This window comes from Lissotriton vulgaris, chromosome 9 (genome assembly GCF_964263255.1).
Source record: "Lissotriton vulgaris chromosome 9, aLisVul1.2, whole genome shotgun sequence".
Classification (NCBI taxonomy): Eukaryota; Metazoa; Chordata; class Amphibia; order Caudata; family Salamandridae; genus Lissotriton; species Lissotriton vulgaris.
Genome location: NC_141697.1, coordinates 133,568,730 through 133,857,087, shown reverse-complemented (window position 1 = coordinate 133,857,087; position 288,358 = coordinate 133,568,730).

Below are 288,358 nucleotides of genomic sequence, written 5' to 3'. Positions count from 1 at the left end.
CCCCCACCACTGGAAACGACAGGCTGGGAGCTCACAGAAGCCTCTGACATCGCCTCTCCCCGCCTGCTCGTCCTTTCAGCCCCCACCGCTGGAAACGACAGGCTGGGAGCTCACAGAAGCCTCTGACATCGCCTCTCCCAGCCTGCTCCTCACTGCAGCCCCCACCACTGGAAACGACAGGCTGGGAGCTCACAGAAGCCTCTGACATCGCCTCTCCCAACCTGCTCGTCCTTTCAGCCTCCACCGCTGGAATTCATAGTAAAAGCATGCTTTGATATACATAGATATGCTCACACATCAATGACCATTATTGTGAAGAGGCGTACTTAATAAACCCATTTCACTCCTCGATTGGAGACGACCGTATATGTGGGCCTCTGGTGCCCATGGTCCTTATATAATCACGAGCAATACTGCACTGTAGATACCAAATACATCATAACAGTGTATAGGAATTGGTTTGATTTATGGTGGATGATCCGTCCAGCCAGCAGAGCCTCACTAGGTGGTGGCCATCTTGCACCTAGTGACAAGATGCCCCCAAGCCCCCCCCTCCGTCAATGACATCCTTAATGACATCACTTATGACATATCAAGTGACATCCTTGATGATATCAATGATGGCATCATCCGGAGAATGTGAGTGCAGAGTTCAGAGGGCAGAGTGCAGGGTTCAGAGTGTGGAGTGCAGATTGTGAGTGCAGATTTTGAGTGCCGAGTGCAGATTGAGAGTGCAGAGTGCAGATTGAGAGTGCAGAGTGCAGATTAAGAGTACAGAGTGCAGATTCAGAGTGCAGATTCAGTGTGCAGATTCAGAGTGCAGAGTGCAGATTCAGAGTGCAGATTCAGAGTGCAGTTTCAGAGTGCAGATTCAGAGTGCAGAGTGCAGATTCAGAGTTCAGATTCAGAGTGCAGAGTGCAGATTGTGAGTGCAGAGTGCAGATTGTGAGTGCAGATTCAGAGTGCAGAGTGCAGATTGTGAGTGCAGAGTGCAGATTGTGAGTGCAGAGTGCAGATTGTGAGTGCAGAGTGCAGATTGTGAGTGCAGAGTGCAGATTGTGAGTGCAGAGTGCAGATTGAGAGTGCAGAGTGCATATTGAGAGTGCAGATTGAGAGTGCAGAGTGCAGATTGAGAATGCAGAGTGCAGATTCAGAGTGCAGTTTCAGAGTGCAGATTCAGAGTGCAGAGTGCATATTGAGAGTGCAGAGTGCATATTGAGAGTGCAGAGTGCATATTGAGAGTGCAGAGTGCAGAGTGCAGATTGAGAGTGCAGAGTGCAGATTGAGACTGCAGAGTGCATATTCAGAGTGCAGAGTGCATAGTCAGAGTGCAGATTGAGAGTGCAGAGTGCAGAGTGCATATTGAGAATGCAGAGTGCAGATGCAGAGTGCAGATTCAGAGTGCAGATTGTGAGTGCAGAGTGCAGATTGTGAGTGCAGAGTGCAGATTGTGAGTGCAGATTGAGAGTGCAGAGTGCATATTGAGAGTGCAGGGTGCATACTGAGAGTGCAGAGTGCAGATTGAGAGTACAGAGTGCAGATTGAGAATGCGGAGTGCAGATTCAGAGTGCAGATTCAGAGTGCAGATTGTGAGTGCAGATTGTGAGTGCAGAGTGCAGATTGTGAGTGCAGAGTGCTGATTGTGAGTGCAGAGTGCAGATTCAGAGTGCAGATTCAGAGTGCAGATTCAGAGTGCAGATTGTGAGTGCAGATTCAGAGTGCAGAGTGCAGATTGGTAGTGCAGAGTGCAGATTGTGAGTGCTGTTTGTGAGTTCAGAGTGCAGATTCAGAGTGCAGAGTGCAGAGTGCAGAGTGTGAGTGAAGAGTGCATTTGTGAGTGCAGGGCGCAGATTCAGAGTGCGAGTAAAGAGTGCATTTGTGAGTGCAGAGTGCAGATTCAGAGTGCAGATTGTGAGTGCAGAGTTCAGAGTGCAGGGTGCAGATTCAGAGTGCAAATTCAGAGTGACTGAGTGCAGAGTGAGTGTAAAGTGACAGTGAGTGCAGAGTGACTGCAGAGACAGTGTGTAAGGGTGCAGGGTGCACATTGTGTTAGTGTGCAGAATGAGTGTGCAGGATAAACAGTGTGTGACTATGCAGGGTGACATTGGGAGTGTGCGGGTGAGCAGTGTGTGAATGTGTAGGGGCAGTGTGTGAGTGTGCAGAAAACACCACATACACCACACACACATACCACACATACACACACACCATACACACACCATACACACATACACCACACACACATAACACACACACAAACCACACACCTCACTCTCTCAAGACCTCACACTCGTCACCACTCACCACCACACACTCACCCCCCCAGGCTCACCCCCACAGACTCACCACCACACACTCATCACTACACAGAAAACAACACATGCAACAACACACCCCCAGCCGACAATGAATGCTTTCACCAGGCACAAACACCAACAACCATCAATGTACGCTTTCACCAAAAACAAACACGACCATGCATCAGTGCCGCTAAACACTCACGCACACAACAAACAATGTCAGTGCAACTTTCACTAAACACACACCAACAGCTGACAGTGCACCAGCCACTCTTTCAATTGGCACAATCATCAACAGATGTCAGTGCACCCTTTCACCAACCACACGCATTACCATCCAGCTCTGTACGCTTGACAGCCACACTCACTAACAGCTCTTACTGCACGCTACCACCAGTCATACACACCTCAAGCCAACACTACACGCTTCCACCAAACACGCACACCAACAGCCATCACTGCACAATTCCTACAGGCACACACATCCACCACACATCAATGCACACACCAATTGATAACGCATCCACCAATTAATATTGTACCTATCGCACTATGCTGCACTTTACCTTTTAAAGATATTGCGTTAAAGTGCAGCATGTCACCATTGATAACATTCCAATCCAACACACATATCTCCAACACACACCACATGTTTCCACTCCAAAACACATGCCTAAAACACATTGCCATTTACAATGCCATTATCTCTAACTCAAACAAACCCGAGCCCTAATGCATTCCTAATGCTTGTTATAATAATGGCATGTGCTTATTTCATGTTGCTTATGTTGTGTCTTTTGTGGTAAAATGTTTAAAGAGTTCCAGAATCGTTAAGGAAAGGTAAGTATAAAGCTGCCTTTTTGTGCTCGCTAGGTAACATAATTAACCATGTTAATTAGCAAAGGGGGAGGGTAACAGAATGGGTCTCAATTCTTTAATTAATTGATGTCTTGTGCTTGTTTAATAAATAGTTTCCGAAGTGAGGCCTAAGTTGGATTTAAAAAAATATGGCTGACAGAAACGCAGACGAGAAAGCCTTGTCCAGAGTGGAGCCTTGCATTACACAGTGATGGAAATATTTGCTGTACAAACGTTAACAATGAATAGAATATGCTCATGGAGAAAAGGCCCAAGGACAGGAAGAGAAAGTGTCTGCCAAGATTAGGAAGTAATGTTCTGAACTCATACGAAAGTAACTTTTTGAAGGAAGCCGAATGTCACGGAAGGAAAAGACAATGGAGCTTATGTAAAGCTTGAACGTGGTCAGGAGCCGTATGATCTAATGTGGAATGACCTGGATCAGCCAATGAGAACTGAGAGTTTCGAGAAGAAATGTAAAAATTTAGAAAGATAAGCTAGTAAAAAGGTATAAAGTCTGACATTGCGTTTATGGAAAAAACTCTTGCTTTCCGATTCCTGAGACGGTTTCGTGCTGTTGGACGTTTGGCGCACGTAAGGACAGCTGTTATATTATTCTTCCCTTTTAGGTGAAGTTTGAGTTAGACAGGAGAATAGTTTGAAGGAAATGGAAACGATCTTTTATTAATAATTCATATTTCTGAGCTTCTTTCTGAATGTCAGTTCTAATTTTGTTTCACTAATAAAATGCTGCTTTCCTATTTGCTTATGAAATAAACTTTTAAATCATTCTAAATGACTTTCTTTTATGAGAATAAAGTAAATAAAAATTAGATTTGAAGCGACAAGCTGGTCTTGTTTATTCATGGTCTACTTACTATTAGTTGTTCCATCCACCTTATGTGGCTTGATTTAAACTGCAGTATGTACATATAATTGTAAATATTTTGTGAATAGTTCTTTAAATCAAACCACTTGATTCAGTCGCTCTAAATTTTCTCATTGGTGTTATGGGCCTGGATTTATGTGTTTAGAAACATATGGTGAGTATTGAGGTGACCGATGGTGTTTGTGAGACAGTTTTTCTATAGGAGCGCTGGATCAATTCCTTGGTAGCAGAGTTATGGTTTCTATGGTAACTGACATGCTACATGGTAATTGCATAGGATTACATGTCTAAAACATCTTAAGTTTGTTTCGTTGTTACATGTAGTTAAAAGGTTTTTTCCAGCAGTGTGAAAATTCCTAGTTGTGCCGGCATAAGAGTAGTGTGACAAGTGAAGTTACACAGTGCATTTGCTCTGTTTCAAAATAGTGGTATTCTTGTATATAACTAGTGTTGTGGCCGTACAGCACAAGTTTAGGGAATTTAGGTGTGAAAGGTAGAATGCGTAGTGAGGGTTGTCTATGAAATCGTAGCTTTCGAGTACAGGAATTACTTTTGTTCCGTTCTAAAACTCACTGTGAAGAGAGTAGTAGAATTTTATCCGAGCTTGAGTGAAGGGTAAGGAAGTGTTGTCTACGTTACTGGCGAATCAGGATTTCTTTGGAAGGTTAGAGTCCTGCTAAAGTTTCATGTAGGTGTGGTTAGGGGTTCCGTATGAAAGTGCGTAAATGTTTTTCGTAATATTCGATCAAGTGAAACTCTAAGTTGTCTCTAAGGAGGTGTAAAAATCTCTGTATGTGCATTTGGAGGGAAACAAGTTTGATATTACCTGCTAGAAGGGTAGGGTAAGGTCACTTACTTTATCGGCGAATAAAATATTATGTGAGAATAGCGTCGTCTATTCCACGCAAAGATTACCTGTGTGTTTGTGAAAACTATCACTTTATTTTAGCGAAACAGACAAATGGTTTGTTATTTGTGAAGTTATTAACCGAATTACATCGAAAGTTTTGTAAATATGGCGTTGTGAAAAATCCTTGTAAAGGAGGGGTCAGAGTGAGGAGCGAGACACAGAGCAGCTTCTCTGCAGCGGTAGCATACGTCATCAGTGTCGCGCTGTGATTGGCTCATGTAACTAAACAAGCTCGTAGCTGATTGGTTCTTCTAGAAAAACAGTAAATTCAATTGGTTGAGCAAAGCACTGACGAAGGTTAATCTGATTGGCTTGTTAGTGAGTTTCGCGCACGGATTGGTTGGTGTTGCGGAAACACAACTTCCTTGTTACGATCTTTTTGGAAGTAAAGGAAAACGTTTAGAAACATGGAATATTATTATATGAAACAGAAAAAGAAGCCTACAAGATTTCAGAAACTGAAAAATAAATTTAAATCTGACAAGAAAATCGAAACGCGACGCGGAAAGTTGATTCATAAGTACAAAACACCTGCAGCCTATATACCTCAGGTGAATATGGTTATCATACTTGTCTCTGGATTGAGAATTGGATGGAATATACAAAAGATGATGGTGTATTAGCATGGCCAGAAGATGGCTCATTTAATACGGCAGTTTTGAGAAACTTGAGAGAAAGAATGATGGATCTTGTACCAAATCCTAGACCAACACAATTTGAAGCCTTAGTTGAGTGGGAAGATGAGATGCATGAATTAGAACGAGAAAGTAGGGGAATTCCGAAAAGAATAAATTCAGAAACACATCAGGATAGAATGCGTCATTGGGGATAAACATGTATGTGTGATGGCTTGTACCTAATGAGACTAATTGAAGAGGCTTCTGGAAAAAGCATACCCAAAAGAAAAATAATACTAGAGAAGAGAGTGATTCAGAAGATGCAGTTTTAGAAGATATTTATACTAAGAAACCATCACCTTATCGTCCAGCTTGTACATGGACTTCCCCAACTACCCCAACAGCCCTGACTTCTCCAACTGCTCCGATTTCCCCAACTGTCCCAACTTCCCCAAGTGCCCCACCTAGAGAAATAATTGATGAACAATCTCCTGAAACAAATCAAATTAAAACTCCTGAAAGAAGCAAATCTCCCTGTCACGAAGCCGAGCTCCCTGACTTGGATGAGCTCCCTGACTCGGGTGTACCTGGGTGGGGTGTACCTGCTAACGTTTCTTCCTTTCCACCCCGTCCGCAGGATCCTTTGGACGTTTCCTGGGTTTCTCCGACTCTGCCTTCAGTACTTCCGTCACTGCATCTGCCTTCTGTGACGCTGGGGGCGTGTTCTCCGGCATCTCCAGCAGTCGACCAATCAGCTGAACGGACGTCATCTGCAACTATCCAATCGGACGAGCTGGGGGCGTTTAAGGAAGCCCCGTCTTGGATTGTCGGCATGGAAGTTCTGGGACGCCAGCCGACGCACGAGGAGAACGCCAAGGACGAAGAAGGAGGAAGTACCGTGGAACCGTTGCTGGGACCCGTGGAGCAGAGACTCGACAAGCCAGCAGGCCAACGTTACCACGAGCCGCCCCGCCACACTTCCAGGGGAGAAGTGTGGCTCCACAAGGTACGAGGGCGTTTTCAGGGATTGTTTAAATCACGGGGTGGGACGGGGTAGCCTGAGGGTGGTCACTGTCGCCGTACCCTGCCGTCCGTCTACACTTACAGACTGCTATAGATGGTGGTAGCACCCTGGTGATCCCTCACTACCCTACCGTCCTCTCATCTGTTGTACATATCGACCCCAGCCCCTAACGTGGCTGCTTTTCTTTTCCTTTTCTCGAGCTTATCCCCGAACCAGCGACCATCTCTGGTTAAGTCAAGACGGGAACCGAAGATCCTGGAAGTCCACCAACGGAGAGATTCCAAGCTTGTGTTGTGTACCCTACTGGACATTGTGTTATTGAACCCTCCCCTTGAGACTACCCTGATACTGTTAAACCGAATAAAAACGGTTAAACATAGACTCCAATTCGTGGCGACTCTCATTCTCCCGACCCCACTCCCCACAAGTGGTGCCGTGACTCGGATCCTTCAGTGAACCACGCCATCCGATACAGAATGGAAAATATACTAACCCAGATGGAAGCAGATAGGACTGCGTTTTCCCAAGCCATCCAGAGCCAGTCAGATAACATACTAAAATTGGCAGAGGACCAAACCCAACTAATGACTGTGTTAGGACAAGGAAGGGCTACAGCCCCACCCCCAGGCACTGTTGTTCCACTACAGAAATTCAGTCCAGGAGAGGACCCCCTTGCTTTCTTTTTGAACTTTGAGAGAGCTGCAAGAGCCAGTTCCTGGCCTGGGGATAGGTGGCCTTTCTATTTGGCGCCTTTGTTAGTTGGTGAAGCCCAGGCAGCGTATCAGACAGTGAACCGGGATGGAACCACTGCTTATGCGGTCATGAAACAGTATATCCTCGATAGGTTGGGCGTAGACGAGGAAACACATCGACTTCGGTTTCGTCAAGAAAAAGGGTCTCCCGGGGATCTACCCAAAACCTTGTTTTTTAAGTTAAAGGAGTCTGCTGACTTATGGCTAAAGCCCCATGAAGGAAATATCGATGCCATTATGAACAAAGTGTATCTTGAACAGTTCATCGAGGCCCTTCCCTATAGCACTCAGAGGTGGCTTAAACAACATGCAGGTTTAACGTTGGAGCATGCCATAGAAATGGCGACTTGTTACGCCCGGGCTCAGGGTAAACCTTACATGAGGGAACCGGAGAAACCCACTAAAATATTGCCACCTGTCAAACCTGAAAAAAAGTTCCAAAAACCAATACCAGAACCACCAAAGGTGCAGTTCCAACGACCTGAACTTCCAAACTCAGGACCTCAATGTTATGACTGCGGAGAGTGGGGTCATATTGCTCGATTCTGTAGAAAAAAGAAAGAAAGAGAAGACGAACCCATGGACGTGAGCTACGCCCCCAGGTCCATCCTGTATGCTCAAGAAACCGGAACCACTTTCTATGTACGGGTCTCTCTGAACGGTACCAGTATAAGAGCATTGTTGGATTCCGGCTGTAAACACTCGGTTATAAGAGAAGAGCTGGTATACCAAAGCTCTCTCATTACGGGGAGACGGGTCAGCATTTGTTGTGTCCATGGGGACGTTAAGGAGTATCCTGTAGCCAAAGTCACGTTGGACACACCTTCAGGGAAAAGCATGAAAGTTGTCGTAGGCGTTATGGCTGGTCTACCCGAACCCATAATCATAGGGACGGATAACCCTTCCTTTAACACTCTGTTGTTAGATACACTCCACCACTTATCCCTTCCCAGTGACACCTTGTTAGCCGCAGAACCCTGGGCCAGGGACACCCATTTCAGGACTGCCCAATTGAATGATGCAAGTCTCACAAACGCATGGCAGGTTGCACGAAACGGACAAGATCCGTCCACCAGAAGTTATCCCACTTTTATTGAGAAGAATGGATTACTTTATAGACTCGCCAAAGCTGACGCTGAACCTCAACTGCTGGTCCCGAATGATTTTCGTGATCAGATTTTGTTTTTTGGTCATGCTCATCTGTTAGCTGGCCACTCTGGGGTAGAAAAAACGGGTCAGTCCATATTGCGACATTTCTTTTGGCCAGGTATTTACGCCCAAGTCCAAAAATATTGTCAGGAGTGTAGAATATGCCAGAAACGGAACCCCTACACTCCTCCTCCTGTCCCTTTGGTACCCATGCCTATTATAGGGGTCCCATTTGATTGGATAGGCATGGACTTAATCGGTCCTTTGCCGAAATCCTCACGAGGACACCAGTACGCCCTTGTGTTGGTTGATTACGCCACGAGATATCCTGAGGCTTTTCCTCTTAAGGCAGCTACTTCAGCAGCGATAGCCCAGAGGTTAGTTGAGGTGTTCTCTCATATGGGTTTTCCAAGGGAGATTGTTACCGATCAGGGCACCCCGTTTGTTTCCCGTTTGATGCAACAAGTGTGCGTACAATTAAACATCAAACACATTAAGACATCTGTGTATCACCCCCAGACAGACGGGTTGGTTGAGCGATACAACGGCTCCCTTAAGCTAACGTTAAAGAAATTGTTGTCTGGTGATGGGAAGAACTGGGACCAGTTACTACCTCTGGCCCTCTTTGTACTCCGTAGTCAGAAACAGTCTAGTCTAGGGACCTCTCCATTTGAATTGTTGTTTGGGAGACCCCCTAGAACACTTCTAGAAATCACTAAAGACAGTTGGGAGACTGAGGGAGCACAGGAAGCTGAGGCCCTATTGGATTACACCCGGCAACTACAGAGGAGGTTACACAAACTTAGAACGCTTGCTCACAAGCATTTAGCAGTAGCCCAAACCAAACAGAAAACCCTTTATGATCGTGGTACGAAGTGGAGGGTATTGGATGTAGGAGATTGGGTTCTGATTCTATTACCCTCCTCTACACATAAAATGAGGAAGGAGTGGCAGGGACCCTTCAAAATTATGAGGAAAATAGGACGCACTACCTACTTGGTACAGTTAGGAAGAGGTAAAACCCAAATGTATCATGTCAACATACTTAAAAAGTGGTTAGGGAAACCCCCCCCAGACAGTCAATGTAGTGTCTCCTGTATCCGATACAAACCATACAGTCAGTGCTGCTCCTATCAATCCTGATCTGTCTGCTACACAACAAGAAGAAGTGAAAGACCTACTTTTGTCTCATACAGAAGTCTTCTCGGATCAACCGGGCAGTACACACTTGGCAGAACGCAGTATTCCTACTCTCCCCAATACAGTTGTAAAACAAAAGCCCTACCGAATCCCAGAGGCAAGATGCTTAGCATTCCAGGCCGAGGTAGACAGTATGATGAACTCCGGGATCATAGTTCCTTCCCATAGTAACTGGTGCTCCCCGGTGGTCTTGGTACCGAAGCCTGATGGTAGTATCCGCTTTTGTATAGACTTCAGGGCCGTTAATCGGGTGTCTAAACAAGACGCATACCCCTTACCTAGGGTCGATGAACTACTGGAACGCCTTGGTGAGGCTCGGTACATCACCACCATAGACCTCACCAAGGGATATTGGCAGATACCCCTTGCAACTAAAGACATGGAAAAGACGGCCTTCTCAACCCCTTCTGGTCATTACCACTTCACTGTACTTCCCTTTGGGTTGCATGGGGCGCCAGCAACGTTTCAGAGGGTCATGGATATACTACTGGCACCTCACTTGCACTATGCGTCGGCTTATCTAGATGACATTGTAGTGTTTAGTAAGACATGGGATGACCATTTGAAACACCTCGGGAATATACTGTCAAGTCTAAAGGATGCCAACCTACACATTAATGCAAAAAAATCCCGATTTGCTTTTCAACAGGTCAAGTATCTCGGGTACCTTTTAGGGGACGGTCAGATTAAACCCCAGACTGAGAATCTAGAAGTCATCAAAGCGTTACCCTACCCCTCTACAAAAAAAGAACTCAGGGCCTTCTTGGGGTTGGTGGGTTACTACCGCCGGTTCATTGCTCAGTTTGCTAGTCTGGCCGCTCCTCTCACTGACCTCCTCGGGAAAAACGTTAAGTCTGCTACACTTCCCACTCCCTCTGTTGTACAGACTTCGGCCTTCCAGGCTTTGAAGGACGCTTTGACTTCTTCCTCTGTTCTAATTTCTCCTGATTTTCTCAAGCCGTTCATCCTCCAGACGGACGCATCTGGGGTTGGTATTGGAGCGGTTCTTTCCCAGGAGGATGACAAAGGGGCGGAGAGACCTGTGCTCTTTATCAGCCGCAAGCTGTTTCCTAGGGAGCAGGCGTATCCTACGATTGAAAAGGAATGCCTGGCTGTCCGTTGGGGAGTGGAAAAGTTGAGATACTATCTCGAAGGGAGGCCATTTGTGTTGTATACGGATCATGCTCCCTTGACCTGGCTCCAACGTAACAGAGGGAACAATGATCGCATTTTGCGTTGTTTCTTGGCCCTGCAGCCTTTCCAGATTGAGGTCCGTCACCGAAAGGGTTCTTTGCAGGGGAATGTTGACTTTCTGTCCCGTTATCCGATTTCCCCCGATCGGGTCAATCCTGGGGGTGGGATGTGTCACGAAGCCGAGCTCCCTGACTTGGATGAGATCCCTGACTCGGACGGACGGGGTGTACCTGCTAACGTTTCTTCCTTTCCACCCCGTCCGCAGGATCCTTTGGACGTTTCCTGGGTTTCTCCGACTCTGCCTTCAGTACTTCCGTCACTGCATCTGCCTTCTGTGACGCTGGGGGCGTGTTCTCCGGCATCTCCAGCAGTCGACCAATCAGCTGAATGGACGTCATCTGCAACTATCCAATCGGACGAGCTGGGGGCGTTTAAGGAAGCCCCATCTTGGATTGTCGGCGCGGAACTTCTGGGACGCCAGCCGACGCACGAGGAGAACGCCAAGGACGAAGAAGGAGTAAGTACCGTGGAACCGTTGCTGGGACCCGTGGAGCAGAGACTCGACAAACCAGGAGGCCAACGTTACCACGAGCCGCCCCGCCACACTTCCAGGGGAGAAGTGTGGCTCCACAAGGTACGAGGGCGTTTTCAGGGGTGTTTAAATCACGAGGTGGGACGGGGTAGCCTGAGGGTGGTCACTGTCGCCGTACCCTGCCGTCCGTCTACACTTACAGACTGCTATAGATGGTGATAGCACCCTGGTGATCCCTCACTACCCTACCCTCCTCTCATCTGTTGTACATATCGACCCCAGCCCCTAACGTGGCTGCTTTTCTTTTCCTTTTCTCGAGCTTATCCTCGGACCAGCGATCATCTCTGGTTAAGTCAAGACGGGAACCGAAGATCTCGGAAGTCCACCAACGGAGAGATTCCAAGCTTGTGTTGTGTACCCTACTGGACATTGTGTTATTGTACCCTCCCCTTGAGACTACCCTGATACTGTTAAACTGAATAAAAATGGTTAAACATAGACTCCAATTCGTGGCGACTCTCATTCTCCTGACCCCACTCCCCACACTCCCGAAAGAGTAGAAACAGAACGAAACTCAAGTATATCACCAGTAAATAGTAATTTTACAGAAACTCCTGTTCAAAGAAATGAAACCCCAAGAAGTGAATTCAGAACAGAAAGGTGTGAGGGTTTACCGTTAACAAATGCTTCAGAATACATTCGTTCTGCAAATGAATTAATACAGCAGTTAACTAAAAGCATGGAAGCAGTTACAGTGCCAGTAACAATTGGACCTGTTCTTCCAGTTTTTGATCAAAAAGAAATTAGAAATTCAGCTTTAACAGTCCCATTAAATACTGAAATACAGAGGGTGACTGAAAAATTTTATTCAGATTTAACAGAGTTGCATCGAGAGAAAATGATGTCTGACTTAACTTTTAATCAAAGCCTGTCATGTAAAACCCCAACTGGTGCAGAATCTGATCCTGAAACCCCAGACTGTAAATTACTTGATGTTGGTAAATTAAAAGCAGATTTAGAAGAATTAATAATTGGTACAATTGGAACTGACAGTCTGAGGGCATACCAGCATGATGAATTATTATTTATTTGTAAAAGCATAACATGGAAAACAAAAAATAGATATGAAAAATTAGAAGAAATTGCTTTTGAACTTGATGTAGATTTAAGTAAACAAAAGAATTTTCAGAAACATTACAGGGTGGATTTCTCTGATAAAGACATTGAAAATTTGAACAAATCAGGAAGGATTACACACGTAAAATATGTAATTGCAGTTTTAAGAAAATGGGGTGATCTAAGTAAATGGAGAGCAAAATGGACAAAGAAAAGAGATGAAGACAGTGTAAGTCTAAATTATTTGGTTAAAGAAAAAGAAAAGGTAACACATGAATTTCCAATGAGGGAAATAGCAGGTGGAGGTTTTGTGCATTTTCCTTGGACAAGACAGGACATTCTGTTGTTCACAAATGATTTTCCCCGATTGAGAGAAAAACCTGTAGAATGGTATCGACAGGTAGAAAGATTTGTGAAGGTCTCAAAAGTCCTGTGGATAGATTTAGATGGATTATTTGACATAATTGTTCCATCAGATCTCTGGATAGAATGTAAAATTTCCATAGATTGGCCTAGAGAGGAGCCTCAACGAGACAAGGTAACAGGTGCTCCTTCACCAGATGTAATGAAAATGTATGATAAAGTGATTGTGTTCCTGAAAAACAAGATTCCCCCAAAAGAAATTGAAATTGACAGAACAATCCAGGAAACAAAAGAGTCAGTACATTCATTCTATGAAAGGTTACTGCTGGTATTTAAACAATACAGTGGTTATGCGCATCTGAGTGAGAAGGATATGAGCCATTTTATATACAGATTTGTATATGGCTTGAGACCTGAAATCAATGAAATGATAAGAACTGGAATAGTTGGTTGGCAATCAAATACAGTTCATGAAATCCTGAGAAAGACAAAATACTGCAGTGATGAGATAGAAGCTAAACAAAAGAAGTTAAAAGAAAAAGCAATGTGGGCACAAGTGAAAGTGGCTGAGCAACAAATGACAAATTTGGGAAACAAAAATGTTGATCAGAATCAAGGGAAATTTAAAGGTAATTATAATAAGCCAAAGTTGACAGGAAATATAGAGGAGTTAAAACAGAAACTCCCATGTTTTAATTGCGGCGAAATTGGACACTGGAAGCGTGAATGTAAGAATCCGCCCAGAAATTTTGTTCAAAATCAATCATTAAATCCACAGATGCAGAATGAGATAAATCAGCAGCAACAGCTACAGCGACAGGTAGTGATTCAGCAAAGTCAGTTACCACAACAGATACCACAGCCGCCACTTCCAAACTGTGTAAATTTGCAGAGATACAATACAGAATCAGGATTCAGCGGAGGTGAGCAGGTAAACAGATCACAAAGAGTGAATGTGTCGAATGTTTCTCAACAATTTTTGCTGAAAGAAGATGGAGGAAGTGAATCTGATGATTACTTATGACGGTGCCTGAGAGAGGAAGACGAGTGTGTTATTGGAGCCACTCTTGAGGTAGATCAATCTGGTCCATATGTAAATGGTAAGGTGAATGATGTAGAAATTACTTTCCTAGTAGATACAGGTGCTACCCGTTCTACTGTTAGATCAGTGGAAATAGAAAACCTTCCTCTCTCTGGAGATACAATCCAAGTAGTAGGTGTAGCTAATCAGCATATCAGAACAGATTTAACTGAACCAGTTGAAGTTGAAATTGGCAAATTTAAAGACTTGCATAGATTTGTAGTTTGTGATAGCAGTCCTGTAAATCTGTTAGGCAGGAATATATTGAGCAAGATGAATTGCGCAATTTATTGTTCACCGGATGGTATAGAGCTGCAAACCTCAGAAGAAGATGGTTTTTACAAATTAACAATGTCAATGGTTGAGGCAGAAGAAAATCAATTGTTTCCTGTGTTTGATAAAAATAATTTGCCTGAAGAATTGAAAGACACAGTGAATATTAAAATTTGGGATTTCACTGGTGATGAAATGGGTTTGATGAAAAATGTAGACCCAGTACAAATTACAGTAAAACAAGGAGCAGATTACCCAAACATTCCACAGTATAAAATGAAAGCTGATGTGATTATAGGAGTCATTCCTGTAATTGAGAAATTCATAAAACAAGGTGTTCTAAAAGAAATCGAGAGCAGCCCATGTAATTCACGGATTATGGGAATCAAAAAGCCAAACGGAACTTACAGAATAGTTCAGGACCTGGGAAAAGTTAACAAAATTGTTGTTCCATGTTGCCCAGTTGTTCCAAACCCAGCGGTAATTTTATATCAGATTCCGCATGATGCAGAATGGTATACGGTTATTGATTTATGCAATGCATTCTTTACCGTCCCATTGCATCCAGAAAGCCAACAAATTTTTGCGTTCAGATTCCAAGTCCGTATTTTTGCATGCTGTAGAATCCCTCAAGGGTACACCGAAAGTCCATCTATTTTTAATCAGTTGTCAAAGAAATCATCGGAAAAATTGGATTTACCTGGAAAATCTACGTTAGTGCAGTATATTGATGATCTTCTTGTTGCTGCAAAAACGAGAGATAATTGTGTAACAGATACCATTACTCTTTTAAATCATCTGGCAGAAGAGGGTCATAAAGTATCTCCTGCGAAATTACAGTTTTGCAAACAAGAAGTAAAATATCTTGGTCACAAAATTTCAAAAGGATCAAGACAAGTGACAACAGAAAGAATAGAAATGATCCAAGCAATGCAACCCCCAAAAACACAGAAACAGGACAGAATGTTTCTAGGAATGGTTGGCTATTGTCACCAATGGATTAGTGGTTTCTCAGTAATTGCAAAACCATTGCAGAGACTAACAAAAGTAGACATAAAGGATCCAATAGTGCTGACAAAAACTGAATTAGAAGCTTTGGAGCAATTAAAAAGAAGTTTGTGTGAAGCTCCAGCATTGGGAATGCCTGACTATGAGAAGGAATTTGAACTATATTGCAGTGAAAGAGAAGGTTGTGCATTATCAGTTTTGATTCAAAGGCATGGTAGAATGAGAAAGCCAATAGCTTATTTCTCGGAAGTTGTTGACCCTGTTGCAAAAGCATTACCAGGTTGCTTAAAAGCAGTCGCTGCAACCAGTGTAAGTTTGGAACAAAGTGAAGGAATAATAATGGGATTTCCAGTAAAGGTATACGTGCCCCATTCAGTAGAAATTCTGCTTACCAGAAGCAAGACACAACATTTGACAAGTAATAGATTGACCAAATTTGAGAAAATTATTCTTGGATCAGATAATGTTTCTATTGCAAGATGTGTAAATTTAAATCCTTCTACATTGTTACCTGACACTTCTGAAACAGAAATCAGAGATGAGACTGCTGATCATGAATGCCTGGATGTATTAGAGTACTGTACAAAACCAAGGCAGGACATTAAGGATGTTCCGTTGCCTGTGTCAGACTATGTTCTATTTGTTGATGGATCATGCTTGAGACAGACGAAGGTGTTCTGTGTGCAGCATATTCTGTTTGTACAGTTAGTAATGTGATTGAAGCTTCAAGTCTCAGAGGAATTCGTTCAGCTCAAGTAGCGTAATTGATTGCTTTGATTCGAGCATGTGAATGGGGAAAAGGAAAAAAGATTACCATAGTGACTGATAGTCAGTATGGCTATGGCGTAGTTCATGACTATGGCCAGCTTTGGTCTCAAAGAGGTTATTTAACTTCTGCGGGATCACCAATAAGAAATGCGAAATTGATCAAAAGGCTGATTGATGGGATCCAGTTGCCAGAACAAATTGCTGTGGTAAAATGCACAGCCCACAAGAAGGGAAATGAATATGTCACAAAAGTAAATTCATATGCTGATGAAATTGCAAAATTTTGTGCAAGACACAATGCAGCAGTCAATCGGGAAAAAGAAAATGAACATGTTTTGAACTCACTTATGCTAATATCTGTAGTTGAAAGTTGGCAGGGAGTAAAACAGTTGCAAGATGAGGCAAGTGAAGAGGAAAAAGACACTTGGTTAAAAGCAGGATGCAGACAAAGAGAAGAGGATGAAATCTGGGTTTACAAAGATGACAGAGCAGTAATGCCAGACAGCATGATTTCAAACATGGCAAGAATGTATCATGGTCCAGGACACAGATGCAGAGATTCAATGATCAGATTATTTAGGCAAACATGGTACAACCCAAAATTCAGAATGATTGCAGAATCCTTTTGCCAGAGATGCTTGATCTGCCAGCAAATCAACCCAAACAGAAAAACATATGTAAGCATGGGAACCATAGGACGGGAGTGTGGTCCTTTTACCAGAATACAGATTGATTTCATTGACATGCCACGTCACAATGGACTGAGATATGTTTTGGTTATCATCTGTCTGTTTTCGAGATGGGTGGAAGCATTTCCAACTCGTCACAATGATTCAATCACTGTGGCAAAATTGCTATTGAGAGAGTTCATACCAAGATACGTTTTCCCAGTGACGGTGGAAACAGATCGCGGCACACATTTTGAAAACAGACTGCTGAAACAAATTTGTGAAGCCTTAGGCATTAAACAAAAATTGCATTGCGCCTACAGACCAGAAGCATCAGGTGTTGTTGAGCAGGTAAATGGTACAATAAAAAATAAGATTTGCAAAATGTGTTTGGCAACTGGAATGAAATGGACAGATGCACTCCCACTTGTTTTGATGACTTTAAGAAGCATTCCAGATAAAAAAACAGGTTTGAGCCCTCATGAGATACTAATGGGCAGGGTCATGAGGCAAGCATTTGTTCCAGTAAAAAAGAAAAGCTATTAACCATTAATGATAATATCATTATGGACTACTGCAAAAACCTGTCTGACGTGGTGACTTCTGTGTTCCATCATGAAGGAACTGAAGTGCTCACAAAAGAGAAAGAACAAGCTCATGATCTGTTACCTGGAGATTGGGTCAGGACAAAAGTTCATCGAAGAAGAAATTGCCTAGTACCAAGGTGGCAAAAGGCAAGACAGGTGATCTTGGTCACTACAAATGCAGTTAAATATTAGGGACTGAAAAGGTGGATTCATGCGAGTCATACCATAAGAGTGCCATCACCTGAGAATACTGACGAAGAAGGTGATACAACAGCTGATTCAGATTCTGAAGAAGAGCCTGAAAGAAATCCAGATCCTGAAGATCGATAAGATAGTCGACATCTGGAAGATTCAAATGTGAATGAAGTATTGAATGAAGAAAATGATGGCATTGTGATACAAGTCTCTGAAGAAGAAAATGACGAAGATCAGTTGAATCAAAAAGCAGAAAAAGAAACTGATCAAGAGGTGATTCAAGATCAAGATCAGGAGAGTATTGAAAAGCAGTCTGGAAACTTTGGAAGAAGGAACGAAGATTCTGAAACTTGTGGATTGGAAGTATTTGAAGAAGAAGAAGAAGAAGAAGAAGAAGAAGAAATTCCAAGTACCAGCTATAAGGATGCTGTTCCTAACAAAGTGAAGCTGCCGAGTAAAGAAATAATACCTGAATCTGATGAAGAATCTGACTCAGAAAAACTGATTATTGATGAATCAGCAGCTGAAACAGATGACAGTGAAGATGAATCAGATTTGAAGAAAACAAGAAAAAGAGCTTGGAGAGTAGAATACAATTTGAGAGAACCAAAAAAGAAGCTGACAAGAAAAGGAGATAATTGGCCAAAAGAAATTGAAGGCATAAAATTCAAATTAGTAAACAGAGAAAAAGAGCAGGTGAACGAAATCTCAAGTACAAAAGAAGAAGACTTGGATAAGAAAAAACAAGCAGGAAAGAAAATAGAAGTTATAAGTACCAGAGCAAAGAGAGTAATCAGACCAAATCAAAAATATAAGTCACCAGAGTGGGCCTATATAGTCATTCCACCAATTGTAGAGATTAATAGCAGTCAAGGGAATTCGGATGATGACAGTGACAATGATTGAAGTTTTTGATTAATTGACACAAGGTTGAAGTAACTGTGTTAGGAGACACAAGGTCGAAGAAATTGTGTTAGCTGAAAAATACATTTGATGTATGACATAAGGTCGAAGAAAAGCTGTTAGGGAATACATTTATCTAAAAAAAAAAGAAAAGAAGGAGGGTGTATATTGTATATAGATTTTTAAATTTTTATTTTTAGTTGTTTTTCTTTCTGAGAAGAAGAAATGGCTTACTCATATACTAGTAAAAATTCGAGATGCTCTATTCTCAAGAGGTGTTGCAAAATGTCTTCAATATGTGTGGTACTAATGATTCTAGTTTGGTTAATTCTAGCAGTCATTTTTCCTTTAGGTGTGGATAAAGAAATGTATAAAGCTAACAGAACAAGTAAAGTTGAGGTCAAACTTGATAGCACTGAAAAATCTAGCAAAATTATTGATCATAAACCAGAGATTCATCAAGATAGATCTGTTGGAGATTTTTCTAGTAATACCTTTTCTAGACTTTTATCTGAATATGTTAAAGTAATGGATGCCAAAGATTGTTATGTTTGCGTAAAATTACCTGCTTCTGTTTCTGAGGGAATAACCTATAATATGCTCCCTCTTACATATGGTGTGACGTGTAGTGTAATAACTAGTTTATTTTAAAAAAATTGGTCGTTTAGAGTATTATTATTCTGACTTTGATGAAATTTTTGCAAATTTAAAAGTTGAAAATCACTTGAATAAAGTGAAACCTGCTAAACGGATGAGGGAATTTTTCTTAGTAAGTAGTGAACTTACTTATGAGTACGCTTATAGAAATAATTTAACATGCAAATTGAGAGCAGAGGAAAAATCCTTCTTAAGTATGGTGGAAGAGAGAAGGGCAATTTACAAACGAAATGAGGTGATGAAAACTGCTAAATCCAAGTTTTGTCAAATCGAGGATGAAAAGCTCAATGGTAGAAACGTTAACGTTGCAATTCACATAGATAAACCTGTTAGTGGAAAATGTTGTATAAGAAGAGATAATACCCTGTTCGATAACTACTTTGTTGGTGCAAGTCAATGTGAAGATACCTATCGGATTATAGGGGGATGGGGTTTCAAGGGAGGCAAAGATCCAATTTTTCCTGGAATTTTTTTTGGTGGGGATAAGGCATATTACAGCATTCCTGATCATTGGTACGGGACCTGCTATGTAGGTTTAGTTTTTCCGAAGATTTTTCATGTAGATAGAAATGCACAAGGTTCATTTGAAATTAGCAAACATGTAAAAAGATACAAAAGAGAAAGTTTTTCAGAAATTCTGGAGATATTTTTGGTGTATTAGTACCTATGGTAGGAATAACCCTGAATGCAAATAGAATAAGAAAAATGTCAACAATTGTAGATAGACTGTCAACTGACACTGCAAGTGGATTTCAATTAGTAAATACCGAACTTATTGCTATGATGACGATGGTAATGCAAGATTGTCTTGCACTTGATATCCTGTTAGCTAAGGAGGGAGGAGTTTGTGGGATCCTTCATGTTCAACATTGTTGCACATACATTCCTGACAAAAGTAAGAATATAGAGATGTTCATTAAAAATATTACCGAGTTACACCAAGAGGTAGAACCTTTAGAAGATGAAAGTTTTTCAGAACGTCTTGGTAAAAGATTTACAGCAATTAAGCACTGGTTTCCAGAGTTAGGTAGTTCAATTATAGGTAAAATAGTTTTTCCTTTGATAATTATAGCTTTAGTGTACTTTTGTTGAAAATTAGTTGTATGTTACACAAGAGAAGAAAGCATGTCACAGAAAAGAAGAGAATTTACAAGCTAAGAAAGGAGAGAGAAAAAGAAATAGAATTAGATGAGTTTCGTAGAGCTCAATATGATAGTTGCAGAAGAACAGATGAATGTAAAGTTTAGAATTACTAATGCTAAGTAAGTGTAAAACATGTTCTAAGGTTGAAAATGTATAGAATCATACATTTTTGGGTATAGTTTGGTGATTTAGAAATCACCAGATGAGGGAGTTGATGGAGCAAGATGAAGAACAACATTTTGTTCTGACTTGCAAAGTTAACCTCTCCCAATAAATGTAACAATATTAATAAGTTTGTGGTGTGATTAATAACCAATATAGTTTAAGGTGCATTCATCATGGGTTTACACGCGGGACCACATGTGGGCGATCAAAAATTAACTTGCACTGTCACTTTCCCTTATCTGGGGGTGGTCTTCGCTGCGAACGTTACTTGTTGTGAACACATGGCATATTGCAAAAGTAAGTTCTTGAGGGCCTTTAATTCAATCCCCAGTCTCCCCCGCCCTAAAAGATCGGGGACGATTCCAGCTATTCTAAAGATTTTTAAGACTCAGTGCGTACTACTAGCTACCTATGGGGCAGAGGTATGGGGGATTGCTAAATGTTCCTGTGTCCAATTAGAGGAAAATAGATTTTGTCGTAAACTCTTGGGCGCTCCAATCTCCACCCCTCTGTACATATGCTACAGCGAACTGAAATTAAGATATATTGAAGACATCATAAGGGCTCGCCCTGCACTATTTTAGTTAGCCGTTATGAAGAATCCCGAGGCTTCTCTCACAAGGGATATAATATACGATTGTCTTTGTTGTGAGAAAGGAATGGACATTCCATGGCTAGCTGGGGTAGCCAAGAGTTTAGAGTGTTAATTTTGGTAGACTGTTTACTAATCTGAACATAGCTGTAACAATGGACAAAAAAGCACTGTATACACTTTATAGCGCAGAAAGATTAGAAAGGGAATTGAAGAAACAAACTGTTGTAAAATTCATATCCATTGAATACCCTGAGCATTGCCCACCAAGTTATATCGTACTACTGATGTTCCAATTGGAGAGAGGTTTCCTCTTCCGTTTAAGAGCTGGGACAGTAAGATATTTGCTTTGCTTTTCTTATCGGTACAATACAAAACTTGACTCCCTGCCATGCCCATGTGATGGTCGTAGTGGCCAAACACTTTTAAACTTTTTATTCTTTTGTAATTATTACATGAAATATACAAAATGACTGTTGATCCTGTATTTTAGAAAATTGTTACCTATTAATCTAACTGTATACTTAAATTGGACAATGTTGAGTTGATCTTGCGCGTTGGCACCTTCTTGAGAGTAGCCACGGTGCACGGAAATCTATGTGCGACCTATGAAGTCATTAGTATTTTACTGTTCACTATATGCACTTTACCAATGCTTGCTGTGTTTGTTACTTCATGGATTGGACATTCTTATCTATTTATTTTCCTAATGTGTTTTTATCTTGTATATGTTTTACTTTAATGGATACATTGTTATCCGAATAAAGTCTTTGGATTGGACTAACTCTCTCATTGACTGACTGACTCTCTCACTCACTCTCTCACTGACTGACTCACTAACTGACTAACTGACTGTTGGAAAGTGGGTTATTGGTAGGAGCAAATGTAGGTCTGCCACTGGCAATAAGGCTATTAACACATGGTAGGACTCAGCATAGGTCATAGAAAATTATTCCTATGCTCAACCCTTGGTAACGTGGTTACGAGCAGACAGGCGTAACTTTAAAGACAGGTATGTAAAGCATTTAAAAACACCATTTCAGTAAATAATTAAGACACAACATAAAATAAAAATCGAACACCAATTTATAAAAATAGGTAATACTTTTATCTTTTAAATGACACCAAAACAAAAAGAATCCACTGTAGGGAACCAGAGATATGAATTATGAAAGATTAGTCACTTTCTAGTGCTTAGAAACCAACAGAGCCCTTTTCAGTCATTTCGTTTTCTCTGACAGGGACGCACCTATAAATATGGTTCTGGAGAATTTCTCACCACTGTTATGCAGCCTTCTCCAGCAGGCTGGGTCCAGTTAGAACTCCTTCCTGAAGTTCTGCTTGCAGGTCCCAGAGGATCCAACATACAGTCCAAGGTTCTGGAATCTCCAAGAGGGTCCTTGAAAGTGTGAAACTTCAATTCCGCAATCCACATGAACAAAACCCTGACAAATCCACTGGTTCTCTAGGATGGGAATTCCTTGTGGGGCTCTCCAGGTGAGCCCTGTTAGCCTGTAGCTTGCAGGTAATCCACCGAGTCCTTTTGCAGCAAGGTAATCCACAGAGTTGCACTTTCACTTGGTGCAGTCTTCAGAGGTCAGGCATTGGAAATCTATGCACAGCAATACTTATCAGCAGGGCACTTCTTGCTTCAGTAAGTTTCAAGCAGCAGATCTGGAGGGCCCTGCCCCTCTCAGATACCTATTCAGAATTCTCTGGGTCAAGCACCAGGTCACTTCTGACCAATGAGAGCAGGGCAACTCCTCATAGTTATGACCACACCCTGTAGAGTGTGGCATTATTTTGTCCCAAAGTGCAGCATTCCTCCAAATCCATAATGGCTGATTTTCCAGCAAGGAGGTAAGAGCCGGTTAAACCCCCCCCCTTCCCTGGGATGGCTTATTTCCATGCCCTATCCCCCTACCATCTGCACATACATTCCTTACGCCTAGCCCTGACTCTTGGTCAGAGTGTAAGAGTGAAACTAAAACTCAGGCCTCCCCTCTGCCTTTGAAAAGGATGGTTTACGACTCCACCCCCTGGCCTGGCATCCCTATAGATCGAGGAAAAGGAGGGGTTTGGCCCTGTGGGGAAGAGGGTAGGTTGGGCCTTTAAATACTACAAAAAAAGGGGGAATTTACCTATGCATCTATAACTGATTGAAACAATTAATGGGTTCCAAAGGGTAAACCACTGTTTATTAGTTCCCCCAGACATTCGATTTATGTCATTTACTTTTTGAATTGTAAAACATTAAACATTTGAAGACAGAGAAAGAACATTATCAACTTCACATTAAGCCATACATCTTTGTTGAAACGAAAAAAAACACAATATATACAATTAATGTGTGGGGGGGATAAACATACAGTACAAATGTGCATTCAGAAAAAAATTAAATTGTCATTAAACAGTCGCCAAAACAGTACAAAAAGAACTCTGGTTGATCCATCCATTTAATTATAGGGGGTTAACCTTATTTACTACCACCCAACATTCCTGTCACAATGTTACTGAAATTCATATTATTTAACACCAGGAATGTAAAAAATGCCGATAGCGAAATTTGCACAAACGAAACAACTTAATGCCGACGCGTTTCGAGTCCTACTGTAATAATCACAGGACTCTCTTCAGGGCGGGTAAATGTATCCACAGGAACTGTTTAAGGAAAAAGAAGAAAGAGGGAATATTTTTTAGAGAGTCATCCTCTCGTTGAGTCAGGATTACTTTTATATAGAAATGCATCAAAAGATGCAGCATACCTTATGAGACCAGAAATTTACTGGTCTTCGTAAGAATCTTTTAAGAATGTCATCAAGAAACGTGGGTGTCAACCTGCAGGAGAGTGAGAATATTGTTTAGGTTTATTGAATCAAAAGTGGAGACTGCCCCCAAGTATGTGGGCGGAGTAAATATTTGCTGATTTTACCTTCGATTTTGGTACGTCCGAGTGGAGGTCGAAGGAGCCAGTAAAATGAAATCCAATCCCAATGTTGTGTGCTCTTTATAGATCTGCAAAAATGATGTTTATGCGAAGTTTACTACAACGTCTACGAACGGGCACTGCCTTATACACTAAGCGCCACAGAGACAAAAACGGAAAATGGCTTACTTGTTCGGGGAATTGAATTAGGCAAGAGGTAATTATTTTTCTCAAGTGTCCGTATAATTTTTGTCCTGTAAAAAAACAACGCGAGGAATTCAATAATTTGCTTTGTTGTTATTGGAAAAGAGGACTAAGTCTGCACTGAATACAAAAAACAAAGCTTCTTACCGAAAGTCGTCACACTTGACGCAGTCTATTTTCTTTTTCTGAAACGCCAGGAGCGGGAGGAGGTAACCTCTATTGCATACCCAAAACTCGGTCCTGAAAGAGACCAACGTATGCGGTTCAATTCGACTCGCTGTTTAAAACAGGGCACACGTCTGTGCTAAGGTGCGGGGCAAACGAGTCTTACCATTAGTTGACCACCTTGACACGCTGTCAGTATCTGACGCCAGCGGTTAGGAGCAACAGCGTCCAGCCGCGGTTTGTGGTAAAACAGTCCACATTTTCGTCACATGATGTGACCAACCAATCAAACATGTCAAAAAGCATGCAATGTGGCAGCTATGGATTATGGGAATTGTAGTTTTCATTTAGAGACCTAATATTAAAAAAAAAAAGAAAGAGCGACATTGGGATTTTGTTAAAAAATGAGAAGGAGTTATATCCTATTTACCTCACTCAAACAATTCAGACCATTATTTACACTGTTGAATCTCATGATGAGGTATGCCTCTTTACGCAAAAGTGCAGCCTCAATATTTGGTGATTGATGTTTAGGATCAACCCATGAAAGAACTGTCCACTTGAAATCATTTTCCCCATGGTTGTTGCTCAGAAAATGTTCCACTATGGGTGCAGATACCACTTTTTTCTTGATTCTTGAACGATGTTGCGTAATTCGTACATTTACTGATTGGCAAGTTTTTCCAATGTACACTCTATTGCAGGGACACATCACGGCATAGATAACATTCTTGGTCTTGCAATTCGTAAAAATCTAATGCTTCCATTTGACCCCGTCATGGTCAATCACATTACCTTCTAATGTAGTTGAACATGAAACACAATTGCCACACTTGTGGTGCCCGCGTATAGGTTTTAAATTCCACTGTGTTATCAAATCACTCCTCTGCTTAGGGATGTAGCTGTCTGCTTTTATCAATTGTTGGCCAATGCTCATATTTTTGCGCATGGCGAAAATGGGTTTTTCCAACGGATGTTCTAAATTTTCCAATCGGTGCCAATTATTCAAAATAATGCGTTTGAATTGGTTTGTGTGTGACCCAAAGGTTGTGACACACACCAGTTTATTGAGATCACCTTTTTCCTTTTTTTTTTAAGGAGATTTTCCCTAGGGGTGAATCTCGCACGTTTTTTTGAATGATTCAGAAGTTTTTTTGGGTAACCCCTTTTCGCCATTTCAGCACAAAAATATGTTGCATGCTGTTCAAAATCTGCCGGGTCCGTGTCTAACTACATTAGAAGGTAATGTGTTTGACCATGACGGGGTCAAATGGAAGCATGAGATGTTTACGAATTGCAAGACCAAGAATGTTATCTATGCCGTGGTGTGTCCCTGCAATAGAGTGTACATTGGAAAAACTTGACAATCAGTAAATGTAGGAATTACGCAACATCGTTCAAGAATCAAGAAAAAAGTGGTATCTGCACCCATGGTGGAACATTTTCTGAGCAACAACCATGGGGAAAATGATTTCAAGTGGACAGTTCTTTCATGGTTTGATCCTAAACATCAATCACCAAATATTGAGGCTGCACTTTTGCGTTAAGAGGCATACCTCATCATGAGATTCAACAGTGTAAATAATGGCCTGAATTGTTTGAGTGAGGTAAATAGGATATAACTCCTTCTCATTTTTTAACAAAATCCCAATGTCGCTCTTTCTTTTTAAAAAAAATATTAGGTCTCTAAATGAAAACTACAATTCCCATAATCCATAGCTGCCACATTGCATGTTTTTTGACATGTTTGATTGGTTGGTCACATCATGTGACGAAACTGTGGACTGTTTTACCACAAACCGCGGCTGGACGCTGTTGCTCCTAACAGCTGGCGTAAGATACTGACAGCGTGTCAAGGTGGTCAACTAATGGTAAGACTCGTTTGCCCCGCACCTTAGCACAGATGTGTGCCCTGTTTTAAACAGTGAGTCGAATTGAACCGCATACGTTGGTCTCTTTCAGGAAAAGAAAATAGACTGCGTCAAGTGTGACGACTTTCGGTAAGAAGCTTTGTTTTTTGTATTTAGTGCAGACTTAGTCCTCTTTTCCAATAACAACAAAGCAAATTATTGAATTCCTCGCGTTGTTTTTTTACAGGACAAAATTCATACGGACACTTGAGAAAAATAATTACCTCTTGCCTAATTCAATTCCCCGAACAAGTAAGCCATTTTCCATTTTTGTCTCTGTGGCGCTTAGTGTATAAGGCAGTGCCCGTTTGTAGAAATTGTAGTAAACTTCGCATAAACATAATTTTTGCAGATCTATAAAGAGCACACAACATTGGGATTGGATTTTATTTTACTGGCTCCTTCGAGCTCCACTCGGACGTACCAAAATCGAAGGTAAAATCAGCAAATATTTACTCCGCCCACATACTTGGGGGCAGTCTCCACTTTTGATTCAATAAACCTAAACGATATTCTCACTCTCCTGCAGGTTGACACCCACGTTTCTTGATGACATTCTTAAAAGATTCTTACGAAGACCAGTAAATTTCTGGTCTCATAAGGTATGCTGCATCTTTTGAAGCGTTTCTATATAAAAGTAATCCTGACTCAACGAGAGGATGACTCTCTAAAAAATATTTCCCCTTTCTTCTTTTTCCTTAAACAGTTCCTGTGGATACATTTACCCGCCCTGAAGAGAGTCCTGTGATTAATACAGTAGGACTCGAAACGCGTCAGCATTTAGTTGTTTCGTTTGTGCAAATTTTGCTATCGGCATTTTTTACATTCCTGGTGTTAAATAATATGAATTTCAGTAACATTGTGACAGGAATGTTGGGTGGTAGTAAATAAGGTTAATCCCCTATAATTCAATGGATGGAACAACCAGAGTTCTTTTTGTACTGTTTTGGCGACTGTTTAATGACAATTTAATTTTTTTCTGAATGCACATTTGTACTGTATGTTTATCCCCGCCACACATTAATTGTATATATTGTGTTTTTTTCGATTCAACAATGATGTATGGCTTAATGTGAAGTTGATAATGTTCTTTCTCTGTCTTCAAATGTTTAATGTTTTACAATTCAAAAAGTAAATGACATAAATCGAATGTCTGGGTGAACTAATAAACAGTGGTTTACCCTTTGGGACGCATTAATTGTTTCAGTCAGTTATAGAGGCATAGGTAAATTCCCCCTTTTTTGTAGTATTCCTATAGATCAGCACACTGCCCTCCCAGCAGAGTTGTTAACCCTAGGGGTTCCTTATCTCTCTTCAAAGCAGCCTGGCTAATCCACTTAACTCTGACCAATCAGAGCAGACCACTGGAAGGCTGAATTTGGACTTACAAACAAGAAAGTCTTCTAACTTTGATGGAGCAAGATGAAGAACAAAATTTTGTTCTGACTTGCAAAGTTAACCTCTCCTAATAAATGTAACAATATTAATAAGTTTGTGGTGTGATTAATAACCAATATAGTTTAAGGTGCATTGATCATGGGTTTACACGCGGGACTAACATGCTTTGTGTTGCAACTGTAAAAACGAAAAATAATAAAACTAACCTTGTCTATTGTTCTTGTCAGTATTAAATGCGGCATTTTTATAATAATGGCATGTGCTTATTTCATGTTGCTTATGTTATGTCTTTTGTGATAAAATGCTCAAAGAGTTCCAGAATCGTTTAGGAAAGGTAAGTATAAAGCTGCCTTTTTGTACTCGCTAGGTAACATAATTAACCATGTTAATTAGCAAAGGGGGAGGGTAACAGAATGGGTCCCAATTCTTTAATTAATTGATGTCTTGTATTTGTTTAATAAATAGTTTCCGAAGTGAGGCCTAAGTTGGCTTTGAAAAAATATGGCTGACAGAGACGCTGACGAGAAAGCCTTGTCCAGAGTGGAGCCTTGCATTACACATTGATGGAAATATTTGCTGTACAAACGTTAACAATGAATAGAATATGCTCATGGAGAAAAGGCCCAAGGACAGGAAGAGAAAGTGTCTGCTAAGATTAGGAAGTAATGTTCTGAACTCATACGAAAGTAACTTTTTGAAGGAAGCCGAATGTCACCGAAGGAAAAGACAATGGAGCTTATGTAAAGCTTGAACGTGGTCAGGAGCCGAATGATCTAATGTGGACTTACCTGGATCAACCAATGAGAACTGAGAGTTTCGAGAAGAAATGTAAAAATTTAGAAAGATAAGCTAGTAAAAAGGTATAAAGTCTGACATTGCGTTTATGGAAAAAACTCTTGCTTTCCGATTCCTGAGACAGTGTCATGCTGTTGGACTTTTGGCGCACATAAGGACAGCTGTTATATTATTCTTCCCTTTTAGGTGAAGTTTGAGTTAGACAGGAGAATAGTTTGAAGGATATGGAAACGATCTTTTATTAATAATTCATATTTCTGAGCGTCTTTCTGAATGTCAGTTCTAATTTTGTTTCACTAATAAAATGCTGCTTTCCTATTTAAGTTGTTGTAATACTTTATTCGATAGATATTTGTTTATGAAATAAACTTTTAAATCATTCTAAATGACTTTCTTTTATGAGAATAAAGTAAATAAAATTAGATTTGAAGCGACAAGCTGGTCTTGTTTATTCATGGTCTAGTTACTATTAGTTGTTCCATCTACCTTACGTGGCTTGATTTAAACTGCAGTATGTAAATATAAATGTAAAGATTTTGTGAATAGTTCCTTAAATCAAACCACTTGATTCAGTCGCTCTAAATTGTCTCATTGGTGTTAGGGGCCTGGATTTATGTGTTTAGAAACATATGGTGAGTATTGAGGTGACCGATGGTGTTTGTGAGAAAGTTTTTAGGTCGAGTTTACTCGAACCTATTGCTGTCCATCCAAAAGCTGACTTTTTATGAGGAGGAAACCCAACAGTTCACGTGAAATCACGTGATCACATGCATGAGCTTGCATTTCCCCACAGGCTTCCCCCTGCCAGCCGCATTTGCCACATCAAAGGCTTCAGCTGCCCCACCCCCCGCATTCACTTATTCACGGCCGCGCCTCGCATTTCCCCACAGGCTTCCCCCTGCCAGCAACATTTGCCACATCAAAGGCTTCAGCTGCCCCGCCCCCCCGCAGTCACTTATTCACAGCTGCAGGCCGTGCCTTGTTTTTATTTACTGTGATGTCAGCTTCACTTGAAGGCACGCACACGTTTTATTTTTATTGCCGTACAGCGCCAATGCTTGTTTAGCATTGGTATTACCAGGAAACGCTGTCTGACGTGAACAGCGAATCATTTGTTTATTAAATGCCCCTTAATCTTAAACTGTACCAAACAAGTACACTTACAATTTGAGTCGGTTAAGCACACCAGACAGCCATTGACTGCTCTCCAGCCATATGTTAGTCACTGGCACACTAGAGGGAGCAGCCCATCCCCGCCCCAAGTGCCCGGCCGAGGAGGAAGGCTACCACCGCCCTGCAAGCATCTCTCGAGGTGCATAGCCCGCCGTTTCTCGGGGAGTGGAACAAATGGATGCTTGCTCAGCCCGGGGAAAACCTTCCAAGCCTCTGCTCGTTAGGCTTTCCGCTCCAGTAGGGCAGGTCTCCCAGCTCCCTTCAGCGTCAGCCTCTCCCACATGAGGTCTTGCCTGCTGTGGCCTTCCACACCAGGACTTTCTCGATTACCGACAGCTAAATCTGTTAATGTGCATACTGACGTAATCCTTCGCCGGCCTCGTCTCATTGCTACACTTCACTGAAGCCAAAGTATTTACATTGTGCACTAATCCCCTGAGCCAGAGGAGCTCCCGAGATCCCCGTGTTTGTTTTACACAGAATTTCTACTTCACGAGCAGCTAGTCTACCAATGATGGTCTAACGTAACCCAGGTGACTGAAGCTTCCCCGAGCCTTAGGGAGATGCCCCGCCGTACCAAAAACCACTTTAAAGGTATGTCTTGTAACGTCTACGCGATGTGATTGCAGGGTGAATACTGGTATTTGACTCTAAAACTGGTTTTTTAACGTTTTCCAGACTGAAATTTCAATGACCCAGAACAAGACATATGTTAAACCCGGCCACTGTCCAGGTAAATCGTCCCTTTTTTTAAATATTGCAGTAGATCCTAAGTGATCTTAGGAGATGAGACCCAAGATTGGATTTTAAATAGCGTTTCCTTTCTACACACAGGCATATAGTAATAACAAGGCCCTGAAGAGAACTCGTAACTGATGTACGAAGTTCGAAACGCGTCGGCAAGAAAGGGGATAGAAATAACAGGCATCCATTACATATAACAAACACGACCCTAGAAAAACGAGTGTTGTGCAACAATTGATGAATTGATGTATCGTGATATCCCCTTTCATTTGTGACTTTGTTTATTACTGTGAAAAGAAGTTCTCATTTTTTGACTTTTTGTGAATTTTTCTAAAATTAATGTCATGCTTTGTTGTGTACAGTAGATGTACTTGTGATTTTCTCTTTTTGTATGTTTCAAAATTTGAGTTAATTATTTGGTGTTCTTTGTCTGACATGAAATGTACAGAATTTTCTGAATTGATGGTTGAATTCATGGTATAAATAAACATACCGAACATATCTAATCCGAGTGGATGTGTTGCTCATAAGTAAGAGCTTTTTTGAAATATAAGTGGGAGGCACTTTCTTTTCTCAACCACTATAGCTAAGGTCCAGCCTCTCCACTTGCTAAGGACCTAACTCCTTCACTCTAACAATTCCTCGTCTTCTTGGCAGCATGCATCACCCTAAGCCTTCACTGTTCCCTATGATTGGCCATCTTAACTTGGGACAGTTTAGCCAGGTCCAGCTTCATGGTTCCCTAGTTTTGGGTCTCAAAAAACTAGGCACAATAGACTTAGAACAATTTGGAGAAATCAAAACAATGGATCAAAAACAGTTTAGTCAAAATTCCAAAAATCAAACTCTAAAGTTTTGTTGTAAGGCAATTTGGAGGATTTTTATAATCTTAAATTATTCACTGAAAGGTGTACTTTTCAAACACAAGTTCTCATCCACACCGCCCGGCACCAAATGTTGGAAAGTGGGTTATTGATAGGGGCAAATGTAGGTCTGCAACTGGCAATAAGGCCACTAACAGATGATAGGACTCAGCATAGATCTTAGAAAATAATTTCTATGCTCAACCCTTGGGAACGTGGCTGCGAGCAGACAGGCTTAACTTCAAAGACAGGAATGAGAAGCATTCAAAAACACAATTTCAGTAAATAATTAAGACACAACACAAAATAAAAATCCAACACCAACTTATAAAAATAGGTAATATTTTTATTATATTTTAAATGACACCAAAATGAAAATAATCCACTGTAGGGAACCAGAGATATGAATGTTTAAAGATTAGTCACTTTCTAGAGCTTAGAAACCAACAGTGCCCCTTTCAGTCATTTCGTTTTCTCTGACAGGGACGCATCTTTAAACATGGTTCTGGAGAATTTCTCACCACTTTTGTGCGGCCTTCTCCAGCAGGATGGGTCCAGTTAGAACTCCTTCCTGAAGTTCTGCTTGTGGGTCCCAAAGTATCCAACACACAGTCCAAGGTTCTGGAATCTCCAAGAGGGTCCTTGAAAGTGTGAAACTTCAATTCCGCAATCCACATGAACAAAACCCTGACAAATCCACTGGTTCTCTAGGATGGGAATTCCTTGTGGGGCTCTCCAGGTGAGCCCTGTTAGCCTGTAGCTTGCAGGTAATCCACCGAGTCCTTTTGCAGCAAGGTAATCCACAGAGTTGCACTTTCACTTGGTGCAGTCTTCAGAGGTCAGGCATTGGAAATCTATGCACAGCAATACTTATCAGCAGGGCACTTCTTGCTTCAGTAAGTTTCAAGCAGCAGATCTGGAGGGCCCTGCCCCTCTCAGATACCTATTCAGAATTCTCTGGGTCAAGCACCAGGTCACTTCTGACCAATGAGAGCAGGGCAACTCCTCATAGTTATGACCACACCCTGTAGAGTGTGGCATTATTTTGTCCCAAAGTGCAGCATTCCTCCAAATCCATAATGGCTGATTTTCCAGCAAGGAGGTAAGAGCCGGTTAAACCCCCCCCCTTCCCTGGGATGGCTTATTTCCATGCCCTATCCCCCTACCATCTGCACATACATTCCTTACGCCTAGCCCTGACTCTTGGTCAGAGTGTAAGAGTGAAACTAAAACTCAGGCCTCCCCTCTGCCTTTGAAAAGGATGGTTTACGACTCCACCCCCTGGCCTGGCATCCCTATAGATCGAGGAAAAGGAGGGGTTTGGCCCTGTGGGGAAGAGGGTAGGTTGGGCCTTTAAATACTACAAAAAAAGGGGGAATTTACCTATGCATCTATAACTGATTGAAACAATTAATGGGTTCCAAAGGGTAAACCACTGTTTATTAGTTCCCCCAGACATTCGATTTATGTCATTTACTTTTTGAATTGTAAAACATTAAACATTTGAAGACAGAGAAAGAACATTATCAACTTCACATTAAGCCATACATCTTTGTTGAAACGAAAAAAAACACAATATATACAATTAATGTGTGGGGGGGATAAACATACAGTACAAATGTGCATTCAGAAAAAAATTAAATTGTCATTAAACAGTCGCCAAAACAGTACAAAAAGAACTCTGGTTGATCCATCCATTTAATTATAGGGGGTTAACCTTATTTACTACCACCCAACATTCCTGTCACAATGTTACTGAAATTCATATTATTTAACACCAGGAATGTAAAAAATGCCGATAGCGAAATTTGCACAAACGAAACAACTTAATGCCGACGCGTTTCGAGTCCTACTGTAATAATCACAGGACTCTCTTCAGGGCGGGTAAATGTATCCACAGGAACTGTTTAAGGAAAAAGAAGAAAGAGGGAATATTTTTTAGAGAGTCATCCTCTCGTTGAGTCAGGATTACTTTTATATAGAAATGCATCAAAAGATGCAGCATACCTTATGAGACCAGAAATTTACTGGTCTTCGTAAGAATCTTTTAAGAATGTCATCAAGAAACGTGGGTGTCAACCTGCAGGAGAGTGAGAATATTGTTTAGGTTTATTGAATCAAAAGTGGAGACTGCCCCCAAGTATGTGGGCGGAGTAAATATTTGCTGATTTTACCTTCGATTTTGGTACGTCCGAGTGGAGGTCGAAGGAGCCAGTAAAATGAAATCCAATCCCAATGTTGTGTGCTCTTTATAGATCTGCAAAAATGATGTTTATGCGAAGTTTACTACAACGTCTACGAACGGGCACTGCCTTATACACTAAGCGCCACAGAGACAAAAACGGAAAATGGCTTACTTGTTCGGGGAATTGAATTAGGCAAGAGGTAATTATTTTTCTCAAGTGTCCGTATAATTTTTGTCCTGTAAAAAAACAACGCGAGGAATTCAATAATTTGCTTTGTTGTTATTGGAAAAGAGGACTAAGTCTGCACTGAATACAAAAAACAAAGCTTCTTACCGAAAGTCGTCACACTTGACGCAGTCTATTTTCTTTTTCTGAAACGCCAGGAGCGGGAGGAGGTAACCTCTATTGCATACCCAAAACTCGGTCCTGAAAGAGACCAACGTATGCGGTTCAATTCGACTCGCTGTTTAAAACAGGGCACACGTCTGTGCTAAGGTGCGGGGCAAACGAGTCTTACCATTAGTTGACCACCTTGACACGCTGTCAGTATCTGACGCCAGCGGTTAGGAGCAACAGCGTCCAGCCGCGGTTTGTGGTAAAACAGTCCACATTTTCGTCACATGATGTGACCAACCAATCAAACATGTCAAAAAGCATGCAATGTGGCAGCTATGGATTATGGGAATTGTAGTTTTCATTTAGAGACCTAATATTAAAAAAAAAAAGAAAGAGCGACATTGGGATTTTGTTAAAAAATGAGAAGGAGTTATATCCTATTTACCTCACTCAAACAATTCAGACCATTATTTACACTGTTGAATCTCATGATGAGGTATGCCTCTTTACGCAAAAGTGCAGCCTCAATATTTGGTGATTGATGTTTAGGATCAACCCATGAAAGAACTGTCCACTTGAAATCATTTTCCCCATGGTTGTTGCTCAGAAAATGTTCCACTATGGGTGCAGATACCACTTTTTTCTTGATTCTTGAACGATGTTGCGTAATTCGTACATTTACTGATTGGCAAGTTTTTCCAATGTACACTCTATTGCAGGGACACATCACGGCATAGATAACATTCTTGGTCTTGCAATTCGTAAAAATCTAATGCTTCCATTTGACCCCGTCATGGTCAATCACATTACCTTCTAATGTAGTTGAACATGAAACACAATTGCCACACTTGTGGTGCCCGCGTATAGGTTTTAAATTCCACTGTGTTATCAAATCACTCCTCTGCTTAGGGATGTAGCTGTCTGCTTTTATCAATTGTTGGCCAATGCTCATATTTTTGCGCATGGCGAAAATGGGTTTTTCCAACGGATGTTCTAAATTTTCCAATCGGTGCCAATTATTCAAAATAATGCGTTTGAATTGGTTTGTGTGTGACCCAAAGGTTGTGACACACACCAGTTTATTGAGATCACCTTTTTCCTTTTTTTTTTAAGGAGATTTTCCCTAGGGGTGAATCTCGCACGTTTTTTTGAATGATTCAGAAGTTTTTTTGGGTAACCCCTTTTCGCCATTTCAGCACAAAAATATGTTGCATGCTGTTCAAAATCTGCCGGGTCCGTGTCTAACTACATTAGAAGGTAATGTGTTTGACCATGACGGGGTCAAATGGAAGCATGAGATGTTTACGAATTGCAAGACCAAGAATGTTATCTATGCCGTGGTGTGTCCCTGCAATAGAGTGTACATTGGAAAAACTTGACAATCAGTAAATGTAGGAATTACGCAACATCGTTCAAGAATCAAGAAAAAAGTGGTATCTGCACCCATGGTGGAACATTTTCTGAGCAACAACCATGGGGAAAATGATTTCAAGTGGACAGTTCTTTCATGGTTTGATCCTAAACATCAATCACCAAATATTGAGGCTGCACTTTTGCGTTAAGAGGCATACCTCATCATGAGATTCAACAGTGTAAATAATGGCCTGAATTGTTTGAGTGAGGTAAATAGGATATAACTCCTTCTCATTTTTTAACAAAATCCCAATGTCGCTCTTTCTTTTTAAAAAAAATATTAGGTCTCTAAATGAAAACTACAATTCCCATAATCCATAGCTGCCACATTGCATGTTTTTTGACATGTTTGATTGGTTGGTCACATCATGTGACGAAACTGTGGACTGTTTTACCACAAACCGCGGCTGGACGCTGTTGCTCCTAACAGCTGGCGTAAGATACTGACAGCGTGTCAAGGTGGTCAACTAATGGTAAGACTCGTTTGCCCCGCACCTTAGCACAGATGTGTGCCCTGTTTTAAACAGTGAGTCGAATTGAACCGCATACGTTGGTCTCTTTCAGGAAAAGAAAATAGACTGCGTCAAGTGTGACGACTTTCGGTAAGAAGCTTTGTTTTTTGTATTTAGTGCAGACTTAGTCCTCTTTTCCAATAACAACAAAGCAAATTATTGAATTCCTCGCGTTGTTTTTTTACAGGACAAAATTCATACGGACACTTGAGAAAAATAATTACCTCTTGCCTAATTCAATTCCCCGAACAAGTAAGCCATTTTCCATTTTTGTCTCTGTGGCGCTTAGTGTATAAGGCAGTGCCCGTTTGTAGAAATTGTAGTAAACTTCGCATAAACATAATTTTTGCAGATCTATAAAGAGCACACAACATTGGGATTGGATTTTATTTTACTGGCTCCTTCGAGCTCCACTCGGACGTACCAAAATCGAAGGTAAAATCAGCAAATATTTACTCCGCCCACATACTTGGGGGCAGTCTCCACTTTTGATTCAATAAACCTAAACGATATTCTCACTCTCCTGCAGGTTGACACCCACGTTTCTTGATGACATTCTTAAAAGATTCTTACGAAGACCAGTAAATTTCTGGTCTCATAAGGTATGCTGCATCTTTTGAAGCGTTTCTATATAAAAGTAATCCTGACTCAACGAGAGGATGACTCTCTAAAAAATATTTCCCCTTTCTTCTTTTTCCTTAAACAGTTCCTGTGGATACATTTACCCGCCCTGAAGAGAGTCCTGTGATTAATACAGTAGGACTCGAAACGCGTCAGCATTTAGTTGTTTCGTTTGTGCAAATTTTGCTATCGGCATTTTTTACATTCCTGGTGTTAAATAATATGAATTTCAGTAACATTGTGACAGGAATGTTGGGTGGTAGTAAATAAGGTTAATCCCCTATAATTCAATGGATGGAACAACCAGAGTTCTTTTTGTACTGTTTTGGCGACTGTTTAATGACAATTTAATTTTTTTCTGAATGCACATTTGTACTGTATGTTTATCCCCGCCACACATTAATTGTATATATTGTGTTTTTTTCGATTCAACAATGATGTATGGCTTAATGTGAAGTTGATAATGTTCTTTCTCTGTCTTCAAATGTTTAATGTTTTACAATTCAAAAAGTAAATGACATAAATCGAATGTCTGGGTGAACTAATAAACAGTGGTTTACCCTTTGGGACGCATTAATTGTTTCAGTCAGTTATAGAGGCATAGGTAAATTCCCCCTTTTTTGTAGTATTCCTATAGATCAGCACACTGCCCTCCCAGCAGAGTTGTTAACCCTAGGGGTTCCTTATCTCTCTTCAAAGCAGCCTGGCTAATCCACTTAACTCTGACCAATCAGAGCAGACCACTGGAAGGCTGAATTTGGACTTACAAACAAGAAAGTCTTCTAACTTTGATGGAGCAAGATGAAGAACAAAATTTTGTTCTGACTTGCAAAGTTAACCTCTCCTAATAAATGTAACAATATTAATAAGTTTGTGGTGTGATTAATAACCAATATAGTTTAAGGTGCATTGATCATGGGTTTACACGCGGGACTAACATGCTTTGTGTTGCAACTGTAAAAACGAAAAATAATAAAACTAACCTTGTCTATTGTTCTTGTCAGTATTAAATGCGGCATTTTTATAATAATGGCATGTGCTTATTTCATGTTGCTTATGTTATGTCTTTTGTGATAAAATGCTCAAAGAGTTCCAGAATCGTTTAGGAAAGGTAAGTATAAAGCTGCCTTTTTGTACTCGCTAGGTAACATAATTAACCATGTTAATTAGCAAAGGGGGAGGGTAACAGAATGGGTCCCAATTCTTTAATTAATTGATGTCTTGTATTTGTTTAATAAATAGTTTCCGAAGTGAGGCCTAAGTTGGCTTTGAAAAAATATGGCTGACAGAGACGCTGACGAGAAAGCCTTGTCCAGAGTGGAGCCTTGCATTACACATTGATGGAAATATTTGCTGTACAAACGTTAACAATGAATAGAATATGCTCATGGAGAAAAGGCCCAAGGACAGGAAGAGAAAGTGTCTGCTAAGATTAGGAAGTAATGTTCTGAACTCATACGAAAGTAACTTTTTGAAGGAAGCCGAATGTCACCGAAGGAAAAGACAATGGAGCTTATGTAAAGCTTGAACGTGGTCAGGAGCCGAATGATCTAATGTGGACTTACCTGGATCAACCAATGAGAACTGAGAGTTTCGAGAAGAAATGTAAAAATTTAGAAAGATAAGCTAGTAAAAAGGTATAAAGTCTGACATTGCGTTTATGGAAAAAACTCTTGCTTTCCGATTCCTGAGACAGTGTCATGCTGTTGGACTTTTGGCGCACATAAGGACAGCTGTTATATTATTCTTCCCTTTTAGGTGAAGTTTGAGTTAGACAGGAGAATAGTTTGAAGGATATGGAAACGATCTTTTATTAATAATTCATATTTCTGAGCGTCTTTCTGAATGTCAGTTCTAATTTTGTTTCACTAATAAAATGCTGCTTTCCTATTTAAGTTGTTGTAATACTTTATTCGATAGATATTTGTTTATGAAATAAACTTTTAAATCATTCTAAATGACTTTCTTTTATGAGAATAAAGTAAATAAAATTAGATTTGAAGCGACAAGCTGGTCTTGTTTATTCATGGTCTAGTTACTATTAGTTGTTCCATCTACCTTACGTGGCTTGATTTAAACTGCAGTATGTAAATATAAATGTAAAGATTTTGTGAATAGTTCCTTAAATCAAACCACTTGATTCAGTCGCTCTAAATTGTCTCATTGGTGTTAGGGGCCTGGATTTATGTGTTTAGAAACATATGGTGAGTATTGAGGTGACCGATGGTGTTTGTGAGAAAGTTTTTAGGTCGAGTTTACTCGAACCTATTGCTGTCCATCCAAAAGCTGACTTTTTATGAGGAGGAAACCCAACAGTTCACGTGAAATCACGTGATCACATGCATGAGCTTGCATTTCCCCACAGGCTTCCCCCTGCCAGCCGCATTTGCCACATCAAAGGCTTCAGCTGCCCCACCCCCCGCATTCACTTATTCACGGCCGCGCCTCGCATTTCCCCACAGGCTTCCCCCTGCCAGCAACATTTGCCACATCAAAGGCTTCAGCTGCCCCGCTCCCCCGCAGTCACTTATTCACAGCTGCAGGCCGTGCCTTGTTTTTATTTACTGTGATGTCAGCTTCACTTGAAGGCACGCACACGTTTTATTTTTATTGCCGTACAGCGCCAATGCTTGTTTAGCATTGGTATTACCAGGAAACGCTGTCTGACGTGAACAGCGAATCATTTGTTTATTAAATGCCCCTTAATCTTAAACTGTACCAAACAAGTACACTTACAATTTGAGTCGGTTAAGCACACCAGACAGCCATTGACTGCTCTCCAGCCATATGTTAGTCACTGGCACACTAGAGGGAGCAGCCCATCCCCGCCCCAAGTGCCCGGCCGAGGAGGAAGGCTACCACCGCCCTGCAAGCATCTCTCGAGGTGCATAGCCCGCCGTTTCTCGGGGAGTGGAACAAATGGATGCTTGCTCAGCCCGGGGAAAACCTTCCAAGCCTCTGCTCGTTAGGCTTTCCGCTCCAGTAGGGCAGGTCTCCCAGCTCCCTTCAGCGTCAGCCTCTCCCACATGAGGTCTTGCCTGCTGTGGCCTTCCACACCAGGACTTTCTCGATTACCGACAGCTAAATCTGTTAATGTGCATACTGACGTAATCCTTCGCCGGCCTCGTCTCATTGCTACACTTCACTGAAGCCAAAGTATTTACATTGTGCACTAATCCCCTGAGCCAGAGGAGCTCCCGAGATCCCCGTGTTTGTTTTACACAGAATTTCTACTTCACGAGCAGCTAGTCTACCAATGATGGTCTAACGTAACCCAGGTGACTGAAGCTTCCCCGAGCCTTAGGGAGATGCCCCGCCGTACCAAAAACCACTTTAAAGGTATGTCTTGTAACGTCTACGCGATGTGATTGCAGGGTGAATACTGGTATTTGACTCTAAAACTGGTTTTTTAACGTTTTCCAGACTGAAATTTCAATGACCCAGAACAAGACATATGTTAAACCCGGCCACTGTCCAGGTAAATCGTCCCTTTTTTTAAATATTGCAGTAGATCCTAAGTGATCTTAGGAGATGAGACCCAAGATTGGATTTTAAATAGCGTTTCCTTTCTACACACAGGCATATAGTAATAACAAGGCCCTGAAGAGAACTCGTAACTGATGTACGAAGTTCGAAACGCGTCGGCAAGAAAGGGGATAGAAATAACAGGCATCCATTACATATAACAAACACGACCCTAGAAAAACGAGTGTTGTGCAACAATTGATGAATTGATGTATCGTGATATCCCCTTTCATTTGTGACTTTGTTTATTACTGTGAAAAGAAGTTCTCATTTTTTGACTTTTTGTGAATTTTTCTAAAATTAATGTCATGCTTTGTTGTGTACAGTAGATGTACTTGTGATTTTCTCTTTTTGTATGTTTCAAAATTTGAGTTAATTATTTGGTGTTCTTTGTCTGACATGAAATGTACAGAATTTTCTGAATTGATGGTTGAATTCATGGTATAAATAAACATACCGAACATATCTAATCCGAGTGGATGTGTTGCTCATAAGTAAGAGCTTTTTTGAAATATAAGTGGGAGGCACTTTCTTTTCTCAACCACTATAGCTAAGGTCCAGCCTCTCCACTTGCTAAGGACCTAACTCCTTCACTCTAACAATTCCTCGTCTTCTTGGCAGCATGCATCACCCTAAGCCTTCACTGTTCCCTATGATTGGCCATCTTAACTTGGGACAGTTTAGCCAGGTCCAGCTCCATGGTTCCCTAGTTTTGGGTCTCAAAAAACTAGGCACAATAGACTTAGAACAATTTGGAGAAATCAAAACAATGGATCAAAAACAGTTTAGTCAAAATTCCAAAAATCAAACTCTAAAGTTTTGTTGTAAGGCAATTTGGAGGATTTTTATAATCTTAAATTATTCACTGAAAGGTGTACTTTTCAAACACAAGTTCTCATCCACACCGCCCGGCACCAAATGTTGGAAAGTGGGTTATTGATAGGGGCAAATGTAGGTCTGCAACTGGCAATAAGGCCACTAACAGATGATAGGACTCAGCATAGATCTTAGAAAATAATTTCTATGCTCAACCCTTGGGAACGTGGCTGCGAGCAGACAGGCTTAACTTCAAAGACAGGAATGAGAAGCATTCAAAAACACAATTTCAGTAAATAATTAAGACACAACACAAAATAAAAATCCAACACCAACTTATAAAAATAGGTAATATTTTTATTATATTTTAAATGACACCAAAATGAAAATAATCCACTGTAGGGAACCAGAGATATGAATGTTTAAAGATTAGTCACTTTCTAGAGCTTAGAAACCAACAGTGCCCCTTTCAGTCATTTCGTTTTCTCTGACAGGGACGCATCTTTAAACATGGTTCTGGAGAATTTCTCACCACTTTTGTGCGGCCTTCTCCAGCAGGATGGGTCCAGTTAGAACTCCTTCCTGAAGTTCTGCTTGTGGGTCCCAAAGTATCCAACACACAGTCCAAGGTTCTGGAATCTCCAAGAGGGTCCTTGAAAGTGTGAAACTTCAATTCCGCAATCCACTTGAACAAAACCCTGACAAATTCACTGGTACTCCAGGCTGGGAATTCCTTGTGGGGCTGTCCAGGTGAGCTCTGTTAACCTGTAGCTTGCAGGGAGTCCATCGAGTCCTTTTGCAGCAAGGTAATCCACAGGGCTGCAGTTTCACTTGGTGCAATCTTCAGAGGTCAGGCCTTAGAAATCTTTGCACAGCAATTCTCAGCAGGGCACTTCTTAGCTCAGTAAGTTTCAAGCAGCAGATCTGGAGGACTCTGCCCCTCGCAGATACGTATTCAAAATTCTCTGGGTCAAGCACCAGGTCACTTCTGACCAATGAGATCAGGGCAACTCATCATAGTTATGACCACATCCTGTAGAGTGTGCCATCATTTTGTCCCAGAGTGCACCATTCTTCCAAATCCATAATGGCTTATTTTCCAGCAAGGAGTTAAGAACTGGCTAAACACACCCCCTGGGATGGCTTATTTCCATGGCCCCTCCCCCTACCATCTGCACATACCTTCCTGAAGCCTAGCCCTGACTCTGGGTCAAGAGTGTGAGAGTGAAACTGAAACCCAGGCCTCCCCTCTGCCTTTCAAAGGGATGGCTTACAACTCCACCCCCTGGCCTGGCATTCCTGTAGGCCAGCACACTGCCCTCCCAGCAGAGTTGTTAACCCTAGGGGTTCCTTATCACTTCTTCAAAGCAGCCTGGCTAATCCACTTAACCAGGCCCTGGACCTGGTTAAACAGAGCCCAGGGTTAGTCAGTGTCATTTACCACCAGTTCCAGTCAGCAAAAGGTTTTGGGGGGTGCCCAGGGCACAGGATGACTTTGCAACGCTGACCCTCACTCTCACTGACTGCCTGACTGAGTCTCTCACTCCCTCGCTCGCTCACTGACTCTCACTGATTGACTGACTAACCCTCTCTCTCTCTCACTGACTGACTCTCTCACTGACTGACTCTCACTCTCTCTCATTGACTGACTCTCACTGACTGACTCACTGTTTCACTGACTAACACTCTCACTCACTGACTGACTCTCTCACTTACTGACTCTCACTGACTGAGTGAGTGACTCACTGACTGACTGACTCTCTCAATCTCTCTCATTGACTGAATCTCTCACTAACGGACTCTCTCTCTTTCACTGACTGACTCTCTCACTCTCTCACTCTCACTAACTGACTGACTGAGTCTTCCACTCCCTCTCTCACCGACTCTCAGTGACTGACTGACTAACCCTCTCTCTCTAACTGACTGACTGACTCCCTCATTCTCTGACTGACTCTGACTCGCTCTCACTGACTAACTCTCTCTCTCACTGACTCACTCTCTCTCATTGACTGACTCTCTTACTGACTGACTTACACCATCTCACTAACTGACTAATTGACTGACTGACTCACTAACTAACACTCTCTCAATCTCTCTCTCACTGACTGACTGACTCTCTCATTCTTTCACTGACTGACTCTCCCTACTCACTCTCTCTGACTGACTCTCTCACTGATTGACTCACTGACCAACTCTCTCATTAACTGACTCTCTCACACTCTCTCACTGACTGACTCTCTCACTGACTGACTCTCTCACTGACTGACTGACTCTCTCACTGGCTGACTGACTCACTGGCTGACTGACTCACTGACTGGCCAACTCTCATGTTCTCTCTCACTGACTGACTCACTCTCTCACTGATTGACTCTCACTAACTGACTGACTCTCTCACTCTCTCTTTTACCGACTAACTTACTGAATCTCTCACTGACTGACTGACTCACTGACTGACTGACTCTTTCACTCTGACTGACTGACTCACTCTCACTAACTGACTCTCTCTCACTGACTGACTCTCTATTACTAACTCTCACTGACTGACTGACTCACTCAATCTCTCACTGACTGATTGACTGACTCTCTCACTGACTGACTCTCACTAACTGACTGACTGACTCTCTTCATGACTGATTCTCACTGACTGACTCACTGACTGACTCTCTCACTGACTGACTGACTAACTCCCTTTCTCAATATCTCTCTCACTAACTGACTGACTCTCTCACTGACGGACTTACTCACTCTCTCTCTGACTGACTGACTGACTCTCTCACTGACTCACTGACTCACTATCTGACTGACTTGACTCTCTCACTCTCTCTCTCACTGACTGACTGGCTCTCTCTCTCTCACTGACTGACTCTCTCGCTCACTCTTTCACTGACTGACTGACTTTCTCACTAGCTGACTCTCTCACTGACTGACCGACTCTCTGACTGACTCTCACTGACTGACTGACTGACTCACTCACTCTCTCACTGACTGACCAACTAACTGACTCACTCTCTCACTGACTGACTAACTATCACTAACTGATTGACTCTCTCTCACTGACTGACTCTCACTCTGTCTCACTGACTGACTAATTAACTCACTCTCTCAATCTCTTTCTCACTGACTGACTGACTCTCACTGACTGATTGACTCTCTCACTGACTGATTGCAGCACTCACCAGGGTTGCCGCTTTGCTCTGTGGAAGGACCCTCGCAGCCGGTCAGCTGCCGCCGCACTCTCTGCCTCCGAGTGCCGCTGAGAGCAGAGACCAGGACTCGGGGATTCAGGGACCACATCCCCCAGGATCAATAGCGGCCGGAAGCCGCGCACCGTGATTTGGCGCCAGGCGGCGCATAAACACCAGCACCACCCCCGGCAGAGTGGGGGACACTGCACCACTCACCAGGGTTGCCGCTTTGCTCCGTAGAAGGACCCTCGCAGCCGGTCAGCTGCCGCCGCACTTTCTGCCTCCGAGTGCTGCCGAGAGCAGAGACCAGGACTCGGGGATTCAGGGACCACATACCCCAGGATCCATAGCGGCCGGAAGCCGCGCACCGCGATTTGGCGCCAGGCGCCACATAAACACCAGCACCACCCCCGGCAGAGCGGGGGACACTGCAGCACTCACCAGGGTTGCCGCTTTGCTCCGTGGAAGGACCCTCGCAGCCGGTCAGCTGCCGCCGCACTCTCTGCCTCCGAGTGCCGCCGAGAGCAGAGACCAGGACTCGGGGAATCAGGGACCACATCCCCCAGGATCCATAGCGGCCGGAATCCGCGCACCGCGATTTGGCGCCAGGCGGCGCATAAACACCAGCACCACCCCCGGCAAAGCGGGGGACACTACAGCACTCACCAGGGTTGCCGCTTTGCTCCGTGGAAGGACCCTCGCAGCCGGTCAGCTGCCACCGCACTCTTTGCCTCCGAGTGCCGCCGAGAGCAGAGACCAGGACTCGGGGATTCAGGGACCACATCCCCCAGGATCCATAGCGGCCGGAAGCCGCGCACCGCGATTTGGCGCCAGGCGGCGCATAAACACCAGCACCACCCCCCGCGTCGCGGGAGCACGCGGGAGAAGCCCGGGGCAAGGGCGGGACAGTCCTAGACAGTCACAGGCAGGAAGAGGCAGGGCGGGGCCATAGTCCTTGTCTTTCTGTTCCGGACTACTAGGATTTTGAAGACTTCTCCACTGGTAAAGTGTTTCCTTGGTCTATTGCTCATCGTCAAGCTAGTGGAGCCACTTATATCCCAGTCGCTTAACATCCTTGGGAATTGTCGCCTGTTTTTATAATGCCTAATGGAGCTAAGGAAACATTTACTCCGGGTTCAGGTCCTCTTGATAACTATTTGGTGAAAATGGTAAACAAAATAAACAGTGACCGAAGGGATTCTCTGGGAAGGGATAGTCCCTCAAAACTTACTCAGGCTCTTCAGACCCCTGAAGAGAGCCCAACGGAACATGTTACCTGTGACCCGGTCTCTTTAGCTGTGTCCACGGTCTCAGCCCAGGTCCATATGGATTCCTCAGCATCAGACATACATATAGTGAGTGAAAATAATGATGAAGCCAGCCCTGCTGCTAGACCAGTTAGGAAATGCAGGAAGCAACAAAGCAAAAGGGGGGGGGGAAGCATTAAAAAAAAAGGGTTGAAATCACTGAACAAGTACAGGTCAATCTAGATGAGCCTTCTAACTCAGGGGTTGACAGAGAATCTGTAAATAATCTATTAAACGCTGAACAATTTTCCCAACTATTCGGCTCCTTGGAATCCATGTGTGAAGCCAAAATAGAACAGCTTGTGCAACCGTTAGTAAGGAAACTTGACAGTGTGGCTTCAGAGGTTAAGAGGCTGGGAGGATTTTTAGCAAAACATCTACAATCGGCTGAAACTTGTGGTAAATAAAAATATTACCCTGTCGGAAATTCTATACTTAAACAAAGGTCATGCATATAATGAGAGGCAGAGTCCGTGGTGTCCGATTCAAAAGGGCTTTATTTCACCAGGCTCTATACTAACTGGTTCAGACGGGAAGGGGACTACACACGACTACGGACGTGTCTAGAACAGCGTTGGTTTGACGAATCTGTAGCGGAATTCGTTTGAGTACGGATATCTGTACATCATACCATAAACTAAGATAAAACAAGAAAGGGGTCATGTTGCTCGAAGCCACTGAATCAATGGCCAAGCACATCTTTTGACTCGCTGTAATCTTTGAAAGTATTGATCCTATGGGATGTCCCATCATTTAACACACATCCCTTTTCTTCCAAACTACATATGAATGCTAGTTCCAGGAACCGTAGGTCCCCTATCGAATTGTAAGAGAATATTTTGCTATTTATTGAATCATACGAAACTCTTGACGTTTTTGAACCAGTGTTCCAGCGACCACACACGATTTGACCATAGAAGTCGCATCTGGACTTCTCCAACACAACATCGTCGCACTAAAGGAGTTTCCACTACTTATCTTGCCCTGAAGAAGTCCCCGTAGGGACGAAACGCGTCGGCTGTGTCCTTTAACATTTGGAATGAATAAAGAAAAATCTTGTTTGAGAAAAAAATTGTCCGGTTTCATATGAAAAATTTCTTTTGAATATATCTTTTGTGCAAACTAGAAGACCTTAGTTTTCACATGTCCTTGTTGTGGTGCACCTTTGCTTAAAATTTCGTCTGTATCCCGAAGTTCTATATAGAACTGCCATTGTGATGGTGGGTGGTTGTCAGTGTGCACACTACTCCCTCGTTGATATTTAGAGGGGAAATATTAATTGGGCTATTGTGGTCAGGTGCTTCTTAAAGAAAGGTTCCACCATCTAACTTGCTTCTTTGGCTTTATTTCAGTAACTCGAGTTTAAGGGAGAATCGGGTTCCATCACCACTAAGGTTCAGGAAGGATCGTCATCTGAACTTTATTCACAGAGTACATTATTTATACCTTAAACATACATTACATTGCATAGAGAAGGCGGAGCGCTCCAGGCGGAGCAAGTGAAAGAGAGAGATAAGAGCACATGGGCGTACAAAAGGGCGTGTAAGAAGGCGTACACGTGGGCGTTCCCTTCAGGAGTCATAGGTGCGTCATAGGTGGGTAGATACATGGAGGGGGTCTGTGTGGTCAGCTGGAACGTTTACCCTACTTGTGTGCGTAATTTGGTCATGACGTGGAATTGACGTATAACTGGGGGAAGCTGGGGGGAGCTGACTTTCGTTCTAGTAGAGAAGCCTTGAGTGTCAGGACAACCTGCACGTCTGGTATTATCTGATATCTTGAGTTTGGAGGATGTATGGTCTGAAGTAAAGGTCGCTCGAGCAAAGGTTGCTCATCACTAAGAGCCAGTGTATGCATATATTTCTTCGTGCATTGCGTGGGGCCATGGGCCTTCTATGGATGCAAGTTCTGTAAATCACTTGAATGGAGACAGAAAGGCTAGGCCCTATCTTCTGCAAGCGGATTATGTTTACCTTCTTCGTTAAGCAGGAATGTGTTTCTGTGGAGCAGAGGCAGATAACTGTAAGCAAAATACTGTCTTGGCAGGCCAGACTGGGCACCTCTCGGCTGGGCAGGAAGTATGCGAGAGGTCAGGGATACATAAGGATACATAGCGCCGAGACGCCCACGGGTATTCGCCGCGCTCTACAAATGTCAATAAATAAATAAATAAATAAATAAATAAATAACTAAACTGCAGCTTTCAGAGTGTCTGGAGGCTTGGAGCCTGAATTCGGGTCCTGGCTCAGCTGAGCCACAAAACGGGTTCATCTCGACTTTTAAACGTGCACCATGCAAATACATTGGCAACATAGGCCTCAGTGCAGAATTAACGTTTCTTTCATGGAAGGCTTGGTAACTGACATTCTAACGTTGGACGGAAATGCAGAAGCATTATTATTACAGGCATTAGAGGGGAAGTGCATGGGTGACATGAACATACATAGGGTACATGCAGGGGACACATTGGCCACGTAAAATTTCTATTTCCTCATTCCCTCCTTGTCCCCTACTGTTCCCTTCAGGACACATCTATATTCATGATACCATATATCTGATCATACAGCATCATTTGTTCGTCTTTTTTCTTTTGTATACTTGGATGGGGAATACAGGCAGTGGCACACAAGCCGCAAATCGCCGGGCCACATTGCAGACAGACAGCAACCGAATATAATAAGCAGTATCATTCCTAGGAATGACAACACTGTCCAACCCCATCCTGATATTACACTCCAGAGCCAACCGGACCAAGTCCATGGGTCTTGATGCATCTCATGAGCTATCTTGTGGAGTCTTGTTATTGCTGCATATACGGAAGGCGCGTTATTAGGAATAAACACGCAACAACTGGAGCCGATCACTCTACAAGCCCCGCCCCTATCTGCCAGGATGACGTCAAGAACAAGGCGATTCTGAAGAACAACAAGTCTCATGGCAGACTGCTCCTCGGTCAAGTTCGCCAGGGCAGAAGTAGTCTCATTCACTACTGCTTCTAAAGTTCTTGTTAACCTGCGTATGAGTTTACTGTTTTGGACGGGACCTATGAACCAGAAGTATCCTTTAATGAAATCTGTATATTGCTCCCAAGCTGTCTCAGTCTGATCGACAACTGGGGAATCAGTCTCCCTCCTGTGTCTAACATGTACAAGTCGTGAATCTCGATGATAATGGGATGGGGCTAGAAAAACGGGTGGCAGCAGGAACGCTATATAACATGCCCCACCCCAGTCTAAGGGCAGACGTACATAGGCTGTCTGACCGCAAATGAAATAGGAATGGCGGGAAGCTTTGAAAGTAGACTTTCCTTTATCATTGAACTCGACTACAGTATTACAATCACTGTGTCCTAAATGCACTGATCCTTTCTTTCTAACGCACAATTCACCTCTTACTGGTAGAACTGATATGAACGGTGGACCTGTATTTTTCTCGGACTGGACATTCAGAATCATAAAGTTGAGGGAAACATTTCCTTGTTCATACACTTCATTTTCTAGATCGGTCCCTTTCCTTTGGGGAAGACCGTCTTTGTCTGGAAAACATGCCTCGTTCATAACGGTATTCAAGTTTCCCCATATCCAGACAACCTGAGAAACTGCAGACTTTCTGTCTAACAATGACATTAAAGCAAACCATGCTCCGCACGAACCGTTGTGGGAGAACAGAAAAGGAAAAAGGGGCAGAACTCCCTTTGTTTTCTGATAAGGTGGGAGTCGGCCACATACCCAGCAATTTGTTACATTGCTGGTCTGATGAGAATGGTGCAACATTCGAATAAAAGTATTGTTGCGCAGAGCTAGTCGATATGACAGTTCATGGGGTGGCAGATCACTGAATGTGTGCTCTACAGTGTCATTGAAGGAAGAATGTATTCGTGAGGCAATAGGAGGAAAGAAAACATGTAGTGTCAAGCTGATACATACTATAGTGATGCTCAGAAGGAACATAAGAATCAGAGTTACTATACATCTACTGCGTAATATCTTGCAGTACTTTTCTTTCATTTCTCTCTTTCTACTATTCTGGTCTACGATCTTATACATGTCAGGAACCTGTCTAACCGATCCACCACCTAGTGGACTTAAACAATTAAACGCTGTCTGACTTACTAGACCGTAATTTAGACCTATACTCCTGTTGCGGAGTCTTTTCTAGCAAAGGGGGCTTTGAGTCAGTATTATCGGGACAGTCTTTAGGCTTGAGCAAAGTTCCGGAATCTCCAAATAATTTCTTGCAGTGCTGGGCGTGAACCCAACCTTTGCGTCCCTCGACCTTGACGGCAGTCCTCGTGGTTAGCAGAACTAACTTCGGTGTATTCCAGCGCGGCTCAAGAGGGCTCGATCGATCAAAGTTCCGAATGTGGACTAGGTCACCAGGGACGATGGTATGCTCTTTGACTTGGGTGTTGTCGGGGAAAGCGGCGGCAACCTGTGAACGACAAGAGAGTAGTGCAGACATCAAGGAAGCCAGGTAATCTGTCAGCATATTACTGTCAACATCAGTTATTTTCTTTGGCATAGGCGTACCCCACATATTCGGTGGTCTACCAAAAACCACTTCGTAAGGAGATAGGCCTGTTCTGGAATGAGCTACCATACGCATGTAAAAGAGGGCAACCGGCAAGGCTACCATCCAATCCACACCTTTGTCTGCACAGACTTTCGCTAATTTCGTTTTAAGTGTCTGATTATGGCGCTCGACAAGTCCAGCTGCTTCTGGGTGTCGTACACAATGAAATTTCCATTGATATCCTAACAGAAGGGACACTTGTTTCATTAATTCAGAGGAGAATGGCTGACCATTATCTGAGTACACGACACGGGGCAATCCGTACCGTGGGAAGAACTCTCGTACCAATTGCCTGGCGGTGGTCACAGCAGTATAATCTGGAACTGGGTACGCTTCTGTCCATCTAGATAGTGCACATACAACTACTAGGACGTACTTGTAACCTCTACATCTGTCCATCTGGATATAATCCATTTGGAGAACTTCAAAAGGATGGTCAGGAGGATGAAATCCACCTTGTTCCACCGGAATACCTTTGCCTGGATTGAACTGGCAACAGATCATACAGGTACGTACTTTCTGTTTCGCTGCTGCACGCAGATGCTTGTTAAACCAGATATTCTGTAAACTGTCTAGCATTGCCTTTTCTCCTAAGTGTGCTGGACTATGTGCTGTGTTTATGATAACCTGTACCATAGAGTCTGGGAGAAACCATGTAGCTTTGCCTTTAGTCATCCAACCCCGGTCAGTTTGGACCCCTCCTTGTTCAGTCCATTTCTTTATTTCGTCTGGAGTGGCATGTGTCTGTATGTCAAGTACATCTTGTGAAGGATCCCTGACTGTCATGCTGTTTGTCAGTGATGGTACTTCTGTCTTTGTCGTGTCTGGGCTGTAAGTTTAGCTGTTCGGTCTGCCAGGTCGTTACCCTGGGAAATGGTGTCTGTAACTTTCGTATGTGCTTTGCATTTCAGGATGGCTATGGCTGTAGGCAAATGTATTGCTTCTAACAGAGCCTGAATAAGGGGACCATGCTGAATTTTGGCCCCATGAGAGGTCAGGAAACCTCTCTCCCTCCATAACACTCCGAAGTCATGAACAACCCCGAAGGCATACTGTGAATCTGTATATATGTTCACTTTCAAGTTCTTGGCTCTTATGCAGGCTTGTGTCAGAGCGATGAGCTCTGCTGCTTGTGCTGACAGTGTGTCTATTCTTTGTGTCTCTATGACTTCAGTATCAGTGGTCACAGCATATGCGGCCACTAACTCTCCTGTGCTTGTTCTCATGCATGAACCATCTACATAAAGTGTCAGGTCAGGGTCTGGCAGTGCAATGTCAGTCAGGTCTTGTCTTGGTTTCGTCACTGTATTAATTACTTCCACACAGTCATGTGGTGCAGTGTCTACTGTGCTTGAGGGCAAGCGTGTAGCAGGGTTGAGTATATTGCATCGTCTGATCTCTATGTGTGGCTGAAATAACGTCAGTTCATATCCTGTCAGTCTTGCTACAGTCAGGTGCTGCGTCTGTGTCCTGTTCAAGAGAACGTCCACTGCATGTGGAACCTGTACTGTCAGTGGGTGTCCTAACACTATGGAATCACTCTGTCTTATAGCTAGAGCTGTTGCTGCAACTGATTTCAGGCACGCAGGCAGAGCCTGGGACACTGGATCCATTGTACTAGAAAAATAAGCACAAGGCTTGTGTTTTCCTGCTTGATCTTGTGTGAGGACAGATAATGCTGTTCCATCTCGTTCAGTGACAAAAAGTGTAAAAGGTTTGCTGTAACAAGGAGTCGCTAAAACTGGTGCTTGACATAAGGCTTATTTCAATTCTTCAAATGCAAGGGTATGTTCTTGTGTCCAAGGGAGGACAGTTGAAGACGCTGCCTCCTGTGTTGTCAACTGTATGAGTGGTTTGGCTAGATAGGCATACTGGGGAATCCATTGTCTGCAGTAAGAAGTGAGGCCAATGAAGGCCCGTACTTCCTTTTGTGTCTTGGGCTGCGAAAGGTTAGCAATTAACTGTATACGTTCTTGTGTCAGCTGCCTACCCCAAGGTACACCACTTGCTGTGCACAGAATTGCAACTTCGAAGGGGACACTTTGTGCCCCTTGTCCGCCAAGAAGTGTAAAACTGTCAGTGATGCATGTTCGCAGTCTGGTTCTGATCGTATAAATGTCTTTATACCAAGAAAATTTTCTGGACATGACTTAGTAAGCAACAAGTCTGTGGATTCGACTCGCTACTGTCATGTTGCTTATGTTATGTCTTTTGTGATAAAATGCTCAAAGAGTTCCAGAATCGTTTAGGAAAGGTAAGTATAAAGCTGCCTTTTTGTACTCGCTAGGTAACATAATTAACCATGTTAATTAGCAAAGGGGGAGGGTAACAGAATGGGTCCCAATTCTTTAATTAATTGATGTCTTGTATTTGTTTAATAAATAGTTTCCGAAGTGAGGCCTAAGTTGGCTTTGAAAAAATATGGCTGACAGAGACGCTGACGAGAAAGCCTTGTCCAGAGTGGAGCCTTGCATTACACATTGATGGAAATATTTGCTGTACAAACGTTAACAATGAATAGAATATGCTCATGGAGAAAAGGCCCAAGGACAGGAAGAGAAAGTGTCTGCTAAGATTAGGAAGTAATGTTCTGAACTCATACGAAAGTAACTTTTTGAAGGAAGCCGAATGTCACCGAAGGAAAAGACAATGGAGCTTATGTAAAGCTTGAACGTGGTCAGGAGCCGAATGATCTAATGTGGACTTACCTGGATCAACCAATGAGAACTGAGAGTTTCGAGAAGAAATGTAAAAATTTAGAAAGATAAGCTAGTAAAAAGGTATAAAGTCTGACATTGCGTTTATGGAAAAAACTCTTGCTTTCCGATTCCTGAGACAGTGTCATGCTGTTGGACTTTTGGCGCACATAAGGACAGCTGTTATATTATTCTTCCCTTTTAGGTGAAGTTTGAGTTAGACAGGAGAATAGTTTGAAGGATATGGAAACGATCTTTTATTAATAATTCATATTTCTGAGCGTCTTTCTGAATGTCAGTTCTAATTTTGTTTCACTAATAAAATGCTGCTTTCCTATTTAAGTTGTTGTAATACTTTATTCGATAGATATTTGTTTATGAAATAAACTTTTAAATCATTCTAAATGACTTTCTTTTATGAGAATAAAGTAAATAAAATTAGATTTGAAGCGACAAGCTGGTCTTGTTTATTCATGGTCTAGTTACTATTAGTTGTTCCATCTACCTTACGTGGCTTGATTTAAACTGCAGTATGTAAATATAAATGTAAAGATTTTGTGAATAGTTCCTTAAATCAAACCACTTGATTCAGTCGCTCTAAATTGTCTCATTGGTGTTAGGGGCCTGGATTTATGTGTTTAGAAACATATGGTGAGTATTGAGGTGACCGATGGTGTTTGTGAGAAAGTTTTTAGGTCGAGTTTACTCGAACCTATTGCTGTCCATCCAAAAGCTGACTTTTTATGAGGAGGAAACCCAACAGTTCACGTGAAATCACGTGATCACATGCATGAGCTTGCATTTCCCCACAGGCTTCCCCCTGCCAGCCGCATTTGCCACATCAAAGGCTTCAGCTGCCCCACCCCCCGCATTCACTTATTCACGGCCGCGCCTCGCATTTCCCCACAGGCTTCCCCCTGCCAGCAACATTTGCCACATCAAAGGCTTCAGCTGCCCCGCCCCCCCGCAGTCACTTATTCACAGCTGCAGGCCGTGCCTTGTTTTTATTTACTGTGATGTCAGCTTCACTTGAAGGCACGCACACGTTTTATTTTTATTGCCGTACAGCGCCAATGCTTGTTTAGCATTGGTATTACCAGGAAACGCTGTCTGACGTGAACAGCGAATCATTTGTTTATTAAATGCCCCTTAATCTTAAACTGTACCAAACAAGTACACTTACAATTTGAGTCGGTTAAGCACACCAGACAGCCATTGACTGCTCTCCAGCCATATGTTAGTCACTGGCACACTAGAGGGAGCAGCCCATCCCCGCCCCAAGTGCCCGGCCGAGGAGGAAGGCTACCACCGCCCTGCAAGCATCTCTCGAGGTGCATAGCCCGCCGTTTCTCGGGGAGTGGAACAAATGGATGCTTGCTCAGCCCGGGGAAAACCTTCCAAGCCTCTGCTCGTTAGGCTTTCCGCTCCAGTAGGGCAGGTCTCCCAGCTCCCTTCAGCGTCAGCCTCTCCCACATGAGGTCTTGCCTGCTGTGGCCTTCCACACCAGGACTTTCTCGATTACCGACAGCTAAATCTGTTAATGTGCATACTGACGTAATCCTTCGCCGGCCTCGTCTCATTGCTACACTTCACTGAAGCCAAAGTATTTACATTGTGCACTAATCCCCTGAGCCAGAGGAGCTCCCGAGATCCCCGTGTTTGTTTTACACAGAATTTCTACTTCACGAGCAGCTAGTCTACCAATGATGGTCTAACGTAACCCAGGTGACTGAAGCTTCCCCGAGCCTTAGGGAGATGCCCCGCCGTACCAAAAACCACTTTAAAGGTATGTCTTGTAACGTCTACGCGATGTGATTGCAGGGTGAATACTGGTATTTGACTCTAAAACTGGTTTTTTAACGTTTTCCAGACTGAAATTTCAATGACCCAGAACAAGACATATGTTAAACCCGGCCACTGTCCAGGTAAATCGTCCCTTTTTTTAAATATTGCAGTAGATCCTAAGTGATCTTAGGAGATGAGACCCAAGATTGGATTTTAAATAGCGTTTCCTTTCTACACACAGGCATATAGTAATAACAAGGCCCTGAAGAGAACTCGTAACTGATGTACGAAGTTCGAAACGCGTCGGCAAGAAAGGGGATAGAAATAACAGGCATCCATTACATATAACAAACACGACCCTAGAAAAACGAGTGTTGTGCAACAATTGATGAATTGATGTATCGTGATATCCCCTTTCATTTGTGACTTTGTTTATTACTGTGAAAAGAAGTTCTCATTTTTTGACTTTTTGTGAATTTTTCTAAAATTAATGTCATGCTTTGTTGTGTACAGTAGATGTACTTGTGATTTTCTCTTTTTGTATGTTTCAAAATTTGAGTTAATTATTTGGTGTTCTTTGTCTGACATGAAATGTACAGAATTTTCTGAATTGATGGTTGAATTCATGGTATAAATAAACATACCGAACATATCTAATCCGAGTGGATGTGTTGCTCATAAGTAAGAGCTTTTTTGAAATATAAGTGGGAGGCACTTTCTTTTCTCAACCACTATAGCTAAGGTCCAGCCTCTCCACTTGCTAAGGACCTAACTCCTTCACTCTAACAATTCCTCGTCTTCTTGGCAGCATGCATCACCCTAAGCCTTCACTGTTCCCTATGATTGGCCATCTTAACTTGGGACAGTTTAGCCAGGTCCAGCTTCATGGTTCCCTAGTTTTGGGTCTCAAAAAACTAGGCACAATAGACTTAGAACAATTTGGAGAAATCAAAACAATGGATCAAAAACAGTTTAGTCAAAATTCCAAAAATCAAACTCTAAAGTTTTGTTGTAAGGCAATTTGGAGGATTTTTATAATCTTAAATTATTCACTGAAAGGTGTACTTTTCAAACATAAGTTCTCATCCACACCGCCCGGCACCAAATGTTGGAAAGTGGGTTATTGATAGGGGCAAATGTAGGTCTGCAACTGGCAATAAGGCCACTAACAGATGATAGGACTCAGCATAGATCTTAGAAAATAATTTCTATGCTCAACCCTTGGGAACGTGGCTGCGAGCAGACAGGCTTAACTTCAAAGACAGGAATGAGAAGCATTCAAAAACACAATTTCAGTAAATAATTAAGACACAACACAAAATAAAAATCCAACACCAACTTATAAAAATAGGTAATATTTTTATTATATTTTAAATGACACCAAAATGAAAATAATCCACTGTAGGGAACCAGAGATATGAATGTTTAAAGATTAGTCACTTTCTAGAGCTTAGAAACCAACAGTGCCCCTTTCAGTCATTTCGTTTTCTCTGACAGGGACGCATCTTTAAACATGGTTCTGGAGAATTTCTCACCACTTTTGTGCGGCCTTCTCCAGCAGGATGGGTCCAGTTAGAACTCCTTCCTGAAGTTCTGCTTGTGGGTCCCAAAGTATCCAACACACAGTCCAAGGTTCTGGAATCTCCAAGAGGGTCCTTGAAAGTGTGAAACTTCAATTCCGCAATCCACATGAACAAAACCCTGACAAATCCACTGGTTCTCTAGGATGGGAATTCCTTGTGGGGCTCTCCAGGTGAGCCCTGTTAGCCTGTAGCTTGCAGGTAATCCACCGAGTCCTTTTGCAGCAAGGTAATCCACAGAGTTGCACTTTCACTTGGTGCAGTCTTCAGAGGTCAGGCATTGGAAATCTATGCACAGCAATACTTATCAGCAGGGCACTTCTTGCTTCAGTAAGTTTCAAGCAGCAGATCTGGAGGGCCCTGCCCCTCTCAGATACCTATTCAGAATTCTCTGGGTCAAGCACCAGGTCACTTCTGACCAATGAGAGCAGGGCAACTCCTCATAGTTATGACCACACCCTGTAGAGTGTGGCATTATTTTGTCCCAAAGTGCAGCATTCCTCCAAATCCATAATGGCTGATTTTCCAGCAAGGAGGTAAGAGCCGGTTAAACCCCCCCCCTTCCCTGGGATGGCTTATTTCCATGCCCTATCCCCCTACCATCTGCACATACATTCCTTACGCCTAGCCCTGACTCTTGGTCAGAGTGTAAGAGTGAAACTAAAACTCAGGCCTCCCCTCTGCCTTTGAAAAGGATGGTTTACGACTCCACCCCCTGGCCTGGCATCCCTATAGATCGAGGAAAAGGAGGGGTTTGGCCCTGTGGGGAAGAGGGTAGGTTGGGCCTTTAAATACTACAAAAAAAGGGGGAATTTACCTATGCATCTATAACTGATTGAAACAATTAATGGGTTCCAAAGGGTAAACCACTGTTTATTAGTTCCCCCAGACATTCGATTTATGTCATTTACTTTTTGAATTGTAAAACATTAAACATTTGAAGACAGAGAAAGAACATTATCAACTTCACATTAAGCCATACATCTTTGTTGAAACGAAAAAAAACACAATATATACAATTAATGTGTGGGGGGGATAAACATACAGTACAAATGTGCATTCAGAAAAAAATTAAATTGTCATTAAACAGTCGCCAAAACAGTACAAAAAGAACTCTGGTTGATCCATCCATTTAATTATAGGGGGTTAACCTTATTTACTACCACCCAACATTCCTGTCACAATGTTACTGAAATTCATATTATTTAACACCAGGAATGTAAAAAATGCCGATAGCGAAATTTGCACAAACGAAACAACTTAATGCCGACGCGTTTCGAGTCCTACTGTAATAATCACAGGACTCTCTTCAGGGCGGGTAAATGTATCCACAGGAACTGTTTAAGGAAAAAGAAGAAAGAGGGAATATTTTTTAGAGAGTCATCCTCTCGTTGAGTCAGGATTACTTTTATATAGAAATGCATCAAAAGATGCAGCATACCTTATGAGACCAGAAATTTACTGGTCTTCGTAAGAATCTTTTAAGAATGTCATCAAGAAACGTGGGTGTCAACCTGCAGGAGAGTGAGAATATTGTTTAGGTTTATTGAATCAAAAGTGGAGACTGCCCCCAAGTATGTGGGCGGAGTAAATATTTGCTGATTTTACCTTCGATTTTGGTACGTCCGAGTGGAGGTCGAAGGAGCCAGTAAAATGAAATCCAATCCCAATGTTGTGTGCTCTTTATAGATCTGCAAAAATGATGTTTATGCGAAGTTTACTACAACGTCTACGAACGGGCACTGCCTTATACACTAAGCGCCACAGAGACAAAAACGGAAAATGGCTTACTTGTTCGGGGAATTGAATTAGGCAAGAGGTAATTATTTTTCTCAAGTGTCCGTATAATTTTTGTCCTGTAAAAAAACAACGCGAGGAATTCAATAATTTGCTTTGTTGTTATTGGAAAAGAGGACTAAGTCTGCACTGAATACAAAAAACAAAGCTTCTTACCGAAAGTCGTCACACTTGACGCAGTCTATTTTCTTTTTCTGAAACGCCAGGAGCGGGAGGAGGTAACCTCTATTGCATACCCAAAACTCGGTCCTGAAAGAGACCAACGTATGCGGTTCAATTCGACTCGCTGTTTAAAAGAGCCTTGTCCAGAGTGGAGCCTTGCATTACACATTGATGGAAATATTTGCTGTACAAACGTTAACAATGAATAGAATATGCTCATGGAGAAAAGGCCCAAGGACAGGAAGAGAAAGTGTCTGCTAAGATTAGGAAGTAATGTTCTGAACTCATACGAAAGTAACTTTTTGAAGGAAGCCGAATGTCACCGAAGGAAAAGACAATGGAGCTTATGTAAAGCTTGAACGTGGTCAGGAGCCGAATGATCTAATGTGGACTTACCTGGATCAACCAATGAGAACTGAGAGTTTCGAGAAGAAATGTAAAAATTTAGAAAGATAAGCTAGTAAAAAGGTATAAAGTCTGACATTGCGTTTATGGAAAAAACTCTTGCTTTCCGATTCCTGAGACAGTGTCATGCTGTTGGACTTTTGGCGCACATAAGGACAGCTGTTATATTATTCTTCCCTTTTAGGTGAAGTTTGAGTTAGACAGGAGAATAGTTTGAAGGATATGGAAACGATCTTTTATTAATAATTCATATTTCTGAGCGTCTTTCTGAATGTCAGTTCTAATTTTGTTTCACTAATAAAATGCTGCTTTCCTATTTAAGTTGTTGTAATACTTTATTCGATAGATATTTGTTTATGAAATAAACTTTTAAATCATTCTAAATGACTTTCTTTTATGAGAATAAAGTAAATAAAATTAGATTTGAAGCGACAAGCTGGTCTTGTTTATTCATGGTCTAGTTACTATTAGTTGTTCCATCTACCTTACGTGGCTTGATTTAAACTGCAGTATGTAAATATAAATGTAAAGATTTTGTGAATAGTTCCTTAAATCAAACCACTTGATTCAGTCGCTCTAAATTGTCTCATTGGTGTTAGGGGCCTGGATTTATGTGTTTAGAAACATATGGTGAGTATTGAGGTGACCGATGGTGTTTGTGAGAAAGTTTTTAGGTCGAGTTTACTCGAACCTATTGCTGTCCATCCAAAAGCTGACTTTTTATGAGGAGGAAACCCAACAGTTCACGTGAAATCACGTGATCACATGCATGAGCTTGCATTTCCCCACAGGCTTCCCCCTGCCAGCCGCATTTGCCACATCAAAGGCTTCAGCTGCCCCACCCCCCGCATTCACTTATTCACGGCCGCGCCTCGCATTTCCCCACAGGCTTCCCCCTGCCAGCAACATTTGCCACATCAAAGGCTTCAGCTGCCCCGCCCCCCCGCAGTCACTTATTCACAGCTGCAGGCCGTGCCTTGTTTTTATTTACTGTGATGTCAGCTTCACTTGAAGGCACGCACACGTTTTATTTTTATTGCCGTACAGCGCCAATGCTTGTTTAGCATTGGTATTACCAGGAAACGCTGTCTGACGTGAACAGCGAATCATTTGTTTATTAAATGCCCCTTAATCTTAAACTGTACCAAACAAGTACACTTACAATTTGAGTCGGTTAAGCACACCAGACAGCCATTGACTGCTCTCCAGCCATATGTTAGTCACTGGCACACTAGAGGGAGCAGCCCATCCCCGCCCCAAGTGCCCGGCCGAGGAGGAAGGCTACCACCGCCCTGCAAGCATCTCTCGAGGTGCATAGCCCGCCGTTTCTCGGGGAGTGGAACAAATGGATGCTTGCTCAGCCCGGGGAAAACCTTCCAAGCCTCTGCTCGTTAGGCTTTCCGCTCCAGTAGGGCAGGTCTCCCAGCTCCCTTCAGCGTCAGCCTCTCCCACATGAGGTCTTGCCTGCTGTGGCCTTCCACACCAGGACTTTCTCGATTACCGACAGCTAAATCTGTTAATGTGCATACTGACGTAATCCTTCGCCGGCCTCGTCTCATTGCTACACTTCACTGAAGCCAAAGTATTTACATTGTGCACTAATCCCCTGAGCCAGAGGAGCTCCCGAGATCCCCGTGTTTGTTTTACACAGAATTTCTACTTCACGAGCAGCTAGTCTACCAATGATGGTCTAACGTAACCCAGGTGACTGAAGCTTCCCCGAGCCTTAGGGAGATGCCCCGCCGTACCAAAAACCACTTTAAAGGTATGTCTTGTAACGTCTACGCGATGTGATTGCAGGGTGAATACTGGTATTTGACTCTAAAACTGGTTTTTTAACGTTTTCCAGACTGAAATTTCAATGACCCAGAACAAGACATATGTTAAACCCGGCCACTGTCCAGGTAAATCGTCCCTTTTTTTAAATATTGCAGTAGATCCTAAGTGATCTTAGGAGATGAGACCCAAGATTGGATTTTAAATAGCGTTTCCTTTCTACACACAGGCATATAGTAATAACAAGGCCCTGAAGAGAACTCGTAACTGATGTACGAAGTTCGAAACGCGTCGGCAAGAAAGGGGATAGAAATAACAGGCATCCATTACATATAACAAACACGACCCTAGAAAAACGAGTGTTGTGCAACAATTGATGAATTGATGTATCGTGATATCCCCTTTCATTTGTGACTTTGTTTATTACTGTGAAAAGAAGTTCTCATTTTTTGACTTTTTGTGAATTTTTCTAAAATTAATGTCATGCTTTGTTGTGTACAGTAGATGTACTTGTGATTTTCTCTTTTTGTATGTTTCAAAATTTGAGTTAATTATTTGGTGTTCTTTGTCTGACATGAAATGTACAGAATTTTCTGAATTGATGGTTGAATTCATGGTATAAATAAACATACCGAACATATCTAATCCGAGTGGATGTGTTGCTCATAAGTAAGAGCTTTTTTGAAATATAAGTGGGAGGCACTTTCTTTTCTCAACCACTATAGCTAAGGTCCAGCCTCTCCACTTGCTAAGGACCTAACTCCTTCACTCTAACAATTCCTCGTCTTCTTGGCAGCATGCATCACCCTAAGCCTTCACTGTTCCCTATGATTGGCCATCTTAACTTGGGACAGTTTAGCCAGGTCCAGCTCCATGGTTCCCTAGTTTTGGGTCTCAAAAAACTAGGCACAATAGACTTAGAACAATTTGGAGAAATCAAAACAATGGATCAAAAACAGTTTAGTCAAAATTCCAAAAATCAAACTCTAAAGTTTTGTTGTAAGGCAATTTGGAGGATTTTTATAATCTTAAATTATTCACTGAAAGGTGTACTTTTCAAACACAAGTTCTCATCCACACCGCCCGGCACCAAATGTTGGAAAGTGGGTTATTGATAGGGGCAAATGTAGGTCTGCAACTGGCAATAAGGCCACTAACAGATGATAGGACTCAGCATAGATCTTAGAAAATAATTTCTATGCTCAACCCTTGGGAACGTGGCTGCGAGCAGACAGGCTTAACTTCAAAGACAGGAATGAGAAGCATTCAAAAACACAATTTCAGTAAATAATTAAGACACAACACAAAATAAAAATCCAACACCAACTTATAAAAATAGGTAATATTTTTATTATATTTTAAATGACACCAAAATGAAAATAATCCACTGTAGGGAACCAGAGATATGAATGTTTAAAGATTAGTCACTTTCTAGAGCTTAGAAACCAACAGTGCCCCTTTCAGTCATTTCGTTTTCTCTGACAGGGACGCATCTTTAAACATGGTTCTGGAGAATTTCTCACCACTTTTGTGCGGCCTTCTCCAGCAGGATGGGTCCAGTTAGAACTCCTTCCTGAAGTTCTGCTTGTGGGTCCCAAAGTATCCAACACACAGTCCAAGGTTCTGGAATCTCCAAGAGGGTCCTTGAAAGTGTGAAACTTCAATTCCGCAATCCACTTGAACAAAACCCTGACAAATTCACTGGTACTCCAGGCTGGGAATTCCTTGTGGGGCTGTCCAGGTGAGCTCTGTTAACCTGTAGCTTGCAGGGAGTCCATCGAGTCCTTTTGCAGCAAGGTAATCCACAGGGCTGCAGTTTCACTTGGTGCAATCTTCAGAGGTCAGGCCTTAGAAATCTTTGCACAGCAATTCTCAGCAGGGCACTTCTTAGCTCAGTAAGTTTCAAGCAGCAGATCTGGAGGACTCTGCCCCTCGCAGATACGTATTCAAAATTCTCTGGGTCAAGCACCAGGTCACTTCTGACCAATGAGATCAGGGCAACTCATCATAGTTATGACCACATCCTGTAGAGTGTGCCATCATTTTGTCCCAGAGTGCACCATTCTTCCAAATCCATAATGGCTTATTTTCCAGCAAGGAGTTAAGAACTGGCTAAACACACCCCCTGGGATGGCTTATTTCCATGGCCCCTCCCCCTACCATCTGCACATACCTTCCTGAAGCCTAGCCCTGACTCTGGGTCAAGAGTGTGAGAGTGAAACTGAAACCCAGGCCTCCCCTCTGCCTTTCAAAGGGATGGCTTACAACTCCACCCCCTGGCCTGGCATTCCTGTAGGCCAGCACACTGCCCTCCCAGCAGAGTTGTTAACCCTAGGGGTTCCTTATCACTTCTTCAAAGCAGCCTGGCTAATCCACTTAACCAGGCCCTGGACCTGGTTAAACAGAGCCCAGGGTTAGTCAGTGTCATTTACCACCAGTTCCAGTCAGCAAAAGGTTTTGGGGGGTGCCCAGGGCACAGGATGACTTTGCAACGCTGACCCTCACTCTCACTGACTGCCTGACTGAGTCTCTCACTCCCTCGCTCGCTCACTGACTCTCACTGATTGACTGACTAACCCTCTCTCTCTCTCACTGACTGACTCTCTCACTGACTGACTCTCACTCTCTCTCATTGACTGACTCTCACTGACTGACTCACTGTTTCACTGACTAACACTCTCACTCACTGACTGACTCTCTCACTTACTGACTCTCACTGACTGAGTGAGTGACTCACTGACTGACTGACTCTCTCAATCTCTCTCATTGACTGAATCTCTCACTAACGGACTCTCTCTCTTTCACTGACTGACTCTCTCACTCTCTCACTCTCACTAACTGACTGACTGAGTCTTCCACTCCCTCTCTCACCGACTCTCAGTGACTGACTGACTAACCCTCTCTCTCTAACTGACTGACTGACTCCCTCATTCTCTGACTGACTCTGACTCGCTCTCACTGACTAACTCTCTCTCTCACTGACTCACTCTCTCTCATTGACTGACTCTCTTACTGACTGACTTACACCATCTCACTAACTGACTAATTGACTGACTGACTCACTAACTAACACTCTCTCAATCTCTCTCTCACTGACTGACTGACTCTCTCATTCTTTCACTGACTGACTCTCCCTACTCACTCTCTCTGACTGACTCTCTCACTGATTGACTCACTGACCAACTCTCTCATTAACTGACTCTCTCACACTCTCTCACTGACTGACTCTCTCACTGACTGACTCTCTCACTGACTGACTGACTCTCTCACTGGCTGACTGACTCACTGGCTGACTGACTCACTGACTGGCCAACTCTCATGTTCTCTCTCACTGACTGACTCACTCTCTCACTGATTGACTCTCACTAACTGACTGACTCTCTCACTCTCTCTTTTACCGACTAACTTACTGAATCTCTCACTGACTGACTGACTCACTGACTGACTGACTCTTTCACTCTGACTGACTGACTCACTCTCACTAACTGACTCTCTCTCACTGACTGACTCTCTATTACTAACTCTCACTGACTGACTGACTCACTCAATCTCTCACTGACTGATTGACTGACTCTCTCACTGACTGACTCTCACTAACTGACTGACTGACTCTCTTCATGACTGATTCTCACTGACTGACTCACTGACTGACTCTCTCACTGACTGACTGACTAACTCCCTTTCTCAATATCTCTCTCACTAACTGACTGACTCTCTCACTGACGGACTTACTCACTCTCTCTCTGACTGACTGACTGACTCTCTCACTGACTCACTGACTCACTATCTGACTGACTTGACTCTCTCACTCTCTCTCTCACTGACTGACTGGCTCTCTCTCTCTCACTGACTGACTCTCTCGCTCACTCTTTCACTGACTGACTGACTTTCTCACTAGCTGACTCTCTCACTGACTGACCGACTCTCTGACTGACTCTCACTGACTGACTGACTGACTCACTCACTCTCTCACTGACTGACCAACTAACTGACTCACTCTCTCACTGACTGACTAACTATCACTAACTGATTGACTCTCTCTCACTGACTGACTCTCACTCTGTCTCACTGACTGACTAATTAACTCACTCTCTCAATCTCTTTCTCACTGACTGACTGACTCTCACTGACTGATTGACTCTCTCACTGACTGATTGCAGCACTCACCAGGGTTGCCGCTTTGCTCTGTGGAAGGACCCTCGCAGCCGGTCAGCTGCCGCCGCACTCTCTGCCTCCGAGTGCCGCTGAGAGCAGAGACCAGGACTCGGGGATTCAGGGACCACATCCCCCAGGATCAATAGCGGCCGGAAGCCGCGCACCGTGATTTGGCGCCAGGCGGCGCATAAACACCAGCACCACCCCCGGCAGAGTGGGGGACACTGCACCACTCACCAGGGTTGCCGCTTTGCTCCGTAGAAGGACCCTCGCAGCCGGTCAGCTGCCGCCGCACTTTCTGCCTCCGAGTGCTGCCGAGAGCAGAGACCAGGACTCGGGGATTCAGGGACCACATACCCCAGGATCCATAGCGGCCGGAAGCCGCGCACCGCGATTTGGCGCCAGGCGCCACATAAACACCAGCACCACCCCCGGCAGAGCGGGGGACACTGCAGCACTCACCAGGGTTGCCGCTTTGCTCCGTGGAAGGACCCTCGCAGCCGGTCAGCTGCCGCCGCACTCTCTGCCTCCGAGTGCCGCCGAGAGCAGAGACCAGGACTCGGGGAATCAGGGACCACATCCCCCAGGATCCATAGCGGCCGGAATCCGCGCACCGCGATTTGGCGCCAGGCGGCGCATAAACACCAGCACCACCCCCGGCAAAGCGGGGGACACTACAGCACTCACCAGGGTTGCCGCTTTGCTCCGTGGAAGGACCCTCGCAGCCGGTCAGCTGCCACCGCACTCTTTGCCTCCGAGTGCCGCCGAGAGCAGAGACCAGGACTCGGGGATTCAGGGACCACATCCCCCAGGATCCATAGCGGCCGGAAGCCGCGCACCGCGATTTGGCGCCAGGCGGCGCATAAACACCAGCACCACCCCCCGCGTCGCGGGAGCACGCGGGAGAAGCCCGGGGCAAGGGCGGGACAGTCCTAGACAGTCACAGGCAGGAAGAGGCAGGGCGGGGCCATAGTCCTTGTCTTTCTGTTCCGGACTACTAGGATTTTGAAGACTTCTCCACTGGTAAAGTGTTTCCTTGGTCTATTGCTCATCGTCAAGCTAGTGGAGCCACTTATATCCCAGTCGCTTAACATCCTTGGGAATTGTCGCCTGTTTTTATAATGCCTAATGGAGCTAAGGAAACATTTACTCCGGGTTCAGGTCCTCTTGATAACTATTTGGTGAAAATGGTAAACAAAATAAACAGTGACCGAAGGGATTCTCTGGGAAGGGATAGTCCCTCAAAACTTACTCAGGCTCTTCAGACCCCTGAAGAGAGCCCAACGGAACATGTTACCTGTGACCCGGTCTCTTTAGCTGTGTCCACGGTCTCAGCCCAGGTCCATATGGATTCCTCAGCATCAGACATACATATAGTGAGTGAAAATAATGATGAAGCCAGCCCTGCTGCTAGACCAGTTAGGAAATGCAGGAAGCAACAAAGCAAAAGGGGGGGGGGAAGCATTAAAAAAAAAGGGTTGAAATCACTGAACAAGTACAGGTCAATCTAGATGAGCCTTCTAACTCAGGGGTTGACAGAGAATCTGTAAATAATCTATTAAACGCTGAACAATTTTCCCAACTATTCGGCTCCTTGGAATCCATGTGTGAAGCCAAAATAGAACAGCTTGTGCAACCGTTAGTAAGGAAACTTGACAGTGTGGCTTCAGAGGTTAAGAGGCTGGGAGGATTTTTAGCAAAACATCTACAATCGGCTGAAACTTGTGGTAAATAAAAATATTACCCTGTCGGAAATTCTATACTTAAACAAAGGTCATGCATATAATGAGAGGCAGAGTCCGTGGTGTCCGATTCAAAAGGGCTTTATTTCACCAGGCTCTATACTAACTGGTTCAGACGGGAAGGGGACTACACACGACTACGGACGTGTCTAGAACAGCGTTGGTTTGACGAATCTGTAGCGGAATTCGTTTGAGTACGGATATCTGTACATCATACCATAAACTAAGATAAAACAAGAAAGGGGTCATGTTGCTCGAAGCCACTGAATCAATGGCCAAGCACATCTTTTGACTCGCTGTAATCTTTGAAAGTATTGATCCTATGGGATGTCCCATCATTTAACACACATCCCTTTTCTTCCAAACTACATATGAATGCTAGTTCCAGGAACCGTAGGTCCCCTATCGAATTGTAAGAGAATATTTTGCTATTTATTGAATCATACGAAACTCTTGACGTTTTTGAACCAGTGTTCCAGCGACCACACACGATTTGACCATAGAAGTCGCATCTGGACTTCTCCAACACAACATCGTCGCACTAAAGGAGTTTCCACTACTTATCTTGCCCTGAAGAAGTCCCCGTAGGGACGAAACGCGTCGGCTGTGTCCTTTAACATTTGGAATGAATAAAGAAAAATCTTGTTTGAGAAAAAAATTGTCCGGTTTCATATGAAAAATTTCTTTTGAATATATCTTTTGTGCAAACTAGAAGACCTTAGTTTTCACATGTCCTTGTTGTGGTGCACCTTTGCTTAAAATTTCGTCTGTATCCCGAAGTTCTATATAGAACTGCCATTGTGATGGTGGGTGGTTGTCAGTGTGCACACTACTCCCTCGTTGATATTTAGAGGGGAAATATTAATTGGGCTATTGTGGTCAGGTGCTTCTTAAAGAAAGGTTCCACCATCTAACTTGCTTCTTTGGCTTTATTTCAGTAACTCGAGTTTAAGGGAGAATCGGGTTCCATCACCACTAAGGTTCAGGAAGGATCGTCATCTGAACTTTATTCACAGAGTACATTATTTATACCTTAAACATACATTACATTGCATAGAGAAGGCGGAGCGCTCCAGGCGGAGCAAGTGAAAGAGAGAGATAAGAGCACATGGGCGTACAAAAGGGCGTGTAAGAAGGCGTACACGTGGGCGTTCCCTTCAGGAGTCATAGGTGCGTCATAGGTGGGTAGATACATGGAGGGGGTCTGTGTGGTCAGCTGGAACGTTTACCCTACTTGTGTGCGTAATTTGGTCATGACGTGGAATTGACGTATAACTGGGGGAAGCTGGGGGGAGCTGACTTTCGTTCTAGTAGAGAAGCCTTGAGTGTCAGGACAACCTGCACGTCTGGTATTATCTGATATCTTGAGTTTGGAGGATGTATGGTCTGAAGTAAAGGTCGCTCGAGCAAAGGTTGCTCATCACTAAGAGCCAGTGTATGCATATATTTCTTCGTGCATTGCGTGGGGCCATGGGCCTTCTATGGATGCAAGTTCTGTAAATCACTTGAATGGAGACAGAAAGGCTAGGCCCTATCTTCTGCAAGCGGATTATGTTTACCTTCTTCGTTAAGCAGGAATGTGTTTCTGTGGAGCAGAGGCAGATAACTGTAAGCAAAATACTGTCTTGGCAGGCCAGACTGGGCACCTCTCGGCTGGGCAGGAAGTATGCGAGAGGTCAGGGATACATAAGGATACATAGCGCCGAGACGCCCACGGGTATTCGCCGCGCTCTACAAATGTCAATAAATAAATAAATAAATAAATAAATAAATAACTAAACTGCAGCTTTCAGAGTGTCTGGAGGCTTGGAGCCTGAATTCGGGTCCTGGCTCAGCTGAGCCACAAAACGGGTTCATCTCGACTTTTAAACGTGCACCATGCAAATACATTGGCAACATAGGCCTCAGTGCAGAATTAACGTTTCTTTCATGGAAGGCTTGGTAACTGACATTCTAACGTTGGACGGAAATGCAGAAGCATTATTATTACAGGCATTAGAGGGGAAGTGCATGGGTGACATGAACATACATAGGGTACATGCAGGGGACACATTGGCCACGTAAAATTTCTATTTCCTCATTCCCTCCTTGTCCCCTACTGTTCCCTTCAGGACACATCTATATTCATGATACCATATATCTGATCATACAGCATCATTTGTTCGTCTTTTTTCTTTTGTATACTTGGATGGGGAATACAGGCAGTGGCACACAAGCCGCAAATCGCCGGGCCACATTGCAGACAGACAGCAACCGAATATAATAAGCAGTATCATTCCTAGGAATGACAACACTGTCCAACCCCATCCTGATATTACACTCCAGAGCCAACCGGACCAAGTCCATGGGTCTTGATGCATCTCATGAGCTATCTTGTGGAGTCTTGTTATTGCTGCATATACGGAAGGCGCGTTATTAGGAATAAACACGCAACAACTGGAGCCGATCACTCTACAAGCCCCGCCCCTATCTGCCAGGATGACGTCAAGAACAAGGCGATTCTGAAGAACAACAAGTCTCATGGCAGACTGCTCCTCGGTCAAGTTCGCCAGGGCAGAAGTAGTCTCATTCACTACTGCTTCTAAAGTTCTTGTTAACCTGCGTATGAGTTTACTGTTTTGGACGGGACCTATGAACCAGAAGTATCCTTTAATGAAATCTGTATATTGCTCCCAAGCTGTCTCAGTCTGATCGACAACTGGGGAATCAGTCTCCCTCCTGTGTCTAACATGTACAAGTCGTGAATCTCGATGATAATGGGATGGGGCTAGAAAAACGGGTGGCAGCAGGAACGCTATATAACATGCCCCACCCCAGTCTAAGGGCAGACGTACATAGGCTGTCTGACCGCAAATGAAATAGGAATGGCGGGAAGCTTTGAAAGTAGACTTTCCTTTATCATTGAACTCGACTACAGTATTACAATCACTGTGTCCTAAATGCACTGATCCTTTCTTTCTAACGCACAATTCACCTCTTACTGGTAGAACTGATATGAACGGTGGACCTGTATTTTTCTCGGACTGGACATTCAGAATCATAAAGTTGAGGGAAACATTTCCTTGTTCATACACTTCATTTTCTAGATCGGTCCCTTTCCTTTGGGGAAGACCGTCTTTGTCTGGAAAACATGCCTCGTTCATAACGGTATTCAAGTTTCCCCATATCCAGACAACCTGAGAAACTGCAGACTTTCTGTCTAACAATGACATTAAAGCAAACCATGCTCCGCACGAACCGTTGTGGGAGAACAGAAAAGGAAAAAGGGGCAGAACTCCCTTTGTTTTCTGATAAGGTGGGAGTCGGCCACATACCCAGCAATTTGTTACATTGCTGGTCTGATGAGAATGGTGCAACATTCGAATAAAAGTATTGTTGCGCAGAGCTAGTCGATATGACAGTTCATGGGGTGGCAGATCACTGAATGTGTGCTCTACAGTGTCATTGAAGGAAGAATGTATTCGTGAGGCAATAGGAGGAAAGAAAACATGTAGTGTCAAGCTGATACATACTATAGTGATGCTCAGAAGGAACATAAGAATCAGAGTTACTATACATCTACTGCGTAATATCTTGCAGTACTTTTCTTTCATTTCTCTCTTTCTACTATTCTGGTCTACGATCTTATACATGTCAGGAACCTGTCTAACCGATCCACCACCTAGTGGACTTAAACAATTAAACGCTGTCTGACTTACTAGACCGTAATTTAGACCTATACTCCTGTTGCGGAGTCTTTTCTAGCAAAGGGGGCTTTGAGTCAGTATTATCGGGACAGTCTTTAGGCTTGAGCAAAGTTCCGGAATCTCCAAATAATTTCTTGCAGTGCTGGGCGTGAACCCAACCTTTGCGTCCCTCGACCTTGACGGCAGTCCTCGTGGTTAGCAGAACTAACTTCGGTGTATTCCAGCGCGGCTCAAGAGGGCTCGATCGATCAAAGTTCCGAATGTGGACTAGGTCACCAGGGACGATGGTATGCTCTTTGACTTGGGTGTTGTCGGGGAAAGCGGCGGCAACCTGTGAACGACAAGAGAGTAGTGCAGACATCAAGGAAGCCAGGTAATCTGTCAGCATATTACTGTCAACATCAGTTATTTTCTTTGGCATAGGCGTACCCCACATATTCGGTGGTCTACCAAAAACCACTTCGTAAGGAGATAGGCCTGTTCTGGAATGAGCTACCATACGCATGTAAAAGAGGGCAACCGGCAAGGCTACCATCCAATCCACACCTTTGTCTGCACAGACTTTCGCTAATTTCGTTTTAAGTGTCTGATTATGGCGCTCGACAAGTCCAGCTGCTTCTGGGTGTCGTACACAATGAAATTTCCATTGATATCCTAACAGAAGGGACACTTGTTTCATTAATTCAGAGGAGAATGGCTGACCATTATCTGAGTACACGACACGGGGCAATCCGTACCGTGGGAAGAACTCTCGTACCAATTGCCTGGCGGTGGTCACAGCAGTATAATCTGGAACTGGGTACGCTTCTGTCCATCTAGATAGTGCACATACAACTACTAGGACGTACTTGTAACCTCTACATCTGTCCATCTGGATATAATCCATTTGGAGAACTTCAAAAGGATGGTCAGGAGGATGAAATCCACCTTGTTCCACCGGAATACCTTTGCCTGGATTGAACTGGCAACAGATCATACAGGTACGTACTTTCTGTTTCGCTGCTGCACGCAGATGCTTGTTAAACCAGATATTCTGTAAACTGTCTAGCATTGCCTTTTCTCCTAAGTGTGCTGGACTATGTGCTGTGTTTATGATAACCTGTACCATAGAGTCTGGGAGAAACCATGTAGCTTTGCCTTTAGTCATCCAACCCCGGTCAGTTTGGACCCCTCCTTGTTCAGTCCATTTCTTTATTTCGTCTGGAGTGGCATGTGTCTGTATGTCAAGTACATCTTGTGAAGGATCCCTGACTGTCATGCTGTTTGTCAGTGATGGTACTTCTGTCTTTGTCGTGTCTGGGCTGTAAGTTTAGCTGTTCGGTCTGCCAGGTCGTTACCCTGGGAAATGGTGTCTGTAACTTTCGTATGTGCTTTGCATTTCAGGATGGCTATGGCTGTAGGCAAATGTATTGCTTCTAACAGAGCCTGAATAAGGGGACCATGCTGAATTTTGGCCCCATGAGAGGTCAGGAAACCTCTCTCCCTCCATAACACTCCGAAGTCATGAACAACCCCGAAGGCATACTGTGAATCTGTATATATGTTCACTTTCAAGTTCTTGGCTCTTATGCAGGCTTGTGTCAGAGCGATGAGCTCTGCTGCTTGTGCTGACAGTGTGTCTATTCTTTGTGTCTCTATGACTTCAGTATCAGTGGTCACAGCATATGCGGCCACTAACTCTCCTGTGCTTGTTCTCATGCATGAACCATCTACATAAAGTGTCAGGTCAGGGTCTGGCAGTGCAATGTCAGTCAGGTCTTGTCTTGGTTTCGTCACTGTATTAATTACTTCCACACAGTCATGTGGTGCAGTGTCTACTGTGCTTGAGGGCAAGCGTGTAGCAGGGTTGAGTATATTGCATCGTCTGATCTCTATGTGTGGCTGAAATAACGTCAGTTCATATCCTGTCAGTCTTGCTACAGTCAGGTGCTGCGTCTGTGTCCTGTTCAAGAGAACGTCCACTGCATGTGGAACCTGTACTGTCAGTGGGTGTCCTAACACTATGGAATCACTCTGTCTTATAGCTAGAGCTGTTGCTGCAACTGATTTCAGGCACGCAGGCAGAGCCTGGGACACTGGATCCATTGTACTAGAAAAATAAGCACAAGGCTTGTGTTTTCCTGCTTGATCTTGTGTGAGGACAGATAATGCTGTTCCATCTCGTTCAGTGACAAAAAGTGTAAAAGGTTTGCTGTAACAAGGAGTCGCTAAAACTGGTGCTTGACATAAGGCTTATTTCAATTCTTCAAATGCAAGGGTATGTTCTTGTGTCCAAGGGAGGACAGTTGAAGACGCTGCCTCCTGTGTTGTCAACTGTATGAGTGGTTTGGCTAGATAGGCATACTGGGGAATCCATTGTCTGCAGTAAGAAGTGAGGCCAATGAAGGCCCGTACTTCCTTTTGTGTCTTGGGCTGCGAAAGGTTAGCAATTAACTGTATACGTTCTTGTGTCAGCTGCCTACCCCAAGGTACACCACTTGCTGTGCACAGAATTGCAACTTCGAAGGGGACACTTTGTGCCCCTTGTCCGCCAAGAAGTGTAAAACTGTCAGTGATGCATGTTCGCAGTCTGGTTCTGATCGTATAAATGTCTTTATACCAAGAAAATTTTCTGGACATGACTTAGTAAGCAACAAGTCTGTGGATTCGACTCGCTACTGGGCTTAAGACCACTATTAATTGAAAAACATTTCTCAAATCTAGAATAAAAATCACTTGTGTCCTCGTTTTGTTTCTGTTTACAGGCTGAAATAGCATCCCAATCTTCCTTTTTAGTAATCAATAGTCTTGGCAGAACTTGTATCAGGAGTTCAGGTAGTGCTTTAGCTTTGTCCCCAAGACCAACACCAGGGTGCCGGCCTTTATCCTCTGCTTCCAATTCTGCCCAACTTAACTTTTTCTCTCTCACCTCCCAGTCTTTTTCTTTAAGTTTTTCGTAAATACCAGCAGGCAAGAGTACTTTCAATAATTTAATAAGGTCAGCGTACGTGTAATCCCCTATACGGAGAATGTCTTTTAATTCACGGTGAAACCCCCCCGGGTCATTATCATGGCAGGGCAACATCTTTTTCATTTCCAGTATTTCTAATTTCGTCAAGGGTGTGTAAACATATACTCGTTGAAGCTCACCCGCTGTATTTCTAATGGGATGTACCTCTTGTAGGGGGTTCTGTCTGTCTATGTGTAAGTTCTTTCTGTCGTGGTGTGGGGCAGGAATCATACATGTGGTCAGAGAAGTCAAGTACTTATGTCGTTGGTCCAGAATGACATTAATTAATTCAGTACCTAGGTCTGTCCATCTTTCTAGAAGTATATCGTCCAGTAATTTATATAAGGGACCGGGATCAGAATATTGACTCTCATATAACGTGATCAGATGTTGAACCATGTAAATACCGGCCAAACGCTGTTCGTTCAGCGGAAGGCTCAAAAAGGTCTGGGCCACTACATCACTGTTATACATGTTAGAATTAGACACCCATTGGACGGCTGACCGGACTAATTCCTGTTCGTGTGGGGTGTGGGGTCTCTCGCACTCTACCCGTCGTTTCAGTGCCTTTTCAGTAGCTTGGAATAGATTTTCGAGGGAATATCTTTCTTTTATAAAATGACCCTGTTTGCGGTAGTCGAGACACTTGGGCCTGTCAAACTGTCGCGCTTTGCCTATGTAATTTATTTTATCCTTCTCCTCCGTTTCTGGCTCAACCTCTTCCGTTGATGACTCATACTGCCCGTCAGAATCTTCCTTGTGTATTTCTATAATCTTCTTTCGTATTTTCTTGTACATACTTTCTGTCTGTCCCTGTTTATCATGCCTACCGGACGATATGTTGTCACTCCAATCCGTCAAAACTTTCTTTAGGAGGGAATAAAAGCTTCAGAGGCTGTCGGCTTCTGTCTACGTACTCTAAAGGTTACTGGTAGTGGCGTATGCGGTCTAGGGGTTTTGTCTGAAGGGATCACCTTAGCTAGTTCTTCTGTAAGGACGGGATAAATACCTGCAACGAGGGCATTTCTTTCTCTATCTGCTTGTTCTGCTTTGACCCGTTCCCCCTCCTCCCGCAGTTCTTTTTCTCTGGCTTTTTCAGCTGCTTGTTTACTTCTCTCTGCTTGGTGGAATTCTTTTTCTGCTCTCCTATGCGCTTCTTTACGCCATAACTCAATGGCATCTTTCTGGAACGGTCTTACTTTCTTTTTCCATAGCGCTTCCTCTACTTTCATAATGCATTCAGAATCCCATGTTCCTGAGGCAGGCCATCTATACTTCTCCTCTAAATCCTTCGTGTAATCTACCCACAAGTCTAAAAACAATATGGCATCTAGCCCGTGTTTCTGGTACATAAAATGACCAGGTGTGTCTCTGGGCGGGACGGGAACTGCCTCTTCGAGTATTCCTTTCCTGGTCCCTATCTGACGTAATTTCGAAAACAGTGGCATGTTAGAACTAACGTAATGAAAACACAATACACTAAAATAGACTGACTGAAACAACCATTCACACTACAACACTAGAACATTGAAAACAGATACAGTTTGACTGATACATGGGAAAAACATAAACTTGAAAACCGTTAACTTTATGCACTGAAATACAGTACAGCCACACCGGTCTCATAAAGAGACACGTCTTTACCGTGCCCAACGAAATGGACACGTCTTTACCGTGCCTGTGTGATCAGACGCGTCTTTACCGAGCTCAAATAAATGAACCCGTCTTGAACTAGATGCGTTCCCAATAACGGTACTCACCGGGAAGCAGAACTTGAAGGCCTCGGTAACTTGATACTGCGTGACTGTGGTGCCGCTGCTGCTACTGCGCATGCGCCTCGGAACAGGTGGGCCTCGGGATACCTCGGACCTTGCTCTCTCACGGCTTGGGCTCTGGTTGGGATGATCCGCAATCCTCACCGCCTCGTGTGGATGCCTGGTCTCAGTCCGTCTCCTCCGTGTGCCTGAGGGAGTAGACAGGAAGTCCCGCTGTCGTGTACACTTTGAAGTCCGTCACGGCTGTAGAAGGGGGCAGGGGCTGGACCTACATCACCGGCGCGTGGGGAAGGGGACTAGTCCCTATTCGGGCACCATTTTATGTGGTAAATAAAAATATTACCTTGTCGGAAATTCTATACTTAAACAAAGGTCATGCATATAATGAGAGGCAGAGTCCGTGGTGTCCGATTCAAAAGGGCTTTATTTCAGTAACTCGAGTTTAAGGGAGAATCGGGTTCCATCACCACTAAGGTTCAGGAAGGATCGTCATCTGAACTTTATTCACAGAGTACATTATTTATACCTTAAACATACATTACATTGCATAGAGAAGGCGGAGCGCTCCAGGCGGAGCAAGTGAAAGAGAGAGATAAGAGCACATGGGCGTGCAAAAGGGCGTGTAAGAAGGCGTACACGTGGGCGTTCCCTTGAGGAGTCATAGGTGTGTCATAGGTGGGTGGATACATGGAGGGGCTCTGTGTGGTCAGCTGGAACCTTTACCCTACTTGTGTGCGTAATTTGGTCATGACGTGGAATTGACATATAACTGGGGGAAGCTGGGGGGAGCTGACTTTCGTTCTAGTAGAGAAGCCTTGAGTGTCAGGACAACCTGCACGTCTGGTATTATCTGATATCTTGAGTTTGGAAGATGTATGGTCTGAAGTAAAGGTCGCTCGAGCAAAGGTTGCTCATCACTAAGAGCCAGTGTATGCATATATTTCTTCGTGCATTGCGTGGGGCCATGGGCCTTCTATGGATGCGAGTTCTGTAAATCACTTGAATGGAGACAGAAAGGCTAGGCCCTACCTTCTGCAAGCGGATTATGTTTACCTTCTTCGTTAAGCAGGAATGTGTTTCTGTGGAGCAGAGGCAGATAACTGTAAGCAAAATACTGTCTTGGCAGGCCAGACTGGGCACCTCTCGGCTGGGCAGGAAGTATGCGAGAGGTCAGGGATACATAACTAAACTGCAGCTTTCAGAGTGTCTGGAGGCTTGGAGCCTGAATTCGGATCCTGGCTCAGCTGAGCCACAAAACGGGTTCATCTCGACTTTTAAACGTGCACCATGCAAATACATTGGCAACATAGGCCTCAGTGCAGAATTAACGTTTCTTTCATGGAAGGCTTGGTAACTGACATTCTAACTTTGGACGGAAATGCAGAAGCATTATTATTACAGGCATGAGAGGGGAAGTGCATGGGTGATATGAACATACATAGGGTACATGCAGGGGACACATTGGCCACGTAAAATTTCTATTTCCTCAAACTAATAAACAGGGGGAGATGGGTATAGCAGTGCCAGCGCAGGAAGTTAGAGTAGCGCAGGTAGCTAGCGCAGAAGGTTAACTAAAATCAACTCACCCCCTAAATATTATCAACCCAGCTATACCAGTTACACCAGCGCCCACTTACGCACTAAGTGCAGCTATTCCAGTAACAACAGGGTCTGATTCAGTACTTAAAAGCTATGGGGAAAGGAGAAGTAGACCTACAAATTTACCCTCAGCATGCACCCCCTATGTTGTGATTTTAACAAATGTACCGCCTCAGGATAGTTCTTCAGCCCAAACGCTTAAGGAATCCCATGACTCCCTTAAGTACAAAACTGTCTCCTGATTAAACAGGAATTGTGGATTCCCGACAAAATTTGCCCCTGATATTCTGAGTACCAGACGAGCGAATTGGATTGGGCCCTCGAGAAAATCCTGTAAAGGAGATTGTGTAATAGTCAATTTTAGACACCCTCAACAAGTGGCTACTGTCTTGCTGAGGGCAGCTTCTTTGTCGTACGATGAAAATAGTATTCAGGTCCATCCCCTTGGTTTCTTTTATAACCATCCCCCCAGAGGGCTCCCACACAATACAAGATTGAGACCCTACACCCCCGTGACGGTAGAGATGCTGTCTTTTCAACAGGGATTAGGAGGAGAAAATTACTTCAATTATGGGCCAAATATTCCTACACATAATAGATTTGAAGTATTTTCCTCTCTGGATATGTGTGATTGACGAGAGGCCAGTGAGGGAATTGGGGAAGAGCTTTGCACCGGTTTTGCACCTCAGGAGTTAGTTCCTTCATCTATTAATCCTAGTGCTAGTCACTGTATGCAAGTAACCCACGGTAATTCTAAGGGGTCAATGATTAAGATGCTAACCTGGAATGTAGCGGGTCTACGATCCAAGAGAGATAATACCTTGTGGCTAAGTTTCTTGAAACAATATGACATCATGGCTTTTCAGGAGACTTGGGACAGAGAATGTGACTTTTGGATGGACGGTTTTACGTCATACTTTGTTCCAGCTTTAAAATCAGTGGCCGGGAGAGATATAGGGGGTTTGGTGGTTCTGGTTTCTGTGAACTTAAGAGGGTCAGTCAGCAGGATAAATTGTTCATCTAATAATTTTCTTATCCTGGAAGTTAAACTTACTAATAATACTAAATTAATCCTGGTGAATTGTTATAACTCCCAGCAAGGGGAATTTCCGAATGCAAATTTGTTATGGATATCGGATTTTTTAAGCACCTACACTTTAAAGCAAACCACTTTCTGCCAATATATTTTGTTAGGCGATTTTAATGTGCACTTATGTAGTCATAATTGTTTGTTAACTGACATTGACGGGCCAGATCTTACATCCCCGCAACACTTTGAGCATTCAAGTAAGGGGGAAGCACTGGAGAAACTTTTATCTAATAATGATTTGTACGAACCAGGCTTCTTTAATCATAACTCTCGTGTTCCCACATTCACAGGCAGGGGGAGTGACACAATAATTGACTACATATTCCTGTCCCCTGGACTTTTAAAATACATAGTTTTTTATAATGCTATACCGTTAACCTTTAGCGACCATAATCCAGTGGCAATTGAAATGACAGATGGATTCTCTTTTTTAAATACATCTACCCCTCACATGGCGGTGGTTGAAGTGAAAGCAAAAGATCAGGGGAGGAGGCTAAACTGGAGCAAGGTAATCCCAGATGAGTTTTTTAACACCCTTACATTAAAGGCGGCTCTAGATTTAGAAATCTGTGGTGACCAACACTCTACGGGGGAGCAAGTAATATCCTCGTATGAAGCTATCTGTTCCAAAGTAGCTAAAGAACTTACCATTAAAAACAGACCTGTCACTAATAGCTTAGCCATGGGCTGGTTTGACCATAAATGTTCCAAAGCACACAACCTCCTCAAAAAAGCTCTCCAGGATCGCCCCAGGAATAAAGTTCTGGTGGTACAGCTTAGACGAGAGTATAAAAAAATAGTGCAGGAAAGAAAAAATGAAATTAAACATAATGCTTGTCTTGAACTTATGGATAAAGCGACACTAAAAGATAGTGCAAAATTTTGGTCTATCATTAACACGCCCCTTTTTTCTAATATTAAAAATAATGTGTTGGAAACTAACATTGCGGAAGAGGATTGGCTGAGCCATTTTGAAAAGATCTACGGCAGCCACCTTGATATAGAAACTTTTCCGGGTCAAGCCCCAGAGTCCCCCTCCATGCCAGTTAGCTTCCATATAGGAGAGGTTGTAAAAGCAATTGAAGATTCTGCAGGGAGGAAGGCTCCAGGCCCAGATGGAGTCCCTGCGGATATGTACAAGGCCAACCCATTGTATTGGGCCAATATCCTGACAAATGTTTTTAATACCTCGGTGTGGAAGGGGAACGGGACATACCTCAAAGGAGAGACCCTCGAGTGAGGGTTCCTCGAGTTCTAATCCTCCTGCGTCTCTGACAACCAGGAGTCCTTCTTCTTTGTTTCCCCTGCAGGTACACCACCATTGGAACCAACCCAGACACATCCCGGAAACGGAACCTCCAGAGCGCCTTGACCCCGGAAGTCCCGAACCGGAAGCCGCCTACCGGGAAACCGGAAGTCCCACCTCCATCCCGGGGCCCGGAACTATAAAAGACGCCGAAGAAGAGAGGAGAACGTTCCCGATAGCCGACTCGTGGCAGGAGACAGCGCACAGAGAACCATCGAGAGAGAGAGAGAGGAGTACGAGGATCGAAGACGGAGAGTTGGAGGACGTCTGGACCGAGGAGTGGTGGAGTCCTCAGGAGGTGGCTGGAGAGCGGCCGTAACTCGCGGAAGAGTTACGGCGGGGCACGTGAGTACCTTGTTACCGTCTCCGTGTACCCCCTTTGTAGATACCTGTAGATATTTGTATAGAGTTAGATCATACTGTTAGAGCACCTCTGCACTGTAAATAAACTAAATTAGAGACACTTCACTAGTCAATCTTGTATAATATTCCCTACACTCCCCCCCCCTTCACCAGCGCACCTCCCTTCTACCCTCTCCCGCCTCTTTCCCCCCCCCCTTCTCCACCCCTATCCGCCCCCTTCCTCACGGTTCTCTCTTTTCCCCCGCACGCCCCGGTGTTGGTAACGGTACCAGAGAAGTCTTTACCAAAGGACTAACCCCTGCTTCTCTATTTTCCCTCCGAGGTCATCCCAACGCCCGGAAGACGTGAAGACCTCTGGAAGATCCCCTGGATCACGTACCGCTGGGAGACGACCAAAGCTACAGCCCGGAGTTCTTTATGTACATACCCCCTTACTGTTGTCAGAAAGAACAATAAAAGAGCTACCATAGCCCAATATATACGGCCTCCACGCCTGTTATTCCGGCCCGCAGCAACCCACAGTCCACACCTGGTGTCAGAAGTGGGATCCGGAAGCATGGAGGCCGCCGTGAAGCAACTCGCTGAAAGCCAGGAACTCCTAGGGAAGATGATGGAGCGGTTTCTTAAAACCGCTGAGGATGACCGTGGCCAGCTGCACGATGTCCTGAAAGACCAGGGCACCTCTCAAGATCGAGCCCTTGGGAAGCTTGTGGACGTCATGGGACAATCGAGACCAGCAACTACCCTGCCCTCGGTGGTATTACAAAAGTACGTTCCCGGAGAGGATCCGGACTTCTTCTTTACGAACTTTGAGCGCTTGGCTGAGACTGCTGCTTGGCCTGTTGACCGATGGAGCCACTACCTTGGGCCACTGTTGACGGGCGAACTCCAAACGGCATACCAACAGGCCAATATCCAAGGGCAGACCCCGTACCAGGACATAAAAACGTGCATCCTTGAGCGACTTGGGATCGACGACGAGACCTACAGGACAAGGCTGCGGCAAGTACGGGAAGGACCGCAGGAAACCCCCAGGGCCTTGTCATTCCGCATCCAAGACCTCACCAACCGCTGGCTGAAGCCCGCCACATCCACCAAAGACGAAATCCTTGCAAAAATTTATTTGGAACAGTTTTTGGCCTCCCTGCACCCAGCTACGCAGAAGTGGGTCCGTCAGCACTCGAGACTCACTTTAGACACCGCAGTCGAAATCGCCAGTGCCTTTAGCCGGGCACAGGACTTTCAAAAGAAGGACGAACATCCTTCACGAACGGTCCATGGAAGCCATCCTCGACCCCGAGGCCGTTAGTAACCCGAAAACCGGAGCCTATTCCTTTTGTTCCCTTCCCGGTGACCCCAAGACCAACTCCTCCCGGCCCTCAATGCTACCATTGTGGGGGTTATGGACATATTGCAAGGTTCTGCCCTCAAAAGGAAGAACCAATGGAGGTCGGCCTTACTAGGAACTATGTATGTCTCACCCAGGAGGCTAGTCCACCTCCCTTCCGATGTCCGGTAAGGATCGACGGACATCCAATGATGGCCTTAGCTGACTCAGGTTGTCGGCAAAGCGTGATACGACCGCAAGAAATGCCCAACCCTCTGGGGCCGATGACTGGCACCGTAGACATCCAGTGTGTACACGGTGATACCCGGAGATATCCCACCACCCGGGTACAGGTACAACAATACTCGGGAGAGCGTAGTCCCCTTAACGTGGGACTAGTACCCAACCTGCCGGAACAGGTAATCTTGGGCAGTGATTACCACGGACTTCCCCGACTGTTACACGACGCCACCAACTCCTTGGAGAAATGGTGGTCCGAGGCTCCTTTTTCACGTAATCCTCCTCCTGTAGAGCCCGCAACCAAGGCTCCGAAAACAAAAGAGCAAAAGAAGAAAGAGAAAAGGACCTACGCCGCTGCCTATCCTGTGCAGGTGGAACCGCATCCCTGGGAAAATGACCGAGAGTTCCGTGCAGCACAACAAGAAGACCCAGTACTACAGGACGCCTGGGGACGAGCCCTTGATAATGAGGATCCCTTGCACGTATGTCCCTATTTCTTTAAACGAAATGGTCTATTGTATAGGAAAGGTGGACCCCAACAAGAATCCCAACTGCTCGTTCCAGGTCCCTTCCGTGAGAAGGTACTATTCTTAGCACATAGCCATTTGTTAGGAGGCCATTTCGGGGACGACAAAACCGGACAAACGATACTGGAGAAATTCTATTGGCCGGGTATACATAAACAAGTGAGTCAATACTGCAAAGAGTGTCCGGTATGTCAAAAGAACAGTCGATACCGGCCTCCAAGAGTCCCCCTTCAGCCACTCCCCCTTATCGATGTCCCTTTCACCAGGGTGGGGATGGACCTGATAGGCCCCATGTTACCCTCGAAAAGTGGATGTCGGTACGCTCTCGTTCTCGTGGACTACGCCACTCGGTTCCCTGAAGCCATCCCGTTAAAACATCCCACCACTCAGAACATTGCAAGAGCCCTGGTAACCATCTTCACCCGAGTGGGTTTTCCCCGTGAGATATTAACAGACCAAGGTACCCCATTTGTTTCGTCTCTCATGCGTCAGGTGTGTTCACAACTGGGCATAAAACAAATAAGAACTTCTGCCTATCACCCCCAGACCGACGGACTTGTAGAACGGTACAACGCGACTCTAAAGACCACTCTCAAAAAGTTGCTGGGACTAGAAAGCCGTCGCTGGGAGGAAATGCTTCCTTTGGCCCTTTTCGCTATCCGCTGCAAGGTCCAGAGCAGCACAGGGTACTCCCCCTATGAACTCCTCTACGGAAGACCCCCGAGAACCCTCCTAGACATGGCGCGGGAAGCCTGGGAAGCCGAGCCTGACCGTACCAGACCCCTGCCGGAATATGTCGCCAACCTTAAAACTCATCTGGGCCAAATTAGGGAAATCGTGAGGCAGAACCTATTGACCGCCCAAGCCACACAAAAACGGCAATATGATAGGGGAGCCAAACCCAGAACCTTTGTTCCCGGAGACCTAGTGTTACTTCTTATACCCTCATCAGACCACAAACTACTTGGACAATGGCAGGGCCCTTATCCGGTGACGAAACAGGTAACCCCTGTTACATATGAGATTGAACTAGACCCTGTTCGTAAACAGAGGCAAATCTACCACATAAATTTGCTCAAGAAATGGGAGGGGCCTCAACCCGTGCTCTCCAGCAGGCTCAACCCAGGGGATCCGCTCTTCGTAAACTGTGTTGACCCGGAACTTCCGCCAAACAAGAGACAAGACCTCAGGAAAATCCTATCACCCATACAAAAGGTGTTTTCCACTTCTCCGGGACACACCACAGTCATCGAGCATGCGATCCAAACCGAACCTGGAAAAGTCGTGAGACAACGTCCCTACCGCGTCCCAGAGGCCCGCCGCAAAATCATCCAAGAGGAAGTCCAAGAAATGATGAAAATGGGTATTATCGAGCCCTCAGTTAGTTGTTGGAACTCACCCATCGTGCTTGTTCCGAAACCCGATGGCTCCACAAGATTTTGTATTGACTTCCGGGAAGTCAATAAAGTATCAAGTTTCGACACGTATCCACTACCCCGAGTAGATGAAATGATAGAACGCATTGGACGGGCTCGCTATATCAGTACGCTGGATCTCTGTAAAGGATACTGGCAGATCCCCATGAAGAGCGAGGATAAAAAGAAAACGGCGTTCTCTACGCCGGACGGACTATTCCAGTTTCGAGTTATGCCCTTTGGGCTTCACGGGGCCCCAGCAACCTTTCAACGGGCTATGAACATTGTCCTGCAACCACATGCCCAATACGCAGGAGCTTATCTTGACGATATAGTCATTTATAGCAACGACTGGCCTGAACACCTGTCCCATCTCGAAAGAGTAATCACTTCCCTGGGTGAATATGGGTTCACCATTAACCCTGCTAAAACTACTCTGGCGGCCCAAACCGTGAAGTACCTGGGTTACCTCCTCGGGAAGGGGGTTATTCGACCTCAAGATAACAAAATAAAAGCCATTCAGTCCATCCCTTTCGCACAAACCAAAAAGGACCTCCGGGCCTTCCTTGGGCTTTTAGGATACTATCGGAGGTTCATCCCAAACTTTTCTCAGACTGCAGTACCCCTAACCGATCTCCTGAAGAAAACCCCTGGAACAGAAACCCTACTACGACAACCCTCACCTCAAATGTTGACGGCTTTTCAGAACCTGAAAAATGCACTGTTGTCCGAGCCAGTTCTCATCAGTCCGGACTACACACAACCCTTCGTTCTCCAGACTGACGCCTCAGAACAGGGACTGGGAGCGGTCCTATCCCAAAAAGACCAGTCAGGCATAGAGAGGCCTATCCTCTACCTCAGTAGGAAACTCTTTCCCCGTGAGATGAACTACGCGGTAGTCGAGAAAGAAGCTCTAGCTATTAAATGGGCCATTGAGAGCTTGCGTTATTACCTAGAAGGGTGAGAGTTCATTCTGTATACGGACCACGCACCCCTAGAATGGATGGCACGCAACAGGGGACACAATGACAGGGTGCTACGCTGGTTCTTGTCCTTACAGCCCTACAGATTCCAGACAAAGCATAGAAAAGGGGCCGAGCAGGGAAATGCAGACTACCTATCCAGATATCCCCCACCTTCCACCCCCACAAGAAGGATAGCTAGGGAAAGGGGATGTGGAAGGGGAACGGGACATACCTCAAAGGAGAGACCCTCGAGTGAGGGTTCCTCGAGTTCTAATCCTCCTGCGTCTCTGACAACCAGGAGTCCTTCTTCTTTGTTTCCCCTGCAGGTACACCACCATTGGAACCAACCCAGACACATCCCGGAAACGGAACCTCCAGAGCGCCTTGACCCCGGAAGTCCCGAACCGGAAGCCGCCTACCGGGAAACCGGAAGTCCCACCTCCATCCCGGGGCCCGGAACTATAAAAGACGCCGAAGAAGAGAGGAGAACGTTCCCGATAGCCGACTCGTGGCAGGAGACAGCGCACAGAGAACCATCGAGAGAGAGAGAGAGGAGTACGAGGATCGAAGACGGAGAGTTGGAGGACGTCTGGACCGAGGAGTGGTGGAGTCCTCAGGAGGTGGCTGGAGAGCGGCCGTAACTCGCGGAAGAGTTACGGCGGGGCACGTGAGTACCTTGTTACCGTCTCCGTGTACCCCCTTTGTAGATACCTGTAGATATTTGTATAGAGTTAGATCTCACTGTTAGAGCACCTCTGCACTGTAAATAAACTAAATTAGAGACACTTCACTAGTCAATCTTGTATAATATTCCCTACACTCCCCCCCCCTTCACCAGCGCACCTCCCTTCTACCCTCTCCCGCCTCTTTCCCCCCCCCCTTCTCCACCCCTATCCGCCCCCTTCCTCACGGTTCTCTCTTTTCCCCCGCACGCCCCGGTGTTGGTAACGGTACCAGAGAAGTCTTTACCAAAGGACTAACCCCTGCTTCTCTATTTTCCCTCCGAGGTCATCCCAACGCCCGGAAGACGTGAAGACCTCTGGAAGATCCCCTGGATCACGTACCGCTGGGAGACGACCAAAGCTACAGCCCGGAGTTCTTTATGTACATACCCCCTTACTGTTGTCAGAAAGAACAATAAAAGAGCTACCATAGCCCAATATATACGGCCTCCACGCCTGTTATTCCGGCCCGCAGCAACCCACAGTCCACACTCGGGCACTGCAGGATTCCCTAAATCTTGGTCCCGGTCGACTATTATCCCGGTGTTCAAGAAAGGCCAAAGGGCAGACCCTAGATGTTATAGGCCCATATCCTTGCTGGACTCCTCTATAAAAATTCTAGGGAAGGTTATTCTAGCAAGAATAACAGGGTGGGCCTCTGACAATAACATACTGTCAGATGCCCAATATGGCTTTAGAGCGTGGAGGAGTACGGAGGACCAATGTCTGACCCTCCATCTAATAATAGCCAAAAATACCAAAGCGGCCAGGGGCTCCATTTATCTGGGTTTTATGGATTTGTCCACAGCTTTTGACCTAGTCAATAGGTCAAAGCTGTGGACAATGCTCCTGGAATTGGGACTTGACTGGTCCCTCGTGTACTTCTTGGCTGAGCTCCACAAAGATCTGAAGGCCTCCATCAGGATGACGACCGAGGGGAAGTGTACGTCCAGCTCTAAGTCCAGTAGGGGGGTACGACAAGGATGCAAATTAGCCCCTATGTTGTTTACATTATACATAAATGGCCTGGAACAAAATTTGTTGGCAGTGTCGCCGGACATTCCGCATATGGGAGGTACCCCGATTCCGGTGCTCCTATACGCGGATGACGCTGTCCTTTTGGCTAGGACCCCTCTAGGTTTGCAAAGACTGCTGGATTCGTTTGGGGACTTCATGAAAAGCCTGGACTTGGTGGTAAACAACGGCAAATCACATGTCATGTCGCTGGGGCCTGCAAAAAACAAAGATAAGACCTTCTTTTGTGGGGGTGAAGAAATTTCAAGAGTGAAGGTATTTACTTACCTGGGTGTAGTATTCGACGATAAAAGTTCTTGGTCCCCCCAGCTTTTACTAAAGGCAAACTCACCGAGAAATTCTTCAGCGGCAGTACTAGGTTTTGCCAAAAGGTTGGGAGGGAAGCCGGTAGAGGCAATAGTAACCATTTATAAAGCCAAGACCATTTCTATCGTAAGGTACGGGGTGTCAATTTGGGGTTATATTAAAAACGATATGATCCAAACGGAAGAAAATAAATTCCTTCGTTCTCTTCTTGACCTTCAAAATTCAACAGCTTCCTATTCAGTTCACTTGGAACTTGGGATTGGTTACATAGCAGATATAATTAAAATAGCCCCATTACTGCTATGGATTAGAATCTGGATAAACTCTAATCTCTCCCTAAATCATAAAATTTTAAAGGATTGCATTAGGTTAGACAATAGGAATAAAATCCAGTGGTTGTCTAACATAGAAATGTTAGCTGCATACATGGGGAGACCAGACATTTTTTCTAATCCAGAATCCCTATGTAAGGCTGATTTGGAGTGGGTAAAAACATACTTCATTAAGTTAAGAGAGGCCGAGCGGGAGGGAGCAGAACTCTGTAAATCCTCTGTCAGGGGGCATGTTTTGGTAACCCTGTCTCCAGCAATGTCACTATATCTGACAACAGTAACCAATCCTTTCCACAGATGGCTGTTGACAAAATTACGGTTTAACCAAATACATATGCTCCTATGGGACGTGGAGGGTTGGAGTAGACCTGAAGATGTTCCCCCCCTGTAAGTGTGACGATTTTTCACCTCAAGACACTACGCACTTTATGTTTTTCTGCCCACTATATAAACATGCCAGGAAAAGGTTTATTATTACATTGTTAAAAAAGTATGAACTTTACTCAGTGTAAGCCAGCCTTGATGTTTTTACAATTGGTAGAATCTCCATTAATTATGTTCTGTGTTGCCAGCTTTCTTGCAGCGTCTGTTAGAGAGAAGAGGGTCAGACAAAAAACTGTACAAGAGACTGATCCCCTCAATTAACAGACAATGAATTTGTATTAACGGCACTAGATGACTGTGGTCGATTATGAATTTTTATTGTTAATGAATATTTTTTATCTGTACAATAGTCATTTTTAAAAAATGTTAATATTATGTACATGTATAGCATACTTTTATGATTTTAATTAATCGAATAAAGTGGTTTTGACTTGACTTGACTTGACTCTCTGACTGACTGACTGACTGACTGAGTAACTGACTGACTGACTCACTGACTGACTGACTCACTAACTGACTGTCTGACTCCCTAACTGACTCACTCACTGACTTATTCACTCACTGACTCACTGACTGACTGACTCACTGACTCACTCTCTCACTGATGACTCTCTCATTCTCTCACTGTCTGACTCTCACTCTTTCTCACAGACTGACTCTTACTCTTTCTCACGGACTGACTCTCACTCTTTCTCACAGACTGACTCTCAATCTTCCTCACAGACTGACTCTCTGACTCTCACTGACTGACTCTCTGGCTCTCACTGACTGACTCTCGCTGACTGACTGACTGACTCTCTCTGACTGACTGACTTTATCACTGACTCTCACTCTCTCTCACTGACTGACTTTCTCACTGATTCTCACTCTCTCTCACTGACTAAGTCTCTCACTTACTCTCTGACTGACTCCCTCACTCTCTCTCTCACTGACTGACTAACTGACAGACTCTCTCACTCACTGTTATACAGGTACTATTTCCCAACCTTCACCCTCCTGTTATTTATGCCCTCCATATCTAATAACAAGCAATCATTGGGAGAGGCAGATAGGAATTGCCAGAATTGAAAGGACAAAAAAAACCAATAAATTATTTATTGTTAATACTTTTTTAATAAGTTTGGTCATATATATGGTAACAAAATGCTTCTGACACTTCTTTAGTAGAACTTTTCAGAATGCTGCAGACTTCTGTACAGCACAGCTTAAAGACATAGGCAAAGTCAATATCTCTGGCTAAACACTTATAAGGTCCAAAAGGCGAGACCTATTGGCTATGCCAATTCTTATTTGCTATGTTGAACAGGATAATTTCCTAAGGGGAAAGTGGCAAGCCTGTTGGCCGCTTTATCTTCCAAAGTGCCCCAGTGAAGATTAAAATCATCAATAAAAATCTGTTTGTCACTTTGTGAGTATTGGTCTTTTGCAAATTTAGTGAATTCCTCTGTGAAGGCAGAGCTGTCACCAGGTGGGTGATAGATGGAATGAAACCTGACAGGAGTTTTACTTTGTTTGAAACTCCAGAGAAAGGCATTCGAAGGAACGGTAAGAGCTTCTGGGAAAAGCTTTGAGATGAAGGGAGTTCCTGAAGATAACTACTACTCCTCCCCTGACTTTATCTTCTCTACTGTTATTGAGACTGGAATGGTCAGTGTTGTTGAGCCAGGCCTCAGTAAGGAAAAGTATATCCAGGCTGTAAAGATTAATGATGTCTGAGAGGGAGAGCATGGAGAGGGGGTGGATGTAGGAATAAAGAATGGATGGAGGTTAGTAAAGAGATGTTGATTGGAAGTACTTATCGGTGCAGCTGAGGCGGAGAGAGAATTATCTGTGCATACATTGAATAAAATAGAAGTTTTGACTTCTGACTTAGGGAGAGAAAGGTGAGGTCTGGAGTGGGAGGGCAGGGGGAGGGGGTGGAAGTGGGACATAGGAAGGTAGAAAGTCGGGGGTAGAGCAGAGGGAGAGGTGGAGAAGGTGTGCAGACTGGGTGTGGTGAGTGTACGGGGGCTGGAAACATGCACAAAAAGGATGGTAGCCCCATTTGGTGGTTATAGAAAGTGTAAAGATCTGCTGGGTTAGGGGAAAGGGGTGGAGGTTGTCATACGGGGATGGTGGTTTAAGCAACAGTTCAGGAGTGTTGGGGGGTAGAGATAAATGAAAGCGGCTTGTCCAGTATTAATAATAAACAGGAAGAGGGAGAGGGGAGGGTAAGGAGGAGAGTGTAAGGTGGAAAAGTCATTGTGAGAGCTGGGAAGTCAGGATATTGGAAAGATGGAATTGATAGGGGGTGGTTAACTTGGCGAGGGGAGAGATTTTTGCAAAATTCCGGGTTGGTAAAAGGGTGTGGATGAGGGAGCACGCCTTTGGCTGAGAAGGAGTTTTGAGGGTATTAAACCAGATGGGGAAGGTGGGATTGGGGGGGAGGGGAGGCAGGGGTGAAGGAGAGGAACTGGACTGATAGGGGAGACAGCTGTGCCCCAAGGTTGGTCTGCAAGCAGGTGTTCCGGTGGATAAGGGGAGGCGAGAAACAATTGAGGAACTAGTAAGAGAGAAGTCTGGAGGGATAGGAGTGCCCGGAATGGAAATAGGTGGTCGAAAAGAGAGAGAAGGGAGAGAAAATTGTCTTTGGGTTGGATCAGGACTTTGCCGTTGTTGTAAAGTGAGATAGTAAGTGAGCTATCAAAACAAGCTGAAAGGGAGATTTTTAGTTGGTGCCCGTGTGGGATTGAGGAGGAGGAAGTAACGTTGAGGGAGTTGTTGAAAATGTTAGTCCAGGATGAGATGTTGCGGGTGTAGAAAATGAGATCAGTTTTGAGGCTCCCATAACGACCACTATGTTATTGGTCAATGAAAAGGAATCGGGAAATTAGTCAAGGGTGTTGTGTTTGAACCATCATTGTTGATATAATATTTTATGGCATTTTATGAATCTTGTATATGCTTTTAAGAGTGGTTTTTAATCCGGCTGGAGGCAACCATTTTATTGTTGAGGATATATGGAATTGATTTGCTATGAAGTGTAATATTATCAACCATGTTATTATATAATGCACATATCACACTTTATATTTATTATCTTTGCACTGTTGCACATTTAGTAAAGCACTTTATTGTAGAAATTTGCACTAGTTGTAAATAAGAAGCACTCAAGCACTTTGTTAGTTATACGAACAATTAGGATCCAACCGTATAACTGTCGTGTGTGAATAAGGAACAATTTTGCAAACATAGTTACTGATCAGTCACAGTGAACATATTAAAAGAATATATATGCGATATATCAAGTTGGGATTTATCCTGTTTATTGATGAATGAAATATCGTAAACAAATAACTTTGTTCGCTGACGTTAGATATAACTGACTTATCGTGAAATATCGTAAAATATCTATGTGTATTTAAGCAGTCATATATTGTTTGCAAAGTACGACAAACACGACAGTCTGTTGTTCCTTTTGATTGTCACGTGACTAGCATTTCACGCAAACGAGGGGGCGTGCACGGTGTGTAAGATACATAAAAAGTAACAGAGACGTGTAGGAAGCTGAATGTAATCAAGGGCTCGTGAAGCCCGAAACGCGTCGGTTCAGGCTGTGGAAATAACGTAATAAAAGCATATCTTGCCTGAACTGCTGTGGTGGTCTGAGTTCCTTCTTCGTTGGAACACAGAAGTGGTCGGAAGTGGTTGGAATTATTTGGCGCATATATATATATATATATATATATATATATATATATATATATATATACACACACACACATATTCACCTGAATGCAGTGTATCTACTCAGAGTATAAAGTGAAGGGTGTGTTCTGTGGATGCGATGCTCTGAATATAATGACACAGGTACTCACGCACACGACAATGATGGACTTACCAGCAACAGATAAATATGGTTTAATGTCAGCAGAGCCCTGTCACGTTAAATAATAATATTAATGCGGGTGGATGAAGTGGCTGTGTGTGTGTGTGTGTGTCTGTCTGTAGCTGTGTGTGTGTCTGTAGCTGTGTGTGTGTCTGTAGCTGTGTGTGTGTCTGTGTAAGTGGCTCTGTGTATGTGTGGCTCTGTATGTGTGTGTGGCTCTGCGTGTGGCTCTGTAGGTATGTATGTGTGTGGGTCTGTGTGTTTGTGTGTGGCATTTGCGAGAGATTAAGCTATTGGCATTGTAAATGACAGTACCATTTATTTATTTGTTTTCAAAACCAACACATAAATAAAAATGTTGTCATTTACAATGCCAATAGCTCTAACTTTTTCAAAGGTGAGACTGTTGCATTGTAAATGCTTGTTGTCCCTGCATAGGGCTTACTTGAGTGGCCTTTCTGTGATGCAGTTGCTCCCCGGGTACTGCCCCAGACTTGTGAGCAGAGTCGGAACCTCCAGAGTCTGACTGATGCTGCTGCCGAGTCGCGAGGTAACTCTCCTTGTTCGCTCCAAGCTTATTGCGTCTGTGATCCCTGGGCAGGAAAGGGAGAGCTCCCCACCTCCAACTATTCCTGCTGCCAAGACCCCGGAGCCGCTGCCGGCGTGTGGGTCCGTGCCGCCCGGCGTTTCAGAGACCGACCACTACTTTCGAGTCTGTGCTGTTGCTGTTGCCAAGGCCACTGGGCAACTTTCCTTCGTGTCGCACCCAGCTTGTTGCGGCGGTGATCCCTGGGCAGGAGAAGGAGAGCCCCCCCACCACCCCTGCTGCTGAGAACCCAGGAGCTGCTGCCGTCTCAAGGGTCTGTGTCGCCCTGAGTTTCAGGGATCAAATGCTGATTGGAGCATTGGGCTCGCGTCCTTGACGGAGCACTGGACATGTGAGTGCCTTCATCATCCTACCGAGTCGTGGTAGAAGCACAACTGCAACCCGTATTCCCTCCTAGCAGTTGAAGAACAATTTCTTCAATGACGTTTACAGACAAAGCAGCAATGTAATGGAGTGTTTTCCTGAGTGCCCGCTACTATTATGCCATTTGACTTCTCTTCTCTTCACTAAGGTATTCCATTTCAGCTGCAGCCTGCTTTATGTTCTTAATGCTTAGGCTAGCAATAGTGTTCAGCTGCCTGACCCTAAGATGGTGTCCACTCAAGCAGCAATGTAACGAAGGGCTTTTGTGAGTGCCCGCTACTGAAATGCCTTTTGACTTCTCTTCTCATCACCAAGGTACTCCATCTCAACTGCAGCCTACCATGTTCTTAATGCTCAGGCTGCATTAGTTTCTCAAGCTGCCTGACCCTAAGATATCGTCCACTCAAGTAGCAATAGGAGATCTTTCACCTTCCACTGCGGGGCTGCACGCTGAAATGCTCTAATCCTAACAACTATTTCTGATATTTGTGCCTAATATTCTTTAGCAGCGTCTCATTTTGCTCCTGCTTTCTACTAGGAATCAAAATGGAGAGCCAGCTAGTCTGATCTATTGAAGCGAAATAGAAAGATGTCTTCACCCCTGAAGCAGAAACAAATAAATGACTTTCTACCAGCACCCCTAGATCAGAAACAAAAGATATCCTCACTAAGCATCAAAATGGCCGAACCAGCTAGTCTGATCGATTGAAGCAAAATTAGGTCAAAATGACCGCCTCTGGGGACATCTGACACACCAATTTTCTAATAATGGCCACCATGAGTGGGCCCCTTACCAAATCACTCCTTCTCCCCTTGTTGGGGAGGGATCCAGCATTTATGCCCTGGAGTCTCAGAGACCACTCAGAGTGTCCACAGCGACAATGGAGTCTCACACATCAGAGGCCTGGGTTATTACTCCATTACCGCTGGGAGCACAGCACCAAACACCGTGACCGGCACGCTCGTTAGTACTTTCTAGATTATGCCCCCCTAGGTGGAAACTATAACCTTTCTGAATGTACTGCGGTGCCCGAGCAACCTTTGGACGATGATCGGTGGAGATGTCCCAAACAACTGAAGAGGAGTTTGGCTCTGGTTCACCCCTCGGGCGTCACCTACCCAGCCGGAAGTCGGACACTGTTTTTCATTGTCTCCCCGCTGTGCCTCCTATACCCTCCCTGTCCTCTTCCCTTCATTATTCTCCTCTACCTCCCCTATTCCTTCCCTCTCTCCCCTATTCTTCTCTCCCCTTGCCTATTGTTTCCTCATGTTTATGCTATGCTTTTGTCCTCATGTAATTCCTGTAACTAAGCTCTAGTAACTGATGTAACTTTGTAACCATGTCCTGAAACAATGTTTCTCCCTCATGTAAATTGCTCTCATACCTCCTGGTCTAGCCAGCGCTATATAAAACTCAATAAATAAATACAAATAAAGGTGTAAGATAGCTAAAATCAACAAATAGGCAAATGTAGCAGTATGTGCAAAGAAACTCACTAGATAAGCAAGATGTGTGATTGGTGGCCTTAAATGTCAGGCGGAACCAGTGAAGAAGCTTAAACAGAGTTCATGTTGAAGAGGACGCCCAAGTGGTTCACTTCCTACTGGCAGGCAAGCCCAAAAAGGAGATATGTTGGCGTGGTAGCCCAAAAGCCCTACTGTGCATAGTACATAATTACTCCTTTATCAAAGCAGACTTTGTGAGAGGATTCTACACTTGCGTTTGTGGCACAAGTGGAATTTGGTATTTAAATTGTGCTTCTAATGTATTTGGTTGCATCCCCCTGCATGAACTCTCCTTGTATTATTCTCCTAGGAGAATGTCCAATAATTGTGACACTTTCAATGAATGTTTTTCATGATAATATTTATTTGAATATTGTATTTAAATTTCTTCCAAATTTTCATTGCATTTCTTCTGATTTTACCTCAACCAAAAACATTATTCAACATTTTCACATTATTCATCTTCATAATGCTCCAATTCATTTCGAGCAACAAAGCTCTTCCTCAGAGAGCCACTGCGGTGAACAGAATCAATGCACATTTACTTTTAACATAAATATGTATGCCAAACCAAAACCTCATGTTCTAAGTCAGTTGTATTGTGACGGGTGATTTAATAAGTGCATTCCCCACGCATATGAGTGTGAAGAATGTATCACTTCTGTGAGTATTTTGTAGTGTGAATTCTACCCAATGTGCTTTTTATCAATAGTATCAGAATTCAAATACAATCTATTTTATGGGTGAAACGTGCGTATGTAATCGACATGCAAGCTGTTTACTTACGAGATTTAGTGAGTTCTTCTCTATCTCGGAGTATTTAAAAAAGAAACTGTGAAAACATAATATAGATCAGTCGCGTTACCAAGAGCCACTGGTGTTCGTTATAACACCCCACTATATTTAGCCGCATTTGAGTTCTATGCTTCGCTCGCCGGCGATTGCATAAACTTACTTGCTTTTACATGTCGTTCGTTCCCCGATAAGCGATGATCGGCTGAGTTCTCATGGAAAAGCGACAATGCGTCTTTTCCGATATAAGTGCTGCGAGTAGAAATGGGACATTGTGTTTCTAATAGAAATAGGACTATGTGTGGCGTCCATTTTGTAACGTCTAAAAAATGAAAGTGTAGGTAAGGGGTGATTCACTAAGATAATTTAGCTAAACATGTAACATTATCTCTGTAAAAATTTTGCAGAGTGTAAATCTGTTGTGGTTTAATAAAATATATGGTGAATGATCCATATGGGTACTTCTTCACTTAAATCAAACAATAATCAAAACATTAATGATAAAAAATACATGATAAGGCAACTATTGCAGTCTCTCAGTCCAGAACATTATTCCAAATCAAAGTATTTAAAGATAGCAGGAGTATTCTATTCAATCATTTAAACCATTAGGTTTACATGACTGTAATTTCATGATCCAAACGTTCTCTCTTCTGAGAAGGTGTCTGTTATTGTCTCTGCCTTCTTCCTTTTTAATTAGTTCTAGTACCAGAAATCTCAATTGAGATATGTTATGTTTAGCCTTCATGAAGTGCATGGCGACCGTTGATTTCTTGTTCTTTGTTCTGATATTGAACCTATATTCATTAATCCTTGTTTTCAGCTTTCTTTCAGTTTTCCCCACATACACTTTGCCACAAGGGCATTTCAACAGGTAAATTAGATTCTATGTATCACATGTCGCTATGACATGGAGCTTGACGTCATTACCTTCAATTGGATGATTCATCCTATTACCTTGGATGATTCCATTGCAATTTTTACAGTTCAGACATGGAAATGTTCCTTTCGCCTTGGGTGAAACTTTGCTTTTGGTTTTCAATATCTCTCCTATATTTTTGTTTCTCGTATAGGCGAAAATTGGTGTTTGTGCAAAGCTCTGCTTAAAATCAGGTTTTATTGTTAACAAATGCCAATGTTTGTTGATGATTTTTAAATTTTTGTTACCGACTGTCGAATATCTTGATACCATTACCATCCTGATATTTTCAGATTTTTCTTTGCCACTCATTAAATCATTTTGATGCATTTCTATGCATTTTTGTTTGGCTGTCTTTAATATAGTTGGAGGGTACCCTCTTGATTTAAATCTCTGTTCCATTTCCGTTAATCTTAGTGAAGATTTTTCAGGATTGGACACAATCCTCTTCACTCTCATCATCTGTGACAGTGGAATGTGTGTTTTTAACGATGTTTGATGATGACTCTTGAAATATAAAATGTTGTTCCTATCTGTTTTTTTTCTATATATGTCCTTGTCCAAACCGTTGTCAGTTTCTGTAATCAGAACATCGAGGAAGGTTATTTCTTTTTCCGCTGTTTCACTTGTGAACTCTATCCATTCATCAAACGTGTTCCTTGCTTCCAGTGTTATTCTGGCTTCTTCTTGTGTACCTATCTCTTCTTATGTACCTAGTGTTTGCTTGGAGGCGGTCTCGTGGTCATTCCCGAGTCGCCATGTTCGTTGTTCACATCTGGGGTGGGAGGGGAGGGCTGAAGGGGAGGGTGGGGGTGGGGGGGATCCAGGGTCAGGGGCTGGGGGGAATTGCTGTTTATTGCTTTTGCTTACACTCTCTTTATTTTTTCCGATACTCTTTGCTGTGTTTCACAAATCTGCTGATGCTCTCCCATACTCTGATGCCAATATCTATGCATTTTTACAGGTACTCCACGCCCACACAATACACTCGCTAATACAGCTCGGAAAACCTCAAGTAATTACTGTACCTATTGTAGTTATAGCTTTGTCAGCGATATTCAAGCTAGGAACCGATCCCCCACTATGTAAATGTAAATGTAGTTGAGCTTATATAGCGCACAGCTACCCGCAGTGGGTTTCCCGGCGCTTGCAAGGGGAACCCGTCCTGGTATTCCCCTGTGAGGTAACCCCAGCAGGGTATCCACAAGGTGAAAGCCAGGCATCCCGCCGCGAGGGGCCGTTGTGGAGATTAAGCAAGCTATTGCCCAGAGTCGCAGAGTGTGAACCCGTGAGTCGAGAAGGCACCGGAGCGAGAATTATCGAGTCTGTGGATTTTTTGAGCCCAAGACCCGCCGAGGCGGGGAATTGAACCCTGGTCCAGGGCCGATCTCAGATTCCGGGTCTGCCGCCTCTAACCCCTGAGCCACACTACTCTGATGCCAATATCTATGCATTTTTACAGGTATTCCACGCACACACAATACACCCGCTAATACAGCTCGGAAAACCTCAAGTAATTACTGTACCTATTGTAGTTATAGCTTTGTCAGCGATATTCAAGCTAGGAACCGATCCCCCACTATGGGGCTCCTCAGAAGTAATATTCCAAGTGCTGCGTCAATCACTGCTTCGAAAGTTTTAAATTTGTTACATGATGGCGGCCGCCATTGACACGCCTATAGGATTAGCGAAGGTAGGAGGTCTCAAAATCCTCTCATTAAATGTAAAAGGCTTAAACCAACCGGTTAAAAGGCAGAAAATCTTAGATTACTTACGAAGACAGAAAGGAGACATTGCCCTCCTACAAGAAACGAAACTAGAGGCTAAACACTTCCATACACTCTTTTTCCGGATCGATTATTTATTCATTACCAAAAATGCTATAGCCAGGATTGAACACACAAGTATTGAACCATGGGTGGTCTCAGACCACTCTTGCATTTCACTTACTATAACTAATATAAAACCAATGCTACGTCAATCAATGTGGCGACTTAATGATGCCATACTCAGTGATGAGAAAAACAGGGACACCGTAGAATCAGCCATTAAGGAATACTTGTTAGTCAACAAAAAAGGTGATACCACTGATTCCATTAGATGGGAGGCTCTTAAGAGCACCATCAGGGGCCTCTTAATAAAAATATTATCTGCTGCAAACAAGAACCATAATACTGCACTATTAAAACTAGAGCAAGACATATCACAACTCCAAACTGAGTATCTGCATTATAGATCTGCTGCAACGCTTAATAAACTAATGAACCAGAAATACACCTAAAATAAACTAATAAGTGAAAGAGCAGGAATCTGGCTGAACAGAAATAAGAGGTTTAAAATATGCGAATCTAACAAGGCAGGAAAAGGGCTAGCAGCGTACCTTAAATTTAAAATACAAAAAAACATAATCAACTCCCTGATAGATGATGAAGGTAAACCCAATTCAGACCCCCTCAAAATAGAGGAATTGTTTAAAGAGTTCTATGAGAAACTTTATGCCAAAAATGACAAGGTGGAGGTGGAGAAAGTGGGACACTACCTCACGAAATGTGACCTACCAGCACTTGCTGAGGTGGAGCGAGAGTCACTTAATAAGCCGATATCTGAACTGGAGATCTCAAACGCGATAAAATCACTTAAATGTGGGAAAGCCCCAGGACCGGACGGATTTACGGCAAGGTTTTATAAATGTTTCTCTAACTCACTCACGTCACCAATATTAGACATGTTCCATGAAATAGGCGAGACAGGGGAAGCCACAGGAACATTAGCCGAAGCAGTCATAGCCGTTATCCCTAAAGAAGGGAAAGATCCTAAGCTCCCAAAAAATTATAGACCTATTTCGCTAATTAATCTAGACTGTAAACTTCTGGCCTCAATACTTGCTAATCGAATTCAGAAAGTCCTTCCTTCACTCGTACACCCCTCACAAGCCGGCTTCCTTAAAAACAGGCTATCAAGTGACAATACTAGAATCCTAGCTCATGTTATTGAAAAGGCAAAATTTCTATTAACATCTACTACAGCGGTAACACTCGATGCAGAGAAAGCATTTGATAAGGTAGACTGGTCATATTTAGAATCTGTCCTGCACAAGTTCGGCTTGGGTCCCTTTTTCATCAAAATGGTGATGTCACTATATGCCTGCCCTACGGCAAGAGTAAGAGCGGGAGGAGCCTTTTCGTCTTCATTCAAATTACAACAAGGCACTAGGCAAGGTTGCCCCTTATCCCCTTCTCTGTTCTTGTTGGCGATTGAGCCTTTTCTTTATCAAATCGGCAACAATGATAACATTCCAGGGATTCCCTTTGGTGACTGCATTATCAAACTCACAGCTTATGCTGATGATGTCTTAGTGCTTACTGAGAGAGCCGATGAAGCGATACCTGCTTTGCTATCCACCATACAGGAATTTTCCGAGGTATCGGGTTACTCCCTGAACAAAGATAAAACTGAGGTCAAGTTGTTAAATAATATGGAAGGTAAAGAAATACTAGGAGACTCAGGGCTTACCTGGCAGCCAAAGAGCTTTAAGTACTTAGGATTAGAATTCGAAAAAGACCTAATCACAACCCTAAAAATCAATGAAGAACAACTTCTTAAGAAAGTTAACAAACTTCTAGATGGATGGTCTCCAAAATATCTTTCATGGTGGGGAAGGGCAGAGACATTAAAGATGAGGATTACTCCCCTAATTAACTACTTAGCAAGTATGCTCCCAATGACCTTCTCAGAAGACTTTCTTCTTTCTTCTCAGAAGACTTTCTACATAAGATTAACAAATTAACAAATTATTCAATACGTTCTTGTGGCAAGGGAAAAGACCTAGGGTAGCTATGAAGAAACTACAATTGGCTAAATCACAGGGTAGTCTGGGCCTTCCCAACCTTAAGAACTATCAAACGGCCTTTTTATGTAAACAGGGGGTATACTGGTTTGTTGAACCCAAGGGCTACACACCACTATGGATTGACATAGAGAAATCCATCATAGGAAATGCCCCTCTCCTGACGATACTAACCATGGACCTGTCACACCTTATGCATTCCAAATACATTCTGCTTAACACCAGACGAGCCCTCCTTCGATTAGACCAAACACACAAAACTAGCTTGCAGATAAAAAAGACGACCTCTTCATCCCTATGGCATAATCCTTCCATCAAGATCAATGGGGAATCACCCTTCTGGGAGCACTGGTCATCCGGCGGTATCAACTTGGTCTCGGACTTATAGGTAGGCCACCTACCTCTACCGTACTCCACGATCCAAAGCAAATATAACCTTCAACCAATAGACTTCTATGCCTTCCTGAAGCTAAAAGCGGCCTTGTCCGCCCGTCCGCTTGCACCCTCAAACCCTTGGCTGAAAACTACCCTCCCACGCCTACTATATACAGGTCACTTTGTCTCGAAAGCTTATAAAATGCTTTTACCTAAGCTAACCAAGGCCCATAGGAAGAACGAGGTTAAATGGGAAGAAGAGCCTAATAACACTGAAATAGATCTTGACTGGGATAAAATTCATACGTCAGCTCTTACACATAAAGTCTCCCCGATTCTCTCGCAAACTAAGTACATGTTGATCAACAGGGTCTTCTGGACTCCCCAAAGGCTATTCAAACTGAAATTGAGAGACACCCCTAAATGCTGGAATTGTTCCTCAGCTGACGGAGACCTATCACACATGCTCTTCCATTGCCCCTACTACGAAAATATTGGTCCAGTGTCTTCGAATGCATTGCACACATATTTAAAATTAAACCACCAAGAGAATTTATTTACGTGCTGTTAGGTGCCATAGAGCCAACACTCACAAAAGAACACGACCGCCATCTCCTTGACCTGCTACTCACACTAGCGTGCAAAGTTGTCCTGTGCAACTGGAAAAGTACTTCAGGGGTCTCATTCCAACAATGGCAAGAATGGGTGTCATGCATCAGAGGATCCGATAACCCTGCTTTACACTCCTCTCCTTGGCGGGTGTCCAACAAAAAACTGTGGAGTGCACTTGACACTTCTTCCTTTTCATTTGAGCCACCGTAATAAATTGATATAATGGTTGTATACCTGTAGCCCATATAGTTCACCGGACTGCCCCTATGGTGTCAACACCTGTGATAGAGCCACCTTGAGATACTGTATGCATTGCATTTACAGATGTTACTCATTAAGTCTATACCTGATGAAAGACAGTGTATGTTAGAGTATGTTAGATTACTGTTTTAGTCTTCTTTTTGTTCAAATCTGTTTTTATTGTGAACACAGCGATAAGCCTACAACCTCGTGCTGAGGCCGGCCGCGCATAAAAGAACTCACAGGCGTATACCAACTGGGGCGGGGAAGAAGCGTTAACACAGCGCCCTGCCTACAACCCAGCTAAGGGGGCCGGCCGCGTGGCTTAGGGATGATGGTCGCAAAGGTTGGCTTCGCGCGGGTGTCATGCTGCTACGCGAGGGAGGCGCGCATAGAATAGCTAACTGTAGTGTCACAGATTTTAAAGGCCCAACAGGGCTCAACTGCCCCTTAGGGAGGCGAAGGCCAGAATGGCAAGTAAGAAAGGAGAAAAAAAATCAGAGGGTAGCTAGGTAGAGATGAAAGGGGGCAGGGAGAAACAGCGGCAGCATCGTAGTTTCGGTTAGGGGGCGGAGCGCGAGCGGGCATGCGGGGTGCAACAGCACCTGCATTGGGGAGGTCAGTTAAGGGCATAATCTGCTTGGGTCGGCTGGGAGAAGGGCGTCGTCAAATAGGTGTAGAGCACGAAGCCTAGGAGGCATGTGGCGCGCGTAGCTGATGGAGCATAGGTGGCGCACAAGGGGTTACCACACTGCTTTGAAACGTGCGTCTCTCGCTTGTATCTGCGCCGTAAGCATTTCCATAGCAAGGACCTGCCAAAGGCGCACAAACCAGGAAGCTATCGGCGGTGCTTCAGCCCGCTTCCAGTGCAATGCGATGAGTTGCTTGGCTGCGCCTAGCATTTGGAGCGTGAGGATCCAGTCGCTGCGCGTGAGGGCCCTAAGCGTGGGGGCTCGGATGCCTAGCAATAGCGTGCACACCTCCTCAGGCAGGGGGAAGCCCAGCACCCTTTTGATGTGACTTAGTACCTCCTTCCAGAAAACAGCTAGAGTAGGGCACGTCCACCAGATATGCACAAAGTCACCAGTCGCAGATCCACACCTCCAGCACAACGGCGAGGTGGTAGGGAACATTTTGCTAAGTCTCAGCGGGGTATAGTACCATTGCGTGAGCATCTTGTAGGCATTTTCCCTCTGGGGGATGCTGCAGTAGATTTTGGGGATATCGTTCCACAGCCTGGCCCATTGGGAGGGTTCTATGTCGACGCATGCTGCCGACTGCCATTGCCTCTGGTAGGAGTGAGTGGGTGTTGAGGTGGGATGCTGCAGTATGCTATATATTTGGGAGATAAGCCTCTTCAGCCCCCCTAGGGAACATGCCAGTTTCTCGAAGGGCGTGTAGGCCCTGGTGGCCGCCCGGTACATGTCGTCTCCCATAGTCCAATGGCGCAGCTCGGCGAATTGCAGGCCAGCAGTCGAGGGTAGTCCGAATTCTTCCTTGCAGTCCTTCCACGATTTGGGCGAGCCTCCGATGAAGAGGTCTCCTATGACCCTGCAGTCTCCATGCGTCCAGCTCTCGAATGCTCGAGTCTGGGCGGCGGGAGGATTGTGCGGGTTTCCAGCAATTGGGGTGTGCGGAGACGGGACCGTGGTGAGACCTTTGCACACCGCTATCCTGTCCCAGATATCCAGGACCGTTTTCGTCGGGACTGCCATGTATGCACTCCTGGATCGCGCCACTCGCGGCAACCAGGGTAGGTCCCATATAGTACGCCCCGTGACTGCCCGGTCCATGTGCTTATCGCTTTCACGTGCACCCCATTCCACCACGAACCGGAGGTGCGCTGCCCAGTAGTAGTGTAGTAAGTTCGGACAGGCGAGGCCGCCCCTATCCCTCGGTTCCATAAGGACCTTCTGGGAGAACCGGGGGCGTTTTCCACCCCAAATGAACGACGTGAGGTCGCGCTGGAGACTCCTAATGTAGTGGAGCGGGATCGGAGTGGGCAAACACTGAAAGACATAAAGAATTCTGGGGAGAATCGACATTTTAACCGCGTTGAGGCGCCCCAGCCACGAGACCATCAAGGGTTTCTATTTCCGTAGGTCTGCTAGGACTTCTTTGCGGCATGCCGTCCAGTTCCTCGCGGACCAAGAGTCTAAATGGGGTGTCAGATCAAGGCCCAAGTACTTAATGTGGCTCTCCGCCCATTGGTAAGGCACAGCCCCTTTTAGGAACTGGACCTCTTCCTCGGGGATGGTGAGGTTGAGCGCCCAGGATTTGGTGTGGTTTATTTTAAGGCCGGACGCCCGCTCATATAGGCAAAGCACCTTGTGTAACGCTGGGAGAGAGTCGCAAGGGCGCGTAAGAATAAGGATCAGGTCGTCTGCAAATAGCGCCACCTTGTTGTCGCGTCCCCCGTGGGGTATTCCGTGGATGTTAGGGGTACGCCTTATCAGCGCCGCTAGCGGTTCCACCGCGAGGGCGAACAAGAGTGGCGAGAGCGGGCACCCCTATCTCGTGCCCCTGTGAATCGAGAGCGGCGGTGTCAGCTGGCCGTTGACCCTGATTCTGGCCTGCGGTCCAAGATAAGGGGCCATGATTCTAGCGATCATTTTGTGACCGATACCGAATTTCTGGAGAACCCCTCTCAAGAAGGTCCAGTCGACCCGATCAAAGGCCTTCTCCGCGTCAAGCGAGAGAAGACAAGCCGGGATGTCCCAATGCCGCACCTTCCCCACTAGATGTGCCAACCTGCGCACGTTGTCAGCCCCCTGTCGATCCCGAATGAACCCCATCTGGTCCGGATTTATTAGTCCCGGCATATACGGGTCCAGTCGTTTGGCCAGAATTTTGGTGTATATCTTCAGATCGGTATTCAGGAGGGCGATAGGGCGGTAGGAAGCGCACAGGTCGGGATCTTTCCCAGGCTTAGGGATCAGGGCGATTTCCACCAGGCCCATATCAGGGGACGGGCCAGAGGTGTCGGAGAAGGAGCGGTATAGCCGCAGTAGGTACGGGCGAAGCTGGGTCAGGAATACGCGGTAAAAGGTCAGCGGCAGGCCGTCCGGTCCCGGTGTTTTCCCGGTGGGGAGGTCCTTTTTACGGCCGCAGAGATCTCCTCCTCCTGCAGGGGTTCTTCCAATTCAGCTGCACAAGCCGGTGGCAGCGGAGCCCCCTCGTAGTCTGCAAGGACGGTCTCTCGCGCCTCCGCCGATGTAGCTTCCTCTGCATATAGAGAGGAATAATAAGCAACAAAGGCCTCCTGCTTGGCTTTTTCAGTGGTGGCACAAGTGCCGTCCTGCCGTCTTACATTGGCTATATGAGCTCTAGCCGTACGTGCCCGCAGTCTACCCGCCAGAAGACGCCCTACCTTGTCTCCACCCTCGTAGTATCGTTGTTTAAGCGCCAGCAGGGAGCGCTCCGCTTTGTTGGTGCGCAGCGTTCGGAGTTGCCCCCTGAGGTTGGCGAGTGTTCTCTTAGACGCCTGTGAGGGACAGTCCCTGTCCCGGGTCTCCGCCTGTTTGATCTCGCTGGCCAGGTCAGTTTTCAGTTTAAACGCCTCCCGTCTTCGTGCCACCGCCAGGGAGGTAACGTGGCCTCTAATGGTGGCCTTAAAGGTATCCCAGACTGTCGGGAAGGGCGTGTCTGAGGTATCGTTAAGGGCGAAATACGAGTCTATGGCGTCTCGGATGCTGGCAACATCCTCCGGGTCTCGGAGGATGCTCGGAGGGAGGGTCCATCTCCGCTCCCGAGTGGCACGAGCCAGCGGGTCTTGTAGCAGAAATTCCACATGCGCATGATCCGACAGCGAGATATCGGAGATGGTGGCCGTCAGTGAATCCCGAGTCAACTCAAGGGAAGTGAATAGATAGTCAATACGGGAGTATGTCCTGTGAGAGTGCGAATAAAAGGAATAATCCCGGGTTCCCAGGTTGTGGTAGCGCCACACATCCACGAATCCCAAGTCGGTGATCTGCGCCCTAAGGGCAGAAGACATTGCGCCCGCGCCATTAAATGAAGCCCCCGCCCGATCCAGCTCCGGATCCCATACAAGGTTGAAGTCCCCACTCAGGATCGTGTGGGAGTCACCGGATTTAAACTGACCTCGCAGAAGCGTTTGGAGGTAGTTATCCTGCGACTGGTTGGGTGCATATACGCAACCCAGGGTGAACTGTGTGCTCCTCAGCTGTACCGTGGCTCGGAGGAAACGCCCGTCAGCACTCTTGTAGGGTTTCGTGGGTCCCCGTCTAAAGCCAGCCCTGCAGAAGATTGCCACCCCCGCCGTTTTAGTGTCAGCAGATGCCCAGAATTGCGTGGGGTATCTAGGGTGCGCCATGCGCCTGGTGTCCCCCCGCAGAAGATGCGTCTCCTGGAGGAGGATGATGTCAGGGGAGTGGTGTAGAAGATAGCGCCATACCTGATTCCACTTATTGGGGGAATTAAGCCCTTTGACATTGAGTGACAGGACCTTCAGAGGTGCAGGGATATTCGCCGTCATCGCACTAAGGGGGTCGAGGCCGCTCAATCACCCATGGTTCACCTCCCCCCGCAGACAGGGCAGTGGTCACCTCACCCCGCCCCCATCGCGCCAGCACCCGCGGCTTCCACCAGGCCACCGCACTACAGGCATGGTGTATAAGCCAGACAAAAGGACAGCGCAGGCAAAAAGTAGGAAAAAGAAAGAGAGTAGGAAAATAGAGAGTATGGAGAGAGAATATAACCACAACAGGCCAACAGGGCCGCAATACAGTGTCCCAGGTACCGGGCATCCTCTTCCCAAGGGTTCGGATGAACACAGGAATGTCACTTCCTACGGGACAAAGTGAGGGGGTGGGTGTCCGAGAGTAAGAATCCTGGTCGTCCCACTGTCCATCTGCCCCGCTGTTTCGAGCAGGTTCGGGGGCAGCAAGAGCCGAAACCCCTCAAAGGTACATAAGTCTGAACCAGAGGGCAAGAGGACAATAAGGCTCAATGGTGGGGGTCCAGGTTCCGAAGAGGAAGGATGTCACAGGCCGCTCCCTCCGGCCCACCGTGGGGGGGGGGGGGGCGGAGGCGGCCCGCGAGGGACGAATGGGGTCCCCAGCACCATCGACTACAGGACAAGTCCACTATTAAGTGACATGGTGGTCCCGGTCACCTGTAGGTCGAGTCTTATCTCCGAAGCAGCACCGGCCACGTCCCTGCCATTCAATGGTCATCTGGAGTCGGGGGTCGATCTTCTCCTTCAGTTCCAGAGGCGAGGAGCTGGGAGTCCTGCTCTTCGCGGTCGCCCTCAAGGGAGCGAATGTGCGCTATAATGTCCTGCTTGGCTTGAGAGGTGGAGCAGCTATCCACTGGGGGGGTTCGGCGATGTCGGCGTACCGTGGACCAGTCCGGGCGGGGGGGGCCCTCTCTTGGCGGTGAGAGCGGGAGGGGCTGTGTTCTGGGGATTCCGGCATGCCAAGTAGTTGGGCCGCCTCGCGGTAGGACCGGAGGGCCCTGCGTTTATCCTCCCACAGAAAGATGAGGGCAAAGGGGTGTCCCCACTGGTAGGAGATGTTGAGGGCCCGCAGTCTTTCTGTGATCGGGCGGAAGACCTTCCTCCTGTGGAGCGTGTTAGGGGCCAGATCTTGGAAGATCTGGATCTTGTGTCCTCCGTAGCGCAGGTCCGGGTTGTCCCTCGCCGCCTTCAATATGGCCTCCTTCTCCGTGAAGTAGTGCAGTCTGGTAACGATATCAGGCAGGAGGCCCGCCTTGCTTCCTGCCCCAAAGACTCGATGGGCACGATCCAGGAGCGGTGGGGAAGCATCGTCCTTGCCCCACACCTCGTGCAGGAGTTGGGCCACATAGGCCATGGTGTCGGTGCCCCCTTCTCCGAGCGGCACTCCCCGTATTCGGAGGTTATTGCGGCGTCCCCTATTTTCAAGGTCCTCCTGCTTGATCTGGAGCTGAATGTGCTGCTCCTCTAGGGTCGCCACCCTCTGCCACAGCTGTTCCAGGTCTTCAGTGCGGGAGTCGACTGTTTTTTCAAGGCCATCAACCCTATCGCCCAGATCAGTGACCTCCTTACGTAGCTCCTTGACACATGAGTGGACCTCCGATCTTAGGGACCCAATTTCGGACTTCAAGTCAGTCATGAAGGAGGTCATAAAAGCCTGGGTCACCGGGGGGGAAATCGGCGGGCGGCCGCGGCTGTCCCCCTGACGAAGGCGGTCCCCCGGAGGAAGGCGGCGAGCCCGCTTTGCCCCACATGGTAGCCACCGATGTGCCCTTGGTCGTCGCCACCGGCGGGTCTGTCTTGCCCCCCCTGCCACGGGTCATTGTCCGCTCCAGGTGCACAGCAACGTGAGGATGGGTGGCCTGTCACCAGCGGCCTCCGGTCCGCGCCAATAGAGTGTCCAGAGAAGGCCCCCTCAGTCCGGTGCGTGGGGCGTAGGCCGCCTCCCCCGGGGTTGTGAGGGTGCTTCAGCGCGAGGTTGTCGGTGGTGGAGGGCGTCTCTTCCAGGCAGGGGTGCTATAGTGACCCCCTCAGCGCAAGTTGAGTGCACCCCCGTGGGCGCGCCAGGGGCGATGCCGACCACCGCGTGGCGAGGGTTCAGCACAGGGCCGCAGGTGCGGGCGTCTGAAGCGTGGCTCAGGCAAGGGCAGGGCTAGCGCAAGATCCCTCAAGTCGTGGCGTCTAGCTGTGGCGGCCCATCCGGGTTCAGCGTCGCATCACCCGGCAGCCGCTACTACCTAGGGTCCCAGCATCCAGTCTCCGCCGAAGCCGGGGCCTCTCTCGGCGGCAGCGCCCAGGCGACTTCAGCGCCTCCCGGCAGGGAAGGCCCGGCGCCGACAGCCTCGGTAACTCCGCCCGGCCAGCAATCCGTCCCCCGGGGGGGGGGTCAGCCGCAGGTGGGGCACAGGCAACTTCCGATACTGTGCCAACGCCGAGGATCGGCCCCGCTCGGAAGGAGCTGGGCCAGGCGTCTCGGCGGCGGACCCGTCAGCAAGATGGCGACCAGGAGTCGGTCGTGGAGGCCTCGGAGCTCCGGCGGCCTCCAGCGGAATCCCCCACAGCCAGGACTCACTCCAGGGGCACAAAGTAGACAGGACATGTAGCGCACAGGGGGGTCCCCAAGAAAAACCCCCGAACTTCGCAGAAGCAGGCTTATTGCACAGCGGGGCGACGGAGCTCGCACAGGACGCGTCCGCTCACATCGCTGTCTCGGCCACGCCCCCCTTAGTCTTCTTTTTCTTAGAGCGTATATGCTTGTCCTTTTGACTCCCTCGAAGTGGCATAACTTTCTGACCCCTAACTAGATACTGCCATCAAACTCAAGACGTTATGTATGTACGCTTACTTGTACTTGTAATGTTAGATCATATATGTACTTCAGTAATAATTATGCCATCTGCTTTACATGCATTATGTGCATTGCCCTCACTCTGGGTGTTTTGCTTTTGTAACTGTATATTCTGTATATCTTGTATTGCGCCACATTACTTCACTTTTCTTATTTGAATAAGGAATCACCAATGTATGTACGTTCATTCTTTGCATTTTTTTTATTTTTTATTTTCTTGCTACTTGATTTGAACAGAAAAAAAGAAAGTGGAATTTGGCCAGTAGTGCATGACTAAACTGATTCCTGCCACACTACCCTTGTTGCTGTGTTTGTGACTGCTTTGACAGTGGGCATGTGATGCAAACACATCGTGCTGCTTACATCGGCAGTCATCTGTAAAGTATTGGGCCTAGGGGCGTGGCTTGGAGCACCAAGAGGGCGGTCGCACTCTAAGAGTGCTCTGGGCCCCCATCATCTTTTGCCATCCGCAAGCTATCAGGATACCCCTTAAAGCGTAGAAGCGCTTTGCTGTGCCTCCGGACCTACTTGATGTGCCGCCCACTCACAGACTGGTGCTGATGCCCCATCCATCTGCCATGCCATGACAGTCCTAATCCCGCTTAACAAGGCGGCCCACACAGGCCAAATGCTGCCTCCTCGTCACCATGCATCGTCTGGGGCTGCTGCCTGTAGCGGCTAACCGCTCAGGAGATTTCTCCCTGCCTTCCTGATTTTTCCTGCATCCCCACCCTAGGGCCTTTGTGTGACATAGTATATGCCTAGGGCCAGTCCTAGGACTTATGGGGCTCTGGGTGAAAGGGAAGATGTGAGGCCCCTCTAATTTGCATGTGACATCATAGAAAACGACATCACAAGACTATCGATCTTTGTCATTGCTGAAGGGACATAGTGTCGATATCAGTAACATGAATTAAAAGCGAAATATCGCAATGAAATACATCTACCTATTTTGAAATTGTATTAAGTGGATTACATGTTCACATTGGATGGGATATCTAGACGCAGGTCTCACAAAGATGGCTATTCTGTGTGTTATAAAAAACAAGAAGAGTTGGAAGGTCTAGGAAACAAACTGCCAAGTCTACAAGGTCCTCATTAGAAACTGCGTATTTGAATTGCACTGAACCAGGCCAGAGTGGTCACTAGACACTAAGTGTATAGTAGATATCCTATCAGCCCACCCATTTGGCGGAGCCTCGTCATGTAGGACGTCTAGAACCAACTTGGTGTGTCAGAGCCTAGAGAAATTGGCTAGACAGCACACAATAATGGCTCATACAATAGAAGTGTCCATGCCACTGGGCTGTGCTGGTACAGTGCAGTGCAAAAATGAAAAGTGAATCAGTGATATAAAATGACGGTCAAGGCAGACAAAAAAACTTTTTATTGGTGTTCACCTGGACGTCAGATTAAAAAGAGATGCAAGACAGTGTGAAAAAATCACTGTCTACTTTGCTGTGTAATGGAAAAGGCCAACATGTTTCTGCCGCTAGGTGATACTACACCGGCATTCTTCAGGGCCAATTGCAAGATGTTGCTACTGCAAAGGTACACTCTGATGTTAGTGTAAAACGTGTGGATGACAGACCAGGAGTTTTAGACTGTCAAACTAATACTGTGGTCACTAGGACCGTCCTACCGTATCCTCTTGAACCGTTTGTTGAGAGAGGATGCAGTCCTGTAAGAAAAAGAACAAAAGAAAAAAACTACTATGCATTCTTGTAGCATAACAAACTTACAGGACGAGTTAGCCCCAAATGCGGTTACATAACATAAGGACCAAAGTGAGACTCATCACGGCCTGGCCAATTTAGACCAGCCCCTCTAATTTATCACAGGTTGCAAAAAAATAAACCACAGAAATTTCTGAATGCGAAGTCAAGAATAATGAAAAAAAGACTTACCCAACAGTGTGTGGGAGTCAAGCCTCACCTCACCCGGCAACGGCTCGGAGATTGAGGCCCCGCTCTAGGCACAAACATATATGTGTAAACATGTGGCCCGGAGCGACTAAAAAGATCTGGTATGTATCTTTAGTCAGTACTATGTCTCAAAAGTTTGTGCATATGAACAACTGGTTGTTAGTTACCCACCACGACCACAGGACCATGGAGGACAAAATTAAGGGAGGCATAGATGTTAGTTAAACATTACAAAAGATGCTGACTGATAGGGCAAATAATGTAAAAATCCCACTATTTAGCCCAAAATGATGAGTGCCTTTGTAAATACCCCAATATGCATGCAGCTGTCAGTTAGAATATACTACAGCACTTAAGATAAAACATGAAACAAGTGGTTCAACTGGCTCTCTAATTTGGCTTGTTCTAAAGAAAGAGTATAGCCTCTGGCTTGACTAGCGAGGCAAAGCAAAATCTGAAGCCCAGCGCCTCAATAGTTCAGCAGGGCAAAAAACCGATGGTGAGTAATCGAGCCGGTTTTGCAGTAACTCTTACTTGTAACAAAACCGCTTCTTTAACCATCATTATCTCTACAAGACAAAGTTACAGACTAATGACAAACTTAGCGCGGTGCGACCACTCACCTCTCCGTCGGTACCTCTCGGCTAAGCCCACAAGCCGAAGGGGAGGCAACGAGGGGAGGTGAGACGCGCTTTAAATACCTATGCTAATTGGCAGAAGTAGCGTAACGATAATCAGCTGCTCCTCCTCGTTCCGGTCATGTAATGCGCGAAAGCTGTACATGGCGCATGCGTCCCAGGAAGACTGTGGTTTCTTCTGTCTTTTTACTCTAAATCTGACATCTCAACAGCTGTGTAAATCAGGCATATAACGTAATTAATAGCGCCTGTTTAATGTAATCGCGGTATGTTTACCCTTTCATTGGCATCAGGGCGCGCTCGTTCTTTGCATTATTGCCGTTATAATACATGCGGCGCTTCAGTAGTCTGAGCATGCGCAAAGACGTTCCATTTACTGTAGGCGCGCTCATTATCACCCTGCGCATGCCCCGGTTTGAGACTATAGCGCGTCACGAAATGTCTTCCTGGGAGAGGTGAGTGGTCGCACCGCGCTAAGTTTGTCATTAGTCTGTAACTTTGTCTTGTAGAGATAATGATGGTTAAAGAAGCGGTTTATTTACAAGTAAGAGTTACTGCAAAACCGGCTCGATTACTCACCATCGGTTTTTTGCCCTGCAGAACTATTGAGGCGCTGGGCTTCAGATTTTGCTTTGCCTCGCTAGTCAAGCCAGAGGCTATACTCTTTCTTTAGAACAAGCCAAATTAGAGAGCCAGTTGAACCACTTGTTTCATGTTTTATCTTAAGTGCTGCAGTATATTCTAACTGACAGCTGCATGCATATTGGGGTATTTACAAAGGCACTCATCATTTTGGGCTAAATAGTGGGATTTTTACATTATTTGCCCTATCAGTCAGCATCTTTTGTAATGTTTAACTAACATCTATGCCTCCCTAATTTTGTCCTCCATGGTCCTGTGGTCGTGGTGGGTAACTAACAACCAGTTGTTCATATGCACAAACTTTTGAGACATAGTACTGACTAAAGATACATACCAGATCTTTTTAGTCGCTCCGGTCCACATGTTTACACATATATGTTTGTGCCTAGAGCGGGGCCTCATTCTCCGAGCCGTTGCCGGGTGAGGTGAGGCTTGACTCCCACACACTGTTGGGTAAGTCTTTTTTTCATTATTCTTGACTTCGCATTCAGAAATTTCTGTGGTTTATTTTTTTGCAACCTGTGATAAATTAGAAGGGCTGGTCTAAATTGGCCAGGCCGTGCAGAGTCTCACTTTGGTCCTTATGTTATGTAACCCCATTTGGGGCTAACTCGTCCTGTAAGTTTGTTATGCTACAAGAAGCCATAGTAGTTTTTTTCTTTTGTTCTTTTTCTTACAGGACTGCATCCTCTATCAACAAACGGTTCAAGAGGATACGGTAGGACGGTCCTAGTGACCACAGTATTAGTTTGACAGTCTAAAACTCCTGGTCTGTCATCCACACGTTTTACACTAACATCAGAGTGTACCTTTGCAGTAGCAACATCTTGCAATTGGCCCTGAAGAATGCCGGTGTAGTATCACCTAGCGGCAGAAACATGTTGGCCTTTTCCATTACACAGCAAAGTAGACAGTGATTTTTTCACACTGTCTTGCATCTCTTTTTAATCTGACGTCCAGGTGAACACCAATAAAAAGTTTTTTTGTCTGCCTTGACCGTCATTTTATATCACTGATTCACTTTTCATTTTTGCACTGCACTGTACCAGCACAGCCCAGTGGCATGGACACTTCTATTGTATGAGCCATTATTGTGTGCTGTCTAGCCAACTTCTCTAGGCTCTGACACACCAAGTTGGTTCTAGACGTCCTACATGACGAGGCTCCGCCAAATGGGTGGGCTGATAGGATATCTACTATACACTTAGTGTCTAGTGACCACTCTGGTCTGGTTCAGTGCAATTCAAATACGCAGTTTCTAATGAGGACCTTGTAGACTTGGCAGTTTGTTTCCTAGACCTTCCAACTCTTCTTGTTTTTTATAGTTTCAATAGGGGTTATCAGAGTTGGGACGGTCTATAAATATAATCCCCTTGACCCTCCTCAAATAGTTGTTTTTCTATTCTGTGTGTTACCAGAATAGTGCATAGTAATAATTAGAGATCAATGCAGAAAATAAATTGAGTGGCATCCCTGGTAAAAATTATGCAACAGGGTATAGCGAGATGAAGTTGAATTCAGATACAAATTCCTTTTTTATTCTTTTTGAGAGCTTCATAATTCAGACTAGAACAAAAAAGGCCAGCAGAGTTCTGTAGAAAAAAAGCTGTCGGATTTAGGATTCAGAATGATTATATTCTCATCACAGTGGATGTAAGCCATGTGAGGAATATATACATTTCTTATTTTAAAAAAAGCAGATAAAAGGAAACATTACAATCTGACAATGAGGAGATAAGTAAATTGATTCTGTTCAAAAACTGTCACAAACTTGTCCGAGCACTGGTCCCATGAAGGCTGTAAAATAAGACAAGGGTTTCTTTTTCAGAATGCAATGAATATAAAAGGAATTTCGATGTATACAGATCTATTAGTAATCTGATGGTAATTTTTTAATTCAAAATTATCCCTGAAGAAGGGCTAAGGAAGCCCGAAATGCATTGGGGGAGAGCATGACAAACTGCTATGGATGAATTCTGTATTCCTGCTTGTTTCAGAGAAAGGCCTGGATAGGCATATCTGTTGCATTAGACATTGTGGAAATCATAAGCCTCTTACATGTGAATGGAGCGGCGTTTGATACTGTCAGCCATGCATTGCTCCTGGGCAGACTGACTCGGCTCGGGATAGGAGAGCGAGCCCTCGAATGGCTAACAGCCTTCCTATCTGGGAGGACGCAGAGAATTCAGGTTGCAGATCAGGTCTCCGGGGAGGGTGTTTTATCTTGCGGAGTCCCGCAGGGCTCCGCGCTCTCTCCACTCCTATTCAATCTGTACCTGCAGCCATTGATAGAGTCCCTGGCAAATATGAACTGTAAAGTTTTTAATTATGCCGACGATACTCAGCTGTTGCTGAGTATCGACAATACATCATCAGCTCAGTCCACGGCCCAAGACATACTGCGATTTACAGTGAACTGGATGTCGTCCAATTTACTGAAAATCAACCCAGACAAAACAGAGGTCCTTGTAGTTTCAACCTTGACCTCTCCCTGGAACGATCTGTTTTGGCCACAAGAACTCGGACCCACCCCAAGACCGTGTACTAGTGTTAAGAGCCTCGGCATGAAGATTGATCAGGAACTCTCGATGGCTAACCAAGTGTCTGCTGTAGTTGGTTCCTGTACCAACCTAATCAGGAAATTGCGGAAGCTCGTTCCCTTACTCTCATTGAATATGCTACGAACTATTGTCTCGGCTACAATAGTGTCGAGAATTGACTATGGCAATGCGCTATATCTTGGCCTCCCAAAAAACCTATCCAATCGTCTTCAGGTTACTCTGAATGACGCAGCACGCCTGATATTTGGTGTGCCAAGGCGGACTCATGCCTCCCCCTTGCTCTACAGGCTTCATTGGCTGCCTGTCGTGCAAAGAGTTGAGTTTAAGAGCTTGTGCATCTGTCACAAAGCAATCCATGGACAAGCGCCAGCCTACATAAAAGAGAGACTTGAACTATACAAACCCAAGCGCGCCCTACGATCCTCCGGTTCCTTTCTGCTGTCCTGCCCACGTTTTAAGCTGGCAACTAAAGGAGGCAGAGCTTTTTCAGTTCAGGCTCCGATAATCTGGAATAAGCTACCGGAGGTGCTTCGTAGAGAGCCCAACCTTCTCCACTTCAGGAAGTCTTTGAAGACTCTACTCTTCAAAGATGCATTTACTTCCTAGTTTCTGGCATTCCAGAATCTCTCTATAGTCATCGTGCTTCTTGTTGCTGCACTTGGTTAGTAGCGCTTTGAGACCTGTCGGTGAGCTGGCGCGATATAAAACCCAGTACAAATACAAATACAAATGGAGTAACTAATGGCAAAGGAAGATTGAAACGTATGGAATAAACATGGTTTAATATGGACAAGTTTGTGACTTTTTTTGAAAAGTAAATCAATTTAGATGTGCGTCTGGCAAAGGTTCGTAATTCCGCTCCAGTTTTGTGGATTATAAGAGTTTGGGTGGAAGGGCAGAACACGTGAGTCCAGGCTACATGCGCCTGTTTAACATTTTCAAGTATAGTGTAAAGATCGTTGGAGAAGGTATGCATTCTTTCACCTTTTTTCAGATTGAAAGGCTTTATGCCATCCTTCGATACACTATTAGGTTTTGCTTCCTTGTTTAGGGTACTGTTGTACACATTCCACCATAGAATGTGGAATTTTGGTTGTCTTCTATGTAAAGATCTATGTAGCCTTCCCACGGAGGTATCCTCGAAATAATCTCGTAGGGGACTTAGGGGGTCATTACGTTGCGGGGCATAGGACCGGCCGCCTGTAAGGTGCCGGTCCCGCACATGAGATTACGATGCGAATGCCACTGTGGCTGTCGCATCTTGTATCTCTAACATTGCAGCGGGTGCTGCTGGCTGCAGCACACCCCACAATGTTAACATGCCATGCTGTGCATTTCCCTGCACTACGTGGCAGACACACGAGGTGCCTGCCACTTAGTTTAGGGGCATTTGTACCCCCCAGTGTACCCCCACCCCAGGGGGGCCATCAACGGGCCCCCAAATACAATCTCTGACAGCCTGTGAATGGCAGTTCCAGCGCCATACACCGGCTACCGGGGATTCAGCATTGTAATTTGGCGGATGGTGCCTGCTAGGCACTGCCACCTTTTTACGGATGCTGAGCGCTCTGCTAGGCAATCGGACCGATTGCCTGTGGCTGATCCGTGGTGTACGGTCTTTGTGCCCGGATTCCCTCCGCCATCCTAATTTGACAGGGGGAAAATCGTGGTCCGATAGCGGAAGGCCCGCCACCGCACGTCTGGCGGTAGCGGGCCTTCTGCCATCATAATGACCCCCTTAGTTTTTGTTCATTGGTTTGGTGATATGGGCTTCCAACTAATAAATTGTAGTGTGCGGCAACTTCTATTATTGGGACGTAGGCTAGTGCAATTCGTTTTTTTCCATATGCAAAGTTGGCGTTTTTTGCATATTCTACACCGAGGGTAGATTTTTGTAAGTGTCTCCATATGCTCTGATTAAAATGGTAATAGCAACTTTGTATTGCTGTGTGAGGGTATTTTTTCAGAATGGCTTTTATCATTGACTGTTGGAAGTCTATGATATTTTTTTGGGGGTAGTAGTTATTAGTATTTTGGTTTCTTTTGCTTAGCAGTTCTACATAGATAGTTTTTTGTTTGTTAGGTAGTAGGGCATAAACGAAGGGATGTTGCTATTGTGGTACTGTCCATAGACTGTGTATAATTGGTAAAATGGTTTAGGACATATTTTAAATGTACCATCTGAGGAAATATACATTTTTGGTCAAGTTGTGTTCCCTAGCGAGTACCCCACCGTCTCCATGTACCAGCTTAAAGTGCATGTAACTTCCCTCCTGTGCCAGCTATGAAGACGCAAATACGTTTGCGTCCAACGTTAACATGTCCTCTTTCAGATCCACCCTGAATGGATTGAATAGTCCGTTCCTAAGTATGCTATGCCAACGTCTTTTTGTAGTGTACTTTACACGTTTTTCAGCTCTGGCAAAGTAGGCCCTGAATTTCTGCCATCGAGCCTGTTCCTGCTCTCTGACTCCGAGAGCCTCAGCCCAGGCAGCCTCTGTACCCGTGAACTCTGACTTACTTCCAGCGCGGCCCCCCGCGCTCAGCTCAGCCTGCTGCCTGCCAAGACTGACTACAACCTTCGAATTATCTGTCCCGCTCCTCGAAAATACATTCCTGCCTACTAGTTTCAGTAAACATCCCCCCAGCTGCAGAGCAAAGGGCCGGCCTGTCTCCGTGCAAGTAATTCATAGCCCCTGTTACCATGCTCCCATGGAAGGCTCATGCCCCACGCTTCTCATGCAGACACTTAGGCGCTTATACACGCACTTATAGTCAGTATAGAATAGCTTCTGCCCCAGAGATCTTTTCCGTCCAGATAATATGGTTCCCAAACATCAGATATCAGATATGATAGAAGTACGAGTTGATCTGACATGCCAGACTTCTGTCTCTTTCCGTCAGTGTAAATGTCAAGTCCCCTGCACCCTCCAGTTTCCACGTCAATCACACGTCATGCAGCTGCGCGCGCATCCAAGCCTCCGATTTCTGCTGACATTGCAACATTTCTGTTTGGTGCCACCCACTCATGACACCTACCTGTGACGTTTCTAGCACACACCTCCAGTTCACGCCCAGTTCACGCCTTCTGATTACGTACTAGTAACACGTGGATGCTGTTATCTTGTCTTCTCTCAGCTGTTACGCCTACTGCATTGCTTTCTATGATGTAAATTAAGTATATAAGCTATGTACTGTCAATAAAATATAGCGCTCTATCCCTTCTTCCACCCCTGTGGTGGGAAGAACATGATATTCCGGTCTTGACCATTCCTTTTTAAGGAATAAAACCCCTAAGAACTCTAACACCACGGACTCTGTTTCTTTCTTTCCGATTGAGTTATTATTGATTAAGTACTTACCTGCATAGAAATTAAGACGGTAAATTATATATTTATATATTTGTAATTTGGCGGATGGTGCCTGCTAGGCACTGACACCTTTTTACGGATGCTGAGCGCTCTGCTAGGCAATCGGACCGATTGCCTGTGGCTGATCCGTGGTGTACGGTCTTTGTGCCCGGATTCCCTCCGCCATCCTAATTTGACAGGGGGAAAATCGTGGTCCGATAGTGGAAGGCCCGCCACCGCACGTCTGGCGGTAGCGGGCCTTCTGCCATCATAATGACCCCCTTAGTTTTTGTTCATTGGTTTGGTGATATGGGCTTCCAACTAATAAATTGTAGTGTGCGGCAACTTCTGTTATTGGGACGTAGGCTAGTGCAATTCGTTTTTTTCCATATGCAAAGTTGGCGTTTTTTGCATATTCTACACCGAGGGTAGATTTTTGTAAGTGTCTCCATATGCTCTGATTAAAATGGTAATAGCAACTTTGTATTGCTGTGTGAGGGTATTTTTTCAGAATGGCTTTTATCATTGACTGTTGGAAGTCTATGATATTTTTTTGGGGGTAGTAGTTATTAGTATTTTGGTTACTTTTGCTTAGCAGTTCTACATAGATAGTTTTTTGTTTGTTAAGTAGTAGGGCATAAATGAAGGGATGTTGCTATTGTGGTACTGTCCATAGACTGTGTATAATTGGTAAAATGGTTTAGGACATATTTTAAATGTACCATCCATCATCCATGTTTCACATGTTTGAAGTTTCTGTAGGTTTGTGGGAGTTGCAAATATTAGAATTATTTTCTCATTTGATTTGTTATTATAATGAAGGAATTGTTCTTCATTAGGAGTTACACTAAGTTCAGGTGGTATTTGGAACTTCACTGAATGTTTTGGGGACAGGTGGGCTGTGAGTAGTAGATTTTCTAGTTTTAGAAATTAATCATTTTACAGTTCTGATGGAGGGTAGTTGTCCAGTTACATGTTCAGGTACTTGAGTTAGGATGTCTTTTAGTATTTCTCTTGTTGGTTTCTGAGATCTATTGCTAGCTTCTTTAAGAGTTTTTAAAACATCTCTTACTTCTATTTAAGCTATGTTAGGGGGGTGGTTATGTTCTTTGACATTTGTTACAGTAGTTTCTTTTGTTGTGTCCCGCCCATAACCTGCATGTGAGTAGTATTTAGTGCATTTCCAATTAATCTTGTTGGCTGTTTGTTTCTCTTGTGTATAGATATATCCCATATACATAGTAAACGTTTTCTCTTTTGTGGTGTTATGAATTTTGCACCTGCAGTCATTTTGTTACTTGAACTGTTATGAGAAAATTATTTAGAACATTTTAAATATATTATACATATTTTTATTATATCAATAATAGTAAAAGTTAAAGAGAATACTTACATGTTTTGTTTTGTAGAAATTGTGAGTTTTTGTGAAATCTTTTTTTGGTCTTTAGCTGTTGAAAAAAATATGATTTTAATAATTTGTTTAACAGCATTGTTTGTATTTTGGTGAGCGATTATTTAGTGGGGGTTTGGAGTTTGGATTTTTAGTTCTTGGATTAGTAATTATTTTAATACGTACTTTCGGGTCATTACGATGGCAGACAGAAAATCACTCTAACCGCCGTGGTTGCAGAAAGAAAACGCCTGCATGTTTCGAGGCAAAACCGGCAGTCACATTACGATGCAATGATTGAAAAATCCGACCGCAGCTGTCAGATTCCACAAAACTCTGCCTGCAACATCAGGAAAACCAAAAAATCCGGCAGCGGCAGACAGAAATACTGTGGAAAGCACCAAATATGCAGCTCAACAAGCGGAATGATCGCAAGTGAAATTATGATAAGATGGCAGAGCAAGCTGAATGATCAGTCGTTGCCGACCGCCGCGGTGGTGTGAAAAGATGAATGGCTGAGCTGGTGGAAGTATCATTGCGTTCAGACAGCTGCGGTTGTGTGGACAGAAGAATGGCAGTCGAATGCAACAACACAACAAGGCTACCAAGTGTGGATGATTGTTTTACGCTGCCTCCAAAAACATTTGACACACCCCAATAACACACTCCCATGGCATGAAAAAAATACAAATACCTAGTCAACACAGAAAAACTGACATGAATACCCCATTTGGACACACCCAGATAGCTGAGTATAAACCCAACCCCTTCCCTGGCCAGCAAACTTTGCACAACTCCAGAAGTGAAGGGCCAAACACCACAGCAGAAAGTAGAGGCAAATATTCACACATCACACCATCGCAACCACTCACGCCAACAACACCAACACACACCTCACACTTCTCCACGACTACCTTTCTCACCTGCACTTGTCACCCATATGCACATCACACACAATGGCACAGAAGAAAATGCCCAAATTCACAGACAATGAGTTGTCAGTGATGGTAGATGAGATAATTAGAGCAGAACCACATTGTTTGGAAGCATGGTCCAACAGGCACCAGTAGTCAGAAAAAATCAAATGTGGGAAAAGGATAGTCAACAAAGTCAATGCAGTAGGGAACACCCTGCGCACAATGCGGGACATCAAGAGGAGGTGGCGGGACCTCAAGACCAGGGTGAAATACCGTGCCAACAGGAACCATGAGGCGACTCAGAGGACTGGCGGTGGCCCTCCCATTCAACCACTAACATTCACTGAATGGGAGGAGAAGGTGCTTGCCATATAGCATTAAGAGAGTCTCACAGGAATAGCCGGGGGAGAAGAGGCTGGTAAGTAGGAACAAATGCCTCCCATCACACTGCCATGTACTGTCTTGCACAACTAGAAAGCTACACTTTCTAGACCTAAATGCACTTACGTACAATACACTCTTCCCAACACATGTCTCACATATCTACCATTTCCTTCCTCTGAATCACCTCAAAGGTAGCTAGCAATATTTCCATGGGGGCATGGGTACAGGCAGCCAGCACTACAACTCCCACCAGGCACCCTTGTCCCACAGCTGAGCAGAATCGAACACTCTCCCCACCCAGAACCATGTGTAACCTATTCACTTCCTCTGCTCCACTTCACAGGGAGGTAACCATCTGAACAGGGAGGGAGTTTGTAGATAGGCTGCTAGCACTACAACTCCCACCAGGCTCCCTTGTCCCATAGCTGATTAAGATGGAACACTCTCTTGGGGGGGGGCGCTTGAGAGCCCGACGCAAGATGACTGCACCCTAGTGCATCTCTGCCGGACGAGGTCACCATCCGGCTCAAATCCTGCAGAAATTGACACCATCCAGTGGAACTACAATATTTTATGAGCTGCACTACCCACGTGAAATACTTTGCTGGCGTTGGCGTGGAGTTTTACAACTGCTCTGCGGTGTTTGAGGAGGAAAATGCTATCTCTAGAAAATGGCGGCCCCCGCCGGTGCTCGGTGAGGAGGCTGAGCTGTGCAGGCTTGATGTGTCCTGTCTCCGATTGCCTGTGTGTCTAAACCGGACTCCACTGTGCGGCTGCACTCCTTGTTTATCAAGCGGTACGCGCTGCTGCTGGCCTGCATACGCTCGGCTGAGCTGACTTGCACTCCCTGAGACGCCGCATGGCGTGCTGGGGCCCGGCCCCAGGCCTGTGTCCGCGGTGCCTGTCTGGATGGCTTGTCCGCTCTGTGAGCGGTTGCGGGAGCGCTAAGGAGCGGCAGAGACCTGGCCATTATTAGTGAGTCGCTGGACACTTTCTCGTTTGCTGAGCTGATTTGCGGCTCAGACTTTGCCAGCATATCGCGCCTTGTGTTCAGCGGACGTGCTGTGAGGTGAGTTGGCGGCCGCAACATTTCCCACAGTAAAGGTGCCTCTGTTATAGATGCGTGGCTGAATTATTGAATGTGGGGGCGCCTTTGCTACCTCTATGCTTTTGGGCTTCACCTTGCCTCAGCTGCCCATGTCCCGACGATGGTGCTGCCCTCCTGTTTGCTCCTGCTTGCTGCATGTGCCATTTACCTGCTGAGCGCCTCTGAGGCCTACTTCGCCTTCCCTGCTATACTACAGCCTTTGTAAGCATTCAGCTGCTGTCTGGGGTGTGCGGGGGATATTGGTCTGTGCCCCATTATTGTTTATGTTGTGAGCAGGATGAGGCAGTGAGCTATTTCTACTCTGTTGCGGGGTCCGATTGGTTGTCTGTCCATGTTCTGGAGCAGTGAGGCTGTGTCTCCAACAGTATATAGGATTGGTGGGTGCTGATTTACACCCGAACTGCCTTGATCTCCCGACTGTGGAGAGTTGAGGCATTCAACTGCTGCGGCTGCTTGCAGATTGGACATCTTTTGAGCCCCTTGGGTGACATTTGACGTGCTGAGCTGTGCACTGGTCTGACTGGGATGTTGCCTTGGTCCTGGGGCAAGCACAGGCAAAACGGATAAGCAACAGGCGAAGCTTAATTTTGAAACTTAGCACCTCTCGAAATCGCAGGTTCCCGCAATGTTGGACACTGAACTGGAGTTGGGTGCGGGTACTAGCAGTCGGTTGGAGAGAATGAAGCTCTCTATGCAACAAAGCCTGCAGGCGATCAACAGTAAAATTGCTTGTGCATGGACAGCATGTTGTCTAAGCTTGGTAAACATGGGTCCCGTATCTCTGAGGCAGAACAGCGTATCTCTACTACTGAGGACCGGGTAGAGGTGGTCAGTGCGACATGCACCAGTATGGAGAAACTTTTAGCAGTAATCCAGGCTAATAATGAAGATCTCGAGACCAGATCGCACCGTAACAACTTACGGATTACTGGTGTAGCCGAGTCAACTAATATGTGCCCCATGGAACTGTATGTTGAGACTTTGCTGAAGGATACGCTTGGTGCGGAGCACTTCTCAGCCATGATGGTGGTGGAGCGTGCGCACAGATCCTTGGCGCCCAAACCAGTGCCTGGAGCGCCACCGCGTCCCATCATTGCCCGGTTACTCAATTATCGCAACCAGGATATGGCGCTGCGACTGGACCGGGAAAAAGGCACCATCTCGTACCAAGGCATGCAACTCTCCCTATTTCCGGATTTTACTGCATCGGTGCAACAGGCACGTCAGGAATTTCATACGGTGAAAAAGAAGCTACAGTCTCTAAAGATCCAATGCGCCATGTTGTATCCCTCATGTCTGCGTATTCACTACAAGGGAAAGGCCAAGATCTTTGCGACACCCACGGATGCTCTCCAATATGCATGCCACATTGAGAAGTAGGAGACAAAGCGAGCGACCGATGATGATACAGACACTGACGACTGACCGTGTGACCTCTTTGTTACAAGTGTAGTACAGTTGTAATTCATTCTAATAGGATGCACGAATGGAGCTTAATTTGTCAAAATGGGGGAGGAGCTACGACGGCGAACAAGATGGCTGCTTAGGCTCTCGGCTCCACCGACCTCCGTATCCCGCCGCAATATCCTGCATGATATCCTGATTTTACGCCCAGCCCCTGCGTACATGAACGGTTCCTCATTCCAGAGGTGAAATCCCGGGAATTTTATCGGCCGGTTTCACGGAGTTATACCGTGTGGAAGATTGCGGCCTACTCCGGCAGCTAAGCCGGGACCTCGAGTATCTGCGTGGCCGAGTGGTAGTGCAACAACAACGGCTGAGAGACCCGGGCAGGGTCCGGTCGATCCTAATGGAGGCTTCTTTTGCGCCTGGAATTGGCAGTGACTGCCTTTTTTGCTCGGTACTGATGGAGTGGTGACCTTGCTTGCTGTTGGCGGCGGGCGGGGGTTCTCGTCCCGCGGACCCGGTGCTGGTTCCCTCCGGGGCTCGGCGGGTCAGGGCCCCGGCCTGTGGTGTTAAACCGGATGATCGAGGCTATGGAGCATAACGGCTGCTGTCTACGCTTGCATTTTTGTGATCCCTGTCGGTCCCCCCCCGTCGCTATCAATCCACTCGGTGGGTGATGCTGGTCGGTCCCGGGTGGGAGACCATGGATCGAAATGTATCCGAGCCATCGCTGAGGTCATTATTGGCGGAACTCTGGGCCATTCACTTGCAAATGACAATCTCCATGAATAAAATGGATGCAAGCCTGTCGGGGATTTTGCATATTATACCGGACCCTGCCCCACTCTTTGAACTACCACCGGTAGCCGTTCACCCATCGGCCATTTTGCCTCACTGCGGGGACCCCTTGGAGACGCTATTATTGGAATCGCCGGACGTAGCCCTGGATGCTGGTGTCCTGGAGGTCGTGAGAGTGCCTCTGCACCTCCCACTGTTATTGACTCTCGAGGACTTGAATGGCTTTCTACCCCCGGAGACTTGTGTTGTGGACCCTTTCTCATCTGGTGATCGTCTACCCCCCTTTTTGGGAATGCTACTAACTCGGGGCAAGGAACATCGAGACTGTTTTGTTGGGAGAGGGAGGCTTTCTGTACATGAAGTTCCTGTGGACTCAATTGCTGCAAGCGGTAACGGAGTGACTTTCAGTGACTTTCCTCTCCTCCATGACTTGCTTATACGCCATTGGGCTTTGTTGGGGTGGGCTTGTGTGCTGGTCCGGAAGGGTCAGGGGTGAGATTACTTAATTCGGGGCGGATTGAAATGTTATTATGACTGTTCGACATATATGATTTGAGTTAGAGGCTGGGCGGTGTGTCATGGTTCCCCCCTATTTACTTTTATAAGGCTCGCGTACCAACCGTCTCTTTGTGATAGGGGGTGCCTGTTTCTGGCAGGGGGAGTAAGGGGCTGGGGGCAAGTACTACTAGGCCCTCCTCCGTTCTTTCCCTTTCTTTCCCTTCTTTTAGGGGTCTTAGTTTTTAGGGCGACAGGCACGCTGCTAATGGGGTTAGGCTATAGCCATAGGCAGGGGTGCAGGGTGGGGGGTTGGATGGGGTTTTTTTTATTTTGCCTTTTTTATTTTCTATGGCCTTTTTCTCCCTTCCCTTTCTTTCCTTTCGGGTCAGTATCGTCTGTGAACTATTCTGTATACTGTGTTCTGGAATTTAGTGCTTTCTAGGTTAACTGTTAGTCCGGGTGGGCAGGATCTGGGAACTGGCGCATATGACATTGTCTCCCGTATAGTTGTTCATCTAGCTGTATATGTATTGGCGCCTGGGTCCCTTATATTGTTGTTTCTGACGTATATCCTGTTTCTTGATCTGTCCCCCGTCTCCTTTAACTTGATTATATGGCACCTGATCCGTCTATCTCTATAATATAAAATGAAACCTTTATTATGTTCTGTAACCTATTCATGCGCTCCAAGATAAACACTATCCTGAATCGCTGCCGGACCTCTGGGTTGTCGGCTGATGAGCTGTGTTGATCCGTGGTATGTTTGGTTACATTTTTGACTAGCGGCCGGCCCCTGCGGTTGTAGGCCCATATTTGTACTCTTATAATGCTGCAATAAAGGTTTTCAAAAAAAAAAAAGAATTGGTCAAAATGGCTGATTGCTATGTTGAAATGTTGATCGCCTTTGTTCTTATCCTTTTTAAACACCAAATGTTATTTTTCTGCTGTTCTGACCTTTGATGTCCTGGCGTGATCAATGCTTTGCTAACGCATAATGTCGGGTTGCAAAATGTAATGCTTTTACTATGCGATGTCTCTGGTGGTTGTCCCTGGATGTGGGTAAGTTTTTATATATATATACCTTGTTCCCCCTGGTTTGATCTCGGGGATTGGTGGCTACTGGTGACCCCCGGTAGGGAGCACCCCTTATTGAGCTCTGTTTTTTTGGGGGGGATTTTTGGGCGTAATTTGATACGCTGTATCTTTCTTTCTTTCTCTTTCTTTTGTTTTGACGTTTTATGTCATGTTGCGACATGATTTTGCGTTTACTGTTTGCTGGGGGTTCCTTAGCATAATTGGGATGCTGAAGTGGGAGGGGGGAACTGTTGGGGAACTATAAACGAATGCTAATGAGTTGGACGCCTCATTTGAATTGTCAATGGCATGTACAAGATTGGGCTATATACAATGGCGGACGGATGCTTTAGGTACTACGTGAAATGGTGGAAAATAAAAATGCTACTGTATCATGGTTGACATGGGATGTTAGAGGCCTGAATAATCCAAAAAAGACGAGGGAGGTCTTGGCATTCTTAGACCGTCACAATGTGCACATAGCACTGTTGCAGGAAACCCATCTCACGACGCATGCAACGGAGGCAGTGGCCTCTAGATGGGCGGGTGTGCGAATAGCATTTACTTACTCCTCCTATGCGAGGGGTGTTATGGTCCTGATCAAGAAGGGCATCCCCTTTGAAATGTTGCATGTGGATAAAGATAATATGGGGAGATATATACTGGTGCAGAGCATTTTATGTGGTACACGTGTGACAATTGTAAACCTTTATGGACCTAATACGGACGACCCCGGTTTTTTCGAGACATTGTGGGGAAAAGTACATAAATTGGCTCCATCTGCTATTGTTTGTCGGGGAGATTTTAATGTAGTGCTGGTGCCGGGGGAGGACTGCATGACCTCAGCTGAAGTGGCGCCCAAAAAGGCAGCGCTTTCTGTCACTAATGGCATGAAGGACTTGGATCTGTGGCGGCTGCGAAATTCTTGTCTAAAGCAAGGCACATGCCACTCTTATGTGCACCATTCCTGGTCACGTCTTGATTTTTGGTTAGCAACAGCTGATGTGCATTTGTGGGTCATTGATGTTCGCCACCTGCTCAAGACAATTTCAGATAATTCGCCTGTCCTCCTCAAAATAAACATACCCACGCACACACCTACACAATTTCAATGGCGACTACAATTCTCCTCCCTGCTAGATCCGGTTTTCTGTGAAGGTGTGAGAGAAGCTATATTTGATTATTTTGAACATAATAAGGGATCTGTAGATAGTATGGAAACTCTATCGGAGGCCTTCAAGGTGACCATATGGGGTGCCTGGATAGGTTTACAAGCTGGGGTTCTTCCATCTTTACGTGGCACTATGAGAACACTGGGGCAGGAACTGGGTCGGTTAGAACGTGAATATGAGATTGGGGCAGATCCCGCTACTCTAGCTGCTATTAGGAGTAAGGTCACGGAGTACAATGATACAGCTGATCAGGAGGTGCGCCATTTGTCCCACTGCTGGACGGCAATATATGGTGAAAGGGGCAGACCAGGAAGAGCGTTAGCCAACAAAATTGCAGAGCCCTGGGGTAGAACACATATAGCTAAGATTGTAGACTATGAAAGTACCATACACTATGACATGGCAGGGATTCTTGACACGTTTGTACGCTACTATCAGGCCATGTATGCATCTCGTAAGACAGCGAGAAAGCTGACATTGCGCGCTATTTGGAAGATATTGCGCTGGTCTAGCTTTCACAAGGGCAGCAAGATTTTTTTAATGCATCAGATCACGCTTGATGAAATACGAGATGCTATTAAAGAGCTACCGAACTGGAAGGCTACGGGCACAGATGGTTTGCCGGCTGAGTTTTATAAAGAGTATATCGACCTCTTGGCACCATGCTTGCATGAACTATACCTTGAAGCATATGAGCAAAAATGTCTGCCAGTTACCATGTGGGAAGCCCTAAATATAGCCCTGCTGAAACCTGGTAAGGTGCCAGACAGTTGTGACTCGTATCGGCCTTTATCGCTTATGAACACAGATGTTAAAATTCTAGCAAAAGTGTTGGCTACCCATCTGCTATTGTTATTACCTATTATGGTTCTGCCAGATCAATCTGGGTTTGTGCCTCAACATCCCACAATTTACGCACACTGTTTGCCATGTTGCATGTGCTAGAACCCACATTGCTTGCGGTGGCGGTCCTATTAGATGCCGCCAAGGCTTTTGATTCGATTTCCTGGACCTACTTATTCACTATTTTACATCGCATAGGTGTCCCTTTTATTTTCACAAACTAGATCCGGTTATAAAACACAGATCCTATAGCGCAAGTGCGTCTGAATGGACATACGTCCACAGTGTTGTTGATACAGCATGCCCACTATTGCCTTTACTTTTTGCTATGGTTTTTAAGCCCCTGGTGTGTATCGCCAGCGGTATGCACATGCTGCATTGAGTTTTTTATCAATATCCGCTGGCAGTATCCATGTATTCGGATGACATGGTGTTCTATGTTTGCGATCCGGAGACGCGTTTAGCATGCCTTATCAGAATATGTACGGTTTGAATGGCATGCAGGGCTAGGGATAAACTGGGCCAAATCCATATTTATGCCTTTGACGGACAGCATGAAGCGTATAGAGATTGAATATCCCTTGGAGTGGTGCGTAGATAAAGTAAAATATTTGGGAGTCTGGATCCATAGGGATTTGCAGGTGGTTGTTCAATCAAACTATGGTAGAGCGATCGTGAGGCTTGAAGAACAGGTCGCTAGGTGGATTAAATTGCTGCTACCACTGGCTGATCGGATACCACTGATTAAAATGATTGTACTGCCTCGGTTTTTGTACTTATTGATTAGGTAAGTAAGTAAGTAAGTAATCCCTTTATTGCATGATTAATTAAAACCTTTGCAAACAGTTAAAACATGTGTTTAAAAAACAACAACATCATTAGTAATGCTAGAATTAGTTAAATGCTGTTAAAAATTGCAGTAATCCCGTAAAATTTCAAGGGAAATAAAAACTGGTGTGCAATGCAGCCAATAAGGAGCATAAGATGGCGTAAAAAAAGGGGCGTGGCCGAGCCGGCGGTAAAGATGACCGCCTGCAAGTGAAGCTCCAGCAATCGGCTGGCCTCATTCGCGATTTCCCCTGGGCAACACCCGAATTCCATTGTTAGAAGTGGCGCACCTGATGGCGAAAGCGATGCGGCACACGACTATCTGAGTGCCAGGTGTCAATACCATTCCACAGCGGAGAATCGTCGTGTCGAAGGAGGTGGGGGACTGGCTGGCTTAGCCACGTCTGGCGTCCCAGAGAAACGTGAGGAACGCCCGCCCATTGCCGAAAAGAGTGCTCCGCCGGTTCACAGCTGCGACGGACCGGGTGAGTCGGGCCCGCGAGGGTGGCGCTGCCCCCCTTCCTTGCTGTTTAAGTCCGCTGCAGCGGCTGGGCCCGCTGCTCCACCCCGCTGCCTCACTTTACAGGGTGCGCGAGGACGCCCGCCCATTGCCGAAAAGAGTGCTCCGCCGGTTCACAGTTGCGACGGACCGGGTGAGTCGGGCCCGCAAGGGTGGCGCTGCCCCCCTTCCTTGCCGTTTAAGTCCGCTGCAGCGGCTGGGCCGGCTGCTCCACCCCGCTGCCTCACTTTACAGGGTGCGCGAGGGGACAGGGCCCTCCGTCCTTCACCGCTGGGGGTTGGGCGCTGGCCTGGCGCTGCGGTGGGACGGATGTGCGCCCGGCTGCTGCCCGATACCAGCATCAGCTCCATTTGCCTGCTGAGTCTCCCAGAGGCACCCAAGAGTTCTCCATGTGATGCCAGATGTCAATTAGAGCCACCCCACTTGTATTAACAAGATGCTGCAAACATGACTGTGACGCACAAATGGTGACTGCTGCACTGCTCGACCTAGCTATCCAGAAATGTGTTTAGTGCATGCACACCCAGTCTGCACTGGTGCCCACATGTTTGCCACACGCACTCTCTCATTACCCTGAAGTGGAGCCGCCATCTTGCTGGGTCCTGGCCTGAAGGACACTGACTCTGATCCTAATCAAGAATTGGTGCTAGCCTGCTACCCTGTGTGCCTAGAGCACCTGAGGCCTGTAAAAAGCTGATGCCTGACCCACTGACTTTGTGTATTACGTTTCTGCCCAGACCCCCACTCCTGCCGCCCTGCATTCGTGGCATGGGACGCAAGAACCCCAGGCAGATAACCCTGCCTTTCGAAAAAGTGTCTGAAGGTGCAACATCACACAGCACAGTCATGGGTGAAAAGGATCCAGCCACGGCGTGACCTGAGACCTCGGATGCCTCCGTAGCCTCCCTACTGCTGGAAATGAAGGTGGGGTTAGAGGCGCTGGACTCCCACTTCGATTCACTAGACCAGACAATCGCATCCTTGGGCGCCAAAGTGCAGGGCCACGACAGATGCCTCGACATGGCAGAGGCTCGCGTCTCTGATCTAGAGGACGGGACAGCTCAGTCTCTGAAGCGGCTGGAAAGAGCGGAACGCTTACTTAAGGAAGTGGCCATAAAAAATGAGGACTTGGAAGCACGCGGATGCTGCAACAACGCCCGCATTATGGGGGTCCCGGAGTCGACATCAACAGGCCAAATGGACCTCTTCATGGAGAAACTACTTACAGATCTGTTTGGCGGTGAGGCCTTTACATCAGGCTTTTTGGTAGAGAGGGCCCACAGGTCACTGGGCCCTAGGCCTAACCCGGGCCTCCCCCCTAGACCCATCATAGCGCGTCTCCTGAATTCTAGGGACAGGAACACTGCGCTCTGTCTGGCACGAGAACGTGGCACGGTTGAGTGGCAAGGGTCCAAATTGGCATTCTATCCGGACTTTACTCCAATGGTTCAGGAGGCACAAAGAAAATTTCTAGGGGTTAAGGCTACATTACGCAACCTTGGACTTAAATATGGTATGCTATACCCCGCAAGACTGAATGTGGATGTGGGCGGCAGATCTCGAATATTTGACACCCCTACAGAGGCCCAGGAATTCTGCCTCATGCACAAGACACGTAGTTCACAGAACTCGGCGGAGGGGGCGCTTGCTTCCTCACATTTACACCACAGCGGCTCTGACCTCTTTTCGAACACTGATGCAGAATGAGGGTGTCTTGAACGACCTTGTGTGATCTACAGTTCATATATGGGAAATCGCATTGTTTATTTTGATTTTTCTCTACAGATACGGCACTAGGCCGGCTCAGTTCTGGGCTGCCACCCCTCTCTGGTATATCGGCTCAGTTGGTTAATCTCGTTTTGGGGCCCACTTATTGGACCCCAACTGTTTGCCCGGCGATCTCAATGATCCCGAACATGTTTCCTTGCTAGGGGTTGGCCACCTAAGGGATTGAGGTAATTGAAATTTTTATGGTCAAGTATGTCCCCTAACGTGTACCCCAACGTCTCCATGTACGTGCTTAAAGTACATGTAATTTCCCTCCATGACCGAATATGAAGACGCAAATACATTTGCGTCCAACGTTAACATGTCCTCTTTCAGATCCACCATGAATGGATCAATAATTCAGTTCCTAACCATACCATGCCAACGTCTTTACATGGTACACTTTTACGTTTTTTTCTGGCTCTGCCGAGCTAGGCCCTGATTTCTGTCTCCGAGCCCTTTCTGCCTTCTGCCTCTGAAAGCTGCAGCATGGACACGTATCCCTGACCTCTGCCTTATTTCCTGCCGAGCGAAGCGGTGCCTGGCTCAACCTGGCCTGCCTGCCAAAACCGTATTTTGCCTTCAAGTTATCTGTTCAGCCTCCTCGAAAATACATTCCTGTCTAGTGATTTAGGTAAACATCTCCCCGGCTGCAGAGCAAAGAGCAAGTCTTCCTGCCTCCATGCAAGTAATTTACAGTTCCCGTTGCCATAGTAGGCCCATGGCCCTGCACGTAGACACTTAGACACATATGCACGCACTAGCATTCAGTATAGAATAGCCTCTGCCCGAGAGACCTTTTACTCCAGATAATACATCTTCCAAACATAAGATACCAGATATGTTTTAGGTCCAGGTCGTTCTGACATTCCAGACTTCTGTCTCCTCTACTAGTGTTAAAGTTCCCTCCAGTTAGCACATCTATGTCACGTCATGCTAGCTGCGCGTGCATCCGCACTTACTGCTGATTCTGCAACTTTCTCTATGCACCCACCCACATGTGACGATTCCTGTGACGTTCCTCTGACATGTACAGTGCACGCCTTCGTGTACGCCTATTTTCACACCTCCTATTACGCACATGTGTTCTTATCTCGCTCTTTTTCACCTGTTACGCCTACTGTATTGGATTCAATTATGTTACTTTACTATATATAATGTGTAATGTTAATAAAACGTTGACTATCCCTTCCCGAACCCTAGTGGTGACGGAACATGATCTCCAACCTCGAGGTTTTTCTAATAAACGCCGTAAAACTCAGATACCACGGACTCTGCCTCTCATTTTTATGAGCTGTCTTGTACTGATAATTATACGGAAAAACTAACCAGGTAATTTTATTTACCACATAATTTGGCGCCCGAACAGGGACCCCTCCCCCACCCCACGCGCCGGCAATGCGTCGCAGGCCTTGCCCCCTGCCACAGCCGTGACGGACACCTATGCGCATCTGCAGGTTTTCCTGCATCTCCCTCAGGCCTACGGAGGTGACTGAGACTGCGGTCGACATCCAGACGAGGCGGTGAGGAGTGCGGAGGATCCCGACCAGAGCCCAGCCGAGAGCAGCAGTGTCCGAGGTATCCAGAGGCCCACCTGTTCCGATGTGACGAGGCGCATGCGTAGTAGCAGTACCAGTAGACGTCCAGTCCAGTCCGAGGCCTTCAAGTTCAAGTATTGCTCCCGGTGAGTACCGTTGCTAGGGACGCATCTAGACGGGTGCATTAGTTTGTGTCCGGTCAAGACAGGTCTGGGTACACAGTCCTGGTCCGTACGTGTTCACTTAGGTGAGCGCGGTATGACGTGTCTCTTTATGGGACCGGTCTGTACTGTTTAGCAGTGCATCTAGTAATTCAGTAATTCAGTGATTCAAGATTCAAGCCTTCTAGCATTATTCTCACGTGATTCTAAGTATTGTGTTTTATGTACTAGACAGTATCTATTCGAAATGTTTTAATGTGTTTCATGTCGTGGTATGAATGACTGTTTGCTTTTTATTGCCGTGTTTATTGTATTCGAGTCAAAGTAAAGATGCCGTTATTTTCGAAATTGCGTCAGATAGGAACTAGGAAAGGGATACTCGAAGAAGCAGTGCCTGTCCCGCCTAGGGACACTCCAGGATATTTTATGTACCACAAGCACGGCTTAGACGCTGTGTTGTATTTGGATTTATGGGTGGACTACACCAAGCACTTAGAAGAGCAGTTTAGATGGCCTGTCTCAGGGACATGGGATGCCGAGTGCATCATGAGAGTAGAAGAAGCATTATGGAAAAAGAAAGCCAGACAGTCTCAGAAAGATGCCATAGAATTGTGGCGTAAAGAATCGCATAGAAGAACAGAAAAAGAATTCAGAAAAGCAGAGAGAAGTAGAGAAGAATCCGAAAAAGCCAAAGAAAAAGAGTTACTAGAAGAAGGAGAACAGGTCAGATCAGAACAATTAGACCGTAAAAGAAATGCACTCATTACAGGCATGTATCCAGTTGTTGCCGAGGGCCTGCCTAAGGCCAACCCGGAAATATCCAGTAACTTGCCACCACCATTGATTCCAACTAAAGTACGTCACCATAAGACCGCAGCAGATTTTTTCCTTTCTTCCTATTTAGATGATGTAGCTCCTGCATATACCAACGTACCCGTACAACCTGCTAATAATAATCTGCCACAGCCTATTCCTGCTGATCGATTACCACAAGCCACGACCCCTCCACGTCAGCATTTTCCCGCACCTGGTATCACTTCCCCTACTGTTCCCCCTCCTAATCCTTTTTCGACAGATGCAGCCCAAGGCGCAACCCCGCTACAGCCAGGTTATGCCCATGCATCCGCCTCAGGAGGTGCCACAGGAGGTCCCTATCATACCCCGCCGCAAATACAGCGACTGACAATGAGAGAATTAGCTACGCTGCGTACCCCGAAAGCGACCCCAGCCGAAATGCTTAAACAATATCTTACAGATTGTAGATACGATTCAGTACCTGGCAAGACAGGACCCATGATGTTAGCCACGTTACGTTTAAGACGTGTTGCAGATTTTTTGGTTACACTACCAGGAATGCCCGAACAATTAGATAGGATATATCATTTTATTCAAACAGGAGAAGGCCCTGAATGTGTTCGTGAAGCCATGGCATATCAGAAAGTTGATACACAAGCTTTAATATTACGGTTCTTGATTAATTGTTTGATAAGAGAACAAGATCGACCAGGTTTTGATCAAGAAGAGATGAATGTATTGACTAAATGGAGTCAGAATATTGCAGATTGCAAGCATGACAGAGAGAAATGTATAGAGGCCATGTCTAGGAAAATACGTAAAGCAATAGAAGCTATACATACCCGACAAAATGCCGAAAGGACAGCCGAGTCAGACGATAAAGACTCCTCAGAGGAGGAAGAACCAGAGAATACTACAGTAACTCAAGATATAGTAGCGTATGTAGGTAGAGCGAAACCTCCTAAACAGTACCCTTTAGGTAATCCTTTTGACAGACCCATTCGTCTAGAAAGCAAGAAACGATACCTTTCCCCGATACCAGAGCAATGTTCTCTTGAACACATATTCCAAGTTACTGACAAAATCCTGAAAGAAAGAGTAGGTTATCATGAACTCACTACCTTACGTGATCAGGAACTAGCCCGGTCAGCAGTTCAATGGGCCGGGGATGACAATGTATATAGAGATGAACTAGTAGCGCAAACGTTTTTAAGTCTTACTCCAGAAGAACAACGATTAGCTGGTATATACATGACTCAACATCTCATTACCCAGTATGAAAACGAACAGTCTGATCCAGGTCCCCTGTATAATCTATTACAAGACTTACTCCTGAGAAGGTGGAGAGGCCTAGGTACCGATTTAATTGATATCATTTTAGAACAACGTCACAAACATAGTACGTTCCTGACTCCACGTCTTGTTTCAGTTCCACCCCCAGTTAGACAGCCATATCACCTAGACAGACAGAATCCTTTACGAGAAGTACATCCAATCTGGAAGCCAGATGATACGCTAGAACGTGTATTTGTATACACTCCTTTGACTAAAATGGAATTATTGGAAATGAAGAAAATAGTACCTTGTCACGATAAAGACCCTGCAGGATTCCATGAATTGAAAGATATGTTACTTATGGGCGATTACACATATTCAGACATCCTTAAGATGTTAAAAGTATTATTGCCAGCAGGGATTTACGAAAAACTGAAAGAGAAGGATTGGGAGGTGGGAGATAAAAAGATTAATTGGACCGAATTAGAAGATGAAGATAAAGGACGTCTCCCAGGTTTAGGTCTTGGGGATAAAACCAAAGCATTACCAGGATTGTTAGTACAGGTTTTGCCTAGATTTTTGACAGTTAAAAAGGAAGATTGGGATGCAATTTCAGCCTGCAAACAGAAACCAGACAAAGACACTAGTGATTTCTATTCCAGATTCGAGAAATGTTTTATTATTAACAGTGGCCTAAAAACAAGTAGCGAGTCATTCCCACATCTTTTCGTAACGAAATTAGTTGAGAATTCCTTACCCCAGGTTAAGAACAGAGTATTGAAAGTCGAAAGTACATGGCAAGCAAATACGCCTTCCCAAATGTTACAAATGTTACAGTATCACCAGAATAGAATCAGAGAGGAACACGATCATGAACAGAGGCGCATGAAAGACACTAAAATGAAAGTATTAGTTGCCCAGTCTGTTCCAGCAGATGGTCAGAAGAGGGGTAACGTGCAGAACACACAGACTAGTCATCCTACAGGTCCCGTTAAAGGAAATTGCAATTATTGCAAACAGCCAGGTCATTTTATTAGTGATTGTGCCGTTCTGAAACATAATATTGCTACAGGCAAAACGAAAGAAAGACCACGTCAGCCTAGGCCAGAACATGTTCAACAGAATATTCAACAGAATCCGCAACTTGCTCCACAACATGTTCAGCAACAGACCGTAGCGGTACCACAGCCCCAGCCCATTGCCGCAACACAACACGTCACACAGCAGATGTACCAGTATGCACAGTCAGAGTACCCAGATTATCAACAGTATTCATGAAACAGCCTAGAGAGGGAAGTGGGTTTGCCGCTCATCGAGATTCCTGTAGATCAAGACGGTCCTTATGTACATAGTCAGGTATTAGGAAAAGACAGAAAATTTTTGATTGACACAGGGGCAAGTAGAACTACAATTAGTCATGACGAGGTTCCAGGGGCACCCCTCTCAGGCTCACAGAATGTTTCCCTTGGATTTTCAGGAAAGCCTATTGTTAATGAAGTATCGAAACCAGTTCCCTTAGCAGTTGGTCCATTGTCCCGTACTACAGATTTATTGCTTACGAAGTCATGTCCCGAAAACTTGTTAGGTATTAAAACACTGAAAGCTCTAGGAGCTGTAATATGTTGTTCTCCGGAAGGAGTGGGATTGTTTTTACGTGACTTCAAGGGTCACTATGTGTTGAGAGATTTTGATCCCCGATTACAGAATGTACCACAGCATTTATGGGCACAAGGTCCGACTGATGTAGGTTGTATGCATATCACACCATATCGTGTCACACTCAAGCCAGGAGTTGTTCTGCCCAGAATTCGACAATACAAATTGCCACCCGAGGCTGTAACAGCCTTATTGAAAATCATTGACGAGCTCATTGCTCACGGAGTAGTTGTAGAAACTGACTCCAATATCTGTAATTCTCCAATCATTCCGATTCTCAAACGTACTGATCCAAATGAACCTCCTGTATATCGTCTAGTGATTGACCTTAGAGAGCTTAACAAATGTATCGTACCTCAGTTCCCAGTGGTCCCAGATATTTCATCCCTATTGACTGCTATTGATTCCGAAGCGGTGTTCTTCACTGTAATTGATCTTAAGAATGCCTTCTTTAGTGTTCCTATTGATCCGGAAAGCCAGTACCTTTTCGGATTCAGTTTAAATGGCCGAAGCTTTAAATTTGCACGTGCACCTCAAGGGTTCACGAAAAGTCTGAGTATCTATAGCCAAGCACTGAAAAGACAACTTGACAGTATCCACATGCCTGCTAACACTGCCCTACTTCAGTATGTCGATGATCTACTGATCACCGCTCGAAGTGAACAAGAATGTGAACAAGCATCTCTGACAGTCCTATTTTTTCTGGCCGACAAGGGACACAAAGTGTCTCCTTCGAAGTTGCAATTCTGTGTTCAGCAAGTTGTGTACCTTGGTCACTTGCTGTCCAAGAGGGGGAGACAGCTTACACCTGACCGCATCCAGTTAATTGTACATATGCCACAACCCAAGACACAAAAAGAAGTACGGGCCTTTATAGGCCTCACCTCTTTCTGTAGACAATGGATCCCTCAGTACGCATATCTAGCCAAGCCCCTTATACAGTTGACAACCCAGGAGGCAGCGACATCGACTGTCCTCCCTTGGACTCAGGAACATACACAAGCTTTTGACGACTTGAAGAAAGCCCTATGTCAAGCACCTGTTCTAGCGACACCATGTTACAGCAAACCTTTTACACTTTTTGTCACAGAGTGCGAAGGTACTGCATTGTCAGTACTCACTCAAGATCAAGCAGGTTCACACAAGCCATGTGCTTATTTTTCTAGTACATTAGACCCAGTAGCCCAGGCTCTGCCTGCATGCTTGAAATCTGTAGCAGCAACAGCTCTAGCAATCAGACAAAGTGATTCCATAGTATTAGGACACCAATAGACAGTACAGGTTCCACATTCCGTGGAAGTTCTTTTAAACCGTACACAGACTCAGCACTTGACTATAGCACGACTGACAGGGTATGAATTGACGTTATTCCATCCACACATAGAAATCAGACGCTGCAACACACTGAATCCTGCTACACTTTTACCGTTAAGCACAATAGACCCTTTGGCACATGACTGTGTGGAAGTCATTAACACTATGACAAAACACAGACAAGATCTGACAGATATCGCATTACCAGATCCGGACCTGACACTTTATGTGGATGGTTCATGTATGAGAACAAGTACAGGAGAGTTGGTGGCCGCATATGCAGTGACCACTGAAACCGAAGTCATCGAAACACATCGTATTGACACCCTGTCTGCCCAGGCAGCAGAGCTCATCGCTCTGACCCAAGCCTGTATTCGAGCCAAGAACAAGAAAGTTAACATATACACAGATTCCCGTTATGCATTCGGAGTTGTACACGACTTCGGAGTCCTCTGGCAAGAGAGAGGTTTCTTAACTTCACACGGGGCCAAGATACAGCACGGTCCCCTCATTCAAGCTCTGTTAGAAGCAATACATTTGCCTACAGCCATAGCCATCATGAAGTGTAAGGCACATACGAAAGTCACAGATACCATTTCCCAGGGTAACGACCTGGCAGATCGAACAGCCAAACATACAGCACAGACTCATACTCATACGACTGATATGACAAAGACAGTAGTTCCAACACATTACATGACAGTTAGGGATCCCGCACTAGATGTAATTGACATACAGACACATGCTACCCCAGATGAAATCAAGAAATGGACCGAACTAGGAGGGATCCAGACAGAACAGGGATGGATGACGAAGGGAAAATCCACTTGGTTTCTCCCCGACTCTATGGTTCAAGTTATCATTAACACAGCACATAGTCCTGCACATTTAGGAGAGAAAGCTATGTTAGACAGTATTCAAAACCTTTGGTTCAATAAGCATTTACGAGCAGCAGCAAAACAGAAAGTGCGTACTTGCATGATCTGTTGTCAGTTCAACCCAGGTAAAGGCATTCCCGTAGAGCAAGGTGGATTTCATCCTCCTGATCACCCTTTTGAAGTCCTTCAGATGGGTTATATCCAGATGGACCGTTGTCGAGGATTCAAATATGTCCTCGTAGTTGTATGTGTACTTTCCCGATGGACAGAAGCATATCCAGTCCCAGATTATACTGCCGTGACCACTGCCAAGCAGTTGGTTCGCGAATTTTTCCCGAGGTTTGGTTTGCCTCGTGTCGTGTATTCAGATAACGGACAGCCATTCTCGTCCGAGCTCATGAAGCAAGTTTCCCTTTTGTTAGGTTATCAGTTGAAGTTCCACTGTGTTCGATATCCCGAAGCAGCTGGATTAGTTGAGAGACACAATCAGACTCTGAAAACACGTCTTGCCAAGGTCTGTGCAGAAAAAGGAGTAGACTGGATAGTAGCCCTTCCAGTTGCCCTCTTCTATATGCGAATGGTAGCCCATTCTAGAACAGGGCTATCCCCGTATGTGGTTTTTGGCCGGCCACCGAATATGTGGGGGACGCCTCTGCCTCGTAAATTAACCGATGTTGACAGTAATATGCTGAAAGATTACCTTGCTTCCTTGATGTCTGCACTACAATCATGTCGTTCACAGGTCGCAGCAGCCTTTCCAGACAACACCGAGGTGAAGCCACACAAGATCGTCCCTGGTGACTTCGTGTACATCCGTAATTTTGAGAGATCAAGCCCTCTGGAGCCCCGTTGGAAGGAGCCCAAGATCGTTCTGATGACAACGAGGACTGCTGTGAAACTCGAGGGGAGAAAAAATTGGCTCCACTCGAGCCATGTGAAAAAGTGCTATGGACTTCCGCCAAAAACTGATTCCCAGGACTTTCACATTCCAGAGACTGATACTAAACTCCCCCTGGTAGAGAAAACTCCGTCCCAGGAGTACAAATTAAAATTGAGGTCTAGTAAGTCAGACAGTTTAATTGTTTAAGTCCCCCCTGGGTGAAGCGGTTAGACGGGTTCCTGACATGTACAAGCTAGACCCCCATAATGAGAGAGAGAGAGACAGGAGATCAAGAAACAGAAATATTGCAAGAATCTGCGAAGCAGATGTATCGTTACTTTACTTATCATGTTCTTTCTGAGTCTTACGATTATATGCCTAAGCTATATGTTACATGTATATTTTCCTATACAAGCACACTCTTCTTTCAATGACATTGCAGACCACACCTTTAGTGATCTGCCCCCGCACGAACTTTCTTATCGACTTGCACTGCGTAACAATTCTTTCATCCGTATGTTACATCATTCTCACCAGACCAGCAATGCTACTAATTGCTGGGTATGTGGCCGACTCCCTCCCTACCAGAAAATGACGGGAGCCTTGCCTCTTTTTCCTTATCCGTTTACACATAATGGTTCATGTGGTGCATGGTTTACATTGATGTCCTCGTTAGACAGTAAGTCCGATGTTTCCCAAGGTAATTGGATATGGGGAGACCTGAACACAGTTATGAATAAGGCATGTTTCCCTGACAAGGAGGGTCTTCCCCAAATGACAGGTACTGATCTAGAAAACGAAGTATATGGATTAGGTAATTTTACACTTAACCTCATGATTTTGAATGTCCAGTCAGAAACTAGTCCGAACTCACCTTCAATTACAGTTTTGCCAGTGAAAGGTGACCTATGCGTTAGAAAGAATGGTACAGTACATTTAGGACACAGCGATTGTAATACAGTTATTGAATTCAGTGATAAAGGCAAGTCTACATTCAAGGCTTACCGACATTCCTATTTCATTTGTGGTCATACAGCTTACATACGTTTACCTCCAGACTGAGATGGTACTTGTTATATTGCATTCCTATTGCCACCTATTTTTCTAGCCCCACCTGATTACCACAGAAATTCTCATCTCATTCATGTTAGACCCAAGAGAGATCTCCCAATTGTCGATTACACTAAAACAACATGGGAACAATACACAGATTTCAATAAAGGATTCTTTCCCTATTTAGGAACTGTCTCAAACAGTAAACTGATACGTAGATTGACCAGAACCCTTGAAGCTGTAGTGAATGAAACTACTTTTGCCCTAGGTAACTTAACAGAAGAGCAGTCTGCTATGAGACTTGTCGTTCTTCAAAATCGTCTCGTCCTTGACGTCATCCTGGCAGATAGGGGCGGGCTTGTAGAGTCATCGGATCCAGTTGTTGTGTTTTCATTCCAAATAATGCACCGTCAGTATACAGAGCCATAACTCGGCTCCACAAGATTGCTAGTCAGATACACCAGAATTCAGGCACCTGGACCTGGTCCGGTTGGCTCTGGAGCGTGTTGTCCGCCTGGGGATGGAAAGTCCTATCCTTCCTTGGAATAGCCCTACTCATAGTATTCAGTTGTTGCCTATGTCTCCAATGTGGGCCAGCGATTTGCGGCTTGTGCGCCACATCATGTATTCCCCGTCCAAGGCCACGTTCTCGTGCTCGAATGAAAAAAGATGAGCAAATGATGTTATATGAACAGATAGATGGACTCATGAAAATCGATATATCCTGAAGGGTCCGTAGGGGACAAGGAGGGAATGAGGTAATTGAAATTTTTATGGTCAAGTATGTCCCCTAACGTGTACCCCAACGTCTCCATGTACGTGCTTAAAGTACATGTAATTTCCCTCCATGACCGAATATGAAGACGCAAATACATTTGCGTCCAACGTTAACATGTCCTCTTTCAGATCCACCATGAATGGATCAATAATTCAGTTCCTAACCATACCATGCCAACGTCTTTACATGGTACACTTTTACGTTTTTTTCTGGCTCTGCCGAGCTAGGCCCTGATTTCTGTCTCCGAGCCCTTTCTGCCTTCTGCTTCTGAAAGCTGCAGCATGGACACGTATCCCTGACCTCTGCCTTATTTCCTGCCGAGCGAAGCGGTGCCTGGCTCAACCTGGCCTGCCTGCCAAAACCGTATTTTGCCTTCAAGTTATCTGTTCAGCCTCCTCGAAAATACATTCCTGTCTAGTGATTTAGGTAAACATCTCCCCGGCTGCAGAGCAAAGTGCAAGTCTTCCTGCCTCCATGCAAGTAATTTACAGTTCCCGTTGCCATAGTAGGCCCATGGCCCTGCACGTAGACACTTAGACACATATGCACGCACTAGCATTCAGTATAGAATAGCCTCTGCCCGAGAGACCTTTTACTCCAGATAATACATCTTCCAAACATAAGATACCAGATATGTTATAGGTCCAGGTCGTTCTGACATCCCAGACTTCTGTCTCCTCTACTAGTGTTAAAGTTCCCTCCAGTTACCACATCTATGTCACGTCATGCTAGCTGCGCGCGCATCCGCACTTACTGCTGATTCTGCAACTTTCTCTATGCACCCACCCACATGTGACGATTCCTGTGACGTTCCTCTGACATGTACAGTGCACGCCTTCGTGTACGCCTATTTTCACGCCTCCTATTACGCACATGTGTTCTTATCTCGCTCTTTTTCACCTGTTACGCCTACTGTATTGGATTCAATTATGTTACTTTACTATATATAATGTGTAATGTTAATAAAACGTTGACTATCCCTTCCCGAACCCTAGTGGTGACGGAACATGATCTCCAACCTCGAGGTTTTTCTAATAAACCCCGTAAAACTCAGATACCACGGACTCTGCCTCTCATTTTTATGAGCTGTCTTGTACTGATAATTATACGGAAAAACTAACCAGGTAATTTTATTTACCACAGGATGGTAGGCGCCTGGGTAGGGGGAGAGGGAATGGGGTAAGTTCATACATCGTGAATGTTGTTGTTTACATTTTAGTTTAGCATTGCTTGCCGAGTTTTCATCACTTTGCAGTCCTGACAGGAATATGTTTCTACAGAGGTTAAACGTCACGGTTAGGTAACGTACACCCTAATGACCTGGAATGTCCGAGGCCTTAATAACGCTCCTAAGAGGCGCCAAGTGATTCATTACCTTCTTCGACATAAGGTCGATATAGCTTACTTACAAGAGACACACCTCCCTCCCACTGATTCGCCTAATTTTGGCGCCAGCTGGGTGCACATAGATAGTTTGCCAATTATAGCAATTACGCTAGAGGGACAGCGATACTGATACAAAAGAAAATCCCCTTTACCCTCATTGACGTGACCCGTAATCCGGTGGGCAGGTACGTGATAGTCACGGGAACACTGTACGGTCATAAATTCACTCTGATTAACGTGTACGCTCTCAATGTTGATGCCCCTGAAATTTTTCACGACCTGAATGCCGGGATTGCGAAACATGATCCTCATGCGCTACTACTAGAAGGGGACCTAAATCTGTTAATAAACACCACACTGGACAGCTCGACCAACGCACCAGATGCAAAACCACAGGCGAGGCGTGCCCTGAAAGATCTCTGTGCTCAGTATACACTGTTAGACATTTGGAGGCAGCACAATCCCACCCTTACCAACTACACTCAATATTCTGTCCCGCATGGCACCTGGTCCAGGATAGATTACTGGCTGCTCTCTCCCAGCGTAATAAATTGGTTTGGTTCCCTCACTACACTCCCCAGCACATACTCAGACCACTCCCTGGTGCGCTTGCATTTGCTGCTTCCAAGCCCAGAAGGGTATAAAAGGCAATGGCGGTTCCCCAGTAAGCCCCTCCAGGATGATGTGTTCAAGGCAGAAGTGCACGAGGCAATAGAGGACTATTTCGAACTCAACACTGGCTTGGTGGGCACAGTGGCGGTTTTGTGGGAGGGTTTCAAGGCAGTCATAAGGGGTATGCATCTTCAAGCAGGTTGGAGTGCTCAGGGATCTTCACCAGACAATGGCTCACATCGAACAAGACATATCCAAGCTAGATTTGCATCTTGCCTCCCTCCCGAATCCAAAAGATCAGGCAGAGAGACTCGCCCTTTTGGCGGAATACAGAGAAACAGCAGACAGGTAGATACTATATATGGGGAAATATCAGACAGCGCGAAGATACAGTGAGGGCAAGCGACCTGGCAGGGTACTGGCACAAATGCTGAGACCACCTTAAAGCAAATCCTACATTCCTGAATTACACTCTGCTTCTGGTACCTTGCTTACCACCACATCAGCCATTAGAGATGAGTTCCTGGAATATTACACCACGCTGTACTCCTCCAGGGCAGACTCTGATGGCACTGCCCAGACTGTTCATTTAGACAAGATAGCGCTGGTGTTTCTGGAAAAATATATGCTGGACTTTATGGCGGAGCCTATATCAGTTACTGATGTCACAGTGGCCATAGACACCTTGCGAAGTTCTTCTGCCCCAGGACTTGACGGCTTCACAGGAGATTTTTATAAATAATTTAAGGACATTTTGGCCCCACAGTTGATTAAGGTTTATGCAGAGGCATTGGAGCAGCAAATTCTCCCCCCACGCTATGGAAGCCGTAATCATACTTCTTCCGAAACCCGGCAAAGACCACAAGCAATGCTGTTCATACCGACCGCTGTCTTCATTAAACCTAGATTATAAGATCCTAGCAAAAGTGCTTGCAAATAAGCTATCACAGCTGATGGAGTATATCATTTCTCCAATGCAGTCTGGCTTCGTCCCCCGACGTTCTACATCCCTGAATCTCCGCACGCTGTTTGCTGTGTTGCACAGAATACAGTCCGATGTACTTGCAGCAGCGTTATTACTAGACAAGGAGAAAGCGTTTGATTCTTTAGAATTGCCTTTTCTCATTGAGGTGATGCAACGCATGGGATTGCCCTATGGCTTCATCTCCACGGTCTCCCTGTTATATAGCAGGCCATCGTCGCGACTCCGTCTGAACGGCACCCTGTCCAGGCCGTTTCCGCTGTACCGTGGCACCAGGCAGGGCTGCCCCTTGTCCCCGCTTTTATTCATCCTAGCTATGGACCCTTTGGTCAGGCATCTCCAGGAATGCCATTTGCATAGAGCACTGCAGTTCAACACTGGTCCACTTCTTGCTTCCTTATACGCTGACAATACTATCTTTTACGGCCGGGATCCGCACCTTAATCTGTCTCCCCTTATCCGGGAAATCGTCCGCTTTGGGAGACTTTCAGGGCTGGTATAAATTGGCACAAATCAATCATATTCCCGCTTACGGCCTGCACAACCCAATGGGAATGCGAATTTCCTCTCGAATGGTGCCAACATTTGGTAAAGTATCTTGGTATACATATATTTATCTGGACACCACTCAAATCATTCGCCTAAATTATGGACAGACTTTTCAAAAGTTAGAGGAACAGGTTGACAAATGGCTAAGGTTGCCGCTGTCTCTGGCTGACTATATTGAAAATGGTGGTGCTTCCCAAATTTTTATACCTCTTTTTATACCTCTTGAACAACATCCCTATCCCCCTTACTGATGGCTTTTTCCGCACTTTGCAGACACTCATGACTCGACTGGTATTGGGCGGGAGGAGACCGCATGTTTGCTGGTCTACAATGACACTACCGTACGACAGGGGCGGGTTCAATGTGCCGGATTTCCAACTATATTATTTAGAAGCGCAATGTCACTATGCATTTGCTGGGTTCCATCCTGATGCAAGCATACCCTTCCTGCGGCCAGAGGCAGACCTGGTTCTCCCTGACAAATTGTACGAGGTGCTACCGGGGGGCTTTCCACGGGACAGGCTTCACATACAGACGGTGTCCACAACTGCCTGGGCGTGGGGTAAGTTGAAAAAGCACAAAGGCACCACACACTTATACTCCTCCGCCCTGCCCTTACCCAATGCCAGATGGTGCCCAATTACAGCAGAGACAGGTACATGTAAATACATAGATGTGTTCCTGAAGCCTTTGGCAGAAGCAACCGACACCTATTTGAGAGACACGATGCAGGTGATTAACCTGATAGACCAACGCCCATTTGACAAACAGAAACAATTATTGGTAACTATGGACATCGTGTCCTTATACACGAGCATTCCCCAAGAACCAGCCTTGATAACCATACGAAGGGCTTTGGAATCCCGTCCACAACCAGCGGAAGTTCCAACCGAATTCATCTCTGACTTACTAGAGATCGCTATGACTAAAAACTTCTTTTTATTCCAAGATGACTTTTACATGCAGATGAAAGGAGTAGCTATGGGGGCGGCCTTTGCCCCAGATCTGGCAATACTCTATATGAACGAGTACGAACAACATAGGGTCCTTTGTTCCAACAATCCATACCGTGAGAGAATTTTGGAATACCGTTGGTATATAGACGATATACTGATAATATGGGAAGGTGATAAGCAAGAATTGGAGGCCTTTACGCACTGGCTCAATGCTCAATCAAGTGACATCCAGTTTACCAGCACCTGTAGTAACGAATCCATTGACTTTCTAGATATAACCATCAAGGAAAGTGAGGGAATCCTTTTTACCACCCTGTACAGAAAACCGACAGAAAGAAACACCTTACTGCAGTACTCTAGTCATCATACCCGGGCCCTTCGGGACAACCTACCATTCGGACAATTCCTCAGGATCCGGAGGAATTGTACGATGAAAGATGACTATTTTCATGAATCTGATGAATTGATCCTCCGACTCATTGAAAGAGGATACCCGAAGAGGCTGGTCAAGAGGGCGCGGAAAAGGGCATGGTTTAGCGATAGAGAATCTTTGCTGACACCAAAGGTGCGCCAACCGCTGGATGACAGGATGATCTGTGTGACCACCTACTGCTGTAAAAGCAATGCAGTACGCAGGATAGTGAACAAGTACTGGAATATTGTATCAAAGACCCTCCAGATGCCCAATCCACCAATGCATGCTTTCAGAAAAGCAAAGAGCATCAGAGACTCTGTAGTACGCTCCATGTTAGACAGCCCGACTGCCCCCACAATACAATCAATGTGGAACCTTCCTGCCATCCTGGGAAACCATAAATGCGGAAGCTGTAAGGCCTGCCAACTGTGCCTAGAGACTGGAACAGTAACACACAATGGTCTGTCTGTGCCCCTGAAAACCTTCACGAATTGTAACACCGAGGGGGTGATTTATGCTATCTTTTGCCCCTGCGGAATGATATACATAGGCCAGACGAAACAAAAGATAAAGAACCGTGTGCTACAACATTGCAGCAGAATAAGGTGCAAAACGGTGGGAGCCCCCCTTGTAGAGCATTTCCAGGAGCACTCACATACACCTGAATCAATCAAGTGGGTGGTTATTGAGAAAATTACACTGGGCCCACGGGGTGGTAATCTCAATTCTATTCTCAATGTGCGTGAATGCAAATGGATGCAATTTTTTGACTCTGTGCAAAGGGGCCTTAATGAACTGGAAACCACTTTCTCCCAGATGGCCCTTCTAGATCCGGATTGAACCAGTGACTGAATGCCTTAGTGTAGGCTGCAATGATGGCTGTTTTTGAATACACATACAGTATTTCATTGATATGTACACTGTGTCACGCTGTGTCAATCAATATCAGAGAATGATGTGTGTATATAATGGTTTCTTACACTTGACCAAATGTATTATAATCAATGTGTACACTTAATGAATTGATGTCCTGCTTCGGGTTATGTTGAAGCACCAGTCGACTGCAAAAATAAGCTTGGACAGAATTGTATACCACTTCCGCACCTTAATGATGACACCGAGCCGTGTCGCCCTTAGTGGTTTATGTGGATATTTCGCTTGCAAACTGTGTTCTGAATCTGTTCAGGTGTACAATTAGATACGTACGAGTTTCGCTTTTGTTTCACTTGCCTTTCCTGGGACATTGCAGTAAGGTCATATGTATACAACGGAATGTATTATGTCACGTGCCGGTACACACCTGTTCAATAGGTAACTAACTGATCTATTCTCTCCACTTTTGACTACATCTAAGATTCCTTGCTCAGAAACAGTCCCTTGATATCGAACAACAACTCTTTTTCCTCACTCCCTGGTTAACTCGTGGCTGATTGGCCAGAGCAGGGCGAGCCCCCTAGCAGCATTTAGCGCCGGCACCTCGCGGCGGCTCCCTTTACTGCTGACAGCCAGAGGAGAGGAAAGAGACAGACTAGCGCTGCGAGTAATCAGGTGAGCCCCACTCCAGGCTTCAACCTCAATGAAGCGCGCTTACGAAACATTCTAAAACTGATGGAGAGTTTCTCCCGCCGGGGTTGCTTGTCCTTAATGTGATTCCTTCACTCTATACGCTAAAAACCGCGCGTGTTATACACCCCTTCCCTTTGACTTTGGGTGCGTTAACGCTGTTCCACGCGAAGCACTGATTCATTTTCCCTTTAGAGACATATGGCCCCTGTCTTTAATAACCGCGCTTTTTATGAAACAATCCCCTGTGACTTTTTGGCGCGCCAACACAGTTCAACTTCTACTACTTAGTGTGATACCCTACTTCACTTTCAGAGACATACGGCGTTCCACCACGGACCGGCTGGTCCAGTGGACAACAGAATCCCACGCATTTGAACGACCTTGAGAAAAGCTACCAGTAAGTTCTCCCCCCTTTTCATTTTGGATGTAGTGTTACTCTGCTTCATCCCCGGTGGACCAGCTCACTATACTGATACCGCCTTTACTTAATTACAGACCTCTCATACCACAAAGGAACCTTGGAAGGTCCCCAGGCTGTAGGCCCAAACGGGCCTCATGCGAAGTAGGTAACTTTTTACCCAATTTCGAGTGCATTAATTACTATATAGGAGTATGAGATACATTCATCATTTTCGCATCATTTATAGGCGCTCCTGTTATAGCCCCACGTCCTGATGAAGACCCCATCCTGAGGTTCTGAATCACCCGTACCTGTCAGGGGTCGAAACGTCGACTATCGTTACTTTTCACTGTTCCAAACATAGGACTAAATAATGGATAACTACGGAACCTATGTTTGAGATTGTTTTTGGAACCTTTAGACCTGTACATAGGCTGTAAAGGTTTTTCATTTCTCACTGTGATTTTAACTCAGTCACACCACCTTTACCCGGTCCCCACCTTCACCCCCACTTACCCATCCCCTCTAAATACCTTTTCTCTATGCACCTTGAGCGCATTGACACGTTTTTGAATTCACTTAATATATAGAAATGTGTTGATTCTAAGCTTATATTGCCAATGCATTAATTGCAATATCATCTACCTTTTGGGTTGAAATTCATGCAGTTTACAAACATAAGATGTGCTAAATAAATATGCACCGAATGTATTGACTTGTTTTTCGTTTGTTGAGCAACATTGATGTCCTTGATAGAATGAAAGTATTTCACTGAGAAAATAAGTGCCATTTTGAGATTTTTCCTATTGTTTATATCAGACTCCGACCATTTATACATGTACCTGTTTTAATTGACCTAGGTCAAGGAGTTCTCAGGGTCTACCCCGTTGTAACTCACTACAATTACAGCAGAGAGGCTGGTACTGAACACACTGTCCTCACTAGATATTACAAAAGCGGGTGATCTTTTCCTGAGGGCCATATTTTCTCAATAGATGAGGATCCCAGGTTCACCGATTGTAACCTCATGACACGATTCCTCCTGAGCCGCATGAAATCTTCGCTGCGTGCTACTTTCCCCACTATCCCTGTTGAGCCTGACTCTTTCCCTCCACTCAGACTGGTATTGGAGACCCCCGGCGGCACACGCCTCATTTCTAAAATGTAGAAAGCCTGCCCTGGGATGCTGCATGTGGAAGACTCCAGCCTCAGACAAGCTTGGGAGACGGACACGGGATGCACCATCACGGATGAGCAATGGGTCAAATGCTGTGAGGCCACCAAGGACATTTAACTTAACAGGCGCCATAAGTTGCTGCACTTTAAATTTCTCCACCGCGCCTACTTTACACCAGCCTTGGCACGCAGAATAGACACCAAAAGGCCACACACCTGTTTGAAATGTAATGCATCACACGCCGATTTTATACATCTGGCATGGTCCTGTCCCCGCTTGCAATCCTATTGGTCTGCGGTACATGTGACTCTGGGGAAGATAATCGGCCTTCCAATGAACCCCATTCCTGAAATAGCTCTTTTAGGGTACACTGTACAGATTCCTGAGAAAGTCAGGAACCTAGCATCATTGGGGCTACTATTAGCTAAAAGAGAGGTTGCCATTCACTGGGGCAGGAAGTCTATTCCTAAGCTACAAGATTGGCTGGGGAGTCTGGCACACTGCAACACCAAGGCTGAACTATACGCCAGTCTCATGCCACCGACATCACGACCAAGGGATATTTGGGGACCACTGAGGTCCTACTTTGAGACCATCAAGCGAGTCTCTGCTACACAGGCAAATGATGGGATAGTACCGGAGCGAGAGGGCTGAGGGATTGCTTTCTGAGCCCCGGTTCTCCTTTTTAGAGCGGCATGCTCTGCTTCAGCCGGGGACCATTAGTTGCATATGGGAGGCACTGCTGTTCGGGAAGCCTATCTCTGGGAATGGGATCGAGGGGGGAGGTGGGAGGGTTGTGCTGGGCTGGCCGGGTACTGGGTTGGACCACCGTGTAGACCACTATGTAATCACCACTGTATATGTATCTGTCAGGTACGACTTAATTGACTTGAAAAGTGACTAATTGCAATGCAATGTGACTTTTATTCTTTATCTGAAAATAAAGTGTTAAAAAAAAGATGGCGTAAAAATACAACATTTTTCGGAGTGTTAATTCCTGAGGGCTCCTTTGTATTCCCAGTTCCTTTAAAATTAGTGTTGAGGATTTTGATCTTGATAGCATTTAAGTCTGTAGCAGGCAACAGAGAGTTTGTTGTGACAGTAGCAGTTGTAGTTCATCTTGTCATTTGCTCGCCCAGTTCGTCGCGCCCCTTGCCAAGTAATTCCCATATATGTAATCGGCTTATTCCTTGGCCCATGTTGTTGAGCCTCGGATGACACAATACATCTAAAAAATGTATGTCCCCGTTGCTGGCCCACAGCCCAAAGTGGTAGCATGAGAGCGCAAAGGAACAAAAGTGATAATCAGAATTACCAGGAACAATGTCTTATGAACAGTGTTGTTTGTAAATTCCTCAGAGACCGGTGGGCCTGAACTGATGACCAGTTTATTAGAGTACTTCCAAGGATAGCTTTGCTTTAGCTGCACTCATACACCGAACAAGGCTAGAGGCCATCCGAATGTTGCTGTACTCATTTATTAATATCACCATCCGTCTCAAGCAGATTTTCTTTGATACACTCCGTTCATTGTTGATCACACTTGCATGGGGGGTGGGGGGGGGGGGGAGGGGGGGAATGCCGCGAGTGAAGTGGGAAGTCCTAACCCTTCCATATGACATGGGCGGTTTTGCAGCTCCGGATCTGCAGCTGTATTATCTATGTGCATAGGCCCAGTATGCCTACTATTGGCTCCAAGCACCGACTTATATTCCACATGTGGCGGTGGAAGAGGGCGCTGTACATCCTATACCGCTCAAGGCACTGATTGTGAACACGCGTTCGGTCTTTGAGAAGGGTAAAATAGATACGGTGAAATGCACTGTCGGTGCATGGCAGGAACTCGGGAAGCGAGCACAGAAACTACCGCTCTATGCGCCGGACATGCCGCTTTTGCTTCATTCTTCCATTTCTGTATCTAGTGAAGAAGGTGCGCTGAGCCAACACTGTCTTCCTGCTTCGAGTCTGGGATGCCAGCCGGTGGGGTATGACCTGGGGAGGCCATCTTGGTATGACTCGGAGATTGATTGGTTGCCTCGGGTTGCTTCTCCCACTCCTGCTCGCGCCTAGTCCAGGCAAGCCTTGGAACCGGCTGGGTAGTTGTGTGTTTCGTTCTTGTCTGATGATGACTTGGCTCTCCTGGCGTGCCCGACTTCCTTTGCGGATCGACTGGTTGGTCCGTCTTTATTTGAGTGCTACTGGCCACGATATCTGTTTCCATTTTGTAGGACCAGGACCAGGACCTTCGAGTCAACCTTGCTGCCCCTACCCGGGGTGACGGTGTAGTCTTTGCGTCGCAATGCACCTGTGCTCGATGTGGCAGGTTGTCTGGTGGAGTGATCGAGTGTGCATTGGCATTGGTGTTAGACACGTTGTTCTTAACGGGAAAAGTGTCCCTTGGTTCGCTGATGTGTTCAGGTGCTTGGCGCCATGGCCGTTGTCGGGACCACGACTCTGTCGACTCAACGGATCGGACCGAGATGCTATCTGAGTCAGAGGGGTCCTCACTCACTTCCCGCTGAGAATGTTTCTTTAAGAATGTTGCGTGTGGTCGTTGTCGGGACCACGATTCTCTTGACTCAAAGGATCGGACCGACATGCTCTCTGAATCAGAGGGGTGCTCCGTTAGTCTCCTCTGTGAGTGTTCCTTTGGGAATGTCTTACCAGGTGGTCTTCGGAACCGGGTAGTCCGTGACGAGCTGCTTTCCGTCGCGGAATTGCCTTTGCAAGGCTTCTTCGTGTGTCTTTGTCGTAACATCTTCAATGTTGTCTCATTTGGGAGATTGTTTGAAGATTCCGTGCTTGTTCCTTGCGCTTGATCCCAGGCGTTTGCCTCTTCGTTCTTCTCGCCTGATGTTACCCATCCACGCTCTGTTTCTACGTTGTCGCGGGGCCCAGGGATGCTTTGAGGCCCATGACTGTATGGATCTTTTCTTGCTTGTTGTTGTTGTTGTTGTGCGGGACCAGTCCGTCTTGTGTGATCTGGTTCTCCTCCCCATTTGTTTGGTGATCTAGTGTCTCTGATCTGTTGGTGGTGCATCCTTCTGCCAGCTGTTTCCTCGGACTCATCTTCGCTCCTTGGTGATTGATGTTCCGGCGTCGATTTCCTGTGTTGATCACTGCAGCTCCTTCTATGGTTTGTCTTTCTCCCCCACTGGTTGTGCAGAATGTCATTTTGTCCAGGAGTGCAATCTGTCCCACTGGACGCTCCCTCTTTATCAGAGTGACGTGTGTTATGCGGTGACTGACTTCTTGAGGGACTCCTGGAGGATGGATGATTCCGGGGAGTTGTTCTTTGGATGGTTGACTCCGAGTATTCTTTGGTTCTCTCCGAGTGGCCAGACGCTGAGTAATCTGACTCTGAGCATTCCTTGTCACTGTGCCTCCTCCGCTGTCTTTTTTGTCTTTTCTCTGGTCTGCCTTCTCTCTCTCTCTTTTTGTGTTTGTTGGAATTCTGGGTTCTCTCTTCCCAGGTATTTCGAAGTTTTGTACTCAGATGCACATCCCTCAATTTGCCTCTTGTTTGGACTTGCATCCCAATTTCAGCTTTCTTGATGATTTATTTTAGCGACCAATGTCCTCTAAGTATCTTGTGTCTTGTTTCGGGGTTTTCACAGCCTTCAATTATTCGGAGCCGAACAGCATCCTCATTCGTAAACGTGTTGAAATGGCAGCCTTGAACCAGACTTTGCAACCGAATAATGAAATGCGGCAATGGTTCGCCTGGTTCCTGCCGTGCTGTGTTGAAGACCATGCGATTATGATCCACCTCTGCCTGTGCATTGAGATGGGCATAGAGTTCCTCTTGGAGTCTATCATAAGTGTCTGCTTCTTCCTTGGAAAATGTTCTAATTGGGCATCGGCCCCCGGGACCCACCAGATGGAGGAGTAACACTAGACATTTTCTTTCTCTTTGCTCACCGTTGGCTTTCAAGAAATCGTCCAATGCTTCCAGCCACCAGTGCCGTTTGAGGTCCTGAATCCAATCGTCACTCCGTGCCACTGAGGGCGATACTTCAAGATGTGGATTGAAACATTGAGTTACGTCTCCTCCCGCCCTGAGAGAAGGAGGTCCTGATCGGTCGTAGACGCGGGGCATTGTGCTGTCCACTTTTCCTCGGATTTCAGGTGCTTCAGTTTGTGTTCTAGCTTGAGCTTGCTCACTAGTCCTTCCGCGTTCGGTCAACATTACACCCCTGAACTTGTCCATGGTTGGTGACAATGTTGGATTTCACTTGCTTGTTGTGTGTGTTCATTGGCTACCCCACACGCGCATTGGCTCGTGCTCGTTGCTGATTCCGGTGTAATTACTTATGCTTTGTCCTTGTTTATATTTGTTTGTGGCTTCCTCTATTTGATGGACGCGCGTTACTTCCTGACATTCGCCACTGCACATTCACTTGCGTATCCCACTGTTCGCGTTTCCACCCGTGCTGACCTTTGTTTTGTCACTGCTTGTTCGTTGAGTCACTCTTGTGGTTGCTCGTGCTTGTTGATTGATACACTCTCGTGTTAGCATGTGCTTATTCTGTTTGGTTGCCAAGACTTTTGCAGTGTTGTCCACGTGCCGTTGTCCCCGCTTACTGCTTTGCATTTACCAGCGCTTGTTTAGTGGCACATACCAAGGCTTGTTGACTTGCACGTACCAACGCGTGATTGTTTGCATGCACCAGTGCTTGTTTACTTGTCTCCGCCAGTGTTTGTTTGGTCATTGCCAGTGCTTGTTTCCGTTTGTCCAACGTTTGTGGATTTACATGTGTCAATGCTTGTTGATTTGCACGTAACAATGTTTGTCTACTTGCATGTATCACTGCTTGTTTGTTTGCATGCGTCAATGCTTGTTCACTCTTGGCCAATACTTGTCCTTGCAGGCGCCAATGCTTATTGACTTCCCTTTACCAATGCTTGTTTGGCCTTCGCCAATGCTTGTTTGTTTGTCTATATCAATGCTTGTTTCCAGACACTGCTTGCCTGACTCCAATATGGCCGCTTCTAGTTCTCACATAGGAATGTCCGTGGCTGCCTGACTTAAAGATGGCCGCCGGGCTTGAAATCTCGTGTCTCCCGAGATTTGGATCCCTCTATTGATTTTCAGCAGTCCGGTACCGGCAGGCTTCAGGCACTCACCGGGCACATGAGGTCCACGCCGGATGCTGGGATCTTTGTTCTTTGCAGCGCTCAGGATCTCCTCACCTCAGGTAGGACCGGGGTGGGCTCCCGCTTTACTTTGCAGGGTCTTCGCGCTCCTTCAGCGGGGCCCTGCCAAAGCTCACGCATCGGGGGTGAGGTCTTCCAACGTCGGACCTCACCCAGGCTCAAATTTCAGCGCGCTCAGCAGCGCTTAACAGTAGACCTTCGTGGGGCGATCCACCCCATGATTCACTCTTCTCTGGCCACCATGGACACCAGGTGAGATCGGGGTGGGCTCCCGGCTCGCCTCCACAGCTCCCGCTCTTCTTCGCCGAAGACCTCCTAAACCTCACGCATCGGGCGTGAGGTTTTCCGATGTCCGATGTCGCCGGGGCTCGGATTTCGGCGCTCTCGGCAGCGCTTGCTGGCGGCACGTCGTGGACGCCCTCCACACCTCTGGGGCACTTTTCCTACCTCTCTGGGCACTTCACAGGGTCGGAGTGGGCTCCCGATCCCTGCACACACACAGGCTCTTCACACCGGGCACACGCTTCCAGCGTGAGGCGATTCTTTAGCGCGACGGACTGCTTTGTCTTCAGGCAGTTTGGAGCTCGTGTCTTCGACCCCTCTGCTCCCTCACAGGCCTTGGGGTCACTCTTGATGGCTGCTGGCCTTGATCTCCAGGCGGCAACGCGGTCCCATTCAGCAGCGTTTTCAAAGCTGCAAGCTGCGCGGGACAGGGCGTCTTTGTAGGGCTTTGTGCACAGTGGGGTTTGCTTCATCCCATCCTCGTCGCCAGCTGTAGCATCGTGCTACAATAACTACAGACACACGTGGCTGTTATAACTGGAGCTTTATTCCATGCTTGTTACTCCTGCCCTGTCCCTATCCTAACTGACCCTTTCCTGTGTCTGCTCCTCCTCTTCCTCTGGCCCCCTAGCTCCGCCCACTCCCAACTACTGGTGTGCTGACTTCACAACAGAGGGGTGCACACGATGGGGGATGTGTTTCCAGATAGGGACTTTATAAAAGCGTTTCTAGTGGAGGGAGGCAATGCTGCTGATAGAGCAAGGTTGCGCATGTAAAGCGACTTGCTTGGATTAAGACCTCTCAGAATAATATATAATATGCTAACCAATATGTTTAGTTTACTAATAACTGCATTTCACGACATTTCTAGTATCTAGGGGAAGCTTACCTATGTGCTTTTACTAACAGTAATCCAAATGCACTAAAATGGCAGCCGCAACGCAGGATTTCTACTGCGCATGCATATGTCACACTCACGTGACATGACGTACTTCTTCGCTTGGTGGGAAACATTTGCTTCTGCGCATTAGAACTAAGATGGCTTCTCTATGTTTTAAATGCGCTAAAGCTTGCATCGCTGCTTTTGCTAAATTGTTTGTTCTGCTTAACCCTAAAAGCTGTAGTTAAAATAAAACAATGGAAATAGAGTAGAGATAAGTGGTATACAGTGCTTTCATTTATTCTTTGTTCTAAAACTATTCTTCTTTGACTTTGTTATTAGCTCATGTCTGGACCAATCAAAATACAAGGTTGCTCCAACTTGGTTACTGAACTGAACATGCGCTAACTTCACCCGAGTCTACAAGCCATGGCGTTGAATTGATGCCAAATCTTGACTTGCTAGAAGATGCGCCTGTGAAGCTGACCCCTTTAACCCTGCAAGAGGAAGCTGGCTTGTTAAATTGTTAATACATTGTATTTAGTATTGAAACATTCACTGCCGGGTAGAATAAAAGTGTATGGGAAAATAAAGTTATGGGAGGGAACGTTAATTTGAATACGGAATGCAAGTTACCTCATATTAATATGGTGTGATGACCTCTGCTCGTCTTTTTGCCCAATCAAATTGCAGGATTCACACATTGCAAACATTGGGGGTGGTACACTACCCTGGAAAATGGTATATCTAAGGTTGACTTAGCTAGTTAGATTGTACGATTGTCCGAATAGCTGACCTGTCACTGACCCAACACACTCAATAGGCGATCGAGAGCTGAGGTGCTGGAGAAGCACTCTGTCAGAAGAATCGATAACCCAATCCGGGTTTGGCTGTTCGCTGCAGAGAGTGGTGTAACGCTGCCGTTGCACTTTAGCTGTGGGTGCCGGTCTTAGCCTGAGGTGGTCCTGTCCTGAATCCAATTTGGTCCGTAGCTGTCCTGATTCCTGGTCTACATCAGTTCTTTACTGCTGGCACCTGCACTTTGGGGTTCTATCCTTTAATCAAGCACGTGGCCAGGGTTGGTCTTCACACCATTCTAGGTAACTATAATTAAATGTGGGTTTGTCATTGTATTGTCTTCTTTTTCTACCCACCTTATGTTCAAATGCTAAAGACATTTTCTTCCCAAATCATTTGCATATTTTTGCTCTAATCATTGTCCTACTTACTAAACGTGATTTTAATTGAAAATTGATAATGGACCTTAACTTTTTGAGACATTTACTTAGATAAAGAATTTAAACCTTTCCAGAGTTTGTGGTTATTTTATGAGTGCAAATGTTTATTTTACTGCCTATTATGCTAACACCCTTGATCCCTTAGGACTTTAGGTACCTGTGACTAGGATTGGTAAGTCAAATGGTATAGGTTCTGAATGGTTAAAACAATCTGACTAAGCGTAGGTTTACCTGTTCAAAGTGTTTAATGTTTTTATGGGCCCAGGTGAGTATGGTAAAACGAGCAGGTGAGCCCGCGCTCTATCAGTTATTTTGGTAGCAGAGCAGTGGTTAGGGTTTAGTTAAGCTTGGTAGTTAGTTGTGTTAGGATTATTGATTTGTATTTTGAATTTTGATTTTATGTAATAATCAAAAACCCGTTTGTATTGTTCTATGTTTGTTTTGGAATCCCTGGGGGCAGAATAGCGGGTGGTAAATGGAAGCCATACAACAGTGAGGTCGCTTGCCTGTGGAAGTAAGTGCATGGCTAGGTAAAACTGGAAGCACCAATTAGGGATTTTCTGTATAAATGTGTAAATAATTGATGGCCAAGAGTTCGCCAGTGAAACTTTAGTGCGATATCACCTAGAAAGGGTCACACTAAAGGAGTAGCAGGTTCTTCTGAGCTTGATTGACAGCAAAAGGGTTCCTTGGTGAAACTTTGGCCTTATATCACCTAGAAAGGGTAAGCCAGAGGGAGTAACTGGTTCTCCAAAGCTTGTGTGAAAGGTAGATGGAAGGGATCTACTTGCAGTGTATGAAGGGTAAGCGGAAAGGAGTTACTCGTAGTGAGTGCAAATCATCTTTCCTTTGAATTAGTCACTCAGGCATAGTGGCGAATGTTTCTACGTTGTTAAATAATGAAATTTGACTGAAAAAAAGTAAGCTGTAGTATTACCTTGCAACGAGGGAAGTCGTTGCGGAGCTGCGCTGACGTCACTTAGAGCCGCGCTGGCATTGGTTGAGACAGCGGGTGTGTAGCTGAGGTAATATTGTAAAAGAGGGGTGAAGTGCAGGAGCGTGAGAACCTGTCTCACGAAGAAAAGCTGCGCAATTATTGGTTGAAATTATTTTAAATTCTATACGTTGATTGGTCCGTGAAAATAAGAAATGCGCTGGTATTGGTAAAGCATTTAGTAAACAATGGAGTGTAACTGCATATTGAAATTTATCGGTATTAATCATATGTGGCATATAGATCCAGCAATTGTGGGAAATAGACCCGATAGGAAGTACTTGGGGTTAGCGCAAGAGCAATACATTAGAGGAAGACCTCATATCATGTACGGAGGAAAGAGGACAATTTTGTTTATTAAAAAAGTCAAACATTTCTTTAAGAAAGATAAACCAATTAAAACAAGAGAAGGGATTATTATTCCACCACCAAATACGCCTGCATCATACATGATGGTAGAAAGGGGCTATCACACTTGTGTGTGGTTAGAATACTGGACAGAGTACACAAAAGAAGATGGTGTTTTGGCATTTCCAGAAAATGGTACCTTCAATGGTAGAATTTTGTACAATTTAACCCCTTCCCTTCAGCTCGTCATGCAGTACACTGGTCGTGTGCTTATGACGAGCTGAGCTCGTCATGAAAAATAGGATTCAAGGATCTGCAGCACAGAGGGGGAATTACTGCAGCAGTCAAGGTGTTAAGAACATGCATGAATGAATTAGATCCTAGACCTAGATTAACCCAGTACGAAGCATTAGAAGAATGGGAAACTGAGGCTTGTGAGTGAGATAGACCCAGAAGCGACAAAAATTGGAGTACATTTTATAGTAGGGGCCAGATGTAGGTGGCCATTTACCGACCGGTAACGGCTGATTTCGGCCGTTACCGACCGGTAAATGGTCATTTGTGATGTAGGGGCCTTATTTTACCGGTTCGGTAAATTTACCGAATCGGTAAAATACCGAATCGGTATTTTTACCGATTCGGTAACTTGCAGATGTAGGTGGGACTCTTCTGAGTCCCACAGGCCTTACAGAATCGGTATTTTACCACCCAATCCAATTGGGTGGTAAAATACCGAATCCAGGTGTGTATGCACATGTGTTCATGCACACCTGTGCCATGTGACAGACAGACATGCCCTTAGGGCATGTCTGTGTGCCACATGTCACACGTGCCTGAATTCGGGGTGCTAGAGGGTGTCAAAGTGACACCCCCTGCACCCTTGCAACATTCGGTATTTACTGAATCGGTAAATACCGATTCGGTAATACCCATTGATTCCTATGGGCTTCAATGCCGATTGTTACAGAATCGGTAATTCAATTACCGATTTCACCTACATCTCCCCCTTCTATTTTACCGATTCATAAATACCGAATCGGTAAAATTCGGTATTTATGAATCGGTAAAATAGAATTACCTGCATCTGGCCCTTTATTTCCTAAAGAGACAAGAGTTAAGCAAATGAAACAATGGAGACAATTAATGCTAGTGGAAGGATTATATCCAGTCAGAGCCTTAGAAGAACAAACTGGGGGTAGGAGTACAGAGAAAACAAAAAATTTAATGACTAGTGTTGATCCATTAGATGACTATCTGGAGGATTTATTAATGAAAAATCCACCACCTTATCATGAGGAAGCAAGTAGAGTTAATCCTAGTGCTCCGTTTTTAACACCACCGTTGGTTCCGCAAGTTGTGCATGAGACCTCATTAGAAAAAGTGTTACAAGATAGAGAACGAGAAGCAATAAATAAACAGAGAAGTGAATTAATTCAGAAAATTTCCCAGTTAAATACTAATCCTGAAGCTTTGACTATTCCAGTGACTATAGGTCCTGTTGTTCCCTTATATGGATATAAGCAGTCCTGTTCCAAATTCCTGTTCTTACTACACCTGTAGTGCAGCAAATAAAAGAGACTTTAATAGTGGATGATCAAGCAAGTGAATGTGGGTCCGAAATTTCTCTAATGGATTACCTATAAGAGAACCTGTAAGTAGCTCAGTAATGAAAACTATGCCTGCAAGTTCTAGAGAGGTACGGACGGAAACATCCTCAGGTACAAGGAGTGCTACTGTAGTATCCCCAGAGGAAATGGAGAGGTGGTCCAGAGAAATCAAAAAAACAAAGTCACAGTCAAAAGCATTAGATATTTTCAAATTAAGAGTCGAATTGGTAGAATTGCTTTCTGGAAATGTGGGGTTAGATAGATTGAATGCATTAAATGAAGATGAATTGTTGTTTATTTGTCGAAGTATCACCCGAAATACAAAAACATTTCATGAAAAGTTAACAAGTTTGGCTTCTGAAATGGGAATTGATATTGGTAAATCAAAAGTGTTACAGAAACCTTATTGAGATGAATTTTCTGAGAAAGATTTAGAAAACATGAACATGTCGGGACGTAAATTACAGATTAAAGAATTGCTATCACTAATACAAAGATGGGGTGATTTAGACAGATGGAAAGCTACATGAATAAAGAACAAGCATTTACAATGCAATGGTCTCGGCTTTATTAAAGTTAGAGCAATTGGCATTGCAAACAGCATTTTTTTCAGTTTTTAAAAACATAAATAAATAGTATTGTCATTTACAATGGCAATAGGTGAGCATTAGAGAATAGTAGAGAGTATTAGCGGACACAGAGCCACACACACACAGTGCCACACACAGACACAGAGCCACACACACACACACAGAGCCACACACACACACGCCACACAAACAGAGCCACACACACAGAGCCACACACACAGAGCCACACACACAGAGCCACACACACACACACAGCCACACACACACACACACACACACACACACAAACACACACACACACACAGAGCCACACACAGAGCCACACACACACACAGCCACACACACACAGAGCCACACACACACACACACAGCCACAGACACACAGAGCCACACACACAGAGCCACACACACACACAGCCACACACACACAGCCACACACACAAAGCCACACACACACACAGCTCTCTGTCTAGTAACGCCCTTGGCAACATGGCAACAGAGGCACGAAAAACCGGATCACAAGCAGGGAACAGAGGCACGAAAAACCAGTTCACAAGCAGGGAACAGATGCACAAGCAGGGAACAGAGGCACAAGCAGGGAACAGAGGCACAAAAACCAGAACACAAGCAGGGAACAGAGGCGCAAGCAGGGAACAGAGGCGCAAGCAGGGGACAGAGGCACAAGCAGGGAGCAGAGGCACAAGCAGGGAATAGAGGCACAAGCAGGGAACAGAGGCACAAGCAGGGAACAGAGGCACAAGCAGGGGACAGAGGCACAAGCGGAAAACAGAGGCACAAGCAAGTAACAGAGGCACAAGCAGGGAACAGAGGCATGAACAGGGAACAGAGGCATGAACAGGGAACAGAGGCAGGAACAGGGAACAGAGGCACGAACAGGGAACAGAGGCACGAAAACAGGATCACAAGCAGGGAACAGAGGCACGAAAAACCGGATCACAAGCAGGAAACAGAGGGACAAAAACCGGGAACAGAGGCACAAAAACCGGGAACGGAGGCACAAAATCTGGGAACGGAGGCACAAAAACCGGGAACAGAGGCACGAAAACCGGATCACAAGCAGAGAACAGAGGCACAAGCAAGGAACAGAGGCACAAAATGGAACAGAGGCATGAACAGGGAACAGAGGCACAAGCAGGGAACAGAGGCACGAAAACCGGATCACAAGCAGGGAACAGAGGCACAAGCAGGGAACAGAGGCACGAACAGGGAACAGAGACACAAGCAGGGAACAGAGGCACGAAAACCGGGAATAGAGGCACAAAAACCGGGAACAGAGGTACGAAAACCGGGAACAGAGGTATGAATACCGTATCACAAGCAGGGAACAGAGGCACAAGCAGGGAACAGAGGCACAAGCAGGGAACAGAGGCACGAAAACCGTATCCCAAGCAGGGAACAGAAGCACAAGCAAGGAGCAGAGGCACAAACAGGGAACAGAGGCCCAAGCAGGAAACAGAGGCACAAGTAGGGAACAGAGGCACAAGCAGGGAACAGAGGCACGAAAACCGGATCACAAGCAGGGAACAGAGGCACAAGCAGGGTACAGAGGCACGAACAGGGAACAGAGGCACAAGCAGGGAACAGAGGCTCGAAAACCGGGAACAGAGGCATGAAAAACGGATCACAAGCAGGGAACAGAGGCAAAAGCAGGGAACAGAGGCACGAACAGGGGCACGAAAACCGGATCACAAGCAGGGAACAGAGGCATAAGCAGGGAACAGAGGCACAAGCAGGGAACAGAGGCACGAAAACCAGATCACAAGCAGGGAACAGAGGCACAAGCAGGGAACAGAGGCACAAGCAGGGAACAAAGGCACGAACAGAGGATCACAAGCAGGGAACAGAGGCACGAGCAGGGAACAGAGGCACGAGCAGGGAACAGAGGTACGAGCAGGGAACAGGGGCACAAGCAGGGAACACAGGCAAGAAACACAGGCACACGCGGGGAACTGTTACAAGCAGGGAACAGAGGCACGAACAGGGAACAGAGGCACGAAGCAGAAACCCTCATCATCCCTGTGCAGGGCAAGCTTACAGCCCAGTCAAGTCTAAAACGCAGGCTCAGAGACCTCCTTAAGGGTTTACCACCTTGGGCATGAGATCCCACAACACGCTCACTGATAGACTTCAGAATGTCACCAACATTCACGGCACATCCTTAACTGGCCTTTATCCCTCTAGAGCAAGCACAGCCAAAAAGTCAAACTAAGCCACTTTCTCTCCAATTTCTAAAGTGATAACATACAGCTCATCATGAAAGTTTGTGGCCCCAAGACCTGCTTAGCACGATACACCCTAACACTACCGTGCCATCTCTTGTCACTCCCTATCAACAACTATCTAATACACTGCACAGGTGCCTATCCAGGCAGCATAATGTCCCACCACTGTACTGCACCACGACGCCCCTAATGAGGGTCGCATGGGTTAACAGATGAGAGGGATACTCACTGTGGTGGCGTCCGGGGAGCTCTGTGCGCGGCGTCCCACCCTGCCTCGGACTACGGCAGACGACAAAGCAAAGCGTAAGCACAGCCAATCCCAGCGCGTTACCACCACTGTTTTGATTCGGTTGACCACGTCATTCTTCAGCACGAGACCCGGATTTGCCAGCTGAGAGGAGGAGATAAAACGTCTGGTGCTGCCACAACTCGCTGCTTCATGAACATAGAAAGTGGACTCCAGCAGTGTTCTACTGCTGATTACAAGCCTCTGATGATGGGGTCAGCTAAAACGGGGGCAGGCACGGGACGGGGCTGAAGCTTGGCTCCTTAAATAGTGCACCACCGCAGCTGTACTTTAGCGTGAGAGTGGACCGGGGAAAAGGGAACCAGAGCAGAGATTTACTGCAGATTACAACCCTCTGATCACGGGGTCGGCTGAAACGGGGGCAGGCACGGGAAAGGGCTGAAGCTGGTCTCCTTAAACAGCGCAGCACCGCAGCTGTACTTTAGCGCGAGAGTGGACTGGGAAAAAAGGGGCCCGGAGCAGAGATTTATGCTGTTTATAAGCCAATGATGACGGGGTCGGCTGAAATGGGGGCGGGCACGGGAAGGGGCTGAAGCACCACCATCTTTCTCCGAGGCGAGGCAGAAATGCCGCGGAGAAAGCAGAGTCATTTTCTGATTCGGGGGCGTGGTTTTCATTCTCTCCTCTTCCCATTGGCTCGAAGGTAAAATTCCAGCCAATGGGAAGAGGAGAGAAAGAAAACAAGAAAGAAGCGGAAAAAAAACGCCCCTGAATCGGAAAAAGACATGGCTTAAACGGAGTGATGCCCCTCTCCTCCAATGGCTGGCCTCCATTTAGGAAGCTAGCCACTGGAGAAGAGGGGCGGGTTAAAGCCTCCATACTAAGAAACATTAAATCTCAGACCGAGACTGCGCAAGTGCAGCCTACGGTCCTTGACCTAAAAAGGAAGAAGCTCAAGCGAAAAGCACTATATCTGAATATGTATTGAAAGAACCAGAGAAAGTAGAAAGGTTGTGCCCAATGAGAGAAGTACCAGGAGGAGGTTATGTGAATGTCCCATGGTTCCAACAGGATATTTTATCATTTACGAATGATTTTCCAAAACTTTGAGAGAAACCTGTAGAATGGTATAGGCAGGTCGAAAGATTTGTAAAAGTTTCAAAAGTGTTGCTAAAAGATTTAGGTGGTTTATTTGACGTTGTTCCTGTAGATTTATGGACAGAATGTAAGATTGCAGTCGATTGGCCTAATGATGAGTACCCTAGAGACACGAAGACAGGAGCCCCATCAGACGAGGTTATGAAGAAGTATAAGCAAGTAATACTATACTTGAAAGGAAAGGTACCCGAAAAAGAAACCGATTGGACTAGAATAGACAGAAGTACCCAGAATAAAGATGAATCAGTACATGCATACTATGAGCGCCTTTTACAGATATTCAAGCAGTACAGTGGCTTGGAAAACATTGATACAAAAATACATGACACATTTCATTTATCGGTTTGTGTCCAGATTAAAACCAGAAATTTCGCAAATGATTAAAGATCATAAAATCTGTTGGCAGGCCAAACCGATAGATGAAATTTTGAAATATGCAAAATACTGTGGAGATGAGTTAGACAATAAACAAAAGAATTTAGAGGAAAAGGTAATGTGGGCACAGGTAAAACTAGCAGAGCAACAAGAACTCCAATTGAGTAAATGAAAATAATCAGACCCAAGGAGATGGAAGTGGGGGCAAACCAACGGGAAAATTCAATAGAGATGAAGCTAAAAAGAAATTTCCCTGTCACAGGTGTGGAAAATTGGGGCATTGGAGGAACGAGTGTAAAGCTGTATTGAACAGTAATGTACAAACTAACACTTTGAATTCACAGATGCAGAATGAGGTGTTGAATAAACAGCAACCACAGGTAATACAGAACCAGTTACCACTAGCACCTATGCCAAATTCTCGGGGAGACAAGTCTCATATAGTGTGGATACTACTAATTGGGAGGTAAGTGCTAGGAAAGAAGCAGTGACACCACAATTTCTTTTGAGTGACACATACTTTGATGAAGACAGTTTCTGACAGTGCCTGAGAGGGGAGGACGAGGAGTGCGTACTTGGCACATCCTTGCCGGTAGATGTGCCAAGTCACTCACGCCCTGGTCACCAGAAGACTCGACTACGGCAACGCACTCTATGCCGGAATAAACAAAAACCTCATCCGCAAGCTACAGAACATCCAGAACGCCGCCGCAAGACTGGTCCTCAACCTGCCAAAACACTGCCACATCTCCCAGCACCTGCGCACACTCCAGTGGCTCCCCGTCGAGGCGAGAATCACCTTTAAGATGCTCACCCATGCACACAAGGCCCTCCACGGCACCGGACCAGCATACCTGAACAGCCGACTCAAATTCCACGCACCTCAAAGGACCCTACGATCAGCCCAGCTTTCCTACGCTGTGGTCCCCCGCACCAGAAAGACCAGATCGGGAGGCCGCTCCTTCTCCTTCCTCGCGGCCAAAGCATGGAACGCCCTTCCACTCCACCTCAGACATACAACATTGCTCCCCATCTTCGCAAGAAAACACAAAACCTGGCTCTTCGACAGACCCCCTCCTTGATGGAATGGAACCTGCACCCCCATTATCCACCCCAGCCCTAGCGCCTTGAGACCCTTACGGGTGAATAGTCACGCTTTAACAAACTCCTGATTGATTGATTGATACATTGAGGGAAAAGTTGAGGGAAATGACGTTACCTTTTTGTTGGACACTGGCGCTGCCCGTTCTACTGTGAGAACAGCAGACGTTCCAAACCTTCCCCTCTCGGGAGAAGCGATCCAAGTAGTGGGCGTTTCTAATGAATAAATTAGTACCTCAATTACAGAACCAATGGAAGTCAGAATAGGTAATGTTAAATAAATGCACAAGTTTGTTGTGTGCGATTCCAGTCCAGTAAACCTGTTAGGTAGAGACTTGTTGTGTAAAAAGAATTGCACTATCTTTTGCACACCAAGTGGTGTTGAAGTTCAAACCCCAGATGAAGATGGAATCTTTAAATGAATGTTAGCAAAACAGGAAACTGAAAATAAAAAGTTTACTCTAGAAGACTTGCCAAAAGAATTGTGAATTGTGGGCTTTGCATTTCTAGCAAAACCATTGATACAAATGACAAAGAAAGAGCAAAAGACCCAGTAGAATGGGATGATGAAAGCATGTCATCTTTCTTAAAATTACGAGATTGTCTGTGTTCAGCTCCAGCATTAGGGATGCCTGACTACTCAAAAGATTTTGCACTGTTTTGTGATACACGAGACAATTGTGCACTTTCAGTTCTGACTCAGACCCATGGTCTGATGAGACGTCCTGTGCCATATTTATTTTCCACACTGAATCCAGTGGGATCTGAATTGCCAGGATGTTTGAAAGCAGTAGCTGCAACTTGCATGAGTCTTGAGCAAAGTGAGACCATTATTATGGGACATCCAGTAACTGTGTATGTTCCACATGCAGTTGTAATTTTGTTAACTAAAACCAAAACTCAGTATTTGACTCCTAGTCAGCTGACTAAATATGAGCGAATAATTCTTTTAGGTGTAGCAAATGTGACTATTGCTAGGTGTAATATTCTGAACCCAGCAACATTATTGCCTGAATCACATTTTTCAGAAGTCGAAAATAAAGTCGAACATAACTGTATTGACCTTATAGAGTACTGTACAAAACTTCGCCCAGATATAAGAGAGGAGCCATTAAAAAATTAAGTATATGAACTATTTATAGATCCAAAGACATGAAGAAGGAGGATTGAGTGCTGCTTATGCAGTGTGTACTTTATGGGGTCCAGTTGAAGCATCCTATATACCTGGAGTCAAGTCTGCATAAGTAGCTGAATTATTTGCATTGGCAAGGGCTTGCAAAATTGGGAAAAATTTGACAGTAACCATTTATACCGATAGCCAGTAAGGTTATGGGGTTGTGCATGACTTTGGCCAACTTTGGATGCAAAGGGAGTTTCTGACTTCATCAGGTACTCCTATTAACAAGACAAGCATTTGCAATGCAATAGGTCTCGCATTAGGAAAGTTTGAGCTATTGGTCTTTGTAAGAAATGGGGGTTACCCAAATCTCCAAGGGGGTAGCATGGCATCAAGCGGGCAGGCCAAACTTCGAGGACATGTGAAGCATTCACGCAGTACCCACAGACGACACACCAATCACACCACAAAAGAGTCACGACACCACCTTTGGTTGGAAAAAGATTAAGTTTAGTGATGTCTCCAACCTGCAAGGTAAAAAGGAACAGAATAGTGGTAGTCATAACAAGGCGCCAACTGGCACCAGAGCCAAGTACTTCAGTGGGGGATTATTTACATGGGACAAAAAGGGTTGAGTCCAAAGTCCATGCTGAAAGGAAAAAGGATGGAATCAAAATGTCATAAGATCTGGGGCCAATCTGGCGGGGCCAACTTAGACTCTCATCCTAAAGGGAAGGCTGTAATTGCAAAAGTTCTACATTAACATAGTTATACATCATGCACATTAACACCAACCCAACCCCTGTTAGGGAAAGAAAACATTAGGGCATCACGGCATAACATGGGCAGGAACACCTGCAATAAATCAGCCTATCTGGCCCATCAATCTAGTACATAAACAAGGGCCTGGAATAACATCAGGCCAACCCCTTGACCAACCTAGGCGGAACATACATCGCCCAGCATAGATATCAGGTAGGAGCCCTCCTCATATATCAGGAACACCTGTAAGGAAATAGCTAGGCTCCCTCTACCAACAACCTTGGGGAATCAACATCAGGCAGAACGTTGGCATCACTATAAGCATAAGACATCAGGGTGTACACAACAGCCAACTCTCTTCATGAACATTAGGCATACACATTATAGAGCATTGGCAGGTCTTAAACCATACGCATGAGCCTAATCCTCCCCACTGGTGCATCATCTAATAAAGGCTCCCTAGGCATCTGTTCCCTCCCGGCTCACTCAAGCCAACCTATATGGGGGTGTGCCCTTAGGCCATAAACACACTGGGCGAGAAATTCAGCAAAAGCACTGCCTTACGCCACACTAACACAAACCCCAGGGCCTACACTAGCTGGCATTCACCTGGACCCCCAGGTAGGGGTTAACTAATGTCTTGGCCCAGATCAGAGGCCTGGCAGTTCCAAAGGTACTTCTCTCTGGGGGCTCTCTGGTGTGCAATTAGGGCCAACGAGCTCCAGTACAATGTCTCCCAGTGGGGGGGGGCTGCTCTTCCTTTAGGCAGATTCCCCCAAGATGGGGAGGGGCGAGCACCGACCCTGTGCCCCGACATACACCCCCTACTCCCCTACGGCAGCCCCACTCACCGGCTGCTCCTAGACTCTTTCCTCTCGCAGACCTCAGCAGGCGCGGGCTTCCATGAGGAAGGGCAGGCACCGGCAATGTGCCTCGAGGCCCATTCCTCCTTGTTCTCCAGGCTGGCCTGGGCCCCTCCACGATAGGAGCAGGGCTCTTCTCCGAGGAGGGGGGCAGGCACCGACCACGTGCCTCGATGCCCGCTCCCCTTTTGCGACAGCCGGGCCCCCCCTTCCTCACGGGGGCCCGGGACTTGCAGGCAGCCTCCATGAGGCTTCAGGCACAAACGGGGCTCTCTTCAGAGCACAGGGGGCCCCGCACCGGTGCCTCCTCAGATTCACCCGGGCCCGTCCTCTTCCACACGGGGACCCGGGGCTTGGGCTCGGCTCCTTCGGGCGTCCGGCCCGGCAGGGTGGACACCCGCTCCAGTCCTCAGGCCCAATCGGGGCTCGGCAAGGCGCACCGCGACGTCCTCCCTCACGATGGCAGGGCTCCCTCTCCCACACGGAGCCCTGCAGATGACGCGCAGCTCTTCCCTCCAGCGCGGGTGCACACACCGGCGGGGTGGGCACCCGCTCTGGTGATAAAGCACACTCGGGGCTCCCCTCAGTCACGGGGGCCCCACACCGTCGCTTCACCCGGGTCCCCCTCCTTCCTATCGGGGACCCAGGGCTTCAATTCGGCTTCTTTCGGCCTTCCCGGCCGACCGGGCCAGCACCCAATCCCTGCGCGGCGTTGGCGGGGGCGGGCCGATGACGCGGCCGGGCGCCCCGTCACGTGATGGGGGACCTGACGGCTTCAGGGCCTGTCGCGGCCCTATCTTCACTTCGGCGGCCCTCTCCTGGCACCGGGGGCCGCCGCAACGGTGCCCACAACAGCGGGGGGGGGGTTCCCACGACAGCGCCGGGCTGCGGCGGTGATTTCGGCCTATTCACAACCGGCGCGAGGTAGCGCCAACACTCCTCGGGCTGCGGCGGTGATATCGGCGGTAATAAGGGGTAGGCTCCCTTCTATTTAATTATTTATATGGCGGACAGCGCGCCAAAACAAGGGTAGGCTCCTCCAGCGCGATCCTCCTCAGCAGGATGGCGCTATTCACAGCGCCCTGCTCCTTCCTCTGCCCACAACTTCCTTGGGGGCATCAACCTCCCCAGAATAGCGCTTGCCAGGCAGTACCTCACAAGGGGCAACAGTTCTTTTGGAGGCACAATCTTCCCCAGATGGCTTCAAATGAGCCACAGCTTCTCAAGGGGGGTAGACAGTCCCACAGCAGTTCCTCAGGGGCACACTCCTCACCTCCTGGCCGCTTCTTCACGCAGCACTGGCGTGGTACCTGGTCCAAACAGCTTCATTGACCTGGGTAGGGGCCCTCCCTTGTCAGGGGCCCATGGGGACAGCAGAGGGGGGGTTTATAGGGGTGCAGGGCCCAGCTCACAGGCCCATGTGGCGGTAGCACCTCACAGCAGGTCCCCTCCCTTCTTTGTCCCAGCGCTGACTGACTCTCTGGTGACACTTCCCCCTATTTATACCCTCCTCCCAGGCAGTGCCAGGACCTTCTAGAATGTTGGCAAATCTGGCCTAAACTGGCTCAAGGGGAGGGGGTGAGCACCCTGGGTGCCAGGCTTTCCCTCCAAAAGCTAGGGGTAGCTGGGTAATATTAACTAGACCGCCAACCTAACGCAGTCAGGTGGCACTACCCAGGGCCATGGCATCCATTTTAAAATCACAGTACATTTTAGTCAGGTACATTTTCAAAATGGGGGATATTTTCTGTACACCATTTAACAACATGTAATTTTACATTTTCAACAAGGTGTCTCACACCACTCATGGCCTATACAGGTTTAATCCCATGGGGGAGACATCCTAGGTAAGGGGGTCAAAAGCGAAAAATTTTGGGGGAAAAAGGCCAAGTCCAACAGTCTTGTAAATGACAGATTTTTTATTTATGTGTTGGTTTTGAAAATAGCGAATTTAATAGCTTTGTCATTTACAATGCCAAAACTTTTAACTTTTGCAAATGTGACACCTATACCATTTGTAATGCAACGTGTTTTGTATTTACGTGACTTAGATGTATTGATATTACGAATAACTATGGATTTTAATTTCTTTCAATAATACATTTTTAAATAAAAGTTATTGTAATTTATAATGGCAATAGCTTAAACTTTTGTAAATAACTTTTGTGAAGATTATGTTCAGTGTATTTTATTGTGACGAAAATCAAAGAACAGAAGTGAAATATTAACATTTTTTGTGACATTTGTAATAAATCTTGAAACATTGAGAGAACATATTTGAACCAGTTGTTGTTGAATGGTTGCACAGATTGATACTGTGGTGGCGCTGAGTGATGTTGTGGTGGCGACGAGTGATGCTGTGGTGGTGCGATAGATAGATAGAGTGAGGGCGATAGATAGCTAGAGAGAGGACGAAAGATGGATAGAGTGAGGGCGAAAGATGGATAGAGGGTGATAGATAGATGTGTGTGGTTGTCTATGTGGTTGTGTGTGTGTGTGGTTGTGTGTGTGGTTGGGTGTGTGGTTGTGTGGCTGTGTGTAGTTGTGTGTGTGGTTGTGTGTGTGGTTGTGTGTGTGTTTGGGTGTGTGGTTGGGTGTGGTTGTGTGTGGTTGTGTGTGGTTGTGTGTGGTTGTGTGTGTGGTGTTGTATGTGTGGCTGCGTGTGTGGTTGTTGTTCTGTGTGTAGTTCTGTGTGTAGTTCTGTGTGTAGTTCTGTGTGTGGTTGGGTGTGTGGTTGGGTGTGTGGTTGGGTGTGTGTGGTTGGGTGTGTGTGGTTGGGTGTGTGTGGTTGGGTGTGTGTGGAAGGGTCTGTGTGGTAGGGTGTGTGTGGTTGGGTGTGTGTGGTTGGGTGTGTGTTTGGGTGTGTGGTTGGGTGTGTGTTTGGGTGTGTGGTTGGGTGTGGTGGTTGGATGTGATTGTGTGTGTGTGTGAGATTGTATGTGTGGTGTGTGTGTGGTTGTATGTGGGCGTGGTTGTATGTATGTGTGTGTGCAGCTAGAGAAGGATGTATGTGGAAGAGAGCAGCAGATCAGCACAGCAGAAGAGAACAGGGAGTTAAAGAAGGAGGCGGGTGGAAGAGGGCAGCAGATCAGCACAGGAGAAGAGAAGAGAACAGGGTGTTAAAGAAGGAGGTGGGGTGGAAGAGAGCAGCAGATCAGCACAGGAGAAGAGAACAGGGAGGTAAAGAAGGAGGCGGGTGGAAGAGAGCAGCAGATCAGCACGGGAGAAAAGAACAGGGAGTTAAAGGAGGAGGCGGGTGGAAGAGAGCAGCAGATCAGCACCGGAGAAGAGAACAGGGAGTTAGAGAAAGAGGCTGGTAGAAGAGAACAGCAGATTAGCACAGGAGAAGAGAAAAGGGAATTCGAGAAGGATGCGGGTGAAAGAGAACAGCAGATCAGCATGGGAGAAGAGAACATGGAGTTGGAGAAGGAGGCGGGTGAAAGAGAAGAGCAGATCAGCACAGGCGAAGAGAACAGGGAGTTAAAGAAGGGGGTGGAAGAGAGCAGCAGAACAGCACGGGAGAAGAGAACAGGGAGGCAGAGAAGGAGGTGGGTGGAAGAGAGCAGCAGATCAGCACAGGAGAAGAGAAGAGAACAGGGAGGCAGAGAAGGAGGTGGGTGGAAGAGAGCAGCAGATCAGCACAGGCGGAGAGAAGAGAACAGGGAGTTAGAGAAGGAGGCAGGGTGGAAGAGAGCAGCAGAGGGCATGAGAGTGGTAGAGTGAGTGCGGTATAGTGAGGGTGGTAGAGTGAGGGCGGTAGAGTGTAGGCGGTAGAGTGGTAGAGAGTGCGTGTGGGTGGTAGAGTGGTAAAGTGAGGGCGGTAGAGTGGTAGAGAGGGCGTGAGGGCAGTCGAGTGAGGGCGTGAGGGCGGTAGAGTAGTAGAGTGAGGGCGGTATAGTGAGGGCAGAATAAGGGCGGTAGAGTGGTAGTGAGGGTGGTAGAGTGAGGGCGGTAGAGTGAGGGTGGTAGAGTAAGGTCAGTAGAGTGGTAGAGGGAGGGCAGTAGAGTGAGGGCAGTAGAGTGGTAGAGTGAGGGCGGTAGAGGAGTAGAGTGAGGGCGGTAGAGTGAGGGTGGGAGAGTGAGGTCAGTAGAGTGGTAGAGTGTGGGCAGTAGAGTGAGGGCGGTAGAGTGAGGGCGGTAGAGTAGTAGAGTGAGGGCGGTTGAGTGAGGGCGGTAGAGTGGTAGAGTGAGGGCGGTAGAGTGGAGGCGGTAGAGTGAGGGCAGTAGAGTGGTAGAGTGAGGGCGGTAGAGTGGTAGAGGGAGGGCGGTAGTGTGAGGGCGGTAGAGTGGTAGAGTGAGGGCGGTTGAGTGAGGGCGGTAGAGTGGTAGAGTGAGGGCGTAGAGTGAAGGCGGTAGAGTGAGGGCAGTAGAGTGGTAGAGTGAGGGCGGTAGAGTGGTAGAGTGAGGGCGGTAGAGTGGTAGAGTGAGGGCGGTTGAGTGAGGGCGGTAGAGTGGTAGAGTGAGGGCGGTTGAGTGGTAGGGTGAGGGCAGTAGAGTGGTAGAGTGAGGGCGGTAGAGTGGTAGAGTGAGGGTGGTAGAGTGGTAGAGTGAGGGCAGTAGAGTGAGGGCGGTAGAGTGAGGGCGGTAGAGTAGTAGAGTGAGGGCGGTTGAGTGAGGGCGGTAGAGTGGTAGAGTGAGGGCGGTAGAGTGAGGGCGGTAGAGTGAGGGCGGTAGAGTGGTAGAGTGAGGGCGGTAGAGTGGTAGAGTGAGGGCGGTAGAGTGAGGTTGTGAGAGTGGTAGAGTGAGGGTGGTAGAGTGGTAGAGTGAGGGCAGTAGAGTGGTAGAGTGAGGGCAGTAGAGTGGTAGAGTGAAAGCGGTGGAGTGATGTGAGGGCGGTAGGGCAGTAGAGTGAGGGCGGTAGAGTGAGGGCGGTAGAGTGGTAGAGTGAGGGCAGTAGAGTGGTAGAGTGAGGGCGGTAGAGTGGTAGAGTGAGGGCGGTAGAGTGGTAGAGTGAGGGCAGTAGAGTGAGGGCGGTAGAGTGAGGTGGTGAGAGTGGTAGAGTGAGGGTGGTAGAGTGGTAGAGTGAGGGCAGTAGAGTGGTAGAGTGAGGGCGGTAGATTGGTAGAGTCAGAGGTGTTGGTAGGGGTACGTGTCAGACAGTGCTTTATGAGTTGAATGTGCGCTGCGATTGTTTCCTGAGGTGGGAAAGCTGGTATGTGTAAAGCAGTGTCCCCAGAGGTGGTAATGGGGCACGTGCGAAGCAAAGCTTCCAGAGTGACATTTGTGATTACGTTGTCCCCTTCTTCACATTACATAGTGCTTCGCTTACATTTTTGTCTCTTGTGGTACAGGATGAATTCATGAAAAGAAATCGTGAATTGGAGCACCTCATCGTAGCAAAATGTCAAAAATAAAGCTCAGGAGATTAACAACATCCACGAAACCAACAGAGTCCTGAGAGGTTGAAGAAGTGTTTGAAAATAAATGAAATGTGAATAAACAAGGGAGGGTCAGTAGTGTGTCGACGATGGAAAAGAGAAGTGGGGGCAGATCGTGGAGTAGGGCTAGCAGAAGTGCGAGGAGGAAGGGGAGCAGTAGCACATGGAGGAAAGGGGAAAAGCATTGCCACTAGGTGTTGGAGAGCAACAAAGGAGACGGTGGGGGGGGAACAATGGTTAGTCGGCGGGTGAGGGAGCAACCGAGGTGCTGGAGACTGACCAGCTGCACGAAGAGGAAGAAAGTATTGGCAGAACTTTAAAAACCGAAACATACTCCTTGGAAAATGCATTTACAGTGAAGAAATTTGTGAGCGTGTTTGGGTTAAGTTTTAAGTGAATTTTGCGTTACCCTACGGTGAAGTTACTGACCTTCTAGAATATAAGAGAGCCAGACTGCAGAAAGAAATAAAACAAACAAGTGGGGGGCTGATGGTGGAGCACTCATGGAGTGCTTAAACAACAACAAAAAGTGCTTGGCGCAGCGCAGCCTGCAGTGGCCCGGAGAGGACAAGTAGTTCACGCAATCTGAACACATACAATATTAAATGTACAAAAGCAGCATGTGTCAGTGTTCATACAGCGTGCTCGGCTGGCTACTGCATGCAAATGAGATATGTGTCACTGTTTCCCTTATCAGATCAAGAACATCGCCGAAAGAAAAAACAAGAAAGGCCAGAGCTAATAATACATGTAAACGATTCATGTTCAACAGCAAAGCCAGGAATCCGGCACATGTTCTGCCGGCACTTGGAGAAAGCGCAGCACAAACAGGGGCATAGAGGCCAGATTCTTTGCGCAAAATAATGGTTTCATTGTTTCATCCCACCGCTGCCCCTCAAAAACATCAAAGTTGGTCTGCAGTCAGAGCGAGGAAGCTCCTCAGCAGAGCCCTTGAGCCCCGAGCTGCTCCCAGCATGGGCACAGAGACAGCTTACTACTTTTTCTTTGTGCCCAAGACTTCTTTCCAAAATGAAAAAAAAATCACCTAAGCTACATACACACAGGTCAATAAACGCTGGTAAGACAGCTCCGTTGGTTAATACATGAAATGAGGAAATCAAAGAGCAGAATTCGGATCGGTGGCCTCGGCTTTTCAGCCTTCAGAGGTTGATTAAAAAGAAAAGCGTACTGCGTCTGATGGGTAAAATCACTCTTCTGAATCAATAAAGCGCCTGCCAAGAAAACTGCATCAAAAAGATATTTGGTAGCGCTCACTGTCATTAACGAAACTGTTAACTCGTATATATGTTATAAAGAAAATATAGAAATACACCTAATGTGTGTAACCATGCCCTACTTGAGCATTTACGTTCATGAATAACTAGCCATGTACAGATAAACTTACCAATGACCAAAATGTCGGTGGGGACGCACTTTTAAACATACTGGACATATTAAAGTGTAACGTATGGGAACTCGGTACTAAATCACGTGCTCACTCAGCTCGTGTTGATGTTCTTTACAGAGGAGCGGGCGTGCACGCCTGTCACACTCTCCAGCACACCCCATGCACAGCTTATGCAGCAGGGCCCCTCTCTGTAGAGGGAAGGCCGCCCGTCCAGCAGGGTGGCACCTGGCCACTTTGCACTACACGTGCACCTGCTATGTGGATGGCATGCTGCTCTCCTGCGCGCGCCCAGCCCAGGAAGCATCTGCCACCGCAATAAAGATATCAATGGGCACCCGCAGTGCACAGCAGCATCTCTCGGCCCCCATCAGCCGCGGGAGTGGACGCCCTGGCACAGCCCACGGCTGGTCCCCCGTAGTAGTAAACAGAAGAGAAGCATCTACCCCCAACCCCTCTCTAGCCCTAAATACTTGCCCTCCTCGCCTTAATCCTTCATCAGGATGCGTCCACTCTGATAGCTGTAGCGTTCTAGTTTATGCACGTCACGCAGACGTGACGTGCCGCGGCCATGTTGGCGGCGGATGCGCGCGCAACGCATTGCGCAACGAGAATTGCACTGAGAGCAGCGCCGTCCGGCGCTCCTCGGATATGTTATAATTTGCCTACATTAAAGCAGAGTTAAACATATTACCGGCTGCCTGTGGTCATTCAGAGAAACATTACAGTGGCGACGAGGTCGGGAGGCACTTTCCAGACGACCACAACAGAAAGAAAAAAACGGACCCACCAGGTGGGCAGCCACAAGGAAGAAAAATCCAGACACAGTCATCTGGCCCACCCAGACCCGGGCAAGGAACTCTGCACTACCCTGCCGATTAGACGAGTCACCGGGACACGGCAGGACACACCTGAGGTACGGCGAATCCGAGGAGCGTGGCAGTGCCACAGCTAACCACAGAAGCGGCGAATAGGCCAGAATGGTGGCGCAAACACCCCACGGCTGCTAGGCCACACGCGCAATATTCCTGGGAAACAACGCCAGGGAAGAATAGCGCTGGCTACCAAAGAGGAGGAGGTGGGGACTAATACCAAGAGTCCCCAGGGAGAAACGAGCACAGGGTTCAAGAACAGCACCCCAGGTAGCCCCACCGGTAAGGACGCCAACACAACAGTTACCAGGGAGGTGAAAATGAGCACACCGGCGGGGTATGCAATAGCACCTGTGCAATTCCTACCGAAACCTGGAGAACCACTGATTAAGTGGGAGGACTGGAAAGAATATATTGATAATTTCATAGGGGTCCTGGAGGATGAAAATGAAGAAAAATTCACCCCCCAAAGAAAGAAACGCATTCTGTTGCTGAACCTGGGACCGGAGGGACTCAGAATTTACAAGAGTTTGGTGCCCAAAAAGAGAGATGACACCGACGACGACGTGTATGCCCATGCAGTGGAAGACCTAAATGAACGTTATCGCCCCACTATCTGCGTGTCAGTAGACAGATTTAACTTCCAGCACAGAAAACAACGGGCTGGAGAAACCATTGAAGAATATGTTGCGGCCTTGAGGAAGCTGGCGGCCACGTGCAAATTTGCACTGTGGGAAGACGAATTCATCAAGGATCAGATAGTGATGCACACCACAAGCACGAACGTGCAAGACAAGTTATGGGCGAGCGGTGACACCACGCTCAAGGACGTCTTGGTCATCGTAAAAAGGGCAGAACTCGCACGGAGATGTGCTGACGCAACCAAGAAAAAGGCAGCGACCCCAACAATGGTGAACAGGGTACAAGAGGAAGATCACCGCAGAGACCAGAGGGGCAAGAATCCAACTCCCAAAGGAGCCAACAGATGGCAGGGGAACTCAGGGTTGCAAGGGAAGCAAACGAGCAACGACAGCAAGAAAACGTGCTACAGGTGCGGAAGCTGGTCCCATGAGGCACACGATAGAAGATGTCCGGCGTTCCGGGCCAAGTGCCTGCACTGCGGCATCACGGGTCATTACGAGAAAGTGTGCCGGAAGAAGCTATCCAAAGGTATGGTGAAGTGTGTCGACCAAGGCGAGGAAGATCTAGAGGAGATCCCGGAAGAAGATGTAGTCACGGTCTTATGCATCTATGACCAGGTACTGTGCGTGGAAGGGAAGAGGTCGACCAAACCCGTACTGGAAATGTCAATGGGCGGAATCACCATCAGTGTTGTGGCGGACACAGGATCCCCATACACCATCGTTCAACGTGCTGTGTGGGAGGATGAATTCACACCGAAGTTGGGCCCAAAGTTGGAAAAGCTAGACATTAGACCGGTCACATACAATGGCGACCGTATCCCCATGGTGGGGTTCCGACGCTTGATGTTCGAGTTCAGGGGCCGATCAGCATGGTGCAAGCTGTACATCGCGGAGAAGGGACCCTCCGTCTTGGGGTGGCTAGACCAGGGCGACCTAGGAATCAAATTGGACCCAGGAGGGAAGGAACAAATATTGCTCACGGAACCGGAGGAGTGGCCCGATTTAAACAAATGGAAAGAGAACTACCCAAGGGTGTTTGGAGGCACAGTGGGAAAGATGGAAAAATTCCAACACAAGATCGTGCTCAAGGAAGGAGCCACCCCTGTAGCCCACAAGGTGAGGAACGTGCCCATAGTGGTAAGAGAGGCAGTTCAGACGGAACTCCAAGAATTGGAAAGGAAGGGCATAATCGAACCGATCACCTGCGCAGAATGGCTGGCGCCCTTAGTGGTGGTCATGAAACCCAACGGGAAGGTCAGGCTCTGTGTGGATTTGAGAGAACTGAACAAGAACATTGTCGTGGAGAAATTTCCCCTCCCTAGAATCGAGGAGATGTTGGCAAAGACCAGAGGAGTCAGGTGGTACTCCACTACCGACTTGACCTCAGCCTACCATCAGATAGCACTACACCCGGACAGCAAAAGCCTAACATCCTTCATCACCCCGTTCGGGTGCTACCGGTTCTGCCGCATGCCGTTCGGACTGGCTTCGGCGGCCGCAGTCTTTCAGAAAATGATGCACCAGCTGTTCAGAGACATCAAAGGCATCCAGTATTTCCAGGACGACATTCTGGTGATAGGTCGTGACAAACTGGACCACGATCAGAAGCTGGGAAGAGTGCTACAGACGTTGGAGAAAGAAGGCCTCACAGCAGAGTGGTCCAAGTGCCGATTAGGCCTGGAATCGGTGACGTACCTAGAACATGAAATTGGAGTGCAGGGCATCACACCCAAAGCTGAAAACGTAAAGGCAATAGCAGAAGCTCCACCCCCCAAGAACAAGGAAGAGGTCAGGTCGTTCTTGGGGATGGCGGAGTACTACAGCAAGTTTGTGGTACACTTTGCATCGAAGACCCACCACATGAGATTGCTGACCAGGGAGAGCACAGCGTTCCAATGGACACCGGAAGCGCAAACCGAGTTTGAGACTATCAAGAAGGATGTCACAGGAGCTGTCCCACTCAAGGGATACGACCCACAAGGCGCCACAGTACTCACGACCGACGCTAGTGACAAGGGCCTGGGGGCCGTGCTTATGCAAAACCGAGGAAGAGGTGAGATGGAAACAATCAGCTTTGCATCCAGGGCATTGACGGACACCGAGAGCAAATACAGCGTGATTGAGAAGGAGATGCTGGCGGTGGTATGGGCCATGACGAGATTCCGGCAATTCCTGTGGGGCACCCGATTCCTGCTAAAGACAGATCACAAGCCGCTGGTAAAGGTACTAACGTCCAGTGGACATGCCAGCGCCACCCCCCGGATATCCAAAATGACTCTAAAATTACTCGAGTTCCGATATGATGTGGAGTACATCCCCGGGAATAGGAACCGAGTAGCTGACTACTTGAGCAGGGCGGCCGCCATGGAACCTGGGGAGGAAGACCCTGCAGGCAGAGGGGAGCTGGTAGCTCTCGTAGAAGACCAGGAGAAGCTAATCAGCCTGCAAGAATGGACAGAGGCATATGAGGAGGACACAAATATGAAGGAAGTAAAAATGCATACTGTACAAGGATGGCCAGACAAAAGGAACGTGAGTGAGAGCATGAAGCCGTACTACGAGGTGAGGGAAGAACTGCCGCTAGGAGATAAGGGGGTATTCATCTACAGAGGAGACAAGGTGATCCCCCCAAGGAACCTCACCACCAAGCTCTTGGACCTGCTGCACGAGGGCCACTTAGGCATAGGGAAACTCAAGGCAAGAGCAAAACAAAACTATTGGTGGCCAGGCATGGACATAAGGACCGAAAGGCATGTCAGGGAGTGTCCACAATGTCAAGGAGCGGACAAGACCCTAAAACCTTTGAGGCCAGCGTTAGGGAAGTTCGACCCCCCCTTAAATCCGTGGGAAGAACTATCTATAGACATTTTGGGACCCGTCCTAGATGACCAGGGCACACAGAAGTACGTGTGTGTACTCATGGATCGATACTCTAAGTGGCCGGAGTTGAAAGTGGACGAGCCCATGGACACAGAGAACATCTTGAAGTTTCTGTCAGAGACCTTCACAAGGGAAGGAATCCCCAAGTCCATTCTGAGCGATAATGGCCCCCAGTTCACGTCAGAAAGGTGAAACAAGTTTATGCAGAGAAACAGCATCACCATCAAACACACGGCAATGGCCTAGTGGAGCGATTTAATAGGGTAGTGATGGGAGCCATACAAGCCGCCATATCCTGCAACAAAAACTGGGAGAAAGCGCTAGAGAACATGGTGTGGGCCTACAGAATAACCCCCACCGGCATGGGGTATAGCCCGTTTCAAATATTGAGAGGGCGAGAACCCTTCACGCATGACAACAGGATCTGGAAGGAAAGGGTCATCACCAGCGAGTGGTCCCCTGCAGTGGTACGGGCCAACCTGGAAAGGGCACAAACAATCTACACCAACCACTACAATAAATGAAGGAATGTGAAAGGGAAAGGTCTGGAAAAGAGAGAGTGGGTGAGAGTAAAGCTAGCCACTCTACAGAAGAAAGGAGACAGCAAGTATAGCAAACCCATGCAAGTCAAGGAAGTGTATGATCGAGCGGCCCTGCTGAGTGACGGAAACGTATGGTCTCAGGACCGCATGGCCCGGTGCAACAAGGTATTGAGATGGGAACAACCTGGAATGGAATGGGAAGAAGTGGATGAATTGAATATGGACAGGGGACAAAGTGGAAGTGAGCAATGTGATGGAGCAAGTGCAGAGAAGGTGCGAGAAGGTGAAGAAGCGAGCGAGGATCAAGGAGCTGAGACGGACCGGCCAGGGAGAAGCATGAATGATGATGGAGTGGTGAGTGAAGAAATGGAAGGAACTGGAATGCAGTACCAAGGGACTCTGGGGAACCCTGTCAGGGTTACCAGGAGCGGAAGGCAGGTGGTAAGGCCCTCCAGATTTCGAGACTTTGAATTGGACAATGACTTGTAAGTGACTACTTAAAGTTCAGTAAAAGGGGGAGATATGTAGCGTTCTAGTTTATGCACGTCACGCAGACGTGACGTGCGGCAGCCATGTTGGCGGCGGATGCGCGCGCAACGCATTGCGCGCCGAGAATTGCACTGAGAGCAGCGCCGCCCGGCGCTCCTCGGATATGTTATAATTTGCCTACATTAAAGCAGAGTTAAACATATTACCGGCTGCCTGTGGTCATTCAGAGAAACATTACAATAACCTCCATCTTCCTGAGCTCATCGCTCAGCTGCTCCTGCCCCGCCCGGCTAGGATGCAGCTCAGAGCCCCAGGAACGCCCTTTACCTTGTGAACAGATGATGCCCGGGAGCTCGAGCGGTCCACCTGCCCTGGCGCCGGCCCTAGGCTAGGGGTGCGGGATGGGACCCGATGCGGGCGGACGGCCGGGTCTCCGTGCGATGCATGCCAGCCCTGCTCTGATCACAGAGGGCCAGGGATGAGATAGGCCTGCAGAAGGCAGCGCGGACAAGCTGCCTCCTAGGCTGGCCATGACATCCGATCTGTAACCTTCAAGAGCCAAAATGGATTCAGTAAACATCGCAGCATGTGTCTGCCTTTAGAGATGCACGCCTCCCCTGCCGCTCCTCAAAACAATCACCAAAGGTGGGGCAACACAAACGGCGCTGTACAGATACATCCATTAGTAATATTTAAAATACTGAGTAAACAACACTAAGTGCAAAAAAAGTCCTAAAACATGCCGCTCTAATTATCACCAGCTGTGCAACTTTAATTCCTAATGAACGCGTGGCGCCAGTAAGACGCCTGCTCATGATCACAACAAAGGAAAGGTAAATAGCATAGCAATTATCACAGCATGCCGCCAGGCCCCGAAGCACTCTCCCCGAGAGGTTGCTCACCAGTGTTCAGGACAGGAGCACTCAGCCATAATTGAGGCCCAGCAGGACTTCCGGCGAGGACCAATCAACTGCAATTGAACGCGGAAAAGCTGTCCTTGGGAGGCGCGTTCCCATCTTAGAATCGGCTCGTGGAAGCGCGTCCACAGAGCCGATTCTGCTCGTGCACTTATCTGTCTCCTCCCCCCTTCACGCTGGTCCTACTTTTATTTCACACCTAGGTTGTGTTTAGGTAAATTAATATTAACATCTACAGATAAGGGGAACTTGAACTTAAAATGTTATTGTGAGGTTTAGAGAATTTAATATTTATAGAATAATAGCTGGCATCCACATTTACTAAAATAATGACGGGGAGAGCGCCGGAAGCCGACGATCTTATCACGCGAGAACTGTTGGCAATCAGCTTCTGCGCAGGACGGCAAAGGTTGCACGGAAGTTTGGCGCCACCATCTCCGTGGCACTGCAGTGCCTGAGGGTCGGGAGAAAATCTGTGTCCGTGCTGCGTGCTTTTAGTGCACAACCAGAGGTGAGCAAAGCGCTGGGTCCAGCGTTTCAAGTTATGTTGGCAAACATCGTCTAATTAATGGAGACCTCTTTTGACCGGCTTTTTATTTAGTTTGTGACCCATCCCCCCCCCACTCCCTATGTCTTGGCTTGTCTCTGGAGTGGTGCAGGTGTTTGTGTGTATGCCTGCGTGTGCTTCCGTGAGTGTGGCTGTGTGCGCGCGTGAATGGGAGAGGCTGACGCTGTGAATGTGCAACAAGAGATGTGCTGAGGTAAGGGGGAGGAGGTGTGTGTGTGTGCGTGCGCCAGCGTGTGTGTGTGTGTGCTTCCGTGAGTGTGGCTGTGTGCGCGCGTGATTGTGAGAGGCTGCCGCTGTGAATGTGGAATGTGGAGCAAAAGATGTGCACGGCTGGGGGGGGCGGGGCTGGGCATGCGCGTCCACGAGTTGTAATCGGCGCTCGTGGCCAGATCTAAGTCGCTTGACAAGGAACTCGGCAACAATAGGTCTAGCGAGACCTAAAAAGGGAAATTATGTGAAAGATCTGCTACAAGCAATCCAATTACCAGAAACAGTGGCTTTGGTCAAGTGTGCTGCTCACCAATCTGGCAACGACAGAGTGACAGCAGGTAATCGATATGCTGACCAATTAGCCCAACATTGTGCTCAACATAAAATGGCAAGAAACAAGAAAATTGATGCATGCGGAAACAGCTGCCAACTTATGTTGCTTCGAAGAATGAAAACGTGGGAGGAAGCGAGAGTCTTGCAAAATAATGCAGAACAAAAGGAAAAGGAAGAGTGGGAGAATATAGGTTGTCAGAGAAGGGCTGAAGATGGTGTCATTGTTTACCTTGATGGTAGGCATGTGTTACCAGACTGTATGCTTGCTCCTATGGCTAGGATGTACCATGGAGATTCCCACCTAGGGCGGGACGCCATGATCAGGTTGTTCAGGCAAACTTGTCTCAATGCGAAATTCAGGAACATAGCAGAGAGTCTTTGCCATAGATGCTTAATTTGCCAACAAATTAATCCTGGGAAGAAAACTGTAGTGTTACCAGGAAAGATTGGAAAAGCAGAGGGTCCCTTCATCCAACTAAAGATTCATTTTATTCAGTTACCCCCTTGTCGAGTATTGAAGTATTTCCTTGTGATTGTCTGCCTGTTTTCAAAATGGGTGGAAGCTTACCCTACTAGAAGAAATGATAGCATTACTGTAGCAAAACGTCTACCTAGAGAGCTTATTCCACATTTCGGTTTTCCAGTAACAATTGAATCAGACCGAGGAAGACATTTTAATAATGAAATAATTGGTCTAATCTGTGAAGCATTTAAAATTGAGCAAAAGCTGCACTGTGCATATCGCCCAGAGTCTTCTGGAGTGGTAGAACAACTGAATGGCACAATCAAGGCAAGATTGGGAAAGATATATGAATCTATTTAATTAGAATGGCCTGATGTTTTATCTCTTGTTCTGATGGGACTCAGAAGTATTCCAGACAGGAACACAGGCTTGAGTCCCCATGAGATACTCATGGGAAGGGCAATGAGGCAGGCATGGGTGCCAGGACACAAGATGGTAAATATATCTGATGACTTAGTACTGGAGTACTGCAAAGAACTGGCTGACCAAGTGCGTTCTGTCTCTCACCAGGTTGGAAAAGACGCTGTCGCCAGACAATCAACTCCAGCACATGATCTGATTCCAGGTGACTGGGTTGTGATAAAAGAACATACTTGATAATCTTGCCTAGCTCCGAGGTGGGGAAGGCTACAACAAGTGATATTGGTTACCACCACAGCTGTGAAGCACAAGGGAATTCCGAATTGGATCCATGCGAGTCCCACCAAAAGAGTGACCAAACCTGATGAAACTAAAGCTGAAGGTTGTGCAGCTGAGGGGTCTCAAGAAGTTGATCTTAAAAGTAGTTGATGATGAACAACCGAGCACCAGTCAGGATGAATGGATTCCAGTGATTGACATTCCTGCAGATTTTGTAAGAACCAGAAGTCAAACGTATCTAGATAGACAGAGTGATAGTGAGGATGAGTCAGGAATAGAAGAACGTACTCAGATTACAGAAATCAAAGCCAATAGTAATTCTAAGGAGGAACAGAAAAGGAGAGATCAATATAATCATACATTTAGGATACTTGTCACAGCTCCAGAGTCTGAGGAGGGACAGATAGGTACTACGGTGAAGGCTCAGGAAGAAGAAAAACAAGAGATCGAGATACCTGAGCAGGACCAGATAGGTATAGAAAAACGTGTTCAGGAAGAAGAAGGTGAACCAAAACAAAGTCAGAATCAAAGTCAAAGTCAAATTCAGCACACTCCTGAACAAGGCCAGATTAGTATCCAGGCAGACGAAACAGAAACAAGACCAGGACCAAGCCAGATAGAGAAGAATACAGAATATGAAAATGATGAACACATTATGCCACAACAAAATGAAAATAAAAGAACGATTGAAGAAGAACAAAGCACAGTACCAGCTAAAAGACTCAGAAAGGGAGATAAGTGGCCTGGTTGTGTTAAAAGACTGAAATTTCACCTTAAAACAATAAATGAAGAACCAGAGCAAGTACATGAAATATCAAGCCAAGCTGGACCTTCCACAGAGCAAACAAGAAGAAGGGGTCCACAATTGAAAAGACTGAATGACCAGTTCAGAGGCCCTGAATGGACTTATGTCATCCTTGAAGATTTAGAAAATTTAGAACTAAGTGATGAAAGTGATGACAAACTGATTGATGATCAACTGACCAAGAAGTGAGACCAACTTGAAAGGTTTACAGGTTAAAGCTCTGTGGAAAAGTCACAAAGAGGGGCTAAGTCTCTCTAGTAAAAAATGGCTGATCATACTGTTAATGGTAAACCGAAAAGAAACTACCTAAAAACATGCTGTGGAATATGTAAATGTAGTATAATGATAGTACCCATAGTATGGTTAGGACTTACAGTAGCTATTCCTTATCTAATGAGTAGAAACATACAGAATGATACACATATACATGAAAAGGAAGATACACCTGAAAAGTTAGATACACACGAAAGCTTAAATAGTCTCAGACAGCAAAATGTAGATTTAGAAGCATCAGATGAGGAAGATTACACTATAGTAGAGTTAAAAATAGAACACATTTAAATGTATTTGCTAAACTGTTAGTACATTATGTAGAAGCTACGGAAATAAGTGATTGCTATATTTGTATGAAATTACCCACATCTGTAGCAGAGGGTGTAACATATCACCATTTGCCCCTGACATGGTATTTCATGTTGTATTTTAGCTAGTTTGTTTTTATAAGAAAGGACCATTACATTATTATTATTCTAACTCAGATGTAGTATTTTCTGAACTTCCTATACGTAGTAACCTGAATGTCGGGCTCTATAGTTGATCCTGGCAGAAGCCCAATGTCCCCGGGAGCAACGCTAAAGTCTCAACCTTTCCCAAAGATATCACCACCACTGTTTCACTAAAGAACACAACAGAGAAGGTAAAAAACTCGAGAAAATGAAGAGACCAAAACTGACAGCCCACCAGCTGAAGAGATGTCCAGGACAGGAATCGCCAAAATAGCTGTATTAAAAAAGGGATAGAACATAAACAAGAAATTCAGTAAAGTTTTTCACAGATACATCCTAGACACTCTCTATGCTACATTATTATAATTGTGTGCTATCCCACACTCACCTGGTACTCGACTGAAGGTAACTTCAAGGAAAGAGTGTCACAAAATAAATTGCTTGGTCTCTTGAAAAGAAAAGGTGCAGAGGAATTCCTGATGAGTTTGAGAAATGAAATACTCACACTAGCTGTAAAGCTCAGACTCATTGAATGAATCGCTACACCATCCGGGAAGTGTAATCAGAGACGGGTATTTTCTAAAAGGTATGAGTCATGAAAGAAAGTCTTTAACAGTGAACAAAAAGTTGATGCTTTCTCGCATAAATCAAGAGAGGGACTTCGGCAGAAAGAAAAGCGCTTCCTCGCGTTTTAACACGGAGTGGAGATTCGATAGGAAATGAAAACGTGTCTTTGCATTTTATCAAGGAGTGTTTTGGTTCGAAAAAAGGAAAAAAACGTGTCCTCGCGTTGTCCCACAGATTGTAGATTCGGCCAAACTAATGCGCGCCTACACGCTTAGACAGCTGAGAAAAATGGAGTCACACAAAACAATAGTTAACCGCATGCTTGCGATTAACATTAGAGACCACGGTTTCTTCCCAGCAGCGCTGCTCCTGTTGGTCCAATAAAGTTCGGTTTTCAAATCCAAAAGTAAAAAAAAATGCAGCTCCATTATAAGGCAGCACGGGGATGCGAACACACTGCGGCACTTCAGTAGTGAAGCTTTCAAGGGCTCAGCACAGGAAAAAGGATTTAGCACACCACGCTCTCTAAATCAGAACGTTGTAGACAGAACAATCCACGGGCTTCATACGATGTCAATATCTTGAAACAAGGAACCAAACAAGGCAGGGAGATTAGGCAAGGAAAGCCAAGCACCGCCATCTTGCCCTTGGAGGCTTAAGAACCTCCCATCAGTATAACCTGATCAGTCCCAAAGCAGTATGGGACAGCATACAACTCTCTTCTATGGCAGTGCATTCTGGTACTGGTAGTGAAGTTAGTGAGCACATGGTTCTAGTCCTAACAGTTCTCCCCCCTAAAGGCCGTCTTACTGGTCTGGGTTTAGACGGATGTAAAGCATGAAAACGTCTGATTAACAAAGGTACATGGACATTTTCTGCAGGTTCCCAAGTTCTATCTTCCGGGGAGTAACCCACCCAGGCAATCAGATACTGCAATCTACCTCTAAATCTTCTTGAATCTACGATACGTCTGACTTCATATTCTAGTTCTCCTCCTAAGGTTATGGGGGGTGGTGGTGGAGGCTCATGACATGAAGGAGATCTGTAAGGTTTCAGCAAGGATGTATGTATCTGTATTTCTGGTGGGAGGCTTAATTTGATGGCCACAGGATTGATTATCTTACTAATGGGGAAAGGGCCTAGGTATCGGGGTTGCAGTTTGCGTGGTCCATCTAGTTTGAGATTCTTTGAAGCCAACCAAACAAGATCACCTGCTTTGTAATTAGGTGTAGGACGTCTATGTTTGTCTGCTTGTGTTTTCATGCTTTCTTTAGTTTCCATTAACTCATGACGAGCTTGTTCCCAGATCTTTAACAAATGTGTATGGTGATCTACCACATCAGGTGTTTGTAAAATGGTAGAGGGTAGTTCTAGGGGAAGAAACTTAGGATGATACCCTGTCGTAAAATAAAAAGTGGATATCTTTGAGGCCGAGTGAGTGGTGTTATTGTAGGCAAATTCGACCAGGGTAAAGGCTTGAACCCAGTCTCCAGTGATGGTAGTGATCAAACACCGCAGGAATTGTTCTAACATCTGATTAGTTCTCTCCTTTTGACCATCTGTTTGCGGATGGTAAGCCGTTGATAGACGATGATCTATGTGGCGGGCTTTGCATTAACTTTGCCAAAATTTGGGGACAAACTGGGGACCTCTGTCTGAAATGATCGTAGAGGGCAAACCATCTAGTAGGACTATGTTTTGCATAAATGCATCTGAAAGTTCTAATGCAGTGGGTATTTTCCTAAGGGGAACAAAATGTGCCCTTTTTGATAATAGATCTACTACCACCAATATAGTGGTGTACCCTCGAGTTAGTGGCAAATCAGTAATAAAATCCATACTAATGGTAGACCAAGGGCTGTTGGGCACAGGGAAGGGTTGTAAGAGGTCAGCAGGAACACAGTGTAAGGTTTTTTGTCGGGCACAGGTAGAACAGGCATTCACATAGTCAGTGATGTCTTGTGTCATCCCTTTCCACCAGAACCATCTCTGGCATGTCATTCGGGTCTTTGCTTCTTCATGATGTCCTGCTAGAGGCAATGCATGACACCATTTGATAATCAGGAGCTGTGTTTCTTTCGTGGGAACAAACAATTTGTCGTTATGAAATAAAAGATTGTCAGTTATGGTATTGGATGGGTCTTTTAACCAATTTTCTCGGTCCATGGTGGCATAGGACTGTTCAAGGTGTGGCAAGAAGGTGTGGGAATCAATACTAAGTTCTCCCATAGCTATAATTTTAGATTCAGGAATAATAGGTACAGGAGTTTCGATTGAACATTTATGTTCTTTGCCCAAACAAGACAAGGCATCTGCTTCACCTTGTTTGATGCCAGGATGAAAATGTATCTGGAAATCACAGAAAAAGGATACCCATCGCATTTGCCTAGGGGTCAGGGCTTTGGCCGTCATGAAATATTGTAGATTTTGAGGATCTGAGTAGATAGTAATCACATGTGGCAAACCTAATAGATAATGTCGCCATTCTTGGAATGCTATCTTAATTGCTAGCAATTCTCTCTCTCCTATTGTATAATTTTGTTCAGCCTGTGAAAGTGTTTTGGAAAAATAGGCCACAGGATGGAGAGTACCCTTGTCCCGATCTCGCTGAGATAGGATCCCTCTACTGCATATTGTGAAGCATCTGCTTCAATATAATAGGGTTGGGTTTCATCGGCATGCCTCACAATAGGAGCAGAGGTAAAACTGTTCTTCAAGGTCTGAAAGGCTTTTTCGGCAGTAAATCCCATCTGAATTCCACTCCCTATTTCAGGAGTCTTGTAATAGGAGTTATGAGTTCTGAAAAATGACTGATGAACCGCCTATAAAAGTTCACAAACCCCAGGAATGATTGGACTTCCCTGACTGAGGTCGGACTAGCCCAATCTACAATAGCTGATACCTTGGCCGGATTCATATGAATGCCAGTTGGTGAGACGATGAAGCCTGGAAACGCTACTTTACGTGTATGAAAGATACACTTATCCAATTTAGCAAAAAGATGGTTTTCTTGCAACTTTTTTAATATCAGTCCCACTTGTTCCACATGTTCCGCTTCATTTTGAGAGTATATCAGTATATCATCAATGTAGACCATAACAAACAAATCCAGTTATTCCCTCAATATTTCATTGATAAAGAATTGGAAGGCCGCAGGAGCGTTGCATAAGCCAAAGGGCATTACACAATACTCGTACAAGCCAAATTTAGTGCGAAAAGCCGTCTTCCACTCATCTCCCTCCCTAATTCGGATCAGATGGTAGGCGCCTCTCAAATCTAGTTTCGTAAATATGGTGGCCTTCCTCACCTGATCCAACAGGGTAGAGATGAGTGGAAGAGGGTACTTGTTTTTCACTGTCACCTTGTTAACCTCGTGCATGCTATCCAGATTCCCCTCCGGTGCTGAGCCCTTATGAAAATGGGCATGGGCATGACGGAACGGTTCCGTCATGAGCACAGCTTAACCGATGTTCTTGACGGAACTGTTCCGTCATTAGCAGCGAAGGGGTTAAGGGAGCAATAGTCCAGGCAGGCTCTGAGACCTCCTTCTCTCTTAGGTATAAAAAAAAGGGGAGGAGACTGGGGAGGTTGAATGTCTTATGAACCCCTTCTTTAGCATGTCCTGCAGATATTCATACAGATACTTGGTTTCTGGTTCAGTGAGAGCGTATATGCGACTGACCGGAAGTTCTGCTCCAGGAATCAGATCTATCCTACAATCATAGGATCTGTGGGGGGGAAAACACTACTGCCTTCATTTAATCAAATACGTCAGAGAACTGTTGATACACCTCGGGGAGAGAAGCGCCATCTAGAGTGGATAAAGCACAATACACAGGAGCATGCCAATGAGTTATTTCGCGATAACAATGGGTTAGACAGTAGGGAGAACATAGGGTGACTGTTCTAGAAACCCAATCTATTTGAGGATTGTGTTTTTGGACCCATGGAACTCCTAAAATAGCCCCAAAGTTGGGGGTATCAATCAAGTCAATCAAGTCAAAGGAAACGGTCTCCGAATGGCCGTTATCACACATGAGAATAATGTCAGGGGTGTGATACAAGATCATGCCAGATGATCGTTCTGACCCATCCACCGCCCGGACTTTTTCAGGATGTTTCTTGGGAACAAATTTAAGTCCCAACGCCTTGGCCATAGTTATGTCCAAAAAATTCTCTGTTGCCCCAGAATCCAACAAGATTGCCATGGTATGTCTCAACTGAGACGGTAACAGGAACACAACATTAATAGAGAATGGTTTTGGTATTGGCGCCCATGTATTAGCCAAATGTTAAGAGGTCTTTGAAAGAGAAGGACTTGAAAGAGCGGCCTCGCTACTCCCCAAGTTAATTAGTTTTCCGATTGCAAGGTCCGACCACTTCTACCAGAAGTGTCTTTCAAGGAAATCTTAGGCTTGGCAGGACACTCTTTTGCAAAATGACCCCCTTTTCCACAGTATAAGCAAAGGTTTATTTTCCTACGCTTCTCTTTTTCTTCAGATGATAAAGGGCCTCGTATTCCTCCTACTTGCATGGGCTCGCTGGTGTCTCTAGGTTCCTTCCCTTCGCTTCACGTTAAAAAGAGTCTAGAATATTCCCCTTTTGTCTTTTCTCCTTTTCTCTCTGCTAGGCGGTGATCTAGTTTCACAACTAGATCCATAAATGCAGAACAGTCTTCAGGGGGTCCACTATCTGGGATAAAATTTATTTGAGCTCGTCTTTGAGTCCCCTGTAAAACAGGGAAGTCCTCTTTTCCTCCGGCCATTGAGTCTCAGTGACCAGTCTATTAAAAGTAGTGATATAGGTTAACAAATCTTTAGACCCTTGTTTTAGATTCAATAACTCATTATCACTATTTTGCATATACGAATGTCTCGCAAACAGACTTCTCATCCTGTCTTTAAATAATGTCAAATCGTACAATATAGGGTCATCATTTTCTATTAGGGTTACGGCCCACAAGGCAGCATTACCACTAAGATAGGAAATAATAAAAGCCACCTTGGCAATGTCGTCCGGAAATGACGCGGCCCTACAGAGAAACTGTGGATGACATTGATTCATAAAAACCCCGTATTTACTGCTATCTCCATCTAATCTTTCGGGCATGGCAGGAGGTGTCTGTGGAAGTGTGACTACTGTGACGTTAACAGGTGAAGGTGTAGTCTGGGAGGGACATGGGGAAGAGACAGAAGAAGGAACCTGAAAGTGAGCAGGTTGAATATAACTAAGTTTATATTTAGGGTCAGTGTCTATTACCTTACTCTCTATTTGTTTTTGTGTTTTTAAGATAGTAAGCTCAGATACTAGCCATTGATTTTTCCCCTTAACCAACTTCAATTCTGTTTGTAGATTCACTACTGCTGCGGCTAACTCTCTCATCGTGCTTTCTGCTGACTCGCCTGTCATAGTTTCATCCATACTAAATCTTCGCTCAGGGGGATGTGTAAAAACGTGGGCTTGGCTTTCTGTCGGGCTCTATAGTTGATCCAGGCAGAAGTCCAATGTCCCCGGGAGCGAAGCTAAAGTTTCAAACTTTCCCAAAGATATCACCCCCACTGTGTCACTAAAGAACACAACAGAGAAGGTAAATAACTCCAGAAAATGAAGAGACCAAGACTGACAGCCCACCAGCTGAAGAGATGTCCAGGACAGGAATCGCCAAAATAGCTGTATTAAAAAAAGGGATAGAACATGAACAAGAAATTCAATAAAATTTTTCACAGATACATCCTAGACACTCTCTATGCTACATTATTATATTTGTGTGCTATCCCACACTCACCTGGTACTCGACTGAAGGGAACTTCAAGGAAAGAGTGTCACAAAATAAATTGCTTGGTCTCTTGAAAAGAAAAGGTGCAGAGGAATTACTGATGAATTTGAGAAATGAAATACTCACACTAGCTGTAAAGTTCAGACTCATTGAATGAATCGCTACACCATCTGGGAAGTGTAATCAGAGACGGGTATTTTCTAAAAGGTATAAGTCATGAAAGAAAGTCTTTAACAGTAAACAAAAAGTCGATGCATTCTCGCATAAATCAAGAGAGGGACTTCGGCAGGAAGAACAACGCGTCCTCGCTTTTTAACACAGAGTGGAGATTCGATAGGAAATGAAAACGCGTCTTCGCGTTTTATCAAGGAGTGTTTTGGTTCGGAAAAAGAAAAAAAATGTGTCCAAGCGTTGTCCCACAGATTGTAGATTCGGCCAAACTAATGCGCGCCTACACGCTTACACAGTTGAGAAAAATGGAGTCACACAAAACAATAGTTAACCGCGTCCTTGCAATTAACATTAGAGACCACAGTTTCATCCCAGCAGCGGTGCTCCTGTTGGTCCAATAAAGTTTGGTTTTCAAATCCAAAAGTTAAAAAAACGCAGCTCCGTTATAAGGCAGCACAGGGATGCGAACACACAGCGGCACTTCAGTAGTGAAGATTTCAAGGGCACAGCACAGGAAAAAGGATTTAGCACACCACGCTCTCTAAATCAGAACGTTGTAGACAGAACAATCCTTCACACAATGTCAATATCTTGAAACAGGGAACCAAACAAGGCGGGGGGATTAGGCACCGCCATCTTGCCCTTGGAGGCTTAAGAACCTCCCATCAGTATCACCTGATCAGTCCCAAAGCAGTATGGGAAGCACACAACTCTCTTCTATGGCAGTGCATTCTGGTACTGGTAGTGAAGTTAGTGAGCACATGGTTCTAGTCCTAACACTGAATCCTGTACATACTAAAAGTGATATAGCTCATTATATGGGTGAATATTTTCTAACAATGGGTACAATAGATATAGCTGAAGCACACAAAAACAATTTAATATGCATTTTACGTTCACCTTAAATGGCAAAACTCACTCTGCTATGTTGCTGGATTTCGAAAAGAAATGGATACTTTGTCTCCACAGAGAGAGCACGAGTTATTATAACAATATGTTCATTGGTTCCAGTGAATGTGAACACAATTATTAGGTAATTGGGGGTTGGGGTTTAAAAGATGGAACTGAACCAGTATTTCCTGGAATTTATTATATATGCGGAAGTAAGGCATATTATAAACTGCAGGATAATTGGTATGGGAATTGCTATTTTGGAATAGTATTCCCAAAGGTATATAATGTAAATAAAATCGCTGGAAGCAATGAAGAAATTAATGGACTAATACGTAGTAAAAGAGCTAGTTTTTCTGAAATTGTAGGCAATATATTTAGTGCATTGATACCTTCAGTGGGAGTGGTTCTGAAGACTGACACTGCTGGAGGATTTTTGATGATCAATACCAAATTGGTTGTGATAAGATCAATGGTTTTACAAAATCGACTTGCTCTTGATACATTATTGCCAAAAGAGGGCGGAGTCTGTAGAATGTTGAAAGCGCAACATTGTTGCACCTACATACCTGACAAAAGTGTTGAAATTAAAGGGTATGTAAAGAATATTACACATTTGGAAATGGAACTCAAACCACTGGAGGTTGACAGTACATGGAAGAGACTTACAGATGGTCTCTCCTCTATAGGTAGTTGGTTTTCTAACGTAGGAAAAAGTTTTGTAGGTAGAATACTGATGCCAATGGTGGGAGTAGTTTTGCTGATATTAGGAATAATAATTTGTTGCAAATGCCGTAAGCACAAAAAGACATATACAGTAATAAGAAAGGAAAGAAGAGAAATATTGATGAAATTAAGTTACAAGAGTTGAATGGAAATTTGTACAAGAAAGTGAAAAAGTTTCACATGAATAATGAAAAGAAGCATAACAGAAAGTTTGAAGAAATTGAGTTGGGTGAAATGTGTAAGTTGGCATCTGTTTAATTAATTAGTGATGATATAAAATATCAACAAAGAGGGGATTGATGGCTCAAGGTTGCGCACGTAAAGAGACTTGCTTGGATTAAGATCTCTCAGAATAAAAAAACATTATGTGCACCAATAAGTTTTGTTTACTGATAACTGCATTTCACGACATTTCTAGTATCTAGGGGAAGCTTAGTCAAGTCAAGTCAAGTCATAAAATTTATATAGCGCACTACATACCCGGAGGGTTTCAAGGCGCTTGGGGAGGGGAGGGGGGCTAGATATCCTTAGGGAGGGGGATTATTTGTCAAATACCCACGTTTTAAGTTGTTTTCTGAACGCTAGGTGATTCTGGGTGAGGCGAAGGTAAGCGGGGAGTGAGTTCCATGTTTTGGCAGCCAGGTATGAGAAGGATCTGCCTCCCATGGTGGTTTTGTTGATGCGAGGGACAGTGGCGAGTGCTTGGCTGGAAGAGCGAAGTTGGCGGGAGGGGGTGTAGAAGGACAGTCGAGAGTTGAGGCAATCTGGTCCGATGACGTAGAGTGATTTGTGTGCGTGGGTAAGCAGTCGGAAAGTAATCCTTTTATTGACGGGTAGCCAGTGGAGGTCTTTAAGGTGGCCAGAGATGTGTTCATTGCGTGGGATGTCTAGTATGAGCCTGGCTGAGGCGTTTTGGATTCGTTGTAGTTTCTTCTGGAGTTTGGCGGTGGTACCTGCGTAGAGGGTGTTTCCGTAGTCCAGTCGGCTCGTGACCAGGGCATGGGTGACTGTTTTCCTGGTTTCGGTGGGGATCCAGCGAAATGTTTTTCTGAGCATGCGAAGGATGTTGAAGCAGGATGAGGATACGGCGCTGACTTGTTTGTTCATTGAAAGTGAAGAGTCCAGGATGACGCCAAGGTTCCGTGCGTGGTCTGTCGGGATGGGTGCTTTTCCGAGGGCTTCCGGCCACCAGGAGTCGTCCCATGCAGAGGGGGATTTACCTAAGATGAGGACTTCTGTTTTGTCTGAGTTCAGTTTCAGACGGCTTTGTTTCATCCATTCGGCGACTTCTTTCATTCCTTCGTGTAGGTTAGTTTTGGCGGTGCTGGGGTCCTTGGTGAGAGAAAGGATCAGTTGAGTGTCATCCGCGTAAGAGATGATGTTGAGGTTGTGTTGGCGGGCGATGGTCGCGAGGGGGCTCATGTATACGTTGAAGAGGGTGGGGCTAAGTGAGGATCCTTGTGGTACGCCGCAGATGATTTCAGAGGCCTCGGACTTGAATGGTGGGAGGCGGACTCTCTGGGTTCTTCCGGAGAGGAACGAGGTGATCCATTCCAGTGCCTTTCCTTGGATTCCGATGTTTCTGAGGCGCTGTAAAAGGGTGCTGTGGCAGACTGTGTCGAAGGCTGCAGAGAGGTCGAGGAGGATGAGGGCGACTGTGTCTCCATTGTCCAGTAGAGTTCGAATGTCGTCTGTTGCTGCGATGAGGGCGGTCTCAGTGCTGTGTTTTGCTCGGAAGCCAGATTGTGAAGAGTCGAGGGATTTGTTGGCTTCGAGGAAGGCGGCGAGCTGGTTGTTGACAGCTTTCTCGATGACTTTGGCCGGGAATGGAAGAAGTGAGATGGGGCGGTAGTTTTTGAGTTCGGTGGGGTCTGCTGTTGGTTTTTTCAGAAGGGCGGTGAGTTCAGCGTGTTTCCAGTCTTCTGGGAAGGTAGCGGAGTTGAAGGAGCAGTTGATGACGTCTCGGAGGTGCGGAGCTATGACGGAGTCTACTTTGTTGAAGATGTGGTGAGGGCATGGGTCTGTGGGGGATCCAGAGTGGATGGAATTCATCAGGCGGATGGTGTCCTCAGTGGTGATTGGGTTCCAGGCGTTAAGGGTGTTAACGGGGGGAAGATAGTCAGCTGATGGTGGGGTGGGTTGGCTTCCGGGTTGGTTGTCAAAGCTGTTGTGGATGTCAGCAATCTTGTTGTGGAAAAAAGAGGCTAGGGAGTCGCAGAGGGTTTGAGAGGGGGTGATGTCGTTGGAGTTGGCCGAGGGGTTGGAGAATTCCTTGACGATGTTGAAAAGTTCCTTGCTGTTGTGGGCGTTGTTGTCGAGTCGATCCTTGAATGCTGTTTTTTTGGCTTTTCGGATCAGTTGGTGGTGAGTACGGATGGCGTTTTTGAAGGTGACTTTGTTGCTGGTGGATGAGTCTTTTTTCCAGGCCTTTTCAAGGGAGCGGCATAGTTTCTTGGATTTCTTGAGGTCCTCGTTGAACCATGAGGCCTTCTTGATTTTGTGTTGGCGTTTTTTCAGTGGTGCTAAGGTGTCTGCGGTGTTGGATAACCAAAGGGTGAGGTTGGAGGCGGCCTCGTTGGCGTTAGAAGAGAGGGCTGGGGAGGTTTGAAGGAGCGATGAGGAGATCTGTTCCGTGGTGATTTTGTTCCAGTTTCTTTGTAGAGTTGGTTGGAGGTGGATGATGGGTTTCGGCTTGTTGTAGGTGAAGTGGACGCAGCTGTGGTCAGTCCAGAGGAGCTCCGTAGTGTGGTTGAAAGAGACATGGTTGCTAGAGGTGAAGATGGGGTCGAGTGTGTGACCTGCGATGTGGGTGGGGGAGGTGACCAGTTGTTTAAGTCCGAGGTTGGCGAGGTTGTCTAAGAGGGTGGCGGTGTTGTGGTCGTTGATCTTCTCAAGGTGGAAGTTCAGATCTCCCAGGAGGATGTATTCTTTGGAGGGGAGCGCGTGTGGAGTGATGAAGTCCGTGATGTCTTCACTGAATTTTGCGCGTGGTCCTGGTGGTCTGTAGAGGAGGGTGCCTCTGAGTGTGGTCTTGGGGTCGTAGTGGATCTGGAAGTGGAGGTGTTCGGAGTTGGCGAGGTTGGCGTCAGAGCTGGTTGAGATGCGGATTGATTTCTTGTGGACGATAGCGATTCCTCCTCCTGTTTGGTCGGTGCGGTCTTTGCGTGTGATCTTATAGTCGTCAGGGATAGCGATGGCGATGTCGGGTGCGGAGGAGGCGTTCATCCATGTTTCCGTTAGGAAGGCCACGTCTGGAGAGATGGTGTCTAGTAGGTTCCAAAGGTCAATGGCGTGCCTGTGGACCGAGCGGGTGTTGAGAAGGATGCATTCTAGGTGGTTGGGGTCGGGAATCTGTGGTGTGGTCGGAGCGGAGACGTTGACGGTGCCGCTGAATTTGCAGGAGAGGCAGGATTTCTATTGCGCATGCGTATGTAACACTCACGTGACATGATGTACTTCTCCGCTTGGTGGCTAACTTTTGCTTTGGTGCACTAGAACTAATATGGCTTCTCCATGTTTTAAATGCTCTAAAGCTTGCATCACTGCTTTTGATAAATGTTTTGTTCTGCTTAACCCTAAACTCTGTAGTTAAAATAAAACAATGGGAATAGAGTAGAGATAAGTGGTATACAGTGCATTCATTTATTCTTTGTTCTAAAACTATTCTTCTTTGACGTTGTTATTAGCTCGTGTCTGGACCAATCAAAATACAAGGTTGCTCCATCTTGGTTTCTGAACTGAACATGCGCTAACTTCACCCGAGTCTACAGGCCATGGCATTGAATTGATGCCAAATCTTGACTTGCTAGAAGATGCGCCTGTGAAGCTGACCCCTTTAACCCTGCAAGAGGTAGCTGGATTGTACAATTGTTAATACATTGTATTTATTATTGATACATTCACTGCTGGGTGGAATCAAAGTGCATGGGAAAGTAAAGTTATGGGAGGGAACTTTAATTTGAATACGGAATGCAAGTTATCTCATATTAATATGGTGTGATGACCTTTCCTCGTCTTTTTGCCCAATCAAATTGCGGGATTCCCACATTTGCAACATTGGGGGGTGGTACACTGCCCTGGAAAATGGTATATCTAAGGTAGGCTTAGCTAGTTAGATTGTCCGACTTGTCCGAATAGCTGAACTCTCACTGACCCAACGCACGCAATAGGTGATCGAGAGCTTAGGTGCTGGCGAAGCACTCTGTCAGAAGAATCGATAACCCAATCCGGGTTTGGCTGTTCGCTTCAGAGAGTGGTGTAACGCTGGCATTGCACTTTAGCTGTGGGTCCCAGTCTTAGTCTGAGGTGGTCCTGTCCTGAATACAATATGGTCCGTACCTGTCCTGATTCCTGGTCTATATCTGTTCATTCCTGCTGGCACCTGCACTTTGGGGTCCTATCCTTTAATCCAGCCCGTGGCCAGGGTTGGTCTTCACACCATTCCAGGTAACTGTATTTAAATGTGGGTTCATCATTGTATTGTTTCCTTTTTCTACCCACCTTATGTTCAAATGCTAAAGACATTTTCTTCCCAAATCATTTGCATATTTTGCTCTAATCATTGTCCTACTTACTAAACGTGATTCTAATTTAAAATTGATAATGGACCTTAACTTTTTGAGAAATTTACATGGAATTTAAACCTTTCCCGAGTTTGTGGTTATTCTATGAGTGCAAATGTTTATTTTACTGCCTATTATGCTAACACCCTTGATCCCTTAGGACTCAAGGTACCGGTGACTATGATTGGTAAGTCAAATGGTGTAGGTCCTGAATGGTTAAAACAATCTGACTAAGCGTAGGTTTACCTGTTCAAAGTGTTTAATGTTTTTATGGGCCCAGGTGAGTATGGTAAAACGAGCAGGTGAGCCCGCGCTCTATCACTGCCATGAGTGTCTTTATCTACGTGAGACTAAGGGCCGCGATAAGTACATTGTACCCACAATTTCCGAGGGCACCGCTGACACTGGATGCATTGCAACTCATATACACTACTCCAATGAAGGCACGCCTCATCACCTGATTATACCACATCTCGCAGAGAGAGGGGGTAGTTACAGGAGTAGCATCATTGACAAAATGAAATGCAATTCTCCTTGACCCACTGTCCGAAGAAGATTGGCGGGAAACCTGTAAACTAACTGAGCGGCTCGCTGCCAATGGTAATCTTAAATTGATACATTTTAAATACCTGCACCAGGTGTATTATACGCCTGCTGTACTATATAAATATGGCTTGAAGGACTCTGCCAGTTGTGTCAGGTGTCATGCCCCTCAGGCAGATTTTCAACATTTAGCTTGGGCCTGTCTGAACGTTGCAGAATTTTGGATGAAAGTCACACGAAGCCTGACTACCATGGTGGGGACGCCCGTGGCGTGCACCCTGCAAATATGTTTGTTGGGACTTGTATCTACTATCTGACCTCTGGTTAGGAGGCTAGTGGCAGTGGCGCTCCTGTTGGCCAAGCGCAGAGTTGCTGTGTGCTGGGGTGGCAGACCGGCGCCGAAACGTAAACAGTGGCTACAGGATTTAGTGTACTGCCGTGAACAGCTTGCTTGCTACGCTGAGGAACTCCCTAGTGCTTCTAAACCACATGATATCTGGGGTCCATTGACATCCTATTTGCTTGCCATGACTGATGATTAATGTATTACACTATGCCTTGTCATTCTATTAATTATGATGTGATTCTACTGTTGTATCAAATATGCACCTGCCCATTGTCGAATAGCATACATTATTGTGCTGCCAATTTGTACTTTGTGAGCCCACTTAAAACTTCTGACTTGTACTTAAGTGTTTATGAATTGGAAAATGTAAAAAAAAGGATTGGAACACTCTCAACACCCAGAACCACGTGGCAGCCATTTCATTGCTCTCTTCTAACTTACAGATAAGTAGCCTTCTCAACAGGGAGGGGGGATTTGTGGATAGGCAGCCTGCACTACAACTCCCACCAGGCACCCTTGTCCCACAACTGGACAAGATGGAACACTCGCCCATCCAGAACCATGTAGCAGCCATTTCATTTCACTCCTCAAACTTACTGGTAGGTAGCCTTCTCAACAGGTAGGTAGGTTTGTGGATAGGCAGCCAGCACTCCAACTCCCACCAGGCACCGTTGTCCCACAGCTGAGCAGGATGGAACACTCCCCCACCCAAGAGCCATGTGGCAGCCAAATCCCTCCACTGTATTACCTAACAGGTAGGTAGTTAGTGCATGCACCCTGTCATCCTTCTCAAAATGCATGGAGCCACATGACCACAACATCCCTCACATGTCAGCCAACTCTGTATAGATGCAAATGTTACATCCAGTGTGCAGACTGCTAAGCGCATGTAACTGTGCTCCTGCCTGCCCTGGTCCGACGCGGTAGCCAGTGCCGTTGAGCGGAGGGCGGGACAGGGAGAGCCAGGTACTTCCGCCCTACCACTGGAGCGGTTAGCGCTCTAGTTGCAGGAAGTGAAGGGCTATTTAGCCCTCGTGTATCTTAGAGCGCGCAGCGTTTACGCACAGGGGGAGCGCCGAAGACGCGCCGAAGGGAAAGCAAAGAGAAGCCCGGCTGCGCCCGTCGGCGACCGAATGGGGCCAGGGGCCATGAATCGTGATCTTCCAGATAGGGACTATAATGCAGACAGGCGCATCAGTTATACGACCCAGAAGCTATTAAGCTTGCAGATAGCCCCCTTGCAAGGCTGCGCTGCTGAGGCTTGACCATGCCTGGAAGGTCTGATTTCTTGCTGGCATTGTCAGTTTCAGGCCTCCTATGTAAGTCAGCCTATAGTGCCCCCTCTGGAAGATACACACATACTGAAAGGGTGGAAGAACTTGCTATGCAACGTTCGATCTCTGCCAAAACATCACACAGAGGTTTGGGATCTTATCTCCACTGTTCAGCCTGAGCTGTGCTTCCTGACTGAGACGTGGCTGAAGCCACACTCGGTCCCGGCAATCACTCTGGGCATTCCAGAGGGATTTAAAATGGTGAGGCTGGACAGACCTGTTAAAACTGGCGGAGGTATTGCCATTATTTATAAAAGTGGGATCACCGTTTCCATACTGGATCAACATAGTACTGCCAGTATGAAAGTAATGGTCTTCAGGATCAACACTCCCACAAAGGCCTGCTGGAAAGGGGCATTGGTATGCCGTCCACCAGGCCAAAGAGCGAATTTTGCCATCTCATTAGTCGAAGCACTGGCCCGCTAATTAAATCCGGCAATGATTTTCTATTGCTAGGGGATTTTAATGTACATAGTGATCTGGCGGATAACGCTGAGGCTCAGTCCCTTCTAGCGGATCGATCCCTATCCTAACACAGCATAACAAGGGCCCCACCCACTCATCTGGCCATACACTAGATATGATTCTGTCCAACTCCTCCAAGATTGTATTTAGTCCTCCCATACAGATAACCTGGACTGACCATTTTGTTATTGAATTTTCCATGCTCGGCATGGTTAAATCCAGTAAACGGTCCCAACTTCTACCGTTTTTGTGCAGACAGTGGTACAAAATGTCACTGGGAATTTTTCAGGAGACATTAGTTGAACCCCGAATTGCAGCTTCTGATAATATCGAGTTGGCCGTAACTAAATATAATCTTGCCATTTCCACCACGGTCGACTCTATAGCTCCCACCCATGAAACCATGTAGGCGGCGTACCGCACAATGTCAAGAAGTCTGGTATACTGACCAACTACGTTCTCACAAACAAGCATGCAGGAAGCTAGAAAAGGTGTGGAGAAAATCTAATTCTGAGGAAGATAAAAACCGCTATTACATTGCCCTGGCCACATACCATAATAACATCAGATTGGCCCGAAAGAACTACATTGCCTCACAACTAACTGAGGCGGGCAATGCCTCCAAGGTTTTGTATCTGATCCTTCAAACTTTCACTAAGCCTATGGCCTGTGAGAGTCTTGATTTGTCCTCACAACAACTATGTGATGACATCTCTCTATATTTTACCAACAAGATAGAGATGATCTATGATAAGATCACCAGAACGAGTATTCCTATGAGCTGCCCTATGTTGCCACCACAGAATCGTGGGGCCACTAATTCCATCCTGCTTACCGAGTTTCCTGCATCGTCTCTGGGTGAGGTAGAGGCTCTTATTGGTCAAATCAAGAGTGGATCCCCTTTAGACCTTATTCCTGCAAGAGTTGTGCCATCTTTGGGCAAGTCACTCGGTCCTTTGATCCAGTCTCTTGTCAACCTTTCTCTCTTGGAGGGCCAGGTACCACAGGAGTGGAAGATGGCGCAGGTGAGACCCATTCGTAAGAACTCTAGCATCCCCTGGACCGAATTATCCAACCGACGACCCATATCTCTTCTTCCGTACCTGAGCAAGCTAACGGAAAAGCATGTCAACACCCATCTGTTGTGCTTTATTGAACGAACCAGAGGTTTGAACCACTCCCAGTCCGGATTCAGGCTCAACTATAGCACCGAATCAGCACTCCTGTCGGTGACTGATGACATCCGAATGTCCCAGGATAAAGGGAATTCTAGGATTCTGGTGCTATTGGACCTGTCCGTAGCGTTCGATACGATATCCCATGACATTCTGCTCAGCCGTTTGGAGGAGGTGGGGATCGGGGGTTCGGCGCTGTCCTGGATGAGGAGCTTTTTATCTGGACGCACACAGTGTGTCTGTATGAGTTCATTCCGATCCGCAACCCGTAGAGCTTACAAAGGGGGTGCCACAGGGCTCATGTTTCAGACCTACACTTTTCAGCATCTACGTGGCCCCCCTGGCCAGCCTCATGAGATCATACGGATTCATCCTTGTGTAGTACGCTGATGCCACTCAGCTTCTCTTCCCATTTAAGTCATTAACCAAGGCGGTTAAACAGTCCTTTTCAGAAGGCATGAGGGCTGTAGCACAATGGATGGCCTCAAATTTCCTGCAGTGTAATGTAGGAAAGACAGAGGTAATGCTCTTTGGGGAAGCAACACTGTTGTGGACACCGGACTGGTGGCCTTTAGATCTGGGCCCCGTCCCTAGCCCTTAGCAGGTGGTGAAAAACCTGGGTGATCAAGGTCTTTCTCTACAAGAGCACGTAAATCAAACAGCCGGGTCCTGTTTTCATGTAATAGGACTACTCTGAAGAGTGTTTCCTTTACTACCGGACCCTACTAGAAAAACCCTTGTTCAGGCCCTGGTGCTCAGTTGCCTGGACTATTGTAATGGGCTATTGAGTGGAGTGGTGTGGCTCACTGGTTAGAGGCTCACTGGTTAGAGGCGGCAGACCCGGGAGCAGAGAACGGCCCGGGACAAGGGTTCAATTCCCGACGCGGCAGGGTTGTGGACCAGGGTCAAAACGGACTCGATAATTCTGGCCTCAGTGCCTACTCTAACCAGGGAACACACTCTGCAAATCTGGGCATTAAGCTTGCCTCATCTCTACAACAGCCCCCCACAGATGCCGGAGATGCCTGGTTTCACCTTGGAGATACCCAGAAAGGGACCATCTCACAGGGAAAACCAGGACGGGTTCCCCAGCGGTCTTCAGCGCCAGGATACTCCATGGAGTCGCAGTTCGCTTTACAAGTACACCCACATTTACATTTACATTTACATCTCAGCAAACGAAAGCTTACTCAGCAGGCTCCTGGTGGTTCAAAATACTGCCGCAAGGTTAGTTTTGAATGCTCCACCTAGATCTCCATCATGCCCTTTCCTGGAAAAGCTCCATTGGTTGCCGATCCGTCAACCGATCAAATTCAAAACCTGCTGTGTTGTCCATAAGTAGAAGAAAAATGGCACTAAGGGATTAATCAAACATTTAATCACAAACAAGAAATAATTAATTATCTTGTTGATTACCAGTATTAAAGTACATTCATATTCAAAGTTTCATATATATACGAGTAAACAGAGAGAGTGGCGCAATGGAACAACACAAATGGAAATAATATATATAACAATACAGCATACAAAATATATACAGATCACATATACAAACTGTACATTACAATTACTACAATCTATCTATACATCAGTGTACCCTAAGAAAAATGTACAAACCTTATCACAGTACCAACTCCTATTTTAGAGTGAAATACATCTCAAAGGGGGAAGTCCCAAAATATGCACCAGACCTATCATTTCTCTACACAACATATATTTATCAAGGCGCAAAAGATGAAACTTAGACTAGGTTATGAGTTTCAGGGGACTCCTTAAAGACAAGGTGTCGATGCAGTCGCGTTTCAGCCAGATGTCTTTATGGCTTCATCGGATGTCCCTTGCTCAGGTACGAAAGGGTTATGTGGGCAGAACCCCTACCCATTTTTCGAGTGTTGTCGATAAGGGTATACACGGCCTGGGCCCCACGTATCTGGCGGAGAAGTTTGTCCCCTATAAGCCAGTACGTGCCCTCCGCTCCAGCCATCAGTCCCTTCTTCGAATCCCCCCCATCAGAAGGGCAAGACGGGGTGGAAAGGCCCTTTCCTACCTTGGCCCCTGCCTTTGGAACAAACTCCCTGCCTCCCTCAGGCTTTGCACGGATCACTGTGCATTTAGGAAACTGTTAAAAACATTTTTGTTTCAAACTTAGCACCGTCCCTAGATCTCTAGGTCATCCGCTCTCTATCTGTCATTTGCTTTGAGCGCAGAGATACTCCTCCGGGAGTCGATTCTAGCGCTATACAAACCTACAAATTAATAAATAAATAAACTGTCACCGAAATTACACTTTGACTCACCAAGTCACATGTGAAGTAAATTCAGGCCCCAATAATGCACAGCACAGAATGCAATGTGTAAGTGCCACGGTTTCAGAGCATGAAGGCCCATATGAACTCCAAACATGCACGGTCAATCGGTCAAACAAACAAAAGTACATGATATGAAAGAACATTTAAATTATTAAATTGTCTAGTTTTTGCATAGCTGAAACAGATTCTATGAAGAGTAAACAAAAACCATGCATAAACAAAATTTGATGTGCACCAAGTTGGTAGATGATGACATGTTCTTGTAAACACACTGTACATGTCACATGGTCGCAATTTACATGTCACACTAATGACAAGTAATGTATGTACCTCAAAATCATGTCATGATGTTAAGTCAAGTCAAATGCACTTATAAAGCACGTAGCTACCTCCAACAGAGGTGTCCTGGCGCTTCCAGTGAAACCTACAGAGGAGGAAGAGAGAAGAACTGCATGTTAGGGGCACGCAAAAAACCAGGTCTTCAGTGCTTTCCAAAATGCTTGTTCAGTCTCTATCTTCCGAAGGTGGACCGACATAATGATGCTCATTATCTTTGAACAGATGGTCACACTCCTTCTGTTAATTGGACAGCACCCTTCCAAAGTTATACACTGTTGCAGAACAATTACTGGAAACATGTAAATAAGCAACATTAATGGTTTTCCCAGCTTATCCAGATAAGACACACAAAATTAGTGACTAGGATTTTCTTTCTTTTATTCAATTTTTTATTCTTTATTTACTTTTTTTGATAGTTGCAGATAGCCGACGCGTTTCGTCCGTTGCCGGACTTCTTCAGGGCTTGAAACAAAACTGTATGGTATCTAATTTCACATCCGTCCTTGTCGGGCTTTCATGGAGTTTCTTTTATTGTTTGATAAATTGTAATCAAGGTCACAGGTTCTAGTCACAGTCGTTGTCAGAGAAGCAAAGGTAGGCCCACGGAAAAGTCAAGGGGCTGGAACATGCAGGAGCATCAAGTTGTGGTGATGATAATAACGTTTTTTGAAATGATAGGTAGTGCAATGGGGTGGATCCTCCTGAGTATGAGGGTGAAATGAACTAACTTTCAGCTATACCAAGTGATTGCATTGTAAAATGTTTGGCCTGTCAAATGTAACATCCAGAAGTCTGACACCAAGCTTGTTGAGTGCACTTAACTGCCAATCTAACCTTTGTTCAACAGGAGATCCCCAAGCAACAGCTGCTGAAAACCCCACCAACCAGCAGAGCCAACACCCCCCCCCCCCCCCCCCCCCCGGGGCCATGAACTCTCTCATGCTGATTCTCTACGATGCCTGCAACACTGTACCTGACTCAGTGGTTAGCAACACCACCACACAAGCCGAGGATGCCATAGAGAGTGTGCGGGTGCGTCGACTTCCAACGCCACATGTCAGTGTCAGCAGGGCAGGTGGGAGGGCAACTGGGGGACAATCACATGAGGACACTGAGACAGAAGCCCTGGCCACCGTTGCAAGAGTCCTCTGTGCATACTAACAGAACCAGGGACAGATGGGCCAGGTTGTTGAAGAACTGCTTGAGCTCCGCCTGCTGCAGAGGTCCATGGACACACAAATGGGCCAACTTGTGGATCTCATGGGCCAGCTTGTGGGTGTTCTGAGGGACATACACACTGCTCAAATGAGGGCTCACCTCCCTCCAGTGGCAGCCTGCTAAAACACACACCACCTCAGCTGCGTCCACATAGATGGGTGAGTTGCAAGACAATGACTCCTCAGAAACCTCTGAGCCTGCAGCAGAGCCCCCCTGCCAAACGCAAGAGGGGACGTCCAAGAAACACCACGGGAGGATCATGTGGCAAAGCATCTACCAAAGCCAAATTGCTGAGCCAGCCATGATGGCACTTGTGTTGCCCTGGACATTGACTTTGTTGATTATCCAATACCACTTGGCATGTTGATGGCAGGAGTTTGTTGGGCTGTGTACTTTCATTATTGTGGGGACTACTCTATTAGTCTCCTTTACCATCACTGACAACTCATACACTCATTATGCACACATTTACTTACATCCACTTTAATTTTAACCCAATCAAATTGAAAATATACACTATTTACACACCTATGCCTTTGTGTCAGTTCCATGTTTATCACAGTATATACAATGTCAACTCTGATTCCAATGTACCACTAGCTCTGATTGTGACGAGGCATTGATGGGGTGAAGGAACCTAGAAAAGACACAAGAGGATGACATTTAGTTGTCAGATGAGGCCCTTACAGCAAAAACACACCACTAGTGAACACCTTACAAGACCCATCACACATAACAAGGGAGAGGAGGAGCTCGTGCCTGGCCAAGATGGCCGCATGAGCTCTCGGCTCTCGGGACCGTCCCCCAGCCTGATCATCCTGAGAATTATTCGGCCACTTGAGCTCGGAAATCGTCGGTGGAAGGTGCGCGGTGCACCTGGAGCCAAGAATGCCTCCCCGGGAACGTCGGAAGCCGGAGATACGGGCAGTGCAGTTTCGGGCCTACTCCGGGCCTGAAGCCTGGTGGCAGAGGAAGTATTGCGCTGGGGAAGTGCCAGTGCTAAGAGTGAGGCGACGAGTCACCTGCAGTGCCGTTCTAGTGGAGATTCGGGTGGACGGGGATCCCATATTGCTGTGGACATCTGTCCCTTGCCCCCCCGGCGAGTCTCACACGACTGATCCTCAGTGGCCGGGGGGCCATACGCACGAGCCCTGGGTGGGATCGGAAAGACATATCCTGCAATTAATCCTTGGATCAGGGCTAGTGAGCGGCGAGAGCAGATCAAGTTATGGCGACTAAACTAGATAGCAAGAGGCACTCATCCAGAGTATCGAAAGGGCTGAAGCAAGTACATACTAATAAGTTGGACCGCTACGCGATGCCTAAAGGTTCCCTATCTGACTTGAGACCCAACACAGCGGGCGGAGGCGATTCATCGGGCCCTGTGGCAGAATTAACGCTGCTTGATGTGATGGTGGCAATAGAAGGGATCAAATCTTCCCTTGGGCAACAAATGGAGGTGCAAGACACCAAGCTGGACACGGTTTCGATAGAGGTCATACGTTCAGACCTTACTAAAGTCAATGAAAAGGTCAAATCTCTGGACATCAAGACTGCTAGTTTGGTGGATGACGTGGCGCAGCTACAGCAGGAAATGCGTGAACTCAAATCTTCCCACAACTTGGCGGAGCGTAAACTGGATGAATATGAAGGAAGGGCTTGGCGCCACAATATCCGCATCTTAGGAGTGCCTGAAAAATCTGAAGGCCCGGCCCGACCTGTTTGTGGAAGACTTGATCCTCCAGCATCTCAAGCCCAAAGGAATTGGATTTTTTTTTTTACCATTGAGCGTGCGCACAGGGTTCCAGGGGGAAGACCGAAGCCCGGAGCGTCCACGCGTCCCATGATCGCCAGGGTGCCGAATTTTAGAGACAGAGACGCTATCCTGCAGGCTGCCCGTCAGGGAGGACACCTACGGTACGAAAATGCCACACTTCCCGGACTTTACTCAACTGGTGCAGAAGCAACGCCGGAACTTTCTGGCGGTCAAGAAAAAACTGCGAGAGAGGGGGTACAAATATGCCATGATGTTCCCAGCGCGTCAAAGGGTGGAGGCCGGGGGAAGGGCATGGTTCTTTGATAACCCAGATATCGTGTCCGACTTGGTCAACAGCCTTTTCCCCGATGGCCCTGAGTCCTGAGACGGAGGTGGTGAGGAAGCATCCCAAGAACAGGACTAAGTCTGAGTATAACCGCATGGATTGTCTGTACATTGTCAGGTATTGGGTTAGCGCATGACCGCTGGCCTGGCAGGATCCTCCCGGAGAGCTCGGAACTGTATCTAGCCATGTGAGCTCAGAGGGACAATTGTGTTTATTGAGTGCGGGGTTGGGGAGGTGGGAACGGGATGTCGGCATACTCCGTCTTTTCTACCTTTAGTAGCTTTGTAGTTTTTGTGTGCATGGAGACAGGCACACTGCTAGTTGGGGATGGGTGTACGCCGTGTGCAGGGATGCAGGGAGGGCGGATGGGGGTAGAAGTTGTATCGATCTTTGTGTTGATGTTAGTTATGTTTGGTTATTCGTTCTTTTCGACACTAATGAACAGCAGTGCAGGGCTGGACTCTCATTCACAGAGGCGGTGCGTCGCTTGGTTGCGACTTCGCAAGAAATACATTGATGTGCACTAAACAAGAGTTAATGGTCAGAGTGCTCACTTGGAACGTGAATGGCCTGGGGGACAAGATTAAGCAGAGCATGGTAAGCCAATTTATCAGAAGACACACCCCAGATGTAATCCTCCTACAGGAAATGCACCTAGTTGGGAACAAATGTATGGCTCTGCATAGAGGAGGGTATAAGCTAGTAGCTCATGCGGTTTCACCTCAGGGTCACGAGGTGTTGGCATGTTGATTAAAAACTAATTTCCCTTCACTATACAGGCAACGTGGGCAGACAAGAGAGGTAGATATAATGGGGTGTCAGGCCACTGGGAAGGGAAGACAGACACATTCATGTCAGTCTACGTCCCACCAGGCCTGCAGACAGACACTTTTAAAGACATAGGTACAATCTTCCTTTCGCTCCCAATAGGCCATCTGATACTGGGGGGTGACTTCAATGCAGTAATGTCAGGAGAACTGGATCGCCACCCGCCGCATGAACTTAGGCCCGCTCAGAGTTGGTTAAAGAACTTCACAGAGACAATGGGGCTGGTAGATGTGTGGAGGACACATAACCCAGTTAGGTCACAATACACACATGTGTCAAGTTTGCACCATAGTCTTTCTCGCATAGATTATGTCCTCGTCCCGGCGATGCAGGCGCAGACTATTCGGTAAGTTAGGTCGGGGCATATCAGATCACTCCCCAGTGTGGCTAAGAATAGGGCTAGAGAAGATGAGCGTCGGTAGGGTGGCCCCTCTCAACCTCTGGTACTTCAAGGACCCACCCACCCGGAAAAACATCGTCAAGGCCACAGACGACTACTTTCAGGACAACAAGGGCACAGTGGATTCCACACAAACACTGTGGGAGGCTTTCAAACCAGTCATCCGGGGAGAAACTCTCTCCCTGGTTGCGGGGAAAAAGAAAGAAAGACAGGCTGATCTCGAGAAGGCAGAGGAGGAGGTGGTAAAGCTGGAAGAAGAGTTAGCCAACACAGTAACCCCTGACATGCTTCACCTCCTAAAGCTGAGGCAAGATGAGTTCAACAGCATTGCCAGGGATAGAGTTAGGGCGCAGAGCAGAGAGGTCCAAAGTAGGATATACGAACATGGGGATAAAGCTGGAAAACGTATTGCATGGCTGGACAGGAGGGAGTGGGCGTCGCGATTGGTTTCTGAGGTGCAGGGTGTAGACTCCAATCCTACAACAGATCCGCAAGAAATAGCGGATACTTTCGTGAAATATTATCAAGGGGTATATAGCTCGGCAGGGAGGTACACCGAGGAGGAGAATGGTGTACTACTCAGAGACATAGGGTTACCCACACTCTTGGACGAAAACTTCCAATACTTAGAATCCCCACTGACGGATGATTAGGTGGCGCAGGCAATCAGGGGGTTGAACTCCGGGAAAGCAACAGGACCTAAATGTATTCCCTTAGAATTTTACAAATTGACCCCAAATAAACTAGCGCCCCATAGCCGCGCTATGTGGTTTGAAAGTAAAGATAAAGGAATACTCCCATACGATCAACGAGTTGCCAATATAGTTGTCATATACAAAGACGGCAAACCCAGGACCAGCTGCGCCTCATACAGGCCAATTTAACTATTGAATGTGGAACCTAAGGTCCTCGCGAAATTGCTGGCAACACGTTTGATCAAAGTCATACACACCCTGGTGCACCCTGATCAATCGGGCTTTATGCCTCACCGCAATATGGCCCTTAACCTGCGTAGACTGTACGGAGTGCTCGGCAGAGCTCCCACCATACAGGAACCGGCCGCAGTGATATCGTTAGACGCTACTATGGCGTTTGACATGGTCAAGTGGTCCTACTTATTTGCGGTCTTACACAAGCTAGGGTTTGGCCAGGAGTTTACGGGCTGGGTGCGTCTTCTGTACTCCGGCCTGTGGCCCGAGTAGGGGTTAATAACCGCAAATCTGCAGATTTCCAGCTCAGTAGAGGGACACGCCAGGGATGCCCCCTGTCACCCCTTCTTTTTGCGTTGTCCCTGGAAACCTTAGCTGCCTGGATCAAACAAGATCAGGTAATCCACGGAATGAGGTGGTTGCTTGAATGGGAGAATAAGACATCTTTATATGCAGATGACATCCTTCTCTATTTGACTTCCCCCAGAGCATCGTTAATCGGTCTCCTGGACATACTGGCTATATTCAGGAGATATTCGGGGTTTACTGTCAATTGGTCCAAGTCAGTGATCTATGTCATCCAAGGGGACCCACCCGGAATTCCGTCAAACTGCCCAATCCAGATTGCGCCCGAAGGCTTTCGATATCTCGGCATCCATGTGGCGTAGGATTCGAGGCTCCGATTTGCTCGCAAATTGGATCCTTCCATGCAGCGTCTTAAGAGAGACCTAGCACACTGGAGATCCCTTCCCCTTTCTATGATAGGAAGAGAGGTCCTCTTTAAAATGATGGCCCTGCCTCGCTTCTTATATGCACTCCAAAATGCGATGGAGCCGGTCCCAGCGTCCTATTTCAGTGACGTGGAGAGCCTCTTAAGGCAACTCCTTTGGGAGGGTAGACCTTGTATAGCGCTTTCTAAACTAACTCTCAATTGGTTCGACGGGGGGATCAGCCTTCCCGACCTCCAGAAATATTATTGGGCGTCCCAACTTGCGGCTATTAATCATGGGATCTACGGCTGCCTGGATGATCCGGGATATGCTATGGACAGGTGGCTGCTCCCTGGAGGTGACTATATTTGAATTTGGTATGCCAAGCCTCGTAGATTCCCCCTGACTGGACCCACGGCTCACTCAGCCCATGCATGGCATGCAGTTAACAGAAACATGCAATGGGAAAATAAACTCACTTTGACCACTCCGCTGTGGGGCTCTGAGAAACTTGGGAGCCTTTGGCATTCTCAGGGGTTTGATAAGTGGGACATTATTGGGATCACACGGATAAAGGACGTCTGGGGGAAGGGTACGGTTCTTTCCATTGCCTCACTGAAAAAGCAATATGGTTTGGCCGATACCGAGTATTATAGATATCTCCAGGTTCGGCATGCCTTACTCTCCCAGATACCGAAGAATACCACGCTCTCGGAAGCCTCCCCCATGGAGGATAGAATATTGGACGGGCACCTTCCCGAAAAGACCATCTCCCTCATGTACAGGAAACTAACCAACAATATGCCAGACCCTCTACAGGCCCTCAAGGGGAAATGGAATAGTGATGGGTTGGAACTTGATGAGGAGGACTGGCAGGTGGCGATATCATCCCCACTGGAGGTTGCAATTCTGGCCAGACTGCGGTTAATACAGCTCAAAATACTGCAGAGAACATATGTGACAGGTCATCGACTGGTCCAGATGGGAAAGACAGAGAGTTCAGAGTGTAAAAGAGGGTGTGGAGAACCAAGGACGTTCCTCCACATACTGTGAGACTGTCAATACATACAAGCATACTGGAGACACATACATGACACCTTGCGGAAGGTATTGGGTGTAAACCTGCAACCAGAGGCGCTAAGGTGTATACTCAACGTTTGGGAACCCATAGATCTGGATATCAACACTACGCAATGGGTAACCCTGGCATACATGATTGCGAAAAGAAATATTGCACAGCTGTGGGGAGTGGGGGGGGCGCTCCAGCCGCCCCAATTAAGGAAATGGGAGGAAGATCTAGACTGGAATATGTATAGGGAAAAGACGGTTTATGTTGCCAGACGATGCCCTGGGAAATGGAGTAGGGTGTGGGGAGCAGGGAACCACTATAGAGGTGACATTTGCGCCCTACCAAATAGACAGGTTGTTACAGACACTCTAGAATCCCCTTGATTTATTTAGCTCCTTAATCCTGATTGTTATTGCAATTTCAATGTCAATAATGTAAAATGATGTAGTCGCTGGCCTGACTGTAATTGCTGTAATATATGTCGCAAGTGTTTAATAAAAATAAATATATTTAAAAAAAAGATATAGACATGAGGTAAGTGGAAAACAATACACTGCCACACACATCATCAATTAGTAGTTAGCCAACAACAGCCAGCAGCCAAACACCTCATCTATGCTTTGCCACTAACAGCAAAGCCAACAGACAATGGCACTGCTGTGCAATGTTACTTACACTCAAAGGAAGTAGTTGTTGATAAGCTGTTGGCGCAGGTCAATACCTTCCTATTCTCCAATATCATTGTCACTGGGCATGTGTGGATGTACAGCGGGGGGCATCTGCTGCTCTTCATCGTCCAGGATCAGGGGGATCTCTTTGCGCAAGGCCAGGTTGTGGAGCATGCAGCATGCAACTATGATCTGACACACCTTGTGGGAAGAGTAGAGTAGTGCACCACCACTCTTGTCCAGACACTCAAATCTTACCTTCAGGAGCCCAAAAGCACGCTCCACTACACAACGTGTCCTCCCATGAGCAGAATTGTAGCGGACTTCCCCCGAGGTCCTTGGATACCTCAGTGGGCTCAGCAACCAAGGCCGGTTGGGATACGTAGAGTCACCTAGGTGTGAGATACACACACCAATTTTGTAATACAAACAGTTGACGAGAACAGCATGTCACACAAACAGCACACTACTTGACTCAGAGTACTCACCGACAAGCCATGCATGCTCCGGATGCAGATTTGCCATCAATTGTGGGATGATGCTGTTACGCAGTATGTAGGAGTCATGTGCAGAAACCAGTAATTTGGCACATACATGGGGGATAATCATATCCGCTTCGCATATCACTTGCACATTAATGGAATGGTAATGCTTCCTGTTACGCAGTAGATGTGCTTACGTGCCTGTGGTGGAACTAGGCCAACGCGTGTGCAGGCAATGGCTCCAACAACATTAGGTATGTGTCCAAGGTCATAAAATCTTCACATCTGCCAATTCATGTCTCCTTGGAAAGTGGATATAGCGGTCCTAATAGGTCAACAGTGCAGACAGGACATCAAGCAGCACCATGCTGAACATAGCTTGAGACAGCCCACCGGCGGTGGCCACCGTGTACTGAAACAAACCAGTGGCAAAGAAATGCAGTGTGGCCATCACCTTGACTGTTGGCGTCAAAGCTGTCGGATAGGTTCTATGAGGCCTCAAATGGGGTTCCAACTGAGCACATAGCTCTTGAAGGGTAAGGCGATTCAGACGGAATTTCCTTATGATGTCCTCATTCTCAATGTTCCCAGCACTGGAAAAGGCTGAGGCACATTTGGTCATCTCCTACTTATTCGGAAAGAGGACACATGTACATTTAATTCACAGATGAGATGTGGCAAATATCTTACATAATGACTAACACAGCACCAACATTGACAGGACTGTAACAACAGCTTAATGCACAAGTCACATGCACAGACACCTTGATGTCATGTAGTCATTCATGTGGTCTGTATGTACATACTAACTACTTCCAAATCAGAATCAGACTATGTGAATGGTAAATGGTACACTCCTACATCTTGTGTCACCAGCCCAGGGTGTAGCTCACATAGCACATGTGGCAAACAGCGACACTGCTGAGTTTTACATAGCTGCTGTCCCTGCACAACCTTCTTGCTTTAGTCTCACTAAGCACAGCATTATTAGACATTGAGCACAGTGAGTGTAAGCTGGACAACTATCAAGATAAATACAGCACTGTACAGAGTGATATAGGCACATTATGTTGTCAGTCCATCATGGCTGTGGGATGAGTTGCCATTTCACACATTGGCAGGTTCAGAAATATGAGACTCCAGTACACCTCGAATCTGTATACATGCACACAAATATCAAATATGACATATGAGTAAGTACATATCAATGCATGTACTCATGTGTACTGATATGACATTTGTGGGCATCATTGTGTTAAATGTCACACTCTCACTTCACAACCAGGTGCAACAATATAGTGTAAATGTATAGTGATCAGTGCTGAAAATTTCCAAGTGGCAATGCAAGAGCACAATGTGTCCATAGGTGCGGTAGGCGTGCTCCGCCACTGCGGTCACGGTCATTGGCTACAATTAAAAGATGCCAGATTGCGGTAGAGGCCACCTGGCCCCGCGGTGTGACACAGCCTATGCCAATGCCATTGCAGCCAATGGGAACAGTCATCGCGGTAGTGCAATACAGTTTTGAAACTCGCAGTAGGCGTGCTCCACCACTGCGGTCACAGTCTTGGATACAATTGAAAGATGCAAACCAGGCAGACCAATTGCATCAGCAGAGTACCACTGAAACAACCTTAGAGGCCTATAAATGTCTCTGAGAGAGCCACACATGTCACTTGCATTCAGACACTGCTGCCTGCCATTCATCACCACCAATTGCCGCTGTACCTCTACTCTGGACCCAGTCATGGCTCGAACAGAGAACATCAAGGCCTATCCCTTCACCACAGAGGAGCTGGGGGTCCTGGTGGATGAGGTCCATGCCCAGTATGGGAGGCGCTACGGTGCTCCAGAGGTACTGGTAAGTGTATGAGCAAAAGTTTGAAAATGCTCCAAATGCTCAGATGATGTTACTGTACAGTAGTATGTGCCTGTGAGTGCAAGCCAATGTTCATGCATCAATATTTTGCCAACAGCATGGTCCATACGTGACCTATTACTTATTGCACTGGAGTATATGGGGAGCATGGCAACATAGACACTGGTGAAGCTCATTTGAAGCCAAAAAACACACAGGTTGGGGGCGTGGCCAAGATGGTGGGGTGAATGGATGCGTTTTCCTTGAGCTCTGCTCCCGCCGGGCCCAACAGCATTATCTAGGGCACACCCGATGCCCTAATCCCCCATCAGAGGCTTCTGGGCAGTTGGCCGTTGGAAGTGGAGGTTCCCAGTCTGCCTTGCTTGCCCCCGGCGACCTGCTACTGTGATCTCGACTGACCTGTGGCTCCGGTGCCAGGGACGGGGGGAAGCTGGACCTGTGGCGAGGCTTGCTGAGGAGCTGTGGTGGGCAACAGTGCTGCATTGCTTCCGCTGACGGGCCCCTGGGGGGAGCCCCGCTGCCGTTGTTTCCCGTGGGCCTTGGGGTGAGCTCTGACACCAGTACCCCGCCCTTGTCACCGGCTGGGCCTTGCCTTGGACCTGAGGCATGGGTGACCCGGCCCGGGAATCTATGTGAGCCTGGGGATCCGCTGGGCCTTCAGATCCGGCCCACAGAGGTGAGGAGAGCGCTCCTTGGGGAGCGTGCGGTGAGGTGCCTGGATAGTTGACGGCGGTGGAGAGGGGGACCGCTGATTGCCCAAGACCTCGGCGGGGAGCGTGGGGTCCCATACCTGCTGCACAGCCAGCCTTCATCCAGCACAGATACGGTACTGTGGGTGCTTCCTACCGCCGCTGCGTCCTCCCTGGAGGCCTGTTGGCGGGTGATCCCCCAGCTACGCAATCAAGCATGTGGTGTGGCCTGTGTTGGCTGGAACGTCCACGCACATTGGGGGCCCTGATGCCCAGTGACACATGGTGAGTACCCCCGGGCCCGGCTGTTATTTCCCGCCCCTGATCCCGGGCTGGACGTGGTCCTTGTTGGGCCTGACCTTTGGCGGAGACCTACTCGGGGCCTGCGTGCCGGGCGCATTCCAGGCACGACAGGAGTGGTGGTTGTCGCCCTTCCGTGGCCTTGTTGGGAGCCCCTGCCCGGCCCCCTGAGGTGATCGGGGCCTTTACTGCAGCAACCGATTGCGAGGGAGAGCTCGAGGAGCGATGAGTTCTCCCAGAATTGGTCTCCAGGCCTATCGGGGCCTCTGATGTGCCCACATTCAGATGATGATCTGCCTGGGGCCAGCGGAGCATGACTACGCATAGGAGCTCCGACAGCAGTGCAAAACTGGAGGCGGGCTTGCCTGACCCCTTGATACTGGTTGTACACTAGTCGGAATAGCGGCCACCTGGATAGCACTACTCTCATGCAGGGTGATGGACGACAGGGAGACAGGTTGAAAGCTGCGCCAGTGGCCCGCGATGTCTACTCTTCGCTATCATTGGTACAGACTGCCCCTGCGGGGTGTGGGGGCTGTCCGGTTTCTGTTGTTTCTTGCAGTGACAATCGCTGAGTTGGCCCCCTCCAGTGGCGAGAACGAAGCACAGCCTGTGCCGAGCTGAGACCCGGCAGTCCTTCTCCTGAGAATCGGGGTGTCCCCCATTCCACTGGGGACAGGCCGACGACGGGGTTGTCCCTCTTTGGTGGCCCTTCACATCGCTTGCACAGCTGGACCTGCTTACTCCACGATGGCTACAGACAAAAACAAAAAAGACAGATCGGTTAGAGACCTCCTAATGAAAGCACAAGGGGAAGGCCCAGGCACTGGCACAGTGCCTGCTGGGGAAGGGCCAGACGGCGCAGGTACCAGGGAGGTTTTGGAGTCTCTGTTTTCCTCGCAAAGGGAGGATACTTTGGCTATTAAAACAGATCTGCAGGCGGACCTCCGGGAAGTTCGGAGAGATGTAGACATGGTGGGAGAACCGGTTGCCGCCCTGGAGGATTCCGCGACTACGAGGGATGAAGAGATCGCCATCCTCCAACAAAAAGTCCTGGGGTTATGGGATTCACAGCTAGACCTCCAAACGCACTTCGAAGACCTAGAGAACAGGTCTCAGAGGAACAATATTCACATCTGAGCGGTTCAAATGGGGTCAGAAGGAGAAGATCTGGTAGGCTTTGTGCAGGACCTTTTCCGCACAATTCTGGGCACCTCAACGGAGTCTGCAGTAAAGCTAGACCGCTGCCACTGTGTGGGTCCGCCTCGGCACTTGAATCGCCTCCCTGCAGACATCTTGATCAGCGCCCATATTTACACGTTGAAGGAAGAAATCCTTAAAGCTGCTCGCTCCAGCCAGTCCCTCCACTTCAGGGATCACAGCCCACAGCTCTTCCAGGATCTAGCGGCCAGCACCCTCCAGAAGAGACTAGACTTTTGCCTCATTACAAATCACCTTTGTTCACAAAATATTTCTTATGCCTGGGGTCACCCCTTTCGTCTCATCTATCATATTGAAGGGAAGTTGCACCAGGTCCCTTCCCTGTCTGACGCCTGTAAGGTGCTGAAGCTGTTCCTCGAAGATCTGTCTTCTCATCAAGATGCCTTGGAGCGGACTCCACAGGAGGCCTTGGGCTGCGAGCCCGAGGCGGCCAGAACTTAGTTCGCCTTCGTCCTGACATGGCCACGATCATAAAAGAACGGTCTGCTGTACTCTGGACTCTGACAGGTGCAGAAGGGGGAGCCTTGAACACAAACAATTGAGAGTAAAGCACCTTTGAGGTCCCAGCATCTTATGTGGGTCCGGTGGGAGCGGAGGGATTGCTTCGCATCTCTTTGGAGATGTCCCTCATTCTTTTGGCAGTCCCCTATGACTACTACCCAGCTTTTGAGATAGACTTTGTGTTGTTTCATTGTTATGGGGTTTGTTTGTTTTGTTTTAGGGTGGGGTAGGTCCTCTTTCCGGTGAGCCTTTCAGCCTGCATTCCTTTGAATGGGCCTGATTATCTACACGCTTACACTCTGTCCTCCATGAGACTCGCTCCCCTCTGTAGGATCTGTCGCCTTAGTCATAGCATATAGTGGCTCTCTTCCCACTGATGGCAGTCCGGGGAGTCAGTTTTAATGCCAAAGGCCTTCACAATCCCACCAAAAGAAAAGCATTGCTCTCCCTGCTTGACGACACACAGGGGGACATGTACATACTCCAAGAATCTCATCTACTCCTTAGTGATACACACTGCATTCGGGGGGTTTCCTATGCAGTTCTGGTCCTCGGGGAAGCAGAAGGGGGGGTGGTAGTATCCTGTTCTCCAAACACTTTAGAGGCTCAGTGGTGGGTATATTAGTGGAGATTAAGGGGTGGCTTCTCACGCTGCGACTGCGCGTAGGGTCCATATGCACCAAAATTGCTTCACCTTACGCCCCCAATGAACATCAAGAGAAATTCCTGTTGAATGCCACTGCCGAGGTGCTGCATACACCGGACTCCCGGGTGGTGGTGGGGGGAGACCTGAAACTGGTGATGGATGCAGAGTTGGATCGCTCTTGGCCTCGGTCGGGTGGAGCAGGAGCTTTCAGGGAATGGGAAGCCATGGCTTGATGACTGCGGACTTAGAGATGCATGGCGCTGCCTACACCCGGGTGACAGGGATTACTCCTTCTGCTCTGCAGCCCATAAGACATAAACTCGTCTGGACCACTTTTTAGTCTCCCAGGCAGCGTGGATCTGCACCCGGGCCTCTACTATAGTGGCCCGCTCTTTATCGGACCACGCACATACTACCCTTACCCTGCACCTCCCTCCTGTTTTTTTATGTTACAGTGGTGGCTGAGGGACTCACTCCTGCAGTCCCCACAAGTGGTAGAGGATCTCTGTCGTACGCTGACTGACTATATAGCGCTTAATAATGAGGGCACCACCCCTTGGCCTCCGTTTGGGAGGCGCTTAAGTCAGTTGTGCGGGGGGCTCTTACCGCCAAGGCAGCCCAGGAAAATAAAACTAGGTGGGACAAGCATCAAGATCTAGAGGCCCGGGTCAAGGAACTCGAGGCCATCCACAAACACACCAGTGCTCCCCGAATTTGGCGTCAGCTGGAGAAAGAACGGCTCTAGCTGAAATGCCTGGACCTTGACAGGGCTGAATATGCAGTGCTCAGAGTGAAATGTAAATATTATGTAGGCTCCAACAGGGGCGACCGTATGCTGGCGCATTGCCTCCGTAGTCAACAGCAGGAAGTCCCTATTCGAATTGATGAGGTGGTCTCCACTATCGCCCGGTTGAAGGTCATGAAAGCTTCTGGCCCGTACGGGTTTAGTGCCCTTTTTCTATAAGACCTACTGCACGGAGCTGGCTCAAATGCTTACCCGACTTTTTAATTCCTTTACCAACTTGGGAACACTTACGACTTCTATGCTCCAGGCGACGATTTCCGTCATCCCAAACCAGGGAAAGACCCGGAGTTCTGCAGCTCATACCAATGAATCTCTCTGCTCATTATAGACGCAAAGTTATTCTCGAGTATTTTGGCTCACAGACTTAATCCGCTCATGACCGGCTTGATTGACCCAGAACAGTCTGGTTTTATCACGAGTAGGCAGTGTGGGGACAACACTTAAAGAATTTGTCCTCTAATTGACAAGGTGCCCAGGTCGAGGGAGGAGGCTCTCCTGCTGGCAGTTTACGCCGAGAAGGCCTTTGACCGGGTGCACTGGCTGTATCTATTTGTCACCCTAGAAAGATTTGGTATAGGGCCTAAGTTTCACAACTGAGTGGCAAGCATTTATAGAGTCCCCACGGCGCAGGTTAGGGTCAATGGCGTACTCTCGGTAGACTTTGCGGTGGAGAGGGGCACTAGACAAGGCTGTCCTCTCTCCCCGCTCCTCTTTGCCCTTTATATGGAGCCTTTGGTCTAGCGGCTCCGGAACAATCAACAGGGGGAGGGCATCCCCTTTGGGGCTGACCGCCACTTAATTAGTCTCTACGCCGATGATGTAATCTTTTCACTGGCACATCCCCTAACCTCTATGCCAGCAATAGATCCAGATCTACAAGACTTCAGCCATGTCTTTGGGTTTAAAATGAATTTGCAGAAGTCGCAGGTGTTGAATCTCACTGCAAAGCCCTTCACTATGGATGCTTTACAGACCCAATTTGATTTTGACTGGGTGACAGAGGGCATTACATGCCTGGGGTTAGTCCCACATAAAGGCCTGGGCAAGACTGCTGAAGTGAACTATTCTCTTTCACTCTCCCATGTTAAAAAAGATCTCGCCCAATAGCGGCGTCTGCCTTTGTCCTGGCTTGGCAGATGGGCCGCAATAAAAATTAACATCCTGCTCCAGGCTCTATATCTTTTTCAGATCCTTTTTCAGATCCTTTTTCAGATCCTCCCACAACAGCCCCCATTGAATGTGCTCTCTACCGTCCAAAAGGAGATTGAACACTTCATTTGTGGCTCGACCTTACCCAGACTGCAGAAAACATTATTACAGGGCCCCAAGAATGAAGGCGGCTTGGCCTTGCCCAACTTCACTCATTTATTACCAGGCCTGGCTGCTGCAGTTTCTTATAGAATGGAATCGGCCTATGACAGAGAAGCATTGGGTATTCATGGATCAGACAATGGCAGGTCGTTATATCTGGAGGGAGGTCTGGTTGCCTAAATCGGCGCGCTCCTGGGGACTCTATTCCTCACTGGTCACTCGCCCCACCATGCAGGCTTGGGACAGGGTGGTTACACGGGCGCATCTTACCACCTTTCCCACGCCCATGTCCACAATCTTCTCTAACCCTGACTTCCCCCCCGTGATGGATAAGGGTGTGGACACACGTTGGGTAGAGGATGTTTGACCTGCGGGCCACATTCTCTTTCAGGAAATACGGGAGGACTAGGACCTTGCGGCATTTGATATCTTTTTACATACACAAATGCTGCACTAGACTTCTAGCCCACTGGTGCGACCCTGGTTGGTAGACAGCTGCTACCATTTGAAAAATGGCTTATTCCGAAGAATGATGACCACAGGCTCATCTCGGAACTATACACCTTCCTTGCGCAGAGAGTTAAGGCAGCTTGTTCTGCAGGACAGAGAAGGTGGGAAACAGAGATAGGTCGCACCCTTTGGGATAAAGAGTGGGAGGAAATTTTTTATACATCACATCACTTCACACACTCTATGGGTCACAGAGAGACAGCATTTAAAATTGTATCCCAATGGTACAATACTTCGGCCCGTATCTATAAGTGGGGCTCTAGGAGCGATGGCCTCTGCTGGCGGGGGTGCGGGAGCCCGGGTACCCTTCTTCACTTGCTGTGCCACTGTTCAAAGATTACCAGGTACTGGGATAAAATTCTTGATGAAATAGATAGGGTTTTTGACTCCACTATCCTGAGATTCCCCGCTTATACCACCTTAGGAATCCCCAACGCGCTGACCTTCCCTTTGTGCTCAGTCAGGGGTATGCAATCGCCTTGGCTCTGAATGCTGCTCACCGGGTTATATTGACGGGCTGGAAGACTGATAGGACCCCCGACCTCTCACAATGGCTGCACCTACTATGGTACCTTTAGGGTATGGAACGATTGTCTATGGCTACATATGGGGATACGTCTGAATACTCTAAGGTCTGGTCTCCTTTCATCACAATCTTATCCTCTGAGTTCCAGGAGCTCACGTGCCCTGCTTATTTACGCCTTCTGAAGCTGATACCTGAGAGCCAGGAGGAGACCTAAGGTGGGCGGCTCCTCCCGAACCTGCTTTTCCCCGGGGGGGACTAGCATCATTTTCGCAGGGTCATAGGGGTTTGTTTGCACATATCTGGACTCACCGAGAGAGGGGAGGAGTGAGGGTGGGGTGGGGGGTCTGTGTTTGCATGTTTAGTCACTTGGTTTGTTCTCTTGTTTCTTTCTTTCCTTTTTTTATTTAATTGAAAGCAGACTTACTCACTTCAAACAAGCTATGGGGTGTCCCTATAGCAAGTACATGTGCGTACAAGTGGTGCTACAGACCCATTTTGGGTTTATTTCATGACGCAATAAGTTTCCTACTTGCTCCGTGAATCTGAACGGGCCGGCCCAGGATTGGGTTGTAGGTGACATGCTGTGTTAATGGCCTGTTTCGTTGTCTCATGACCCATAAGCTCTGTTTTTTTATACTCTTTGCTTGTGAGGTCGCCGGCCCAGTGGATTGTAGGAAACGACTCACTGTATCTTTTCCTGTCATGTCTTCTGCCAATAAAAACCTATTTAATTCTAAAAAACACACATGTTGTTCTGAGACTGGGTAATGTAAATGTGTGAGAAACTGCCTAGCATGCTAACTTCATGTCAATGGAGTGTGTAGCCTTATTTCCACAGATACCTGACTGCATTTAATGATGGAAATGACATACTGTGGTTTAGCAGTTATACAGTTACACTGCTGATTTGAGACACTCTAACTCTGAACACACCAAGTAATTTCATAGTTCATTAAGTGTTCATATGCTCATTTGTGACATTTAAAATGTAGATTGGCCAGAGGGTACTGGATAATGTGTGTACTGCTTTCAAGTTGACCCTATGGAGATGTGTCCATTTTGCACAGGAGTACAATTCCTAGTCTATCACTATTGGCAGTAAATCACCTATTACACATCTGCTAAATGTAAGGTGGACATGTCCTCATTCTATTGATTCCATGATGTGTAGTCTCACATGTGTATGCACTGTTTCTCCATTCTCATTGTACATTCATGTGATTTATGTGATGGACCACATTTATCCTCAGTGTAAGGCCCTCTGGCCTGCATAGTAACTGTACAATGTTAAATCACTAAAAGGACTCTGAAAAACGAATGTTTTGTCCATCATCCTATTTCTTAATGAGATATCATAGGCTTGAGGAGTACACAAGACAGGACTACACCTTGTGAGAAGAGTGTGAGAATGTAAGATCAGAGACCTAAATGTGACAATGGTCAAGGACATTAGGCGTATGTAGTGTAGGACACAGTGAGTCTGACCACTACACATAATTTCCAGTGTATCGTATGTCATGCTCACTCACTTAGTGCATCAGAGATGAGGTCCATTTTTACATTTGCTTCTGTGCTGGCATACTGCATGTGAATGAGATGGGCATGTAGTGTGTCCATCATCATAGGTGTATACATTGCTATAATATGGGTAGATCCAAGTGTACTATGTGACATGCTGTATGGGCTCTGCTCTCCATTGATGTATTAGTGTGCTATGTATTTTCATGCTCCTGTACTGTTACTCAGTGGTACACAACTCAGTGTTATAAAAACTTCCTCTTCTTATCTCCCTTGCCAGCAGTTCATGGTCCATCAGGGTAAGGCAATATGGAGGGACATTGCCCACAAGGTGCAATCTCTGGATGTCTCAAACCAATGGCATACACCCTGCCACAAGAGGAGGAATGACATATGGCGCCTCAGCAAAAACGTCGCTGAGCTGACACTGGGGGCTGATCCCTCCAAGAGGCATGTTGGCGCGCAGGAGCATGACACCACTAATGGCCCGCATCCTGGCAGTGACACAGCCAGAGCTGGATCGGCGCTTGAGGGCCCATCAGCAAGTGCAGACCTCTGTGATGTCTCTAGTGTGATGCAATGGCTTCTAAGTGGCCCCAGTGTTGAGTGCAGAGATTCTGCATTTGTGCAACATTTTGTTTCTCATGTGGAAAATCCAAGAACGTTGTCTAGCAAATCATCTTGCCATTTTTTCATCTCCCATTTTGTGAATGTTGTCTAAACTGGGACCTTCCTACACAGGAAAATTCATTGTATGATATGTGTAGCCCAGGACGCTAGCCAGTCTTGTGTGTGCTGTGTAGCTAACACAATAGTGTGCTCATGTGATGATGAGTAGGTGGCTAGAGGCGTGCACAGATGTGGACTCAGGGAGCAGTGAGTTGGTAGTGGTCACACCTGTCCCATGGGTCCTTTTTTCACAATGAGAGAGATGACAGAACCATTGCAAAACATATTAGTCTATTATCAGCAGCATGGCATAAGATGATGTAATTTCCTGCCACAGTGACAGCAAGTGCACACAGGTGCAGATGGGGTAGATGGTGATGATTGCAGTGATGCATTGGCTGATTTGCATTGGTCATTTGTGCACCTGGCAACATGACTGGGATGGTTAGACTCTATGATTTAAAAGTAATGTTGCTGAACCTGGCTATTGTGAAAACATTTTAGCAATAGGGCTTACCATGGTTGGATGTGAGTTGTGGATATGGCAAATTGTGATGTGACTGAGGTGTTGTACAGTAATTTGAAATATAATAAGGAGCAAAGGTTACTCAGAGTGTCAGTCCTCAGTATGTGTGCATTGTGGAGGGGTGTCCATATGCATCAGTGCATGGTGAAGTTGTGGCTAATGCTTTTAATCAGTGAGTGAATTCTTGCCACATTGATGGGTCCTCAATGTCATCAGTCAGCACTTCAATGCCCAACATGGTAGATTTTAGAAGGTGATCTCCCTTGCAAAAGGGTATATTTGACTTTGTATCTGTGATGTTCCATGAAATATAATTAATATGTGACTGAGACAACATGTTTGGACGTATAGCTATCCTATCTACAGGCATATAGGTGTGCCTACAGACAATTGTATGTGTGGTTACAGGTAGTTACAGGCCCAGCTATTTGGCTGTGTCAACTCAACATGGAGATGACTATCAACTAAGCATGTTTCCATGCATCAGCTGATGATGATTGCATAAATTTGGCATATGCTAAAAGTACATGGAGTAGTTCAACATGGGAGTTTCATTCGAAGGATTGGAGTATGTATTGCATATGAAGTTTGCGAGTATGGCACTAAACTGAACCTATGTCTCTGTCTCTTGCAACATCTATCAAGGGCAGGGGAGGACAGGGGCCCGACAGCGCTGGGAAAGCTACTGGCATGACTGCTACACAGAAGGTCAGTGACACTGAGGGGACCAGCGGCTCGGAGGGGGGACATGAGTGCCCTAGAGGATTCTCGCCCGGAAACACCAACCTCCACATCTTCACAGTCCAGTGGTGACTCCTCGATGTTGGAAGGCACCGAATGTTCAAAATCTGCAGCTTCTTCCTCCACACCTCGTCCAGTGTCCACCCTCCCAGATGCTCACCCAAGTTTTATCCGTTCCCACAGCCCTAAGAGGTGTAGAGTCTCCTTCTCCCCAGGCACCACTGCCCCTTCCCCTGTCTTCCCTTTTGCCCTCAGTGTGACGGCCATAGACTTTTTGCGGCAGCTGCGTGTGGGTCAGACTGCTCTCCTGAATGCCCTCCAGGATCATGGCAACAAGTTGTCACAGGTTGTTGCGTTCATGGAGGGCATTTATTCAGACGTGGGTGGCCTACACCGAACCATCCTGTCTTTGTCCTCCATAGTGACAACAGCAATTCAGCAGTCTCAAGCTCCCAGTCCAGCTCCTGTCCCTTCGGCAACCACCCTGCCAGTGCCCCCACCCGACCAGAGTACACACACCAGAGCCCTCAGGCACCCAGTCATACACACGCAGCACACAACATCAGTACTCTAAGCGTACCAGATACCATACACCATCACCACAGCACAAAAAGAGCACACATGACCGCAAGACAAAAAGCCCATCACAGGACACTCAGGGACATAAGGCTAAAAAGCATGCATCCACGTTACATTCCTCCAAATCATCGCCATCCAAGGGAACTCCCATCCCCACACCTGATCCCTAAGACACACAAACACTTGCCCTGTCTGCAGTGACCCTGGTGCCTGCCACAACTAAGCCCAAACACATTCTGGAGGCAGTTTCACCCAAACCTTCAACTCCCACCCACACCCTTGTGAAGCATTAACAAGAGAGCAAAGTGGGGAGTGTACCTCAACAACAGGGGATGCAGGGGAAAAGGCAAGCCCCCCCCCAGCGTACCACCAGGTCCTGCAAATCCCCATGGGGAGAGCCAACAGCACCTGCTACACCTTTGGGGAAGAGTGAGACAGTTGTGCCCACCTCACTTCTCACTCTTGCCAAGATACTTGTGGGATATCGGATCTCCAAACAATTGGAAACCAGCCCTCAACATTCACCCTCAGTCACTGAGCCTCCATACAGCATGTCTCCACCTCCCCGTGCCACTACTCCACCTGGTCCAAGCAGTCCTCAGGCTCCCTCATCCATGGATTTCTCTACCTCAGCCAGTTCTCTCCCTCCCAAGTCCAGTCCTCCAACAATCAGCCCCCTCCCAGTTCACCTTCAACCCAAAGTTGAAGGCAAGTCCCCCTTCCCACACATTTCTCCCTGAGCGATGCGTGGACTCCCCATTCGAAGCCCCTGACCTGTGGTGATTCCCATGGCAGTGGACTGTGTTACCTATTTGATGTGCAAGTATTCATGCACACACGTGCAGACTTTAAATTTGGACTGGCAAGTGGCCTTGATATTTTTCACTTTTGATGCCTAAACAGAGTTTGTGTAATAAAGACTGTTACTCATGTTGTGAGCTTTGTTACTGCCCTTGCTAATGATGCAGTGCAATGTATGCGTGTATGTTCATGTGACGCATACTCTAAATGCCACATTCTCATTGGCCTATACTTGATTTTATTTTGCGAAGGTTGCCAGAGGTTACAGACACTTTTGCGCTTCTTGACTCAGAGGCTTGAGGGTGCAATGATGGTTGTCAGTGATTATCTACTATTATCCTAATCATTCTATTGTCAGGTCTCCGATTTTGTACACATGCCATATTTGGATGCTGTGCCACAACAGAAGAGAATTCTATTCACAGGATAACTTGCGGGGTGGACAGGGTCCGTCATATCTGTGGGATATGTAAACAGCAGTGAAGATATGTGGTCACCTTGTGTAGGCCGGGCTTCATAGTCACATGGGTACATTTGAATGTGTGCACTTGAGTAGTCCTACAGTGTGATTGGCCAGTGATTGGCCGAAGTGTTGATGTGTATGTGCCCCTGAACATGACACCTACACACATGTATGATCCAAGTAATGAGGGCCTGTTTGTTTACATTATCAGACACCTGCTTTAGATCATAGGCACATGTAGGAGTTGCTGGTTGAGCACTGTGCTGTGTTTCGGTATGACCTCACAGGCCTCGGGTACACCTACTTGTTGTCGCTCTCATTTGTGAGTATGCAGAGTGTGTCCCTGCAATGTCTGTGTTGTGGTTTGATGATCATCCATTGCTCTTGCTCATGTTTGTGCTCACTGTGCTGACCTGCTTAGGCAAACTGACAATATAAGTGACTTTTCTCATACATTGATGTCATTTTACACTTCTTTTTGACAACTATGTGGTATTAAGAGTCATACCAGCCACAAGAGGGGCTTTTGATGCCTACACATTGTGAGTTACTTCTGTATGTGTTTTTGCTCTGTACACTCCTCACCTGTCCAATACTAATGTACACACCACTTCAGTCTAATATATTCCACCCCATGCCTTGCCAGTGTGTGACCCTCCCCACCACTTCATAGTGTGACACTATACTGTGGGAGGATGATCTGTGTCCAGGACCAATGTTCCACTCAGGACGGTTTCACAATTTGTTATGTGCTATTTTCTGCTACTTGATTGCAGTCATTGTTTCTCATGTACAATGCAGATGTTTTTCCAGCACAGTCCTCTAGTCATGTTACAGGCATCTGTGTTTTCCAGAGTTGTGCAGCAGTAAGTGATAGCTAAAGTGTATGTCTGTTTGCTGAGGTAATGCTACCCATCCTGAGTGTGATGTTGAAGTTCATTGTTGAGAGCTCAGATACGAATGAGACTGGTTTTGTTGGTGTTCACACACTGCTTACTGTGCATGAACTGCTGTCAGTATATGTTTCCTTGTCCTTGACAGGTGTGAGTCCCCCTGATGTCCAGCTGAGTTTGCTATATAATGATTTTGTATGTGCATATGTTGTGTATTTGTTGTTGAGGGATGCAGTCTTTGGCCTGTGTTGGCTCTTTCTACTGACAGGTCCATGTGTGTTTAATGTTATTTTTGCATGACATTGTGTGTGAGGAGTTTGTGTATTGGAATACATTCAGATGTGTGTTGAATTTGTAGTGTGCATTTCTTGTGTGAATGTCACATGCAGCAATGTGGAGTCTTGTTCATTATCTTGCTTTGAGTGCACAATTGTGCTATGGCCTCCTATATTTGTACAGTCACTTGTCAGGATTGTGTATGTGCATGCTAGTGCCACACATTGACACCATGCTCACTTTGTAACTGGTGGAGTGGCTGTATGTGTTTGATGATTTGTCTTTTTGCACACAGTTAGTGTTCATGATTAGCATTTTATCACATATTTTTTGATTGATTTAGATGATGTGTCTGTGCAGTTGGCCAGACTAGAAATGTTATCTATTCTTGTGCTGTCTAGGATCTCATTGCCTATCCACTGTTTGCCTGCACATGACTGAGCTTGTTGGACTTCTTTTGATGTTGTTTATGATACATGTGTTTGGCAACTGGTTTGTGATCAACATTGGTTCAGACATCCCTGAGTGAGATTCTGACATTTGTAGATACACACCAGGGTGTGCCATTGGTTATTAGGAACATTGCAGGACCTTATTTTCACCTTTATCTGTGCTTCTCACCGGTGTTGAGTAGTGAAGATGTGAGATGAGTAGATGAGGGGTATGTGTGAAGGTCATACTTGGGTTTGACAGTCAGGGAGTGTCACAATGAGCCATGGGTGTTGTGCTGGTGGCATAAACATGTCAAGATAATTGCCACAGATGAGGGGTTGGTCACTGTATGGCTTATGTCAGTTCCTATCATCTCTTTCATGTCATGTACAAATGGTATCTGAAATATCTTCATGTTTTTCCTGCACTGTGCACTCCACTTTAGGCTAGTTTAGTTATTGTCATAAATTGCTGCTGACTTGTGGTATGTGTATGAGGCTACTTTTAAGTGTGTGAGCTGTCTGAAGGACTTGACATGCAGTGTGAACAGATCCAAGGCTGTTAATCTGCACAGGGACTATTTATTTCTTTGATTACTCACTTTGATTCAACAGAAAATGGGCATCGAGGGCACTGTGCTCAAATGGTTTACTTCCTTCCTCTCTGACAGATCCCAAATGATCAAAATAGCGAACAGTCTTTCATCTCCTGTGGTGGTTGGTCAAGGTGTTTCCCAAGGCTCTATACTTGCACACACACTGTTCAATCTCTATTTAGAACTACTGGGAAATCTCCTAAGTAAATCTGGGATCCGCTATCATCTCTGTGCAGACGACACTCAAATCTACCTCAAGGTTGCCTCCCCTCACGATCTCTCCATCCTAAGCTCTACTCTCGACTTCATTCAAAACTGGATGTCAACTCATCAACTGATTCTGAATCCCTCCAAAACTGAATTCCTCCTCTTCTCCTCCTCACTCTCTCCTCCCCCGGTTCAATCATGGATGGATCAGATGAATCTACTTAACATTAAACCGATCATTGTCGACAGCGCAAAATCCCTGGGTGTAATACTCGACAAAAAACTAAATCTAATCTTCCACATCAATTCCATTGCAAAGTCTGCTCGATACCAACTGCGCCTTCTTTGGGGAATCCGTCGCTTTTTCCCGGAGCAGGACCGATAACCCTGGTGCAATTGCTGGTCCTCTCCAGACTAGACTACTGCAGTGCACAGACATAATATCGAGTCCAAAATATCGTTTGGACAAAATATCGAGTATTTAATATAGACTGGACAAAATATCGACAGGACAGAATATAGACAACAAAAATATCGTTTTTAAGGTAAGTGAAGTAATATCGACTGTAAAAAATATAGATAGATAAAATATCGAAATATATAATATAGATAGTTAAAAATATCGATTTTTTAATAATATATAATATTTTATAGTGTATTTTTATGTTATAATATGTGTGAAATGTGTGTATTTATGTTATAAATAATGTTATTAAATGAATCTTTTTTTAATGAATATTGCGTAATGTAATTCTGTAGCGGGTTGTGGGTTTATAGGGGAATAGGGTGGGAAGTAATTTAATTATAATTAATTAAATATGTAAATGTATTTATTGATAGTAATTAGTAATTAATTGTAACTTAATTTATATTTGTTTATTAATTTAATTAGAATTTTCAAATCATTTATATTAATTGATTAATTGGTAATTATGTAAATTTTACTAATTTAATTTCTGTAGCGGGTTGTGGGTTTATAGGGGAATAGGGTGGGAAGTAAATTAATTATAATTACATGAATATGTAAATTTATTTATTGATATTAATTAGTAATTAATTGTTAATTAATTGATATTAGTTTATTAATTTATTTATAATTAATCATTTATTTATATTAATTGATTAATTGGTAATTATGTAAATTTTACTAATTTATTTTCTGTAGTGGGTTGTGGGTTTATAGGTGCATAGGGTGCAAAGTAATTTTTAATAATTAATTAAATAATCAAAATAATTTAACGTTATTTATTTGGAAATAATTGTGAAATAATTTTTAAGTATAAAAAAAAATTGTTAATGTATAATGAATTTGTATTAATAGGTGATTAATTACAATAATTATTGTTAAAGAGTAATTTTAAAATATTATTTATTCTATTAGATAAAAATGTTATTTACTTTTTATTAATTATTAATAGATATTCATTGTTAGAATTTTGAATAATATATGAAATATTTACTTTCCCTAATGTTGTATTCTCTGGAGTGGGAATAGTCATTTTTACCCCTACCCTATCCAACGCTTTCCCTACTGTTGCACACAGTGGAGTGAGAATAGTAATTTTAACCCCTACGCTATCTAACACTTTCCCTACTGTTGCACCCACTGGAGTGGGAATAGTAATTTTAACCCCTACGCTATCCAACGCTTTCCCTACTGTTGCGCCCACTGGAGTGGGAATTGTAATTTTAACCCCTACGCTATCCAACGCTTTCCCTACTGTTGCACTCTTTGGAGTGGGAATAGTAATTTTAACCCCTACGCTATCCAACGCTTTCCCTACTTTTGCACCCACTGGAGTGGGAATAGTAATTTTAACCTCTACGCTATCCAACGCTTTCCCTACTGTTGCACCCACTGGAGTGGGAATAGTAATTTTAACCCCTACGCTATCCAACGCTTTCCCTACTGTTGCACTCTTTGGAGTGGGAATAGTAATTTTAACCCCTACGCTATCCAACGCTTTCCCTACTGGTGCACCCACTGGAGTGGGAATAGTAATTTTTACCCCTACGCTATCCAATGCTTTCTCTACTGTTGCACTCTTTGGAGTGGGAATAGTAATTTTTACCCTTATGCTATCCAACGCTTTCCCTACTGTAGCACTCTTTGGAGTGGGAATAGTAATTTATACCCTTACGCTATCCAACGCTTTCCCTACTGTTGCACTCACTGGAGTGGGAATAGTAATTTTAACCCCTACGCTATCCAACGCTTTCCCTACTGTTGCACTCTTTGGAGTGGGAATAGTAATTTTTACCCCTACGCTATCCAACGCTTTCCCTACTGTTGCACCCACTGGAGTGGGAATAGTAATTTTAACCCCTACACTATCCAACGCTTACCCTATGCTTGCATTCTTTGCAGTGGGAATAGTAATTTTTACACTTTTGTTATTGTACGTTAATAATATTGGCTATTATTTATTTATATTTTGTTACTCTATATATGTTTTAAGAAATATGATTAAAAAAAAATATTTTGACTTTTATTAATTATTTAATTATTAAACATTAATTTAAGTATTTTTAAATATATTTTAGTAATTAATTATTAATATGAATGTAATTTAACATTGTTTTTATTAAAGTCGATATTTTTTACAACTATATTTTTGTAAACGATATTTAAAACTCGATATTTTTGTACTTACCTTGACAGTCTATATTTTGTCAACGATATTATTGCAACTCGATATTTTGGCAATCGATATTATTTCAGTGGTCCACTACTGCAATTCTCTTCTTACTGGCCTCCCCAAATCCCACTTGTCCCCCTTAAATCTGTTTTCCATTCAGCAGCTCGTTTCATTTATGGGGCCAAAAGAACCGACCACATCACACCGATGTTATCCACCCTCCGCTGGCTTCCCATCGAGGCTAGAGCTATCTACAAGACTGCCTGCATCACCCACAAAGCCTTGCACTCCTCCTCACCTCCCTACCTGGCGAATAAACTGAAACTCTCTGGAGGCTCTAGACCATCACGTAATGCGGAAAATCTACTGCTTGAACCTCCCACTTTGAAGAAGGAAAGATCGATGGCCCAATCCTTTTCAGGCAACGCGGTGAGAATCTGGAACTCCCTTCCGCCTCAGCTCTAGACCACCGCCTCCTCCCAGGCCTTCAAAATGGACCTCAAAGTTCTCCTCCTCCAAAGACACCTCCAAAAGTAATTCACGTCCTCTCTATTATCTGAAGGAAGACCTCCCATTACTGAAAATGTTATGCTCCATGACTATGGAAGTGCCTTCCCAGTGTGTTCTTGTGGTTGAAGTGTTTGCCATTTATTGCAGTATTATCCTTGTACCTGTGTTTGGTACTCTTTTGTAACATGCACACACCACTCTTCTCTTGTAACACACTGTTTGCTACCTCTCACATTTCGTTTGCCTTTGATACTTGCACAAGTGCCACCATTGCCTATGTAACGTTTGTTCTTGTGCCTGAGTGTTTAGCATATATTGCAGTATTATACCTTGAAATGTACTTTGATTTCTCTTGTAACCTGAACACTTGTCACTTTTTCCTCCTGTGCCCTGTTTGCTACCTCATGTATTTTGTTTGCTCACAATTGTCACTTTTACCTCATGTAACTTAACGTCTGCTTTGTAATCTGTTCACGTGTAATGTTCTCTTCATGTATCACTTCATGTATCAATTCTGTTCCTATTGTGAAGCGCTCTGACGCCTTCGGGAAAAGTCCGCGCTATGTAAAAACGCATAAATAAATGAGTGAAAGGCAGGTGTGAGGAGGAGGAGGAGGGTTGTCAGCATCTCAGATCAGAGTTTCCTGCTGTCAAGATGGACTCTTCCAGACACTTTGGCATTCATTCACTACTTTGTAGTTGGTGCTCCCTTTGTTGAGGTGGAGTAATGGTGTGTAGGTGTTCTGGGAATTGGCAGTGTAGTCAGTTTTGTTGGCGAATTGGACATAATCACATGATGTCATTTATTGCAGCTATACACTAGTGAGTCAAATGCACAGTGGTGCTTACTTTGAGTTTGCTGTTTGAGTCAGGAAGTGGTGTCTAATATGATGTGTCATCTACCTGGTCTCACTGACTCATTCCAACACCTTGTTGGACTACTGTGAAATACACATACACACACTGCTTTCTCTGCCCTCCTCTCTTCCACGTTCTGTTTGGACTGACCCTTATTTGTGTGCAATGATGACTATTCTAATTTTGGAGGGACTCTTGCCTCACCCCACACTCATGTTACTATACAATTGGTGATGATCCTAATGAGATGTCACTATAGAGTAGACAGTGTGGTGCTTCTTTTATGATGCATGTGGTGTGGATGTTGTGATGTTGGTCTTGCTTGTCTGGGACAATGTCCTGGACTCCTGCTACATTTTCGGCAGACTTTACTGTGGCAGCCCCGCTACTTTGACAAAACCGGTGCGTATGGGCTAGTTGCAATTATTTCTATGGGGATGGGTGACCCTGATGCAGAGGTGTCTGTCAATTTGTGACGTGCAAGACATGTGTACTTAGACTGGGGTATATGTTCCTGTCTGCATCAGGGTGTCCGATGTAGACATGACACTTATTTCAACACGATAGTTGTGTGTTGTTGTTGTATAGGGGTTGTACAGGGGATGTGTTATTGACCGCTACAGCGTCTTATCTGCTGGTAGTGGATGAGGTACAGCAGGGGAAGGGCTTCTAGAGCAGGATCCATGGCGGCCAGGAACGTGCATCTTGGACTCGAGTTTCCATCTCCGCAGTTGTGCTTCCACCATCTCCGAATGGCTGGTTTCTCCGATGCGTTCTGATGGGCTAGTTGATGCATCGTGATTTGTCCGGCGGTCAGAGCGTCATTCCGCACCGTGGTTTTTTCTATTGGCTCCCTCCAGCACCATTGCGGAACGAAAAATCTGGCGGATCCGGAAACTCAGGGACGAACGGGAAATGGCTATCTTTACCCATTGTAATATGGAGGTCGCAAGGACCGCCGCAGGAGTAACTAAATGGATGTTTTCCTCCAGCACCGCGGAGGGTCCTACGACCGCCATCGTAATCAGCCCTTTTGTTTAGATGACTTTCTTGTATGTTGTTTGCAGTTTGTTGGGTATAGTTTGGATATTCTGTAGACTGATATCAGTTCTTCTTCCCCGTCCCCCAGAGATGAAGAGGTGATAGGGACAGTTAACAATAATTATAAGTCTCTTAGCTGTAGCTTAAACATATTAAGCCCCATAGGATTACAGAAGTTCAGTAATTTCACTACTGGCACTCCTGGCCTACGTTATCTACATCAGCCAATTTTTAATATTTCTGAATGAACTTCCAATGGCATTTGTAAAATCAGTGTCCTTTTTTTGGAATATTGCCGGTATTTAGAACATGATCTTGACTAGTTTTCTCCTTTTTGACATGTAGAGTAAAGGAGGGTCTTGTTACTTATGTTTCCACTTTAATCTCGTGAAACGTTTTAAATAAAAATAATGGTTTTGCCTTATTATCAGGTCACTGGTTTTAATATTTCTAGATGCATGCTTCTATACATGTTTTACAATAATATCTTCACTTCTGAGAAAGCAGTTGTGATTAATGGTATTGTAAAACATTCAAAAGCTGTTTATATTGTGAAAGGCTGGGATAATTTTGGGATTGGGGGAGAGGATTTCAATACCCGTATCTGTCCCCATCCTGCTAGGAAAGCATGTTGATATGTAGACCACACTGGCCATGGGATATCTCATTTTGGCATAATTTGTATGATGAAAAATCTTAAAAACACAATTTTTAATTGTGACCTGGAATTTGCCAATGAGGTTTCTATGGTGCAAATCCCATTTGTGTACACTTTTATGAGCAGAGAGCGCAGTTCAACTACTGATTTTATATAAGCTACTTGTGTCCTCACATTTTTTATTGCAAATTTTAGGACATATTTAAATGGCTTTAATGACCATAATGCTCAAAGCATTGAAATCATCAGCCCAGATAGTGAGTTGAAGACTAGTGAAGCAACATGTATGGATGAGATAGGAGTGGCTACTTCAAATTGTATTAGTGTTAAATGGAGCAGTATTATACCCCAAGATTTGCTTTTAAACCTTGTGCTGGTAAATTGTTCTCTAGTGAATACTTGTCTTGACGACAGTGCAGAGGATGAGGATATTAAGAATGCCTCTTTAGAGATTTCCGGGTATGTTGAGGCCATCCAGATTCAAACTCCTTACAGACTACCAGAATCCACAAAGGCTGGTTTCATTCCAGATGTACAAAAGCCTTAAAACCATTGGAGGTGGCACTAAATAGATCACCCAGAGTAAGGCAGGAAGTAGTAGAATGTAGGTGGGCTTATAAGATTACATTGTCCAGTAGAAAGATGGAAATTAAAACGGAGGCATGAACAGCGATAATTAATACCAATAGGAGAAAGGATAGCTGTGCTTTCTGGCAAACTGTTAATAATCCATATGTTAGAGCTCCATCTTTCCCATAACTTGAAGTTGCTTTATCATCAGAAGACTGGGTAACACACATATCTAATATGTATTCATCACAGGAAGTCATGGTTGTTTGTGAGCAGTACGGTAATTACCATGAGGCTGATGAACACCTCCCCCTTATTTTTAGGTCCGGCATTCATGGGTGCACATGTGGCACAAATACATGCCCTAAGGGCATGCATGTCTGCCACATGGCACTGTTATAATTTGCAAACATTTCCTTTTTTTTAGGGTTTTCGCTATTTACCACCAACTTTTAGTTGGTGGTAAATAACGAATCCTGAAATGGGAAAAGCACTCATTTGATTGCTCCCAATATTAAGGATTCGGTAATTTACCGAATAGGTATTTTAAGGAATCTGTAATTTACCAATTTCTTAAAATGTGTCAGGCTTGAGCAAATAGGTTTGCTGACCAATGACGTGGTGAAACACACTTGAGCAAACACAGAAATCCAACAGGAAGACTCGGGCCAGTTACCTATTTGCAAATACACAGAACTGTAGGTTTTGTATTTCTTTTATAGTGCAAGGTTGAACAGGTGGCAGTGGGGTATTTCCATGATCCAGTGGGAATTTATAGTGTTGTTGTTTCAGGTGTGTTATGATCGCCTAGTTGCCTTTGGCATAAAGCACATTGAAGACATCGACCTGTTGGTAATTCTTCAGGACACGTATGGAGCAATATCCTTAGGTCAAAAGGTTATATGCCAGGAAGCCAAAATCCATCCGGCATGTTACTACAAAAGTGTCCCACTCTAGCAATTACAATTGGAGCTTCAAAGTCCAGATATCTAGTCCTTCGGACCAAGTTGTGATTAAAAAGACCCAACTTAAGGAACCAAGCCAAATCCTGGGGCAGAGATTTTTAGCATGCGTAATCAATTAGAGTCTTAGTTGATGGGGAATGAGAACCCACCTCCAATAATAATCATAATCCTTGTCAGAGTGACCCACTAAGGCCACTTAATTACCCTGAGCTTAATCCCCTGGTAGCCATGGCACAGAACAGATAGGCTTAACTTAGAGGTAATGTGTTTATGCAATAATCAATGAGTAAATTAGAGGATATTTTAATAAATAAAATGACACAAATATGACAAAAATCTAAAAATTAGAACTGGAATTATAAATGTTTAAATTCTGAATTAAAAAGATAGTGCCGAAAAGCATGAAGCTCTAACTGTGGTCATCTGGTTGCACTTAACTGGTACTAAGGTGAAAGTTAAGGCCAACTGTGATAGAGTGTGGGCCGGATACAGGGACAAGGCTTGTACCATCAAAATAATTCCCTTCATCGTCTACAGGAATTTGAAGGATGAGGTCTCAGTGAAGCTGTTGATGATGGCAGGAAAAACTCAGCATCAATTGGATGCAGGCGGTGGCTTAGTCCAGTGAAGTTTCCTATGTTCGGACGTAAAATGTTTTCTGGAAGTCGGATTTCTTCAGTGGAGCAAGGTTGTACGCTGTAGCTGAAGAGGGCTCGACATTGTCGGATTTGGACGAATACACCCTACTGAAATGGATTTACTCTGGAGAGGAATGAAGCGAGATCTACAGTGAACTCAATCCCAACTGTGATGCACCCTCGGAAGGTTGGCTTGGCATGTTGGGCCCGTCTCTCAGCGGTTCTTTAGGTGAAAAGCTGACAACAAGTTTCTATATCCCAGGTTTTAGGGTTAGGCAACTGAAGAGGGCTGGCTGAAAGTCCATATAAATGAGTATATTATCTATCATTTTTTTTAAATCAAAAGATGTTGGCTAAAGGCAGACCTCAGAGTACCCTGCAATATTGAAAATCACCGACTCTCCCTCCAATCATGCCTACTCAGGACCATTACTCATTAAAAGAATAACTCATAAGGGACAACCAAGTGCAGTAACAAGTTAAGTGGACCAACACAAAGGGACCTGCAGAGCTACTCAAGGGTGTAAGCCATCCTAATTCGATAAACTGCACACCTCTCTCTCTCACCTCTAGATCCACCACACTGATAAGTGCTTGAGTGCCATAACACGATAACCGCACATCAGAGGTCATCACACACGTCGTGAAAGCAGTTCCTACACAGGATCAAAAACAAAGACAACAACCTTCCAACCACACACCCTACACGGTGCAGCATGCTGCCCTTGTAGACAAGCACTTCAGCTACCCATATGGGGCACTAAGCGCTAAATGTTGCAATATAAAATTAAGAGACAAGAAGTGTAGTGTGGTGGAAGAAAGAGTAACGTGGTGGAATCAAGAGTAAAAATCCTTTGTATTCAACAACCCACATTCGGCAGCAGGTTCCTAAAAGTTTAGGTCCCTTAACTTTTTTTTAAGTTAAAATCAATCAGTCCGTTCAATGCCTGTTCAAGACTACGAAAAACAAAATCGGGCTGGCTCTAATCAGCAAGGCTGAGCCTATATTATAAATAACAGAAGGGGGTGCCAGTGCTGATAAACATGAATAAACACTAGAATGAATCCTCCATTAACTGAAAATCAAATTCAGAAAAGGGAATGCTTTTTAGTCGCAATTTTATTATATATTCAATAATGTTTTATAAAATCTGTTTGTACATTTGGAAATGAAACATTCAAGGAAAAGACAGAAATTCAAAAGGGACACATGGAGAAACAATCAATTTGGAACAAACCACCATTCATTCCTACAATCATATCACTTTCGCCAAACATTCAACAGCATACGCACTACTCTCACACATACCATATATACACTATCTACAACAATAGAACCAAGGACACTGGTGCTGCCTTAATGTGAACACGCTATTTGTACTCTGAAATGGAAAATAGACCATTAACAAAGGTTTTTACAATTTCAAAACAATCTTTTACAAATCCAACAGAAATTAGAGGGGGTCCAACAAATAGCAACGGGTCTATGCAACGTTGTAACTTTTAGATCGGTTGGCAGACCAGTAAGAAGATGGGCCTACGCGTTTCGAATCTCCTCTAATCTCATGGAGATTCTCATCAGGGCCTCGGGCAACTAAACAGAGAAATGAAAAAGAAAAATGAAAATAAATATTTGTAATAGTAGGAAAAAATAACCAAATATATAGCAGGTAGACACGTTAAACAATTCTCATAGAATAGTCACACACTTCAGAATCTCTTAAATTCAGTGGGAACCCAGCTATACACTGTGCCTGATAGGAAAAGAAACCATGATATGGAACATAATTAACAGGACTCAATAAGACTGGCAGCATAAGCTGCTACAGAGCGAATTACAACCGTGGAACAGTGACTCCCCAATCAAGGGATGCTTCTGAGCGGGGGGGACTTACCACCTAATGTTGCTGGCGGTAGTCCAGGACAGGGAAGTAAGGGGGCAGTGGGCCCCACCCTCTGTGGACATAAATAATGGATTTTAGTTATGCTGTGAAGGTTTAAATGGATCGAAAAATCGCAGGGTGCAAGCTTGGAGCGGGATTCTTACCGCTGCAGCGAGTGTAGGAAGTCCTCGCAGGATGAACAGCGGTGGAAACCTAGGTTGGCGGGACTGAGGGGCGTCGTGTCTGATGCAGACAGGATCGACGTGTCCTATATGAAGGAAAAAACAGGGTGGAGGGATTCAAGCCTCAGAAGGAACAAACGCCAATGCTCTTAGCTTCGCTGTTATATCAATAAATCATCACCTTTGGATCCTAAACGGGGAGCATGTATAATTCAGGCATCCTCCGTAGGAACGGCAGCGTCAGCACAAGCAGGCGGGTGTCCGGTGTGCTGTCGGAGCCTGAAAAACACGGCAGTATAAATTGAAAAATAGCAGCATGGGAGGACAGTCTGCTCACAGCTGCGGAATTGTGTGCTCGGGGGCTGAGGGGGTAGCTCAGACTTACCGGGTGTCAGGGCGGAGGTATTGGATACCCACAGGCGGTCGGCGTCGTTGCAAGCGCTGATCACTCGCGCATGCGCGTTACCAGAACGCGAGTGACTACACTTTTTATAGTGAGTCTCGCTGAACGTGTGGGATGGTTCAGGGGCGGTCCATGGTTGGTGTGTGGCTCCCAATGTTGTAATGTAGCGTGAAGTGCAGCAGGGCTTACAAACATGCGGAAAATGTAATCCGACCTCAAAGGGTGGCAGCTGTCGTCCCGAGGTGTAACTCTAGCATGGTATGCAGTGGGGTTTTCAGGTACTTAAAAAATGCAAACTAACCTCAGGGGGTGGCAAGCTGTCGGCCCGAGGCGTCAGATATACACAAAGAAACGTCCAAAGGGTCACAATTTGAAAATTTCAGAAAGCTCATTTAAACCAGACACTGCAGTGTCGAATTTAACAATTAGCATGGCTTCTCTTCTGGACAGCAGAACGCTCATATCGCCTCCTCGAGGGTTCTTTTCTATCTTGGAAATCACTGTCCATTTGAAGTCATTTAGTCCATGTTGCTTCTTGTTCCAGTGGTTCACTAGCGGGGCATTTTCAACTTTTCTCTTCAGTCTCGATTTGTGTTGCGTAATGCGTTGCCGCACTTCCTGCTCTGTCTTTCCAATGTACAGACAGTTGCATGGGCATATGACTCCATAAACTACAAATTTCGATTTGCAGTTACTGAAAACCTCATGTTTCCAGGATATACCCCTATGTTGAAAGACAGTGCCCTGTATAGTTGTTTCGCAACACAGGCAGGTGCCACATCTGTGGTGACCTAAAACAGGTGCCAAGCCCATCATTTCACGTAGGGATGGTTGGTTCTGGGTGTGCATTGCAGCTCTTACCACATGTTTAGCCACGCTGTTCTCACGTTTGAAAGCAAAGAGGGGGGGGTCTTTTAGGCTCTCATCAAGGTTCCGCACCAGGTGCCAATTTTGGCCAATGATGCGTTTTAGCCGGTTAGCATCTGGACAGAAGGTAGTTACACAAACTTGTTGTTTCTGTTCAGGTTTCTTTTTGCGTTCCAACAAAGTTTCCCGAGGGGTCCACCTCGCTCGTTTCATGCAGTTCCTCACTAATCTTTTGGGGTACCCCCTGTCGCAAAGTTTGGACACCAGTTTCTCTGCATGGTAGGAGAAGTCATTCTCATAGGTGCAATTTCTGCGTACACGCAGAAACTGCCCGTAGGGCAAGTTGTCCCTCAAGCTTCTAGGGTGATTACTCTGGTAAAGTAACGCTTTATTACGATCTGTGGGTTTAGTGAATAAGGTGGTTGCCAACCTTCCTGCTTTTAGAAAAACCTCCACATCTAAGAAGGCGATTTTTACTTCAGAGTGGGAAAGACTAAATTGGATATCCGGTGTCCTGTTGTTGAGCCATTCTGAAGTGTGTGACTATTCTATGAGAATTGTTTAACGTGTCTACCTGCTATATATTTGGTTATTTTTTCCTACTATTACAAATATTTATTTTCATTTTTCTTTTTCATTTCTCTGTTTAGTTGCCCGAGGCCCTGATGAGAATCTCCATGAGATTAGAGGAGATTCGAAACGCGTAGGCCCATCTTCTTACTGGTCTGCCAACCGATCTAAAAGTTACAACGTTGCATAGACCCGTTGCTATTTGTTGGACCCCCTCTAATTTCCGTTGGATTTGTAAAAGATTGTTTTGAAATTGTAAAAACCTTTGTTAATGGTCTATTTTCCATTTCAGAGTACAAATAGCGTGTTCACATTAAGGCAGCACCAGTGTCCTTGGTTCTATTGTTGTAGATAGTGTATATATGGTATGTGTGAGAGTAGTGCGTATGCTGTTGAATGTTTGGCGAAAGTGATATGATTGTAGGAATGAATGGTGGTTTGTTCCAAATTGATTGTTTCTCCATGTGTCCCTTTTGAATTTCTGTCTTTTCCTTGAATGTTTCATTTCCAAATGTACAAACAGATTTTATAAAACATTATTGAATATATAATAAAATTGCGACTAAAAAGCATTCCCTTTTCTGAATTTGTTTTTCAGTTAATGGAGGATTCATTCTAGTGTTTATTCATGTTTATCAGCACTGGCACCCCCTTCTGTTATTTATAATGTTCAAGACTACGGCATTAGTGCGCTGCATGAGTAAAAATGTGTGATCAGATGGGAGGGCTTCCTTTTTAATGATCCCTGAATTAGATTACGAATGAGAGAGTATTAAATGCACAGGAGCAGTAAGTACTATGGGGCAGATTTACGAGCCCCTTGTGACACCTTTGCGCCGCTGTTGCATCACTTTTTGTTACGCAGTGGTGGCATAAACAATGCACCACATTGTAGCCCATTTACAACGTGACGCATCTAAGGAGATGCGTCACGTTGTAAAGCCCTGCGTCACATTATAGCTGCTTCAAGTATAATGGGGCAGATTTATAAGAAAGTGACGCATCGGTAGAGATGTGTCACTTTCCCTGCGCCACCATGCAAAACCATTGCATCACCATGAATGCGCCATATTTACAATACGGTGTACCATGGCGCAAGGATTGACAGATGTGTCAGGAATTCTGACACATCTATTGACGGAAAAGTCACGCATCGCTGGAGTCGTGTGGCAAGACAGACTCAACTCCAGCAATGTGTGTTGCAGCATATTCCCAATAAACTGTGTCACTCCTTACGCCTGCTTCAAGCAGGCGGAAGGTTTTGACGCAGTGGCGTCCTAAAAGTCACACAGTGAAATCTTGCAGATTTCACAGCGTTACTTTTACTAGTCTTTCCTGCATACATTATACCAGGCATAGGTATAATGTCACACAGGGCTTTACGATGTGACGCATCTCCCTAGATGCGTCATTTTGTAAATGGGCCGCAACTTTTACGCTATCGCTGCGTCACAAAAATGATGCAACGACGGCGCAAAAGTGAAGCAAGGGGCTTGTAAATCTGCCCCAATGTATGCAGGGTAGACGTTCCCAAGTAAAAAGCCCTGTAGAACTGACACCGTGAAATTTACAACATTTCACTGCGTCACTCTACGCCTTCACTCTGTCAAAATCCCTACACCTGCTCAGACCAGGCATAAGGAATGACGTAGGGCTTTTTAAATGGGACTCGCCCATCTGTTGTGGCGCATTGCTGGAGTTGAGTCACTTTCATGAGCAACTCCAGCAATGCGTCACTTTTGGGTCAACAGATGCATCAGAATTTCGGACGCATCTGTCAGTGCTTGCATCATGGATGCGCTGTATTGTGAATACAGCGCATCCATGGAGGCGCAAGGGTTACGTATGGAGGTGCAGGGAAACTGACGCATCTTTACAGATGCCTCAGTTTCTTGTAAATCTGCCCCTATGAGGCTAAATCAGGTGCTCTCAATTTTCCGTTTAATGTCAGCAGCACACAATTATATTTGAATACCAACAATGACTAATGTGCGAGGGATTTTTGCTTTTCCTTCTTTTTATCCTGTATTTGTCATAGGAGTGTTCTTTGTGCAATGTTCCCTCATTAGTAAGCAGGGGCTGAGCACTCTGTAGCCCCAACAATGCGCGTGACACGTCACCTTTTGTCCTAGGAACCTCTGCACGGAGGAATCCAAGCCCTGTGCTTTGTTCGCGCGCGCGCCTCCAGCTCGCGATACCCAGCAGCCCCCCTCCCCCTCCCGAGGAATTCAAAATCAACCAGGAATATGGGTCAACTCCATGACTACCAGCGCCGCCCCGTTTATTTTTAGCCTTCCGCAAGTGCCGCAGTAAAGCATTGTCCGCGAGTGAAGATTATTTTCAAAAGTCAATTGTTCGTGTCAAAAGCACAGACCCCCACCTGTGTGTGCCTGCTGCGAGCCCTCACTAATCCCCAGCAGAACATGCCCACGTTGTGCCCCCTCCAGGGACCTGCCGTCGTTGTCACTGTGTCTAATGCGGGTGCCCCGCTACCCGCCGCCCACTTCTCCCAAGCATCATTTTACAAAGTCCTGCCTTGTGTGCTTTTTATATGGTAAAGTACTTGCTTTTATCAAGTGCTTCATACTTCCGACGACACTCCAAAGCGCTTAGGAGGCCAGATAGCAAGCTACGCCGTGGCTTGTACTTGAAAGAAAGAGCGTGGGATTGCCATGCGTTCTATGTGCAAAGTGCTTCGATGACCATAGCAGCGCTGCTTTCGTGTCATCTGTAGCAGGGCATGAGTGGGATTTGGACTCAAGGGGATGGACACAGCACTTGGACCTTCTGGTGCTTTTTTGTGTCTGGTATGAAATGTGGCTTATATGTTTTAGTCTCATGCATATTACATGGCTGCCTGCTGTTAACGTGTTCCTGTGATTATGTAGCTGGACATGTGTGTGGAGTGAAGAAAAGGCGAGTGAGCGGGTAGCTGCAATGTAATCATTTTTTTATTGTTTATTTTTTATTAGCATTTCAGGGACAATGAAACATACATTCACTTTGTGGAGCCAGTGTCTGATTCACAACTTAGTGATACATTCACTTCTTATATTAACTAACCCCAGTCTCCCCCTCCCGCCTCCCCAGGCTCAGTTTATCATATACAAAGGAAGAGTGATCCGCACACCATTGCATTAGGGGCATACATGGTGGACCGAAGTAATCATCAACACGGGGTTTGAATGAGATCACCATGGTCAGAGCTGCCAAGTAATGATATCTGTCATCCTTGCAAGGGTGATTGGTTCAGGTTCTTAATGGTCTGGTCCCTTGTCATCCAATGGAGAAGACCCAGGGGCATATTACCAACGATTAGCGATATTTATCGCTAACTAGGCTTAGCGACGATTTTTTATCGCTAAGCATCGCCGGAAATTATCGCTGAGATAACGTGCTATTAGCTACGTTTATCTCCAAAGCGATAATTTTTCCAGCGATAGCGTGAATATCGCTGAGAATACAGCGATATTCACGCATTAACGACTAAATGTTCTTAGCCATGTTATCCACCTCCCATTGGATAACATGGCTGGGAACTGGTCTGGGCAGGTGTTAGTTTTTGGCGATATTCGCGCTTCCGTCGCTAAGCCTGCCTTGCTAATAGGCGTTAGCTACGTTAGAGACTGCTTTCAGTTGCTAACGGGTTGGGAACGCCCACTTTGCATGTCATTAGCGATAATTATCGCTAACATGCAAAGCGGGCCCCAAACCGCTCGCTATCGCCTACAAGCTGTCGCTAACTGCTAATAGGGCGATAGAATTTTCGCCGCTTAGCGGCCGAAAACGGCTGCTAAAGTGGTGAAAATTGCCTATCGCCCCCTTGATAATATGCCCCCTAGTTCTTTAACACCTTCCTGAATCGCAGTTAATTTTGGATGCTTCACGTCTTTAACGAGATGAAATTCCATGGTCTTGCTGCTGGTATGGAGAAGGCGCTTCTGGTTGGCTGGATCTTTAGCGAAGAGCTCTTCTCTGCGAATATCTTTATAGTTTTACAATAAAAGAAGAATGGACCCTTCGCATAGCTGGCCCCATGCAGTGCGCAAGGTGTTTTGGAAAAGGAGAGGCTGGTCATGAGTAACCAGTGAAAGGTTAAGAAAGCTGCTGTGATCTGGTTACATAGTTAGGGTGACCAACTTGATGCCCCGTTTTGGATCCTTTGAGGCTGCGGGGTAGGAAGACTGGGGCCCCTAAGTAGAGTCGGCTTAGTCTAGTCGGGCCTGAGCAAGGATGATGGTGACATGTAGATTCTGTAGGAAACCCAATTGTGGTAAGATGTATCAAATTTTGCCTGTTTAGAAAGTGCTACTTGCCACTTACCTTACTTGTGGGGCAAGCTGATGATCACTCCCAGCTTTCTTTATCTATTAGATGTTGCTGGAAGGCAGAGTTACTGGGATCAGGTGATTGTAAACCGGTAGTTATTCATTTTTTTCAGATTAGGATCATTTTGAATGAATTCAGTTTCAGGTGGTTCCTTAGCACTCATTAGTAAACTGCTTGGAGGCTCTGGTCTAACCCTGGGGCACCTAAGTCTGTCATGGCTTACGTTTTAAGACAATCTTTAACCTGTCAGCTTCGTTGCAGCAGATAGTGTGCGGAACTACATGCGCTCCAGCAGCAGGATCGAAGTAGGTGATAGAGAGGAGCAGGTGGTGCCAAAAGCGAGGCAGAAAGGAGGAGATGTGAAAGGGAGGAATGTGATGAAACTTGTCAGAGGCGGGAGGTGATCTTGTGTAGGATGCTTCCTTAGGTGCCAAACTCTTCTAGCCTCAGTAGGAGAGAACAGTGGTCAACTGTACAACAGGCGCCGACAAGACCCAGCATTAAGGGAGAGGCAATTCTTTCTGTCCACATTCCTTTCAGGATATCCCAGATGGTGACCAGGGGGGCTTCAGTTACTGTGCCCTGGCAGAAACCTGTTTGATGTTCCAAGAGTAGATTTCTTTTTTCCATAAAGCTGGAGATCTGAATGAAGTCAGGCCTTTCAGTTTTTTCCCTTGGAGATGGATTGTCAACTGTCTGGGTCTACTGGATCGAGGTTCTTTTTCTTGATGGTTGGTCAAATGTGAGAGGTTTTGTAGGTGGATGTTGTTGGTGCCCAAAGTGAGAGAATTGTTGTCAGTTGTTTTTTACGGAGGTGGCGGCTCTTGGGGGCAATAGGATATCCTTAAAGCTTTGAGCAGGACAGGGATCTGCTGGAAGTTGTTTTTATTGATTCCTGTATTGCAGGATCTTTGCTTTCAAGGTTGTCTGTGATGCCACAAAATGCTGATTCCTTGGGTATCTTGGTGGCGGTACACTCTGAAAATCCTATGTAATTCTTTGGAAGGACATTTGTATTTTGGATGTCTGCTAGGAATACTGTTTTGTGCCCTGCAGTGCAGCCAGGAATTTGTACATCGTGATTGACAGCCCAATCTCCATGTCCAACCAGGTGAACGTGGTTGCATATACCTGCTTACATACCCTCAAACACCTCAGAAAAATCATCAAATGTACTACCTCTGGACATCCACATATCCAGCACACAAGTCCTCTTCACCAGTAGGTTCCGCTACAGCAAAACCATCTAAGTAGGCATCACAGTCCAACTCACCAAAAGACTCCAACTGATACAGACCGCAACAGCCAGACTCAAACTCAACCTACCTCACCACACTCAAAGACCTCCATTGGTTCCCAATTCACAATCGCTCTCTTTTCAAACTCCTCAGACATATCTTCAAAGCTTTACACAACCAAGGTCCAGCCTACCTTAACAACCGCATCCTTTTACACACCCTCTCCAGACACCTCCACTCACCTCCTCTCCCACGTCCCTTGCATATAGTAAGCCAAAGCCTGTGGTCACACTTTCCCCTACATCACCCTCAAAGCCTGGAATAAGCTCCCCTACAACATCAGATCTGCCATATCTGATCTTGAATGCCACAACAAATTGAAAACCTGACTTTTCCAATAACCCACCTCAGACAGAACAGATCATCTCCTCCTCAGGTGTCAGGATACCCTCCCAGGCGATAACGTGCACCCTACAGATCTTTAAAACATACAATTACCAGGCTGATTTGTAGATTTCCTTGTGGAGATAGAGGCATGTTTTGACATTTTGATTGTTTAATTTCTCCCAGTGGCATTGTAATGCACCCATTCGCTTCAGTGTTTTTAAATGATACAATGTTCTAGTTAAGTAAATGTAAATGTTAAGGACCCAGTATCAGAAGCAAAATGCTCAGTGTGACAGCTGCCTAGTTCGTGTTTTGAGGCAAGACACCGACAGATCATAAATTAAATACTTTCAAGCTTAATCATCTATATTCTACACAGTACAATAGAAGGCCATTACACCATCAATTTCTAGAGAATCCCCTCTCCTACTCCTTTATATAATTATATTATTAGATTATTATTTATTTTATTAGGCTCCTTAGGATTACCCATGTCCCTCCATCCTGCTGAGGTTTGCAACTTGGGTATCTCCCTTATCCATGTCCCTTCCTGTATCTATAATCAATGCCCTATGTAATGCATTTGTGGACTATTCATGGCAGACATTTTAACAGGTCATTTTTGGTATATTATCATTTTGGAATGCAGTCTGGGCATAACCTGACAGAATTACCCTATATGACCAGGTAATATAGATGAAATTGACTTATATCTGACAAGTTGAAGGTCTCCCTGGGTAAATTATTTTCAATTTTATTGGAGTCAAATATGTCCTATGTAGATACATTGCACCGATTTTAACCTTGCATTGCCCAAAACCTTCTTGACCTGAGAATATGCCACCTCCCATTCTTTTTACATTAGTCGTTCTTGCCATCTTCCTCCCACTGCTACCCCTTCCGGACATGTTTTCAGAGATCTATGTAGACTGAACACCAGTTTTCCCCACCATCCATGTTCATTGTTTAGAGGGTCTTTGGGAATTCGGGCCAGATTTCCCTCCCTGCCTGTGCCAACTTGGCACACTGTATGAGGTGCTCTGGTCAAAAGACAAAGACCAATTGCCTGGATATAAATCACCTAGAGTGTTGCATCCTCTGTCCATCTGGCCACCGACATAACCCTTACAAGTACGCTTGAATGGTTGAACGTCCCATATGTCCTTAGTCGGCTCATAAGGAAGCCTTTTCATTATCTTTCTCACTCTTCTTTTCCAGATATTCACCAGCTGCTGAATTACTAATGGACATTGCACTGTGATGGTGCTACCCACCGTTAACAGCTCTCGGAACTGAATAGTCCCTCAGGGCCCGCCCAACAATTTTTTCTCCCAGTTGTCACTATCTGCAAGCCACCTCACTAAGTGATGCAGTTGTGCTGCTATGTAGTAGAGCTCAAAGTCTAGGAGCCCAAGGCCACCCGCCTCCCTGCTTAACTTTGTTTCCAAAAGGACCCTGCTTCTCCTCCCAACCTAGACCAACAAGACAGCCAACTTACCCAGCTCATTAAATGTCTCCAGTTTTATGGGGCACATTGAATTCTATATTACATAGACGCATCTCAGTGGGAATTCCATACCATAATCTATCCTATGATTGAGAGAGACAAGGTATTACTAAAGGTTATAGATCCCTTCAACCCCTGTGTCACTCTTCCAATCTTGTAAGTCAGATGTTTTCAGCATCATGAGCCACCTGGATGCCCATGTCCCAAAACAATCTTTCTCCCAGTGTATGCCTACCTCTAAATATAGTTCTCTTGCTATTCTGGTTAGGCTCCCCAGCGGGAACAGTTGAGTTTTCTCCCAGCTGCTAGTACTTAAGCCATACACCAACCCAAAACACTCCGGTTCTTCCAAGAGAATTGATACGGAGTCATGTGGAGATGGGCTTGTTATCAGCATACAGCACCACTATGTAGGTGGAGGAGACTGTAATAATCTCTGAATCCATAAGCACTGTTTTTGGCCTAATTCCCAATGACTCATCCACAAGGCACACATCAATGGGGAAAGTGTTCACCCTAACCTTGTGCCTCTATCTCCCAACTCTCAGAGACCAGCCTATCTGGAAAAACTAGCCATTACTGGAATGGGGTAACCCAATAAGGTTCAAGGACCTGGGTGAGACGTTATATAGAAAACAATGGTCCCAACCAAATGATTTCTTGCAAAGAACAAAATCTGTATTAAGTAAATTGTTTAAATGAGCTTCTTCAAATGATAACGCTCTATTGAATCAATCAATTTTAGCAAAAAAACAATTTTCAACACATTAATTATTGTCGAAAAACCTGACACAAACCAAGGTATTATTCGAAACAGTTCGGAGTTTAATGTTTCACTCCATTAAAACTCAATAATTGAATATATATACATTTTTACATTTATATACAATTCAGACTAACGGTAAAAAAGGAGCAGTCAGCTTCTAAAAGAGGTGCAGAAAAAAAAGAAAGAAATAGTGATTGTGATGAGAAGGGTGCAAGCCTCAAAAGAAAAATAGTGACAAGTGAAAAATAGAAATTCGGATTTGTTTATGCTGTACTCAGAATCCAGCTAGTTATTTTCTGAATAGGCCACAGATAGTTGTTATTATCTCCACTCATTTATACAGTCACAAGTGACATGTATAATGGTTTCCAGCGTGGTCCTATTTGTATAGCTTAGAAAGGCGTCGACGTTTCGACCCGTCTTTTGGTGCGTGGGCAAGTTGGAGCCTCGACCTGCGGGTCTTCCTCAGGACGGATGTTGCACATGCGTTTTTACCGTAGACTTCACACAACAGTATCCTAAGTTAAAATTCATAAAAAGATTGGTGGTCAGGATTTTTGGTAGCGTATATGGATTTTAACTTTCCATAACAGATCTATTTCTTACCCACTGGTTATTTATGGGCTGCCTCCATCATCCTATTCCGGATATGGACGAATTGATGTAATTCAATCGTAGAGACCCACCTGTAATTAATAGAGCATGGGTGGTCTATTACTGAATTTGCATGTGAATTGACTTATGGTAACATATTAACCTAATTTACCTAATGCTGCCTAGTGTAAAACTAGGGGTGCTTACCCTGAACTGGGTGAGACGGCGTCTATGTTGATTATCCGGACCTCGATAGTTAAAATTCAAGCAGAACGTCCCTGGACACTGCATAGGAGACAGCAAAATGAGGGGTATATTGAGTTTCTGAATTCCCCATTACAACCGTGTGGACACTATATGTTAGTGCAAAGGTGCATACCTTCCGTGTCAGGCGTTGTACATATCGAGTGTCAGCCAGTTGGAATTTTGCAATTGTTCCGAAACAGTTCCCGATTGAATAGATTACCAGGCGCTGAAAAGAGATCATACGCAGTAGTTCAGTATAATGAAAAGGACGTTTGAATTGTGTGCGGTAAGGGATAGCGAGTCTTAAAGTAAGCCTACCTCTCTGACTCGCGTCTGTTGCCGCAGAAAAGGCCGAACTGCCGTGTCAAGTTCAGGCGCGACGTGATGGCGTCACACACACGTGTTGTTTTAAAGCCTTTCAATGGAAAGGGACAAAAGACTACCCAAGGGTAATATCCATTCCTACATGGATGATTGATTTAATTAAACAGATACGTGTGGAATAATCAGTCAACCATTATTCAGGATGGACACTTGTTTGTTGATTTCTTCAAATTCATTGAGTCCCCGCTTGATTGTGTCGAAAAAATGTATAAAACGACACTCCCGAATACTTAGAATTTGGCTAAAATCTCCACCCCTAGGGTTCGGAGACACCTTTTCTAGGATACACCAGGTCAAGCTGTCTGGGGCATGGTCAAATCTCATAAAGTGTTCAACTAACGGTGCTCCTTGGGTTTTGCATTTTATCCGACTGATGTGTTGTAGTATCCGACATTTGGCTTTTTGGATCGTTTGCCCGATATATACAAAACCACATGGGCACGTAATAGCGTAAATAACGCCAGAGGAGTTGCAGTTACTGTGATCCCGCATCGCATGTGTGTAGTTGTTATATTTGAACTCTTTGGTTTCTTGAGTGAGCGGACATACCTTGCAATTACCGCATTTTACGTGTCCTCTTATTGGTGGAATTCCCCACAGTCCTGTTTGGCTAGGTTGACTTGCTGGAGGCAGCCCATAAATAACCAGTGGGTAAGAAATAGATCCGTTATGGAAAGTTAAAATCCATATACGCTACCAAAAATCCTGACCACCAATCTTTTTATGAATTTTAACTTAGGATACTGTTGTGTGAAGTCTACGGTAAAAACGCATGTGCAACATCCGTCCTGAGGAAGACCCGCAGGTCGAGGCTCCAACTTGCCCACGCACCAAAAGACGGGTCGAAACGTCGACGCCTTTCTAAGCTATACAAATAGGACCACGCTGGAAACCATTATACATGTCACTTGTGACTGTATAAATGAGTGGAGATAATAACAACTATCTGTGGCCTATTCAGAAAATAACTAGCTGGATTCTGAGTACAGCATAAACAAATCCGAATTTCTATTTTTCACTTGTCACTATTTTTCTTTTGAGGCTTGCACCCTTCTCATCACAATCACTATTTCTTTCTTTTTTTCTGCACCTCTTTTAGAAGCTGACTGCTCCTTTTTTACCGTTAGTCTGAATTGTATATAAATGTAAAAATGTATATATATTTAATTATTGAGTTTTAATGGAGTGAAACTTTAAACTCCGAACTGTTTCGAATAATACCTTGGTTTGTGTCAGGTTTTTCGACAATAATTAATGTGTTGAAAATTGTTTTTTTGCTAAAATTGATTGATTCAATAGAGCGTTATCATTTGAAGAAGCTCATTTAAACAATTTACTTAATACAGATTTTGTTCTTTGCAAGAAATCATTTGGTTGGGACCATTGTTTTCTATATAACGTCTCACCCAGGTCCTTGAACCTTATTGGGTTACCCCATTCCAGTAATGGCTACCTTGTGCAGGGATTCCTGCGAGGGTTTTTCATGTTGATAAACTGAGTGTTGAATGTTTGAGAAGTCCTGTATGTTGTATATTCGTATGTGACGTATTGTAATATGTCCGAAAAAGAAACGCTGTCATACAGTGAAGATTACATTGACAAATTGTTAAGTGATGAAGGAGCTGGCGTGCTCCTAGGGAACGATACCAGAAATATTGACATTACTCTCAATGAAAAGGTTGCAAAGTTAGAAAGATTGGAAAAGAAATTAATAAGAACTAGGCTCCACGGGCACACCCTAGCAAAATATCTTAAATCCAATGTGATCCCGGTGGGACTTAGAGTCAGAAACGAGCCAGCAATCTTTATCGACAACCCCAAGTTTAAGGAGAGTTTCAGCTTTGTCTCCAATACATGCTCACGCCACTGGATGGTGTTAGGGGTAGAGACTGCAGTGGTAGAGGCTGAGAAACTAATTAAAGAGATCGCAGAGCTGAAAAAGGAAATTATTGAAGACAAAGCTCTAACTAATGCCAAAGAGGCTCTGGAGAGAGTAGAGAAGACTATACGTGAGTTTGAGTTATATACCCAAGCCACTAAATTGGACAAAGTGGCAAAAGACATTAAATTTTATGACAAGAAACTAACATACCCATACTTGCAGGAAGGATATTACACGAAAGAACAGTCAGGTACATATTCGAGCAGAGGAAGACGAGGGTATAGGAAATACACTACCTTCTCCGGATCATCCTTTGGCAGTAACACAGATAGTGACTCAGAACAACCAGGCACCAGTAATAACACTGCCAATTCCAACAATTTTTCAGATCAAACTGATTTTTTAGAACAGGACCAATGGTGGGAACCACGAGGCAGGGGGCGCCCCTGGGGGAGACCCAGGGGGGCACGAACACAGTCTTGGAACCGAGGGAGAGGAAAAAGCAAACGACCGACACAATTCCAGCAGACGTCCCATGGAGAGATACAAACCAGGAGACAGCACTACAGGTGGTGAGGAATAGAATCGAAAACCCAATAATTAATCTCTCAACTTACCAACTAGATTCGGACGAACAAAGTGTCCTAGAAAAGGGTCTTTCGTTTGTCCCTACAGCTATACCAAACTCCTTCAATCTCAAAGTCGAGCTACATCAGTTTTTTAGAAAGATTAGACTTAAGCACTTCTTTCTAAAGGTTCCACACAACCCCATCCTCACGGGTAGTGGCTTAAGGCCACCATCCAAATTCAATCCTCCCGCGCACCAAATGCCATCAAAAATTCTGGCGTACGAACAAGTTGTTCTACGAGACGTAGAAAAAACATTATCTGAATGACATTATGTGAAATATAATGTCACAAAGGCAGAACGACAGGCCCTTACTACTCTAAAAGAAAATACAAAGATTGTTATAAAGCCCGCAGACAAGGGTGGGGCGATCGTCGTCCAGAACTATGACGACTACACAAAAGAGATATTGGACCAATTGAATGTGGAGGGTAACTATGAACAATTGAGGAGTGATCCAACCAAAGAACTCTCTAAAAAAATCACTGCAATAACAACAAGAGGGCTAGAGCTAGGCTTTCTAAACAAACATGAATTTGAATATTTGAATAATCGTAACCCCAGAATGCCTACCATATATACCCTCCCAAAAGTCCATAAAAGAATGCAGAACCCGCCGGGCAGACCAATAATTTCTGGTTGTGGCTCTCTGCTCGAGCCCTTATGTAAATATATCGACACTTTTTTAAAACCTTTGGCTGAAAATACTGCGACATATTTAAAGGACACACTACAAACTATACAATTATTGGAGGGCCGTGTCCATGATCCCAATGAAAATCTGCTGGCCACAATGGACATCCAATCATTATACACAAACATTCCGCAAAATCTAGCTCTGACTGTAATCGAAATAGTGCTTAACTCACGCCCTGCACCCACTTTCGTACCAACGGAGTTCATTATCGAACTTCTCACTTTGGCCATGACAAAGAACTATTTTTCGTTTCTGGGGAAATTTTATGTCCAGACGAAGGGAGTAGCGATGGGGGCTAGTTTTGCCCCCAATCTAGCAATAATCTTCATGGATGCCTTCGAACATAGACATATACTCAATGTAAATAACCCATATTACCATCATATAGGGTTATGGCGTCGATATATAGACGACGTCTTGATTATCTGGAATGGCACCTCAGAGCAATTAACTTCTTTCCACCAGTGGTTGAACACAGTATCTGATGACATAAAATTTACTGTAGAATTCGATAAACAGAAAATAAGTTTTTTGGACATAACGATCAATGCTGAATCAGGAACACTATACACGGGTCTTTACCGTAAAAGCAGTGAGAGAAACACCCTACTCCGCTATACGAGCCACCACCCCCGCAACCTCAGAGATAACCTTCCTTTTGGTCAATTTCTGAGGTTGCGGAGGAATTGTTCAAAGAAAGAAGATTTTTTCAATGAGTCTTCATGCCTTCTAGAAAGACTCCATGATAGAGGGTATCCCATTAGGCTCCTGAAGCAGGCTCGTAAACGAGCGTGGCATAATCACAGAGAGCACCTTTTAGGTACATCAAAGAAAAAAGCCACTGATGAAAAACTGGTTTGCGTAACCACGTACTCAACTAAGAGCAACAGAATTAAAAAGATAATAAACCAACATTGGCACATGATTGCAGATGAAATAGGGAATGCTCCCCCGCCCCTTCATGCCTTCAAAAAGGCTAAAAATATAAGGGATTATGTGGTAAGGGCTCTCCTCCCTACAGCAAGTCAACCTAGCCAAACAGTACTGTGGGGAATTCCACCAATAAGAGGACACGTAAAATGCGGTAATTGCAAGGTATGTCCGCTCACTCAAGAAACCAAAGAGTTCAAATATAACAACTACACACATGCGATGCGGGATCACAGTAACTGCAACTCCTCTGGCGTTATTTACGCTATTACGTGCCCATGTGGTTTTGTATATATCGGGCAAACGATCCAAAAAGCCAAATGTCGGATACTACAACACATCAGTCGGATAAAATGCAAAACCCAAGGAGCACCGTTAGTTGAACACTTTATGAGATTTGACCATGCCCCAGACAGCTTGACCTGGTGTATCCTAGAAAAGGTGTCTCCGAACCCTAGGGGTGGAGATTTTAGCCAAATTCTAAGTATTCGGGAGTGTCGTTTTATACATTTTTTCGACACAATCAAGCGGGGACTCAATGAATTTGAAGAAATCAACAAACAAGTGTCCATCCTGAATAATGGTTGACTGATTATTCCACACGTATCTGTTTAATTAAATCAATCATCCATGTAGGAATGGATATTACCCTTGGGTAGTCTTTTGTCCCTTTCCATTGAAAGGCTTTAAAACAACACGTGTGTGTGACGCCATCACGTCGCGCCTGAACTTGACACGGCAGTTCGGCCTTTTCTGCGGCAACAGACGCGAGTCAGAGAGGTAGGCTTACTTTAAGACTCGCTATCCCTTACCGCACACAATTCAAACGTCCTTTTCATTATACTGAACTACTGCGTATGATCTCTTTTCAGCGCCTGGTAATCTATTCAATCGGGAACTGTTTCGGAACAATTGCAAAATTCCAACTGGCTGACACTCGATATGTACAACGCCTGACACGGAAGGTATGCACCTTTGCACTAACATATAGTGTCCACACGGTTGTAATGGGGAATTCAGAAACTCAATATACCCCTCATTTTGCTGTCTCCTATGCAGTGTCCAGGGACGTTCTGCTTGAATTTCAACTATCGAGGTCTGGATAATCAACATAGACGCCGTCTCACCCAGTTCAGGGTAAGCACCCCTAGTTTTACACTAGGCAGCATTAGGTAAATTAGGTTAATATGTTACCATAAGTCAATTCACATGCAAATTCAGTAATAGACCACCCATGCTCTATTAATTACAGGTGGGTCTCTACGATTGAATTACATCAATTCGTCCATATCCGGAATAGGATGATGGAGGCAGCCCATAAATAACCAGTGGGTAAGAAATAGATCCGTTATGGAAAGTTAAAATCCATATACGCTACCAAAAATCCTGACCACCAATCTTTTTATGAATTTTAACTTAGGATACTGTTGTGTGAAGTCTACGGTAAAAACGCATGTGCAACATCCGTCCTGAGGAAGACCCGCAGGTCGAGGCTCCAACTTGCCCACGCACCAAAAGACGGGTCGAAACGTCGACGCCTTTCTAAGCTATACAAATAGGACCACGCTGGAAACCATTATACATGTCACTTGTGACTGTATAAATGAGTGGAGATAATAACAACTATCTGTGGCCTATTCAGAAAATAACTAGCTGGATTCTGAGTACAGCATAAACAAATCCGAATTTCTATTTTTCACTTGTCACTATTTTTCTTTTGAGGCTTGCACCCTTCTCATCACAATCACTATTTCTTTCTTTTTTTCTGCACCTCTTTTAGAAGCTGACTGCTCCTTTTTTACCGTTAGTCTGAATTGTATATAAATGTAAAAATGTATATATATTCAATTATTGAGTTTTAATGGAGTGAAACATTAAACTCCGAACTGTTTCGAATAATACCTTGGTTTGTGTCAGGTTTTTCGACAATAATTAATGTGTTGAAAATTGTTTTTTTGCTAAAATTGATTGATTCAATAGAGCGTTATCATTTGAAGAAGCTCATTTAAACAATTTACTTAATACAGATTTTGTTCTTTGCAAGAAATCATTTGGTTGGGACCATTGTTTTCTATATAACGTCTCACCCAGGTCCTTGAACCTTATTGGGTTACCCCATTCCAGTAATGGCTACCTTGTGCAGGGATTCCTGCGAGGGTTTTTCATGTTGATAAACTGAGTGTTGAATGTTTGAGAAGTCCTGTATGTTGTATATTCGTATGTGACGTATTGTAATATGTCCGAAAAAGAAACGCTGTCATACAGTGAAGATTACATTGACAAATTGTTAAGTGATGAAGGAGCTGGCGTGCTCCTAGGGAACGATACCAGAAATATTGACATTACTCTCAATGAAAAGGTTGCAAAGTTAGAAAGATTGGAAAAGAAATTAATAAGAACTAGGCTCCACGGGCACACCCTAGCAAAATATCTTAAATCCAATGTGATCCCGGTGGGACTTAGAGTCAGAAACGAGCCAGCAATCTTTATCGACAACCCCAAGTTTAAGGAGAGTTTCAGCTTTGTCTCCAATACATGCTCACGCCACTGGATGGTGTTAGGGGTAGAGACTGCAGTGGTAGAGGCTGAGAAACTAATTAAAGAGATCGCAGAGCTGAAAAAGGAAATTATTGAAGACAAAGCTCTAACTAATGCCAAAGAGGCTCTGGAGAGAGTAGAGAAGACTATACGTGAGTTTGAGTTATATACCCAAGCCACTAAATTGGACAAAGTGGCAAAAGACATTAAATTTTATGACAAGAAACTAACATACCCATACTTGCAGGAAGGATATTACACGAAAGAACAGTCAGGTACATATTCGAGCAGAGGAAGACGAGGGTATAGGAAATACACTACCTTCTCCGGATCATCCTTTGGCAGTAACACAGATAGTGACTCAGAACAACCAGGCACCAGTAATAACACTGCCAATTCCAACAATTTTTCAGATCAAACTGATTTTTTAGAACAGGACCAATGGTGGGAACCACGAGGCAGGGGGCGCCCCTGGGGGAGACCCAGGGGGGCACGAACACAGTCTTGGAACCGAGGGAGAGGAAAAAGCAAACGACCGACACAATTCCAGCAGACGTCCCATGGAGAGATACAAACCAGGAGACAGCACTACAGGTGGTGAGGAATAGAATCGAAAACCCAATAATTAATCTCTCAACTTACCAACTAGATTCGGACGAACAAAGTGTCCTAGAAAAGGGTCTTTCGTTTGTCCCTACAGCTATACCAAACTCCTTCAATCTCAAAGTCGAGCTACATCAGTTTTTTAGAAAGATTAGACTTAAGCACTTCTTTCTAAAGGTTCCACACAACCCCATCCTCACGGGTAGTGGCTTAAGGCCACCATCCAAATTCAATCCTCCCGCGCACCAAATGCCATCAAAAATTCTGGCGTACGAACAAGTTGTTCTACGAGACGTAGAAAAAACATTATCTGAACGACATTATGTGAAATATAATGTCACAAAGGCAGAACGACAGGCCCTTACTACTCTAAAAGAAAATACAAAGATTGTTATAAAGCCCGCAGACAAGGGTGGGGCGATCGTCGTCCAGAACTATGACGACTACACAAAAGAGATATTGGACCAATTGAATGTGGAGGGTAACTATGAACAATTGAGGAGTGATCCAACCAAAGAACTCTCTAAAAAAATCACTGCAATAACAACAAGAGGGCTAGAGCTAGGCTTTCTAAACAAACATGAATTTGAATATTTGAATAATCGTAACCCCAGAATGCCTACCATATATACCCTCCCAAAAGTCCATAAAAGAATGCAGAACCCGCCGGGCAGACCAATAATTTCTGGTTGTGGCTCTCTGCTCGAGCCCTTATGTAAATATATCGACACTTTTTTAAAACCTTTGGCTGAAAATACTGCGACATATTTAAAGGACACACTACAAACTATACAATTATTGGAGGGCCGTGTCCATGATCCCAATGAAAATCTGCTGGCCACAATGGACATCCAATCATTATACACAAACATTCCGCAAAATCTAGCTCTGACTGTAATCGAAATAGTGCTTAACTCACGCCCTGCACCCACTTTCGTACCAACGGAGTTCATTATCGAACTTCTCACTTTGGCTATGACAAAGAACTATTTTTCGTTTCTGGGGAAATTTTATGTCCAGACGAAGGGAGTAGCGATGGGGGCTAGTTTTGCCCCCAATCTAGCAATAATCTTCATGGATGCCTTCGAACATAGACATATACTCAATGTAAATAACCCATATTACCATCATATAGGGTTATGGCGTCGATATATAGACGACGTCTTGATTATCTGGAATGGCACCTCAGAGCAATTAACTTCTTTCCACCAGTGGTTGAACACAGTATCTGATGACATAAAATTTACTGTAGAATTCGATAAACAGAAAATAAGTTTTTTGGACATAACGATCAATGCTGAATCAGGAACACTATACACGGGTCTTTACCGTAAAAGCAGTGAGAGAAACACCCTACTCCGCTATACGAGCCACCACCCCCGCAACCTCAGAGATAACCTTCCTTTTGGTCAATTTCTGAGGTTGCGGAGGAATTGTTCAAAGAAAGAAGATTTTTTCAATGAGTCTTCATGCCTTCTAGAAAGACTCCATGATAGAGGGTATCCCATTAGGCTCCTGAAGCAGGCTCGTAAACGAGCGTGGCATAATCACAGAGAGCACCTTTTAGGTACATCAAAGAAAAAAGCCACTGATGAAAAACTGGTTTGCGTAACCACGTACTCAACTAAGAGCAACAGAATTAAAAAGATAATAAACCAACATTGGCACATGATTGCAGATGAAATAGGGAATGCTCCCCCGCCCCTTCATGCCTTCAAAAAGGCTAAAAATATAAGGGATTATGTGGTAAGGGCTCTCCTCCCTACAGCAAGTCAACCTAGCCAAACAGTACTGTGGGGAATTCCACCAATAAGAGGACACGTAAAATGCGGTAATTGCAAGGTATGTCCGCTCACTCAAGAAACCAAAGAGTTCAAATATAACAACTACACACATGCGATGCGGGATCACAGTAACTGCAACTCCTCTGGCGTTATTTACGCTATTACGTGCCCATGTGGTTTTGTATATATCGGGCAAACGATCCAAAAAGCCAAATGTCGGATACTACAACACATCAGTCGGATAAAATGCAAAACCCAAGGAGCACCGTTAGTTGAACACTTTATGAGATTTGACCATGCCCCAGACAGCTTGACCTGGTGTATCCTAGAAAAGGTGTCTCCGAACCCTAGGGGTGGAGATTTTAGCCAAATTCTAAGTATTCGGGAGTGTCGTTTTATACATTTTTTCGACACAATCAAGCGGGGACTCAATGAATTTGAAGAAATCAACAAACAAGTGTCCATCCTGAATAATGGTTGACTGATTATTCCACACGTATCTGTTTAATTAAATCAATCATCCATGTAGGAATGGATATTACCCTTGGGTAGTCTTTTGTCCCTTTCCATTGAAAGGCTTTAAAACAACACGTGTGTGTGACGCCATCACGTCGCGCCTGAACTTGACACGGCAGTTCGGCCTTTTCTGCGGCAACAGACGCGAGTCAGAGAGGTAGGCTTACTTTAAGACTCGCTATCCCTTACCGCACACAATTCAAACGTCCTTTTCATTATACTGAACTACTGCGTATGATCTCTTTTCAGCGCCTGGTAATCTATTCAATCGGGAACTGTTTCGGAACAATTGCAAAATTCCAACTGGCTGACACTCGATATGTACAACGCCTGACACGGAAGGTATGCACCTTTGCACTAACATATAGTGTCCACACGGTTGTAATGGGGAATTCAGAAACTCAATATACCCCTCATTTTGCTGTCTCCTATGCAGTGTCCAGGGACGTTCTGCTTGAATTTTAACTATCGAGGTCTGGATAATCAACATAGACGCCGTCTCACCCAGTTCAGGGTAAGCACCCCTAGTTTTACACTAGGCAGCATTAGGTAAATTAGGTTAATATGTTACCATAAGTCAATTCACATGCAAATTCAGTAATAGACCACCCATGCTCTATTAATTACAGGTGGGTCTCTACGATTGAATTACATCAATTCGTCCATATCCGGAATAGGATGATGGAGGCAGCCCATAAATAACCAGTGGGTAAGAAATAGATCCGTTATGGAAAGTTAAAATCCATATACGCTACCAAAAATCCTGACCACCAATCTTTTTATGAATTTTAACTTAGGATACTGTTGTGTGAAGTCTACGGTAAAAACGCATGTGCAACATCCGTCCTGAGGAAGACCCGCAGGTCGAGGCTCCAACTTGCCCACGCACCAAAAGACGGGTCGAAACGTCGACGCCTTTCTAAGCTATACAAATAGGACCACGCTGGAAACCATTATACATGTCACTTGTGACTGTATAAATGAGTGGAGATAATAACAACTATCTGTGGCCTATTCAGAAAATAACTAGCTGGATTCTGAGTACAGCATAAACAAATCCGAATTTCTATTTTTCACTTGTCACTATTTTTCTTTTGAGGCTTGCACCCTTCTCATCACAATCACTATTTCTTTCTTTTTTTTCTGCACCTCTTTTAGAAGCTGACTGCTCCTTTTTTACCGTTAGTCTGAATTGTATATAAATGTAAAAATGTATATATATTCAATTATTGAGTTTTAATGGAGTGAAACATTAAACTCCGAACTGTTTCGAATAATACCTTGGTTTGTGTCAGGTTTTTCGACAATAATTAATGTGTTGAAAATTGTTTTTTTGCTAAAATTGATTGATTCAATAGAGCGTTATCATTTGAAGAAGCTCATTTAAACAATTTACTTAATACAGATTTTGTTCTTTGCAAGAAATCATTTGGTTGGGACCATTGTTATCTGGAAAAACTAGGCCTGAACCCTGTGTCTTTCAGTGTTCACATTATATATTCCCACTTCAGAGTGTCAAAGAAAGGCTTTTTCTCTGTCCAGTGCTGGCAGTGCACATACCTGTTTTGATTAATGCAGTGTGTGCAAGATATGTAAAAGCATTTTCAACTACTTAGAGATACCGCGTCTAAGGGGTAAATTCAGGCTGGTCCTCATGGACAAGTGGTCCCACCACCTTTAACAACCTTTTGGTCAATACTTTGCTAAGTGTTTTGGATTCCTTGTTAATCATTAGGCCTATACAACATACAGTCATGAGAGTCTCAATTTGTTTTCAATCTCATTGTGAACATTCTCTCTCCTTAACCTTCCCCACTCCCCGCAGGGATTGGGTCTCCCATGCACCTCTACACATTTCTCAGGGAATTGTGCAGGAAATTTGGGAGAGGATGTGACGTTATGGTCAGAGCTGCCGACTTTGGACATGGGGAACCAGGTTCCAGACACTGCATTGATCACATTCTGTGATTCTGAGCAAATCACTAAGGACCTTGGCAGTATGTGTACTCTGGCACAACAGCAACGGCATATACATACCGCCAAGATAAAGGTACACCCTCCTGATTTAGATGAGTGTAGACCATGGGTTTAATCAATACTGCGTCTCTCTCGTGAAAAAACTCATCTGATGGCCCTGCAGAGTAAGGGCCATTGGAGGCAGAACTCTAAATTCGTCAACCAGATTAAGATGGGTGAAAATGGAGGTCTGTTTTCAATGTTGTCACTGCCAAGAAAACTCTAGCGGTAAGGGGCAGTAAAAAACGTGAAATGCTCCCCTCGCTGTAGGATAGGACTCCCATGGTGGGGCGAGCACTTTTTTTTATTTACAAATAGCAAAGAAACCAGTTTGGTGCAAGGCTCCGACATGTTGATGGACCTGTGCACTAAGCTTCAAAAAGCATTGACATGAACCGCTGTGATGGCAGTGTCATGTGTTCCAGTTAGGCCTGGAGGGAAACTTTGCGATTTTTACATGTAATGTTATGTTATAAAGTTCGGGCTGGACTGTTCCCATGAGGCACAGGGTCAGACTGAGTTGCATATGGCCATGTCTGAACTGGGGTGGCTGAGTGAGCTAAAGAACGGGGATGGATTAAACCCAGATCTTTTGACTGGGGGGGAGTGTTTGATTTGCTCAAACGTTCCGTCCATTATCCCCTTTGGTATCGCTTTGTTCGCACAGAGTTGGCAGGGTATGCCCAGACGCGGGTCCCTTGTTCACTTTGCCACTGGATTCAAAATAGCCTGGCTGATGAGGGTTATGAACCCGAAACTGGTCCCAGGAGGCTTGTTTCCGGTCCAGGGAAGACATGACTTGGCAGTTCGGGCTGGACTGTTCCCATGAGGCACAGGGTCAGACCGAGGTGCATATGGCCATGTCTGAACTGGGGTGGTGGAGTGAGCTAAAGAATGATGATGGATTAAACCCAGATCAGTTGACTGGGGGTGAGTGTTTGATTTGCTCCCTTTTGGTATCGATAAAGTTTTATATAGCACTCGTATACACAAAGGTGTCTTGGCGCTGCAATGCATGAGCGTTGTCAGTGAAACAGGCTGAATACATTGTGACATCTGGGTTAAAAGAGCCAAGTTTTCAGTCCTTTCTGAAATGTACAAGGGTCTGGGAGTTTTTCAATTCAAAAGGGAGGGAGTTCCATAGTTTAGCAGTACGGGTTACAAAGCTTTTGCCGTCCCAACGGGCAAGTCTGAACTTTAGGCACCTCATTGTTTTTCAAACCCAAGGAACGTAAGGGTCTAGGAGATGTTTACCAGTGGCAAAGCTGCCTAAGGGCAACTAGTCCGATGTTGTGTAGTGCCTTACGGGCAGTGCACAAGGCCTTGACACAGGTACATGCACACAGGTTTCTTCCTAAGGTTGTCTTCACTTTCACACAATTACTTTTGCCACATATTTTTTAAACGTGACAATGTAGATTTGTTTCTTAGAAACTATACTTGCTTACAAAATCTACTTTGCAAGGACACTATTGTTCTACCTTGATACTATGTACAAAGTTTATACACATACATTGCGCAAATGTGACTTTTTGTTTTTGTACACATGGCGACAAAGCTATCTACAACACACAAACAATGGCAGCCTGATCATGATCTTGGCCCCAGGCAAGGATGCCTTTTGTTATAAATACAAACCCGTTTCTGGGCGTTGGAAGATGAGTGCTTTGCTGTCATTTGCTAGGTCTCTACACGCTGAAGCTTTGACCACGATGGGGACATACATTCTTTCCCTTCAGGTAACATGTACACCCTAGACGCTTAAGTGAGGGATCACATGGTAGGAGTAAGCCGCCTGATTTCCATTTTGTCTTATATGTTTGCATATATGCATTGTTTTAGCACAGTGATGGAACTTTTGATTCTGTTCATTGTCCTTATACTCCTAATCACTTTTATCTGATTCTGGCTATCGATTATCGCAGCACATATATTTTATACAAGCATCACATTGGTTCAATAAACCTTGAAAACACCGCACTGTGTATTTCTTGTATAGTTCTGAGAGTAAGAGCGCAGGAGTGATTGAGCAGCAAAAGGGTTCTAGATCTGTGATCACGATTTCTGGGGCATCAGGGTTGTCATGTTCAGTGGTTGCCAGATCCATTTGCTACCCAACTAGGACTGGGGTGGAGGGCATATGGTTGCACTGTGAGCTAGCTCGCCTATAGAATGACATATCCTGAGGGAGTGCATAGAATCGGTCTGGAACCATCCCAAAGGCTCTGCTGTCCACAAACGTGCAATTCCAACTATAGGGTGGAAAGTACACAACAGCGGCTCATGCCAATGTTTTAAGAAATGACCGTCTGCTTGACGGTAATTTCTCAATTGAGCAGGGCAATGGAGTAACTTAATGGAGTTGATGGAGAAACGGACACCCCACCAACATCTAAATGAGGTCCTTATTCCTTGTGTCAAAAAACATGAAAAAGAACAAAATATATGGTGTGAATCCATGGAGTATTCATCACTTCCTTGCATTTTACCCCCAGGAATGCCTTTTATAGGCACCTCACTCCTCCTCCCCTTTCCAGATTTTAATAACTTTTCCCTCCATAGAAGGCGGTAAAAAGCAGTTGGATTAGCTATTATCGTGAAAAAAAATCAAAATGCAGTTTAATAATTCCTTTTGATAATCCATTTTTGAAAGTGCTACGATTAGTGTGAAAGATCTCAAAAGTGTGCTTTGGAAAATTATGCTAGTATACTGCCCCCAGCAATGATCAATAAAGGGCTTCAAATAACTTTCATAATTTCATGTGTAAGCGGCATCATATTCGACCCAACTGATTTTATTAGGAGGTAATAAAAGATTACTTAATCTATTGAAGGTTTTGATCTAACTCTTCCTTAAACTTTCCCTACACACATAGTGGGCCATACACTAGGGGGCTCATTACAATGTCGGGCGGAAAGCCTCATCCCGACAGTCGGAATCTTCCTGACAGCGCCAGAGCCCTTCCGACCGACTCGGTCAATTTATATTTTGACCACCCAATTATGATGTTTGCAGTTGGACCGTAAACCACCCAATCATTCTGACTCAGTTCTGACCGACTTGCGGAGTAATCCTGTTGGTTGGAACTGCACCGTAGTCCGCCGTCAGGATTACAATGTTGGATTCCAGTAGCCTTTCCAAGTCAGCTTTTCTAACATGGAAATGATGTCGGAAAGTGACTTTGGGGGCCCCTGGCAGTGCACCGTAGCTCCTTCGGCATAAGAGCTTGTGGTACATCCGGTTCACAGACGTAACACGAGCTCCCATAGGAAGCAATGGGAATCTGACCGAACAGTGTTTGGTTGCATTGTAATCCGTCGGTCGAACCCGCTGACCACAAACCGGTCGGTCCCGACTCTGAGTCGGTGTTGGGAGGAGGTTTTCCGCTTGACATCGTAAGGAGCCCCTAAATGTTGTATGTTCTAAAACACCACTACGACTGCCCCTTTGCCCATTTGCCCTTCCCTGGACTGACCATTCTTCTATCCTGTTTGCACTTCTGTTTTTTCCTGCCCTAGAAATCCGAGCTCAATTTCAGTGTTTTAGTATGGAGTAGATCATTGAGCAAGATATCCTTAACTGGCAGTTGATTTAGTTGAGGTGAAGACCCAGAGTTATTGTTAAATACAAAAATATTGTCCTGGGTCTGTTGAAGCAATAGACCCACTGAAAAATGTGTTATATAGGAAGAACCAAAATCTCTACCATGGAAGAAGCCCCTTAGAAGTGCAGAACGCATTGGGCTCTGTAGTTATGATCCCCTGATAAAGGCCACATTGAATAGATTAGTTCTTGAATATAAATTATTTATCAAGAAAGCCAAAGTCACATTCTATGACCGGAAGATTCTTTCTGCCTCTAACAGCCCAAGCCTCATTTTAAGGCAATCCAAGAGGGGAAAGGCTCTCCTCTTCATGCTACAGAATCCCAGCCCGAAGGGAAATGCAATGTGTTTGCGGATTTCTTTACTTCCAAAATCTCAGAATGGCATGATTTTTGACATCCCTCATTCCTGAGTCACTCCACACCTGCTGTAATGGGGTCTAAGAATATTCTGATAATAATAATAATAAAGACATTTATAGAGCGCCATGGTTACGCCATCCCGGCGTGTCCCCACGCTAAAAGAGAGAAAGAAAGCTCGTCAGGGGAGAGGTCAGTGCAAGGCCAAAGACATTAGTGTAGACTTATGAGGAGAACAGATGAGTTTTCAGTTGACGTCGGAATATAGTTTCCGAAGGCTCCAGGTGGAGACTGATGGGAAGTTTGTTCCATCTTATGGCAGCCGCCACTCTAAAGGACCGACCTCCCATTTTTTCTCTCCTATAGCGGTGGGTCACAAGCGTGCACATGCCGCCCGATCTAAGCGATCTGCGTGGCTCATACCAGGTAACCAGACCCGCCAGATAGCCGGGAGCTTTATGCCAAAGGATCCGATGACATATTAGGAGGGCTTTGTACATTATTCTTTTTTTTCACTGGGAGCCAGTGGAGGGCCTCCAGGGTGGTTCTGGACGTGGCTCTTCTTGGGAGTCTAAGCACTAGGCAGGCTGCAGAGTTTTGCAGTATCTGGAGTCATCCTATGCTTTTACTAGAAGCTCCCAGGAAGAGGACATTCCCATAGTCGGAGCGTGACGTAATCAGTGCTTGGGTCATAGTGCGCCGAGCCTCCAAAGGAAGGAGGTCCAGGGTTTTATTGAGAGTCTTTAGGACTCCAAAGCACTTGCCCACTAAACGGTTGATGTGTGTCTCGTAAGAGAGTGTGGGATCCATCCATATCTCTAAGTTCTTCGCTTCAGGACACGGTGTAGGCATAGAGCCTAAACAACTTGGCCACCAGTCACATGTCCAGAGCCTTTGATCACCACCAACCACCAAGACTTCAGTCTTGGAGCCGTTCAGTTTTAGACAGTGATTATCCATCCAAGTGGCCAATGCTTGCATGCAGGCTCGAAAGTTATTAGCTCCAGCTGCAGGTGTTTGGGTGAGGGTGAGTAAGAGCTGCGTATCATCGGCGTAGCAGACAATCTCTACGCCGAACGATTGAACTAACTCAGCCAGGGGGGCCATATATAAGTTAAAAAGGGTGGGACTCAAAGCAGAGCCCTGTGGCACCCCCTGTTCCAATACCCTCTCCTCAGACTGAAACGAGCCCTGTTGATAGAATCCATTACCTGTTTGCCTCCAATGAACTCAACATTTGCTCTGGAACTGATTACCTTGCGCAAACCATCAGATTAAATTTTTTTAGTTTTTTGCTTTTTATTTACTCTTGTGCATAACCAAACATGTTACGCAGGTAAAATATGATTCCAATGTGTACATACAGAACACATTATGAATGATGGGGCTCTACCAGATGGATGGGGTAGGGAGATGGTCCTAGGAAAAGGTCCATAATCCAAAGGGTGAAGGGGTGTGGGGGAGTCACACTAGCATCCATTCCCAAGTCCCATGGATGGCAGCTCCTTTTCTGGGAACTCTGCTCGAGACGACAGAGGGTCATCTAATTCCAAGGCATAGTACATCATCCAGCAGCCCCATATCTTGCCACATTTCCCAGGAATCCTCAGGGTTAATACACTGCATTTTCAGCCCCCATACACATATCCATCCCTGTTATTTACTGGGCCTTGGTAGGGAGTGTTTGTACGCCCCAAAACCTGTGCTAAATCTGCATTTGAAACAAACCACAAGGCCCATGGAGCAGAACACCAATTTCCTATAGGGTGGTGAATATCTCCCAGGACTCCCAGGAGAATGAAGTGGGATAAAGCAGGATATCTTCTTCCAATATGTTCCCCAGTTCCAAGTATTTTCTCCCAGTATATACAGATTTTAGAGCACTGCCTTAGCATGTAGAAGAAGGACCCACTTAGACGGCCTCACATCGTAGGCACTCTGCCCTGGGGATTTTCCCCATTCTGTGACGTCTATCTCAAGCTATATATACACTCTGTGTAGAATATTTAACTGTATCAACCAGAACCGAGACTTATGGCCACCTCTAGAGGATGCATCAGGGCAGCTTCCCAATCTACATCCTCCAAACCACCCATGTCTTGTTCCCATCATGTCCTGAGGCCCCAAGGTAGTCAAGTATATTATTTATGATTACTTTGTATGTGGCAGAGACCACCCCATGACCAAGCAGCCATCCCCCAGGTGGCTCTCCAGGGGTGAATGAGTTCGGAAGGTCCCACCAGTCCAATGTCTCAGCTTGCAGGGGCTGCCTACATTGTGCATATTTATAGAATTGCATGCTCGAGAGCTTGTATTCTTTCATTTCATTTCCTGCAAGCACACAAAGGATTTACCCATCCTCCCATTAGGTGCTTCCAATTCTTTTTTTTTTCAAACAGATTTTATTTGTCAAATGGCACCTATACAGCAGGCCCTGTAACCCAGATGCGTCTGGACAATCAGACCATGTAATACTGAGTTTGACATTTTCATATTGATACTCAAGAGAAAAAATTAAAAGTAATATAATTATAATCCAACTCCCCTCTCCAAACCCCTCCCCCGATCTCACTATACACCCACACTAGACAGAGCCATTTGAATATTACAGTAGAGCTATCCACTGGAGTTCCAAATCCCACCCCGCTCCCTGGATGCTCCCCTGAGAACCCTAATCTCTATAAATGAGGGTCCCGTGCCGCTGGAACTGGCTCCAGGAGCAATCCACAATAGTCTGCCCACCTTTTCCATATTTTAAAATGTTTTTGGGGACAACCCCTGGCAGTGAAGATGGGTTTCTCCAGGCCCATGCAAAAGTCTAGACCATTTTTCCATGCGGCTACTGCAGGGGGACTCAGTGCTTTCCACGCCCTCGCTATGTCCCTTTTTGCTAGCGTAAGACCCAACAGCGGTAAAAGGGGTTTGTAGACATTGCCACCTATCTCCTCCATAACATGTAACAGGCTAATTTTTGGTGAGTGGGGAAGGTCCCAACCCAGAACCTCTGATAAACAGGTGTGAACCCCCCTCCAAAAACAATCCAGGGAGAGACATTGTCAAACTGTGTGCACCAGCGTACCCTCCTCCTGATTACATCTAAGGCACACAGGAGAGGCAATCAACCCTGCCTTCCACAAGCATTCTTGTGTATAGTATGCCCTATGTAGGTATTTAAACTGAACTAAGAGCAAACGCACCGCTATGGCCGCCCCACGCGGTGCAGCCAGGGCCTCTGCCCAGTCCTCTTCTTCCAAGGAACCTACATCCCCCTCCCAATCCTCCCGGAGTTTCTGTAGTGTGGAGGAACAATGAATAACTATGGTTTGGTTGATCCTGGACATCTTGCGATCTTGGAGTTCTCCTATAAAGACTTTGGCCTCCAGGGGGCTATACTCCGCTATGGTCTCCAAGCCCTCCAGACGGGGGGACAGGGTGTGCCCGAATTGAAGATACTTGAAGTGGGACCTCAGCATATGAAATTCCGTCAGAAGGACCTGGAAGGATCACAAGACTGGACCCCTCATAACATCTCCAAAGACCGATATCCCTATGTGATCCCAGCCCCGGAATCCCTGCAAGGCAGCTAGTTGCGGTAAACGCCTGTTATCCCAAAGGGGAGTCTCCTGCATCAGCGTGTTCCACCACCCCATCCTACGCAATGCTTGTCTCCAAACCTGGAACACAACCTTTGTTGCTTAAGGCAACAATCCCCGCAACAGTGCCGAGTATAATACCCTGTGCAGCGAGTGATCTCCCATAAGCCGCCGCTCGATCGCGTAAGCTGGATCCTCCCTAATGCCATACCACCATTGGCTCAATACGAGCAGGTGGGATGCCTGATAATATGAAAGAATGTCAGACGATGCTAGCCCCCCATAATAGGTAGATAAGAAGTACGTCCGCAGGGCCACACACACCTTGCCCCCTTCCCACAAGAACTGTCCATGAGCCGCATTGACTTGCCGGAACCATCGGTGGAGATCGGATAGGGGTGGTTCAGCAACTGATAGAGAAGACGGGGAAGCACAACCATCTTAAATATAGCCGATCTGCCATAAATGGTCAGGGGCATACGGGACCAGATCTTAATACCCTCATGCACTCGCACCCACACTGGAACCAGATTGCACTCCCAGGAAACTGCGGGCATATCCGTTATAAATACACCTAGATATTTCAGCCCCCCAGTCGCTAACTAAAACGCCGATGTCGAGGCGCCCAATCCCACCGATCTCCGAGCATCCACAATGCATATTTACGGGGGTTCATATACAATCCAGAGGTCTCTCCAAAGATTTGCATAATGCAAGGAGCAGTGGCCCCGTTCTATCCATGTTTGTGAGGAAGAATAGGACATCATCCACGTATAATGCAATCCTATCTGACAGTCCCTGTGCCCATTCAAATCCCTGTACCTGTACATCCATTCCCTCCCACACAGCCAGAGGCTCCATTGCGGGGGCAAATAAATAAGGGGATAGGGGGCAGCCCTGCCTCGTTCCCCGACCGATAGAAAACGCGGAGGAGGCTGCGCCAGCTAGCCACACTGACGCTGTGAGGTCCGTGCATAGAAGAGTCAAATAGGATATAAACCTCGGTCCGAAATTCAGCCTATGCAATAAGGCAAAGAGGTACACCCAGCTAAGGGAGTGAAATGCCCAAACCATGTCTGCTAACAATAGCGCCGCCGGTGCACCCAGGCACTGGATGGCCGCCACTGCTACATGCGCCAGCCTAATGTTGTGCCTAGTCGCCCTTTGAGGCATAAAGCCAGCCTGGTCAGGGTGGACCAGGGGAGCAATATGGGGCAGTAGGCGTTTCACCAGGGCCTTAGCCAAAATGTTGGCCTCCACGTTCAAAAGGGATGTTGGTCTATATGATGCGTGCTGATCCGATGGCCTACCCGGTTTGTGAAAGACAGCCACCACCGCATGCCTCCAGTCAGGGGGAAGAGAGCCTCTGTCTCGTGCCTCCTCCACCACCACGCGATAGTGAGGTCCCAGCTGCAAAAAGTACAGTTTGAGAAATTTACTGGGAAACCCATTGGGCCCCAGAGCCTTCCCGGAATTAAGTTCCCCCAGTGCGACGCCCAACTCTTCATCCGTCAGCGGGAGCTCCAGCTCCTCTCTCACCGCATCCGACAGAGCCCTGGGCGGGAGGTCAGCCAGGAAACGATCTATCGTGTCTGCTGGCAGACATTCTTTGGGGGCCTATAGGTCTGCATAATATGTAGCAAAGCTCTCCGCCAGGGCCCGTGCATCTGTGAGTGGCTCGCCTGCTGAGCCCAATATATCTGGAAGGGTCTGGGAATGGTACCCTGGCAGAGTCGGTGGAGCATCTTGCTAGATTTATCTCCCCACTGATATACCCTGCTGCGCGTCGCCAACCAGGCTTGCCGGGCCTCGTCCAGCAGTAGCGCAGCATGATTTTGTTGGGCCAACAGCAATTGCCGCAATTGGAACATGCTAATAAAATACTTTACGTGAGAGTCAAATGACAGAGAAATTTACATAGGAAAGTTTGCTTTATTTAAGAAATGGGAGAGAGGAAAAAGTTTAGATAGACCTCACCCACGGGAGATTTTATTTACCTAGGACAGAAGGGAGACTAACCCTGGCCACGGGTCAGTTGGAAAAAGGCGGGAAAGGACCCTCAAGGACTTTGGACTGTTTTCGGGTCAGTGTACCACCCATCAATGTTGCAAGTGAAAGGATCCCCAACTTCGGATTGGACAAGAGAGGTGGTTAGGTCATGACACCACCTATAATTTTCTCTTTCCCAAACTAAATATTCAATTTTCGAACCCACCCCTTACATTCTAGTTCCCATGGCATAGAAATTCAGAATACAATAGAGCATACAGAAAATATCGCAAAATGTATCGAGTGCAGGTACGAGTTGATGTCTTCTCGCTGGGCATTGGTCACTTTCCCAGGAGCATCTTAGCTTCAGCAGCCAACTGGCTGATTTCCACTGCTGCAAGACTCTCTTTTCCCTCATCACGTGATTAGTACCGCACAGGCTTCAAAGATGGAGTGGCACACCTCTCTCAGGCCCGCAAAGATCGATACAGAAAAAATTGAATACACTGTATATCATGATTGGCTATACTACATGCCTTACTTTATAATAACTATAGCATTAGGAGTTAAGCAGAACGAAACGGCTTGAGCAAAAGCAGCAGTGTAAGCGAAGAGCATGTGAGAAACAAAGCGGCCATTTTAGCTGTACTGCGCATGAGCGACAAGTTCCCTCCAGAACTGCGAGTGCGTCACATCACATGGGTATGACCAACGCATGCGCAGACTAGAATCCCGCATAGCAGCGACCATTTTAGGTGCAAGCGTTGGTAGGATTAGTAAACACATAGGCAAGCCTCGCTGGGACACCCTCTTGTAGTGTAAAAGTGCAATATTAATAAGACAAACAGGTTGATTATGACGTTAACGTTATTCGAGGTTCATGAATACAAACAAGTCGCGTAATGTGCGAATCCTTGCTCCATCAATCCCCTCTTTGATGATATTTACTATCATCACTATTAATGGAACCAGATGCCAACTTTCCCTTTCACAGTTCACACATTTCAATTTCTACAAACTTTTTGTTGAGCCTTTTTTCTGCATCCTTATTAGGATGGTAATTCTTCATTCTTTTATAGATTTTATTATTCAGCTCTTCCAATTCAAGCTCATCAACATTCCGTTTCACTCCTCTCTTATTCACAGCATACTTCTTTTTGCATTTTTGACATTTACAGCAAATTATTATTATTAGCACAATTAAACTTATTCCTGTTATTGGCATCAGTATTTTACTCACGAGACTTTTACCTATGTTAGAAAACCAACTACCTACTGAGGAGAGACCATCAGTTAGTCTCTTGTAGGCACTGTCAACCTGCAGTGGTTTGAGGTCCTTTTCCAAATTAGTTATGTTTCCCACATATTTCTTGATTTCAACACTCTTATCAGGAATGTAAGTGCAACAATGTTGCGCTTTCAACATTCTACAGACTCCGCCCTCTTTTGCCAATAAGGTATCAAGAGCAAGTCTATTTTGTAAAACCATTGATCTGATCACAACCATTTCAGTATTGACCAGTAGGAAACCAGCAGCAGTGTCAGTTGATAACCGATCCACCACTGTAGACAATTTGCAAATTCTGTGTGTATTCAGAACCACTCCCACTCCAGGTATCAATGCTCTAAATATATCACCTAAAATTTCTCCTACACTTTCTCTTCTACTACGCACTAATTCATTAGCATTTTCATTGCTTCCAGCGGCGTCATTCACATGGTATATTTTTGGGAAGACAATTCTAAAATAGCAGCTTCCATGCCAGTGATCCGGCAATTTGAAATAAGCCTTGTCTCCACATATATAATAAATTCCGGGAAACACAGGTTCTGACCCATTTTTGAAACCCTAACCTCCAATTACCTTGTAATTGTGTTCGCATTCACTGGAACCAATGAATATATTATTATAAGAACTGGTCTTTTCTTTATGAAGACAAAGTTTCCCTTTTCTTTCGAAATCCAGTAACAGTGCAGGGTTTGCTTCACCATTTGAGATGCTTTCCATGTTTTCTGCCCATTTAGGAATTTTCTGTCTTTTATCATTTGCCTTTCTTTGGAAACTTTCCCTTCTTTTCTCTGCCATGTTTAGAAACATTTTCTCTTGTTCATGTAATGAACAGGTCAAGTTGTCTCGGTGTGCTTCACCTAAATCTATAGTACCTATTGTCAGAAAGTATTCTCCCATATAACGTGTCACGTCACTTTTAGTATGTACAATATTCAGGTTTCCACGAATAGGAAGTTCAGAAAAGATTACGTCAGAGTTAGAATAATAATACTGTAAAGTTCCTCTATAAAATAAGCTTGCTAAAATACTACAGGAAATTCCAGAGGTTAGGGGTAAATGGTGATAGGTCACACCTTCAGCTACAGACATGGGTAGCTTCATACAGACATAGCAGTCTTCTATTTCCATGGCTTCTACATAGTGTACTAAAAGGTTTGCAAATACATTTAAATGTGTTCTATTTCTGATTCTGTGATAATGTAGTCCTCCCTCATCTGGTGCATCTACGTCCATTTTTGTCTGTCTAAGACTAAATGTTTTCTCACGTCTTTCTACACTTCGTGGTGTCTCTTCTGTTGGCAGAATTTCTGTGTCTTTTGTCACTTGTTTAGTAGGATATAGATTAGAGTCTTTACTTATCATGAACGGTATTGTAATTGTTAGTCCTATCCATAATATCAGTACTATTGCTACACTACACAAACATATTTTACAGCATGTATTACAACAATTTCGTCTAGGTCTTCCATTCACATTAGAATCAGACATTGTGGCTCAAAAGAAGTTTTCCAACCCCTCTTTGTAACTTTACACAGGTGGCTTACGCAGGGTAACTTTCAGGTTGGGTCTTCTTCTTCGGAAACTTGGTCAGTAATCAGCTCTTTATCACTCTTGTCACTTATCTCAAGGTCTTCAAATTCCTCTAGGACTAGGTAAGGACTCCGATACTTTTCGTTTTGTCTTTTTATTCTGCTACTTCTTCTTTTAGGCTTGGCTCCAGCTTTCTCTTTTTCACTGGAGGCCCTTTTCCTGTCTTCTAGCTTTTCCTCTACAGTTTCAATCTTAGTCTCAGTCTTTTTATGAATCTTGGTTCACTCTTCTTCTTTTTGAGTCTTTTAACTGGCACTGTGGTTTTGCTTTCCTCTAATGGTCGTTTATTTTCGTTTAGTTGTGGCACATTTATTTCAACACTATCTTCTTCCCTTCCTGTCTGACTAGTTCCAGGTCTTATTTTAGTCTCTTCTGCCTGGTTACTAATCTGGCCTTGTTCAGGTGTAAGCGCTGATTGTGACTTTCGTTTGTTTCAAATTCTGTTTCCTGAACACATTCGTCTATTTCTATCTGATCCTGTTCATGCACTTCGAACCCTTGATTTTCTTCCGCATGAACTTCAGCCCTAATTTCTAACTGTCCCTTTTTGGTCTCTGGAGTTCTTGGAGGTGTGTCGATAACCTGACATGGATTTCGATTATCTGGTTTTCCCTTTCTAATCCTGTCTCGTCCTCACTCTCCCACTCTCTATCTAAGTAGGTGTATCTTCGGGTTCTTATTGGATCGAGAGTCAGATCGTCTGCTGGGACTCATTCGTCTTGACTGGTGCTCGGTTGTTCGTTATCAGCTATTTCAGGACCAACGTCTGGAGGCCGTTCAGCTGCACAACCTTCAGCCTCAGTTGTTTCTTCTTCTGTCACCCTCTTGGTATGACTGGCATGGATCTACTTTGGCACACCTGCACACTTCACCGCGGTTGTGGTGACAAGAATCACTTGTCTCGGTTTCCCCCACTTCGGTGCAAGGCAACTCGACCGGGTGTGTTTCTTTAGAACAACCCAATCACCTGGGTTCAGATTATGGACTGGAGTTGTTGGCCTGGCGACGGCGTCTTCCCCAATCTGGTGAGAGATAGAACGCACTTGGTCACCCAGCTGCTTGCAGTACTCTAGTACCAAATCGTCAGAAATACTTAGCAGTTTGTGTCCTGGTACCCATGCCTGCCGCATCACTCTTCCCATTAGTATCTCATGGGGACTCAGGCCTGTTTTTCGGTCTGGAATGCTTCTCAGTCCCATCAGGACAAGGGGTAAAGCGTCTATCCAATTCAATTCAGTAGAGTTACACATTTTCCCAGTCTTGACTTTATAGTGCCATTCAGCTGTTCTACTACTCCAGAAGCCTCTGGATGATATGCACAGTGCAGTTTTTGTGTAATTTTGAATGCTTCACAGAGCTGAGTTATTACGTCATTGGCAAAATGACCACCTCTGTCTGATTCAATTGTGACCGGAAAACCGAACATAGGTATCAGTTCCCTTAGTAACAATTTGGCTACAGTAATGGCATAATTTTTCTTAGCTGGGTAAGCTTCCACCCATTTTGAGAATAGGCAGACTATGACAAGGACGTACTTCATTCCTTTACAACGGGGTAACTGTATAAAGTCAACTTGTAGTCTGATAAAAGGGCCCTCTGCCTTTCCAATTGTGCTCGGCAACACCACTGTTTTCTTCCCAGGATTAAACTGCTGACAAGTTAAGCACCTCTGGCAAAGTGCCTCTGCAATGTTCCTGAACTTCGAATTGTACCATGCCTGTTTGAAAACATGGACCATCGCATCTCTCCCTATGTGTGTGTCTCCATGTATCAGTCTAGCCATAGGAGCAATCAAACTGTCTGGTAACACAGGCATACCATCACTACAGACAATGACACCATCTTCATTCCTTGGGCGACAACCAGATTTTTCCCATCTTTCCTTTTCCTCTGGTTCTGCTGCCCTTTGCAACCCTTTCAGTTCCTCCCAAGTTGATACATCCTCAAACACCATAAGTTGGCAGCTGTTTCCGATTCCCCCCCAAATTTATATTCACTGACATTCTATGTCTTGCACAATGTTGGGCTACTTGGTCAGCATATCTGTTTCCGGCTGTCACATCGTCATTGCCAGATTTGTGAGCAGCACACTTGACCACAGCCAATTCTTTTGGTAACTAGATTGCTTCCAGTAGGTTCTGTATCACTTTTCCATTTCTGATAGGGGTACCTGAGGAAGTCATAAATTCTCTTTGCAGCCAAAATTGGCCGAAGTCATGCACAACCCCGTAACCATACTGGCTATCAGTGTATATGGTTACTCTTTTGTTTTTCCCATTTTTACAGGCTCTTGCCAATGCAACCAATTCGGCTACTTGTGCAGACTTTACTCCAAATAGGTAGGATGCTTCTATTGTCTTTTCTAGAGTGCACACAGCATAGGCAGCACTTAGACCTCCATCCCTATGTCTTAAACATGAGCCATCTACAAATAATTCAATATCTTCTATCGGCAAGGCTGTTTCCTTGATATCTGGGCGTGGTTTTGTGCTAAATTCAGACAGATCAATGCAATTATGCTCGACCTCTTCTTTGACTTCTGCAACCAGTGTATCTGGTAACAGAGCTACTGGATTCAGTATATTACATCTAGTGATGGGTACATTTGCTGCACCCACCAGGATTCTTTCATACTTAGTCAGCCGACTAGGTGTGAGGTACTGAGTCTTGGTTCGGGTCAGTAGGATTACAACTGCATGTGGGACATACACAGTTACCGGATGTCCCATGACAATGGATTCACTTTGTTCAAGACTCATGCAAGTTGCAGCTACTGCTTTCAGACATCCAGGCAATCCAGCAGCCACTGGATCTAAGGTAGCAGAAAAATATGCCACTGGACGTCTAGTCAGACCATGAATTTGAGTTAGGACTGAGAGTGCACAATTGTCTCGTGTGTCACAAAACAGGGCAAAGTCTTTTGAATAGTCAGGCATTCCCAATGCGGGAGCTGTGCATAGACAGTCTCGCAATTTCACAAAGGAAGTCATGCTTTCATCATTCCACTCAACTGGCTCCTTTGCTCCTTTCTTGGTCATTTTTAGGGCTCGGACTCCTCCCCACTGTAAAGTGGGAGGAGTTTCGAGAACTAATGTTAAAGAAGAAAAAAAAGTATCTCCAAGGCTTTTGCCGAGACAAATTCCACACATTCCTTTGCGTGTTCTGTCATCTGGCCAGTGATTCGTGTTCGTTGTGCTGTCGTTTTAATAGGCTTGAAGTGATAGGGTAAATGTAGTTTTGTTCCGCCATTTTGGGCATATTTCGTTCGTGCTCGCGCAAAGAAGTACATTAATTATAATTAGGAGCTGTCAGGGTGCCTCCGTAAGTGAATGCAGATGGCCGGGCGCATTCACCATTCAGCAGCGCTCAGCGCGCAGCTGCTGCATGCCAGGCCGGGAAAGGGCTTCATCAGCCTCACTCATCACCATACTTCAGACCAGAATACAAATAAATATATATGCTCACTCGTGCAGCGTGGCCAGTGCCTAGTCTGCAGGCTTCAAGCGTAAGACTGCTTTCATAGTCTCAATATTGTTCCTGTTCTAATAAATTTTTTACAATAGCGATCGCGAAAGTGATCGCTTTCAGTGCTGCTTTTTTTTTTGTGGAGAGCAGATCTAATGCCCTTTCCAATGCTTGTTATACCAGGCAGGGCAAGGGTATGTTGTGACTGCATATTAGTCCCAAGCAGAAAACCAGGCATTTTCTCCTGAAGGAACCAGCACTTTCCCTGCACCTTAAACTTGAGCGGACACTCTCAGTCTGTAAAGAGGGCGGCGTCTTGTCGAACGCACACCCCGTGTCCACGCTTGGGATCTGTCAACAAATGTCGCCTTCCTTAATTAACAGCGACACGGAGCGCAGCCGACACAGCTCTCGTCTTTGTTCATCACCTTAAAAACGAAAACAAAGGGAAGCGCGTAGAAAAAGAGTGAAGCGCCCACCCAGACACACAACACGAACACAACACAGCAAGAATTAACAGAATGTGCAAAGAACAAGAACGGCTGCTTCTTATATCTGTGATAGGTTGTGCAGGATTAAGGAAGTAAAATAGGGCTGCCAAGGAAACCTATTAGGACGGTTTTACAACCTTCATTTATAATGTGCCTGTCCTCAGAGCGCGCTCCGACGAATCACGCTCTCCATACAGAACATAAACCAGCTCTCGGAAAGGGGACTCCACCTTACCACGAGTTTCTGCATTGTAGGCGCGCCTGTCTTCAATGCGCTATAAATGACATATTCCAGGAAGGGCATTTTAGGACAAGTGGTCTGAGGGAGACTCTTTATAAACAGTGTAAGGGGACCATTTTCAGAGCCGGGGTGATGTGTATGTCATTCTGTGTGTAGTTTTTTTCTCATCTCTGTGCTCACATAAGCAGCCTATACAATCAAGGCTTAGTGGCTAAAAAAAAAATCTAGTTACTAAATATTGAAAAGTGTGGGAAGGAGTCGAGATGTTATTTTGAGCAGGTCTCTATGCTCCGACTGGGCCCACCGACATTAGTGGCCCTGCAGATGCTAGCTAGTGCCTGGAAGGGGGTATTGCTGCTGCAGCACACGTGGCGACCCACTGCTGGAGCATCGCAGCGCTCACAGGGGCTCAAGAATCGACCCAGTGCGGCAAGATGATGACCGCAACCCTCCCGCTCTGCTGACTTGGAGCCAGGGCCTTGGGCTAGCCTGGGCCAGGAGAGTGCCATACAGGGCCTCCCAATGCATGCTGTGTGTGCTGCATACTCCAGTGGTTGCTGGCTGCCCGGTGGTGGCAGATTCGATGCGTGACTGCACATCAAATAGTGAGTCCACCAAGGAGGCCTTAAACCATGGGGTGGCACAGAGGCCCTTGCATGGAGCCTCCGAGGAGCTGAGACTGCTCTAATGACTAGTTGGATTACAATAAGGCGTACCCCTTGGATGAACTACTTCACGTGCCTTAGAGACCACTGCCCAGTAGGATGGTGTAATGCAGGTTTAAGTATATTCCCCGTACAGCCCCCCCCCCCCCCCCCCCTCAGACTAACCTATGCCTGATTAACAGTGCCTCTGTGCTTGCTTTACTTCTGGATAGGACACGTATGGAGTGCATAGTTGCTTTAACAGTTCCTAAAAGGGACGTCAAGTCATTTTATACTATGCATGCTTTATCTCTCACACTTTTTTCCACCATCACGTGCAAGACATGTTAAAAGGACCTCTCAGGCACTAGACAAAAATGTTTCCCACATAGGCTCAAAAGAAGCAGAATATACAAACCACCCACCCCGCACAGTGTAGCATTAACAGGCGCTTCAGCGCCCCATATAAGTGTAGTAAGTGATATATATAAAAGGTACAATACAGAATGTCTCGACCCACGCCACAGAGCAGAACTGAAGCTGAATAATTAAAGTGCTGCAGCTTATATTGTAGGCGTACACAGTTTGCAGATCCTCCTTTGAGAATCAGGAATCTGAATATATGGAATCCAAAAGCACACGAGCGTTGCTTAGTTGTAATTAAGATTATATAAACTCAACCCTGTTATACAACTGTATACTTGCATAGCGGATGAACACTAACGTGTTTTATTTGTGCTTTAGTTCTGGCAATAGATACCTAGTAAAACCCATGGTAGCATTCAAGTGTTCTCAGCAAATATAATTTAACTGATGAGTTCGGATTTGATTGGTCATAATAATCCCCCCTATCTCCAAACCCTGATAGATCACATATTTCTGAAACTAAATATAATATTATATCTACTCACAACACAGGAATAACATATTTTTGTTTTAACCATTAGAAAATTAAACATCGTAATTTTTTTCTAAACACGATAAACTCCTGACCTCTAAGAATTAAGATAAATGTTCACATCTGCTGTTTATTTTGATTTGTGTTTGCTGAGGGAATGCAGTATAGGTTTTCGATTTCATACACTGAATTATGGAGGTTTTTAAGCCATGCTTAGGCACTGCTCTATTTACACCCAACTATTTTCATTTTAGTAAAGGAAACACTTGGCTGCTCAACAAAAAGAACACATCAAAACACAAAAAGAATTCATAGCAAATTATATTTAATAGGACTAAGTGTATGACTTGCTTGCTAAAAGATGCCCAGTTCAAAGGTACCAACCCACTGAAATGTAATCAAAATAAATACACTTGTGGTAATCAGTGTTCAAAATGCGAATTGTTTGGAATTCTAAATCTACTGTAAAATGTTACTGCAAAAGAGTAGTGAGTAGAGTAGTGAGTAGAGTAGAGTAGTGAGTGCAGAGTAGTGAGGTGAGTAGAGTAGTGAGTAGAGTAGTGAATGCAGAGTAGTGAGTAGAGTAGTGAGTAGTGAGTAGAGTAGTGAGTGCAGAGTAGTGAGTAGTAAGTAGTCAGTAGTGAGTAGAGTAGTGAGTAGAGTAGTGAGTAGAGTAGTGAGTAGAGTAGTGAGAGTAGTGAGTGCAGAGTAGTGAGTAGAGTAGTGAGTAGTGAGTGCAGAGTAGTGAGTAGAGTAGTGAGTAGAGTAGAGAGTAGAGTAGTGAGTAGTGAGTGCAAAGTAGTGAGTAGTGAGTGCAAAGTAGTGAGTAGAGTAGTGAGTAGAGTAGTGAGTAGAGTAGTGAGTAGAGTAGTGAGTAGAGTAGGGAGTGCAGAGTAGTGAGTAGAGTAGTGAGTAGAGTAGTGAGTAGAGTAGTGAGTAGAGTAGTGAGTAGAGTAGTGAGTAGTGAGTAGAGAGTGCAGAGTAGTGAGTAGAGTAGTGAGTAGAGTAGTGAGTAGAGTAGTGAGTAGAGTAGTGAGTAGTGAGTAGAGTAGTGAGTAGTGAGGTGAGTAGTGAGTGCAGAGTAGTGAGTAGTGAGTAGAGTAGTGAGTAGAGTAGTGAGTAGAGTAGTGAGTAGAGTAGTGAGTAGAGTAGTGAGTAGTGAGTAGAGTAGTGAGTAGAGTAGTGAGTGCAGAGTAGTGAGTGCAGAGTAGTGAGTAGAGTAGTGAGTAGAGTAGTGAGTGCAGAGTAGTGAGTAGAGTAGTGAGTAGAGTAGTGAGTAGAGTAGTGAGTAGAGTAGTGAGTAGTGAGTAGTGAGTAGAGTAGTGAGTAGAGTAGTGAGTAGTGAGTTGAGTAGTGAGTGCAGAGTAGTGAGTAGTGAGTAGAGTAGTGAGTAAAGTAGTGAGTAGAGTAGTGAGTAGTGAGTGCAGAGTAGTGAGTAGAGTAGTGAGTAGAGTAGTGAGTAGAGTAGTGAGTAGAGTAGTGAGTAGTGAGTGCAGAGTAGTGAGTAGAGTAGTGAGTAGTGAGTGCAGAGTAGTGAGTAGAGTAGTGAGTAGAGTAGTGAGTAGAGTATTGAGTAGAGTAGTGAGTAGAGTAGTGAGTAGAGTAGTGAGGTGAGTAGTGAGTGCAGAGTAGTGAGTAGAGTAGTGAGTAGTGAGTAGAGTAGTGAATGCAGAGTAGTGAGTAGTGAGTAGAGTAGTGAGTGCAGAGTAGTGAGTAGAGTAGTGAGTGCAGAGTAGTGAGTAGTGAGTAGAGTAGTGAGTAAAGTAGTGAGTAGAGTAGTGAGTAGTGAGTAGAGTAGTGAGTAGAGTTGTGAGTAGAGTAGTGAGTAGTGAGTAGAGTAGTGAGTAGAGTAGTGAGTAGTGAGTGCAGAGTAGTGAGTAGAGTAGTGAGTAGTGAGTGCAGAGTAGTGAGTAGAGTAGTGAGTAGAGTAGTGAGTAGAGTATTGAGTAGAGTAGTGAGTAGAGTAGTGAGTAGAGTAGTGAGGTGAGTAGTGAGTGCAGAGTAGTGAGTAGAGTAGTGAGTAGTGAGTAGAGTAGTGAATGCAGAGTAGTGAGTAGTGAGTAGTGAGTAGAGTAGTGAGTGCAGAGTAGTGAGTAGAGTAGTGAGTGCAGAGTAGTGAGTAGTGAGTAGAGTAGTGAGTAGAGTAGTGAGTAGAGTAGGGCAGAGTAGTGAGTAGAGTAGTGAGTGCAGAGTAGTGAGTAGAGTAGTGAGTAGAGTAGTGAGTGCAGAGTAGTGAGTAGTGAGTAGAGTAGTGAGTAGAGTAGTGAGTAGAGTAGTGAGTAGAGTAGTGAGTAGTGAGTGAAGTAGTGAGTAGAGTAGTGAGTGCAGAGTAGTGAGTAGAGTAGTGAGTAGTGAGTAGAGTAGAGTAGTGAGTAGAGTAGTGAGTAGAGTAGTGAGTGCAGAGTATTGAGTAGAGTAGTGAGTAGAGTATTGAGTAGAGTAGTGAGTAGAGTATTGAGTAGAGTAGTGAGTAGAGTAGTGAGCAGAGTAGTGAGTAGTGGGTGCAGAGTAGTGAGTAGAGTAGTGAGTAGTGGGTGCAGAGTAGTGAGTAGAGTAGTGAGTAGAGTAGTGAGTAGAGTAGTGAGTAGAGAGTAGAGTAGTGAGTAGTGAGTAGAGTAGTGAGTAGTGAGTAGAGTAGTGAGTAGTGAGTGCAGAGTAGTGAGTAGAGTAGTGAGTAGTGAGTGCAGAGTAGTGAGTAGTGATTGCAGAGTAGTGAGTAGTGAGTAGAGTAGTGAGTAGAGTAGTGAGTAGAGTAGTGAGTAGGACATCACAGGCAGCAGCTGTGCAAGCTTCTTACACTCACAAGGAGACCACAGGCAGCTGAGGTGCAATCTTCTCCCACTCACAAGAACGACATCACAGGCAGCAGCAGTGCAAGCTTCTTACACTCACAAGGAGACCACAGGCAGCAGAGGTGCAAGCTTCTCACACTCACAAGAAGGACATCACAGGCAGTAACGGTGCAATATTCTCACACTCACAAGGAGATCACTGGCAGTACACATCACATGAACACACTCCATAACACATAGCAACAATACATTGGCATTTACAATGCCATTAGCTCAAACTCAAATAAATCCGAGCCCGATTGCATTTCTAATGCTTGTTATTAATGGTTTTGCTAGGACTGCAAATCCCACAATCCACTGTCTACAGTATCCTACATTCTGATTTCCTTTTGAGTATTTGGTAATTCCATGTCTCGAATTATCCTAATTCGTTCTGAAGTTACTTTCCGGATGCCTTTTTCTATCTGGTGCCCCAGATATTTCACTGAGTTTGTACAGAACAGTAATTTGTCTGGTGATACTTTATGTCCTCCTTTACCTAAATGATTAAACAATGCAATGGTATCAGTAACACAGTCGTTCCGACTTTTAGACGCCACCAAGAGGTCGTCTATGTACTGGACCAAAACTGATTCTCCAGGTAAAACTAATGATTCAAGGCATCTTTTCAAAATCGGATTGAAAATTGAAGGACTTTCTGTGTACCCTTGAGGAACACGATTCCAGACATAGACATGACTGTCAAATTCAAATGAGAAAAGAAATTTGCTGTCTGGATGCAATGGGATCGAAAAGAATACGTGACATAAGTCAATGACGGTAAACCATCCAGCATTCCATGGAATTTGGTACAAAATCACTGCAGGGTTTGGCACAATAGGACAGCAAGGGACAACAATTTTGTTTACCTTGCGCAGGTCTTGCACTACCCTGTACTTCCCACTAGGCTTTTTAATTCCAATTATGGGCGAATTACAAGGACTGCTCATTACTTCTTGTATGATGTTTGCTTCTAGCAATCTTTTTATTTCAATGGCAACTCCTGCTTTCACTTCTGCACTCATTTTATACTGCTTGGTATTTGGGTAAACTGCATTTGCTTTTATGGCTATTTGAATCGGGTCTACATTTGCCATCAATCCTACATCTTTTCCAGTGAAATCCCACACTTCTGGTTTCACTGTCTGTTGCAGCTCTTCAGGTAAGTCTTGTATTGTCAATTTCTTAATTTCTGAGTCAGGCCTTATTAACATTAATTTGTACAGTCCATTTTCATCTGGGGTCTGAATTTCAACGCCTTTTGGTGTGCAAAAGATGGTACAGTTCATTTTGCACAGCAAATCACGTCCCAGTAAGTTCACAGGACTGGAATCACAGACGACAAATTTGTGCATCTCTTTAAAATTCCCTATTGAGATTTCCATTGGTTCAGATACTGGGGTACTAATTATTTGGTTTGACACACCCACTACTTGGATTGCTTCTCCAGAGAGGGGTAGGTTTGGAACGTCTGCTGTTCTCACAGTAGAACGTGTAGCACCAGTGTCCAACAGAAAGGTGACGTCATTTCCTTCAACCTTTCCTTCAATGTATGGCCCTGTCTGGTCTACCGGTAAGGAGGCGCCAAGTACGCACTCCTCGTCCTCCCCCCTCAGGCCCCGTCAATAAGGTTCATCACAGAGAAACGTATCATTCAACAGGAATTGCGAAGTTGCTGCATTTCTATCCCTCCATACCTCAATTTCCTCATTCTGCTGTGTTCTATTCTTATAGTTTGGCCTAGGTGCGCGAGGCAACTGAGGCTGCTTTACCTGCTGATGTGTCTTTCGTGGCCCCTCTTTCTGCACCTGTGGATTTAAATCATTATTTGGCACATTACCATTCTGTAGCAAGGGACACTTGTCTCTCCAGTGCCCTATCTGACCGCACCCGTGACAGGGAAACTTCTTCCGGGCTTCCTCTCGACTCATTTTTACTCGGGGTTTCCCTCCTCCCCCAGGGCCTGTATTCGGGGTATTACTATTCATTTTACCTAACTGCTTTTCTTGTTGTTCTGCCAATTTCACTTGTGCCCACATGACCTTTTCATTTAATGCTTTCCATTTATTTTCCATCTCATCTTCACAATACTTGGCGTATTTCAGGACCTCATCTATAGGTTTTCCTTGCCAACAGATTTTATTATCTCTAATCCACTGTGAGATCTCGGGTCTTAGCCCTAACACAAATCGATAAATAAAATGGGTCATATCCTTCATTTCAATGTTATCGATTCCACTGTAGGCTTTGAACACTTGTAACAGTCGCTCCTAGTATGAGTGAACAGTTTCATCACGATTTTGGGTAGTTCTATCTATGCGGGTCCAAGCAGTTTCTTTTGCTGGCACTTTTCCTTTTAAATACAGTATTACTTTGTCATACTGTCTCATCACCTCCGGGGAGGGAGCTCTGGTTCTTGAGTCTCTTTCATACTCCTCACTGGGCCAATCAACTGCAATTCTACATTCTGTCCATAAATCTACAGGAACTACAATGTCGAAGAATCCATCTAGGTCCTTCAAAAGACATTTTTGAACTTTTACAAATCTTTCAACTTGTCTATACCACTCTACAGGCTTCTCTCGTAATTTCGGGAAATCATTTGTAAATGACACAATATCTTGTCAGGACTATGGTACATGTACATATTTCCCACCTGGCACTTCTCTCATAGGATACAAAGTCTCTGCCTTGTCGACTTCTTTTAGAACATATTCAGAAGTCCTTTGTCTGGCCTTACTGTCTTCCTTTTTCTTTGCCCATCTGGTTTTCCATTTTTCTAAATCTCCCCATATCTGTAAGAGATTCAGCAATTCTCTTATCTGTACCTTTTTCCCTGACACATTGATGTTTTCTAAATCCTTGTCAGAAAATTCTGCTCTGTAGGGCTTTTGTAATACTTTGGATCTGCTAACATCTATTCCCATATTAGCTGCTGTGTCCATTAATTTCTCATGGAACACTCTGGTGTTTCTGGTAATGCTTTTGCAGATGAATAATAACTCTTCTTCACTAAGGGTGTTCAACCTGTCCAGTCCCACGTTCCCAGCCATTAGTTCTTCCGGTTCGATTCTTAATTTGTAAATATCTAATGGTTTTGGCTGAGGATTTATTTTTTCTAGTTCTCGCGTCCATCGATCTATCTCTTCCGGAGTCACTACTGTGGCACTCCGAGTACTTGCAGATGACTCTATTAAGACTTCTCTTGCACTAGTCTGGCTTCTGGTTCTCTGGGCACTGCCTTCTGGTTCTCTTATGGGCAAATCCATTAGGGAAATTACAGACTCGCATTCACTTGTCTGGTCATCAACTATTAAAGGCTCTTTTCTGGGTGGTACTACAGCTGGAGTAATAGCTGGAGTTGTTGGACTAGCCTGTCTATCCCCATAGAGGGGAACAACTGGGCCAATAGTTACTGGAATTGTCAAAGCTTCAGGACTGGTATTTAGCTGGGTTATTTTCTGAATGAGTTTAGTTCTCTGTTTCTCTAAGGCTTCCTTTTCTCGTTCCTGCAAGATCCTTTCCATAGAGGTTTCAGGTATTACGTGCGGAACCAAAGGAGGGTGAAGACTCGGGGCAGTTGGAACTGTCCTACTTGGTCCCTCATCACAAATCGGTCTATAACAAGGAATAGTTGGATCCGACATGCTTGATCCCTCATTTCCACGAGGTCTAGTGCCTAGTCCCGTCGCTTCAGTGGTACTGGCCCTTCTATCCCTAGGATGCCTGAAAAATGGGTTTTTCGAACTCAGGGACCTAGACTCCTCATCATAGGGTGGTGGATTTTTCATAAATAAATCCTCCAAGTATTCATCTTCTGAATCACCCGCAGCCATTTGGTGTCGGGTTTTCTCTGTGCTTTTTCCTCCTGCATGTTCGTCTACACCAAATACTGGAAATAATCCCTCAACCATCATATTCTGCCTCCATTGTTTCATCTTTTTCTCTTTAGTCTTTCTCTGCATTTTCGGGTACCATTTACTTATTCCCTTATCCATTCTGGGTCTGTCTCGCTCCAAGGCTTCAATTTCCCATTTCTCTAAAGCCTCATATTGCGTCAATCTTGGTCTGGGGTGTAAGTCATTCATTCGGGTCCTCAAATTAAACAAGATTCTACTATTAAAGCTACCATCTAGGGTAAATGCTAGGATTCCGTCTTCTTTGGTATACTTTACCCAATTTTCCAACCATACACAGGTATGATATCCTTTGTCAAACATCATAAATGACGCGGGAGTATTAGGTGGTGGAATGATTACACCTTCTCTAGTTTTAATGGACTTAGTTTTCTTGAAGTAATTTTTGACCTTGTCTGTGAAAGACATTTTTCTCTTGCTTCCGTACATATTGTAAGGTCTGCCTCTTAGCATCTGATCCTTACGGAAACCTAAGTGTTGTGGATCAGGTAAAAATTTGGGATACCACATATACTTCGTAACCAGAATTTTCGTGTTAAACTACGTATTTTGTTTACAAATCCTTTTCCAATGCTAGCGCGTCTTTCAGTTTTTCAACCACCAATCAACACTATGATTACAATTGTTTCTGAGCAATGGGTGCGCGGCCTTTTTCGCGAGACGCGGTCTCTCGCTCCGGCATTCACCCCTCCTTTACAATACTAGCTTCGTTACACACCCGCTGTTTCGACCAATACCAGCGCGGCACAGAGTGACGTCAGCGCAGCTCCGCGACCGACTCCCTCCTTTACAAGGTAACGGAAACTTTTGAATTTTCTTAAAGTACAAGTGCTTAGTTTAATATACAACGTATAACATTCGCCACTGTACTCGAGTGTCTATAAAGAACGCTTTGTTTTACTACAAGTAAACCTCTTCTGTCTACTTTTCATACACTACGGATAGACCCTTCTGCCTACCCTTCACACGAGCATTAGAGAACCTGTTACTTCTTTGACTCATCCACTCTTTCCGGGATATATACTAAGTCTAAAGTTTCACTAGTGAACTCCTTTGCTATCACTCAAGCTTCGATGAACCTACTACTCCTTCCTCGTGTGACCCTTACTAGGTTATATCACAACTGAAGTTTCATCAGCGAACTCGTTGCTGTCATTCATTCAACTATTCATTCAGAAAACCCTAATTAGAGCTTCCAGTTCTGCCTAACCATGCACTAATCTTCCTCACAGCCAGTGACCTCTCTGCGGAGTGGATTCTACTCACCACCCGCTATTCTATCCCCGGGGGAATTTCCAGACAACATATAACAATCACTAACAATTTGTTAATAAACACTTAATATAGCAGCATTTCATAAAATATAATTTCAAAACATTTTCAAAACATTTTAAAGCAATACTTTTTTCAGCAGATCGATCTTAATGAAAAATGATTGTTAGCAGCACATTAAAATTTTCACAGTTTATCAAAATGTAATTTATCTACCTATCTTAACTAGTCCTAACCATTCTACTGCTACAAGAAAATTACTGATAGAGCGCGCAGGTCACCCGACTCTTTTTTACCAAATATACGCTCCTGGGCCCATAACGTTGTTTACCACTATATTTCATAAATCAGGTAACTTACACACCGCTATCAGTAATCCTTGTTCTTTTAATTTATTTCCGTGTATCTGACTTACCACTCCTTGTCACAGGTACCTAAGATCTCAACGGATCAGGAGCTATCAGTGGGTAGGAAGATAACACAAACCAAAATACCATATACAATTTGTAAATGTTTGCACTTTTATAATAACCACAAATGCAAGAAGTTTTAAACACCTTTATCTAATTAATCTTCATCATCCAATGCCATGAGAATGAAATTTACACAGATCAAAACATCAATAACTGTAAATATAATATAGCTATGGATTAAAGTAAGAATCATCTATAACTCGAAAAATAAAGGAAAAGGGAAATAAAGAACACGCTAATTTTGTTTAACAGACTTTCACGACGTTACTAAAGGCGGGTAAGGAAAAGGAACATACTAATCAATGCTGATTTTCGAATTATACTAACGATTTAGAAGAAAAATGAAACTTTTCAAGATGTACTTATTTTCTATAGGGAGGGTATTACTATTATATTATTTATTACATTTATAGGGCGCACAGCTACCCAACAAAGGGTTTCCCGGCGCAACAGATCCAATAATAGTGGGCTATAGCCTGCTAGATGTCGAATAGCCAGGTCTTTAAGGCTTTCCTAAACTTGACATAGCTCAGCTCCGATCGTAATGTCAGCGGCATTGAATTCCAAAGTGATGGTCCAAGGAATGAAAAGGACCTGCCACCCATGCGTGACAATCTAAACTTTGGAATTTCGAAAAGATTAGCCATAGAGGACCGAAGAGATCTGGTGGGACGATAGGGACGCACTAGGTTTTGCAGGTATTTGGGGGCGTTATTGGTGAAAATTCGGTGCATGAAGCATAGAGATTTAAATTTAACTCGGTTCTCGACCTTTAACCAGTGGAGCTTTCTTATGTATTTTGTAGTGGGCTTCGCAAAGGGAATTTTGCATAATAATCTTACTGCTGCGTTCTGAATTGTCTGTAATCTACGGACTGTGATCTTATTTGCCCGCAGATACAGAACGTTTCCGTAGTCAAGCCTTGATGTTCCTAGAGCATTGACAACAGTCTTTTTGGTGTTTTCGGGTAGCATCCAGCAGATCTTCTTTAGCCATTTAAGTATGGTGAAACAGGTAGCCGAAGTTTTCACCGCTTGTTTGTGTAAATTGAGCGAGTCATCAATGATGACGCTCAAATTGCGAGCATGTGTAACTGGGGTGGGGGGGGTACCCATTTCAGATGGCCAATGTTGAGGGCCCCATAGCCCTTTGTTCTTTCCCAGCAAAATTAGCTCCGTTTTACCGCTGTTCAATTAAAAAAAAAAATTGTTCATCCATTCTGAGATTTTACTGAGTCCGAGCTGTAGCGAGGAAGAAGTGTTCGGGTCAGCTGATGTAAGAGAGAAAAGCAGCTGGGAGTCGTCTGCATACGAAAACATAAGCAGTCCTGTTTCCTCCACTATTTTTGCTAAGGGGTTCATGTATACATTAAAGAGTAACGGGCTAAGAATGGAGCCCTGTGGTACTCCATGTTTGAATGACATGATATCAGAACATAGGGTAAGAGTGGAACACACTAAATATGCATAACCGTTCAGTATTTGACTATAGGTAGGGAGAAGATATGGAACATGCTAATAAAATACTTTACGTGAGAGTCAAATGACAGAGAAATTTACATAGGCAAGTTTGCTTTATTTAAGAAATGGGAGAGAGGAAAAAGTTTAGATAGACAACACCCATATGGAGATTATATTTTCCTAGGACAGAAGGGAGACTAACCCTGGCCACGGGTCAGTTGGAAAAAGGTGGGAAAGGACCCTCAAGGACTTTGGATGCCAGTAGGCGAGCAGGTACAGCTCATGGACAGTCAGGATTGGGATCAGGACTGGGCTCACCAAAGGGTACGAGCAACACCTGCAGCTTCGGATGCAACGCCTGCGCTACGCCCTCTCTGCAAGGAATCTGCCAATAACCCCGATTGGGTTCTCGAATCTCCCAGCAAAGTGCTTCGCCAGCACTTAAGGTCTTTCCACCCCAGACTGAGTTTGTGGAAATTACGGACAGAGTGCTCCATAGCTCTCTGTATCAATAACCTATAGAGTTCGTAGGGTCAGTGACAGGTCAGCTATTCGGACAAGTCGGACAATTTCTCTAGCTAAACCTAGGCTAGTTATACTGTTTTCGGGTCAGTGTACCACCCACCAATGTTGCAAGTGAAAGGATCCCCAACTTCGGATTGGACAAGAGAGGTGGTTAGGTCATGACACCACCTATAATTTTCACTTTCCCAGACTAAATATTCAATTTTCGAACCCACCCCTTACATTCCAGTTCCCATGGCATAGAAATTCAGAATACAATAGAGCATACAGAAAATATCGCAAAATATATCGAGTGCAGGCACGAGTTGATGTCTTCTCGCTGGGCATGGGTCACTTTCCCAGGAGCATCTTAGCCTCAGCAGCCAGCTGGCTGATTTCCACTGCTGCAAGACTCTCTTTTCCCTCATCACGTGATTAGTACCGCACGGGCTTCAAAGATGGAGTGGCACCACTCTCCCAGGCCCGCAAAGATCGATACATGAAAAGTAAGCGAAAACAATTTAGAAACACAGAAAAAATGAATACACTGTATACCATGATTGGCTATACTACATCCCTTATTTTATGATAACTATAGCATTAGGAGTTAAGTAGAACGAAACGGCTTGAGCAAAAGCAGCAGTGCAAGCGAAGAGCATGTGCAACAAAGCGGCCATTTTAGCTGTACTGCGCATGAGCGACAAGTTCCCTCCAGAACTGCGAGTGCGTCACATCACATGGGTATGACCGACGCATGCGCAGACTAGAATCCCGCATAGTAGCGACCATTTTAGGTGCAAGCGTAGTTAGGATTAGTAAACACATAGGCAAGCCTCGCTGGGACACCCTCGTGTAGTGTAAAAGTGCAATATTAATAAGACAAACAGGTTGATTATGACGTTAACGTTATTCGAG